Below are 274,981 nucleotides of genomic sequence, written 5' to 3'. Positions count from 1 at the left end.
GGTCAGTGGGTGGGTTTTGCATTTGATATGTTTTAACTGATTTTCTTGCCTTGTTGTTTCAGATGCAGAAGAAGACGGATACAGACGCAGGAAGATGCCACCAGAAGAAGAGGGGGGGGGTCCCAGGGTTAGTGGGTGGGTTATGTATTTGATATGTTCTAACTGTTTTTCTAGCCTTGTTCTTTCAGATGCAGAAGAAGACGGATGAAGACGCAGGACGATGCCACCAGAAGAAGAGGGGGGGGGGTCCAAGGTTTAGTGGGTGGGTTATGTATTTGATATGTTCTAACTGTTTTTCTAGCCTTGTTCTTTCAGATGCAGAAGAAGACGGATGAAGACGCAGGACGATGCCACCAGAAGAAGAGGGAGGGGGGTCCCAGGTTTAGTGGGTGGGTTATGTATTTGATATGTTCTAACTGTTTTTCTTGCCTTGTTGTTTCAGATGCAGAAGAAGACGGATAAAGACGCAGGACGATGACACCAGAAGAAGAGGGGGGGGGGGTTCCAGGGTTAGTGGGTGGGTTATGTATTTGATATGTTCTAACTGTTTTTCTTGCCTTGTTGTTTCAGATGCAGAAAAAGACGGATACAGACGCAGGACGATGCCACCAGAAGAAGAGGGGGGGTCCCAGGGTTAGTGGGTGGGTTATGTATTTGATATGTTCTAACTGTTTTTCTAGCCTTGTTCTTTCAGATGCAGAAGAAGACGGATAAAGACGCAGGACGATGCCACCAGAAGAAGAGAGGGGGTGGGTCCCAGGGTTAGTGGGTGGGTTATGTATTTGATGTGTTCTATCTGTTTTTCTAGACTTGTTTTTAAAGATGCTGAAGACGGATTAAGACGCAGGATGACTATGACGTAAGAAGAAGCGTGATTCTATGCAGTGAAGGTGAGTAAAATCTTCCAAATGCAACTGAACAATTTTTTTATTAGTCACGACAAGTTGCTTGTTTTAGTGTTGAGTGAAGAACCCCATTGTTATAGAGATATTATCAGTTTATAATAATAATGCGTTTAAATTACTTCAAATCACGGTCTGTAACCCATCAAGTAATTTTTCAAGTAGTTTTAAACATCCTCAAAACTAGGGTTCTCGCTTAACGGCCAAGGATTGCGGGTACACACTCCCTTTGGATCCCTCCCATAACACCCTCCCCAAATTTTCTGTACCCTTCTCCACCACAACCCCATCCCCCTCCCCCTCCCCCACCAAAATCAAAATTTTGCTATGGTTCCACTAGATATTGCTAAGGATACTTATAGTTTTTTAGATGTTACTTTGGCCCTAATGGGAGGCTTGGTCAGTGGGTGGGTTTTGCATTTGATATGTTTGAACTAATTTCTTGCCTTGTTGTTTCAGATGCAGAAGAAGGCGGATAAAGACGCAGGACGATGCCACCAGAAGAAGACGGGGGGGGGGGGGGGATCCCAGGGTTAGTGGGTGGGTTATGTATTTGATATGTTCTAACCTTTTTTCTTGCCTTGTTTTTACAGATGCAGAAGAAAACGGATAAAGACGCAGGACGATGCCACCAGAAGAAGACGGGGGGGGGGGGGGTCCCAGGGTTAGTAGGTGGGTTATGTATTTGATATGTTCTAACTGTTTTTCTAGCCTTGTTTTTTCAGATGAAGAAGAAGACGGATAAAGACGCAGGACGATGCCACCAGAAGAAGAGGGGGAGGGGGGTTCCCAGGGTTAGTGGGTGGGTTATGTATTTTATATGTTCTAACTGTTTTTCTTGCCTTGTTTTTTTCAGATGAAGAAGAAGACGGATACAGATGCAGGATGATGCCACCAGAAGAAGACGGGGGGGGGTGGGGTCCCAGGGTTAGTGGGTGGGTTATGTATTTGATATGTTCTAACTGTTTTTCTAGCCTTGTTCTTGTTATGACGGATGAAGACGCAGGACGATGCCACCAGAAGAAGAGGGGGGGTCCAAGGTTTAGTGGGTGGGTTATGTATTTGATATGTTCTAACTGTTTTTCTAGCCTAGCCTTGTTGTTTCAGATGCAGAAGAAGACGGATGAAGAGGCAGGACGATGCCACCAGAAGAAGAGGGAGGGGGTTCCCAGGTTTAGTGGGTGGGTTATGTATTTGATATGTTCTAACTGTTTTTCTTGCCTTGTTGTTTCAGATGCAGAAAAAGACGGATAAAGACGCAGGACGATGACACCAGAAGAAGAGTGGGGGGGGGGGGGGTTCCAGGGTTAGTGGGTGGGTTATGTATTTGATATGTTCTAACTGTTTTTCTTGCCTTGTTGTTTCAGATGCAGAAAAAGACGGATAAAGACGCAGGACGATGCCACCAGAAGAAGAGGGGGGGGGGTCCTAGGATTAGTGGGTGGGTTATGTATTTGATATGTTCTAACTGTTTTTCTAGCCTTGTTTTTTTCAGATGCAGAAGAAGACGGATAAAGACGCAGGACGATGCCACCAGAAGAAGAGAGGGGGTGGGTCCCAGGGTTAGTGGGTGGGTTATGTATTTGATGTGTTCTAACTGTTTTTCTAGACTTGTTTTTAAAGATGCTGAAGACGGATTAAGACGCAGGATGACTATGACGTAAGAAGAAGCGTGATTCTATGCAGTGAAGGTGAGTAAAATCTTCCAAATGCAACTTAACAATTTTTTTATTAGTCACGACAAGTTGCTTGTTTTAGTGTTGAGTGAAGAACCCCATTGTTATAGAGATATGATCAGTTTATAATAATAATGCGTTTAAATTACTTCAAATCACGGTCTGTAACCCATCAAGTAATTTTTCAAGTAGTTTTAAACATCCTCAAAACTAGGGTTCTCGCTTAACGGCCAAGGATTGCGGGTACACACTCCCTTTGGATCCCTCCCATAACACCCTCCCCAAATTTTCTGTACCCTTCTCCACCACAACCCCATCCCCCTCCCCCTCCCCCACCAAAATCAAAATTTTGCTATGGTTCCACTAGATATTGCTAAGGATACTTATAGTTTTTTTAGATGTTACTTTGGTCCTAATGGGAGGCTTGGTCAGTGGGTGGGTTTTGCATTTGATATGTTTTAACTGATTTTCTTGCCTTGTTGTTTCAGATGCAGAAGAAGACGGATAAAGACGCAGGACGATGCCACCAGAAGAAGAGGGGGGGTCCCAGGGTTAGTGGGTGGGTTATGTATTGATATGTTCTAACTGTTTTTCTTGCCTTGTTGTTTCAGATGCAGAAGAAGACGGATAAAGACGCAGGACGATGCCACCAGAAGAAGAGGGGGGGGGGTCCTAGGGTTAGTGGGTGGGTTATGTATTTGATATGTTCTAACTGTTTTTCTTGCCTTGTTGTTTCAGATGCAGAAGAAGACGGATAAAGACGCAGGATGATGCCACCAGAAGAAGAGGGGGGGGTCCCAGGGTTAGTGGGTGGGTTATGTATTTCATATATTCTAACCGTTTTTCTTGCCTTGTTGTTTCAGATGCAGAAGAAGACGGATACAGACGCAGGAAGATGCCACCAGAAGAAGAGGCGGGGGGGGGGAATCCCAGGGTTAGTGGGTGGGTTATGTGTTTGATATGTTCTAACTGTTTTTCTAGCCTTGTTGTTTCAGATGCAGAAGAAGACGGATACAGACGCAGGAAGATGCCACCAGAAGAAGAGGCGGGGGGGGGGTCCCAGGGTTAGTGGGTGGGTTATGTATTTCATATATTCTAACCGTTTTTCTTGCCTTGTTGTTTCAGATGCAGAAGAAGACGGATACAGACGCAGGACGATGCCACCAGAAGAAGACGGGGGGGGTCCCAGGGTTAGTGGGTGGGTTATGTATTTGATATGTTCTAACCGTTTTTCTTGCCTTGTTGTTTCAGATGCAGAAGAAGACGGATACAGACGCAGGAAGATGCCACCAGAAGAAGACGGGGGCGGGGATCCCAGGGTTAGTGGGTGGGTTATGTGTTTGATATGTTCTAACTGTTTTTCTAGCCTTGTTGTTTCAGATGCAGAAGAAGACGGATGAAGACGCAGGACGATGCCACCAGAAGAAGAGGGAGGGAGGTCCCAGGGTTAGTGGGTGGGTTATGTATTTGATATGTTCTAACCGTTTTTCTTGCCTTGTTGTTTCAGATGCAGAAGACGGATAAAGACGCAGGACGATTCCGCCAGAAGAAGACGGGGGGGGGGGGAGGTGGGGGGATCCCAGGGTTAGTGGGTGGGTTATGTATTTCATATGTTCTAACTGTTTTTCTTGCCTTGTTGTTTCAGATGCAGAAGAAGACGGATAAAGACGCAGGACGATGCCACCAGAAGAAGAGGGGGTCCCAGGGTTAGTGGGTGGGTTATGTATTTGATATGTTCTAACCGTTTTTCTTGCCTTGTTGTTTCAGATGCAGAAGAAGACGGATAAAGACGCAGGACGATGCCACCAGAAGAAGACGGGGGGGGGGTCCCAGGGTTAGTGGGTGGGTTATGTATTTGATATGTTCTAACCGTTTTTCTTGCCTTGTTGTTTCAGATGCAGAAGAAGACGGATAAAGACGAAGGACGATGCCACCAGAAGAAGACGGGGGGGGGTCCCAGGGTTAGTGGGTGGGTTATGTATTTCATATGTTCTAACCGTTTTTCTAGCCTTGTTTTTTCAGATGCAGAAGAAGACGGATAAAGACGCAGGACGATGCCACCAGAAGAAGAGGGAGGGAGGTCCCAGGGTTAGTGGGTGGGTTATGTATTTAATATGTTTTAACTGTTTTTCTTGCCTTGTTGTTTCAGATGCAGAAGAAGACGGATACAGACGCAGGACGATGCCACCAGAAGAAGACGAGGGGGGGGGGGTTCCCAGGGTTAGTGGGTGGGTTATGTATTTGATATGTGCTAACTGTTTTTCTAGCCTTGTTGTTTCAGATGCAGAAGAAGACGGATAAAGACGCAGGACGATGCCACCAGAAGAAGAGGGAGGGGGGTCCCAGGGTTAGTGGGTGGGTTATGTATTTGATATGTTCTAACTGTTTTTCTTGCCTTGTTGTTTCAGATGCAGAAGAAGACGGATACAGACGCAGGAAGATGCCACCAGAAGAAGAGGCGGGGGGGGGGCCCAGGGTTAGTGGGTGGGTTATGTATTTGATATGTTCTAACCGTTTTTCTTGCCTTGTTGTTTCAGATGCAGAAGAAGACGGATACAGACGCAGGAAGATGCCACCAGAAGAAGAGGGGGGTCCCAGGGTTAGTGGGTGGGTTATGTATTTGATATGTTCTAACCGTTTTTCTTGCCTTGTTGTTTCAGATGCAGAAGAAGAAGGATAAAGACGCAGGACGATGCCACCAGAAGAAGACGGGGGGGGGGGGTCCCAGGGTTAGTGGGTGGGTTATGTATTTGATATGTTCTAACCGTTTTTCTTGCCTTGTTGTTTCAGATGCAGAAGATGACGGATAAAGACGAAGGACGATGCCACCAGAAAAAGACAGGGGGGGGGTTCCCAGGGTTAGTGGTTGGGTTATGTATTTGATATGTGCTAACTGTTTTTCTAGCCTTGTTGTTTCAGATGCAGAAGAAGACGGATAAAGACGCAGGACGATGCCACCAGAAGAAGAGGCGGGGGGGAGGTCCCAGGGTTAGTGGGTGGGTTATGTATTTGATATGTTCTAACCGTTTTTCTTGCCTTGTTGTTTCAGATGCAGAAGAAGACGGATAAAGACGCAGGACGATTCCACCAGAAGAAGACGGGGGGGGGGGTCCCAGGGTTAGTGGGTGGGTTATTTATTTGATATGTTCTAACTGTTTTTCTTGTTTTGTTGTTTCAGATGCAGAAGAAGACGGATAAAGACGCAGGATGATGCCACCAGAAGAAGAGGGGGGGGGGGTCCCAGGGTTAGTGGGTGGGTTATGTATTTGATATGTTCTAACCGTTTTTCTTGCCTTGTTGTTTCAGATGCAGAAGAAGACGGATAAACACGCAGGACGATGCCACCAGAAGAAGACGGGGGGGGGGGGTCCCAGGGTTAGTGGGTGGGTTATGTATTTGATATGTTCTAACCGTTTTTCTTGCCTTGTTGTTTCAGATGCAGAAGAAGACGGATAAAGACGCAGGACGATGCCACCAGAAGAAGAAGGGGGGGGGGTCCGGGGTTAGTGGGTGGGTTATGTATTTAATATGTTTTAACTGTTTTTCTTGCCTTGTTGTTTCAGATGCAGAAGAAGACGGATACAGACGCAGGACGATGCCACCAGAAGAAGACGAGGGGGGGGGGGGGTTCCCAGGGTTAGTGGGTGGGTTATGTATTTGATATGTGCTAACTGTTTTTCTAGCCTTGTTGTTTCAGATGCAGAAGAAGACGGATAAAGACGCAGGACGATGCCACCAGAAGAAGAGGGAGGGGGGTCCCAGGGTTAGTGGGTGGGTTATGTATTTGATATGTTCTAACCGTTTTTCTTGCCTTGTTGTTTCAGATGCAGAAGAAGACGGATACAGACGCAGGAAGATGCCACCAGAAGAAGAGGCGGGGGGGGGGGCCCAGGGTTAGTGGGTGGGTTATGTATTTGATATATTCTAACTTTTTTTCTTGCCTTGTTGTTTCAGATGCAGAAGAAGACGGATACAGACGCAGGAAGATGCCACCAGAAGAAGAGGCGGGGGGGAGGTCCCAGGGTTAGTGGTTGGGTTATTTATTTGATATGTTCTAACTGTTTTTCTTGCCTTGTTGTTTCAGATGCAGAAGAAGACGGATAAAGACGCAGGATGATGCCACCAGAAGAAGAGGGGGGTCCCAGGGTTAGTGGGTGGGTTATGTATTTGATATGTTCTAACTGTTTTTCTTGCCTTGTTGTTTCAGATGCAGAAGAAGACGGATACAGACGCAGGACGATGCCACCAGAAGAAGACGGGGGGGGGGTCCCAGGGTTAGTGGGTGGGTTATGTGTTTGATATGTTCTAACCGTTTTTCTTGCCTTGTTGTTTCAGATGCAGAAGAAGACGGATACAGACGCAGGACGATGCCACCAGAAGAAGACGGGGGGGGGGGGGGGGAGGTCCCAGGGTTAGTGGGTGGGTTATGTATTTCATATGTTCTAACCGTTTTTCTAGCCTTGTTTTTCAGATGCAGAAGAAGACGGATAAAGACGCAGGACGATGCCACCAGAAGAAGAGGGAGGGATGTCCCAGGGTTAGTGGTTGGGTTATGTATTTAATATGTTCTAACTGTTTTTCTTGCCTTGTTGTTTCAGATGCAGAAGAAGACGGATAAAGACGCAGGACGATGCCACCAGAAGAAGAGGGAGGGGGGTCCCAGGGTTAGTGGGTGGGTTATGTATTTGATATGTTCTAACTGTTTTTCTTGCCTTGTTGTTTCAGATGCAGAAGAAGACGGATAAAGACGCAGGACGATGCCACCAGAAGAAGAGGGAGGGGGGTCCCAGGGTTAGTGGGTGGGTTATGTATTTGATATGTTCTAACTGTTTTTCTTGCCTTGTTGTTTCAGATGCAGAAGAAGACGGATACAGACGCAGGAAGATGCCACCAGAAGAAGAGGCGGGGGGGAGGTCCCAGGGTTAGTGGGTGGGTTATGTATTTGATATGTTCTAACCGTTTTTCTTGCCTTGTTGTTTCAGATGCAGAAGAAGACGGATAAAGACGCAGGATGATTCCACCAGAAGAAGACGGGGGGAGGTGGGGGGTTACAGGGTTAGTGGGTGGGTTATGTATTTGATATGTTCTAACTGCTTTTTTTTTGCCTTGTTGTTTCAGATGCAGAAGAAGACGGATACAGACGCAGGAAGATGCCACCAGAAGACTGGGGGGTCCCAGGGTTAGTGGGTGGGTTATGTATTTGATATGTGCTAACTGTTTTTCTTGCCTTGTTGTTTCAGATGCAGAAGAAGACGGATAAAGACGCAGGACGATGCCACCAGAAGAAGACGGGGGGGGGTCCCAGGGTTAGTGGGTGGGTTATTTATTTGATATGTTCTAACTGTTTTTCTTGCCTTGTTGTTTCAGATGCAGAAGAAGACGGATAAAGACGCAGGACGATGCCACCAGAAGAAGAGGGGGGGGGTCCCAGGGTTAGTGGGTGGGTTATGTATTTGATATGTTCTAACCGTTTTTCTTGCCTTGTTGTTTCAGATGCAGAAGAAGACGGATAAAGACGCAGGACGATGCCACCAGAAGAAGACGGGGGGGGTCCCAGGGTTAGTGGGTGGGTTATGTATTTGATATGTTCTAACCGTTTTTCTTGCCTTGTTGTTTCAGATGCAGAAGAAGACGGATAAAGACGAAGGACGATGCCACCAGAAGAAGACGGGGGGGGGGGTCCCAGGGTTAGTGGGTGGGTTATGTATTTGATATGTTCTAACTGTTTTTCTAGCCTTGTTTTTTCAGATGCAGAAGAAGACGGATAAAGACGCAGGACGATGTGACCAGAAGAAGAGGGAGGGGGGTCCCAGGGTTAGTGGGTGGGTTATGTATTTAATATGTTTTAACTGTTTTTCTTGCCTTGTTGTTTCAGATGCAGAAGAAGACGGATACAGACGCAGGACGATGCCACCAGAAGAAGAGGGAGGGGGGTCCCAGGGTTAGTGGGTGGGTTATGTATTTAATATGTTTTAACTGTTTTTCTTGCCTTGTTGTTTCAGATGCAGAAGAAGACGGATACAGACGCAGGACGATGCCACCAGAAGAAGACGAGGGGGGGGGGGGGGTTCCCAGGGTTAGTGGGTGGGTTATGTATTTGATATGTGCTAACTGTTTTTCTAGCCTTGTTGTTTCAGATGCAGAAGAAGACGGATAAAGACGCAGGACGATGCCACCAGAAGAAGAGGGAGGGGGGTCCCAGGGTTAGTGGGTGGGTTATGTATTTGATATGTTCTAACCGTTTTTCTTGCCTTGTTGTTTCAGATGCAGAAGAAGACGGATACAGACGCAGGAAGATGCCACCAGAAGAAGAGGCGGGGGGGGGGGCCCAGGGTTAGTGGGTGGGTTATGTATTTGATATATTCTAACTTTTTTTCTTGCCTTGTTGTTTCAGATGCAGAAGAAGACGGATACAGACGCAGGAAGATGCCACCAGAAGAAGAGGCGGGGGGGGAGGTCCCAGGGTTAGTGGTTGGGTTATTTATTTGATATGTTCTAACTGTTTTTCTTGCCTTGTTGTTTCAGATGCAGAAGAAGACGGATAAAGACGCAGGATGATGCCACCAGAAGAAGAGGGGGGTCCCAGGGTTAGTGGGTGGGTTATGTATTTGATATGTTCTAACCGTTTTTTCTTGCCTTGTTGTTTCAGATGCAGAAGAAGACGGATAAAGACGCAGGACGATGCCACCAGAAGAAGACGGGGGGGGGGGGTCCCAGGGTTAGTGGGTGGGTTATGTATTTGATATGTTCTAACCGTTTTTCTTGCCTTGTTGTTTCAGATGCAGAAGAAGACGGATAAAGACGAAGGACGATGCCACCAGAAGAAGACGGGGGGGGTCCCAGGGTTAGTGGGTGGGTTATGTATTTCATATGTTCTAACCGTTTTTCTAGCCTTGTTTTTTCAGATGCAGAAGAAGACGGATAAAGACGCAGGACGATGCCACCAGAAGAAGAGGGAGGGAGGTCCCAGGGTTAGTGGGTGGGTTATGTATTTAATATGTTTTAACTGTTTTTCTTGCCTTGTTGTTTCAGATGCAGAAGAAGACGGATACAGACGCAGGACGATGCCACCAGAAGAAGACGAGGGGGGGGGGGGTTCCCAGGGTTAGTGGGTGGGCTATGTATTTGATATGTGCTAACTGTTTTTCTTGCCTTGTTGTTTCAGATGCAGAAGAAGACGGATAAAGACGCAGGACGATGCCACCAGAAGAAGAGGGAGGGGGGTCCCAGGGTTAGTGGGTGGGTTATGTATTTGATATGTTCTAACTGTTTTTCTTGCCTTGTTGTTTCAGATGCAGAAGAAGACGGATAAAGACGCAGGACGATGCCACCAGAAGAAGAGGGAGGGGGGTCCCAGGGTTAGTGGGTGGGTTATGTATTTGATATGTTCTAACTGTTTTTCTTGCCTTGTTGTTTCAGATGCAGAAGAAGACGGATACAGACGCAGGAAGATGCCACCAGAAGAAGAGGCGGGGGGGAGGTCCCAGGGTTAGTGGGTGGGTTATGTATTTGATATGTTCTAACTGTTTTTCTTGCCTTGTTGTTTCAGATGCAGAAGAAGACGGATAAAGACGCAGGATGATTCCACCAGAAGAAGACGGGGGGAGGTTGGGGGTTACAGGGTTAGTGGGTGGGTTATGTATTTGATATGTTCTAACTGTTTTTTTTGCCTTGTTGTTTCAGATGCAGAAGAAGACGGATACAGACGCAGGAAGATGCCACCAGAAGAAGGGGGGGTCCCAGGGTTAGTGGGTGGGTTATGTATTTGATATGTTCTAACTGTTTTTCTTGCCTTGTTGTTTCAGATGCAGAAGAAGACGGATAAAGACGCAGGATGATGCCACCAGAAGAAGAGGGGGGGGAGTCCCAGGGTTAGTGGGTGGGTTATGTATTTGATATGTTCTAACCGTTTTTCTTGCCTTGTTGTTTCAGATGCAGAAGAAGACGGATAAAGACGCAGGACGATGCCACCAGAAGAAGACGGGGGGGGGGTCCCAGGGTTAGTGGGTGGGTTATGTATTTGATATGTTCTAACCGTTTTTCTTGCCTTGTTGTTTCAGATGCAGAAGAAGACGGATAAAGACGCAGGACGATGCCACCAGAAGAAGACGGGGGGGGGGGTTGTCCCAGGGTTAGTGGGTGGGTTATGTATTTCATATGTTCTAACCGTTTTTCTAGCCTTGTTTTTTCAGATGCAGAAGAAGACGGATAATGACGCAGGACGATGCCACCAGAAGAAGAGGGAGGGGGGTCCCAGGGTTAGTGGGTGGGTTATGTATTTAATATGTTTTAACTGTTTTTCTTGCCTTGTTGTTTCAGATGCAGAAGAAGACGGATACAGACGCAGGACGATGCCACCAGAAGAAGACGAGGGGGGGGGGGTTCCCAGGGTTAGTGGATTGGTTATGTATTTGATATACTCTAACTGTTTTTCTTGCCTTGTTGTTTTAGATGCAGAAGAAGACGGATAAAGACGCAGGATGATGCCACCAGAAGAAGAGGGGGGGCCCAGGGTTAGTGGGTGGGTTATGTATTTGATATGTTCTAACCGTTTTTCTTGCCTTGTTGTTTCAGATGCAGAAGAAGACGGATAAAGACGCAGGACGATGCCACCAGAAGAAGACGGGGGGGGGGGGTCCCAGGGTTAGTGGGTGGGTTATGTATTTGATATGTTCTAACCGTTTTTCTTGCCTTGTTGTTTCAGATGCAGAAGAAGACGGATAAAGACGAAGGACGATGCCACCAGAAGAAGAGGGAGGGAGGTCCCAGGGTTAGTGGGTGGGTTATGTATTTAATATGTTTTAACTGTTTTTCTTGCCTTGTTGTTTCAGATGCAGAAGAAGACGGATAAAGACGCAGGATGATGCCACCAGAAGAAGAGGGGGGGGGGGGAGTCCCAGGGTTAGTGGGTGGGTTATGTATTTCATATGTTCTAACCGTTTTTCTAGCCTTGTTTTTTCAGATGCAGAAGAAGACGGATAATGACGCAGGACGATGCCACCAGAAGAAGAGGGAGGGGGGTCCCAGGGTTAGTGGGTGGGTTATGTATTTAATATGTTTTAACTGTTTTTCTTGCCTTGTTGTTTCAGATGCAGAAGAAGACGGATACAGACGCAGGACGATGCCACCAGAAGAAGACGAGGGGGGGGGGGGGGTTCCCAGGGTTAGTGGATGGGTTATGTATTTGATATACTCTAACTGTTTTTCTTGCCTTGTTGTTTTAGATGCAGAAGAAGACGGATAAAGACGCAGGATGATGCCACCAGAAGAAGAGGGGGGGCCCAGGGTTAGTGGGTGGGTTATGTATTTGATATGTTCTAACCGTTTTTCTTGCCTTGTTGTTTCAGATGCAGAAGAAGACGGATAAAGACGCAGGACGATGCCACCAGAAGAAGACGGGGGGGGGGTGGGTCCCAGGGTTAGTGGGTGGGTTATGTATTTGATATGTTCTAACCGTTTTTCTTGCCTTGTTGTTTCAGATGCAGAAGAAGACGGATAAAGACGAAGGACGATGCCACCAGAAGAAGACGGGGAGGGGGGGTCCCAGGGATAGTGGGTGGGTTATGTATTTCATATGTTCTAACCGTTTTTCTAGCCTTGTTTTTTCAGATGCAGAAGAAGACGGATAAAGACGCAGGACGATGCCACCAGAAGAAGACGAGGGGGGGGGGTTCCCAGGGTTAGTGGTTGGGTTATGTATTTGATATGTGCTAACTGTTTTTCTAGCCTTGTTGTTTCAGATGCAGAAGAAGACGGATAAAGACGCAGGACGATGCCACCAGAAGAAGAGGGAAGCGGGTCCCAGGGTTAGTTGGTGGGTTATGTATTTGATATGTTCTAACCGTTTTTCTTGCCTTGTTGTTTCAGATGCAGAAGAAGACGGATAAAGACGCAGGACGATGCCACCAGAAGAAGAGGGAGGGGGGTCCCAGGGTTAGTGGGTGGGTTATGTATTTGATATGTTCTGTTTTTCTTGCCTTGTTGTTTCAGATGCAGAAGAAGACGGATACAGACGCAGGAAGATGCCACCAGAAGAAGAGGCGGGGGGGAGGTCCCAGGGTTAGTCTTTGGGTTATGTATTTGATATGTTCTAACCGTTTTTCTTGCCTTGTTGTTTCAGATGCAGAAGAAGACGGATAAAGACGCAGGATGATTCCACCAGAAGAAGACGGGGGGAGGTGGGGGTTACAGGGTTAGTGGGTGGGTTATGTATTTGATATGTTCTAACTGTTTTTTTTGCCTTGTTGTTTCAGATGCAGAAGAAGACGGATACAGACGCAGGAAGATGCCACCAGAAGAAGTGGGGTCCCAGGGTTAGTGGGTGGGTTATGTATTTGATATGTGCTAACTGTTTTTCTTGCCTTGTTGTTTCAGATGCAGAAGAAGACGGATAAAGACGCAGGACGATGCCACCAGAAGAAGACGGGGGGGGGGGGGGTCCCAGGGTTAGTGGGTGGGTTATGTATTTGATATGTTCTAACTGTTTTTCTTGCCTTGTTGTTTCAGATGCAGAAGAAGACGGATACAGACGCAGGAAGATGCCACCAAAAGAAGAGGGGGGGGGTCCCAGGGTTAGTGGGTGGGTTATGTTTTTGATATGTTCTAACCGTTTTACTTGCCTTGTTGTTTCAGATGCAGAAGAAGACGGATACAGACGCAGGACGATGCCACCAGAAGAAGACGGGGGGGGGGTCCCAGTATTTGATATGTTCTAACCGTTTTTCTTGCCTTGTTGTTTCATATGCAGAAGAAGACGGATAAAGACGCAGGACGATGCCACCAGAAGAAGACGGGGGTGGGTCTCAGGGTTAGTGGGTGGGTTATGTATTTGATATGTTCTAACTGTTTTTCTTGCCTTGTTGTTTCAGATGCAGAAGAAGACGGATAAAGACGCAGGATGATGCCACCAGAAGAAGAGGGGGGGTCCCAGGGTTAGTGGGTGGGTTATGTATTTGATATGTTCTAACCGTTTTTCTTGCCTTGTTGTTTCAGATGCAGAAGAAGACGGATAAAGACGCAGGACGATGCCACCAGAAGAAGACGGGGGGGGGGGTCCCAGGGTTAGTGGGTGGGTTATGTATTTGATATGTTCTAACCGTTTTTCTTGCCTTGTTGTTTCAGATGCAGAAGAAGACGGATAAAGACGCAGGACGATGCCACCAGAAGAAGAGGGAGGGAGGTCCCAGGGTTAGTGGGTGGGTTATGTATTTAATATGTTTTAACTGTTTTTCTTGCCTTGTTGTTTCAGATGCAGAAGAAGACGGATAAAGACGCAGGACGATGCCACCAGAAGAAGACGAGGGGGGGGGGGGGTTCCCAGGGTTAGTGGTTGGGTTATGTATTTGATATGTGCTAACTGTTTTTCTAGCCTTGTTGTTTCAGATGCAGAAGAAGACGGATAAAGACGCAGGACGATGCCACCAGAAGAAGAGGGAGGGGGGTCCCAGGGTTAGTGGGTGGGTTATGTATTTGATATGTTCTAACTGTTTTTCTTGCCTTGTTGTTTCAGATGCAGAAGAAGACGGATACAGACGCAGGACGATGCCACCAGAAGAAGACGGGGCGGGGTTCCCAGGGTTAGTGGGTGGGTTATGTATTTGATATGTTCTAACCGTTTTTCTTGCCTTGTTGTTTCAGATGCAGAAGAAGACGGATAAAGACGCAGGACGATGCCACCAGAAGAAGACGGGGGGGGGGGTCCCAGGGTTAGTGGGTGGGTTATGTATTTGATATGTTCTAACCGTTTTTCTTGCCTTGTTGTTTCAGATGCAGAAGAAGACGGATAAAGACGCAGGACGATGCCACCAGAAGAAGACGGGGGGGGGGTCCCAGGGTTAGTGGGTGGGTTATGTATTTGATATGTTCTAACCGTTTTTCTTGCCTTGTTGTTTCAGATGCAGAAGAAGACGGATAAAGACGCAGGACGATGCCACCAGAAGAAGACGGGGGGGGGGGTCCCAGGGTTAGTGGGTGGGTTATGTATTTGATATGTTCTAACCGTTTTTCTTGCCTTGTTGTTTCAGATGCAGAAGAAGACGGATAAAGACGCAGGACGATGCCACCAGAAGAAGACGGGGGGGGGGGGTCCCAGGGTTAGTGGGTGGGTTATGTATTTCATATGTTCTAACCGTTTTTCTAGCCTTGTTTTTTCAGATGCAGAAGAAGACGGATAAAGACGCAGGACGATGCCACCAGAAGAAGAGGGAGGGAGGTCCCAGGGTTAGTGGGTGGGTTATGTATTTAATATGTTTTAACTGTTTTTCTTCCCTTGTTGTTTCAGATGCAGAAGAAGACGGATAAAGACGCAGGACGATGCCACCAGAAGAAGACGAGGGGGGTGGGGGTTCCCAGGGTTAGTGGTTGGGTTATGTATTTGATATGTGCTAACTGTTTTTCTAGCCTTGTTGTTTCAGATGCAGAAGAAGACGGATAAAGACGCAGGACGATGCCACCAGAAGAAGAGGGAGGGGGGTCCCAGGGTTAGTGGGTGGGTTATGTATTTGATATGTTCTAACTGTTTTTCTTGCCTTGTTGTTTCAGATGCAGAAGAAGACGGATAAAGACGCAGGACGATGCCACCAGAAGAAGAGGGAGGGGGGTCCCAGGGTTAGTGGGTGGGTTATGTATTTGATATGTTCTGTTTTTCTTGCCTTGTTGTTTCAGATGCAGAAGAAGACGGATACAGACGCAGGAAGATGCCACCAGAAGAAGAGGCGGGGGGGAGGTCCCAGGGTTAGTCTTTGGGTTATGTATTTGATATGTTCTAACCGTTTTTCTTGCCTTGTTGTTTCAGATGCAGAAGAAGACGGATAAAGACGCAGGATGATTCCACCAGAAGAAGACGGGGGGAGGTGGGGGGTTACAGGGTTAGTGGGTGGGTTATGTATTTGATATGTTCTAACTGTTTTTTTTGCCTTGTTGTTTCAGATGCAGAAGAAGACGGATACAGACGCAGGAAGATGCCACCAGAAGAAGTGGGGTCCCAGGGTTAGTGGGTGGGTTATGTATTTGATATGTGCTAACTGTTTTTCTTGCCTTGTTGTTTCAGATGCAGAAGAAGACGGATAAAGACGCAGGACGATGCCACCAGAAGAAGACGGGGGGGGGGGTCCCAGGGTTAGTGGGTGGGTTATGTATTTGATATGTTCTAACTGTTTTTCTTGCCTTGTTGTTTCAGATGCAGAAGAAGACGGATACAGACGCAGGAAGATGCCACCAAAAGAAGAGGGGGGGGGGGGTCCCAGGGTTAGTGGGTGGGTTATGTTTTTGATATGTTCTAACCGTTTTACTTGCCTTGTTGTTTCAGATGCAGAAGAAGACGGATACAGACGCAGGATGATGCCACCAGAAGAAGACGGGGGGGGTCCCAGTATTTGATATGTTCTAACCGTTTTTCTTGCCTTGTTGTTTCATATGCAGAAGAAGACGGATAAAGACGCAGGACGATGCCACCAGAAGAAGACGGGGGTGGGTCTCAGGGTTAGTGGGTGGGTTATGTATTTGATATGTTCTAACTGTTTTTCTTGCCTTGTTGTTTCAGATGCAGAAGAAGACGGATAAAGACGCAGGATGATGCCACCAGAAGAAGAGGGGGGGTCCCAGGGTTAGTGGGTGGGTTATGTATTTGATATGTTCTAACCGTTTTTCTTGCCTTGTTGTTTCAGATGCAGAAGAAGACGGATAAAGACGCAGGACGATGCCACCAGAAGAAGACGGGGGGGGGGGTCCCAGGGTTAGTGGGTGGGTTATGTATTTGATATGTTCTAACCGTTTTTCTTGCCTTGTTGTTTCAGATGCAGAAGAAGACGGATAAAGACGCAGGACGATGCCACCAGAAGAAGACGGGGGGGGGGGTCCCAGGGTTAGTGGGTGGGTTATGTATTTGATATGTTCTGTTTTTCTTGCCTTGTTGTTTCAGATGCAGAAGAAGACGGATAAAGACGCAGGACGATGCCACCAAAAGAAGACGGGGGGGGGGGGTCCTAGGGTTAGTGGGTGGGTTATGTATTTGATATGTTCTAACCGTTTTTCTTGCCTTGTTGTTTCAGATGCAGAAGAAGACGGATAAAGACGAAGGACGATGCCACCAGAAGAAGACGGGGGGGGGGGTCCCAGGGTTAGTGGGTGGGTTATGTATTTCATATGTTCTAACCGTTTTTCTAGCCTTGTTTTTTCAGATGCAGAAGAAGACGGATAAAGACGCAGGACGATGCCACCAGAAGAAGAGGGAGGGAGGTCCCAGGGTTAGTGGGTGGGTTATGTATTTAATATGTTTTAACTGTTTTTCTTCCCTTGTTGTTTCAGATGCAGAAGAAGACGGATAAAGACGCAGGACGATGCCACCAGAAGAAGACGAGGGGGGGGGTTCCCAGGGTTAGTGGGTGGGTTATGTATTTGATATGTGCTAACTGTTTTTCTAGCCTTGTTGTTTCAGATGCAGAAGAAGACAGATAAAGACGCAGGACGATGCCACCAGAAGAAGAGGGAGGGGGGTTCCCAGGGTTAGTGGGTGGGTTATGTATTTAATATGTTTTAACTGTTTTTCTTGCCTTGTTATTTCAGATGCAGAAGAAGACGGATACAGACGCAGGACGATGCCACCAGAAGAAGACGAGGGGGGGGGGGGTTCCCAGGGTTAGTGGGTGGTTTATGTATATGATATGTGCTAACTGTTTTTCTTGCCTTGTTGTTTCAGATGCAGAAGAAGACGGATAAAGACGCAGGACGATGCCACCAGAAGAAGAGGGCGGGGGGGTCCCAGGGTTAGTGGGTGGGTTATGTATTTGATATGTTCTTACTGTTTTTCTTGCCTTGTTGTTTCAGATGCAGAAGAAGACGGATAAAGACGCAGGACGATGCCACCAGAAGAAGACGGGGGGGGGGGGGGGGTCCCAGGGTTAGTGGGTGGGTTATGTATTTCATATGTTCTAACCGTTTTTCTAGCCTTGTTTTTTCAGATGCAGAAGAAGACGGATAAAGACGCAGGACGATGCGACCAGAAGAAGAGGGAGGGGGGTCCCAGGGTTAGTGGGTGGGTTATGTATTTAATATGTTTTAACTGTTTTTCTTGCCTTGTTGTTTCAGATGCAGAAGAAGACGGATAAAGACGCAGGACGATGCCACCAGAAGAAGACGAGGGGAGGGGTTTCCCAGGGTTAGTGGGTGGGTTATGTATTTGATATGTGCTAAATGTTTCTCTAGCCTTGTTGTTTCAGATGCAGAAGAAGACGGATAAAGACGCAGGACGATGCCACCAGAAGAAGAGGGAGGGGGGTCCCAGGGTTAGTGGGTGGGTTATGTATTTGATATGTTCTAACTGTTTTTCTTGCCTTGTTGTTTCAGATGCAGAAGAAGACGGATACAGACGCAGGAAGATGCCACCAGAAGAAGAGACGGGGTCCCAGGGTTAGTGGGTGGGTTATGTATTTGATATGTTCTAACCGTTTTTCTTGCCTTGTTGTTTCAGATGCAGAAGAAGACGGATAAAGACGCAGGACGATGCCACCAGAAGAAGACGGGGGGGGGTCCCAGGGTTAGTGGGTGGGTTATGTATTTGATATGTTCTAACCGTTTTTCTTGCCTTGTTGTTTCAGATGCAGAAGAAGACGGATAAAGACGCAGGACGATGCCACCAGAAGAAGACGGGGGGGGGGGTCCCAGGGTTAGTGGGTGGGTTATGTATTTGATATGTTCTAACCGTTTTTCTTGCCTTGTTGTTTCAGATGCAGAAGAAGACGGATAAAGACGCAGGACGATGCCACCAGAAGAAGACGGGGGGGGGGGGTCCCAGGGTTAGTGGGTGGGTTATGTATTTGATATGTTCTAACCGTTTTTCTTGCCTTGTTGTTTCAGATGCAGAAGAAGACGGATAAAGACGCAGGACGATGCCACCAGAAGAAGACGGGGGGGGGGTCCCAGGGTTAGTGGGTGGGTTATGTATTTCATATGTTCTAACCGTTTTTCTAGCCTTGTTTTTTCAGATGCAGAAGAAGACGGATAAAGACGCAGGACGATGCCACCAGAAGAAGACGGAGGGAGGTCCCAGGGTTAGTGGGTGGGTTATGTATTTAATATGTTTTAACTGTTTTTCTTCCCTTGTTGTTTCAGATGCAGAAGAAGACGGATAAAGACGCAGGACGATGCCACCAGAAGAAGACGAGGGGGGTGGGGGTTCCCAGGGTTAGTGGTTGGGTTATGTATTTGATATGTGCTAACTGTTTTTCTAGCCTTGTTGTTTCAGATGCAGAAGAAGACGGATAAAGACGCAGGACGATGCCACCAGAAGAAGAGGGAGGGGGGTCCCAGGGTTAGTGGGTGGGTTATGTATTTGATATGTTCTAACTGTTTTTCTTGCCTTGTTGTTTCAGATGCAGAAGAAGACGGATAAAGACGCAGGACGATGCCACCAGAAGAAGAGGGAGGGGGGTCCCAGGGTTAGTGGGTGGGTTATGTATTTGATATGTTCTGTTTTTCTTGCCTTGTTGTTTCAGATGCAGAAGAAGACGGATACAGACGCAGGAAGATGCCACCAGAAGAAGAGGCGGGGGGGAGGTCCCAGGGTTAGTCGGTGGGTTATGTATTTGATATGTTCTAACCGTTTTTCTTGCCTTGTTGTTTCAGATGCAGAAGAAGACGGATAAAGACGCAGGATGATTCCACCAGAAGAAGACGGGGGGAGGTGGGGGGTTACAGGGTTAGTGGGTGGGTTATGTATTTGATATGTTCTAACTGTTTTTTTTGCCTTGTTGTTTCAGATGCAGAAGAAGACGGATACAGACGCAGGAAGATGCCACCAGAAGAAGTGGGGTCCCAGGGTTAGTGGGTGGGTTATGTATTTGATATGTGCTAACTGTTTTTCTTGCCTTGTTGTTTCAGATGCAGAAGAAGACGGATAAAGACGCAGGACGATGCCACCAGAAGAAGACGGGGGGGGGGGTCCCAGGGTTAGTGGGTGGGTTATGTATTTGATATGTTCTAACTGTTTTTCTTGCCTTGTTGTTTCAGATGCAGAAGAAGACGGATACAGACGCAGGAAGATGCCACCAAAAGAAGAGGGGGGGGTCCCAGGGTTAGTGGGTGGGTTATGTTTTTGATATGTTCTAACCGTTTTACTTGCCTTGTTGTTTCAGATGCAGAAGAAGACGGATACAGACGCAGGATGATGCCACCAGAAGAAGACGGGGGGGGGGGGTCCCAGTATTTGATATGTTCTAACCGTTTTTCTTGCCTTGTTGTTTCATATGCAGAAGAAGACGGATAAAGACGCAGGACGATGCCACCAGAAGAAGACGGGGGTGGGTCTCAGGGTTAGTGGGTGGGTTATGTATTTGATATGTTCTAACTGTTTTTCTTGCCTTGTTGTTTCAGATGCAGAAGAAGACGGATAAAGACGCAGGATGATGCCACCAGAAGAAGAGGGGGGGTCCCAGGGTTAGTGGGTGGGTTATGTATTTGATATGTTCTAACCGTTTTTCTTGCCTTGTTGTTTCAGATGCAGAAGAAGACGGATAAAGACGAAGGACGATGCCACCAGAAGAAGACGGGGGGGGGGGTCCCAGGGTTAGTGGGTGGGTTATGTATTTCATATGTTCTAACCGTTTTTCTAGCCTTGTTTTTTCAGATGCAGAAGAAGACGGATAAAGACGCAGGACGATGCGACCAGAAGAAGAGGGAGGGAGGTCCCAGGGTTAGTGGGTGGGTTATGTATTTAATATGTTTTAACTGTTTTTCTTCCCTTGTTGTTTCAGATGCAGAAGAAGACGGATAAAGACGCAGGACGATGCCACCAGAAGAAGACGAGGGGGGGGGGGGGGTTCCCAGGGTTAGTGGGTGGGTTATGTATTTGATATGTGCTAACTGTTTTTCTAGCCTTGTTGTTTCAGATGCAGAAGAAGACAGATAAAGACGCAGGACGATGCCACCAGAAGAAGAGGGAGGGGGGTTCCAGGGTTAGTGGGTGGGTTATGTATTTAATATGTTTTAACTGTTTTTCTTGCCTTGTTATTTCAGATGCAGAAGAAGACGGATACAGACGCAGGACGATGCCACCAGAAGAAGACGAGGGGGGGGGGTTCCCAGGGTTAGTGGGTGGTTTATGTATTTGATATGTGCTAACTGTTTTTCTTGCCTTGTTGTTTCAGATGCAGAAGAAGACGGATAAAGACGCAGGACGATGCCACCAGAAGAAGAGGGCGGGGGGGTCCCAGGGTTAGTGGGTGGGTTATGTATTTGATATGTTCTTACTGTTTTTCTTGCCTTGTTGTTTCAGATGCAGAAGAAGACGGATAAAGACGCAGGACGATGCCACCAGAAGAAGACGGGGGGGGGTCCCAGGGTTAGTGGGTGGGTTATGTATTTCATATGTTCTAACCGTTTTTCTAGCCTTGTTTTTTCAGATGCAGAAGAAGACGGATAAAGACGCAGGACGATGCGACCAGAAGAAGAGGGAGGGGGGTCCCAGGGTTAGTGGGTGGGTTATGTATTTAATATGTTTTAACTGTTTTTCTTGCCTTGTTGTTTCAGATGCAGAAGAAGACGGATAAAGACGCAGGACGATGCCACCAGAAGAAGACGAGGGGAGGGGTTTCCCAGGGTTAGTGGGTGGGTTATGTATTTGATATGTGCTAAATGTTTCTCTAGCCTTGTTGTTTCAGATGCAGAAGAAGACGGATAAAGACGCAGGACGATGCCACCAGAAGAAGAGGGAGGGGGGTCCCAGGGTTAGTGGGTGGGTTATGTATTTGATATGTTCTAACTGTTTTTCTTGCCTTGTTGTTTCAGATGCAGAAGAAGACGGATACAGACGCAGGAAGATGCCACCAGAAGAAGAGGCGGGGGGGGGCCAGGGTTAGTGGGTGGGTTATGTATTTGATATATTCTAACCGTTTTTCTTGCCTTGTTGTTTCAGATGCAGAAGAAGACGGATACAGACGCAGGAAGATGCCACCAGAAGAAGAGACGGGGTCCCAGGGTTAGTGGGTGGGTTATGTATTTGATATGTTCTAACCGTTTTTCTTGCCTTGTTGTTTCAGATGCAGAAGAAGACGGATAAAGACGCAGGACGATGCCACCAGAAGAAGACGGGGGGGGGGGTCCCAGGGTTAGTGGGTGGGTTATGTATTTGATATGTGCTAACTGTTTTTCTAGCCTTGTTGTTTCAGATGCAGAAGAAGACGGATAAAGACGCAGGACGATGCCACCAGAAGAAGAGGGAGGGGGGTCCCAGGGTTAGTGGGTGGGTTATGTATTTGATATGTTCTAACTGTTTTTCTTGCCTTGTTGTTTCAGATGCAGAAGAAGACGGATACAGACGCAGGAAGATGCCACCAGAAGAAGAGGCGGGGGGGGGGCCCAGGGTTAGTGGGTGGGTTATGTATTTGATATATTCTAACCGTTTTTCTTGCCTTGTTGTTTCAGATGCAGAAGAAGACGGATACAGACGCAGGAAGATGCCACCAGAAGAAGAGGGGGGTCCCAGGGTTAGTGGGTGGGTTATGTATTTGATATGTTCTAACCGTTTTTCTTGCCTTGTTGTTTCAGATGCAGAAGAAGACGGATAAAGACGCAGGAAGATGCCACCAGAAGAAGACGGGGGGGGGGGTCCAGGGTTAGTGGGTGGGTTATGTATTTGATATGTTCTAACTGTTTTTCTTGCCTTGTTGTTTCAGATGCAGAAGAAGACGGATACAGACGCAGGAAGATGCCACCAAAAGAAGAGGGGGGGGGGTCCCAGGGTTAGTGGGTGGGTTATGTTTTTGATATGTTCTAACCGTTTTACTTGCCTTGTTGTTTCAGATGCAGAAGAAGACGGATACAGACGCAGGACGATGCCACCAGAAGAAGACGGGGGGGGGGTCCCAGTATTTGATATGTTCTAACCGTTTTTCTTGCCTTGTTGTTTCATATGCAGAAGAAGACGGATAAAGACGCAGGACGATGCCACCAGAAGAAGACGGGGGTGGGTCTCAGGGTTAGTGGGTGGGTTATGTATTTGATATGTTCTAACTGTTTTTCTTGCCTTGTTGTTTCAGATGCAGAAGAAGACGGATAAAGACGCAGGATGATGCCACCAGAAGAAGAGGGGGGGTCCCAGGGTTAGTGGGTGGGTTATGTATTTGATATGTTCTAACCGTTTTTCTTGCCTTGTTGTTTCAGATGCAGAAGAAGACGGATAAAGACGCAGGACGATGCCACCAGAAGAAGACGGGGGGGGGGTCCCAGGGTTAGTGGGGGGGGGGTCCCAGGGTTAGTGGGTGGGTTATGTATTTGATATGTTCTAACCGTTTTTCTTGCCTTGTTGTTTCAGATGCAGAAGAAGACGGATAAAGACGCAGGACGATGCCACCAGAAGAAGACGGGGGGGGGGGGTCCCAGGGTTAGTGGGTGGGTTATGTATTTGATATGTTCTAACCGTTTTTCTTGCCTTGTTGTTTCAGATGCAGAAGAAGACGGATAAAGACGCAGGACGATGCCACCAGAAGAAGACGGGGGGGGGGTCCCAGGGTTAGTGGGTGGGTTATGTATTTGATATGTTCTAACCGTTTTTCTTGCCTTGTTGTTTCAGATGCAGAAGAAGACGGATAAAGACGCAGGACGATGCCACCAGAAGAAGACGAGGGGGGGGGGGGGTTCCCAGGGTTAGTGGGTGTGTTATGTATTTGATATGTGCTAACTGTTTTTCTAGCCTTGTTGTTTCAGATGCAGAAGAAGACAGATAAAGACGCAGGACGATGCCACCAGAAGAAGACGAGGGGAGGGGTTTCCCAGGGTTAGTGGGTGGGTTATGTATTTGATATGTGCTAACTGTTTCTCTAGCCTTGTTGTTTCAGATGCAGAAGAAGACGGATAAAGACGAAGGACGATGCCACCAGAAGAAGAGGGAGGGGGGTCCCAGGGTTAGTGGGTGGGTTATGTATTTGATATGTTCTAACTGTTTTTCTTGCCTTGTTGTTTCAGATGCAGAAGAAGACGGATACAGACGCAGGAAGATGCCACCAGAAGAAGAGGCGGGGGGGGGGGGGGCCAGGGTTAGTGGGTGGGTTATGTATTTGATATATTCTAACCGTTTTTCTTGCTTTGTTGTTTCAGATGCAGAAGAAGACGGATACAGACGCAGGAAGATGCCACCAGAAGAAGAGGGGGGTCCCAGGGTTAGTGGGTGGGTTATGTATTTGATATGTTCTAACCGTTTTTCTTGCCTTGTTGTTTCAGATGCAGAAGAAGACGGATAAAGACGCAGGACGATGCCACCAGAAGAAGACGGGGGGGGGGTCCCAGGGTTAGTGGGTGGGTTATGTATTTGATATGTGCTAACTGTTTTTCTAGCCTTGTTGTTTCAGATGCAGAAGAAGACGGATAAAGACGCAGGACGATGCCACCAGAAGAAGAGGGAGGGGGGTCCCAGGGTTAGTGGGTGGGTTATGTATTTGATATGTTCTAACTGTTTTTCTTGCCTTGTTGTTTCAGATGCAGAAGAAGACGGATACAGACGCAGGAAGATGCCACCAGAAGAAGAGGCGGGGGGGGGGCCCAGGGTTAGTGGGTGGGTTATGTATTTGATATATTCTAACCGTTTTTCTTGCCTTGTTGTTTCAGATGCAGAAGAAGACGGATACAGACGCAGGAAGATGCCACCAGAAGAAGAGGGGGGTCCCAGGGTTAGTGGGTGGGTTATGTATTTGATATGTTCTAACCGTTTTTCTTGCCTTGTTGTTTCAGATGCAGAAGAAGACGGATAAAGACGCAGGAAGATGCCACCAGAAGAAGAGGCGGGGGGGGGGGCCCAGGGTTAGTGGGTGGGTTATGTATTTAATATGTTTTCACTGTTTTTCTTGCCTTGTTGTTTCAGATGCAGAAGAAGACGGATAAAGACGCAGGACGATGCCACCAGAAGAAGACGAGGGGAGGGGTTTCCCAGGGTTAGTGGGTGGGTTATGTATTTGATATGTGCTAACTGTTTTTCTAGCCTTGTTGTTTCAGATGCAGAAGAAGACGGATAAAGACGCAGGACGATGCCACCAGAAGAAGAGGGAGGGGGGTCCCAGGGTTAGTGGGTGGGTTATGTATTTGATATGTTCTAACTGTTTTTCTTGCCTTGTTGTTTCAGATGCAGAAGCAGACGGATAAAGACGCAGGACGATGCCACCAGAAGAAGAGGGAGGGGGGTCCCAGGGTTAGTGGGTGGGTTATGTATTTGATATGTTCTAACCGTTTTTCTTGCCTTGTTGTTTCAGATGCAGAAGAAGACGTATACAGACGCAGGAAGATGCCACCAGAAGAAGAGGCGGGGGGGAGGTCCCAGGGTTAGTGGGTGGGTTATGTATTTGATATGTTCTAACCGTTTTTCTTGCCTTGTTGTTTCAGATGCAGAAGAAGACGGATAAAGACGCAGGATGATTCCACCAGAAGAAGACGGGGGGGGGGGAGGTGGGGGGTCCCAGGATTAGTGGGTGGGTTATGTATTTGATATGTTCTAACTGTTTTTTTTTTGCCTTGTTGTTTCAGATGCCAAAGAAGACGGATACAGACGCAGGATAATGCCACCAGAAGTAGGGGGGTCCCAGGGTTAGTGGGTGGGTTATGTATTTCATATGTTCTAACCGTTTTTCTAGCCTTGTTTTTTCAGATGCAGAAGAAGACGGATAAAGACGCAGAACGATGCCACCAGAGGAAGAGGGAGGGGGGTCCCAGGGTTAGTGGGTGGGTTATGTATTTAATATGTTTTAACTGTTTTTCTTGCCTTGTTGTTTCAGATGCAGAAGAAGACGGATACAGACGCAGGACGATGCCACCAGAAGAAGACGAGGGGAGGGGTTTCCCAGGGTTAGTGGGTGGGTTATGTATTTGATATGTGCTAACTGTTTTTCTAGCCTTGTTGTTTCAGATGCAGAAGAAGACGGATAAAGACGCAGGACGATGCCACCAGAAGAAGAGGGAGGGGGGTCCCAGGGTTAGTGGGTGGGTTATGTATTTGATATGTTCTAACTGTTTTTCTTGCCTTGTTGTTTCAGATGCAGAAGAAGACGGATACAGACGCAGGAAGATGCCACCAGAAGAAGAGGCGGGGGGGGGGGGCCCAGGGTTAGTGGGTGGGTTATGTATTTGATATATTCTAACCGTTTTTCTTGCCTTGTTGTTTCAGATGCAGAAGAAGACGGATAAAGACGCAGGAAGATGCCACCAGAAGAAGAGGGAGGGGGGTCCCAGGGTTAGTGGGTGGGTTATGTATTTGATATGTTCTAACTGTTTTTCTTGCCTTCTTGTTTCAGATGCAGAAGAAGACGGATACAGACGCAGGAAGATGCCACCAGAAGAAGAGGCGGGGGTGGGTCTCAGGGTTAGTGGGTGGGTTATGTATTTGATATGTACTATCTGTTTTTCTAGCCTTGTTTTTCCAGATGCAGAAGAAGACGGATAAAGACGCAGGAAGATGCCACCAGAAGAAGACGGGGGGGGGGGGGTCCTAGGGTTAGTGGGTGGGTTACGTATTTGATATGTTCTAACTGTTTTTCTAGCCTTGTTGTTTCAGATGCAGAAGAAGGATGATGGGTGTGGAAGGTGGACGCAGACGTAAGGAGTTGGATTAAGATGCTGGACGATGCCACCAGAAGAAAGGGGGGCACAGGGTTAGTGGGTGGGTTATGTATATGATATGTTCTATCTGTTTTTCTAGCCTTGTTTTTCAGATGCAGAAGAAGAATGATGGGTGTGGAAGGTGGACGCAGACGTAAGGAGGTGGATTAAGATGCTGGAAGATGCCACCAGAATAAGAGGGGGGGTCCAGGGTTAGTGGGTGGGTAATGTTTTTGATATGTTCTTACTGTTTTTCTAGCCTTGTTGTTTCAGATGCAGAAGAGGGATGGTGAGAATGGAAGGTGGACGCAGACGTAGGGAGGTGGATAAAGATGCTGGACGATGCCACCAGAAGAAGACGGGGGGGGGGGGGAGTCCCAGGGTTAGTGGGTGGGTTATGTATTTGATATGTTCTAACTGTTTTCTAGCCTTTTTTTTCAGATGCAGAAGACCAATGGTGGGTGTGGAAGGTGGCTGCAGATGGAATGAGTTTGATTAAGATGCTGGACGATGCCACCAGAAGAAGAGGGGGTCCCAGGGTTAGTGGGTGGGTTATGTATTTGATATGTTCTAACTATTCTTGTAGCCTTGTTGTTTCAGATGCAGAAGAAGAAGTATGATGGGTGTGGAATGTGGACGCAGACGGAAGGAGTTGGATTAAGATGCTGGACGATGCCACCAGAAGAAGGAGGGGGGTCCCAGGGTAAGTGGGTGGGTTATGTATTTGATATGTTCTAACTATTCTTGTAACCTTGTTGTTTCAGATGCAGAAGAAGAAGGATGATGGGTGTGTGGAAGGTGGACGCAGATGCAAGGAGTTGGATTAAGATGTTGGACGTTGCCACCAGAAGAAGAGGGGGGGGGGTCCCAGGGTTAGTGGGTGGGTTATGTATTTGATATGTTCTAACTGTTTTTCTAGCATTGTTTTTCAGATGCAGAAGAAGGAGGATGATGGGTGTGGAAGGTGGACGCAGATGGAAGGAGTTGGATTAAGATGCTGGACGTTGCCACCAGAAGAAGGGGAGGGGTCCCAGGGTTAGTGGGTGGGTTATGTATTTGATTTGTTCTAACTGTTTTTCTAGCATTGTTTTTCAGATGCAGAAGGAGGATGTTGGGTGTGGAAGGTGGAAGGCGGACGCAGACGTAAGGAGATGGATTAAGATGCTGGACGATGCCACCATAAGAGGAGGGGGGGGGGGGTCCCAGGGTTAATGGGTGGGTTATGTATTTGATATGTTCTAACTGTTTTTCTAGCCTTGTTTTTCAGATGCAGAAGAATATGGATTAAGACGCATGACTACGACATCTTATGATGATGGATGATGACAGTGGATTGTGGATTATGTGGGTGGAAGATGGATTAAGACACTAGTCGATGCCACCAGAAGAAGAACAAGGGGGGTCCACGAGTGAAGGATGATAGAGTGGGATGAAGATGGATGAGGTTGCAGGGCGACGATGATAAAAGATGGATAAAGACTGAAGAAGAACAAGGGGAGTCCACGAATGAAGGATGATTGAGTCGGATGAAGGTGGATGAGGTTCTAGGACGTTGATGATAAAAGATCATAAGAGGAAGACTGCGCAAGCAAATTCATGGATGTAGACTTGCACGGCGATTAAGTCGGAACGATTAAAGGCGGAAAAAGACAGGATTAGAAGAATGAATACGATGAAGGTGAATGATAACGTAGGACAGCCATGACTGTGATGACGAAAGAAGATGGAGGTAATGCTATATGTATCAGAGGGAAAGGTGGACAATCAACAGACAATAGACCTGCATAAGTGTTGTTGCTACACTATACAAAACAAGCATGCAACGATGCATGCAACGATAGTACTCAAAATTTTGGCAAACTGAATTACCTGTATTTATAAATCTGTTAAAAATATGTATTCCCAAAAAAAATTACGTAAATAGAGTGTGTTCATGTAATTAAAATTACGTAAATTCACGTAAATAAAGTCATGAACCCTTCCATGGTTTTCCCAATCAATAGGAACCAGTTTACCACTTGTCTGGTATATGAACTAACAAAATCCCTAAATTGAGTTGATTGGGTTTTTAGTCCAGGAGGATTTCATGATTTTACCACATCTGTAGAAATTTCAGCAACAGTACGTTGCCATAATGGAGCAATTATTGCATCCATTTTAAATCATTGTAGGCTTAATAGGTTATCAAAATTGATATTCGGTCTTTTTTGCGCTTAATAAATCATTTCTTAAATATATTTATTGATGCATTCATATTTTCAAAGAGATATGTGCATAAGAAATTTGCAAAAAAACTCTGTGCAGTTTAATATATTTTCCTAAACGTATATTACCAATATTATCCAAATATAACTTGTTTTTCGCCGGCATACATTTGTGTTGGTGTGTACATGTGGGTGGATAGTTTTCCATGCAATTGAGTCCTGATTTCATTTAAAACCTAATGTAAAACTATGTGTTTTAGTAGTGTGAAGGAAGCTGGACCGTGACTTTGTTATATTCATTAGACTGCAATAGTGGTGCAATAGTGTTTTAAATTTTTAATAGCTGTCGGGGCATATGCTCTTTTACAGACCATAATCCTTCCTGTCCAGTTGTATGCTACAAGAATTAAAATCTGTTGAAATAGTTATGCCTAGACAAATCATGTGTGTGTAGAAATCATGATCCACGGTTTTCCAGTAGTCAATTAAAAATAGCTTTCTCCAAGCTTGATCAAATGAAATCATTCGTAGAACGTGTGAAACTAACACATGCATGGGTATAGAAAGGGGTTTCTAGTTAAAGTGAAATTGATCATTTTCACCACATGTGTAGTTAATTTAGTCCAACTAAACATTTTTATGTTGGAGAAGTGTATTGTAACCTATCAAATTCGAGCAGGGTTATAGTTTCTCTAAGTATGAATATTTTTTTTTCTTATGCTTAATATTTCATTGCAGCATTTACTTATTTCTTTAATTTCATTCATGCATTCATTTTTACTTATATTGGTTCATATATTTATAGTTCAATTAAATTGTTCTCTTTTGCTGAGCTTCCTGAATGGTTATATAAATGTAATTTGTTTGCATTGGACAATTACAGCTTATTAAACATATTTGGTATGATACCATCAACAATCAAGAAGCAAATACATTCATAATTTACCTAAATATACGTCAGTCTCGGGGAGGTCGGATAAACTCGACTCTACGGCCACATTTCATCATATTATATGAGAGCTCACTGTTCTTGACACTTCACTTACTCCCCCCCCCCCCACCCCAAACTCAGTCGTACTCCTCCCATCTTCCAGCCCAAAGATGTAACCAAAGTAAAGCTCTTGGTCTGTTATTAGGCTAAAATCAGATACATATTTCTTCTATTTCATGTAATCAAGAGACGATCTCAGTGGCATAGAAGATCTGGAACTATATTCACCCAGTTACTCGAAATGATTTGCTATTTTAATGCGTTTACCACATGGGGGGGGGTTACATTATTGTGACTTAGTGTAACACTGAGGCTAGTGCAACCTTAGTGAAATAAACAAGAGCAGGCAGTCAAAAAGTTCCTTCATATTCTACGCCCCCTCCAGCTCTCCTTAAATGATGTCCCGTCTTCAACCAATGCACCAAATTTCCATGAAAAGAGTTACAGAACCTGTCGTGCAATCATGTTTCTCTCTTTCTTGATTCGGGAGGGGGAAGACTTTCAGAATGATGATAATGGTAGGACTATATTTATTCTGTAATGTTCTATTGTAGCCCCCCCCCCCCCTCTCCAACAGGTTGTAACTAGACGAGCAGCTGTTGGTTCTATAGGGCCGCTGTTGGGCAACTACAAGTTAACACAACCTGAACCAATAAAACAAGAACAATTAAATTTTGCACTACCAATAAATTTTATAGAAAACCGCTGCCCTCGTGGGCAGGTGTCTACAAGCCAAGTTATATATTACTTGAGGTCATCGCAGTGACCCCCCCCCCCTCCCCCATAAGAATGTAGCAAGGTAATAATTAATAGCCTACTTCACTAAAAGGCAATAAATCACTAACAAAGTTAATGATAGAAATAAATAAACTGCCAGTGGCGGAGCTAGGGGTATTGGTCAGGAGGGGCGAGAATGGTCTGTAGGGGCGCTTTCAACACTATCTAAGCGGAGCGCCACCACAGGTTGGCGCGTAGCGTACACAAATTTTTTGAGTAAAGATACTCCCTAGATCGCCGGAAATGACCCTTTCCGGGCCTGGCTAATTTGCAGATAAACGAAGAATAAATAGGTGTCATCGCCAAAAAATTGTTACAAATGTCAATAGGTAGACGAGAGCGCAATAAAAAAGTCAATAATCGCGAATAAGTAAAAGTGGTAAAGAGCTGAAAAGGGCGCCAGCAGTCCATTTGAGTCCGTCCCCCCCCCCCTGACTGTATGGACGCTCCGCCACTGTAAACTGCCCAACTTACACCTTAATCTATTCCCTATAGTACCAATATTTAATTTATAACATTGTAAATCCACATAAATCTCAGCTTATAATTTACATAAATAATTATGAGACGTACCTGCGAAGTCCGTGGCCAAACGTATAGTTACGAGTCCACAATCTACACAATACGTAGGCGTTGTCTCGGGGAAAATTCAACCCGGATCGAAGCCACCCCGAGCCACAAATACAAGAATAATCCCGCCGGGTGAAGCGATAATATCGTCCGACGCAAACACCTTGTTCCCAATTTTTTAATGGGTTTAGAGTAATAATTTAAAGGGATTCAGACAAACGGGGAGATATTTAAAGGGAAGCAGACAAACGGGGAAATACGTCCGCAATATTATAAGAAAAAGGACTCGGACTTGCCTAAATTATAAAAGAACAGTTAACTTACTTTTAACGAACTGGTCAACGGACCTCACTGGGCAGCGGCTAACACCCAAAACATAACAACTCTTAGTGTGCTAACTTAATACACATACTGACTCGAATTCTCGGATCTTCGCCTGGCTCGAACATTCCACATAGCTAACCAGACTATTGCCACGAGAGCTGGACAGTTGAAAGGGAGACGGAAAGAAAGGAATAAAATAGCATGTGCAACTACAACAATTCACTATACACATCAAAGAAATTAGATCAAACAGAGACAGGCGCGTAGCCAGGAATTTGCCAAGGGAGGGGCGAAAATGTAGAAAAATTTTCAGAGATGTCTGAGATACGGCATTGCATACTATCTAAGCGTAGCGCCACAATGGTTTGCGCGAAGCGTACAAGAAAATTTTGGCTGAAAATGCCTCCCAGATCGCTGGAAATGGCACTTCCCAGGCCTTGTATTGTTGCATCTTAGCATTTTCTCTTTTGAAGTTACTAGCGATATCATAAAAACATTAAAAAATAGGCTCAAGGGGGGGGGGGGCAGCTGCCTCCTTCGCCCCCACCTTGGCTACGCGCCTGCCCAGAGATAAAACAATACACACAAACAGGAAAACTACTCCAGCAGTGATGCCAGCTATGTACGGATATGGTAGGCCGTACGGGAAATAATTGCTAATATAATGTTCATACGAATTACAATTATTACCGGTATTACTTCTTTTTAATACCGGCATTAATTCTCAGTCAATCACCATGTAGCTGCATATTCCGGTATTAAATAGAATTAATACGGACATTATATATAATTAATACCGGCATTACATAGAATTAATACCGGCATTAAATAGACCAATCACATTAGCGAATTTTGAATCTGTTATCATGCTCTGAGCTAGTGTTAATCCCTCTTGCTGTAGCGTTAAAGCAGCCAGTTATTTCTACTGAAAGGAACAGGGGGTGGGAGCCGGAGGCCTATGGGGACACGTGCCCCCCCCCCCATTTTTCCCATTATATATATATATATATATATATATATATTTATGAATAGCCGACTATATTCTATAGTCATATCTATGAATATGACTAATATCAATATCTGTGGCTTAGAATACTTACGAATAGTTAAACGTACTTATGAATATATGCGGCTTACACCACTTTATATTATGGATTTATCTATGACTATTTTTGGCTTATATTTATCTATGAATATGAATTGCCTGCATAGCAGATCAATCTATTAATATCTGTGGCTTAGAATACTTATAAATAAGTAAACGTACTAATAAATAATGAGATTAATACCCCTTTAAATTATGTATTTATCTTTGACTAGTTTTGGCTTATATTTATCTATGAATATGTATTGCCTACATAGCAGATCAATCTATTAATATTTGTGGATTAGAATACTTACGAATAGTTCAACGTACTTATGAATATGTCGCTTACATTACTTTACATTATGGATTTATCTATGAATGTATGTGGCCTATAATACTTACATGATGGATTTATTTACGAATATCTGTGGCATACATCACTTGCATAATGGATTTATTCATGACTATTTTTAGCTTAGAATACATAATATTTATCTTTGAATATGTATTGCCTCAATAACAGATGAATATATGAATATCTGTGACCTAGAATACTTACATTTTGGATCTACAAATATCTGTTGCATACACTTACTAACGTAATGGATTAATGTCTGACCATTTTTCGCTCAAATTACATAAAATTCATCTAAAAATATGTATGGCCTACATAGCAGACTAGTATATGAATATCTGGCTTAGAATAATTAATTATTTATTTATTTACGAATATCTCTGGCATAGATGACTTACATTATGGATTTATCTATGACTACTTTTGGCTGATATTTATCTATGAATATGTATTGCCTTCATAGCAATATATAATACTTACGAATACGTAAACATACTTACAAATATATGTGATTTACACCACTTAACATTATGGATTTATCTAAGAACATATGTATATTAGAATACATAGGAATCATATTTATCTAAGAATATGTATGTCTGAAATAACATATGAATCTATGAATATCTGTGGCTTAGAACACTAACGAATAGTTAAACGTACTTATGAATACATGTGGCTTACACCACTTTACATTTTGGGTTATCTATGAATGTATGTTAGAATTCATACATCGAATTATATTTATCTATGAATATGTATGTCTGAAATAAAAATTTAATCTATGAATATCTGTGGCCTAGAATACTTACGTTATGGATTTATTTACGAATTACTGTGGTACACATCGCTTACCTAATGGATTTATCTATGACTATTTTGGGCTTAGAGTACATAATATTTATCTATGAATATGTATTGCTTATGAATTTATGTTGCTTACTTTACGTACATATCTATGAATATCGGTAGCTTACAACATCTTCATTTCAGATGTATCTTTGAATATATGTGGCCTACAATACTAACATATAATATATGTATCTATGAATATGTGTGGCCTACACAACTAACGTATTATAGATGTATCTATGAATATATGTGGCCTACGTCACTAAACAAACAGCTGTATTTATGAATATATGTGGCCTACAATACTAACATATAATATAAGTATCTATGAATTTGTGTGGCCTACACAACTAACATATAATAGATGTATCTATGAATCTATGTGGCCTACATCACTAAAAAAACAGCTGTATCTATGAATATATGTGGCCTACAATACTAACATATAATAGATGTATCTATGAATATATATGGCATACAACACTAACATAACAGATATATCTATAAATATATAATGCCTACACAACTTACATAACAGATGTACATATGAATATCTGAGGCCTACAACACTAACATAACAGCTGTATATATATATGTGGCCTACAACACTAACATAATAGATGTATATATGAATATCTGTGGCCTACAACACTAACATAACAGCTGTATCTATGAATAAATGTGACCTGCAACACTAAAATATCGGTTTATCCACGAATATATATGTTGCCTACAACACTTACATAACAGATGTACATATGAATATATGTGGCCTACAACACTAACATAAAAGATGTATATATGAATATATGTGGCCTACAACACTAACATAACAGATGTATATATGAATATATGTGGCCTATAACACTTACATAACAGCTTTATCTATTAGTATATGTGGCCTACTACACCAACGAAACAGAACTATATCTATGAATATATACACTACAACAATTAAACATTTTTTTACATAATTAAAAGCAACTTGTGACAAGAATAAAACACTGTTGTGGTAATTATATAACTTACTGTATACTGATATCACCGCAAAGGGCACATATCAAATTGAGCTTGGCACGGTTTTATTTTCATAATCGGTTGTAGCTGGTGTAACGGGTTCCAGAGTGCGATACCGTCAATACGGCATCGAGAATGGAACCGATATCGGCAGGTATAGTTCGGTATAGTGCGTGTGTACATATATACATACACTGGCTGTGTTATCCCTTTTGTGCTCTTCCGTTAGCAATTATTTTGCATTTTTGATGATCAAGTGCATAAGTTATGTCTAAGCCATACTTTTTCGGGAAGGGAAGTTAAGGTGTGGTGGAATGCCAAGGTAATGTGTGTGGTTGGGAAAGTAAAACCAAACGTGCTGATATCTAGAACATTTCTTTGAGATATTTCCCAGCGAGGCACGGTGTGGATAATTGGGTGAAATCAAAACTATGTACTGTTTCACACAAAACTAGGTCTTTAATGAATTAGATATTTGAAAACAAAATGTATCACTGAACTTTAAAAGCAAGTGTAATGATAAAGTAGCACCTTCAGCCGTAGGCGTAGGAGGCGGGGGGGGGGGGGGAGGGGTGCAGCCCCCAGCAAATATTTTTGTAAATATTTGGGTAATATGCTGATAATTTTTGAGGCACCTCAGTACTAAGGAAACTAAATTGCCATGTGTTTATCAATGGTTAAACTTCTATTATTAATATCATTATTATTGTAATGACTTCCCCAAAAATTATAACCAATTTGGAAGGATAATATCATGGCAAATGATTGTATGTAATTGGCATGCGATATAATAACCGATGCATGCCTATATGATATGCACATTCACATGATTTTTCGGGCAAGTCGTTACAGCCCCCCCCCCCCCCCCCCCCAATTTAATTGGGCTCCTACGCCTTCAGCTACATAATAAGTTCCCCAAAAAAAAGGAATTATTTACAAACGCGCGCTTGTTGTAAAAACAAAATTGGTATACAAAGTGGTGTACAGCAAAATCCTCAATTTGTTCTTTTCGCCATCAGCGATGAAGATACAAGTGAGCTACGAGGCAAAGAAAATAATTGATACTTTCGTGGTCTTCAAATTTGAAGAACGTGGAGAGAACGTAGAGGCATGCGCTAAATATTGTTCTCTCTCGCTGGTTTAAGTTGATCCACTTATCCGCGAGATAAGTTTAATAGAAATGGAATTTAGTAATTAAGCACATTTTGTATCGATTCAATTTGTTTAGTTTCCCATTTGTAATTAGATTCTTTAAAATTGTTTATAAAAAAATCCGAGTTTTAAGCACACTCTTTTTTATCGATAGAATAAATTACTTATCTTGAGTATACGTAGTTAGTTTTGAATTAAAAACATTTACTTATAATTACGTTAGGATTTGTAATTCATTAAGCTTTGTTTCGTATCCGTTGAATAAACTACTTAAATGGGTCTCAAATGGGGTCTCAATGTACGTCAATAAAATTGTTTGAGTGCGACTTTTTCCCGTGTTAGTAAGACGATCCGGAACATTTAGTATAGAAAAAGTGTACTCACGGTTTTTCTTCTTCATCTGTTCCCTTCCTCCCTCGGTCCCCTTACTGTCCCTAGATACTTACCACGGACCAGCAAAGTAAAAGACCAGTCGATCACCACGATTGAAAACTAGAATCCGACACAACTTAGAATGGAAATAAAGATATCACTTGAAGTATCCAAGACAAGAGAATTCAAAATGACGCCGTTTGATTGTTTGTGTTCGGTACGGCACATGGGCAGAGAGCCTCCTTATCCGGGACAGAGGGTTGCCATAACTAAGCAGTCCATTGATCTACGCAAGTTCCTTCATGAATCCAATCACTCCGTGAACGCACACTATATTCTTGTAGTTATTTTCCTTTATGAATCCAATCAGCCTCCGAGAACGCAAGAAAGTCCTATGTTTTGTTCCGAAAATCCTGCAAATACATACAAAAAACATTTATCTGTGAATATCTGTGGCTTATATCCCTTCAATAATAGATGAGTCTATGATTATTTGTGGCTTAAAATACATACAAAACACATTTAACCTAGCTATGAATATCTATGGCTGTGACAACTGACATAGCTAATCTATTTTTGAATATATGTGTGTGTATTACATCACTTACATAATACTTTTACCTATAAATATGTGTGGCTTAGAAAACTTTTAGAGTTAACTTATTATGAATATGTATGGCTTACATCACTTACAAACTATCTTTATCACTGAATATCTGTATACATATACGAAACAGACTAGGCCTAATCTATAACTTGTAAACAAATCTACTTACAAAATAGGCAGAGAGCCTCACTATCTGGAAGGGTTGCCATAAGCAGCTCATTGATCTACGCAGGTTTCGTTATTAATTCAATCACTACGATAACTCAAGAAAATCACGTATTAAGTTCCAAAAATCCTGAATTTAGTTCCGTAAATCCTGAATTTGGTTCCGAAAATTCTGAATTTGGTTCCGAAGATTCTGCATTTGGTTCCGAAATTCCTGAATTTAGTTCCGACACTTTTGAATTTAGTTCCAAAAATGTTGTATTTAGTTCCAAAAACCTGTTTTTAGTTCCAAAAATCATTTTTTAATTCCATTACGAATCCAATTAGCCTCCGAGAACTCAAGAGACTCCTGTGTTTAGTTCCGAATTACGATAATGTGGGTATCGATAATATATAGAGATTCGTTTTTCAGTTCGACACAAATTTTTATGTTGTAATGACAAATTTCACTATGAATATATTTTTGTCAACATATTTGGTCTATATGAAACCATAATATTTTGCCGAAATCTCCGCTATGTCGCATTTTGGGTATAATGCGCTCTATATTACGAGTTGGAATTGTTCGCATTGACTTAAACCAGACTTACTTCTCCAACAGCTTGTTCATGTGGTATAAACGCGATTTTTCCAGTTATATTATCTGTTAATGATAAGAAATATAATATTGTTCTACTGAAAACCGCGATGAGGAACATTTTTCCATAAATATTGTTGCTACTGAGGAGAAGATAATCCATTCCGAAGTGTGCAAATAAAGTTACTATTTAAGAAAGGTCTCCCAAAAAAGAGCCTTTGTAACAACAAAAACTTGTTCCACACTTAACCCATTGAAGGTATAGTGATGAAGTTAAACATCTGCTTATAAAGGCTATATACTGAAAGCCCACGTACAGTGTACACAGACATACCTGTACGTGAAGGTCTATACAGTGCATCGATGTCAGATAAACCAGTCTTTTATCCTTTCCGTATAGGAGTATAGCTGTTAATTTAATTAACAATATAGCAGTTAAATTCCTGCATACTTTGATGAATAGCTGATTCGCACAAGCTAGATACGACATTCGTGAATAACTGAATCAAGGAGGTATGTTACCCTGCCTGATCTTGCCTTGATGCGCTTAATCAGACCATTGAAAAACATTTTTTTTAAAAAGAGAAAAGCGTTTAAAAAATAACAGTTTGGATAAAAGCATGATTTAACAGACTGAACGAATATCCAAGTTTCGCCGCCAAGGAAAAGAGGACAAAAGAAAGCAAAACTATAAACAAGATGATTTAGTTTATATTGGTTATATTGTATTTCCACTAATTAATTGTGAGCAGTGAACAAACTAACATTCCCGTCCGTACAATTCTGATTATCCCGGCACACAATCCTCTTATCAAATTTGCTTTTTTTTTGTCATTCATGCAATGTTTTCCTAGACTGTGTTTACTAGTCTGTACCATAAAATAAATAACATTTCAATTTGATTGTTTCTTGGTCCCAAAGGTTTGTGATTATCCGGCAGTTTTAACTATTTAATGATGATCTCAACAATCCTGATAACTGCCAGGATTCATAATAACATTTGTGCAAATCGTGGTCATTCCTCTGTTTATGTGTGTGTGTCTGCCGTGGAGGTATTTTCAGGCTTATTAGCAGTGCCGGATTTCCCGATAAGAAGATAAGTTGAGGACCAAAGCGACCGGAGTTTCCACGGCCCATTGTCTCAAGGCCAAGAGGGCACCATAGGTCCTTAGGGTTTCTACGTAAATAATACAATACAAGATGTACCAAGCTTCCATTTTGTTTATTGTGCCTGTCAAAAGTGGTGGATAGGGCAAACATAATGTGGTCTGTTGTATAGAGGGATGAAACGTATGTTCTAATTAGGTAACAGCTGTACATTTATTATCATAGAAAAACAAATTTAGCTTGAAATGTACTATTGTTTTGTCATAGAGAGATTACTTCTAACCTCAGTATTGCTATAGAAATCATACATTCAGACCATCTATAGAACCTGTCTGACAAAGACAATAGGAAGCTTTGACCAATTACTGTGAAATAAATCATCGATTCTACCAGGGCTTTTTTCATTTGAAATATAGTGAACCTTTTAGCAAATAGTCAAACGACTTTCTCGCGATATTAACAATGCAGGAATCTAACAAAATAGTGTAGGCTTTATTATTTGCGTGCAGAGAATGTTAAAGTTACAAATGCAGCAATCTTGTTTTTTTAATTATTTTAGTTTTATAACTAATTTAGTGGTTTACAAATTATGCGAAATAAGTGTACGATATTTGAAAAGATAAATTTCATTTCTCTTATTCTTATATGACAATATTGCTGTAATGTCAAGTTCTTACGCAATGAAGGCAACATACTACATCAATGGATTTGCGATAGTGTGGGTGCATATATATATATATATATATATATATATATATATATATATGGAGGCTGAAATATATACTTTTGGGACTCATCAGGCGAAGGTAGATATCGAACCCCGGATCTTCGTGTCACGAACCGAAGTCCGTACCACTCGACCACAGTGATTCTACTGGTGTATTAAAGCGTTTAAATTGGCTTTGAATAACTGTCATTAAGGGCGTATTACGCAGGTGTTATGATTGTACAGACTGCACCCCTGGCGCTTTAAATCTGACAATTTTACACAGAATAACCACTCTTTAGGCAAGCCAAGCCGTAAATAAGAATTGAATGAGTAGCAAGTGGTATGACAGATATATAGTAATTCAATAAAGAATAACACACCAGAAAATTCCACTTCACGACCGGTTTCGTCCTTTTGGGACTCATCAGGCGAAGGTAGGAATCGAATCCCGGATCTTCGTGTCACGAACCGAAGTCCGTACCACTCGACCACAGTGATTCTACTGGTGTATTAAAGCGTATAAATTGGCTTTGAATAACTGTCATTATATATATATATATATATATATATATATATATATATATATATATATATATATATATATACATATATATATATATATATGTATACATATATATATATGTATATATATATATATTTATATATATATATATATATATATATATGTATATACAGGCGCGTATCCAGGATTTTCTAACCCGGGGGGCGCGAATTACTATCTAAGCGGAGCGCCACCATCGGTTGGCGCGGTGCGTACAAGAAAATTTTTGGTTTAGATACCCCCCAGATCACCGGAAATGGCACTTCTCGGGCTTGAAAATGAGCAACCAGATGTACACTTTTGCCTGAGAACCAAGTATTTCCCAAAAGTTTTTTTTCCATCCATAACCTTTTTGAAGATTGTCACCAGTCACACATCATGTTCGACCTGATTGCATGTCCTATGGATCATTGCTTTTGTAGGTGATTCTACGTCACGGCCCACAATATCCGAAAGCCCCACTTTTCAAGGTTTTAAGCCCATTATTTGTTGAGAATTTGAAAATTCAGATTTCTCGTGAATAAAATCACTTGAAAACATACCCATAATGTTGCACAAAATTCAATCTATGGATAACCAATATAGAGAAACCTCCTGCAAGCTCTAACAGACTGGTAAAAATTGCACGAGCAGAGGAAAGTATGATGAATAATGTTGGTGAGGAAATTTTGGAAAATTCAGACAGAGTTAATTTATTGGTGTAGAAATATTGCAACCTCTTATAATGGCTATTGTAAAACTTGGTTGAAGGAACAGAAAAATGGCAGATATTTCCGATATCAGGTATATCGAAACCGAACACTACACACATAGGCGTAGGTCCCGTAGGAGGCGGGGGCTGCAGCCCCCCCTCCCCCCGCAACCAAATTTTTTCGGACACCTACTGAAAGAAAATTAAATAGCAATGAATAGCTTAAAAATGATCTCCGTGGTAATTAAAATAAAGTTGTAAGCTTGGCCGACATTACTACTGTAAAAGAGAGTTTTGACATAAATGGATCTGTATGCTTTTTCTCCATCTACATAAGATATTTCGTTGTTTACATTAGCATTTGGCGGTATACTGTGCAACTTTCACGTACCGTGCGGTACACGATGCCATGCAATATAATGAGCGATGTTTGCTTATATGATATTGGCATCGATATGTTGAACGCGCGAAAAATTTTGGCTTTTTTTTCGGGCAAGTCATTACAGCCCCCAAATCCAATTGGGCTCCTACGCCTTTGACTACACACATAGACAGTTTTTGAGGCTGTTCATCGTGGAAAATGCATTTCAATGCTCACTGATATGATGTTATATCTGCTCTTTGCTTTACAAATTCGAACAGGCGTGTAACGAGTAATTGCCTGTAAGCAAACTATCTAAGCGAAGCGCCACCATGAGTTGGCGCGAAGCGTACAATAAAAATTTTGGCCGAAAATGCCTCCCAGATCGCTGGAAATGACACTTCCCAGGCCTTGTAAGTTGCATCTAAGCATTGTCTATTTTGAAATTACTAGCGATGTCATAAAGAAAATTTGCTCGGGGGGGGGGGGCGGTCGCCCCCTTCCCGAAATGTTCCCCGACGACTCGGTCGAGTTCAAGACCAGCCACAGTTGGTTCCATATAGCACAATTCTACAATTGTTTAAGGCGTCCATACACACACACACGCGTTATGATAGACCATATATAGTATTTATATAGATACATTAGTGAGAGAGGAAAAATGGAAACGTCAAAAATGGAGTTGTCGATGTAAGGGGTAGGGTGAGGCGCACACCCCTTCCGTAATCCTTGATCTGTCACTGGCTACCTGTGTATATAATAGGGATCAGCGCTTTAACTATGACTGTTCCTCTTTCTCTTCCCGAGGTCTTGGCTATCTTCTACTCCCTCCTTTCTCCTTTTTCCCTCTTTTTCCCTCTTTTTCCCTCTTTTTTTCTTTTTCTTTTCCCTTCCTTCCTCTCCTCCTTTTCTTTTTTTCCCCCTCCTTTTCCCTTTTTTCTTCTCTTTTTTTCTCTCCTCTTTTCCTTACCCGGGGGGCGCGCGCCCCCAACGCCCCCCCTGGATACGCACCTGATATATATATATATATATGTATATCCATCCATTCATCGATTTATCAACAGGCCACCTGTCCGACCAGTTCATCCATACATGCATCCATTGATCCAACCATCCATTTGCCGATCCGTATTCGTCGATTCACCCACCCGGTTTTCCATCCAATAATCCATCCATCCATTTATAATCAGTTATCTACTTCTTAGTATCTTATAGTTCAATATGTTAATTACCTTTTCAAGTTTCATTCAACTGGAAGACTGTAACCACATTATTGAATTACAGGCAATGGATCGCCTCATGAAACAGTATAAAGATTCCGACGAAAACATGATCAAGGTGAATACTTTTAAACGTTCCTAAACCTAAGGTTTTTGTCATCACGTCTGACAAATCATTACGAGCAAGTTCTGCTGATAAACTGTACAAGAGGTCAGTGTGTATATTCTTATAATGATATGTTCGTTATTTACTCATATCCACTCAGTTCATACTATACTTTTACTGACAGTATGTCATGTTAAGGACTGTTCATACTAAGGACTGTTCATACTAGTGTCAGTCATGGGCGTCAGCAGGTTTCAGAAAGTGAGGGGGACACTATACTATCTAAGCGGAGCGCCACCATTGGTTGGCGCGTAGCGTACCAGAAAATTTTGGGTACATAAGACCCCCTAGATCGCAGGAGACGGCCTTCCTGAGTCGTTTTTAGTTACATCAGAACCAGATCTGTGAGGAGAAATTTTGTCTCACAAAACTAAATCCCGACAGAAAGTACTGGTAGAAAGATGCCGTTCTGACACCAAGGGAGACGAATTACACAGCGTCCACCTCAAACGAAATATTGAAAAAGTGGCGCCGTCACCTCCGGGATGAGTGGAGTGGTATATATAATACATGCATGTAGGTGCGAGACGTCAGTTGTTATGTGCCCAGGTACTTTAATAATAATAATCAGAAAAAGGCACCCCACGCAGAGCGTGTGTAGCGCCTAGCCGGCACTCAACAATAAAGATCTACCATATCCGGCGAGTACATGTAGCCTTAATTACTTAACCCCTACACCCCTATTCGTCCGTCCAGTCCAAGGGACTGGAGGTAGTGATATGAACATAGTAACTCATCACCATCTACCTGTATGGCTTACCTAATCCCTTGGAACCCATACAAACAACATGTGTGCAAGATTCAATACACTTTCGAATGGTCTCCCCCCCCCCCCCCCCCGAACGAATTAAATGGGCAGATTTAGGATATTGGGAGAATGGGAGATAAATGACGGTGCAAGTGATAGATAGCACTGGCCCAGGGAGTCCAGATTTCTTGACCTTAAATAGAAAATCGCGCATATGCATGTGATTTTTTTTAATAACTACTCTGAAAAGTGGGTGGGACAAATGATATGATATCCCCTCCACTTTTGAAAGTGGGGGGGACATGTCCCCCCGTCCCCCACCTGTTGACGCCCATGGTGTCAGTAATAGTGCTTCGAAGCATAACATGGGAGGACAATGTAGAGTAGTATTCGTATTGGCAAATTGTCCCAATTAAGTGACTAAGCTCGTTATATTTTTTCATTTAAATGTTATCAATTCAAACTTTCAAAAGTTCCTAAACCTAAGTTTTTTGTTATCTCGTCTGACATATTTATGCTTGGACAGGTCATTGCGTGTATGTTCTGCTGATTAACTATACAAGAGCTCAGTGGGTACTTCATGATAATTATATGTTCGTTATTTATTCACATCCACTCCGTTCACCCAGTTGGGACAGGTTTTCTACAATGTAGTTTAATGTCCCGCTTCATACTATACTTGTAATGACAATATGAGCAGTAGTTATACCATGTTTCTCTCATGTTAAGGACTGCTCATACTGTCAATACGAGAACATTGAAGCATAACATGGGGAGGACAAGTAAAGTTAGTAATAGTATTGGTAAAGTGACTGAATTCGTTATATTTTTTTCATTTTAATGTGATCAATTGCAAGCCGTGTACTCCAAATTCCACTGTTATTCGCTAGATATGTATTTTGTACATCTTTGTTTCAGTTATCAGCCTATAGACAAAGAAATAGATTTTATAAACACAAACAACGGATGCGTTCGTCGCATATGCAACGAGGGGGGCTCAGTTTTAGCAACGTTTTAATTTAATGGGACAATTAAATCTCATTCCTGCATTTTTTCAACAGCTTCCGGAGTGTCCGTGGTGCAAAACCCCATAAGGAATAACAAGAGATATCAAAATATAATCAGGGCAATCAAAATTGACGTTGAGAAAGTTAATATTCAAATTAAAGGAGATATCCGAAAAAAATCAGAGGTAAGTTTTCTGATTTGAGTAAAAGAATAGATAAGGCCCGTAATGGATCAGTAACCACCAATCGTGACCAACGACTCGAATTGACCAAATCTACAAAACGGAGAGGACTTCGGCAGGATACTCAATGGCGTATCTTTTTCAACAACTTGAAAGAGAAGTTTGACAAAAGTCGTTACAGGATATCTCTTGAAGACCTCTCCGGTACTAACATTATTTTGGATATGTGCGATACATTTCTGCAGATAAATGACGTTCGAGCCAAAATATTGAAAGGTATGAAACCTAAATTGTTTGCAAACATGAATGAGTTGATGGCTGTAGAGGCGATGGGGTTCCGTAAGGGTCATTAGTTTAAAGGTGGCAATGGACACATTAATGCTTTACCGTAGGTGAATGTGTTGGTGCTTTCCAAATAAGTCAACGACCAGAATGCAAAACGTGTATCGGTGGTTTGAGCCATCGGCTATAGATGCAAGCAATTCCCTGGCGCCAGAGATGGACGGTGCAAGTTTCGCTGCATATTCAGAGGAAGCTCTACCGATGTGCTTAATTTCGAATTGAAAGATAATGATATTTAGGCAATTATAGTTACATTATAAACAAAACGTTAATAAAAATCGATCATTCTGGTAAATATAATTTCTTCGTAAAACAATATTACAAGCACTTTGTGTAGTGTTGGTATTATACATGTTTAAGTAAAAACAAAATCATTTTAGTAGGTCAATATCAAACTAACTGTGGGATAGGGATAGCACGGCTGTTATATTAATTTGTTACGTCATCAAGTAACTTAAGTGCAATTTAAAAAATCTTATTTCATTATTACTAAATCTCTATAAGTTTATGATACTACTTTTTATGAATGTTATATAGGTAAAATGTTATTTGTCTTTTGTTAGAAATTTAACTTTATTGAAAACTGAACACAATTCAAATGTTTATACATTTTAAGTTTCTAACTCAACTTCACAACTCCATGTTGCTGTACAGCTGTAAACTTACATAAAACCGTCATCTTTTATACCGGTTACTCCATCAGATCCCTATTTCTGAGTTTTTGTAGCTACACCTGCACATGCACATTCGCCATTTTGACTCCTATATACGTTCATTTTAATTCAATAAATATATAATATCGGCATCATTAATATTCTTGATTCCATCAGATTCCTATCTATTTCTTAACCTTATACAAGTCACTTAGTCACGTGGGTGAAGGTGGCGTCGTCCTAGGATCAGGTCTACGACTATCAGGACTGTCATTAGTATATAGAATTTGCATAGATATAGAGGGCGGCAGAGAGATGACACAACAAGAGATTGTTGAGATATTGATGTATGTACAGCAGTCACACCGATTAGAAAGACTGATGTAGGTATATTGAAATATATAAACAACGTTAACGAATAAAATGAAGACCATTTAAGACTGAATATTCTTTGTCATGTATCATGACGGATTAGATACATAGGCCTACAGAGAAACCGTACTCTGTTGTTTCAAAGTCCTTAGTTAGGGCATCCTCGAACATGTTGCTTTCTGGAAATTGTCAGTGATTTTATGTTATCTACTTGCATGCATTGAAATTTAGACACTAGATTGTTTTTTTTTCTGTCGGAAGGAATGGTAACTATCATTAGTAAAGCTAGTTTAAATACCAATTTAGGCAGTACTTTGATCTTCATATGTTTTAATCCAAGAACAAAGTGCTAGTAACGTTTGTTTCAGCTTTTCTGGTCAGTTTCAGTATACTCACCTTTCAAGTAAACTAAGACTCTGGAATACTACTTTAGGGCAAAATTGGCTATGACGTCGGTTCCTAGCTGCAAGCCTAAACGTTAGTGTTAATCCATTGTTCATAAATTATTATGTATCAACTAAATTCAATGAACAACAGAGCATGACATTCTACAACAGTTATACTTGACAAATTGTACGTACATTGCATATATATATATATATATATATATATATATATATATATATATATATATATATATATATATATATATATATATCAGTTGTGACGAAAATATCACTTTTTGGCAACTTGGAATTGGTTAAACTGTCGTAATTGTACTTGTTTTTGTGGGGGGGGGGGGGGGGAATTCACACAAACTTGGATGTATACAAACGTAACCACTGTGAAGTGTAATATATTTGCCCATCATTCTTAGAGTACACGTTACCCTCTCCACCCCCCCCCCCCTTCCATGGTTCCATTATCCTCATAACCCAGCATATATTGCTGGGCTTATGTGAGATAATGTGAAGTATATATCGTACTTATTGAAGAATAGTCACCCAAGATAGAGGCTGGGCATGAAAACCAAACGAATTAACTAATCCACTCTCAATCCACAGTTCCCTTACATCGAGACTGTGATCGTGTGACCATGACGATCGTATGTTAAATTGGAGGTGGGGAAGGGTGGGAGAGGGGTGGTCGCGGAATAGATACTACAAATAATCTTATCCAAAAGACCTAGAATTGAAGCATTTATCGTTTACAGTGAGGCATATTATTTTCGTGGTCACGTCTCGTTTCGTCTAGATCCATCATTGTAACGACTCTCTTCAAACCGAGGCGATGGTAAATGGTACTGTTCCATAACATTCCCGATATACATCTTGACATCTTCAACGTACGTAACTAACTGTTTATTGTATGGGTTAAAAGATAAAGCATAACGGGGACGACGAAAGAGACCCTCTGACATCTTTAATGTACATTTCAATCTCTGTTCGTCCACAGAGAGGCCCACAAATTTAATAATTCTTCTGAGTTGCTCCTGTAGGTCATTCTTGAGATCATGATAATAGACCACCAAAAGTCTGCCATCGGGCGCAAAAAGGGTCACAACTTTATCGAGGAGATATTTCATACCGCTTGCTGAATCTTTCACGCATTTTGGCCATGCTTTAATGTAAAAGAAAAAGTGTAATGTTATATTATGTAAGTTAATGTACAAAACATGAAATAGATCGAAATACAAAATATCATTACAGCAAATGCTAAAATACAACATATAATTGTTAGACAAATTTCAGACATGTTTTTTTTTCAGTTTCCCGAATTTACCTCTTGTTTTATAAAGTGATTCTTGAACGACTCTTGTATGTACGTCTTCTGTGTCACTTCCGGTGCGTCGATTGAAGTCGGACAAGATGGCGTCATATGGATCTCGCACCAGAAGAATTGTTCTGTTAATTTTCAATGGTCTTTTGATTTCGTGCATCTTGACTACAATTGTCCTCCCCATATAAGGTCTTAGTTTCTCTCCGACAAATCCTACAATTATAAACATAAATTGTATGATAGATAAAGGACTTCAATAAATTAAAATGAGGTGTGGCCCAGAGCTCTTGTTAAATACCAATTGACCCCCCCCCCCTCCCTCAACCTAACACCACCACCAACAAACACTAAGAAATATTAGTTTCATTGATAACAAAACAAGTAAGATGCTTTAAGTTATTAAGTTACTTACTTTATGGCACATCTCATTAGCATTATTCACAAAGGTCACCTGGCACACAGTTCAGTTTCGTTAATTTATATATGTCTACCACTAGACGTACCCAAAGCCAGACCCTCCTCTTGATTATTTTCCCGTGGCTCTGCGTAGGTCGCCGGCCTTGAAACTTGCAATTAGTGTTAATAAATGATGTATGAGAGGCGAGACGGGTGGGTGGGGTAGGGGAAGGGTGTACAACCGTATATAGCAGTGGTATCATTTGTCCCGGCTGAATGTACAAAATTCCCCTGATTAATACTTACCTCCTTTCATGAGCTCCTTATCGTCATATATACTCCCGGAGTATATTCCTGTCGCCCTCTCGATGAGGTACCGCAACCACGTATTTCCAGAACCTGGTGAACTCGCCAGGGCAATCACGGGTAGACTAAACTTTGGCATCATCTTTATTTCATTGCACATTGATAGCGCCTCTATGTATTTCAAAAAGAAAATGAATCACATCTCTACCGACGAATTTGCAATTGCTGGCATTTGTCACTGATATTATTAAATTAGTAAAAGCCTAGAGGAAGATGTCCCACTTTGTCTGCGTAAGGAATATTCCTTGAAAAGACTTTGTTGGAGTTGAAAGGCATACAAGATATGGCTGGACAGATGAGTATGTAAGAAAGGAACAGTTAGCTGTAGTTTGAAATTGATTTTTTACTGTGAAGAAGCTACATAACATTCACACATAGGTGGATTGCCTGGCGAATAACCGAGAAATATAATGAACATCTGATTATTTAATCCAAGGAGCAGAGCATTTGTGGTCCAGAAATATAATTTAGTGTTTTATTTTGTTTTGTTAACACTGAGAGTTTATGTGTTATTTCATCCTTACTTAATTTTATTGAGTAGCCAAAGCTAAGCGATGTTATATATTTCTTCGGTTTAGGCCTACTTTATCTTCATGAATATTACATGGTCTCACCAAATTGTAGTAAATAAACGAAAAGGGAAGCTTTAAGCGAAACGTAGCGTTTAATTATTTAAGTTCTAAAGGGGACCAACTAACCCAACTATCTTTATAGCTTATGTGAAGAAACAACTTTGTGCAGAACAACTCCCCAAGAACAGCTTAAGCAAATTCTAGCTCTATTTGGGAGATAATCCTAGTTTAAAAGTTGTGTCTGGGAGCTGTGATGTCATAGCCTAGTGCGTGTTGAAATATGCCTTCATTTAGGTCGTGTTAACAGCTTCGATATTTTAGATACAACATTTGCAATATCCATCTCCATTACAAAAAATAAACAGTGTAATTAATGAAAGCAAACATAAGAACTGGAAGCAGACGTGGCTCGAGATGTCATATTTCGACTTGATCAAAATCTTCGAGCCTTTGTCTGTGAAGGAACAGTCAATCCGTGATATCTCCGAAATGGAATAGCCTAAGATTTTTCTTAGTTGCTTGGGGAAGTTGTTAATGAGCAGTTATCTCTGATGTATCATATCAACCGATAACATGATGGTAGAGTCTGTATCTCCTTTAATATGAAAGATTTATAATTCGTACAGTTTAATTCAAAATATGAAATGACATATAAGCTAAATATTAAACATTTTGAAACAACAGCACTTTTTTTGGAGCTCTAAAGAAAACGTGGCGACTCACAATGAAATGAATTAATTGCTACAAGATTCACCACGAGGCTTCGAAACAGATCACTTACCCCTTCCTAGTACGTATACGCCCTCTGTGGTATTCGTATTGTTTCTGACGTCGTTTGTTAACATAGACCAAGACAGATTACTTTCTTTAGCTACTACCGGCATTCCAACGGCACGATTTGGAGTTAACCCGGTTAGACTGTCATTCCCAAATATTGATTTATTAATTGAATTATGATGATATGATTGAACGAAATTTCTTTTGTTATCATCGTGTGAGTATTTCAGGATAAATTTATGATGTACAGATTGATTTTGTATATCAATGTGGTTAGTCTTTGAGTGATTAGTCTCGAACATGTCATAAAAAGTAAAAATGAAAGAAATTACTATGGTAACGAAGAGTAGACGTTTGGTTTTGGTACTTAGAACGTTCATTATTCCTTCTTTTCACGAGAAGACAATGTTTAGTCTTTCAAACTAAATAAGATTACTAATGTCACATGGTTTTCATTGTTTTCGTACAATTTTACAATTGTTTTCTCATGTCATTCTGATAATCTGAATAAGAACATGACTTGTACAGAACCCGAGTTGAGGTTAACTCAACAATTGGCTTTGACTGGTGCTGAATATCAAATTGTCATATCCTATACTGATTGCAATAAACAAAAACCCGATAGCGTCCTACGGTAACAAAATAGACGTCGTTAGTGCATGATTAGGGCAACATGTAAAGGTATAACGTCTTCATGTTAGACAATTGTTAAATATCTAAATCCAAGTCAAATGAAGGGCCATCCACTGCAACGGTTAGTCCTGAAAGGAAATAACAATACAGAAATTAAAGCTTTACCGCATCAAAAATAACATTGATTTTTAGTTTATAGGTTGAATTATTCACCCTTCCACTCCCCACCCGCATATACACACACACTTCTCAACATTACGCACAATATTTACATTCACACACACGCACACAAAGTATAATAACGCTGTTATGTCTGCTGCATTGAAAGACACTATAGGCAAAAACAGCCTACCTTTAGAACCACTGGAAGAACTGTTACATGCGTGACGAAGATAAACAAAGCTTCAATTAGTCAAGTTATACCAGGTTATATGTAAATGTAGACTATATAAATAGCCCTTTCCGCAAGCAACTCCACTGACAAAAGTACACAGCTAAATCAGTAGCGTCGCCAATGGGTATATATATATATATATATATATATATGCTACTCCTTGTCACTTTCGGTGATCATGCACTGAAGAAGAGCTAGTTTTGCTCGAAAGCTCTGCAAAACCCAAACATTGGCTGTTTTACTTCCAATCACTTACCTAATTCAATTATTGTATCTCACTCGAGATCCAGCCTTTCTCTAATTGCAGCATAGTTGTTTAACAGTCTTTCCGTTATTCCTATATATATATATATATATATATATATATATATATATATATATATATATATATATATATTAGATTATAGATAGATTAAGGAATAGATTATGATCAGCAGTTGCAACACTCGATTCGATTTGCCTCATATATAGTAGGTCTAGCCTAGCCATATATGCAACATCAGACTTTGGAGATTAAATTTAGTTTCCTCAAAATGTAACAAATTTAAGTAGTAACAAAATGTAACAAATTTCAACCAAAACATTTTGTTATGCCATTCTTAAGTATATAATAATGTAGGCTTAACGAAACTAAACGAGTAGGCTCTTACCTCATGATAGTATATCGCAAGCCTCGTGTTATTTGCCCCATTACAAAGATAAACAATATACCTTAGCCTACAATACTTCAAATATTATAGCTGCACTCTATTGTGCACTCAGACGCAAAAATCCACTTTGCACTAAAGAGCTTCTGTTCTGTTATAGCATTGTGCAGTATTCGTTGACATAAGTAGGTCTCTTTCGTCGTAACAATATTTACACCGAATCGGTTCTTTTTGTATCGCTTGCTGAATAAAATTCACTATTCACTGTGGACAAGTCAACAAACGCACTCTAAAGAAGTTCACTCATGTGTGAACCCTTTTGTCCAGATGTACACTTGTGCCTGAGAACCAGGAATTTCCCAATAGTTTTTTCCCCATTCATAACCTTTTTAAAGATTGTCACCAGTCACACATCATGTTCGACCTTTTCGCATCTCCTGTGGATCATTACTTTTAGTAGGTGATTCTACTTCGCTGCCCACAATACCCGTAAGCCCCACTTTTCAAGGTTTTAAGCCCATCATTTGTTCAGAATTTGAAAATTCACAATTCTCGTGAATAAATTCACTTCAAAACATTCCCATAATGTTGCACACAATTTCATCTATGGACAACCAATATAGCAAAACCTCCTTCAGCCCCTAACAGACGGGTCAAAATTACACGAGTAGGGGGAAGTATGATGAAAAATGGTGGTCAGGGAATTTTCAAAAATTCAGACACAGTTAAATTATTGGTGTACAAATATTAAAACCTCTTATAACGGCTACCATAAAACTTCGTTGAAGGAAATGAAAAAATATTCCGAAAATGAACACTACACACATGTACAGTTTGGAGGCTGTTCATCCCGGAACGCCATTTTCATGCTCACTGATATGATGTGATATCTGCTGTTTGCTTTAAAAATTCGAATAATTGAAATGAGACTGAAATAAATAACTATGATCTGTTTATTGTGCAATGCTCCACCAGTGGCGTAACTATGAGTCTAGGGGGCTCCTGGTCCAAAAGAGACCACCTGCAGGAGTTCCAAGCAAGGGGGATCGGTAGGACATATAGGTGTAACACACTTGTTGATACTATCTAAGCGGAGCGCCACCACCAGTTGGCGCGGAGCGTACGACGATTTTTTTGCCAAAAAATACTCCTATATCGTCGGAAAAGACACTTCCCATTCAAGTTGCATTTACACATCGGTTATTTTGAGATCTCATGTCTTAGGATTTTGACTTTCAATAATTTCAGTAATGCATTATGGGTCCGTATGCAATGAACATAACTAGAGAACTGTTGGTTGGGGGAAATCATTGAAATGTTAAATGCCTAACTGTTTTTTTAATTTTTGATTTTCCAGGGGGGGTGTAAGTGCCCCTCCCCCTCCCCAGAAAGTTTCTTTTCCTTTCCTAGATTTATCTGTCCAAGAATCGTTCTGGTCAATGACAATACCACGCAAACTAAACCTAAAGACCACGGCACCATTCGGTTTAAACATTAGAAACGATTTGCCGTCCCAGGGGGACCAAAACAATTCCTTTGCAATTACGATGGAATCGGATTAAAATAATCCGACGCGGATTAAAATAATCCGAATTTCTAAAATTTCTGCTCAATTCAATATATATAAATATATATATATATATATATATATATATATATATATATATATATATATATATATATATATATATTAATATATATATATATATATATTAAAAAAATTGAAAACACCACAGACTTTAACTTATACATCTATTTACCAAAATTAATGCAAAAAGAACGACATGTTTCGAAAGTAGCAAACAATAGCAAACAAATGTACACTAGCAGTAACACACACGGACAAGTAGATTAACTCAACAAAGATAACATTGGACAGTCAAGCTGTTTGTTGAGATTAGGTTTATCCCAATTGATATGTAGGCTTTCTTTGATCCTAAGCTGGAGTTTAGTGGGAGCTGAGTCGATAATTTTGAATGAGTTGTTGTCACATAGCCGCTTACAGTTGGGAAATTTAGCTAAGTGTTTGTAAATATATATATATATATATATATATATATATATATATATATATATATATAAATGAAAATCGTAATGAGTTGGAAAATCAAGAACAGTGAAAAAACTTTCAGCCTCCACCGGGATTCGAACCACGGGCCTTCCGCTCTGTACGCGGACACCCTAACCACTAGGCTATGGACTCTGATTGTATGTCCAGAGGTTCGAAACCGGTAAGGATTTCCGTAATTCCACTGTAGGCGTTTGTCACCTGTATCGAACAATATATATATATATATATATATATATATATATATATATATATATATATATATATATATATATATATATATATATATATATATATATATATATATATATATATATATATATATATCATGTAAATAATAGTAGTAGCGAGAAAACTTATCTTAGTTTTAAACCAATAGAGTTTTCATAAAGAAATGCATAACCGTACTTTGTTTAAATCATGTCTGTCTTGCAGAGAACTCAAAATGTTGGTTGACTCGCTCTGAATATGACTTTAGTTCGTGTCAAGGAAAGTCGTTTGCAATACTCCTGTGCAAACTGTACATGCAAACTGTACAGAGTCCGTTTCAGGCTACCACGAAGGTGCTTGCCCACTGTATTTTACATGCCCGAGGATCTGTCCGATACAAACCTATAGTTTCCATCGAAAGCGTTGCAGTTGCCTCGGGCGTTCTCTTGGCAGTATATCAAATAGATACGGGGAGATAGCTTTGTGAAAGAGAAAGGTACACTAGGCTGTACATTCTAGGGTCTTAACAAAATTGAGTCAAGGGTACTCCGAGTCCGAGACAATGCTGAAGTGCAATTAAGTCCAAATACAAATCCCACCCCACTGACACGAGCACTATTCGTCGTGTGAGTGTTTGTGTGTGTGTGTTTACAAAATCATTTCTAACGATAATCCAGTAGCAATTTTGTTCAATAGATTGATTTAATAGTTTATATAGGGGCCTCATTGAAGGCAGGCTATATATATAGCACTATATACAGTTCATAAAGTTACGGATCTTAAATCTTAATTCATTCGAAATAGTGGTAAATTATGTTGCTTAAATTTGATCTGGGTCTCTTTCATCGCGTTCTCTACCACAACTCTCAAAGGTTTTTGGAAAGGATCGAATGATAGAGCGTGCTTTGGCCGATGGAAGTTCCCCTCTGTTCTCTGTATTGTGCAATTTAATCTCTTTTCATCTAACGGAAGTCCAAGAAATTCAACGATTCTTCTAAGTTGGTTTGGAAGATCAGTCTTCAAATCTTGGTAACGAACTACTAAAAGATTTTCATTGGTGAATTTATCTGTAATCTGTTTGACGAGGGATTTCCAACGGCGTGACAAACCTTTCACGGTGTTTGGCCAAGCTGTGAAGCGGAAAGTATATACAGAATCATGAGTTTTATAAACTATTTCATGTACGTATATATATCACACGAATGAAGTTACATTTCACTTTGCGAAGGCTTATTTAAATTGCAAAATAAGCAAAATACTGTGTGAAGTGTAAAATAAAAAACTAAAAGCTACATAATGTGATATCATTTGAGTCCTTTTTTTTGTACGCAATGCGGCTACTACTATTTTTAGTGCATATTAACATCTTACTTGAGATAACAAAAGACCTAACATTGTGGTTACTGATTCTTTGCGGGGCCAGACTGAGTTTCTGAAAAATTAAACTTGTCTTCCAGCCACTTTGATAGATCAACAATTTTGGGTGTTAATTATGCGTCTACACTTATTCTGGTTTTCAAGAAATCCCCGTTCGAAATATATTAAATCTCACTGGAATGCTCCTTTAAGGCTAAATTGATGATGACGTCAAGTCCTCAGTATAAGCCTATAAGCTTTACGTTTTTCTCTCCACCTCTCTCTCTCTCTCTTTGTTTTAATAATTCTAATAACTCAACCTGTACACTCTTTCTTTGTGTTAATTTCACGTTAACAACCTTCAACCCCAGTTGCCCTTGAAACTGCTTACAAGCCACACTGTGAACGTGTTAAACTAGCTAGAGTCTCCCCCCCCCCCCCCCCACCAATTGGGCTTTGTGTCGCATTCTGAGTACTAGGCCTAATGGAGTTGTTGCAGACGCGGCTAAAAACAATTTTATGAATTCGGATGAAGTTGGGCATGAAAGAGGTCAGAAACTTAGAAATAGAAATAAATAAATATCACAACAATGTTTTTAAGACTTCACATGATATTGAGTATAGGAAGCAGCTTAGTATATACATTTGTGTGAATAAAGAGACCTTCTCTCCAATTAAAAGTGTGCTTAGGGTCTACCAATAGTACTTTGTTAGTTCGAAATAAAGGGCTTGGGGTTTGGGTGGGGTGGGGGATTGGCTGCTGTATATAATTTTAAATACCCCAAGCTAAATTATTCGGGAGTAGGTTTATATATATATAGTCAGTATGACCCCCTCCCATCGAAACGGGAATTCAAAGACGACAATATTCCTTCAAAGTTAAGTTGAGTAACCTTTTGTATGGTAAACAGATTCGTTGACAACTTTGGTGTGTCCTTTTCCTTTACTTCGATTGAAGTCCGCCATGATAGCTCCGTAAAGATCTCTCGCAAGAAATATCACCTTCTCAATATTCCACGGCTGCCGAATTCCATGCATTTTTACAACGACAGTTTCACCTGTATAAGGAGCCTTCATTTCCCCTTTGAAGCCTTCGTAAATATTGAGAAGTAAATGGGAAATATAGTAGAGATTGTTACGCCAGAGGGGGTCACAACACAAAGATAAAACAAGCTTGCGGTAATCGTTATAAAACAATTTAAACTAATGATTATGAACCTCAAAGACGTTTTAATTCTTCAAGTAATCCTTCCTTCAGTTACTGAGCTATAATTGCTAACAACCAACTAAAGGTTCTTGGTATATAACCCCTAAACAGGGGCGCCAATCATTGGGGACAGGTGGACACGTCCCACCACTTTTTGAAGGGTGGGCAGGGAAACAATATCAAATGCCCTCCCCCCCCCCTCCCTCCCCTCAAGGTTTCGTGACTGACTCGTGTAGGTGCTAGCCTTATATATAGGCTCATAATGACTCGTGTCATCTCATAAAAGGAACTCACACAATATGCTATGAAATGAGTAGTAATTAATGTTTTATTTTCATCTGCTCATCTCCCCAAATAACAAAATAGAACTTTTAAGGGGAGAGGTGTCCCCTCCCCCATTTGAGAAAGTTTGGTAAAATGAAGGATGCCTATAGATGCCACTGCAGGAGATGGTGCTACAGATTGCAATTTTTGAAACGATGTTGCAGAAAGCCAACTGATAAGGCTGTACCACATAATCATGTTACATTATATGTACTGTACAGTAGGATTTCTTTGAAATATTCTGTCTGCTATAGAGTCCCCTCAAGCTCCCGTCCACCCACCCTCCCCCAGAAGCTGATTTCAACTTACCTCCAAGATATAGACTTCTGTCATTATAAATACTTCCGGTGTATATCCCTGTTACTCGTTCAATTAGATACCTCAACCACGTGTTTCCAGAGCCTGGAATACTAGCCAAAGCTACCACTGGCAGTCCACCTTCCGGCATAAACCTCATTTTATCGCACAAAGAAGACATTTCTGTTTAAAAAAAAAGTCATCAACGAGTCAAATTTGTACAATCACAAAATTTTGACAGCCAAATCACCGGTTACCAGTTTTATCCTCTTTCTCTATCCTTTGTAAATCATGAATGAGCAAAGACAATTATTTTTCCCCATTTTTTCCCCGGTCTCCCTAATCGAGCCCGTCCCGGGCTGCAGCGCCTAACCCCCCCCCCCCCCCGAATTATCCCAGCCACCAGTCTTTCAAGATAAGTCCTCGGTATACGAAACCAAACAACTTGATGAACTCCAATCTCAGTCCCCTCAAATCGACTGAGACTGTAACCACTTAGTGATCATGGTTGTGAATTGTAGTTGGAAAGGGGGACTGAGGGCTAGCTCAGTAAACTGGCTGGCAAAATGAAGTGGAAAAAAAATCCCACGAAACATTTTAATCAATTTTAACCCCAAAATTTGCTCTATGTTGGCAATCAAAACGTGAAAAAAAAAGTTTTGTAGTTTGATGAATTGTTTTTCATTGATGTATCAACAACATAGGATTATATTGACATATTTGGTTACAGTTATGCAAAATGACAGGACAGTCACTAAATTTCGAATGTTAAATGACTCAAACATGAAATTGACTTGTTGTTTTTCATATGGGGATAATATAATACCTCAGTTCGAGATTGTTAAACTTTAATGATCTCAAAGGAGGTTTTCGCGTTTGGTTTAAGGCGGTGCAATCGGGGAGCCCATGCAGTTCTGTGAAAACTATGAAAAGCGTCCCTATTGAATACATTTTTAGAATTTCCCAGTTTTGGCAATAAGAGCTACCCAACTTTTAAATTTTTGTGGTTATAAAGTACCCATATATTATTACAAAGTCTCCCTTGGTTGGAAAATTAAATTAAAATATTCCATATTAATGGTTGTTGAACATTCAAATACTCAGACAAGATATATTGTTGCGGTAAGTTTTGACGGTTTTAGTTATTTATAACTTTTAGTTTTCTCCTTCAAATTCAAAGTCACATCTTCCACTACCCCTAACCCCCCCCCCCCCACGCTCGCTCGCTCGCAAGTTTACTAACCCTGTTCAACACTACTCAATATCATTAAGATTGCAATTGTCCTATAACAACAACATTATCATATCAATTTTCATACCAAACGAATAATTAAGGTATCCATTCTTTTCTATATAATTGTGGTCCGGACGCTTTTTCATATTAATTTTAATTGATTTAATCATATATATATATATATATATATATATATATATATATATATATATATATAGGTATATATATATACATATATATGTATATGTATATATATATATATATATAAATATATATATATATATTTATATATATATATATATATATATATATATATATATATATATATATATATATATATATATATATATATATATATATATATATATTGAAAAGGATGACTGTATCGGTACATATAGGTACATATAATCCTTGATATGTTGCAAAGTGTTACAAAACACCACTGTCAGTCTATGTTGTACTTTTATGCCACCTTTAAGGTCCATCCAAATAAAGTGACTGAACTATATATACAGCCTAATTCACAGACCATGATACCAGTTCCTTGTATGCAACAAATAACTCAGGGGAAAATATAAGAGTTGTATGCCTTATTGCATGCTTACATACTTATGCTTACATGCTTACATGCTTACATGTTGTATGCTTATATTGCATAACAAATTTGTGGATGACAAAAAGTGTTATCTATCCCAGGTTGCTCTGTTGTTAATATGAAGTTAAAAGAACTTGCTTCGAGTGAGTTATAAGATTTAATTCAAAATATAAATTGACATTATAACCGTTACACGTGCACTGAGCAGCCGACGTCATCGTCAATTAACCATTCAAGGAACATCCAAGGGATTTAGCATATTTCAAAATGTAATTGATTAGACACTGTATAGAATAGCTATATAGAAATAGTCCTAACATTCAAATTCCTCTTCTTTTTCACTTAGAGTGATGACATCAGGACTGAAACAAATCTATCCAAAATAGTCCTTTACGAAAGGCAATTAGACATAAAAATGCACAGAGTAAAATAATTCACATGTAAAGCTCGACAGGGAAAATATTCAAACCCATGTGCTACTTTTCAAAAGCCTGGTTAGACCTTCGGGTTCGGGTGATGACTTTTAATTTGCTCTTCTAACACTTTAAACTTCCTCGACTTACCAGTATCATTAAGAGACTCTCTGGTAGGTTGTGCAACTATCTCAGTTTCGTCCGGGGTTTTGATTTTGATGTTTCCCGTTCTCTTTGCTGCGGCGGTACCAGTGTATTGCCTTATTGCTGAAGTTAGCAGCGAAGATGCAGAGGTCGCGTTTATTGGAAGAAGAGATTGATTCTTTGTTTCGGCGAGCCTTTGCCCGTGATCTAAAGAATCACGCATTGGCCGTGGTTGCAAGTTGGCAAAGTTTGGAGGTCTGATGACAGGTGTAGATGGCTGAAATTGCAATGAGACATAAACCACCGCAATGGCGGCATATACCAGCAAGGCATATGCGGATTTACAACCAGCTACTGATTGGTTATCCTTAACCATTGTATTGTGGTATCGTTTAACAACTTGATCAAAGTGAAGACTATCATAAATCCTTTCGAACGCTCAATTAATTTCGTCGTCAATTCTACCAGTTAAAACATTAATCCTGCGTCACTCAGTTCATATTCGTCTCAGCATTACACGTCCTTGGTGATCGTTGGTGTTGATTGTTAATCCAGCCTGTAAAAGGAAAGGGGAAACAAAAGGTGATATCATTCTTCATTTCCCTGTGAGGCTTCGATAAAGTTTTCTTTCAATTTTCTTTATATTCATTTTCTGTACAAGTTTGAAAAGTGTATGAAATAACAATAGGAAAGATAAGCGCAACTGGCCCAAAACAGGAAATGACGTGCCTAAGAATACTACCACACGGATGCCTTCATTAAGGCAATCATTATGAATAATTATTTCATTAATGATTATTCATAATCCTGCAGTTGCTGGTATATGGTTGAGACTGGATAGATGCTCAGACAAAGAATTAAGCTCCGTGACAAACATTGTAACCGGTATCATGGAGGATATTGTTCGAGCTCAGGGACCAACATACCCAAGAAATCGTTGAAATTATCAGTTGCGACACACAACTTGCTACAACCAGTCCATGCACAATGTGTGAAAATAGAAAAAGTAAGATGGTTTCCGTTGATCCTGAAGAATGTATTAATAGTATTCGAAATACTCCTCGGATCCTCCTTCTTTTCAATAAATTGATGCTAACAATGAATTCTCTTTTTTTAGTTAACTTCTAATAATGTTAAGTTTGTCGCTGAAGTTATTGATTTACAGACGACCATATGCATTAGCCGAGTACAGATTACGTAACCTATGAACTCTGGTCCAGAGTATATATGCGTGAATGCGATCGAGTGACTTGAAGTGTTTGTCTACTGTTTGTCTACTGTTTGTCTACTGTACACTTGTTCTGAGATGTTCTCAAGTCGCTTTATCCTTCTGCATGAAACTCGGTGTCTGCAGAGCGTTCAGATATATATACTGGCAATTGCAAAAAGAGGTTTTCGAACGTCAGTTTGTTTATTCATTTGTATTATCACGACAATAAAATAAGCAATAAAAAAAATTACAATGTGAAAGGAAGTCTTCTATAAAGCCTGAATTGGCTTTACAGAGTAGAAGACTCCCTGGTAAAAGAAGAAAAAATATAATACAAGTTGAATGAGCAGAATGATACAGATACTTTAAGAAGTAATAACTAGACAGGATGAAATTGTCCTAGTTCATAAAGAATTTAGCTACACATGTAATTACTTCATATATATAAATATAGCAGAATAGCAGAATATAGCAGAAATATAGCAGAATATAGCAGAAATATAGTATTAGTATGTTGTGATGATGTCTTTTCTTAAATACTTCTTAAATAAACTCAACGACTTTTGGTCTTTTTATTATCTGAAAGGGAATTCCATGTTTTAATTATACGGTTACGAAAGCTATTGGTTCCTATAGTGGTGCGGTAAAAACTACGACGTGCATGCATTATAAGTATGTCTCATTTAATAGTGATAAAAAGTGTTGTTACTATTAATAAAACTGTGAAATTTTCCGGCAGTAACCCATTCCATGATTTGTAAGCAAAAGCCGCAAGGTTCATTTGCATGATATCATCGAGTTTAAGCAAGTTTAGTTTCTTGAATAGCAGACCAGTGTGTTCCCGTGGTGCAGAATGGGAAATGTAACGAATAGCTCCTTTTTGGAGTTTACAAAGGTGATTACGATTCATGTCCCAGACCAAATAATGGTATAATATGTAAAGTGTAGTAAGATCGGAGTTTGATAAAGCGTTTCAAGTATATTATGTGGGTAGAAATGCTTCAATTTAGAGAGTATTCCAATGTTTCTTGCGACTTTGTTACAGAACAATGATATGTGGTTGCGCCATGATAAATTACAGTCAATATCAACACCTAAAAACTTAGTAGTTACATGATCAATGATTTAACCGTTCATTATTATGTCTCTATCCCAATGAAATTTCAGTGTTGAAAGCAATATAATTAGTTTTCTCAAAGTTAATAGATAGTTTATTAGCAGTGAACCAATCATAGAATTTACTTAATTCATTAGAAACAGTACTTTGTAATGTGTCTAAAATTATCAGAATGGAAAAAAATATGAGTACCGTCAGCAAATAATGTAATGTTTGCAATTTTAGAGACTTGGCAAATGTCATTGACATATATAATGAATAATAAGGGGCCAAAAATATATCCTTGTGGTACCCTACAAGTGATTTTAGCAAGTTCAGATTCAAGTTCTTAGATGAGGTATATCGATATCTATTAGAAAGATAGCTGTTTAACCAGTTAAGCGTGGTTCCTCTGATACCATAGAAGGATAATTTGTTCAATGAAATGCTGTGGTCCATATAGTGTCAAAAGCTTTTGAAAGATCAAGGAAGACGCCAATACATGTTTTATTACAGTCAATTTCAGTATACCATTTGTCAATAGCATCTGACAAAGCAAGTTCGTCAGGGCAAAAACCATACTGTTCTTTACACAAACTATTGTATCTGCTAAGAAAGCTATAAATACGATTAAACATAAGGAGTTCAATAATTTTAGAAAAACATGATAGCAGAGATATAGGGCGGTAATCATCATAGCCACCAGTGTCTCCATTCTTAAATATTGGTACAACTTTGGCAATCTTTAGTTTTTTCTGAAAATATGCCAGTATTGAAGGAAATATTACAGGTTCAATAATAAAAGGTATAACTTGCCTAACAATATCAGGTTTAAAGTTATCATATATCCTGCTGCTTTTTTTTTGGGGGGGGGGGGTAGACTTGAATTGACTATTTTTTAGATTTATTCTTCAGTTACTGGATAAATAAATATAGAGTGACTGTTCGAATTATTACAATGGATAAAATGTTCTGCCTTGCATTTGTTTTTTTAATTTTCTGGCAAGTGAAGGACCTACAAATTACAAAGTAATTTTTAAAAATAGGAAGTGAAGCAATGGAGAACATTAAATATAAAGGTAGGCTGGTCATTTTGATTTCGTAACAGGAGTGGCATTTTTGGGATACGTATTTCTTAAATCGTAATTCTTTTTTTCTTATTCCTGACAGTTTTAAATTGTTCCTCAGCGTTAGAGATATGTCTCTTCATTGTTGATTTTTGTACCTTTAGCTGCATGGCTGCTGTGTTTTTCACTAGTAGTAGGTATGTTTGAACTTTCTCCGGCTGTAGCAGGGGTCCTGAGGTGTGTTTTGCTTGGTCCTTTGTTGATTTTCTCTGCTTGTGGTGGTTTTGTAACAGGGGTCTCTGTTGTTTGGTCTGTTGATTCTTCGGTTGTTTGGTCTGTTCATTCTTCGGTGTTTGTTTCCATGTCGTTTGTTTCTTCGTCATCGTTGACTTCATTGTTATATAGGCTACTTTATATAACTCTCTGAAGAAACTCGATGCTGTAAAATAGGGTTTTCAAGTTGGCCATATGTATTGATGGCAGATGTTTGATAAATAAGAAATGCTGACTTGACTTGCCTATAAAAAGTGGTAACTCTTTGTGAATTAAAATATATATATATATATATATATATATATATATATATATATATATATATATATATATATAATATATATATATATATATATATATATATATATATATATATATATATATATATATATATATATATATATATATATATATATATATATATATATATATATATATATATATATATATATATATATATATATTGAAGCAATCCGACACACACCAACGCGAATCAGGAGCATGCAATCTATGCATGGAAGAGAAGCTGGCCAATCGAAGGACAGATGTATCAACAAAAGAACATAGCTGTTATCACCATGTTTTTTCATGAAGTCACGAAGTGATGGGGACACATTGAATATGGCTTGAAAAACTGTTTCATCATTTCTCAACGGCTTTGAAACAAGATGAGTAATATGATCTCCAAGAGTATTGATTTCAAAATATTCTGCCAACCAACGATTTTGTTGAAGTAGAACAGGCAAAAGGTCATCAGCAAAGGAACCAGAAAACCCGACAACTGTCGCCGTAAATTGGGCGAGAATAATGTCAAATTAATTCAAAGAGTACTCACAAGTGGCGTATGAATATAATTATGTCCAACATCATTGAAATATAAATTCCAATACGTAATTTAAATGAAATAACACAACCGTTTCGGAGTAAAAGAACATAACGATGTTCACCATCTGAATATATATATATATGTATATATATATATATATATATATATATTTATATTATATTAATAAAAATCAACACATCAGAAAAGTTCCACTTCACGGCCGGTTTCGTCCTTAGGTGTCTTGTTGTAGCAAACAACTAAATGGAACCACCTGATATGAGGTGAATTGCCGTTCAGTAATTAAAATTAATTAATTAATTAACCTTTTTAGCAATGTGCATGATTGTACTTAGCTGTAGCCCGTCACAACAGATATATGCACCAAAGATTACTGGTACAGCTTAAAGAACCGACAGTGGTTAAAAGCAGACTTGTACAATATTGTGTGTTCGCACTTGTGCCCAGCGACGTAGCCAGGAATTTGAAAGGGGGGGAGCACTTTTTGCGATTGATATGGATTTTCAAAGTTGTAGGCACGACTATCTGAACGGAGCGCCACCATCAGTTGGCGCGGAGCGTACAAGAAAATTTTTGGTTTTACAAACCCCCCCCCAGATGGCCGGAAACGGCCCTTCCCGAATGTTCATTCTGGTTCCCTGGCCTCTTGCTAACTTGAGACACCTCATTCAATATCACTTTTAAACCCAAAAAACAAACGAGTTAAAATAGTACGTAATTCAATAATACATAATGTATTAAAATTAGCAAGGTACACAAGGGCGGCGGAAGCACTTTTAACCTGGGGGGGGGGGGGCACCGACGTCAAAGGGCACTTTGCAGAAATTCGATTAGACTGATATTTAGTACCCTTTATAAATCTTATTGTATTATCTTATTTGCGTATACACATCACTCCATCAACGACCCCCCCCCCCCCCCTCTTAGTAGTCTTACTTTTCAACTTCTGATACTTGTAGATACAAAGATAGGCCAGAAATGTCTTTGATACAACTGTATAGCTAGTAAATGTTTAAGTTAGCCTAATAAGAGAAGGCGAGAGCTATCCGACGATTGCCATCTGATGCAAATTTCTCAAGTGTTTTCTCAACTGAAATACTATCTGCGTAAACGGGTTCTTAACTACATGTTAAAAAACTGACAAGATCGGATCCTATAGTCTTTTTCGGCGGGTATAGTGTTGAATGAAACTACCGTGCTACATACTGGCTACGCCCTGATCATATGATATCAGTATCAGCAGATTTTGTTTCCTGTTTAAATTCTTTTACATGTTCTTTTACATAATATATCAGAAAGACAAACATAGTGCTCTTTTACAAGTTTTCCAGTAGGATGATTCTTGTTTATTGTCCAATGTCTGGACTTTAATACATTTGACGAACTTAACTGATGGACAATATAAACTTTCATATTTTGTAATACAGCCAGATATGCAGTGGCCTAAAAACAAATATCGTTATCGCAGTGTATCAGCAGTGTAATAATTATTTATAGGAAGTGCGTATCACGTACGATTGCTAGCTTAGCTTCATAACATGCTGTTCGTGCAACAACTTAGGACGACTCATTGAACGAACGTTGTCGACGTTGTTGTGCATACAGTTCGTGACATTCCATAGAGTGCGGTTAGGTAGGCAATATGTATTTTATTACGCAGTGGCCAACTGTAGGCTTGTAATTGGCTATAAGCTAAATTTAGCTAATTGCATCTGCCAAACTAAGTAAGTAGTTGAATCAGTAGGCGTGGATGTTACTACGATTACAATCGAGTTAACGGAGCTGACGAGTATTCAAGATCAAAAGAGCACTGACAAAATACCATGCTAAAAAAACGACAGTTTAAAAAAAAAAAAATCGACACTGAAAGGGGGGGGGGTAGCGGTCGCTCCCCTGCTCCCCCCTGGCTACGTCCCTGCTTGTTCCTGTATTCTAACATAGTAACCTGTTCTCGTCCTCAGGGTTTTGGCCTCGTATTTGGGTACTCTGGAAAGTTTGGAATCTAGTATAACAATTAGTGTAAAATGTAGTATTCTTACTCGTACTCACGGTTATGAGCCTTGTACTAGTATTCATGCTAATGTAGCCTACTCGTATTATAAGTCTGATGACAAGGCAACACGCTTTCTTTCACTGTTTGATATGACTATATACTGACCTTTTTCACAGATACGCCTTTATGCTACCAAAGTAATAGAGAAGTTTGTTCCGTTTCAATAAAGACACAAACACACATATTTCGACTCAGGCGGTGACTGGTATATATCTCTACACATACTCCTTCTGTACGGTAGTGAACTTAAAACCTTGTAAGTTTAAGAAAGCTTTCAGTTATGAACACTTGCCATACCAGGGAGCTTGTTAGGACATGGTATAGAGTAGCAGCTCCATGGTCAAACCAAGAAGCACCGATGCGTATAGTTTCACACCATTTGAAACGAGTCGCGTTACTTTTGTTACCACACCCACCTTTCCTAATAATGGGAGATAATTATATAGGTCTATCGTTATATACTTTCAAATATTTGATATGACAATGTGTTTATCAAGCTGACAAGACCGATAAGAGTGTTACTAATTTGCAGGCCCTGCGCGATGACTTAAGGAAGAATTTGAGTGCTAGTCATGTTTCTACAGCTATTTTTGTTTTCAGGATATTCACATTTGAAACATGTGGAATGCTCCTTAAGAATAAATTGATAATTCCGTCGGCTCCTCAGTGCAGGACTTACTGGTAATCCACTGTTTTATAACTTCTAATATATTCTATATAACACGACACGCCCCCACTCCCACGCCCTCCAATTTCTGCAGTGTGGAGACACAATATCATATGCCCCCCCCCCCCCATCCCAAGGTTTAGTGACTGACTCGTGTAGGCGCTGGCCTATCAGGCTCATACGGAGCTAACCCATTATGCTATGAGATGAGTAGTTATAAATTCCCCCCCACTCCCACGCCCCCCCCCCAATTTCTGCAGTGTGAAGACACAATATCATATGCCCCCACCCCCAAGGTATAGTGACTGACTCGTGTAGGCGCTAGGCATATCAGGCTCATACGGAGCTCACCCATTATGCTATGAGATGAGTAGTTATAAATGTTTTATTCTCATCTGCTCAACCCCCCCCCCCCCTCCGATGAAAAAATAGAACTTTTCAACTAGGTTGAAATGATAGTTACAGATTTTTTTATGACGTCAATCAAATGAGGAACCGCGCCCACATAACGCTGAAGCTATATGCTAAGCCAACAGACAATGGAAGCCAGCAGCATTCGCTAATCCCTATTCCAGTATATTGTTTTTCATATTTTAAGGTATGATGTATCACGGACAAGCAATATACCACTACATATATATTATATTTTGGATTCAGTTTTGTTAGCAATGCCACTCATGATAGTTTTGAGTGATTTTGAGATAATTATATATTTCATAGTTTTGAGACAGATAAATGCATGGTGCTAAGCCTGGGTGCTAAGCTGCTAGTCATGTTGTTAATACCATGTTTCTCATTATACCTCCAGTCCTTGTTTAGTCGTTATGTACATATGTTGACAAAACAGTTTATTTGTGAGTACGCTGACTGATGCCAAGTACAGGGCCGTAGCCTGTCGGGGTGGGGCGGGGGGCAGGGAGCAGCTGTCCCTATGAGAGTTCCACTACCTAGATGAAAGCAAGTCTAAGATAAAGTGAACGCCTAGACAGTTGTCGCTATTTCACTTAGTTTTAGCGAAATGATCATATCATTTCTTCTGATTTCATAAGTCATTATAGTGTGCACAACCTCAAGATTCTAAGCTCGCACCGAAGGAATGGCGTTCAAAAAGAACACAAGGTTTTATTTTTGTGTCATATTTGTAATGTCTTATACTCTCCTTACACATGTTAAAGTGTCTGAGTCGGGAGGTAACACTACAGTAGCTTGGGTTAGTTTTAAAATTATTAAAACAAAGAACGGTACTAGGGAATATTAAAAACTTCAATATTCTAGATTCAGGATTTAAAAAAAAAATCTCTCTCAGTCTAGGAAAAAATATATCTATAATAAAGACAACCATTCAAAATTTAAGGATATGAGACACACTAATGACATTTTAAAGACTTGATCGAGTTCTATGTTGTGTAGCTATGTGTTATATACTTCGGTGTTAGGTAAGGGCATGTATATAGAATGAAGAAAGAGGCTGAGAGCAAACAAGAGACGTGTGTTATAATGCTCTACGTACTATATTCTACTCTTCAAATATGTCCGTGATCGTCCAATACGGTATATAAAGTTAATTACAGGGAGGTGGCGGTATACTACTTCATCTTTACTACATAACACTATATGTAGCTGGGAAAACTCCTTAATAGAATTAAATTATTAGATTTGAGCTGTTTTGTAAAATTTATTTTTCATGTCACACCTTAACATGACGTCGTAAAATAATAAGGAAACATTAAAAAAAAATGACACCAAAAATAAAAGCAGAAATAAGTTGCTTCCGTCCGCTTTCCCCATTTTTTTAATTGGTCTTACATTTGTGATTTATACCGTCTCGAAAGGCCTATAACTCGATTCAGAGAAAACGTTAGAACATCTTATACCATATGTACAATGTACACTATACCATTCAGGAGGGCAATTGAAATCAACCACCAAATGTATAAATAGAACACCTGACTATCTTGAGGAGTGCGATCTTAAGCACACACCTATAGAGCACCACTCAATTTCTTGAGAAGTTGATTTAAAGGGTGTGAAGACTCGCGCACTAAGAAACGTCTAATGCCGGTAATGTGACCTAGTTTCGAATGAGGTGTAACAGAAGTGTTAGACACCACCATCGATCCCAGAAAATACACACGCAGCTTGCTACCGTCGGTAATTAGACACTAGTGTACAGTCAATACACACAGCTACGGTCAATACCCACAACACAGTGTACATAGCAGCGTGGACATCTCAGGTCTAGATAAAAGATAACAGGGTATCACGTGTTATTACTAACTGCATTTTGTAGCGACAAGAAGAAAACCGTCATTTGCAAGCAACGGAAAGTTAACTTTTTCAGAGCGCGGCACACGGTTTGGGGCGAGTCTTCAATGCCTTTAACCGAAGCATAAGAATTCATAACAATACGTATTGTAAAATAATATGCGTACTCATTATATCTATTGGTACTTTATGTTGGCCTATACGATTTCCCATGAATAAGTACATATGTGTGCAAATATTTGTTAAAGCAAATGATGTTAAACAAACACGAAACGAAACCGGAAAGTCAAATGACGTTTAGTGATTCCTTGCCAATATGAGAAGAAACTTTAGATACAAGATACACGATCTGAATTGCTGAGCAGAGATGGCAAGTCTTGCAGAATTTATTAATTCATACCTATGCAAAGAGGATTGACGGTCAAACAAACTTCACCTCTGCAGAATCAGACTTATTCTGACCTTAACCTGTCATTGACCTTTGACCTCTAGGGAAACTGTAGACATGTATTTAGCAAGGGATATGTATATACCAAGTGTGAAGTTCAAGCACCTTCTGAAGTTATCGCATTTGCAAATTTCTCAGACTTTGTTATCTGTTGACCTCAAACGACCTTTGACCTCCATGAACAACAATAGAGATCATCTGCTTACCAAGGGCTACCGACATATTAAGTTTAATGTTCAAGCAACTTCTTGAGATATCGTGTTTACAAGGATTTTAGCCTTGACCTCTATTGACCTCAAATGACCATTGACCTCCATGAAAAACAATAGGGATCATCTACTTACCAAGTACCAGCTGCATACTAAAGTTTCAAGTTCAAGCAACTTTGGGTTCGTCAGATATTGTGTTTTACAAGCCAAGGCTTCACATACACACAAACACACGCACACGCCATCACCATCGCATAGATTCCTTCGGCAAGGAATCAAAAACTAAGACCCATGGTCACATGATCTTCATTGACAACTGTGCATATCAATAAACTATGAGATGAAGATATGTCATTTGAGTCGTAACACAAAGCAATCGAGTACAATAATACTACTTAACCAATCGGCAAAATTTTAACATGGTTGTAAATGTTAAAAAGTATGTAATCGACAACCGTTTGCTCCAAATCAATCGCATTTGTTTTGCCCAATTGAGTAACAATGTTGCGAGTAAGAGGACTACATGAAAATTTTGTGAGGTTTAGGATATTCTCCATTGACAAATGACAATAATTTGATGTACTTTCAAAACCATAGTCCGACAACAAAACTTAATGAAAGTTTATGTATTTAGCGTTGCTGGATATATAACTGTTTCATTTTTTACAGAAACTGGGCACCTCGAAGTAGAGCAATCGCTATAACTGCAGGAGAGAGTCGATTACCACAGAAATCACACATTGAACCCTGTACACAACGGGCCGCCGGATAATACGGAAAGGTAAATTGGCTACATTTTCATATCTTGCGAACACAGCCATTTGCTCCTACCATTGTGTTAGAATTGATACCAATACGAATCAGAAAGTAATACTTACTTCGTCCACGGGTAAGTACTAGCAATGATGAAAATGTGAAAAGTAGAGTTGAAAAGGCCATGTTGAAAATAAACGTCTCAAAAACATTTATTATTACGAAAGAAGTGACAGTAAGGCGCTATTAGTAATACCATCGATGGCATACGAATCATCGTTTGAAAACTTGAATGACATTCATCATTTATGTTAATGTTAATTATTAATATGTTGATAAGAATGGTCCAAAGTCTAAAATTCAGTCAGATTTAATGTAGCATACAATTGAAACATCAACCAACGCTATAAGCTTAACCGTTGGCCCCGCGTTGGGTTTGTAGTTCAAACTGTGATGGCATAGAATCGGCCACGTCAACATGTTTACTTAAACATCATTCAATAGGCCTATTAAGTAATCAGCCAACAGTAGCATATTTGTTTGTCTGTCATCGTCTCTGCTAAATAAGTTATAACGTCATGGTTCATGGTTGGACATGCTTGGGCGATGTGTGAGAATCACTTAGGATCCGAGATATACAAAACTTTAAAGATATGCCAGTATAATTTTTACTTCATGCCATGGACTGATTGGCATGCGGGTGTGACAGTGTAAAGTCTCCAGGGGCGTAGCGAGCGGGGGGGGGGGGTGTGGGGGGTGTCACACACCCCCAATAATTTGGTCGCTGTCGGCAAATTTTGGGTCTGTCGGCAAAAGGAGAAAAGGTGAAGAGAGCGGAAGGGGAAGAAAGAAGGAAAGCTGAATAGAAAAAGGAGAACGGGAGCTTCTTCCGTGCCAAATTTGACTTAAAATATGCACCAGATTGCATCTAAGGACGTTCAAACTAATTTTTCCAAAGGGGAGGGGTAGACCCCCTACCCTTAGACCCATCCCCCATTTCAGTCACCACTTCCAGATCCGTCGGCAAATCAAATTTGACTTAAAATATGCACCAGATTGCATCTAAGGACGTTTCAAACTAAAAAATTTCCAAAGGGGAGGGGGACACCCCTCCCCTTAGACCCCTCCCCCATTTCAGTCACCACTTCCAGATCCGTCGGCAAATCAAATTTGAATAAAATATACATCAGATTGCATCTAAGGACGTTTCAAAACTAAAAATTAGACCCCTCCCCCATTTCAGTCACCACTTCCAGATCCGTCGGCAAATCAAATTTGACTTAAAATATACACCAGATTGCATCTAAGGACGTTTCAAAACTAAAAATTTTCCAAAGGGGAGGGGGACACCCCCTCCCCTTAGACCCCTCCCCCATTTCAGTCACCACTTCCAGATCCGTCGGCAAATCAAATTTGACTTAAAATATGCACCAGATTGCATCTAAGGACGTTTCAAAACTAAAAAATTGCCAAAGGGGAGGGGGACACCCCCTCCCCTTAGACCCCTCCCCCATTTCAGTCACCACTTCCAGATCCGTCGGCAAATCAAATTTGACTTAAAATATGCACCAGATTGCATCTAAGGACGTTTCAAAACTAAAACTTTTCCAAAGGGGAGGGGGATTTTCGTTGAGAGTTAAATTTGTGACTGATTCAACTAAGGAACAATGTATTGAGCGTGCCGTTTCTCTGCAGCTCTTCCCTATTGTTTCAGTACGTTAGGAAAAGAAGAACATTTTTGGTGGCTAGGGGAGAGGGGTGGGGGGGTCTGCAGTGTCACATTGCGTCTCGGAAGCCATTACTCGCAGATCCGGTTCCTCACGCTCAGATATAAAGAAAAAGTTAGGTTAATTTTTTCCTGTAACCTACATTTGGTCATAAATGTTGTAAAAAAAAAATGATTTTTGAGGTGCTGGTACGTGTTCCATTTAGATCATCACTCATGTAAGGCGAAGATTATAGTTTGGATTTTTTTTTCTTGCCTTCACATTTTGATTGGCAGTTGGACGGTTATATGCAACTATAATAGTGTTTTAATAGTTTGCAACCAATCAACAGTTCTTATACAATTTCCCATGATAGTATTCTCCCCTTGGCTGTTTACGGCAAGTTACAAGTAACCAGTGCATGGAGACTTTGCTCATATCTACATTATTCGAATTCGGATAGGAAGTGTCTCATCCTATAATTAAAGTTTGAACGGGCGTAAAAGTGAAGTGAATTTGTGATTTTACCATTTTGATTCAATGATTAATTGAAACGCTTTCATAAGTTGATGCGAAGATCATGCGTTTCCTTCATATTCTGTACGCAAAATGTAACCCCTTGTGACGTCATGAGTCCAAAACTATGATCAACATTCACGCAATCGCTGATTCATAAATACATACGATCCGAAACATCATTTAGATGGAAAATATGCGTAGCGTAACGCTGTTATACTTAGCCTCCTATCTGTTCTATTTCTGCAGGCATTTTTAGGCCTAACGTGTTTGTTTTGAGCATTTGCTCAATTCTTTATGCGTTCCGAAAGCGCAACCTTATTTTTTTTTAATTTGAACTTTCACTGATTCGCAATATTTAGGCATAATTATGTATGTGTTCTTGCTCTATTTGTTGAAATTTGACTTCGGGTCACGGAAAAGCCCGGATGACTTCGTGACCGACAGAATAAGTTTTTGAATGTTCGAGTCCTGGCCATGTCATAACGTATGTCCTTACGCAGTACAAAATTCAGCAGTGCCTCTTTCTCGTCACACATGTGAATAAAAGCGGATGTAACTTGTAAATATAGTTTGCGTGTGCTGTAGGATATATAACCTATGAGAAGTCTCCAGGGGAAGTGTATCGTGCCACGGGAGCGACTGTTTGAATTATACACATGCATTTGGGTATGCGCAGTACGTGTACCGGTGCAGTCACCAATGAGCAGACTGAGGTTAACTGTGGTGTACCGCGTGTGAGAAGGCCTTGCCTTCGGTTGATACAAAATTGTAAACCTTAATTTGTTAACTTTGCATGAAACTGTTACGTTGCAAGAATTAAGTTACCTAGTACCATACCTTCCATCCCCCCCCCCCTTTCCATTCAACAGCCACACAATCATTCGAAACTATTTGCAACCCTTTGTTTATAGCAGTGGTGATGTCATTAAGATTTTTTAAATGCATCAGAATGTACCATTTGACATCTAAGTTTGAATTCGTCTGTCGGAGGACTCCCCCCCCCCCCACCCCTTCTTCTCGCTCCCCTACCCTGTATGTTTGTCAATTGGTTCCACGATCCCACGGCAACACTCATGATTCGATCCTGCATCCAGCTCTGGCCATAAATGATGTTGAAACCCTGCTATGTAAATCAGTATTTGCATGGATACTAAACAGAAAATCCCATGCCACACCATTGTAACCCTACACACGTCAATCGCCCAACCCCCCCCCCCCCGGTGTCCGTTGGGCGAGGTCGTCAATAACGTAATTTCATTCATTCTGTCTTTCATTCCATTCTGTTTTGCTTCTTCTTCAAGTTACCATATCATATTAAAATGATAATTTAGATACACGGTGATCTGGATATCCAGCATTCCACGTTTCTTCAATTTATTGACCATGTTCCATTCCCTGTAACTTTATTGCTTCTCTCTTGTTATTACAAATGCCGATCAATGTATTATGAGCAAGTATTGAACAGGGTAAGACATTCAAAACAGGAATGTCTTGAAACGGCTACATGAATGAAAGAATTTGACTAAAATGTTTTCGTCCACTTAATCAGTCGTGTATTTAGTTATGTGATACAACAATGGCCCATAAATTCGCAAAACACCTACCAATAAAGAATGTTGCGCGCGATATCAAACAATTAGTGTCTGGCTCCGCTCTGGTGTTTGGCCTGATTAATATTAATAATCCACCTAGGCTAGGCAAAAATGACCGACAGCCAAGGCCGTGCTTTGATCTTTTGTGGCACCTGTACCCATGAGGAAAAGGATGTAAGCAATGATTTTTCCGCGGAATGCATTCATCTAGTTAGAACTTGTTATAGAAGTTAGGAAGACGTGTTACCGATTGATCAGGCTAGGCCTATCAAGTAACATAACGTTGGCCTATGAAACAAGGCTAAGCACTATGCTCAGCATATCGGTATTCGTTAGGTTATTAATACTTAATAATAGGCTATTGAACCAACGATATGCCGAAATGAAGCTATCAGGCTACGGTTACTGTTCCATATCCACAGAGTTTACGGTTTCATTGAAGTATTGATGGGTTTTCTGAACAAAAAATCTGAGCTTTGGGAATAATAATAGTATAGGCCAGGCCTACAGTACACATGCTTTTGCTTTTTTTTCCATTGGATTTTAGTAAGCTTATGAATGAATTGAAGGTTATGTTCCTCAGGACTGGAGACGTGCTTATATAACCCCACTTTTCAAGAAGGGTGATAAGTCTAAGCCCTGTTATTACATGCCTGTAAGTCTCACTGGTGTTGTTTGTAAGGTCATGGAGTATTGTTAAAAAGTCTATGGTCAGTCACTTCAGTATTCAGTCTTTGATCAGAGAGTCTCAACATGGCTTTTGTCCAAAAAGGTCTTGTTTCACAAATATTCTTGAGTTTATGGAAGATGTAACAAGCTCACAAAATAAGCAGAAGTCTGTAGATGTTTTTTTCCTGGATTTCCAGAAATGCCTTTGAAAAAGTTCCCCACCAGCATCTTTTACTTACATAGGCTGAAGAGATCGGTGTCAATGAGAATTTACTGTCTTGGAGCGAAAATTGGCTCGGTAGTACAAAACAGGGTGGTAATCAAAGGCTGTGCTTCTTCTTGGCTGGACCTTACTAGTGGGGTCAGCATTGTTACGAACGTAGGATTCTGTGTCGGGGATGCAATGTTTTCGTCAGGGACACAAAGTGTTCCAACTGCTTGCGTCCAGCAGATGCAAACTTTTCTTTTTTGAGAAACCAAACCCCAAGTACACACTCACAATGAGGTAAATGGAAAACTTAACAAAACACATTTTGAATGAATATCTTTCATTTTTTCTTTTAAAAAAACCACAACTTGTTCTGAAAAGAGCCAAAATTTCTTCCAATCCTACAGATCATTGAATTTGTTTGAAAATAAATATATCATAACAATCAACCGCAAGGTACAGGGTCAACAACACCCCATTACGGAAATTTTCATGCTGAAATAGACAATGATGCTTTTCCAAAATTCCCGTGATTTGATTGGCTAATAGTCCCTATCCATTGTCTGGAAACATTCTTTTATCTGTAGTGCTCAATGAACACGAATTGGGTTTTTAACAACAATTACTTGCAACATTACTTTCCCGTGTAGATATAGTGAAGTTTGCGGTATAGGCTATCATATGTGTACACTCAAATATCATAACTTTAGGCCTTGTTGTCACATACAACAATTACTCCAGGTACAAAGATGCACTTGAATTGTTTCTGAGACTATCATGTAATATTTGAATCTGTGTGGAAGTTAGCAAAAGAGATGCACACTGTAGGTATAGGGATTTTTGAAGATGGTTGTTGGAATTGCTGCAAGGTCAAATTTATGGAGCTACTACAGAGTTGGCGAGTAGGGAAATACAAGGGCGGATGAAAGGGGGGTGGGGCTGGGAGTAAAAATTGGTTGAAAGGGCAGGGTGTGCGTAAATAGGGGCGGGCAGGATCGTGTATGGTTTTGACAATTTATCCTTCACTGACTTTTTCATGTTTGCTAATAGTACAGAAGATGTATCAGAGGTCATTGTCTTAAACTCCAGAAGTTACAAAGTAGGATTAATATTCAGTATAACTTTTCTCTAATAGGGTTGTGAATGAGTGGAACGGTTTGCCTGAGAAAGTTGTACTTGCAAGTAGTGTGAATGGGTTTAAGAATGCTTTTAAGGGTGTCTTACACTACCTTGGAAAAATTGTTGTTTAACTTTTCCCTAAGAGAAAAATCTAAATCTAAGTATTCTTGTGACAAATATTGACAGTTCTAAGGAACAATTTCAGTATGCTTTAACATTATATTAACATGTTTAACTGGTGACCTTATGGCAGTTTACATTAGGCCTAACTCTTCAGATGTGATATTTGTGACAAAACAAATAGATATGGTGCTGCTAGTAGTTCCTGTAACTTAATACAAAATCCAACAAGAGGAAAACAAACAGCTCATTGACACTTATTCTAGAGAGGCCCTAGAATAAAAGAGTACAATTGTGGATTACCATAGTACACACTGTACAAATAGCTAATGGTTATAACGATTTCAATTTCAAATTTAATTCACATACGTTCGTAAAAACAAATGCTACATTACAGTAGGAAGGTTAACATATGAAGGACACTAGAAAAAACAGCAAGGCTGTTATCTCAGCTAGTGACCAAGACAGCAACAACACCAGCCAAACATTCACATGATCTTTCTTTCATAAATGAATAAGGAGAGAAGTGGAAGATTTGTGACCAGAATAACTGAAGAACTTGAATTACACTGTCCAATTTGGGTAGTTATGGGTCACTGCAAACTCAAATGAAACTTAACCACAATAATACACTGTATAGTTTTTAAAGACCTACCCTCTTGCCATTGAAAGACACAATTCTAACTAGGATATCCAGTATTAGATATGACAGCATTGCTTGCTTCCAGCACATGCCATGCTTATATTAATATTTGGGTAATTTATTGCAATAGAAACTTGTAAAAGGAAAAACTTTTGAATTTGTATCTTTCAAACATATTGTATTAATCCCAAAGCAACCATTTGTGATCTATCCTACTGTACAAGACATCATTTCTTTTGTATATTATTAACTATTGGCAGGATGTCAAGCTCGACCTCATCCAGTTTCCTGCACTGGTAGACGTCAGTGAGCTTAGAGTGGTTCCGAGGAGTATGCGGGCCCACAAAGACTTGAAGGAGGACATGTATTATGGGTGAGTACATATTATACATCCCTTGATTGCTTTCCTTCATTCTGACCAGTACTAAGTGTACAATAGTTTGTTATGTACAGTAGTTTAATCTCTCTATTTTGTCATTTGTACTAGACTGGTGAATCTAATAAAGAATCAAACTACTTAACACAACAAAGCTTTTTGTCAACAGTTGCAAAATTCTATGTGGTTCCTTACAGGGTATCAAGCCGTTCACATTGTTTGTTAAGTTAAGGTGACCGTATTGTTTTTTTTTCAGGAATTCTGGGGACCCGATATTGATGTTGACCCCTAAGTTGACATCTGGCTTTTTATCTATACTATACTTGTTGAGGGACAGGGTGGGATGTTAAAGATGGGTACAATGTTTTGTTTCTGGGCCTTTTTGCAAATTTGGGAATGATTAGCGACAGTACATGAGATTCGGGACAATTTCGGGGATGCTGTTTATCCGGGGACAGTCCATGTCCTCAGAAATCAGAGCCATATGGTCACTGTATGTTAATTTGCATTTGGTTGGTTGATATGCTAGTGTAAAAGATACATATGCGACCTTACAATATAAACATACTGTAAAAATTGTATGTATTATAGTAAGCAAGCTGGGTATGATGAGTCTATGGGTATGAGTACCCTGTGTTGTATATATAAACATTTACCACTGATTTTGTACTTAAAGTAACCCTAACCTACAATCATGTTCACTGTGAAAAACTACTCAAGTTTACTTATTTTGCAAATAAAGAGTTCATGTTTCTACATACAAGCCTAAGTTAATATAGCCTTGAAGCCTATGTACCAACTGTGATGCTTTGCCAATTTGAATAATCCCTGTAGATTTATTTTAGTACTGTATTTTGTGACATTTACCCATATATCCTTTCTCTTTCTCTCACAGACAAACAAGTCCATCCAACTTTAAAGTAGAATTCTTCTGTAAAAACTCAAAGAATGCATCAGTAGCAATTTATCAGAAAATTGGCAATCTGGACTTTTCAGAAAAGGGACATATCCAGCTCATTCCTAAAACAAAGGTATAACAATATATACTTTAATTGGAAGTGGTTACATCATATATGCTATTTTTTAATCATCCATGACTCATGAAGAGAACACCAAACCCACCTCACACCCCTCCCCCTTGACCTTCCACACCCCCAAAATGGGAAATAATATCAAATTATTGACAGAACAGGAAATTTCCTACATCTCAAAGTGAGATATATTTGAAAGTGCACTAAGTAGACCTGTTTTGTGTTCAAACAAAAAACAAAATTTTATGAAAGTTTATGATACCCTAGCAAAGTTGAATCTCCCTTTCCAATAATTTATGTTTCTTTCACAGATTACCACAGAACACTTGGTTGTTCGAGGACGTTACCACAAGTTAACTCTCTGTGTCTATGGCTCGATTGCCTCCCAAAGGGAGTCCTCGGAGTCCCCGCCGCCTCCTCCCCCACCCCCTCCTCCACCATCTCATCCTGTTAAGGAGAATCCAACAGATGTCAAACAAGGTCTGTACTAATCAAGAATTAAATTCAAAACAGTATATTCATATAGTAGTTCTTCTGAGTAGAGTTGTAGATTCAATAAAGTAAAATGCAGTCATTTTGATGAACATAGAATTTGGTTTAAGGCAAATCTAACTCTGATCTTTGACATACAAATGCTGGTACCTAGCTATGATCATCCTGGTAAGTCTCACGGCACTGTTAGGTTATTCTTACCCTTAAAGGAATAGCTCTGAGCCTAGTTAATAACCCCCCCCCCCAGTTATTAAGAGATTGAAAGAGCGTACTATCATTCTGAGCAATCCTGATTAGGTGCTCAGTTTAAAAGGAAGCATTCGGAGCTACTGTATGTGACTTGTGTTTAATCTGGTGTCCTATGGCCTGATGAGTAGTGATTCATCTGCCATACATGATTGAAAACCACCATTGGCTGTAATGTGTAACATTTGATCGCCTTACCCTTTCTTTCGGTAACCTTTAAATTTAAAGCTAAATTTCATTTCTGCTATGTGAAAAAAGCTTGGAAGTATTTTTTATTAAGTTCAAAAAGATGTTATCCATGTCAAAAACAGCTGATGAAATTTATGTGTGTGTCATGAAGTAATTGTGCACAATCAAAGTTTACATTGAAGCTGTTTATATGAATTGAAGGCCAAAGAGGTAAGTTTGAAATTATTCAGGACCGTTTAACAAATTCAGAGATATTCCCAGGACAGTACAATAAATTTGAGGGATATTTCTGCGGACTGTTTTAATCCGGGGGATGTATGCCAAAACCTTCTGGCCACCTAGTGCAGATGTAGCTTTACTAACTATGTTTACTGTGATTGTACCTCTTTGCTTTCCTCTCAGGTGTTGAAGATATCTCTCCAATCGAGACAATCAAGTCCACATCTCGACCATCAAACTGGGATTGGGAGGTTGCAAAAGAGAGTCACCCAGAAAATTCACACTTTTCAGACTTTCCTAGTCAGAACACAGAAACTCTAGAGCAAAAACCACCAGATCCCACGACACCGCATCCTCCGGTGAGAAGGGGACCAAGGACCCCATCTCCACCACCTCCTCCTTCGACCGAACAATGGGAAAACCCGGAACAGGGAGACCACTGGAGTGAAGAGGAACCGGTTTCCCCTGAGGAATGGCAAACACAGGACTTGTGGGTAGAAGGCCAGCCGACAGAACCCCCTCCTCTTCCTCCTCCGGAGGAACCAGCAGGGAACTGGGAGGAGAACGACGGAGCGTGGGAAACCACAGATTCTTGGGAGCCGCAAGACGCTGCTGAATGGGACGAATCGGAACGAGGGGAGGACTGGAAGAGGGACCAGGGTGATAGACGAAGGAAGGGTAAGGGTCCCAGGACTCCACCGGGCGAACCGAGAAGCCCTAGAAGCTATGAGAGCAAGAGGAAGAGAAGACATCCCAGAGAACCAGAGGAAGAGAACGTTGATGACAGGAAGAGAAGACGAAGGAAGCCGGAGGTGCTCTTTGAACCCCTCAGTCCAGACAGATTTCCAGCGGGTGAGTAACATTGAAGAGTCTAATGTAAATGCAGACGAGGGCCTACATACTTGACAAACTTGGAAAACTAAATTCACTCTGTTTATTAATATAAAAAAATGCAACAATTATTTTATTGATTTTATTGTAGCAAATTTTAAAATGCATTGTCAATGCTTTCATTAAATGTGATGGAAATAAAAGCCTGTCATCTGATATTTTTAGATGTTGGAAGCCATGAGGATGCTGATGATGAGGAAGGTATGGGGGAAGCCTATGAAGAAATCAGCGATGAGGAAGTTCTGGAAGATGAAAGCTTCTTGGTAAATTCATCCTTTTATGTCTTAAGTCATTGCACAATTCCTCCTTTGATAATTGTTAGGTTCTTGCCAATTGCTGTTGTTGTTTCTGTGTTGTTTCTATGTTGGTAAGCAGAGTAGAGATATTAAAGCTTGAAGACTATGTGTGTACTGTACTGTGCCCCAATTTGACTTTCCCTGAGAATCAAACATTGAGTGTTTCATTACACCGCATTTAAACTTTACATTCAATTCCATGTTAAAATTTAATTTTGTGTTTCTGTGTTGGCATGACTACAATACAAAGTTTATTTACATAAGAGTCACAGCTGATGTTTACATTCCATTGAAAAAAAGGGTATTTAAGTATCTAGTGAAAGTAGGCATTTTCATTAAGTCATTCAAGGAGACTACTGTCATGAACAAGTTTTTTTCAAACAGCTAAGAAAATTTGTTGGGGGAAAATATCACAGATTTTAATGTTTTACTTCACACATAAGGTTGAAGACTTTATCAAGTCTTAATTAAATTGTCTTTTTCTGTTTGCAGGAAAACATGGATATTGACAACTTAGTCACAGGAGGAGACGTATCACAGTTCGACCCCTTCCAATTTGAACCAGAACCTTTTAAGGTACTGTGCAACTGTTACCCCCCACCCCCCCCCCCCCCAAAAAAAAAGGATAAAATCATTGCAGAAAAAGTTGGTGAATCAGCAGTAGTACTTTCTCTTCAGTACTCTCTCTTTAATATCAATTGATGTAAAAGAACCCAATAAGCTGGAATATGTGAACTGATACTTTACTGAAACGGAAATGGATGTTCTGTTTTATTGGTGTCGCAGAGTAACGTTGGTTGCAGTACCTCAAAAATGGGTTACTTTTCAAAATACATGCAAAACTTATAACATAACCTTGATCACATATCAGTCTTAGTATAGTTCATTAAACCTAGCCAAAATCTAAGTATAGAATGGGGCTCTCCCAACCATGTTAGAATATCAACAGAGGGCCCTGTCATGTCCGTCCTATCTGGTTCTGTAAAACATAAGAAGCTGCAGTCTCTAGGGATATCATAACGGTACTAAGAGCCAATCACTGCTAATGTATACAGGTTTGTTTTTCGTAATTATTGAAAGAAGAGATCTTTTGAAACATAACTTTCTAACATTCAGGTTTGACCCTTCCCAAGGCTCTTTTTTTTAGTTTGGCCAAATGACACAAGTGAAACCTTGAACTAGTGAATCACCCAGCACGTCTGTATGCCAGTTCATCGGTCATATGCGAGTGCTCTCGTGCGATTGTGTTCCTCTGATAGGGAGATCTGTAAACAGTACAGGTTATGAACATTAGGACAGATATGATAGCACCCTCTGTAGAGACACTAGAGAGCCACCTTGATTGGATTAATCTGGTTCTGATCGCATTTGCTGGACAAGAAGGTGGGGAGTGCCTGCGCTATAGCAATTTTTGGTTTCGTTCTGCATGATGCACTGGTTCTGGTTGTAAAAAATGGTTGGATCTGGTTAGAAGTGGATATAAGTTGGATCATGTTAGTAGTAGTGATAAAATGTAACAAACATTTTGTAAGATACCGCTCCGTCTAAAAGTTCTAACCGACCCCCCCCTCCTCCCATTCTCCCCTTTACCCCTCAAATAAAACAGACGTTGCTGGCTGCTCGTTGGTAGTTCGACATCCTACATTGACTGACAACTGTTTTTTTTTTTTATGCTCTCAAAGTTGTTTGATATAACATGCTAACAATTTCATGTTGCTCTTCAATGTAGATTTTAACTTCGTTGGAAAGCCTAGACCAAAGGACTGTTGAGACTCCGACTGCCGATGACGATAGGACGTATTTACAGGATTTGCTATCCAAAGAGGATGACAGAGGACCTAAGTAAGTTTAAAAATCATAACTTTATTGTAATTGTAAATCTTATCTAGTGTCCATGGGCCACTGGTTGAAGGACTCCAGGTCTAAAACTGAGTAGAATCTGCTCTTCTTTCTGCTTTTAGGAAGCACTCTGACATGAAGCTTATCATAGACTTTATTGGGGTTTTTTCTGGGCAGTAGAGCCCTGGTTTAAGGCTTAGGGAACCCAATCTTCACCATCTTCATCATCTTGGCTACCCTCTAGTGGCTGATGTTGTTGCCTGGTAAGGAGTCTATTACCCCCCCTCCCCTTCTCCCCCTTTGAGAAAGTTTTGTATGATTCGGGATACTAAGCTGCAAACTGGCATTATATTTACAACTTTTGAAATAATTTATATTCAAGATATTTCCTTTTTTTTTTAAAACAAATATCAGAAGTTATTTTCTTCACCCAAAGTTTTTGAGATATTCTCCAATATTTTTTTGTTGGCCGGCCCACTAGAGAATCTGCATGATTTTGGCATTCTTAAAAACTTAATAAAACAGTCATACATCATTATTGCATAATTCATTTTTTTACCAAGTGTAGAGCTTACCTCAACCTCAATGTTTCTTTATTTCTAACACCAAAAAACAATGCATGGACTATGTCAAGTATCTTAAGATAAACCAGTTTGATCATGTTCACCCAGTTGGGAGAATTTTCTAAATATTAAACTGTCATGTCAAGTTTTTCAAAACACTTTTACTGACATGAGCAGTACGAATATCCAGTTTCTATCAGATAAAAGTTAGGAACTGTTAAAACTGTCAGTACGAATGCTTTGAATCACAATATGAGAAGACAGTGTAGAGTGGTATTACCATTGGCAAATTGTCCCAACTGGCTGACATGTATACATTTGCATAAAATTATGCAAATTATTGGAATGAGATCTAGAGGTTCTGAATGGTTCTATAAATTTCCTATCCAGGTGGGTCGCAGCTTTAGAGGAAATAACAAACTTGTTGTTATGCAGTCAGCTAGTGACAGAGGAGGAAGACACTAACAAGATCTGTGATTGGACAATTGATGCTCTTGACTACAGTTTAGCTCAAAAACAACCATTGGCGGTGAACATAAGACAATTAAAAGCAGGAATGAAGCTGGTATCTTGTCTTTGTAATCTGAAAGAAGACTTTGCAAGACAGCTGGTGGTGAGATATTATCAATGCTACTCTGTGCTAGTTATGTGTAATGGTGACAACGTTTGTGACTCCTTGAGGATTGCGTTATATGCACACCATGGTTAAGTGAGATGCCAGTTTTTGTTAAACAGCCAATTTTTTATGGAAACTGATGGATGGATCTCATATGAGTTCTAGTGTATAGCATTGAGTTTTACAGTATGACTCCTAATGGGTACATGGTTAGGTAATGCTTAGGTAGGATCATTGGTAAGTCCACACTCAATCCATTAATGCTTGTGGTAAGTCCACACTCAATCCATTAATGCGTGTGGTAAGTCCACACCCAATCCGTTCATGCCTATGGTAAGTCCACACTCAATCCATTAATGAGTGTGGTAAGTCCACACTCAATCCATTAATGCGTGTGGTAAGTCCACACCCAATCCGTTCATGCCTATGGTAAGTCCACACTCAATCCATTAATGAGTGTGGTAAGTCCACACCCAATCCGTTCATGCCTATGGTAAGTCCACACTTAATCCATTAATGCGTGTGGTAAGTCCACACTCAATGAAATTAATGCATGTGGTAAGTCCACCCTCAATCCATTAATGCGTGTGGTAAGTCCACACTCAATCCATTAATGCGTGTGGTAAGTCCACACTCAATTCATTATTGCGTGTGGTAAGTCCACACTCAATCCATTAATGCATGTGGTAAGTCCACACTCAATCCATTAATGCATGTGGTAAGTCCACACTCAATCCATTAATGCGTGTGGTAAGTCCACACTCAATCCATTAATGCATGTGGTAAGTCCACACTCAATCCATTAATGCGTGTGGTAAGTCCACACTCAATCCATTAATGCGTGTGGTAAGTCCACACTCAATCCATTAATGCGTGTGGTAAGTCCACACTCAATCCATTATTGCATGTGGTAAGTCCACACTCAATCCATTAATGCATGTGGTAAGTCCACACTCAATCCATTATTGCGTGTGGTAAGTCCACACCAAATCCATTAAGCATTTGGTAAGTCCACACTCAATCCATTAATGCGTGTGGTAAGTCCACACTCAATCCATTAATGCGTGTGGTAAGTCCACACCCAATCCGTTCATGCCTATGGGAAGTCCACACTCAATCCATTAATGCGTGTGGTAAGTCCACACAAATCCATTAATGCATTTGGTAAGTCCACACTCAATCCATTAATGCTTGTGGTAAGTCCACACTCAATCCATTAATGCGTGTGGCAAGTCCACACTCAATCCATTAATGCATGTGGTAAGTCCACACTCAATCCATTAATGCTTGTGGTAAGTCCACACTCAATCCATTAATGCTTGTGGTAAGTCCACAATCGATCCATTCTCAAACATGATGGATAAGTCTGCAATCAGTTCACGATCAGTCCATACATGCCTACAATCAATTTATGTTCAGATATAAAATGTGCATAATCATTTGACCTTCAGGAATTAACAGTGTACAGTATGTAATGTCGAAACACCTCCTTCTTTCATGATCATGACATGGTTTATTCATGCTTTGGTACGTTAAGGTGCATGATCAGTTCATGGTCGGGTAGTGTCATGCATGTGATCTCTGCATGATCTTATTTGGCAGCCTATACATTAGAAATCTCTATATATGCAGTATTCATCATGCCAGGATTCTATCTGAGGGGACCCAATAAAGGAAGGAATAAATATAGTGTTTGCAATTTGCATAGCAGTTTTGTAATTTTTGAGATTTGGTTTTCAAGATACGTTCAAACTATTAATATCATTTCTTGGAAAAAAAAAACTGCAGTATGACTTGTAGTTTTTTTGCTATAGCTATGACACATTCAACCATTTTTTGCAATAGTACATGATTAATCATGATTTTGATGAGTAACTACCAATTACTTCCACACTTGTTTCATGTTTGTTCATTTTTCAGGAGAGAGATGTTCTTAACAAGCTATTAGCTTTGTTATTTGAGGACTTCATGGCATCTTCACTGAAACTGTTGATCTTTAAAGGTAAAGCACTATTTGTATCGTTGGTTTATATCTTTTCTCCATTTTCTTTTCTTCTTTTTGTAACTTTTCTTAATTTTTTTTTCTTTTCATCAGTTTTTAGTCCCTTTATTGCCCAGACAGATTTTCATAGTTTCTAAACTGGCAAGCTATCCATGATTTGTCCACATTACGACGGTAGAGTTCAGTCGAGTCATATTTCAGTCGGGGCAACGCTGGGAGTTTTTGACGGACATTCAAAGTGATAACCTAAGTTTGGCTGTATTCTGGGACTAGCATATTTAAAAAGGAAGATTATCTTTTCATGTGATGTAGTACTGATTTGAGATTAATTTTTCTATCGCAGCTTTGGATAGCGTTTCAAACTGGCAGGTTGGCCTAGATAAGTTCCTGGACCAGGATAACTGTGGATATAAGAAGCTGCTCAAATTCCTGATGATGGAACAAACCGTTCGTGTCGTCCAAGCTGGCTCTGCCCTCCTCCAGAAAATCCACTTCTACGAAAATCTCGGAACACTTAAGGAAACCGTAGAGAGGTAAGAATGATGTTGAGTTGAATTTTATAATCTTGTAGCAACCTTGTAGAAGATTTCCATTCGTACACCAGGCTGAAGAGACTCCTTATACGGGGCCTAAACCAGTGACACATCCATGGGACAGCTGGTCCATGAACAAAACAAAACACAAACCTGTGCACATATGTTTGTATTACATTCAGACCGAGGATCCCATTGTATTTTCCATTGTTCAAATCCACGTACCCTAACCTTAACAATACCTCATACAATAGAATTCGAGTGGTGATTCTTTAGAAATCACAACCGAGGACCTGAAATTCTTTTGTTCAAGTCCTCGGTCAGATAGAAAAACAAACGCACTTGAGCCAGTAGTGCAGCCTTCATATTGCCTGCACCTGCTGAGGTAAGCTGATTAGAAAGGTACAGGATAGGTTGGAAGAATCATTTCAGACTTTGCAAGAATCTGATGGGAAAAATGTGGAGGGATTTGTGGACTTGAAACGCTGAAAAAGATGCCACCATGTTGCATAATATAAGCCCTCTCAAAAGATAGTTTAATAGGGGCAACTCCATTTCCTTTGACCCCACTCCAAGCCCACGGATTGATAATTGACTCCATACTAATTCTGGCTGAAGGCCCGGTGCTGAGGGTAATAAAATACCCAGTATGTTAGGGATTGGCAGATCAAGCTGTTGGCCTTCCAGAATGGATCGTAGAGGAAATCTGTTATTATGAGTCTCACCACAGGAAGTTTGTAGAACATTGTGATGATATATGCATTTGATCTGACATGTTAAAGGTATTATAAGGAAGAATTGTCCCAAAGCATTGTTGAGTATTCACATGGTGAAATTTAATCACATAGCCAAACCATGTTGGCGTCTAAAATTTTCCCCACCTTTGATGACAAATGAAGGAATGAACAGATTTATGCTGATTAACGATAGAAAATGACACTTTTTAAAAAAAACTTTTCATCCATAGATCATAGCTCACTTTAGCAAGCTTGGTTCTGCCTTCAGGTTTCATGGTATACTTGTCTTACATCGGACATTGTCTATTTGTTTTGTGAATTTTTTGTTATTTTATTCATTTCACGTTTTCAGTGGAACATGATATTTTATTTTTCCACAGCATCGTTGAAGCAACTCCGGTGAAACAGTTGAAGGAGATGGACCAAGCCGAAGGGTCAAGACCCCCAAGCAGCCTAGAAGAAACCTTTCCAGATTTACCAGAGTCAAAGGGACAACCCTTTGAGGCCGAATTTCCAAACATAGATGAATCTGTGATCAAGAAATTGCAAGAATGTTTAGACGAAGTCCAGAGCATCTTTAAGAAAGGTGTCTTTCATCTGGTTAGTATGATCTCATGCATATTCATGCTCCATCCAGGATTTCTTTCTGAACTTCCATGGACATAATAGTTATCCTTTGTTGATTTTTGTGAAGTTTGTTTTTCACAGGTTTTTATCTCTGATGGTAGATTTTTGTAACAGATGGACCATATTTAGTTACTGGGCATGACAAGGAGATTGTTGCCACAGTGTCAATCATTGTTGAAAATGCTATCATTGTGCTGAGACAGTGAATGTGTAGAGTGGCTTTTAATTATCAGATATTTACATGTTAGAAGGAATTTAATGGCATTAGCAACAGCTTAACAAATAACAAATTGTGGAAAACAACAAATCTTATGCAAAACTTCAATCTGAGTTTTAATATGAGATAATTTCAGTATTGCATATATATATATATATATATATATATAATTGAAATCGTAGTGAGTTGAAAAATCCAGAACAGTGAAAAAACTTCCATCCTCCACCGGGATTTGAACCAGGGCCTCCCACTTTATATGCGGACACCCTAACCACTATATATATATGTATATATCATTGTTTTCATGTAAATATAGTAAGTTGTCCATTTTGGTGATGAAAGATGCTTTAGTTTGATCAGGATACTTTAGTTTGATCAATTTTAAAGTATGCTCTGATTACTACTGGGTTGGGTTTGGTATGCTTACATACATATTGACGATCAAACACCAGCAACTGTGGATGACTCCTCTTCTTTCCTTAGATGCAGCCCTCCATCAAAGCATTCCCGACAACGGCAGCAGCTTCAGTGGATCCAGACGGTACTGTCTGGTTGTCGGTGCATCGCATGTTTGCTAACAGGTATGGAACTTGGGAATACATTACAAAGTGAACAAGTAAAGGACAAATATAACATTTTGTAGAATTCCATCTACCGAAATGAGTATAAAAAAATTTTTTTAAATATTAATTCTGAAATGTTATTATTTAAGAAAAAGTGGGCTACCACAGGGTATGACTAATATGAAAAGCATATTTTCTAATTAACATTACGTGGCAAGGTATACTACAGTGGTAACAATGGGTTGTTGTGTTATATTTTTTCGTCAAGGTGTAATGTACTGTGAATTTCTTGTTCCATATAATGTAATTTGTGTCGAGGAGTGGTGAAGTGACAATTCCTTGTTTCACATGGTTTGTGTTAAAATGTGTTGAAGTGGGTTTCTTAACTCATATAATTTGTGTAAAGGTGTGGTGAAGTGGGGTTCTTAACCCATATAATTTGTGTTAAGGTGTGGAGAAGTGGGTTTCTTATCCCATGTAATTTATGTTAAGGTGTGGTGAAGTGGGTTTCTTCACCCATATAAATTGTGTTAAGGTGTGGTGAAGTGGGTATCTTATCCCATGTAATTTATGTTAAGGTGTGGTGAAGTGGGTTTCTTCACCCATATAATTTGTGTTAAGGTGTGGTGAAATGGGGTTTCTTAACCCATATAATTTGTGTTAAGGTGTGGTGAAGTGGGTTTGTTATCACATATAATTTGTGTTACGGCTTCTGTTAAGGTGTGGTTCACTCTTTATTATAGCAATGCCATTTCTTTGGATTGACTTGGGTGGGGATAAAAAAAAACAAATTTGACCCTCTGTACAACTACATTTTGCATATTTATTTGATAGTGATCTTTCGTTGAAACCTTTGTTCCATGTTTTTACATCTGTAGGGACTTCCTGGCCAGCTTGACTCTACTTCTCTGCTGTCCCAGCACTGCTTGTAACCTCTCTGTGGTCACAACGGTAAAGGAGCTACTCTCAGCTCTGATTGCCTCACTTCCAGGTTTGTTCAATTTATCCAGTACATACTCATAATCATAATAGATGCGTACCATTCAGTAATACCACCTCCTCCCCCTCCCCCCCCCTCCTTAACTCTGAAACAACCACAACAGCACATGCTTGAAGTTTTTGGCTAAGTTTTATGTAAGCAATGCATTGTTTCATTGGCATGCTGCAATTGTTCTTTTTTATTTGTATCCAAAAGAGTAATTTGATGGTAAGATATCCTAATTAAGTGATAAAAGTCATATTTTCTTCCCAGATTATTAACAACTTACATGTAAACTTGTTCTAGTCCTTAAGTGTCTTTTGATCTTTCGATAGTTTAATAAGTTCTTTCCGAGGTGTACAAAATTTATTCTGATACAAGTGTTAGAAAATAAAGGTTTATCGCATGTTCTCGGTATTGTTGCAAACAGAACTGCTCGGTACATTGGTATGATCTCACAGGCCAGACTCAAATAGCAAATTTTCAAATCTTCCCTCCAATTCTCTGGTAATTGAAATGCAAAGGAACTAGGCAAGACTAACTACAATGATACTGGATCTTAAGTATTGCAAGGCGATGAAACAACAGTTCAGTCAATGCTAAGGACCTGTGTCAAGCTCATTTTTTATTCCTATTTAAATATAAACATTTTTAATTGAATTATTTCCTCTCTCCCAGGAGTGGTTTTATTGGCATCTCAACCAGAGGTTGTAAAGGTTCTCTTCCAAACTCTGACCAGTTCTGACGAGGATGAACCGGACGAGTTCTCCTTGCAACAGATCGCCATGGAGATGATGCACAAAATAGCTGCACTTCAGGTGCTGGATTCTTTGATGCATAAACTCACTACTGAAAGAATCTCAGAACAAAGAGCAAATGTGGTAGAATGCTTGGAGCAAGCATTCTCACTGACCTTTAACCCTGTTGGGAGGGAAGCCTTAGCAGATATATTTTCAAAAGAGGATTATTTGAAGTACTTACTGATGCTGTTGAGACCAAAAGGTGAGTCATAGTTTGGTAATGCAGAATATGTCATGGTGTCTGGGTCATGACCTTCATGTATATGTAAAAGAGAAGACTTGGACAAGTCTTAAAGTACCTTATAGCACAGCTAATGCCTGATTGTTGAATAACTGTTTGTTTGTTCTTCAATTAGGCAGATATGGTCATTACGTTACAAAACAGATGCCAAAGTCAAAAGTCTAATGTCTAATGTCATATATAATAACGATAAATGTCTAATTAAGCCCGTGCATATTTCATGAGCTCATGTCCCACTTCCCAAGCTTTTTCCTTGGCGACCCATATTGCGATTTACCCAGGTTAGTCACAACCCATAACTTTTGAGGACCTAAAAATCACCCAATTCCCCCCCCCCACCCCCCGGTGATTCACGATTGCAATTAATTGCTCATGGAAATGAAAGTATGTAAAAAATAACAACGCCCTCATATTTATCAAAACATTGCATGACTGGGAGGGAAGAGAACTGTTTGATTCAATCGGAAACATTCACCGATCAAAGTTTTCCTCGGTTTTCCGCCACGCTTCTCGCATCCCACTTTGAAAACTATGTGACCTATTTTGGGGTTGTGTGGGAAGCCTGATACTAATTGCACAAAGACTAATTCACAAAGATTTATAAAGGAGTTGCCAAACCAGTAAGGAATTCACCAGTTTTGCTCCCATTTTGACGTTAGAACCAGAGGGAGAAGCCGGGGATCCACAGCCCAAGAAGAATGCCGTCGATGGTTATCTTCGTCACCTTCTGTGGACCATTTTACAGTACAGCGAGGACATGAACCTCCTGAAGAAGCACACTGATGCTCTGAGAGACCAGGTTTATGATAAAGGTAATTTATTTCATGTTTACTCGGATATAACTGAAGCAAAAGTAGTGAGTTACGCGACAGATACTTCCACTCTAGATGTGTCTCTATTATACTGCTCCGTGTGGTGCCGAAATGTGTTTGATTTTATCTTTAATTGGTGTCTGACGAGAACCAATGATGCCTTAGTAAATGTGCATCATCGATGTTGAGTTTTACGGGTGTCGTTTATGGGAAGCACTGTTATCAAACATTTGATGGTTTTGATTTTTGAGGAATAGTGTGATCTGTCAACGTGTTGTTTTTATTCAGAACAGGAATCAGTGATGTTGATTTAGAGTAAAATTAGATCTGTACCTGTGTTGAACATTGTTCAGTTCGGGAATAGTTGTTATTAAGGAATTGGGGATCTTGATTCGGGGATGTTGATTCGGGGATGTTGATTAGATCTGTACCTGTGTTGAACATTGATCAGTTTGGGAATAAATGTTATTAAGGAATTGGGGATGTTGATTTAGAGTAAAATTAGATCTGTACCTGTGTTGAATATTGTTCAGTTCGGGAATAGTTGTTATTAAGGAATTGGGGATGTTGATTCGGGGATGTTGATTAGATCTGTACCTGTGTTGAACATTGATCAGTTTGGGAATAAATGTTATTAAGGAATTGGGGATGTTAATTTAGAGTAAAATTAGATCTGTACCTGTGTTGAACATTGTTCAGTTCGGGAATAGTTGTTATTAAGGAATTGGGGATGTTGATTCGGGGATGTTGATTAGATCTGTACCTGTGTTGAATATTGATCAGTTTGGGAATAAATGTTATTAAGGAATCGGGGATGTTAATTTAGAGTAAAACTAGACCTGTACCTGTGTTGAACATTGATCAGTTCAGGAATAATTGTTATTAAGGAATCACTGATGTTAATTTAGAGTAAACTTAGATCTGTGTCTGTGTTGAGTCTCCATCAGTTCAGGAATAAATGTTATTAAGGAATTGGGGATGTTGATTAGATCTGTACCTGTATTGAACATTGATCAGTTTGGAAATTAATGTTATTAAGGAATCAGGGATGTTAATTTAGAGTAAAACTATATCTGTACCTGTGTTGAACATTGATCAGTTCAGGAATAATTGTTATTAAGGAATCACTGATGTTAATTTAGAGTAAAACTAGATCTGTACCTGTGTTGAACATTGATCAATTCAGGAATAATTGTTATTAAGGAATCACTGATGTTAATTTAGAGTAAAACTAGATCTGTACCTGTGTTGAACATTGATCAGTTCAGGAATAATTGTTATTAAGGAATCACTGATGTTAATTTAGAGTAAAACTTAGATCTGTACCTGTGTTGAACATTGTCAGTTCAGGAATAATTGTTATTAAGGAATCACTGATGTTAATTTAGAGTAAAACTAGATCTGTACCTGTGTTGAACATTGATCAGTTCAGGAATAATTGTTATTATGGAATCACTGATGTTAATTTAGAGTAAACTTAGATCTGTGTCTGTGTTGAGTCTCCATCAGTTCAGGACTAAATGTTATTAAGGAATTGGGGATGTTGATTTAGAGTAAAATTAGATCTGTACCTGTATTGAGAAGTAATTCAGGAATCAGTCAGTTTAATCTAATTTGCTGTTTCTATGGAGGAGCAATCACTAACCCGTCATTGGTAACACCCTCGACGTGCTCTCTTTCAGATCTACAGAAGTGGTTGAGTCCTTTGAAGACGGGATCATTCGATTCTTCTATGGCCGGACCTCTCGTAGAATATATTCACAGTTGTTGTGATGACCTAGCCACTGACTTTACCAATATTGCACCTGGCATCCTCACCTGTCTCAGGGTCTTGAGGTACCTCACCTGTACCCCAGCTACCTCCATTGGAGGTACGTATGTCGTCTTTTGTATTTTGGAGATGTAACCACAACAATTTCATTTATAGAATGTTTTGACAATTTACTTGACTGTTGGTAATTTATTGTATACATATTAATTAATTAATTTATTTATTTATTTATTTATTTATTTATTTATTTATTTATTTATTTATTTATTTATTTATTTATTTATTTATTTATTTATTTATTTATTTATTTATTTATTTATTTATTTATTTATTTATATATATATTTTATTTATTTATTTATTTGTTTATTTAATACAAAGTTAACAGCTAAATTTTACATTCAGTCCAACATTTTGGATATGCATACCCATAATGAAGAAACCATTCTAAAAAGTGAATTGCCATATATATTGAATTATGCACTGAGATGTTATATCAAGAAGAAACTTTAAACAAAATTCAAAGAACTGTTGAATTTCTCTTCTCCATATTTATTATATCAGTCATAAACAATCGTTCAGTAACCTTTCTCTCATGTTTCTATCTTGCTTTTCACATATTGATAAATAGAACTTCTGTCTGTTATTTTAAAAATGACGAATCAACTACACATTACAGTCTTATGAAATGTTTTGTGCTACACATGTCAGTTAGAATTTACCATCACTGTTTTATATCTCTTCAACATTTTCTTTCAAAAGAAACACAATCCACCAAATATATTACTCTCTTTTTCCCTCTAGCTCAACAGAAAAACCTTAGCTACCAGCTCGCTATTATGGAAACATTTAGTAGCGGTGGTGTACCAGCTCTTAGTACTTGTATTAAGGTAAAGTTATTGTATTAAACCACGATACAGTATATATCCAACCCCTCGTTCCAAATGATGAATACTGACCAGCAGTGAAATAACTATGCTCCTGCTCTTATTGTCTCAAGCTTAATAATAATGTCATTTTTCTTCAGTGTTATGAAATAAGAAGGCACTAACAGAACTCTCACGGATATGTGTTATGAAATATGAAGTACACAATTGTGAAAAACTAAGAAGCTATATAATAATTATAATAATAATAATTTCATATTATTATATAGCGCCTTTCCCAAAGGCTCGAAGCGCTTTACAATATTACCCCGGTCAACGATATCCTGTCAAACATAGAGACAATACCTCCGCATAGCAATACCTCCACCCAGCTGACAATTTTATCTCACTTGTCCCCATTTACACACCTGGGTGAAGAGTGGTAATGGAGATAAAGTGCCTTGCCCAAGGACACAACGCAATGATCTGGCCAGGACTCGAACCTGCAATCCTTAGATCACAAGTCCACTGCCTTAACCACTTGACCAAAACGCCCCATATATCTAGTGTCTATTGGTTGCTAAGGAAAGCCTATCAAAGCTTCTTATCAGTTCCAGATAAAATTGTGCAAGTTTTGTGCAAATTCTATAGGGAAAGTACTCTTGACTTTTGACCCTTCTGACGGGACAAGTTTTCAAAGTGCATGTGGGACAACTCTCTCATATTTTGCATGGCAATTTTATATCATCAATTTATATCAACAAGCTATATCTCGGAGTTACTCTATAAAGGATTTCTGAAAATCTAATAATTCAGATTGATCAACCCAAACTAAGAGACAAAAGGTACCTTTGTGATCATAATAAAAAAAATGTGTTTAAAATTGATGCAATTTACAGCTTCATATTCTTAAACCCACAAACAAACAAAGATTTGTGAATATTTTTACAGAAAATATCTGACTTTTTGCTGAGACCGTGGCAGATGGGACATTGCCTGACCTCAAAGCAACAACACCTGGCAGACACTATCGCTCTATCTGCTTTGAAAGTATTGAAAGCAATCTTGACTGAAATATTCAGCACCGGGGAAGTCCAGGTAAGATTTCCTCCTCGTAAAAAAGTTGTGATCATCATCAATATGATCAGACTGGTTGCCAGCCGTTTGCTCTATCTTTTGAGCAAGAGAAAATATGTCATGAAATGTGGAATTTTTGGCGCGATGCTCTATGTGGGCGACACAACCCCAGGGTACTGGGGGATGGGTCACAGAGGGTAAATGCCTCCACCTATGAGAAGAAGATAAACCGCTAGCGCCCCACTTCATCAGTAAGAATCACCCCTTTGTGTTTATGGCAAGTACCCATGTACAGTTTTATATATAATTAAAACTGCTCTTTCTCTATTATAAATTAAACTATAAGTGTACTTTTGTAAGGGACAATTTATGAGACAGAATACAGAGATTTTATCTTCTTTCATATTAAAAAACCTTGGGACTGCAGAGTGACAATATTCTCCATTTTCTTTTTCATTTTTTTCTTCTTTCTTTCATTTCACAGTATAAGGATGATCGTCCAGTTAGCAGTTTGGTTTCTCTTCATACAGTCATGTGCTGTGCTCCACCTGGAGGAACCTTAGGCCGAAAATCTCAGGAGATACATCAAGATATTATTCACATCCTGCTGACCTACACAACAGCACCTTCTGTAGCACCACAGTCTACGCAAGGTATGTAGGCTCCTGTCACAAAGGATTGCATATAACTTTATACAGCTCCCCGTACAAACCACAGTCTACTCAAGGTATGTAGGCTCCTGTCACAAAGGATTGCATATAACTTTATACAGCTCCCTGTACAAACCAATGTCTATGCAAGGTATGTAGGCGCAGGTCATAAACAATTGCATAACTTTATACAGCTCCCCATTCAAACCACAGTCTACGCAAGGTATGTAGGCTCCTGTCATAAACAATTACATAACTTTCTACAGCTCCCTGTTCAAACCACAGTCTAGGCAAGGTATGTAGGCCACTGTCATAAACGGATGCATAACTAATACAGCTCCCCGTTCAAACCGCAGTCTATGCAAGGTATAAAGGCTCCTGTACAAACGATTGCATAACATTATACAGCCCCCCCCCTTTCTAACCACATTATTTATTTCGTGTATTTGTTTTCTCCCTTAGCCCTGTCTCAGAGTTGTTGGAATATCATGCTTAAGGTCATTTTGGGGTACATTCCATCCAGTCTTTTCACATATCTTGGAGGGCTTAGTCTGCTGTCAGACCTACTCCCGCTTCCCTTACCGCTGCAGACTCAGGAGGTGAGTATCACTGCCATCTATTTTACTACTTCTGAATTTGTTTTGGACTATATGCGTTTAAGCCTGTTTTTTAATTATCGTTTAGTACGGGTGTTTTTTTATACTGTTGCTTTAGGCTTTTACATTTTATGCCTTATTGGTTCTATATATTAAATATTTCAGTTTTTAATACTATTTTTGTGTGTGTAGGTTTAACATTTTTACATTTGAGCAGCTTTGTTGATTATGCGCTATGTAAATATTGCTTATTATTATGATGGTATCGACGCGGTTTCTATGGTTTTTAATAAAGAATCCTGTTCTGGTAACAAATTTCTGTGCTTTATTTCAAAATTCACTACAACAGTTTTTAATAATATCTGATGCCTTGTTACTCTTAGTGCAGCTCTTTGAAAAGGCATTGTATGAATTATTCTATCCCAATCAGTAATAATTAAGTCCCATATTAATCAGTATGTAGCTAAATTTCTGTAATAATGTAGTTTTCATTTCAATGCAAATAATGGTTTGGGAAGTCTGCCCTTAGACTTACATTCACTGCTCTGTAAACTTAAAAAAAAAAGTGTACTTCAATTCTTTGAGATGTGAATTCTCTGAAATAAGTAGCATGCAGTCTACTCTGATTGTCCATGATATTATGATATAAGTCGGCATTCAGACCTACTCTGTATAAACTATTACTGACAGCAGATGTGGTCTCCCTATTCCAGTTGTTAACAGTTCTACTTTAATGATAATTTCATTATAGTAAGTCTGTTCTAAGAAAGTCCTGCTGTATACTATACGGCATTCAGTTCTATTTTATCAGAAAGTTTCTACCTTTTACAAAATCCTTCACCATCTTATATGATTAAGACTTGCTCAGCTTTAGTGTAGTTTACCACTGATATAGTTATGTATCATGTAAATTCTATATTACAAAAGAAATATGCTGAAATATGTAATTCCTATTTTTATTTTTATTTTCAAATCGGATCAAAATTTATGAAATTGTAGTAGCTGCAAGGCTTTCAGAACAGTAAGAATATTCCCAGTAAATGAAATCATTTAAAGATAGTATCGATGTTCCAAACAACCAGTAATTTATTAAATGTTTCTTATTTCAATTATCATATTTCTTTTTTAACTATCATATTTTCTTCTCTCTTCAACAGACTCTTTCACAGCACGACATCACTCAAATTCTCCAGTTAAGGAAGCTTTGGAGTGTCCACATCTTGTGTCAGAGTACTGCCTTAAAAGACATCATTACAGGAATTGCATGTAAGAAAATCCATCAATCAATCAATAAAAAAATTTATATTTTTAGCCCTGAATATGCAAATATTCAGCAATATTCTGTCACGCAATATTCTGTGGCGCTTAGAGTCAAGAAAATACTCTTGAGAAAACAGATAAGTCTTGAAGTTTACAAGAAGAAACAACAACTCATTATTAAGTTAATATTTAGAGGCAATTATAAAGAGTGTATGGGTAAGCTTGATATGGAGTGTGTGCTCTCGCACTCTCGCTCATTTTCTAAAAATTTCCTAAGGTATTGAAAGTGAATTGAATTGATGACAATATTTGTTTGGTATTTCTAGTAATTTATATGTTCCAATTTTGGTGTAGCAGTTTTAAAGTCTCGCTGTTTTGGCTCTTTTATATTATCATGATAATACTGTGTACAATAACTACTGTACATAATTGCACTTGTATAGCAAGTCGCCTAATTTGCATAGTATTTTGCGATTCGACACCAGAAAAATTAGTTCCTGCTAGTACGTGCAAAAAGTAAAACTGGTTTTGTGCACTAAACTGCTAAACATTTCTGCACTTGTATAGCATTTAACCCCTTAACGGTACTAAATCGGATGAAATTATTCCTTGATTTTCTCTTACACATGTTCCTTGTTGTTATCATACTATGTGTTATACTTGTTACGACAATATTGTAGTCAATTCGTAACCCCATCTTATACTTGATATTGCTAGATACCAGCTCATCAGTTTTGCAGCACATGCTTCGACGTGTTCTCTGCCAGCTAGCCGATCTTTCTGCCCCGACTGCTCTGTCAGTCTTGAGGTTCGTAGAAATTTGAGAAGAATAATTAAGAGCGGAAGTCAACCCAATCATCGTTATTTACATATTTGGTAGGGCAATTGTAACGAACAAGCCCTCCCCCCTTGCTCCTCCCCCCACCCCCCTTGCTTCTTCCCCTGCTGCCTCAAACAGCTAAAGAAACAATGATGCTAGTGGGGCGGGTGGGGGGCATACCATGTATTAAAATTTACCTTCCTAAACCAATGAAGACTCTAGCAAGTCTAATAGTGACATCACAGCGCTAATAGTAGAGGGATTTGTTAATGTTTTTCTCTATTCATGATGACATTATTTTCCATATTTATTTTCATAGATAAGATATTTGGAATTTTGGCGCTAAAATGACAAAGGGTTTTACCGTAACCTAATTATGGCATTAATAGCAGTACCAATTCTGCGTTAATATTTTTTGCTGGGAAGAAAGGTAAAGACAAACCGCATGAAGTTTACAGAGTTGGGCTCCTTGTCGGCACATCTTTAGATTTCTTTATTCCTGTTACTCCTAATGTTTAGTTGTTTACGAATAATTGACTATGCGATTTCTCATTCGTAGGTTTGTCCTGGAAGCTATAACCTCTACGCTTATCACCAATGACAGCGGTAACCTGGAACCCAGCTCCATAGAAGTAGCTCAGGTTCTATCTCTGTTTGTCTACTTGGTTTCACAGCCATCCATCAAAGCAGCTTTTCTAGATCTCATCAATTCCAGGTAATTGAATTTCAGTTTTGTTTACATTAACATCATTAGATTTTCAATGATGTAGTCAACCCAAAAATTTGTAAAAGAGTGTTTATAATAAAAAACAAGTGCTTTTGTGTATTCCACGTGGAAATGGGATGCTAACTAAAGAAAATACCCCATAGCAACAGCAATGAAAAACTGACAATTGAGTCTTTACCCATATTTCAGTCGCTTAACCTGAAGTATAGAACGAATGTTCCAAGTTGCATACCATACACAAAAACATCTGTGAGATGTAATGTGCAACAACATGTGGTAGGCTGTCTTATCTGAATTACTAGGCTCTGCCATGCTGAGTTTTGTGTAACTGTCAGTTTTATATAATATGCGCAAGACTATATTGCGTATAACTGTCTGTTTCATGTAATGTTTGTTATGGTATGTTATGTTGTGTTATATGTAGCTCTGTTTCATGAAAAGATTTAGTGCAACACTATGTTACATGTAACTCTCTGTCCCATGTAATACATGTTATGTTACATTATGTAATGTTATGCTACATGATGTAATGTTATGTTGTGTTATATGTAGCTCTGTTTCATGAAAAGATTTAGTGCAACACTATGTTACATGTAACTCTCTGTCCCATGTAATACATGTTATGTTACATTATGTAATGTTATGCTACATGATGTAATGTTATGTTGTGTTATATGTAGCTCTGTTTCATGAAAAGATTTAGTGCAACACTATGTTACATGTAACTCTCTGTCCCATGTAATACATGTTATGTTACATTATGTAATGTTATATTGTGTTATTTGTAGCACTGTTTCATGTAAAGATTTAGTGCAACACTATGTTATATGTAACTCTCTGTCCCATGTAATACATGTTACGTCATATGTAACTCTCCATTAAGCGTAACACTATGCAACACTATCTTATATGTAACTTTTTGCTCCACGTAGTCTGTGTAACATCATTCCATTTCTTGACAGTCTTGGCAATGACGATCCTTTGTATGATATTCTCAAGAAGCTGCTGACCCTCATGAATATTCCGTTTGAATCGCCAGCTCACCTTCAAGCTCAGGAGTGTGTTGTGGTAAGAATAATACTGTTATGCTACCCAAGCAGCCCGGAGTACAGTCCCAAAAAGATCCAACTAACTTTGTGTGTGAATTACGACAAACCATATTAAATAAAAAATACTAAAAAATTCAGAAGACGAAATTTAAATTATGATCGACAAATTTAAACACCAATTAGCAGGCATTTTTTACTTAAGTCTAGTAGGGCCTCTTCCTTTGGTCAGTTGCACCTCATTGAGACTAATACTCTGAAGTTACTGATAAAATATTCTCAAAATTGTCATGGCAGAATTCTAAGCCGACTACTTTAAATCTCAAACTTACATTTGTAATGTGCAGTGTTCTAGTACAACTAATAAACAAAACATGCAGGAAAATACTCAATCATCCATGTTAGCAATCAGAAGTTTTGTAGAGAATAGAGACAAAACCTCTGAGAGGTCAGCTTTGACATCTTCGGACGACATCGTTTTGCTATTATTACAGGCGTGTCTGCAGTCGGTGTGTTCGCCGGACATCACTCTGCTCTCGGACGAAGGTCTCTCGACTCCTGACCTGTTGGCCAACAGTCTGCCGGGTAAAGAACACATGGAACTCATCTCCACCTCCCTCTTGGATCATGTGACCAGTCCTAGCCATTCATACGCTAGTATTCTCCCAGCGCTGAGGATGATCGCCACCTTGCTGGATCACGACTACGGATTCAACAACGTCAAAGGGTGAGTCATCGCTGGTATCGTCTCCTCTTAATTCCGTTACTATGCATTTTGCCTTGAAACAGCTTGTTGACTTGGTCAGGATTTTACAGACCTGATGAAGTATACCTACCATTTAGAGTTTCCATACATGTCTAAGCAAATGTGGACATACTTATGTAGTATTCACCAGACAGAAGCCTTTTAGAATTATGCAGTATTTGGCTCAGATCAGTTGCAAGTATGATGATTTTTGCCAAGAAAAAGAATATAAGTTATTTTGACTAGAGTCATGGTAAAGCTATGCAGGTACACACAGAATATATTTATCAATGTTTGTCTTAATTCTTGAAATGGGAAGCACTTCATCTGCCTAGAATGGTTAATGTCTACGGATTCAACCCGAATATTCTACAGTCATTAGTTATTCACTATCAGGGTACTTGAAACTACATCATGCTTAACCTTATTATCACTCCACATTATTGGATGACATGAAAGTAGTGCCTTGAGTGTTAGTGGAAATTCTGTTCATGAGATGCTTGCTTTGTCTTTAATTTTTCTTCCTTTTCTGCCCCCCCCCAATTTATCTTTGGTCACAGCGATAGAGACCAAGAAAGAATATCATAGAGTGAATTTTGGTCTATCAAACAGACATTTCTGTGCCATTCCGTCACTGTCTTTTTGTCATTTTCTGACGACAAAGTATGAATAATTTACTCTCTGCAGTGCTCTTTTGAAACAACAAGGCATACTGTCTGAGTTTTACAAGCGTCTAACCGGTGCCTTCACGAGGGACAGCTCGGATTATTTGTCAACCCTGTCCACGGCAGTGGACCTTCTCCACTTCCTGGTCAGCGTCGAGAGTTACAACGACGATGAACAACCAGACGCAATAAGATACCGGACGCAGGCGCTGACAGCCGGGGAACTGAGGGCGTTAATCAAATGGGAGAGTGATGACCAGCCATTGAAACAGCTGGAAAAGATTTTAGTGGTGAGACACGAAAATATGACGAAAGTAGTATGTTGCTTTTCGTTAAACATGTTTCTCTTCACCACATTTTCACGACACTAGTTTACTATGATAAGCAATCTTCTGTATAGGGTCGGTGTAGCTTGTTTCTCCTTGTATTTCATTGTGAAAAGGATACAGTTATAGTAGGTAGTTAGCCCTAGCAGGTAGAGCAGTCATAACATTAGCCCAGATTCTAATATGCAAAGTGGGCTAGGTTAGGCTAGATACCTCTGCTATGAAAGTGTAGTGAGAGACAGATTTTTCTCAAGATTTTAAACATCCATTGTGTCATTGATACAAATGCTTGATAATATACTCTCTCATGATAAGACTGCGACGGGTATGTCTGAGAAGGTTCTCCATTGATTGGTCTAAAGTGTACAAGGGGGTGTGTAGAATATAGGCAGTAAGAATTAGAACAGCTGACATCTGCATGATTCTGTGAAAATCTTACAAATAACCTATTAACTTCAGTGCTGGTGAAAAAAGTCAACCTACCCATTCGTTTGTCCGATGAATACCGTTAGAAAAATATTTTAAAAGCAAAATTTATACATCTATTGTGGCACAAATACAACTTAATTATTATTAATCATCTTTCCATTGTTTTTGTAGGAATGTTGCAAAGAAGATGAGAAATTGGAGACTTTGTTAGACTCCCTGAGCAGCCTCTTGCAGCTCTTGGACAGTGCCGACCTGGCTGAAAAGACATCAGAGCCACAGGAACAGAATCTACCTCCTCCGGCCAGAAAACTGACCGACCAGTTCTCAAATCGATTGGTCTTCTTCCTCAGCGAGGAAGAGGATGACCGTTTCGTACCCGGTATCTGGATTGGTCTGCCTCCGATGGACGAGATGGATACAGACCCAGAGATGGTGCGTGAACGATGAATCTATTTTTTTTCCCGCCCTTCTAGTGACTTGATGATACCATTTCCCTACATATATAGTTGGACATGTGACTAAACTGGTGACTTTTTTCTGATGTTTGTGCTAGCATTTCCAATTGAGAAAAAACACAGAATGACTTTGAAGACTGTTGCACAGAATGCATTGTAACATAAAGTGACTTTTTTTTACAACATTTTAAGTCTTTTGTTTTCTTTCTTTCTTTCTTTTCTGTCATGCTCGTCTTCGAATGACAACTTGTCCTGTGGAACCGAAGTATTAAACAATCTTTGTTGTTAACATTTTTACATATAGTAGATGTTTACATTTTCCCTTCTTTTTTTGCATTTTCTGTATCCTTCAGGTGAAATGCGACCTTGAAGAAATGAGAAGCACTATCATCCCTGATTTTAATCTGAAAGAAGAGCTTGAGAAAGGCTTATTGACTGAAGACAGGTCACCAGACAAACCCAAACATAGGTAAGGGATTTCAAAACACATCAATTCAATGCCATATGGCTGGTGACAGGTCATTAGACAAACCCAAACATAGGTAAGGGATTTCAAAACACATAAATTCAATGCTATGACTAAAAGGCAGGTATAGTAAGGAATGTCCCAAAGACATACAATGAACCTTTTGAAGACAGGTCAACAGATCAACTCAAACATTAATACCAATGACAAACCACATAATTCAATGCTCATTGACTGAAGATTGGTCACCAGACAATCCCAAATATAGGTAAAGGATTTCAAAACACATCAATTCAATGCTATGAATAAAGGCAGGTAAACATAGTAAGGAATGTCCCAAAGACATGTAATGAAACTTTTGAAGACAGGTCAACAGATCAACTCAAACATTACCAATGACAAAACACATAAATCAATGCTCATTGACTGAAGATTGGTCACCAGACAATCCCAAATATAGGTAAAGGATTTCAAAACACATCAATTCAATGCTATGAATAAAAGGCAGGTAAACATAGTAAGGAATGTCCCAAAGACATGCAATGAACCTTTTGAAGACAGGTCAACAGATAAACTCAAACATTACCACCGACAAAACACATAAATCAATGAAATACCCGAAGAGACGTTACCAAAGACGTTACCAACTTCAAAATGCATATCAATCACTTAACGTGAAAATATCACATGTATACAAACATTGAAAAGGACTTATGGTGTCAAGATACATGTAACATCCATTAAAAACTTGTACATGTGTTGATTTTGAAGTGTTGCATCATCATAGATATATGATTACCTTTTTTTGCTGTGCTCATTACATTATTTGAATCGTTTGGCTTATGAAATTAGACCATTGCCCAATCAGTCATTTCAATGTATTTTGTTGTTTTCTTTGCTCCAATTTGTTTTTTGTTTTTTTTGCATTAACTTTCATTTTTTTGCTTTGCTTTAAAAAAAATTTCTTTCATTTTCAGGAGAACTGGATCCTATACGGCTCTCACATCGAAAGGAACAGGACAGTTTTCGAACACCATAAGGAGAGCACACAGTGAGTGTTCATTGGAATGACTAGAGCATGTATTACATTATGTTAAAATTTTCATCTATTGATACAAACCAGTATTTCAATATTGGGAACTGCCGTATTGTCTTATTTAAGTTTACAAAATTTAATCAGGCAAAATATTTTTTTTGTCAAATGCAACCGCAGTGTTAGTGACATTGTTTTGGCCCAAGTCCCCCCAAAAATATAAAGGAATGGAAATTTTACAGAACATTTGACATAACCTGTAAAACACAAGTGGCTACTCAAAAAGATACACTGCCATGTCCTGGAGTGGTAAAGTATTCACATTCTAAAATTAATTTTACTGTAGTGAGGCAAAAACATATTGATTTATCAACATTCTTGCCTCAATGTACATTTCACATTGTCTGCTAGAAACCACACCAATCATTGTGATAATTTCTGATAAGATGAGGTGAGGCTGGGGGTGGGGGGCCACTCTCCACTCTCTGGGGCCTGGTGTCAATTTAAGGGATGCAGGTAATATGGGCTAAAGAATAATGTCCATTTTACATGTACATTTACCACATTTTACTTGTTCCCTTGAAGATTCTGGTTTCAGAGGAGGTAAGAGAAATTATGACATCTTCCGCCAGAGAGCTCAGAATACGAGTCGCCCTCCATCCATGCACGTCGATGACTTTATGAATATTGAAAACACTCCAGGCAGTGGAGAAAATCAGTACAACAGGGTAAAGTAATACATCACTTCCTCTGATTGGTTGTTTGCATTTCAAATACATGGAAGCGGCCAATCAGAATGTTGAATAATTCCATGTGTATAAATCTAAGGTATTTAGGCTAATAACTGATCACAATGCTGGTTTTTTTCAAAATTGCAGTTTTACCAGATAATTTCCCCAATAGAGATAAATGCTAAATGTTTTTTGCAACAGGAAAGTGGCAAAGGATGTACTCGAATGGTGACGGTGTGTTCCAAAGTAAATTGATTCACTAGTTAAGCGCTACGGTGTGCTCTACGTCTCAACTTTTTCCATTTTATTACAACACGAAAATTTTATTTCAAAAAGAAGGATAAAAAATGAAAAATACAGACTTACATGTATGGAGCATTCATAACACACAGAAAACATTATAAGAGCAAATTCAAGCCATGTTTTTTGTTTAAAGTACCTTGAAGTTTTATCTTGAATTCACAGAATCAGCCTCAGAGGAGAGGAATGGGTGTGCCACGTGGATCCAGGGGTTCAAGAGGAGGGTTTAGACAGTGGTCAGGACCTTCCTTTAGGAGAGACGGTAAGTGAAATTCAATTTACCTTTCAAGTCATCTTCGTGTAAAGTTAGGATCGGCCAATCTTCCTTGCTACATAGGGCATACGTAGGGCATACATAGGGCATATCAAAGTGTTTGCTGTACAATATTATCAGCAGTGTCCAAAAGTGTGCACTTGATTTGATTAGTAAGCACCTGGCAACTATCTGTACTGACAAATTCATGGTACCATCCCCTTTCTAATTTTACTTTTTGCAGGGGGAGGAGGGGGTGGGGTTGGGTAAACCAAATATCACACTTTTTTGTAACTATCAATATTTTTAAACAAGATGACTCCATTGCAAATGTGCAAACACATAGTGGCTGGATTTCATTGAAGATTCACTCTTGTTTGATGTAATTTGGTTGGCTATGTAATACAAATATTAATCAAATTTTTCTGTGGAAATAGGAAACTTGACAAGTGCTGGTACATTTCTTTGAAAGCTAGAATGCACCATGAACTTGAACAACACATAAACACACGGACAAAGGTTCATTGTTGTTTGAATAAACATATATGAAGCAAAATGTGGTGTAATTATACATTGAAGAAATTGAAAATAAAATAAAAAAGAGCATTTTTTTGTCTTCATGGAATTCAAGGCCCTCCAAGGGGGATGCCAAGAGGGAGAGGACAGTGGGGTCCAGGTCGGAAACCAATGAGATCAAACTATCACCAAGGACCAGCCGACAGAAGTTACATGCAGAGAAGGTAAACATTTTTATGAAACCATAAATTGTAACAAAACCTGTATAGGATTTTTATTCAGAGTCAACTGTGTATATATATAAACTATTGCAGCAATAACTTGGGTAGGTATGCATAATGTCAGCTTTCCCACCATATAGATACATGTTTTCAAAAAAGGCATTCTTAAGTTTGTTACATTAGTGTCGAAACATGCAGATGTTTAATGATTCCAGAAAGTCTGCTAATCTCAAAGTTTATCGACTGTTAACCCAAAGCACATATTATTTCTCATAGTGAAGGTACCTAGCTTAATTTGCATATCAAATTCTGGTCTGGTGTTGTTGATGCTATCAGAAAGTTATCCACCAGTTTGCGCTAGATGAGTTTACTTGACATTATTGACTAGTGGGTGGAAAGTGATTTGAAACTGATAAAAGGTATATTAAAGGAATAATATTCAGATAATGTGGCACTTATATTCTTAAAGCTGAATGTGGTTGTCTTGAATGCAAATTATTTTTAACAAATAAAACTGTTCCTTATTCCAGGAAGCAAATCACAGTGAGTGTTCTGTGATGTCACACAGTAGACATTCCTCAAAAGCTTTACTTTCCTATAATAATATTGTTGTTGATTTATCCTTGAAATGTGATATGTTTGGAATGTTTGCTTTTAGTCCTCGATATTCTCTTCACGTTAGAAATATCATGAATGTGTAACCTGTTTGTGAGAACATTAATTCCCTCAGTGGGTATTAAATGATTTTTACGTTATAAAAAAAAAAAGACAATATTCATCTCAATTGCCATGATAACATTGTCACTTACCCAGCAGATTTGAAAGATTCATATCTTTGCCATAAAGATTGCTATAAAGAGTGGATTTTGTCTAAAATTCTACAGAAGCTTTCGAGCAAATTTGTCACGTAATCTACTTTATCCTCCGAAACATTCCCTTAATGTTATACAAGTTTATTACAGAAAAGCAACCAGCTGCTGTAAATAAATGACACTAGTTCTGCCTGTTTACGATCTGATCAGGTGGAGCTCAAATATGTATCCATCTTTTGTTTAGTTTATTTATTAATTTTATATCTATATTTTGTAAAATCAAACTTAACATATTTTTGTGCAGAAAAAAATTGAAAGTACTGTGTGGAAAACTATGTTTTTATTATAAATACTCAGATTCTCTTCTTCATTTATTTTATTTCTGTTTTAAGTTTTACCAAGAATATTTAATATTAATGGTAACCACCAGGTTTTTGATGTTAGAGGTTAATAGCTATGTAGTAAAACGATTGAATGTCTGTAGAATCAAACTGCAAATGAGATGTGTTACGTTTTATTCCATCCACAGACCAGACCCACGATCCGAGGGCCGACCACCACCGCGTAGCCCTGTTGGTCCTCAGACATATAATAATAGACCTGGCTCTGCTGACAGAATCAGAGGTCCTTACAGAGGAATGCATACAATGGGCCCCAGAGGCTCGCCTAGCCCTAGGAGAGGTGGTCGGGGCTACAGGGGTGGACATTGGACTGGGGACCCTCACATGAGGTATGAACATGTTTCTTAATGTTTCTCTCAGTGCAGCTCTGTGTAATCAGCGTTCTAGTTGGTGCTATGTAGGAATGTTGTTGAAAAGATAAAAAAAAGTAGAAAAGAACGAGATGAAGTGTCAAAAGGTTTTTTCTCTGAATCTGTAAGGTTACTACTGCTATAATACAATTACAATGCAGTTTGTAAGTCTAGGTGTTTCATTTCAATGGTGCGTATATGCATATACTTATATATATATGCGTTTGTGTATTTGTATTTAATTGTGTATGTATGCATATCTGTATATTTATGTATTGTGGGTGGTGGGGTGGGTGGGTTATACGTGTTGGGTTGGTGTGTGAGTGGATATAGGTGTTACTGTCTTCTTGTATTTTTCTCTCTATTTACTTATGGGAGCGCTCAACTAGACAAGCCCTCTGGGTTTTTTGGAGTGCCTCCTTTCACAATTTTCCCTGTTGATATGTTTTGTCACTTAGTTAACGTTTTATATTGTGAAGAAACAAATAAATGAATTGTTCAAGTGTCATTTTAAAATGACCATGAACATTTGTTGGTACTTTATAGTACACAAAGTTTTGAACAACATATCAAAGTTGAATGATTTGTGTACAGATTCATTTACAAGGAAATTTTGTTTGATGTTTCGCATTGTAGCATCATATTGATAAGTTAAAGCAGTGTTGTGTAGTCTTTATTCTTCAGTATAGTCATGATAGTGGGTTCAATGTAATTGCAGCTGAGAGATTCATTGATAGATTTGATTGTTTGATCAATCTTTTGGCCGACTGTTTGGTTGAATATTTCTCTACAACTGTGAATAATCTTTTAACTAAAGTGTTTAATCATTTCACTGATGAAATAACAGATCATTAGACTGATTGGTTTACGAATCATTTTCCTGATTGATTGATTGATTAGTTGTTTGATTGAATAGATCAATATTGATTGACTATTTCTTTTCAATGGTGCGTAATATTTTTACTGAATGACTTTTGTTTGACTAATGGATCGATCGATTACTTAGCTGATACTTCGACCTATTCAATGGTATTATGACTGGCTAATTGTTGAAATATTTGTCTAATTGATTAGTTAATTAATTATGCGATGGGCAAATTCACTGATTGGTCGATGCTCTTGTTTCTTTCATCTACAGACCACAAGGAAAGGGAATGAGAGGCAGGCCACCACCTCCAGGAAGACATTCTCGATCCTTTACAAGATAAATTGAGATGAATCAGTGTCAGCCTCCTGAAACAGACATATTACAGATCTGAGGCAGAACTTTTTATGTCTGGGATGGACTTATAAAGCACATATTTCCTCCTTGTGTACATCTTTCATCACATGTGTCATCTGCTGAGTCGAGGTCGATCCTCATCAGTAGAAGTGATAAGTGTTCGTGTGGATTTTTGTTTACATTACAAGCTAAATGACCACTGACTATGGGCAACTGTCATAAGTTAAAATAATAACTTCCTAATTGTGATAATAAGTGGGGTCTGGGCATACAAATTTGTATGTGGAATTGATTTTTAATTAGTCTTTTATTAGGAATCTTAGAGTGACAAGAGACAGAAGAAGATTTAAGTTTGATGAGTCATTTCTTTGAACAATGTTTATTCACATTACTGCAGACAGCTTGTGCAAAGCACACTGCTGCCAGCCAGTTGGGACAATTTTCCTAATTGCTAATACCTCTCTAAGCTGTCCTCCCATATCATGCTTCAAATCACTCATATTGACAGTATGAACAGTTCCTCACCTCTATCTGATAGAAACATGATATTTATACTGCTCGTACTGACAATATGAGTGCTCTGGAAGCGGGACATTACAATAAAGTATAGAGAGAATTGTCCCAACTGGGTGCTGCTGCCTGTTTTACCAGTGAATGTTGAAGTATGAGCATATTTATAAGTGTAATCCATTAGTATCAGTTAACTGTATCAGGGGTAGAGTGTTCCCTAGCTTAATGGCTAGAGTTTGAGTTAAACTCACAACATATAATAACAGAATAGTTCTATATTATGTTACACTTCAAGATGACTGCTTTAGGAGACGAGAGAGAAAGGTGGATTGAAGTTAGTACTGTAACGCTGATAACTAAATAAAACGTGACATACTTGTAAATTTAAGACAGAATTAGTACTACATAGCCTGATAACTAGCATCACTCTGTTAATGCAATTCATACTGGAATTTTGAATTTTTGATAACTAAATTCAAGTGTGACATCTTAGAAGTTTAAAAGAGAGATGATACTGTAAAGCATCTTGTGTGAATGCAATCAATGCTGTAGTCAAAAACACTGTGAGTTAGGTTGATACGTTTAAAGCTATAATGCAATTACTGTAGAGGAGTGGTGTCTTCTATGAGTATGGTTGTTACTGTTCTTCATATGAATGCCTGTAAGGGTGGTGGGGGGGGGGGTATATACTATTGTAAACTTGAATACATATTAATATTGTATTTCAGATAAAAGCTAGTAAGAATGATATATCTCGTTAATATGAAAACTGTCTTTACTTCAAACAACCATTAACTAATGACTCGTTTTAACCTTCATTCAAAATAAAGAAGGATTTTCGCCTGGAAGTGTCATTGACAGCCATTTTGTTATTATAATCATGTAAATATACCAGCTGGTATTGGTTTTTCCAAACCCTGAAACCTAAGATTCTGTTAATTAGGTTTGTCTGTTTGTAGTCATTGTGTGAATCAATAACATTGATGTTGTTTTGAAATATCAAATGAAAAATGTGTCTCAATTTCGTTTCCTGTTCTTTTGTGTTTGTTAACATTGATTTTATGTAGAAACAGGACATAAAGGTTTCAGGTGTAGTTTTACAGCAGCAAAAAATGTTAAGGTTCTTATTATTGAGTCTACCTCACACAAAATAATGTGTATACACCAAAACATGTCTCATAGGTTTAGAAAAATAGTCTGCTGATATCAGCTTAATATCAAGAAAGTTCTCAAAGGGGAGACGACCAGGCTCTGAAATAGGGACCCCCTTGCCCTAGCCTGGCTGATATTGCCTCCACCCCCGACCCCCGTCCCCCACACATCCATACATCCTTGAAATGTACATCACTGATTTAGGTATAGTGTTATGCATTTTGTTGACAGGTTAAGAATTTCTTCATTTGAACAAAAAAGGGAGTAAACATGCTTAACGGCTATCAAATAACAAAAAGAAAATGTTTAAACTCAATTAAAAAATCTGCTTTAATCCCCCAAAGTATTTAATAGCCAATAATTTAATATTTGCATTACAACTGTTTCTCTGCTCAGTAAAACTTTTATCATGGATATTTAAAGGAAGGAGAATGTGGCAAAAATTGCACCCTCATTGCCCGTATTTCATAATTCCCCCCCCCCCCCCACCCTCTCCACAATTTTAGGTTATTAGTTTGCAATAATAAAGACAATCACTGACTACTCTGTTTGAAGGTATATATACACTTTGTTTACCTAACACCCACCTCACCTGCCCCCTCATCATCAAGCCCACTACAATTTCGGTAAAAGTAATATGATTCCAAAAGTTGAGTTTCCCTTCTCTCCTATCTGTCACCCAAAAAATATATTGAAAAAAATTCTGTTAAAAAAAAATTGTTTCATTGAAGACAATAATCCCTAGTTTCTTGTCCTGTTTATTTGTTTGCTCTGGTTTTCGGCAGACAAGAAATAAAAGTTGCCATTATGTATATCTACAGCCTTTTATTTAAATTTGTTTCATTCTCTGGATAAGTTGTCTCAAATACAGGTTAGAAAATACCGCACTGGCTGGTGGAGATACTTGTGAAACGACGGTGTACTCGAAGTTTTCCCATACGGTCGGTGGTAAGTATTCAACTAATAATGTTCCTCCTGATCTACATTTCGGCGAACTTCAGTCAAGAAGGGAAATCAATAGTCTCAATGAGTAAGTTAGCCCCAGTAATCCTCATTTAATATCAGTTTCGGAAGAGAATTAGACCGCTGTACCTTAATTACTAATATTAACACTTATGGCATATACAGGATACCGTAGAAAATACTCCTCGTGTGTGTGGATGAAAAACGTCTTTACGGGGAACAGTATTCCAATATTTGGACCTAATGTTATAAATTACTGTATAGCTTCAACGGAGGGGCCTAACGTGAAAACGTACGGGAAATTAGAACTTCGATATCTTCTTAATATCACGTTCACTGCGACTGATAGTTAGTTCAGTAGTGATTACATCTTTAGTCTATTCCATTCTACATGGAATTTGTAGGCAGAAATCATAAAAGAGACTTGTCATAAAAGCAAATACAAGCCAAAAAACGATGTATGTACGGATGCCTAATATGTCCATACTGTTACTTGTGTAATTCTATACTCCGTTACATAGATAATGGTAATGTAAAGAGGAATGTTATTGAATCCATTCAAGAAGCCAACATAATATTTTGGTGCATAGAAAAAGTAAAAGGAACATCCTGATTACAGACAATTGGACACTTATAGCAAATCTAAAATATTTCACTATGCATGGCTTTCTGCAGAGTAACCACAAATTAACTTCTTGCTGTGTGGTTCCAAATAAATAGCGTATTAATGTTATATGTTTTATATTATTTCTAGTTTACAAGCGCAATCCGCATTCCTGATTTGTAACGAATCGCTTCATTTTAAGGTCGAGTTGAAGCAACCGTTTCACAATGGTACAAAATCTACGTCGATGTCGCAAAGCGTGTCATTTTTACTTCTTTTCATTTCCTAGTCCTGTATTGATTTCGACTCTAGTGAATAGATTACGATATCTTGATCCCAAATGAGTTTTACGAAAAGCACGCGGCCCACTGACATTATCATCTAAAAATACGTCCAACAATCTGTCGTATTTTTCCATATACCACCGACGTTGATAGAGTCTAGGAGGATAAATACCATTTGCTTGCAAAGCTGACGTTTCGATGTTATTACCGAACACGCTTTGAAAGAATTGGTGAATGTCGCCCTCACTTCCGGCGCCAGAGCTTGCCGACAAAAATACAGTGCAAGTGACTTGCGTTAGTAACAGAAAACACCACCAATACATTATAAGTGGAATTTGGGCTTCAGTATATAGTGCAAGAAAAGTGTAGCCTAGGATTTGTGTTAATCAGTGTACATGTAACACATAGTGCATAGGCTATAGCTGGATGATGCGAAGCTAACGACAGAAAATAATATAACCTTTATCCCTATTCTTCGATACCAGCCCAACATGGTGAGATATTTGTTTTTTAACTAGCTTAAGTTAAATACGCGAGTGGGAATTTAATGTGTTTAATATTAACCGTGAAACTTCGCTTAGACAAACTTAGCGTTAATGCCTGATTTTTCTGCTAGCTTAGCCAAACTTAAACTGTTAATATATGTTAGTGTTACTGTTAGTGAAAGTCGACGATTAGGCTAGTTAAGGTGATAAATGTATACCGGTATAGAGTTGCTAGCCACAGTCTAGTAATACCTCGCAAAAGCCTAGGCCTGTGGTGCAGATATGTTTCAAAACTGCCAAAAGTACTTTACCACATTTCCGTACTTACTGTAGCTTCGTTCTTTGTAGACCTGTCCATAACTCACAGCACTTAGGCCTAGGCCCACTGACTAAACGTAACGTCATAGTTAGGACTAAGTTAGTATAGGCCTACTACTAGTATTAGTACTACTAGTCATAAGGTTGGGCTAAGTGGAATTTAAGACCTAACATAAGTTGTAGGTCTTGCAGACCAACAAATATACTTTAAACTACATGCCACTTAGCGAGCTTGACTGAAATCTACTTTCCAAATACAAAATTCTTACACCACTATTAATAATTATGATTAAGGCTATGTTTAAAGGCATTGAAGACTCGCGCACAAAGAAACGTCTCATGCTGGTAATCTGACCTTGTTTCGAATGAGGTGTAACAGAAGTGTTAGACATAACCATTGATCCCAGAAAATACACACACAGCTTGCTACCGTCGGTAATTAGACACTAGTGCACAGTCAATACATGCAGATACGGTCAATAGCCACAACACAGTGTATAAAGCAGCGATGGACATCTCAGATCTAGATGAAAGATAACAAGGTACCACGTTTCATTACTGTCTGCATTTTTTAGCGACACAAAAAACTTCACTTGCAAGCAACGGAAAGTTAACTTTTTCAGATCGCGGCACACGGTTTGGGGCGAGTCTTCAATGCCTTTAAGCCTCGAGGCTGGAGCCATAGGCCTACAGATATAAGTAGTAGTATGGTACCTAACTAAGTTATAACATCAATACTTTCTAAGGTTAGATACATGTTTAATGTGCATTGGAGTTTTTTTCTGTGCAATATAAAGTTGAAATTTCTTTCACCTAAAAAAAAAGCATGAACAACATAAAATATGTTACTAAGCATCTAGGCCTATTTTGTTTCGAACAATTCCAAAGAACTTTGGCAAGAATGGTGTTTACTTGCTACATAGGTAGCTTGGCATCTGTAAACATAAGGGCTCCCGAAGTGCTTACTAAGCTCTTAGACCTACAGTATATTACTGTACCTAGGTGTGGGCAAGTATGCCAATACAGTATCACACCTCTACCAACTTTGAACTGCTACTCGAGTACATAGCAAGTTTCTTTTATTTACCAATTGTGTATTCTTGCAGTTTTAACTGCAAAATGGTATACCAAAAATGTCTTTGTTACCCTACTACACTGCCAAACGCAAGGTTATCATTTGTATCTGAATATATCTAAGGTTAACAAAGAATAGATCTGTCTTCCACTTGTAACATGTGTTGAGTGAGAATCTGAATAATCTTTACAAAAAATTCAGTAAACTTGTCTCAAAACTCACAGATTTTAGAATTTAGTGAAGTATTACCAACATTGGGCATGTAGAAAATGCCTCAAGAAATCATCCATTAGGTGTTTGTCCAACCTCTTTTTGTGTTGGAAATTCTGGCAGTACTTGAAACATTTTTTCTACACTTTTTGGTGTTAATGAAGCTAATACTATCCTACCTACCTTCTGAACCAACTGATTTGTCGGCAAAATGGTTTCACTTAAATGACAAACAATAATGACAAACTTGAATTGTGGAATTCATTTTTGGCATATCAGCTCTAAAAGGTTCTTGAATCATAAGCTCATAGAATTTAATAGTGCAAAACCTTACTTGTCATGGATACAGCTTGCTAAAAGTTTTTGTAGATCCTTTAGTTATTAAATGCACTTTTTATATTTCAAGTTTAGAGGGGGATTTCCATTGTTTTATTGTAACTACTACTTGGGCTGCTAGTAATATACTAGACTGTTTAGGGGTTGCCTGACCATTTAACCAAACTATCATGATGTTGATATTCAAGAAACTTTTTAATTGGTTTAATAAAATTGAATAAATGAACACAACACTTTATGAATACTTGTGAAACATATTACGCACTTCGTAAGCGCAACCTTTACTTGGATAAAGATGTTAACATGCGATTTTAAATGATGTTTTCGCTGTATATTCACAAAGGGAGAGAAAGCTCTGTGAAGTTTGTGAACAAACTATTGCACATGATAAATTCTCGTCTATATAGTGCCATACAGAAAGCTAACCGTTTTCACGGTTAATTCCCATTGAGATTGGCCATTGACAAAAATCAGTTTACAACTTTAACTTACTTCAAGTTTGCCAAGGTACTGCTTTTATGATACTGTGATGTGTTTGTAACGAGAGTCTTGCTATTGTTGGGGTTTGACTAGCCCACGAGTCACTCGCCAAAATGTCTAGCGTGGTGCATTCTCTATCAGCCAGAGTAATAATTCTACTCGCCAGTGGCAAGTTGACGAGCGTGCTCGTCAAGGCAGGAGGGACGGATATTTTATGCCACAGTTAGTTTCTGCCATTGCTTTCTGCTATAATCCCCATGCATTTCCTATATGGCAAAAGCACGTACACAATTTCTGTGGGGACAAATCACTTTTTGTTGTCTGCTTTTTATGGTAAGTTTTTGTCAAAACTGTAAAGTTGTGTATCAAAATCGTTCATTGTGTTAATTATTATTATGAAGTTTAGATTAATAAAATGTTTAATTTATGTTTAATGTAAAAAAAAAGGGGAATGTACAAAAAATGTTTAATTAATGTGTAATTGAAATAAAATGTTAGATTAAAAAATGTTAGATTAATAAATTTATTAATCAAATTATTAATAAAACCTTTCCTTTCTTTCTTTCTCTTCTTCTCTTCCTTACCGTAGTGATTATCATTTCTCATCTACAATGCAGATCCATTGAGGCAACTCAAATGGTTTTCTGTAGGACCAACGGGTGGAGCTGGCCTCCTCATCCCCTGCAGTTTGTCGCTCTCGGTTTCCTGCTGTATTTCAGTGTCTTCTATTTTGGAGTAGCAAACCTTGTCCTCCCATCCAAGTGGCAACTAGCAGGCTATGCTGTATCCTTTTAATTTTGTCTTTTTAAGGTTATTTCTGCCCAAGATAAGGGAAATAATTTAGGGTTCACATTTGGTGTAGTCAGTTTTTTTTTTTTTGCAGAAAATACTGAAAATACTAGGCTATATAGTTCTGTTCTGTTTAATTTATTTTTTACTGATCTACTGTACATATTTGTGTAACAATAAACCCAGTTTATGAAAGATTTTGCTATGAGATACATCTGATAAATGCTGTCATTGCTGTGCTTGACTCTAAAACTGTATACATAATTAAATTTGTTAATTAAACATCACCAAACAAAGAAATGGTGGGGCATAAATTAGCTGCTCCTTAGAAACATTGGCCGTACTTGTTACATGTTAGAAATAATTCCTAATTGTGTTTATATACTATATCTCCGAGTTGTATCTCTGGTATTATTACATTAACCAATTTTCACTTTTCAAAATAAAATAAAACTAGAGAGCCTGTGTAAGAGAATGTGAAAATTAAAGTAAGTTGGCCTGACGTTTCGATCCTAGCAGGATCTTCTTCAAAGGCTAAGCCTTCAAAGGCTTTTAGCCTTTAAAGAAGATCCTGCTAGGATCGAAACGTCAGGCCAACTTACTTTTACACAATTTTCACTTTTATAAAACAATTCTGACCATTCTTCTACTCACATATTTAAGGAAAATAAAGAGAGTCTTTTCGTGCATTGTAATCGACTGAACATTTCTACAAAAAATATTGGGTAATATCTGTGAGTGAATGATATTGCAAGCAAAGTGGAAGTGGAGTTGGACGCAATAGGTAAAAAAGCAAATTATTATCATGAAGGCTAATTGCAATTTTATTCCCTTTTAATAATATAATTTCATATTAAAGTCACTTAATTATCCACCAGGTAAGATTAACAATCATCAGCCCTGTCCATGTCGATCACATGAAAATCATGGATAAATTACTAATTAAGACAAATTAATATTTAACTGACTGTGTCCTTAACATTACCCTCAGGTCATTGGTACTTCCTTTGTTGTTCAGGCATTGTCATATTTACTGAGTATGACAATAAATCCTGTTGATCCATACTCTGGAAGGAAAGGAAAAGAAAAGACTGGAAAATTTGACAGAGCCCAGCACTCTCATGTCATAGAAAACCGTTATTGCTACATCTGCGAGACACAAGTGTAAGCATCAGCCCTCGTAGACTCGAGAAAAGGCTAAATTTGTGTTGTAAATTGCGTAAAAATTTGCCAAAAAAAATTGGCAGTAATAATAAGGAGCAATTTTCATGTAGGCATTATGTGAAAGTAACTTTCCTTCTGCATAATTGGTATCAGCGAATGTCAATTTTCTTTCGTCTTCACATTAATATTTGTCATTTACCAGTTTTATTCATTTTTTTATATATTTTTTTCCCCCCACCCTCAGCTTACCAAAGTCGAAACACTGTGGTACTTGCAATAAGTGCGTGTCCGATTTTGATCATCACTGTAAATGGCTGAATAACTGTGTCGGTGGCAAAAATTACAAGTAAGCGTCTTTAATAAATCTTCTTTTAGCAATAAATCTTCTTTTAGACAGGATACATGAAGAGTATGTCCAAACACTGCATGAGTTGCCTGTCTGATAACAGAAGAATGACTATGAAGGCTTAGGGCAATTTTACCTTAGAAAAGGCTGCAGGTTGGAACATTGATTTCAGCGGGTTATAAACACAAGACTGACCATAATTTAAACATCAGTAAAATATTGAAGAGATGAAAGAAGACACTGAAAAAGAATGGTAAGCAGATTGTGTGACGAATATTCATAACCTAAAATGGACTATAGAATATAAGGAGACCTACAGTTAACAATTGAGGCAAAATTAAATTTTTGTTATGTTCTAATGAATTTCTAAATTATATATTTTTTATGAAACACCAGATTCAAGTGTGGCAAAACGAGAATCTAAAGAACCATTGGAATCGCTCACGACCATTACAAGGTCTTTATAAATGCTACAATGCAATGTCAACAAAACAATGGTGAAAGAAAACAAATTGATATAGTTGCAAAATTAAAATACCATTTTGTCATCCAGGCATCCTCAATTATAGAAACATGGACCACTCACCTAGGACTATGCTCAATTATACAAGTTCCACAGCTGAAGACACCACCCTATAGAAAAATCATGCCTGCCGGCCTGCCTCATACATCTTTAAGTTTAATTAATTGGTAAGGAATGAAGATAGAGTTACATCTACTATAAATACGAAAGTAAAGACTTGTACCAACCGTGTATTTCAGAGATGCTTCTGTTTCTCTTTTCGGCAGATTTTTCCTTCTCCTTCTGGTAACCGGTTTGACTAGTGCAATATTGGTGTTAATCGTGTTACTCTATATATGTGTAGTGTATTGGGTTCATCCACAGCTACTTCATCCATACTACAGTAAGTTGGAACTATTTTTTATTTATTTATTTTTTCTGGCACAGATCACCTGTAAGGAGATCGTTATCATGAAAGTGAAAAAGAACCAATTACCTAGAATCCACAAGAAATTTATTGGGAATAGAAAAGGGTGGACTAACTATTTAAAAACTTTACAAATTGCCACTGTTGTCTTTGAAAATGCTCTGCATGATAAAATGAAAAAGGTGGTATGGGGCACTCCGTCTGCTTATACACCTCCTTCATTTCATCAGATGAAGGTTATGTTATAATTATGTCCTGATTACATCTCATTTTTTAATTCTTATAGGTTCACAGCCCAACATTTTTTTTTCCATATGATTTGCCCAAAATTGTTCAATAAAAAGTTCATGCAACTTTTATTATGTTATCATTTATCATTTAGCCTCTGAAGAAGATCCTGCTAGGATCGAAACGTCAGGCCAACTTATTTCTACACATTCTCTTACACAGGCTCTCTAGTGAATAACCAGTTTGCTAACAGTTTTATTTTATTTTAACTTTTAATATTGTCATGGAAAAGTTCAATGAAATTTTAGTTTCACCAAAGTGTAGGAACCCATCCCCATGCGTATCAATGGGCTTGTCCAGTTATATTTGAATTTTTTCAACACACTGAGACTTGTTTTTCTTTCTGTATTTCTTCCTTTTCTACTTTCGTTCTTTCTTGAAAGCCACTGAACATTCTTTTAAGTGAGATATTTTGTTCATCCTGTCTTTCCAGATGCTGATAGTACTGTTATGAAATAGTAATACCATCTCTTTGATGTTACCGAAACACTCCATCGAGACACCTTATGGGCCTCTTATGTATTTATCTAGGTCATGGATTCAGTTTTCCCACGAGAAGTTTTTAACTATCTTATTGAATCTTGGTACAGGGCCTTTTCCCAAAATAGATTCCATTATGTCTGTGGAACATTCGAGAAGGTTTTCTCACGTGGTATGGAAGTTTCCATAGAAAGGGGATGGACTTCCAAACTCCCAACCAATCAGGGCAGATCAGTGCCAGCACAATTATTTTTATATCGTTAAGTTAATACTGGATGGTCAGGTTATTGGCTGCCTCCTGATTGTGCGCAGAGGGATTTTGTAGAAGTATGGTATATAAGAAAAAGGAGGCCGAAAGTTTATCACTTGATCAGCAAATTTATCACTCCGTCAGCGCTCCGTGATCAGTTCGTTGCTTCGTCACCATTTCATCACTCTTTCTAATTGTTTAATTGACGGAGTCAAGTCAAGTCAAATCATTGTAATTTAGTTTTATTTGTAAAGAGAATCGACAGAGAAGAAATTATACCGAATCATCAAATCAAATCCTATCTCGTCAAATTGTTTTTTTGTGTGAAGTCATTGTTTTCTTCCGTTCGAGACATCTCCTGAAGAAGCGTAAATACGGCATCAAGACATCCCAGTACCTTTCTATCGCGAGTCCCGATATAGTTTTACTATCGGAGGAGCCGGGCTCGACACAATATTACATGGTGGAGATCGGTTGCTTTCTTCAGGAACAAAACGGTAACGGAACTTTTCACAACTTTCGTTCGTTACGTTCAATAACGAACAGGTGATTTTTTTTTTGGCCCGAAGACCTAACGAGGAACACAGCGCATGTTCACGACCTAGCCTAACGGAAACACTCTGCGATGGAAGTCAGCCTATACTAGCCTAAGTCTGTACACCGGAACCACTGATCTGTACACTAACGTTAATCAACCCAGCATGCAGTTCGCGTTTGAACATTCGCGCAACTAGTACGTAGAATACTACAGCTCTAAACATCAGAACTGAACATTTTTCGCGATCTAAGCCAAGACTCTACCCGATGTTAACGGCGAACGAATCTGCAGTATACGAGATGTAGGCCTACCTGCTACCACCTACCTGCTACTACCTGCTACTACCTACCTGCTACTACCTGCTGCTACTACTATACTACTACTAGCCGAGGGTCTTCAATCATCGTTTGCAGTTCCAGTACCAGTTCATAGTTAAACTTAAGGGTGAGTGAAATCATGCCAATTTGTATCCCAACCCCTATTTGAGATCAGAGTGTAACGATAAGTTGTTTTAAATCGTGTCCATCATGTATTGCATATTTGTTATTTGTATTTAATTATGGTCGATAGTGTGTTCAATTTAGTAAAGGCTCATGTTGTATACTCGTAACTAGCCTAATTGTATGCGGCATAATGTCCGTCAGTGAACAGGAAACTTCGACCTCTGTTAATGTTATGCAGAAACATAGGCCCACTGATTTTTTGCCATCACGATTTCAGGGCGATGTAGTTGATGCAGATTTAGCCGAAGCTCATTATTTGGGATTTGAAGATTATTTAGAGTTGCATAAATTGCCGCCCCAAACCCCCCCTGTAGAGGCAGAATTTAATGAAATATGTCGCATATTTAAGCGAACACTAAAAGGCCAAGCCAGACTCTGGATTGAAAACAAAAATTTTTCAACTATTGCTGATCTGCGCAAGCAATTCCTTGCTCGTTTCAGTCCAGGCACTTCTTCCTACGCTAAATCACAGGCATTTCATGCATTAACCTATACGCCAGGTGATACAGCTCAAGCACATTTGGCCAAAATTTCAAAAGCTGCAGCACAATTAAGTTATGGCGAGGACCAAATTAGAGATAAATTCATCTCGACCCTGCCTTTGCAATGCCGCTCAGCAGTGTTAATGTCTGCATCACCAAAAGCAACAATTGCAGATTTGGTCATGAAAGTCCAATGTTATTTTGACTTACAAATCCAAAGTCAACCCACAGCTTCTTCCGAACTATTTATGGCAATGCACGACAAAGCGTCTTCTGTTCAGACTCCATCTATTTCTGCATCTTCTGAGATACACGAGTTGTGTACCAAAATTCAGGAATTAGAGACCAAGTTTGATCAGTCACGTAGGTCAGAATCGCAAGACAATCCTAAAGATATGAGGCAAAGATATAGTTCTCGTGATTCTCGTGGTCCTAGGACAGGTCGGAATGATAACAGGAGAAGGTTACCATATTTTAATCCTTCAATCACATGTCATTACTGTCATAATCGAGGTCATTTTGCAAAATATTGCCAAATTCGCCTTAGCCATGAAATAGAGGCTAATGTAAACAAAGTACCAACACAGAATTTTCAGTAGGGAGCACTTATGATTGCACTCATCATACAGTGACTCCAGACAAAGTACCAAGTAAAGGAAGATCGAAACGTAAAGCAAATAATATTTGGAAGAATAGTAATATTCCTAGTTCTAAATATACAGGGAACGACCGTAATGTGGATATTCAACTGGACACACGTAATTTTGTAAGAGGTACTTTACATGATGGTAAAGGAATTTCACTGTTGTTTGATAGTGGAGCGACACGCTCTATCATTTCTTCTTCTACAGTGCAAAATTCAAAGTATTTATCCTCTATACAACCAGTCTCAGTTGATGTAGTAAACCTAAAGTTGGGTAATGGTCAGTTTATTCATGCGTATAGCACGATAACATTTCAGGTCAAAATTCAAGGTCATGAATTTCAGCTTTCTGCTTTAATTGCTGCAAACCTGACAGGTATTGACTTAATATTAGGTAGTCAAACTCTGAAGGAATTGAATGGATCTTTGGACTTTACCACAAACTGTTTTAGAATTAAACAAGCCAAAGTTTTCCTTAGGCCTGTGCAGAGATTTGTTATTTACCCAGGTCAGCAAAGATACATTACTGTACAGGGACGTCTTCCACTTTATGCACGAAATGCAGATGTGGTTATTAAACCGTTTCCTCTAATATCTCGTATGTGTCCTTCACGAATGTTAGTGAAAATGCATAAAGGTAGAACAAAGATTCTACTAAGGAACATGGGTAACCAGAAATTTTGTCTGAATCCTTCTCGCACAGTGGCTCATTTAGATTTAGCAGATATCATTACGGTCACAGAAGACATACCTACTGATTCTCTAGATTTTCTCAATGTCATGAGAGACATCGAAAAACCGTCTCTTTTTCGAACCAATTCAGACTCCAAAGAGAATCGTGACGCAATTACACGATATAATTTACATCGTTATCCACATTTAACAGCCGATGATCCCCTGGTTTCCAAATCCGAACAGGAGATCATGAGAGAAAACATTAATTTGGAACAAAGTATTCTAGATGCTTCAGAAACAGAAAGCATTTATGAATTTCTAGACTCACATAGAGATGCATTTTCTCTTTATGGTGAATTATCTCACTGTCCAAATTATGAGGCTGATATTACTCTTACTAATGATGAGCCATTTTACATACGTCCCTATAGACTTTCAGATGAGGACAAAGTCATTGTCGCCAGTGAGCTTGACAAATTAGTGCGATTAGGAATCTTAGCAGTAGGACATCAGTCTTATACCTCACCGGTTTTCCTCATTCCAAAGAAGGGAACAAAAGACAAAAGGGTTGTCACAGATTTTCGCTACTTGAACAGTAGAATAAAACGTCTCAATCACCCATTTCCATTACTGAATGAGACTATCCGTACCATAGGGTACTCTGGAGCCAAAATTTTGGGTGTTCTCGATTTAAAGTCTGCATTCTTCTGTCTGCCACTTAGTGTTCATGCACAACAATATACAGGTATTGCTTCATTTCATGGAGGAAAGCATTATTATTATAAACGCTTACCACAGGGATTGAATTTATCTCCAGCAATCTTTCAGTCGAAAATTAATGATATTTTGGCAACGATCCCAAATTCAAATAAGTTCTGTATTGCTCATCATGACGATATTATTGTGTACAGTGCAGACAAACGATCGCACAAACAACACCTACAGGCAATTTTTAAGGTTTTAATGGACAACGGATTGAAAATCTCTCCGAAAAAGTGTAGCATTTTCCAAAATTCAGTCCGATATATGGGACATTTGCTCTCAATAACCCCAGAAGGTGAGGCTTGTATCCAACCTTTACATGACAGATGTGCAGCAATCAGGAACACACCGAAACCACACAATGTTAAGTCAGTAAGACGATTTGTAGGTGCAGTTAATTATGTGGCTTCATTTTTCCCAAATGTTCAAGCACTATTGAGACCATTACATCATTTGAGTCGTAAGAAAAAGGTATTTAAATGGACAGAGGAACATCAGTGTGCATTTCAAAGTATTAAAGAGTTGTTGTGTAATCCACCTATATTGCATATGCCACAGAAATATGGTCGTTTTGTATTATATAGCGACACATCACGAGTAGCAACAGGATCATACTTGACCCAAAGAGTTAATGGCAAAGAGAATATTATTGCATATTACTCTAAGATATTACCACCAGCATGTCAGAGGTATAGTGTAACTGAATTAGAAATGATGGGTCTATTTATTAATGTGACAGCATTCAAACATTTATTGCAAAATGTAGAATTTGAGGCATATGTTGATCACTCTGCCATTGTTGAATTGTTTAAGTCGAAGCAAGAACCAGCAACTTCACGCTTACGTAAACTTCTGTTCAAATTGTCAGAATATACATTTCAGGTTGGTTACAAAAAGGGTTCAGAATTGGTTTTGGCAGATTATTTGTCTAGAGCACCACAGGAATTTCACTCTGAAATAGATCAGGTTGCTCAAGAGGTCAATGCTTATGAGGATTTTTCAACTCTACCTAAGGAGACATTTAATCCAATCATGACAAGGTCAATGGCAAGGTCAATGGGAGTCAAAGTTCCAGATTTATTTCCGAATAAAGTCACTAAGGAGTCTAAGCAGGATTCCCCAGCCAAAGAATCAACAAATAGAGTTGAAAGGACATCCGTTCCTAAGGCAACACATTCTAATGAGCATGTTACACAGAGACCACAATCTGAGTCACAAAAGAGGACTACACCAGTTGTTTTTAATGATAAGAGAGAAACATATATTCAAAGGCCTACTATTTCTATGCCGAGTGAAAATAGACATACATATAGTCCTGACATTTTAGTTGTGCCAAATTTTACAAGTGTTTCTCAACCTTCAGAGCCAAGATTAGTGGATCAGAGTAGACATAGGGTGCAAGAGGTAGTCAGAGAACCACCACCAGAATTATTTGTTCAGCCGAAGCCAGTCATAACAAACATTGATCATTTGGTTACAGGGCACATTCCAAAACAAAAGGAATTGAATAAGGTCATGAAGGCAATTCAAGGAAAGCTGATCAAAAACTATGATCTGCCATTTGATGTAAAGGAGTTGCAAATTCAACAACAAACTTGTCCTTACTACAAACCAATTTATGATTTTCTTGCACACGACATTATTCCAAGTAATGTTAAGCATGCTAGAACTGTTCGTTCTCAAGCAGAGGATTATTTGTTATGTAATAGTTTGTTATTCAGGATATTTTTGCATGAGACTAATGATGCTAAGATGACTCTTCAGTTAGTCGTACCTGAGACTATGGTAGAACAAATAATATCTCGATATCATGATGACTTGTTAAGTAATCATCAGGGTGTAATGCGTACATATTTGACCATTAGACAACATTTCTATCTGCGCAATATGTTTCAACGCATCAGTAATTATATTCAGGCATGTCTCCGTTGTCAAGAATTCCGTAAGAAACCGGACAAATTGAGACAATATCATGCTCGCATTCCTGATTCTTATCGTCCTTTTGACAGACTTAGTCTGGATTTCAAGACTATGCCCACAACGGCTACAGGATTTAAACATTTGATGGTTGTTTGTGATGAGATCACTAGATTTGTTGTATGTGTTTCTCTTAAGACTCTTGATGCTGAAACGATATGTGAAGCATTATTGCAGAGGGTAGTCACAACTTTTGGCCCACCGTCTTGTATCATAAGTGATGCGGCAGCTTCTCTTACAGGAAAATTAGTGGAGCTCTTAAGTAAGGCTTTAGGCATTGAACAAAAGTTCATCAGTGTAAGCAATCATGGAAGCTTACAGGTTGAAAGACACATTCAGACTCTTTCAAATTTCCTCAAAGTGAACTTAAATCAGTTTGGTACGGATTGGGTACGATTTGTCCCAACATCAGCCTATGCATATAACACATTTTCCTCTCCTCAGTTAGGTAGCTATAGCCCATTTGAACTTGCATTTGGACGTAAGCCGCCAAATCTTACAAATTTATCATTCAATCCCATGGCAGGATTATCACAATCTCATGGAGAATATGCTGCATTGTTAAAGAAACGATTTGATCATTTGTCAAGGGTAATGTTGGTCTTACAAAAGAAGCAACAAGATGCTCAAAATGTTAAGATAAGTGCAAAACTGGACAAGGGTGCAATTTATTCAACGGGTCAATTAGTGTATCTGTATAAGCCAACGTCTTCCTCCTTGACTGCGAACTCTCGCAAAATTGCTGCAGAATGGTGTGGACCACTAGTGATCCATCAAGTTTTGGATAGGACTCATTATTTGTTGGCCACTCTCAAAGGAGAAATTCTTAGTGATGTATTCAATTATAACAGGCTTAAACCATGTTTTGTAAGAGCATCTTTTGAGACTAAGAATATCACCAACATTCAGAAATTGCGAAAGGTCTTGAAAACAAAGGGTTCATCAAGTGAAAAGGTTGCTCGAATGAGAAATGTTTTGAGTAGTAACACTTCGAATGCAGAAAATGTTAATGTCATGCAAGATGCACATATTGAGTTTCATGATGAGTTTGGTAACATTTTGCCAGGGGTAACTTCAGATCATGTCATGTGTCTTATGAGCACTAAGCCAATGAATGTTGCATCCTTTTTAGAGAATAGAGCACATAATGAAGGATTAGCAATTCCATATCCTTCCATGAAAGATAGCATATTAAGGCAAAAGAAAGTTTTTGCAAATGCTCCACAAGGAGACATGAAAGTCCAACGTGCTCGATACAAATTGGGTGAATTACAGGTTCTGGTCACCTATCAGACACCATGTTTTCCAACAGGCTTTAAGAGTCATGATTTTTGGTGGAATGTAGGAAAATATTCCAACACAGGGGAAATAATGAATTTTCTCCATGAAAAGGGATTGAACATTACAGGCAATCCAGGCAGGATGTTGCAAACATTATATGGTTAATGTGTATAACTGCATTTTGCTTTAAGTTCAGATGAACAGGTGTTTTACCCACAATTGTATGAATGGAATGCGTCATTGCATTTACCTGCATACCTATTAAGTGGAAGTCATTGTACTGTATGGTGTAACAATATAAGCTTTATTGTTAAAACCACCACCAAGTGACCTAGTTTCATCTTTTATAACAAATGTGTAATGAGTATACCTTTTTTCTCCTTATGAATTCGTTCAAACGTTTACCCGGCAATTAGAACATATCCGGAATATTAGCAACATGGGTTTTCATATATTGAGAAATATTTTAGGGATATTTACATTGCATCATTTATGTTATATATTGAAGGCTATTTAGAGACAGCATTGGTGATTTGCAACTTTTGCTTACAGCAACAGTTATCGAAGCAAATGAGAGTATAGATCTTTTGAGGAAGTTATGTATATATTTTCTTTTCCTCAAATATTCATGAAAAAGTAAATTTCATCATGAAGTTTAAAAGACAAGATGTTAAGTATTATGTTAATTTGAAGAAAGATTTGTTGATGTCATAGTCTATGGGGTCTCTTTTATGGTATCGAATATCTAGTACTTTGGTACTTTACTAGAATTATTTCGGAGTGCATACCTAGGGTCACTATGCTATCGAGTCACATTTTGTTGATATTCTTGAAGTGAATGTATATGATTCACAAGGTTTCAAAGCAGTTTTGAAACTATGCCTTCATTAAAGAGGAGGTTTTTTTAAGTGAGTTTGTAATATTTTAAGGTTCTTTTTCTAATGTACGAATTTTTCATGGAACGCCAAGCTGTTCTGTTCAGTTAAAAGATAACTAAGTCAAGTTTTCTCTGATCTCTCCCCAATTCACGGCATGATTTCACTTTTGATATAAATGTATTATTGATGTATGAAATGTGCATAAATGTATTTTGTTAGAGATACTGCATATTTTGCTGTGTCATGTAACTTTAAGATATCTTAATGATATTTTTTTTTGGATTACATCATATGATGTCATCAATGTTGAAGAGGTACACTTCAATTTCATGGAGATAGGGTCAATGTATATACCATATGATCATTTTTAATAATTCGTAACCTAGATGTTAACCTTTGAGATATATGAAGACCATTTATTGAAGTCAATGAATATTAATGAATGTGCTCGCACTACCTTCTTGAGATAATGATAAGTTAAAGCAGTATGATGTTAAAATTTTGGAGTATCCAAAAATTTTAAAAGATTGAGGGGGATGTTATGAAATAGTAATACCATCTCTTTGATGTTACCGAAACACTCCATCGAGACACCTTATGGGCCTCTTATGTATTTATCTAGGTCATGGATTCAGTTTTCCCACGAGAAGTTTTTAACTATCTTATTGAATCTTGGTACAGGGCCTTTTCCCAAAATAGATTCCATTATGTCTGTGGAACATTCGAGAAGGTTTTCTCACGTGGTATGGAAGTTTCCATAGAAAGGGGATGGACTTCCAAACTCCCAACCAATCAGGGCAGATCAGTGCCAGCACAATTATTTTTATATCGTTAAGTTAATACTGGATGGTCAGGTTATTGGCTGCCTCCTGATTGTGCGCAGAGGGATTTTGTAGAAGTATGGTATATAAGAAAAAGGAGGCCGAAAGTTTATCACTTGATCAGCAAATTTATCACTCCGTCAGCGCTCCGTGATCAGTTCGTTGCTTCGTCACCATTTCATCACTCTTTCTAATTGTTTAATTGACGGAGTCAAGTCAAGTCAAATCATTGTAATTTAGTTTTATTTGTAAAGAGAATCGACAGAGAAGAAATTATACCGAATCATCAAATCAAATCCTATCTCGTCAAATTGTTTTTTTGTGTGAAGTCATTGTTTTCTTCCGTTCGAGACATCTCCTGAAGAAGCGTAAATACGGCATCAAGACATCCCAGTACCTTTCTATCGCGAGTCCCGATATAGTTTTACTATCGGAGGAGCCGGGCTCGACACAATATTACAGTACAGAGAGTATTTTTGCTGCGACTACTGCCGAGCCAGAGCAAATGAATTTTCGAGATGGACTGAGGTTGTTTGTAGAAGTCCCTGGCATAGTCTTCTTCTTAGCTGTATTAATTACATTTATTCTTTTATCGATAGCATTAGCTCTGATGATACACCTTTACGGCTTCCATATTTATCTATGTAAGTACAAACTACATATGTGGTAAATCATTCCAATATCAACAACTAACTGTACTGCCTTTGTAAAATATGCATCAATTTCTCTAAAAGACTCTAGACATAATATGTAATTACTCCAGTCATATTTATCTACGTAAGTTCAAACTACATATGTGGTAAATCATTCCAATATCAACAACTTCCTCTACTGCCTTTGTAAAATACGCATCAATTTCTCTAAGACTCTAGACATTATATGTAATAACTCCAGTCATAGTTTATCTATGTAAGTGCAAACTACATATGTGTAAAATCATTCCAATATCAACAACTTACTGTACTGCCTTTGTAAAATACACATCAATTTGTCTAAAGTAGACATAATATGTAATTACTCCTGTCATATGTATCTATGTAAGTAAAAACCACATATGTGTAAAATCATTCCAATATCAAAAAATAACTGTACTGCCTTTGTAAAATATGCATCAATTTCGCAGACTGACTCTAGACATAAATTTTTAATTACTCTCCTAAGATTTCCAGTCATATTATAGACGGTTTCGGTATCGATAACCGTGTCACCATGAACAGTAGTACTGTCTCCAGATGTAACAATACTGGCAGCATCATGTTGACATATTCTTGAGAGGAAACATATAACATAGCTTGAAATCTTCCACTCCCAATAACATGTCTTTTCTTCCCGCTTCTCTACAGTGTGCAATGGTATGGGCACGTATGACTACATTGTTAAAAGACGAGAGGAGGAAACTCGATTAGAATTAGAAGAGGTTGAAAATAATAGGGAAGTGAAGAACAAAAGTGGTTGCTGTCAGGTAAATACTACTGATCTGGAAAGTTTGATTGACCAGATATTAACCAGAGACGAGTTGGTTAAGGTGCGAAGGTTATGAGCTCCTGAAATCACCAGGGAGGATTGGTTTTAGCACAGGTCTATGCACCGTACTGATTACGTTACATATTTTAGGACCAAGAAAGAAAGGAGAGTGACTTAATCGACCTTCTAGAACTGTAGTTGTAGAAGATGACAAGCTGTATAGGTTACCGCTTTTTAGCGATCACCCCTATGGTGACCTTTGATACGGTCACCATAGTAGCGTGTCTTTGTCTGGTGAAAGGTTGTAGGTTTTAAGACTTTGAGGTTGGTTATCTGTTCATTACATTGGGTATTTGGGTTGTTCTTGTTGTTTACCTGTGTTTGTATGTGTTGGAAGGTTCTGGACAAGATAAGGCACATTAAACAAGTTATTCATATTTCATTTTGTTTTATGTTATGTTTTCAGCTTGTCCATTCTCTTGCAACGTAGGTTTCTCACAAACTTTTTCTACGGTCAAACAAATTTCGAAAATAATATCCGAATAATCCAGGGGATAATAATTAGTGTTCGCACTTTGTGCATCAGTTGAGGCGGGTCTGAGTTTTGTCTCCTTTAAAGACACTGAGAGTTCACTAATGTCTCCACACCGTTATCTATGGCAATGTGACCATTGTGCATTGCATTTGGCTAGATCCAATACCAGATTTAATTATTACCCGTACATCCATGGTTTATTGTACTTAATATGCCGATTGTTCCTTTTTCTGTCTAATTTTTGTACTTCATCTGTTTGGTTTTGCTCTGGATTGGCTTTCTTACTTCAGGAGGAGGGTGCAGTGTGGGGGTGGTGATGAGAAAAAACAATTGACTTGCAATATCCTGGGAAGGTTGTTGTTAGAATAAGGGAAATGTCTTCAAAATACACAATTAAAAGGCTTCGTAGGGCCAGCAGAATAAGGTATATTGGTAAGACAATCATGTATTGGTAAGACAATCTATGTCCTGGGAAGGTTGTTGTCAGAATAAGGGACATGTCTTCAAATTACACAATTAAAAGGCTTCGTAGGGCCAGCAGAATAAGGTCTATTGGTAAGACAATCATGTATTGGTAAGACAATCAATGTCCTGGGAAGGTTGTTGTCAGAATAAGGGACATGTCTTCAAATTACACAATTGAAAGGCTTTGTAAGGCCAGCAGGGAAGGTATATTGGTAAGACAATCAAGAGAATAAAGAAAAGTCATAACTTGGACATCTCTGTTTATGAAATAAACAATTTAAATATAATAGTATTAACAATCTTGTCAACTTTTGTTCCCCTTTTCTTTTGCAGAGTAATAAGGTAGCTCCAACTAATGAAAGCATGGAATCTCTGGACAATGATAATGACATCAGCCAAAAGTAGGTTGACAGTTTATTTGTGGAGATAATTGTGTCTGAAAGTCAATCTCTCTCTCTCCCCCTCTCTGCAATAATTTTTACCTTTAATGATGCATTATATGAATCAACAGACATCCAACGAGATACTGTATTTCTATGGTGGCTGAAGTTTATTTGCTTAACATGATTGCTGGAAAAAAAAATTCTGCATCTTTGTGTGAAAATGGGATCCTCATAGCATTTTGTGTTACAAAGATATGACAGTTTTCAAAGTTGATGATATTTTTTGTGAATGCATCGAGCAGATTGTGCTTGTATGATATATATCATCCCTGGCAATCGATTTGAAAATAACATTTGCGTTTCTTTACAATATTTGTAACATTTATGCATAGAGGACAATGATGTTTCTCAACAAGTTGCATTTTGGTGAAATTCTAAAGTACATTGATCTGCCAAGCAAACAATTTAAATGTGTTACATTTCAGTGATAAATCACCAAGAACAGTGCAATAGGAAAGTAAAAGCTATTGAAAAACATTTGTCATAATGAAATAACAAATCCAATATGTGATCAACTTTCCTGGAGTAAGGCAGGGCTTAGCCAGTCAAAGATAGATTTAAGACATTCAGTCAATTAAATCTTGAGTGAGGAACCAGATATTGAGATGGCGTTTCCGACTAGCACTGTGGAATATTTTCCTCTCTTTAGATAAGTGTTACCATTGCCACCCAACATCTATAGAGTGTTGTCATAACATATTTGAACAAAAATTATATGCAAATTGCAGCTTCAAGGAGCATCTTGAATTGATTTTAGATCTGTGCAATTGAAAGGAAAGGGAAAGGTTTAAATTGATTAAAGTCTAACGTTTCCATAAATAATCATCATGTTTGTTGAATCATGAGGCTTCTGTAATTATGACTTGGCTATAGCAATTTGAGGTTAATCTCTGCAATTGTCTACAGGAGCCATATCAAATAACTTGACAATTTTTTAAAGTTTTGAATCTATTTAATTTTTTACAAATTTGTTTCAGAGAGGTGTCATCAAGCCTGGTTCCGATCAAGGACGACGCTAGCTATAACAATCAAACTTTCTCGAGATACGAAATGGAAGAAACCAACCTGAAAACAGAGAGTGCACCAACCCCACCACAGCAACCACCATCTCCAACAATTGAAACAGAAAAAAAGATGTCACCGACATCGAAAAGGGAATACAGTTGTCAGGACGATGAAACTCCTAGAAAGAAACCCAAACGGAAAAAGCGCAAGAGGCGACAGGACCGCCATTTACCTCCGATCCGCACGGTGCCGCCATTGTTCACCGCCGAAGATATGGTGTCCTTGGACCGTTCGTTCAACAGCACCACGGGTAAATCCATCGATTTGGGGCACGGCCAGCCTGAGACATTTCTAGAGCAGCATATCGTGCGACGGTACAGTCTAACCAACAGCAATCTCCCCGCACTAAATGTTGAACCTTACCACATTACAGGTAAATAACATTTAATGATCCCTTGATCTGTAGAGTTTTATATCAAGATTAATTATACATTGTTGATGCACACCTACTTTAATACTTAACTGGGTGTCAGCCTCATTATTAACCCTCCCCCCCACCCCTTCATCCCTACCCCTCTCTCCATCAATCGTCTATAGTTTCCTGCTCAATTGATTGAATACGGTTGGTCGATATTTTGCTCTATGGCCCATAGAGCACCAAGAAGCACCAAGAAGCACCATAGAAGCACCAAGAGTCTTAACGTTGATTTTTTCTCTTTAACAACAGGGACTTTAATTCAAAGTAGCCAGCCTGCTGCGAGATTGTCGAGCATCCCAGTGATAGACGAATCACCACCGAACGACGCAGCCGCCGTATATCACTCCTCCTCTGCCGAGTCCCTTCAAGAAATGCAAATCTTCACCGGTGATCACAGATAAGGAGGGGCCAAAAATTGTTTGACCAGCAACAGCATCGCAGCTTGAGTAAAGAAGGCCATCCGTCCAGTGACTGACCAAGCAGAAGATTTTATTGAGCGGCATAAGATATCAGTTGTTAACGATTTATCAAATGTGAGTCATTTAAAAACAAAGTCAAACATAATAAAAATCAAGTATTTCATACAGGAGTATTCAAGTGGTTCTTTCACCCTATGATGCTTGAGCAGGGGTAAATCCAGCTGGGGTGGGGGTGAGGGCTCAGCCACCCTTCTGGCAGACAGAATATTACCAGCAAACCTTGTATAGAACCCTGCCATGGATGACATATCATCTTAGCCTTACCCTCCCCCCCACCCCCCTCCAAATGGTTGAGTGTTAGGGGAATTCCTCTGGAATAGTGAGAGTGTGTTTTATCTTCCATTTATGTCTTTTTTATTCAGTATATATATATCTTTATGTAAAATCTTATCAGTGCAATGTTCCTTTCCTTTAGGATATTTAGATGCAATAGTCGTTTAGTTGATCAAAGGCTTTTAAAGAACAAAATAACTCTATAATAATGAAAACACACCAAACAATCTGTGTGTTGTCACAGAATTGTAAGTGAACTTAATCTATTACTTTACTTATATCGTTTGTTTGTTGCATCGATATCGTAACTGATAACCAATCTGCACATCCAGTTATTTATGACAAGATTGAATGCTGCCAACTAGGCTATATACTGAGTTAGAATAATGACTAATTTGAAAAATTTGAATTAAGAGCCATAGTTAGGAAAATCAACCCATCAAGTACGGCGAAGGATAGACTGTAAGAGCTGCACGGAACCATCCGCAGACTGGTGTAGCTAGACAGGACGTTATGCACACTATTAGACAACACAGAGCCTTCTGCAGACTGTATGCAGACTATCCAAAGATACACAGGACTTTGTGCAGACTAATTGATGTACACAGAACCTTATGCAGACTGTTAGAGCTACACAGAGCCATATACAGACTGTGAGAGCTACATGAACTTTATGCAGACTATCACAGATACACAGGACTTTGTGCAGACAAATAGTTGTCAACAGAACCTTATGCAGACTGCTAGAGCTACCTGGAACCTTATGCACACTGTCAGAGCCATATTAACCTTATGCAGACTGCTAGAGCTACATGGAACCTTATGCAGACTTAGCTACATGTACCGTATGCAGACTATTATAGCTAAACCGTACCGTATGCAGACTATGAGAGCTACATGAACCTTATGCAGACTGTCAGAGCCATATTAACCTTATGCAGACTATTCGAGCTACATGAACCTTATGCAGACTGTCAGAGCCGTATTAACCTTATGCAGACTGCTAGAGCTACATGGAACCTTATGCAGACTGAGCTACATGTACCGTATGCAGACTATTAAAGCTACACATATACAGAGTCATATAGACACATATACAGAGTCATATACAGAGTCATATGTGGAGTGTTAGCTCAGTGGTTAACGCCGGTGCCTTCCAATCATAAGGTCCCCGGTTCAAGTCACTCCCAAGATTAATAATCATGGACGTTAAATATGAATGTAAGAGACTGACTTCGGTCAACTTGCGGCTTTGATAAGCCAATGAGGCTTCTTAGCAAGTTCCTGCTTGCAGGAGGATCAAAAATACATATACAGAGTCATATACAGACTATGAGAGCTACATGGAACCTTATGCAGACTGTGAGAACTACATGAACAGAAGCTCCACTGTGATTTTACCCTGATCGTTTTCAGTTACTTGTGACTCAATGAAAACGAGATTGGAATCTTGGTAGTTTAAGGTTATAATAAGAATATGGAAATTTCTTTTCATATATCGTGTAGCAGTAACATTTCCTACTATGCACATATTTAAGCATGTTACAAACTCCTTCTGTTTCATATCTTTATCTTAACTGATGTTGTTTTTGCAATTCAGTAAATCATGGCATTGTTCTCTGCCGAACTGTGTAAGTTTATTGTTTCAAGACAGGTTGGTTGAAAGAGGGGTTGGAGGATAGCATGTAGCTACTCTCTTCTGAAGCAGCCAGTGGATTAGACAGTTCTGCAGCAACTTTTCTAAGGTCTTTAGTTTGTCAACATCAGTTTGTGCTTGTGTTTGATATTTAAAAACATAAAGTTAACATTTGATCTTATGTAACTTCACAACCTTCAAATAAACAATGACCAAATTTCCTTGTTTTTATGGAATATATTTTTGACTGTCCATTGTTTACATACATTATTGAATGACTTTTAAGATATGAAATATCAGAGACATGAACTTGTATCCATTAGATGCACTAATGATTTTACCCATTATTTCACAAATGGTTTACCAAACAATTGCACAAATATATATACATATCCATCAATATATATATATATGTATATATAAAACTTAATCAAACTTATTCATTCTAATTAAAAAAAGTAATCCCCCTTCCCCTCTCTGTTTAATCTCAAAGATTGATAGGAGCTTTCATAGAATAACAGATTGAAGCTGTGAATGTTAAACTGCAAGAAATATGAAGCTTCATTTTGTGTTGAACTATCTAATTTGCTGTTTCCATGGATACCATTTACCAGCTCTGTGGCAATATCATGCACAGAAGTTGATAGAAAGACAAGCTACCTGTAAACAACCTGTTATTATACTTAAAGTAAGTCAGATGCCAATGAATAAAAAATTCTGCATTTGATTGAATGGTCGAGAAAAAGGCAACCGAAAAATTTTGAGCACATAGATTTATTACTTGAATTGAAGGGTATCCAAAATGTCTGAATATGTGTGAGGTACAGAGGTAACTGAAAAAATAAAGTCAATACTTTATCAAAAGGGAATAATTAAGCTGGTTTCCTCTTGCATCTGCTCAGTACCTCCATTACCTTCAAAGATGGCAAAATTTAATCTGTAGAAAGAATCTCCAAATTCATACTTTCCTCTGTACCATGTGAAATTAAATGCTGAATAGAATACATTATCATTCTGAACTTTTATATACAAATGGTCAACACAAAAGTTTTGAAAAATACCATGTCATCTCCATCTGCACCATATTCTAAAGTACCTAATCATGTGTGTAAAATAAATGTTGTTTGGTATTAGATTCTAGTGAGAAAAGAAAGAGCTATTGTCTCTACATCACAGTTAGTGTATGCAATATCTACTACTACCAGACTACATCTACCAGTTTATGTCGAATATATTACATTTATCTTTCACACCATGTTAATGTCCCACTACTGAAGCTGATACCATTCCTCCCTTATGCTAACCCCCCTCCCCAACCCCCCCCCTTTCCTCATACCTTGTCACTGTTCAAATAGATGAAAGATGGAGTGGTTGTTAACCAAACCACAAAGTGAACCTTCACAAGCAAGTCAAATACCAGTACTGATAGTTTTCATGTAAGGTAAATAACACCTTGTAATTTTGCAGCACCTAACCACTATAAGATATATCAGAGGTACAAATATAGAGAGCCAAATAACATAGTCTAATTGTCGTGACCTCATTTGAAATATACGACCCTTTGGGTAATAACCAGAAATAATTCTTGGTCAAAGCCTCGGGTCTACTCAAGACAGTTGTACTACTAACTTGTCAGTTATACTGGCACTAAATCATAAGGAATTCTGCTAGCCTACAGACTTGACAAAGAAAAGGAGAGCACGCTTTTACTTTGCTATTATATGCAGAGGTTTCTTTACATAATATCGATTCAAATTCGTAGGAAGAATGGAAGAATTTTCCAAACCTGAGAGGTAAATTCTCACGGTTGCAGAACAGGAATAGAAGGCTTTTATGCACTGTATGCCTTAATCATGGTTTTTACTACCATGGGACCTAAAAGGTTCTTTGATAATAATACCTTGTTGTATTCAAGATCCATTTTCTCCAAGTACCACAATAAACCAGCACACCAGTCATTTTAAGTGCATAGATAGCTTTAATTTTCCAGTCTCCCTAGTAACAACTACGATATGCAGGCATGGCAGTTTTTGAACAACCTAACAATCTGAATAGGTAGCTATTTGACGAAAGACTGACATCGATTTAAATGTTGAGGCCAGCGGCAAGCTTTGACTTTAATTCTTTGCTTATTTGTGCTTTGTAGTAAGGGCAGAACTGCAGATATTTTCAAAAAGAAAAGTCTGGATCATTCAATTTTAAGATGTTGCCCCATATTGTATGACCTCCTATTTGCATAGGCCATTCCTTGCCTAGAATCATCATAGTAACTAGCCTATTACAAAACTGCCTTCTAATAGAGCTCTGTCATGGCTCAGTCAACTGTTTGCACCACTTTGGTAGTATCACTATCGGAGGCCTTGCCCTGCTGCTGTGCGAATGTCTTGCCCAATTTTATTCGACGTCTCACTTTCTCAACCCCAAAATTCTAAGGCATTATTAAGCACTGTAAGTGCCGCCGCACAAATCCCCATGGAGATAGCCCAAACAGCTACCTTAACTACCCTATTGCTGTCTTGCGGACGGCCGGCAGCGCTTGCTTGACCTCTCCTTGTCAGACGTCTCAAAACTGAGTCGGGTCGTTGTATTCGGGATGACTCCTCAAGGCTTTGGTAAGTTGTGAGGCTAGTACTGAATAAGGAACAAGAGGACATACTTTAACAGGATTATCATGCCTAAAAAAAAAAGTCAAAATTTGAGTTAATATGTTGAACTGGAAGCCAAGTTGTAATTCATAGGCACTTGCAGGTTTCTCCATAAAAATTATTATCATTATTATTATTATTAGCTACATTGTAGCCTCTTCCATCACATGAAATTATTATATCAAAACATATATACCCATTACAGTCAGAAAACAGTGTTCATTATCTTGACACAGTAGTAAAATATTATATCTACCAAACAGATATGTCTACACCTACGACCAAGTCTGATGAGTGGAGGTGGGTGGGGGGGGGGGGATATTGAGGGTATGTTTATATAATGTGCACCAAATTCTTTATTTGAGTAAAAGTTAATGGTTCTTGTGGGAAGGGACTAGGGTTGTACATCAGCTCCAGCAGTACATGAATTCCAAAGCAGAATGCATTATCCCATTTAGATACCCTATGAACAATGGTCTTCAAATTCATGCACAGATGCACTCCAGACTGGGGTTACTAAATTTAAGTTGAAGAGAGAGGGACAAGTTGTTATAGCAACCTATGGCAAAATAATTCCTTTGAGTGGTTCCCTCTACTATTTGTGGGAGTGATTACCAAATCCAAGTCAAGGAAATTGCAATATGCCTGTAAGATCAGGAAGTAAGAAGGTCTATTGCCTTTCTTTGCTCACATTCCACCCAAATGTTCATGAAAGATATAAAGATGAAAGAGGACATGGCCGGGGAAATCCAGAAGTAAGGTAATCCTTCTACAGACGGTATAGATTTGATGTACTATTAGTTGGAGAGATGTGATTTGGAATCAAGCATTTTCTAGTCCCCTCCCAGCCCCCACCCCTAACCTCCTTTCTGCTATCTATATAGCCACCATCCTGCAGAAAGTGTGCTCCAATAATAATAATAACTAGACTTATATAGCGCACACTCCAACAAAAGTTGTTCAACGTGCTTTACGGGTGCTGAATGTGCAAAAACTAATAGAGAAGAGAGATAAGAAAAGTTTAAAGACAGCCCTTGAATTGAATAATAGAATCTAATTTCAACCGGAAAGGAGTTCCATGAACGTGGTGCAGCACTCTGAAAGCTACGGTCACCGAAAGATCTTGTACGTGACATTAGAACATGATGTTGAAATTGATAATGCGAACGTATTGGTCGACAGTTAGCTTGCTGATGTAAGAGAACATTAAGGTGGGTAAGGGTACCAGTTTTAATGGTACAATAAACTAGAATGAGTATTTTATAGTCAATACAGAGCCTTATTGGTAACCAGTGTAGTTGTTCCAGTATAGGAGTGATGGGGGTAAACCTGTTCGCCCTATAGACGATTCGAGCAGCCGTGTTTTAGATTCTTTGCAATCTCGATAGTTGGGATGGAGCTACACCAAATAGAAGAGAATTGCCATAATCAAGCCTACGCGAGATTACAGCATGAATTAATTTCTCAGTCGCAGGCATATCAAGATATTTCCTAAGTTGCCCCACAATTAGGCTTGTCCCCCCTCCCTCCCTCCCCCACTCTGTCACTCCTAGAATCAATCAGTGGCAGAACTCTCCACAAAGCCTGAAGGTCAACTGTGAAGCAGCCAAGGCTTTCTATATGTCCCTCCACCCGACCCAACATATTGGCTGGTTTTATACCTCTCCTTGTAGTAAAGTCTCGCCTCTTTGGCTAATTGACTCGGCTGATATTGCACAAAGAGATCGCCCGCGTCCACGATCAGTTTTTCTAACGGCAAATTCTGGGGTATCTTTGAAAGTAAGCTGTGGACGAACGGCATGTCACATTCACATTGCATGATGTCCTCCTCCCTGTACAAAACAATCTGAGAAGCAGAAGAAAAGGGATTCACATAAATTTATGAATAAAACATATCCATACTCACATCTCTACTGGAGGTTGAATCACACAATCATTCAATATTAAACTGATAGGATAATAATGGGCAATCGTTGTTTGTGAAATAATACACTCAAAAGCTTGGATCTCTTGCATTGGGAACAGAAAAACGGATGACTTTTTCTTGCCACTTTCGGGGTTGATTCAAATAAAACTGGGGTTTTGTCCCTGACTACCAACTTATGCAAGATACAGTATTGTGGCTTTTGATTGGTACTTGACAGAAAACCCCCAAAATGTTTTAATACTAATAGCGGTATAGCTCTATTGATAGAACACAGAAATTATAACCATGAGGTCTTTGCACTGTTCAGGCTCCATTGTAGCTTCTAGTTTTATTCAGTCTCTGCTCTTTTCAAAGTTTTCAAGAGGGAAATGTACACACATCTTTCATCTTACAAATAATCAGGCCAGGACTAGGAATATCGCCTGCAAGAGTACTGCAGGTCTAATGTTAGGCAATTCTAAACATTAAAGTTAAAAGGGTTGAAGATATTAAAACTCACTGCGGCAGCCAAGTACACAGGCATCAGCGGATGGCACGCCAGGAAGAAATCGTAGAGTCTGACGATGCTGCGGAAACTGTTGAGCACATGCCCGTACCAGGTGATGAGCCATGCCAGTGCAAAGACAGTGCCGACCTCTGACCTGTGTTAAAACAAGAATAGCACCTTTATATTAAACAATAAAATGCAAAGAGGATTGGCTGAGTACTTTATCTTTCATCTTCCAATTTGAAAAAAAGATGAATTCTTGTTTAGAACTAGTTTCCATCTATCTGATGGTAAAAGGATAGGTTTGTATTGAATCCTTACACTAGTCCTTGAATATCTGTACTCATGTTCTTATAGCTATGAGTACATGATCCTGTTCTCGCACTGGTACTTTAACCTGGGGAATTCTGTTTGTACTCATAACCATGCTATTATACTCTTAAAGGGTGTGAAGACTCGCGCACAAAGAAACGACTCATGCCGGTAATCTGATCTAGTTTCGAATGAGGTGTAACAGAAGTGTTAGACACCACCATCTATCCCAGAAAATACACACAGAGCATGCTACCGTCGGTAATTAGACACTAGTGTACAGTCAATACATGCAGCTACAGTCAATACCCATAACACAGTGTACATAGCAGCGATGGACATCTCAGGTCTAGATAAAGATAACAAGGTATCACGTTTCATTACTGTCTGCATTTTGTAGCGACAAGAAAAAAACTTCACTTGCGGGCAACGAAAAGTTAACTTTTTCACAGGGCGTCACGCAGTTTGGAGCGAGTCTTCAATGCCTTTAAGTACAAATCTGCAATGTGATGTATATACAAAGTTGAAAGGTTTGTTTACGTTGGGCAGAAGCATGTGGGGTTCTTGCATTTACCTAACAGCCGTAGAAGGATGTGATTGACTTCTGCCCGACGTAGAAACCACTTAATAAAAACTATTTCTTACCTTTGTAGGAAGTCATGTAGAGCAGGTTTTGACTTGTTGATAATAGGTAACAGGTAGTTAAGCATGTGTTTGGTTCTGTCCATTGTGGAATCCATGAAGTCTCTAGAATGTACAAGAAAACATCAGATTTTAATCATTTCCTCTACTCAGTTTATCGTTGCTAGGGCAACTTGTAATACACCCTTGTTTACTGTGTCGTTGAGAAGACAAGGCTATCGTTAGGAATAAACGTTGATCGTACATTTGATACCTTTTCAAACGACTTATAAAAATGACTATACTGCAGGTACTGTACATGATTTCTGTCATTTCTTGATAAAAATTATAATAACCAGTTTATAAGTTGTCTGTAGAATGTATAAAAACAATACTTTTTTACAGCATTACTATCTTGGTAATCATCAGATAGAAACATTTTATAAACAACCATTCATAAGTCATAGATGATAGCTAATTCATTACAAAAACAGTACTTATATAAATTATATGCATATATATGCCAAAATTTGAGATTCACTTTAATCACGTTTTGAATGACCTTCACAAAGCATTTTACAAACATTGTTACTCCCACAATCTCTTTTTCATGCGCATAAAACAACAGTGACACCGCAAATCAATGGAGGGCACCTTTCATATCGGTCCGATCTAGTTCTGCAAAAACTTGACAAGCTGGCCTGCTCTGACTGCAGATCATAATGGTACAGTAACATGAGTATACATCTCTACATGTGTATACAGTTTCCTTTGTAAATACTGATGAACAGATCTTCTGAATGATATTTTCAAAGTTTCAAGTCAAGCTAACTGTGTTTTTGTGTTTCTTGTCTGGAGAAGTGGAACATGTGAACTAGCCAATCACCAGTGCCTCTGTTTGCGAGATTATCCGTTCTCATGCTCCTGTGCGCTTTCACACGATCATGTGACTTTTGATTCAGAGATCTGTCAACGGTGCAGATTATGCGCATGACAGGTATCCAGTGTCCTCTTCAGAAATGCTGGAGAGCTCACACAATTCACAATTCAGTAATTTAGCTATCATATAACTTGTAGCCAGGTATCAATTGGAATCATTACATCTTTACATATAAATACTGTATACCTAAGATGATGTGTTGATAGTTTGTTGACTAAGCTGACTGTTGCTTCTTTACCAACCACCAGCTGGAAAGTGACGCAGATGTCATGGTAACCCTAGCATGTAAAAAAAAATAAGGAACAAAATTGTTAGACCAGAAGAAGATTGACAACAAATTTTCATATGTAAAAACTAAATATTTTAATTCTGACAAATGTGAGCAAAAATGGGATATATGGGTGACAATATCTTGGAAAATAAGGCAGCCTGGAGAAAGTATTAAAAAATGCTTAAATTTAAGCACACTCTTTAAACATTTCCCAGGCTTCCTTATTTGCATTACATGCACAAGTAAAACAACAGATGAGGGTTTATTGGCAAGATGAGCAACATTTATGGATAACATGATCATGGACAAATGAAACAGAAAAGTGGAAATGTTTGGATTGATTGACAGGAAGATGTGAAGGAAGAGTAAAAAAATATAACTGATGATAAAAACGACAAAACACTTTGTTTATATACATACAACATAAACTAATTCTACCTAGATCCAAAAATGTTATTACTGTTGCAGTTTAGTCAAACGCTTTTTCTTTCCTAAAGTAGTGCAATAGTATCAGTGTTTTAAGTCACGATTCGAGCCACTAAAATATCAAGTCAAGTGACTCAAAGATTGTTTGGAAGTTTTTCACCATATATATAATACAGTGACTCAATGACTCAACCCAAGTCGGAAAAGTAACCAGCAAATGAATTTTTAACTCCACTGTAAAATTCGAGTGACTCGTTATTGAATTGAGCAGTGCCCTCCATTGGCTTCTTGTCTATATACCAAGTGCCTGGCAGTAAAATCCAAACTGATGGTTTTCAGAGAGAACAAGTCATTACTTTGTATATGTTTACCGACCTGATAGTAATGTAGCTGGTTGTTCTCACAGAGCACCCTCACTATAACCTCCACCAGCTGGTCTTGTAGGACCTCTCGTTCATCATCTTTCATACCTGCAGGAAGATCAAATTGGTGTTAATACCCGTTTTCCCATCCTAAAATTCTCCTCCTTTCGTAGCATTTTGGCTTTTTTTAAAGTAAATTTAGGTTTTAGATATCTAAATTCCAAGACAACTATCAGAAGAATGCCATTAAAAATTTACAATTCTACTCATTCCGTGCACCCAGTTGGGACAAGTTTTTCTATACTGTAGTGCCATGTCCCGCTTTCGGAGCACTCGCATTGTCAGTGCGAGCAGTATGAATATCAGAAGAATGCCATTAAAAATTTACAATTCTACTCATTCCGTGCACCCAGTTGGGACAAGTTTTTCTATACTGTAGTGCCATGTCCCGCTTTCGGAGCACTCGCATTGTCAGTGCGAGCAGTATGAATATCATGTTTCTATCAGATCAAGGGTAGAACTGTTTGTACTGTCAATACCAGTGCTTCAAAGCATGATATTGGTGTACAGTTTAAAGAGGTACTGTATAAACATTATGAAATTGTCCCAACTGGCTGCTCTGTGTCATATTGCATTGAATATTCATGGAGATAGTGATGCAATGCATAAATCAAAGTGCAGTGAGTAAAATCATGTGTAACCTTCTTCCAAATTGTTCCCAATCTGCTTGCTGTTCATGATTCACCCTCTTAAGTCTTTTTTGTAGGTTAGGTAATTTACATGGCAGGGTATAATGGACAAGCCATATGGAACCCATCCACACATATGCAACTACTACTGAAAAACTGTATTGAAACTGTTCGCATTTCACGGTTGTGGAGATATTGCCATGTAAAGAAAGTGTTGGCCAAAATGGTCCCAAAAATGTTGGGCCCACAAATTCAGGACCAAAGAATGTGTCCCAAAATGCATTTGAGGTGGAAATAAAATTTGGGCCCACCAGCCCAAACTGGCCTCGGAATTTTTGGGGGCCCAAATGGTCACAGAACAATTCGGCCTACATGTACCAGCTATTCAGCAACAACTGTATACCAAGTTTGGTTACAATCTGGCTTAAGGTTGCAGAGTTACTGCAATGTAAAGATTTTTACGTTTGACCCCATAACTTCATTAGGTCCATCCATGTCAAAAACAACAGGGCATACCTCTCACTGTAATACATCTACATAGCAGTATGACAAATATCCATCACAACGTTGTTGACTCATCGACGACCAAACAAGTGTCACGGACACACACACACGCATTCGCCAACCTGACTGCATAGATTCCTTTGCTTCCAGCAAGGAATCAAAAAAGGCTTGATGTGGCTATATATATTACAATAAAATGCAAAATATCAAAGGATAGTCAACAGACAAAGAAAAAATAGGGAACACTTACCAGGGGGGAATCTTTTGAGTGATCTGTTCACATCAAGAACAACCTGGTCATAGTCCCTGTGTTCTTTGATGTTAGCATCTGACATAAAATTGGAAAAAACTCTTCCATCTGAATCAAGCAATAGTATTTCTTGGTAAGGGGGGGGGGGGGATGTGAGGGGGAGTCGGTGGTTCTTTAGATTATAAATCTTGTCTTTATAACTTTGTGTGTTTGTTGGGGCAAAATCATAGTTAGATAGAAGATCTGTGCAAATACTCATCATAAAAGTATGAAAGCAAAAGGGTCTTGTGGGCATGGAATATCTTCTTGCTCAAGCAACTTGAGTCAATTTATTATGAATGATTTGTTAAGAAAATGTACTGTACGTGTTCTACACAAAGTACTGTAAATGAAGGACAAACAAATCACCCAGTTGGGACAATTTTTTTCTATATTGTACTGTCATGTCACACTTCAGAGCACTGGTATTGTCAGTACGAGCAGTATGAATATCATGATTCTATCAGATCAAGGTTAGGAACTGTTTGTACTGTCAATACCAGTGCTTTTTTGAGAGCATGATATTGGAGTACAGTTTAGAGAGGTAATAGCATTAGGAAATTGTCCCAACTGGCTGAACAACCAGCTCTGCTTTTAACATACAACGCTCAGTTTCCTTCAGAGACATATATATATATTAAGATGACAGCTCATGCATAGGGGACAGCTTTTGGTACAATTTGAGTCCTCTCAATAGTGATAAAGTTAACACACAAATGAAAACAAGGTTTTACGAGAATACTTACCTTTGGCTATCGATTCAAAAGGGTTAACATTTAACAATTTTGGCCAAGCTTTCCTTCTGATTTCATCTGTCAGTAAGCCACCTTTACTTATAGCATATTTTCTGAGCGATGCAACATCCACAGGATCAGCTTGAAGAGCTTTATGTATGGCTACCAGCTTGGCTCTTTTGTGTAATTCAAATCCTAAAGAGAGTAACATACAGAGAAAAAAAAAGGGAAAAACAGTTGTGTCTGTTACACAGTTTTATTTACAGCTCCATGAATGGACAGTGTTATCATGGAATATACATATTCCAGGGATGTTGCTGGGGTCTTGCGATCATTTATTCCAGCTAGAATCATAATTTTCCAACTGGGTAGATTCGTAGGATATGACTGACTGACAGAAATCTTGTTTACTTTATTAGTACAGGTGGCTTATACTGTAGGTTACATTATAGTTATACCTTTACTTGCAAAATGAACAATGTAAACACATACAAAATCACATTGAAATTCCAATTTCGAAATTTTCAGCAGCATAACATGAGTGAGTTGTCAGTTCTTTGTACCTGAAACATGGCCGGGTACTTAGTAATATGCTAAGGTGCTAAATGGAATGCCAATTGGCCGTTTTTAGACAAGTTTAAAGTCACAGTTAGTTTGTAGTATATTTTCAACTTTATTATGGGTTGTACATGGAGCAAGATTTCGGTTGACTATAAGTTAAAATTTGTCAATCTTGTAATAATATAAGCCTTAACTTTGAAATATTAGAAATGGCCTAATATTATTGAGTCAGAAATCATAATTATCCTGTCAAGAGTGCGATCTGCTAAATTATTTTAAGAGATGTTGCATAAATAAACTTTCCAACTGTCATCTTTTGACCTCTGATTTTCCAACTATTGAAGATTCAAACCAATTATTGGGGGGGGATTGAGACATCCCACACCCCCTTCCCTATAGCTACATATCCTGTATGTGTCAGATTGAATTAAATAACAAATATTGAGCAATATTTCTGGGAAGTTGCACCAAATGTCAATTAACATACTTTTGATATGGACTTCCTTGTTTAATTATCGAAAAGTATCAATATTGTCTAAACTGGTTATTTCATAAGTACTGTATTTGGTGAAATGCATGCTATTAGGGAGTGAGAATCTACCTACATCACTAGCAACAGCAGAAATAAACCAACAACTTTGTAGGGTCCTAGCTTGTTTATCCTATCTTAGGCTAGTCTATTATACTTGCTGGCATATATTAGACTATTCTGGTCACTGTTAGTGCTAATCCACTGAGGATAGCCATCTATGGCATTGTTGGTATTCTATCTATTGTTTACACTGTAAGTTGAGTTATGTTTGGAAGCTTTTATGGCCAGGTCAATTGGAGAGTACCCAGGTGCACATACACTGGTATGATCCCATGTTATACAGGTGTAGATGTTTGTGAGAGGTGGAATGACCTAGTGGGAGTGGTTAGTGGTCTTCCACCTACCAATAGGATTGTGTTATACTAGGGTGTTGGTATATGTTAGTGTTAATTTGTTATGTATGTTGGAGATGATGTTACAAGAGAATAATATAGAGCAGAGCTCCTCCAGCCTCCAAGCTGTCAACTTGTCTTGTGTCATTCTTTGTTGGTTGCATATGTTTTAGTTTGTTCTGTTACTGCTCGGTCACTACAACTTGATGAAGTGCAGAGAATTACACAAAGTCTACTCTTATACTCTACCACTTGGTAAATATTCCAAAAGATTTCTGGAGTGTTGACTAGAATGACACTTGAATGACCGTCAATATCGTTGAGCAAATATAATACTTTTTTACCATGGTTGGTCAATACCAACCAAGAACTTCATGTTTTATATGGTTGGTACGAACATAATTAGGCCTAACATTGATTAAAGAAATGGATTCTTACCGGAGGCATTATTGCGGTGAAAACCAGGTGGCTGGTCTTTATCTTCTTCATGGAAATTATGGGCCTTGTTGTTGGTACTCATTCATCAACTGTCTTATTCCACTGACTCAAAATGAAAGACACCTCTACCTAAGAAATACAAACACTATGTTTTCATTATGCTACATTTGCATGTAAGGGTGTGGGTAATTCAAACTTATTTTCTAAGGCTAACAGCAATCATACTTACAGTAGGCCTCGTCTAAGTTATGTTTTAGGCCACAATTAGTATTGCTTGTTTCCATGTTGTTGATTCATCGACGATTACTTGATTTATTCCAGCAGTACTGTACTGAACTAACTGCAATGTTATATACCACCAGGATCAACCTCTGGCTTCCCGAAAATACAATCAACTACTGTACGCTGTAACTTACATAGGCTATTAAAATTCCTACACTATTCAGTATTCTATTGGTATTCGTGCAACTGCTACTAATGATCGAGATATACGTTTTAGAATATTATGTTTCCTACTGCGTGTTAAAAATGTGATAACTTTAAGTTACTTCCTCACAATAATTAATGGATTATTTCTTGGTGTAACAAATATCTAGTTCATTCTTTATCCATTGGCTGATGCACGAGATTCGTCATTCTTGTCCTGACAACATATGCTATCTAACTTGTCTCGCTCATGCTCCAGGGTTCAAAGCTTCGTGTTGTCTACATGTTCATATCATATAGATCCAACAACCTACTGTTACATGTTGCATACAGGCAGTATCTCCTGTTTTATACGGAAGCTTAAAAGTGCCATCAAGATAAGAAAACTTTGCCCCAATAAGTCAACATTTTTCAGTAAATTGTTTAGATAACAAGATAATATCTTAACAAAAATCAGAAATATGTTGAATCGCTCAGTTGCTTTAACTGAGCAATTGAACAATTTTCTGCAAAGTGTTCAATTGTGCACTTCATTCCAACTGAGCAATTGAACAATTTTCTGCTAAATGTTTAATTGACAACTTATCATATGTCGTCAATTCAACAATTTTCTGCAAAATGTAAAATTGTTCACCTCATTCCAGCTGAGTAAGTGAAACATTTCTGCAAAATGTTGCTCAGTTGGTGTACATGTTTATCGGTCAATTACTTTGATTTTACTTTAAGAAATCCAGGTTTATCCAGAATGTCCGTATTTAATTAATTATCGGCGATAAAAGTTTAATTTGATTTGAAACGTCTCATTTCTTTTTTACATAAAAATGTGGAAATTTAGAGCCTGACCAGACGTAAAACGTTCTAGATTCTACTACAATCAAAATGTCAAAATGTTAAAATAAAAACATCACACTTTCAGATCAATTGTAGAAATCAGAGGCGTATCCAGGATTTTCTAACCCGGGGGGCGCGAATTACTATGTAAGAGGAGCGCCACCATCGGTTGGCGCGCAGCGTACAAGAAAATTTCGGGTTTTGATACCCCAGATCACCGGAAATGGCACTTCTCGGGCTTGAAATGACCAACCAGATGTACACTTTGCCTGAGAACCAAGAATTTCCCAATAGTTTTTTTCCCTATCCATAACCGTTTTGAAGAGTCACCAGTCACACACCAGTCACACACCAGTCACACACCAGTCACACATCATGTTCGACCTCATCGCATCTCCTGTGGATCATTGCTTTTTGTAGGTGAGTCTACGTCGCGGCCCACAATACCCCCGTAAGCACCATTTGTCAAGGTTTAAAGCCCATTCGTTGTTCAGAATTTGAAAATTCACAATTCTCGTGAATAAATTCACTTCAAAAAATACCCATAATGTTGCACAAAATTTCATCTATGGACAACCAATATAGAAAAACCTCCTTCAACCCCTAACAGACCGGACAAAATTGCAAGAGTAGAGGGAAGTATGATGAAGAATGGTGGTCAGGGAATTTTCGAAAATTCAGACACAGTTAATTTATTGGTGTACAAATATTAAACCTCTTATAACGGCTACTATAAAACTTCGTTGAAGGAATGAAACTATACCAGATATTTCCGAAACCGAACACTACGCACATCTACAGTTTGGAGGCTGTTCATCCCGGAACGCCATTTTCATGCTCACTGATATGATGTGCATGATATCTGCAGCTTGCTTTAAAATTTGGAATAATTGAAATTAGAGTGGAAAAAAACTATTATCTGTTAACTGTGTAATGCTCACCAGTGGCGTAACGATGAGCCGGGGGGGGGGGGCTCCTGGTCCAAAGGGGCCCCCTATCAGGAGGCCGTGCAAGGGCGTCCGCAGAAATGTTTACAAGGGGGATCAGTAGGTCACTTAGGTGTAACACATTACTTGATAATATCTAAGCGGAGCGCCACCATCGGTTGGCGCGGAGCGTACGACGATTTTTTTTTGCCAAAAAAATACTCCAAGATCGTCGGAAAAGACACTTCCCGTTCAAGTTGCATTTACACATCGGTGATTTTGAGATCTCATGTCTTAGGAATTTGACTTTCAATAATTTCAGTAATGCATTATGGGTCTGTATATGCAATGAACATGACTAGAGAACTGTTGGTTGGGGGAAATCATTGAAATGTCAAATGCTTAAGTTTTGTTTTTAATTTTCCAGGGATGGGGTTGGGCAAGTGCCCCTACTGTATGAAGTATAATGGAGACTACTGTACAAATACAGTAATCAAACCTAAGATAGGCTCACTACAACATTGGCTGGAATTCCGGTTTTAAATTACTTTGTTTTCATTATAATAATAAATAACACAACTAGCTCGACATAGACATTAATACCCAATGAGCCCATGATCATGATGTCCGTATTCCGTATCACGTGAAAAATATGTATATTGTCTTGTTCAGTCTTGCATGAGTTTTTCTTTCCCAGTAAAACGGGTCCTCCCTATTCAAAGAGGTACCCTTTTTCTGTGCATCAGTATAGCGGGGCCCCTTTTGGCCGGGGCCACCGGCTCAACGCGGTCCGAGCCCATAGGAGTTACGCCCAACATTCTTTTCATTTCGAAAGACGCACAATTTCAAGTTCATTACACTCTGAAGGCTTCGATTCTCTATCTGCCTTCAGTTTAGGGAAGATCTTGGGATTTTCATCCCTAGATATTGCTAGATATCCATACAGTACAGTGCCCTTGGGATTTCTTGGAGATTTCGGGGCCTGATCTTGGGAAATTGCAAAGTCGGGAGTGGTCACACTCCATGTAGTTCAGTGCACGACCTCTAGACGTCACTAATACACAACCCGATCACTTGTTATCGGAGAAGTGGTGTGTTACCGGATTTTGTCAAGAGGTCTTGGTACTACGGGCGAAGGTCATTAATTAAGTTTCGTAACTCATCGGGAAGCGATTAGAGGGGTGGGTCGTATGGTTGCGGGCGCGCGTTTTCATGCAGATGGGAACAATCTCAAAAAGTGGTGGGTGCGTCCTTTTCTCCTTTTGCTCTCTTTCTTCTTTTTCTTTTCCCTTCCTTCCTCTTTTTTCCCCCTCTTTTTTCTTCTCTTTTTTTTTCTCTCCTCTTTTTCTTACCCGAATTTTGAAATAAAACGCTGCAATTTGGGAAAAGTCGTCACAATTACCCAAGAAAATGTCCGGACCCGCTACCAACACCCCCCCCCCCCTCTCGACAACCGTCACTCTAGCCCGCCCCTTCTCATCTCCCACATAGTTACGTCCCTGCACGCTTTTATGTTTCGAAACAAGTTCGGTTACCAAATCTTTATTTTGAATAGCTTGTATTTCTAATCAAACTCGATCTTGTCGCCACCATGTTATCATTCATTGTAGGAGACTGGAATAAGTGTTGGTTTTGTGATCTTGACAAATAACATTGATAAGACGGTATATACCGGTACCTTTATATGAACCTTGAACCTTACTATCTCTATAGGTAATTAGGCCTACCAAAAGTTGAAGCGGTTTTAATTTTATTAGTGGTAACAGTCCATTGTTGCTCAGTCGTATAGTAGGCCTATAGGCATTAGCAACGGACTTTTCTGGCTTTATAAGTTTACGTCGAATTAGTTTGATATATCATGAAAGTCTGTATAAATTTATTTATACGGCACAGAAGAAACTAGTTCAAACAGGTGACTCAGATTGAGAATTGCACAACTACTTAGGAGCAAATGACTATATAGAAAGTTTGATGAGATTTTTCTTACCGTAAATTATTCATCTCGACCTGTTCTTGTCACAATTTTGTTTTGGTTTTTATTTAATTAATCAATATTTCAACATGTCACTTGTTAACATGCTAGCATTTATAATTGGACTGCCGTTCGTTTTAATCAAACTAGCTCTGTACATATTATTCGGGATAATCAGAAGTTTTGTGCCAATGTCCATCTGGAGGAAGAAGTCCGTTGAAGGCGATATTTGTCTCATCACTGGGGCAGGCAGCGGCATCGGTAGGCAGATTGCGATCAATTTCGCTGAGCAAGGGGCTGACTTAGTTCTCTGGGACGTTGACAGCGCTGGAAATAAGGAAACTGCGCAACTGGTTCGCAAATTCGGTGTCAATGTGTGGACGTATACATGCGATGTATCAAACCGCCAAAAAGTGTACACCCTTGCACAACGGGTTAAGGATGAAGCCGGCACGGTGACCATTTTAGTCAATAATGCTGGAATTGTCTCCGGTAGCTATTTCCTGGATCTGTCCGATGAAAAAATTATGAAAACTATGGGCGTGAATACCATGGCTCATTTTTGGGTGAGAAAAATTATTATTTTCGTCATGAAAATCATATAGTAGGCTATTTAAAGACTTTGTTTAAAAATCTGAAATTGAAAGGGTTGTTGACGTATATTTCTTAAAATATCAATACTATAAGATTCATGCAATTGTCAACATTTGGAAGAATCATTAATAATTAGAGAAGAGGATATCAATGGAACTAGTTGTAAATGGAAATTTTTAAATATCCTTTATTTAAATCAAATTAAAATTTTGTGAAATATCTTTTCAATCGGGAGCCTAGACTAAGTTATACGTTACAAAATGAACAATGCTTAATATTATTTTAAAATAGTAGATGATTTAGCAAATGAGAAAAAAAAGGAGGTCACTATACCGAAGTTTTGGTCGATTTCTGTTGCCGGAAAGAAGTAAGACAACGTTTACTTCTCCAGTCACTGTTGTACATGAATTTCAATCTTCCGATGTAATCATGAAAGTAATTCAAGACATTTTGGTAATTTGGATAATACTAATACTGAATATCGTTTACATATTGTAAAAGTATATATCCTTAGTCACCTATACGTCACACCCTATGAGTATATATTTTTTATATCATGGTTAGGTGATGTTTATTCCATTCCATTCCGTTTCTTTACCTTCCTTCCGTCCTTTTTTTTTTCGTCATTTATGACATGACTTTTGTCTTACGATGTTTGTTTGTTTGTTTGTTCTTTATGTTTTCCCTCTGAATTATTTTTGTACAGACGCTAAGAGCTTTCCTTCCGGACATGATTAAAAATAACCAAGGTCACGTGGTTACCGTATCCAGCCTGGTAGGTGAGGGCGGTATTGGCGGTATGTCAGACTACTCCGCCAGCAAATGCGCCGTCAAAGGATTACACGAGTCAATCTTGAGAGAACTACACATGTACAAAAGTAATGTCAAGTGTACCGTGGTTTGCCCTTACACCGTTAATACCGGGATGTTTAATGGTATCAGTGTAAAGTAAGTAAAAATGAGCAAAAACCGTTGGAATTTCATCCATGTGATCGGATAACACTTCAATTCTGTCAGTTGCAAAAATAAATAGATTGAAAAATATCAGTAAAATATAAACAACGGAAAATTGATGGGAAATTATAAACGCTTTATTATGTATGAACAAGGTAACCGTCTTTAAGCTGACTAGAACGGGACTCGAAAGTCTCGAAGTAGAGACATCATGCTATGTAAGGTGGTGTGTCATCTGAGAGGCACCCCACTCCTACCCACTCCTACTCGCGAAGGCTTTTACCTGTTGCTTTTACCCCTCACTCCTACCCCATCCCTGAGCAAAGGAGTGGTAATATAAAAATCCCCACTAAGAGCTGAGTTGATCAGTGAGTATACCATAGGCCGTATGGAAAGCCGTTTTAACATTTAATAAGGAATTTCAGATATCTCGAAATTATTTCAGATATCTCAAATTAAATTACAGATATCTCCAATTTATTTAAGATATCTACAAATAATTGCAGATATCTTAAAATCAATTTCAGATATCTCGAAATACCAGAGAAATTCATAGGCCTATATCTGAAATTGAATTCGAGATATCTGAAATTGAATTCGAGATATCTGCAAGTCTATTTCAGATATCTGAAATAGAATTGCAGATATCTCGAATTCAATTGCAGATATCTCGAATTCAATGTTAGATATCTGAAATAGAATTTCAGATATCTCGAATTCAATTACAGATATCTCGAATTCAATTTCAGATATCTGAAATTTCCCGATTAAATGTTAAAATGGCTTTCCATACGTACGCCATTTAACATTTAATCGGGAAGTTCTGCATACGCATTTCAGATATCTTGAATTCAATTTCAGATATCTCGAATTCAATTTCAGATATCTGAAATAGAATTTCAGATATCTCGAATTCAATTTCGGATATCTCGAATTCAATTTCAGATATCTCGAATTTAATTTCAGATATCTGAATTAGAATTTCAGATATCTCGAATTAAATTTAAGATATCTCGAATTTAATTTTAGATATCTGAAATAGAATTTTAGATATCTAAAATAAGAAACAATTTAAGATATCTCAAATTCCCGATCAAATGTTAAAATGGCTTTCCATAAGGCCGAGGTCACTGCAGGCTAGAACAACGTTCTAATAACAGCACCGGATACATGATATAATTTATACAGGGGGGGGGGGTGGTAGTGTGGTCGTTGAAGCAGGCTCCCCATTTCTAGCCCAGAATATAAAAAAAAGGTGATTTATTAAACGTCGAATTCATTCTTTCTCATGTTTTGGATACAAATGACCCTAAGTTTGCAGAGTGAGAAACTTTATCGGTCTTTTATAATTGCAAACAAGGGAATCTGATCAGGCATTTTTTTTTTGAGAATGAAGACTGGTGGTGAATCTAAATATCAACTTTAAGTGAAGGATATCGAAGTTTTCCCTTTTGTTTCATTCAGATACCAGTTCCTTTTGCCGTTCATTACACCAGAATACGTCGGCGAGAAAGTCGTACAGGCAGTGCTAACGGATACGGACACTTTGTATCTTCCTCCTTATATTTTCATCGCAGTGTTTCTAATGCAGTAAGTTCACATAATTTGTTAAGGTAATGGCAATCATAAATATTGACCTAGAAAGTATATTTTGTACAGGTTCGTCCCTGATTGAATCTCCCAACCCATAGTTAAACATATCGCCACTCTCTCTGCCCCTCCCCATGCATCCCCTCATCCTCGCCTATACCCCTTCACCCCATCCACCCTCAAATAAATACGCATGGGAAGGTCATATGATATACAACAATGTCGAAACAAATAGTCAGCAATGGTCAATTCAATCATGGGTGTACACGTGATCAATGCTGACCAAGACATCTGGTACTGCTTCTCAGTCCCAAACTGTTGTCTCATGTTCGGAAAGTGCAAATAATCCATGTACTATCTCATCCAAGCAAGAGATAAAAAAACAAGAAAAGAAATACAACAATTAAAGAGAGATTAAAATTACCGTCTTCTTTATAGGAAATTAGTTGCCTTCATGTTTATAATGTGTTTTTTTTCTTTCTTTCTATACAGTTCCTTGCCCACAAACGTCCAACTAGCAATTGAAAATTTACTGAACGCAAATGAAGCCATGAAATCTTTTGTTGGAAAAAGATAGCCAACTTACCATCTGAAATATATATATATATATATATATATATATATATATATATATATATATATATATATATATTTACGCATTCTAAAGAGCTGAAGTCTCTTTGTCTCTTTTATAGTCATTATTTCCTGTTGTCAAGGGTAATAAATGTGATATTTTAATATATTTCACCAAGATCTAAAGACAGAAACTTCAAGTTTATTAGCTAAAACTTCAGACTTGCAAACAAGAATATATAGATCAGTTTTCCTATGTTCATAATTCAACATTATAGAAGAAGGTAATAAATAGTTTGTATTCTGTGTAAATCGTTGTTACTTTCGCACATATAGTTTTAGCTTAGCTAGTATCACATCACCTGCACTCCCAGTCTTATGAAGAATCTCAAAAATGCCCCCTTTTTTACAAGTACCTCTGTTTGATAGCAAAGAGTATCGTACGTATCCCATTTTGTTAATTTGGGGTATATAGATGTGCCCTATTGTTATATAAAAACAGTACTTATGTTGAGAAATTACAAATTATCATTGACAAAAAGTAATGATGTTGTTAAAATATTGAGGGGGAAATGTCATTAAAACGGCTCTAATGTTGAAATATAATTCACATACGTAAAGTTTTGGTACGAAATGCACAGAGGACACGTTTTGCTGGAAGGTTATAGATAACTTTGTGCATGGTTTTCCCCCCTCAAATCAAAGTCACACGTCCCACCTCCCCTCGATGTTCCACCAATTTTCAAGATTAAACCCTTTCCACCGCCCCTGGTAAGATTTGGTTCCTCTTCCTATAGTGGCGTGACCGCTTTGTATTATTCGTTTTTTTCGTCTCGTTTTTGTCTCAGAACAAATATTTATTGCGATATCAAGAACAAACTACTTTACATATCATAAGTCCGTCATCACATAAGTTCCGTATCGACGTTTTTCAACACGTCGTGGGAATTTTCCGAAATGCAAATGGTATATAAAACTCTCTTATATACCATCACCACAACATTACCAAGTCGTTTGTAAAATGATTTGTATCAAGATAATCATGATCCAAGTTTCGTCAGCCAATCCAAGGTCTGAATACTACAGGGTGTTTATGAATATGCAAAGACATATCACAATTAAATACATTAGCGACGTAACATATGGTGTTTGACTGCCCTCATCTTCTATAATCCCGTGATTTACTAAAAGTGTGGATGGTTGCAGGGGCTACGGTTGGAACTCCTTTCATCAACTGTTTGATCTAGCACAATAAATTTTTATGGTGTAATGCATTTATGAATGCCGAGTCTCGCAGTACTGCAGCAGGGTAAGGACTATAACTTCCATGTATTATATGTAGACGACATGGGCGGCGATCCTGGGGGGAAGGGGGGATATATCCCCCATGAAAATGGGTGGAGGGGATGTAATGCACCATATCCCCCCCCCCCCACCAAATGCCAGGGATAAGAATATTTTCACGCCTACATTTATGCATCATCGTGAATGTACAGCTCTTTTTTAGCTTCATTTCTCGCCTACCATAAACGCAGTGCGATCTTTTCAAATAAACCGTCTTTATAAAGCAAGAATAGTTGACTGTAGGCTTCATTGGCACTATAACAACAAAATGTATTATTGCGCCCACGGTATTGATATAGTACATATATGCACCCTAATAGTATTCATATAGGCCTTATAGTAGGCCTACACACGTACATGTTCCCTCGAATAGCTGAGAATCTCATGTTACCGGGGTAATGCTTAATACACGTTTCACCTGGATGCCCTAGCAATCGGTACCTAGGAATGTAACTATGTGTAATTGTGTATTGCATGTGTATAGGCCTATAATAGCCTGAATGAGGCCATTTTCTTCATCGAATAATATAAAAGAGCTCTCAAACATTCTCACTTAGCGCCTGAAACAAGATTGACAGGGGCAATTTTCCCAAAATAACACCCGAAATTAAAAAAAAAAAGTATTTTGGATCCTGATTATGAGATATTTCGGACATGATATCCATATTTTAAAGTTGGGTATATGCCTCTTGGAAACCTCGGGAAGTGCCGTTTCCGGCCATCTAGAGGGTTTGTAAATCCCAAAATTTTCTTGTGCGCTTCCCGCCAACTCATGGTGGCGCTACGCTTAGATAGTCAACAAGGTCATATCCCCCCCCCCCCCCACTCGAAAATACGGATCGCCGCCCATGGTAGACGATATGAACTAGACTAGAGGATTCTACAAAGGGTATATCAAAGGGGTATTATATGGGTATTAAAGCCCCAAAAGAAAAACAACAGTGTCAATGTCCAGTGTACAATTTTCTATCTCTCAAAACAAAGCGATGATTTTATTAAATCTAAAAGGCCGTGACGGGAAAGCGCAACCGTAACGAATCTCCATCTTTAAAAAATTTCGAAAAAAAAGTGTGGAAAGCAAAGCGATTTCAGATGAAGATACCAGGTTGCACACTCGTCAGCAAGGGCGGCGGAACCGGGGGGCACAGGGGGCACGTGCCCCCCCCACTTTTCCTCAGGGTTAAAAATGTGCCCTTTTTCTACATAAAAATTGAGTTGTCTCAAGTTAGCAAGAGGCCAGGGAACCAGAATGAACACTCGGGAAGGGCCGTTTCCGGCCATCTGAGGGGTTTGTAAAACCAAAATTTTTCTTGTGCGCTCCGCGCCAACTGATGGTGGCGCTCCGCTCAGATAGTCGTGCATACAACTTTGCAAATCCTGGCTACGCCCTGACTTTTAATGAATTTATGTGGGTCAAACAAGAAATAAACTCTAATTCGGAAGATTCCTACATTAGCAACTAGCATGATTTCGCCTCATTTGTCTCAATAGAAAACTTGTTCCTTGTTTCCCAATTTGCACATTGGATATTGCAGTGCTAGTATGCATATTTTCCTTGAGGGGGGGGGGGCGTTGATGGAGTGATGTGTATACGCAAATAAGATAATACAGTAAGAGTTATAAAGGGTACTAAATATCAGGCTACATCAGTCCAATCGAATTTCTGCAAAGTGCCCTTTGATGTCGGTGCCCCCCCAGATTAAAAGTGCTTCCGCCGCCCTTGCTCGTCAGCTTCCATCAGCTCTTTTCATTCTTAATGCGTGTCGATGATTTTATAACTATATGGTAATTATATTTATGGACCCATGCAGGACAATGCAATTTGCACTGGTATACCCTGGGGATACATGTACTTTGAACTGTGTAATATCACAAATTCACTATCATTATGATAAGCAATGCAAATAAGTTATAACGATCCGGAACGCTCACGTTAAGATATGAATTGATATCGTTTGCAATTTACAAAGGCATTTCTAGTATCAAGGTAGAGGGTTTCGCCGGAGAACATGTTTCTATAGTTCTGTTATCCGCTTGTAGATTATCTCTTGTGAGGACATAAATAAATGTGGCTGCATGGATAAGGTCTCAGAAAGATAATGTTTCAATACGTTTTTGGCATTCCGTTTACTTTGTTAAAGTTTCTGTTGCTTTGGTTTTGGGGTACTTTGAAAAGGTTGATTCCGTATGCTCTGAGATGGAAGAAATCTATCGCTAATGAAATTGTCTTAATTACCGGTGGCGGAAGCGGTATTGGGAGGCAAACTGCGCTTTATTTCGCTCGTGCCGGTGCTACGCTTGTCCTTTGGGATGTCAATCCCGATGGAAACGCAGAAACAGCGAGATTGGTGCGTGACTGCGGTATGAAAGCTTACACATACACGTGTGACGTCACCAAACGAGAGGAAGTCTATCGAGTCGCTCAGAGGGTGAAAGAGGAGGTTGGAACTGTCTTCATCTTAGTTAACAATGCTGGTATTGTCTCGGGAAAACAATTTCTGCATCTCACAGATGAAGAAATAATTAAGACAATGGATGTTAACACAATGGCTCATTTTTGGGTAAGTATATGGGCCAAGCTGCATCCTTACTTTAGTACTAATTAAGTGAATATATATATAGGCCGACTGATGACCTTAGTATAACATATGATTTAACATAATCAGTATAACATGACCCATAGTTTTAGCATACAAAACTCTGATAAAAGTTAACATCGCTACAAGTCTGACCATAACATTTTCACACGGACTTTCAAGAGATTGTTACACCAGACACTTATATCATACATCAGTGATGGAAACACTGCATTATCAAGATTGTGAATATGATTTATCCAAGCTAAAGTTGAAACATGTTTTTTTTTTCACAAATAAATCCCATAATTTGACAAGAGGTAGCTTTATGGTCCATTGGCACAGCAAAATTAAATGCTACTACGAGTCTTGTGTATCATAACGGTAAATATGAAATATTACCGGAACGACTGTGTAACTAACCGATGAAGCTGTTAATTAGGGTATTTGTAACATTTTAACAATGCTAGTATATATACTCCATTATTATCTTGATAGACTCTGAGAGCATTTCTACCAGACATGGTCCGTAGCAACCAAGGTCACGTGGTTACAATTTCCAGTCTTCTGGGAGAAAGTGCAGTAGGTGGTCTATCAGATTACTGTACCAGTAAGTTTGCAGTCAGGGGACTCCACGACGCCATCTTGAGAGAAATGTCCGTATTGGACAGTCAAGTGAAGTGTACAGTTGTATGTCCTTTCGGTGTATCTACAGGCATGTTTGACGGGGTCAAGTTAAGGTATACCTTCCAATTCAACGACATCATTAACATAGTTCAAAGTTCACTGCAGGTGTTCTTCATTAGCGTATGGGTGTTCGACCCTCCGGGTTCAACTAACCCTAAGGGGGGGGGGGGGGTCACGGACAGCAATATACCAAAGCCCATCCCTTTCGTAGACACAATATAACACCAAGTCTATACGGATTGTACATATACGTGTCAGACCTATAAAGGCTTCACTTGCATTGGACATGTGCATGGTTCGGTACGGAGATATATATATCATCTATATAACTGTGTGCAAAATTGCATAGTTAATTATTATAATTATTGTCATGTACATGCATAGACTCAGTCCATACCTTTGCCTTTAAATACAGATCTTTGCTATACGTTTCCATTTTTAAAGGTATTTTGAAAATTTGTTCAAGTAAGCTGATTAAGACGTCACTAATCTTCATTTGTTTTGTCCCTTTTCCAGGCATGAATTCTTGTTGCCTTTCATGGCCCCGGAGTATGTTGGTCGAAAGATTGTCCAGGCCGTTCTCACAGATACTGAAGTTCTGTACCTTCCGCCGTATGTGCAGCTTCTAGTTATTGCAAAGACGTAAGTATAACCTGAAAAACTGAAGGTATAGGCAAAGTACCACAACCAGAGTCATCGTCATCGTCATCGTCATCGTCGTCGTCGTCGTCATCGACGTCGTCGTCGTCGTCATGATCATGATCATGATCATGATGATCATGATCATGATCATGATCATAATCATCATCGTCATCGTCATCATCGTCGTCATCGTCGTCGTCGTCGTCGTCGTCGTCATCATCATCATCATCATCATCACCATCATCAGTGCTGTTGATTCTTGTCCATAACCTCGACTCGAGTCAGACTCGAGTTACATATGTTGGACTTTCCATAGACTTGGCAAGAAATGACCATTATGGCAAAAACACTGATTTTCATCCAGTCCAAACTGAGTTCATCATGTTCGGAATTTACTTAAAATAACTAACGAACCTTCTATGTTTTGCAGTTACTATGATCATTTTTATGCTCGGATGTTAGAGAGTATTTGTTAAACAGCTGATAGAGCAAACACCAGGACCAAGTGATGTAAGGCATTTCAGAAACTTCGCTGGCGCAATGAGGAGATTCCGCGATGGGAATAGACATATGGCTTAAAAATATTGGAAGGACATGATTGTGGCGTTGTAACGATTTGCAGGGAACATGTAACCAATATGGAAGGGCGTACTGATGAGACCCCCTTCACCTTTGAAATTCGGATTCGATATAAGGATTGCCAACAGTGATATATATCAAAATCGACTGGACAGAGAAGGAATGCATGGAGTGCAAACTGTGTCCGAAATGTCGCGGAAATATCTTGTAGGGGTTGCAGCCCCCCCCCCCCCCCGCGCCTCATACTCCTATGATGATAGTCAAAACCATCAGGTATAATGTAGTGGGTTGGACATGCAAGTTGAAAACTCTATTTACGCACCAGGTGACATCAGAATGTGACAAAGTTATTACGAATGCCTATAAAAAAAGGTTATTATGGTAAGTATTAAACATACAGTCAACGACCACAGTTTAGAGCCAAGACCGTAGGCCCTTACCCACAAGCAGTTAAAATACTCCAAGACACATCGGACGAAATGCAGAAAGTGGTTAACTTAAATTTAGATCTCTTGTATTCACAAAGTTTGAGGATTTCATGAAATCAATTTTCCTCTTATTTTTTTCTAGTTATCCTAATTTCTACGTATTTATCTATTGAAGGATTTTGCCAACCTCTGCTCAACTGGTTTTGGAGGACATCATCAAACTAAACGAAGCTACAAAAACATTCACAGGAAGAAGGCAAGACACACCGAAGAAAGAAAACTGATGGCAAAACCAAGCGTTAGATGGGTTTCCATGGGAACGTCGACAGTTTCTTCATCATCAAAATATTCTCCACCAATTAAGGAAAATATCGGTTACTGTATCCACACTATTAGAGTAACGCCAGCTTTCGCATTGGCATCATCGGGATTATGATAAAAAACAAAACAATTTAGCAGTCGTCAATATGAAGCTCAATACGTTCTACTTTTATAGAACCGGAACTGCACTCCACTTCAGAACATAATGGTGATGGACCTATCAATTCGTGCTTTCCAAACATTTTTATACGTCTTCAGTATTGTCCCAACGCAGACTTGAGAGTCAAATAATGGTCAGACATTTTCTAACTAATTCAACGAACAATTTACATGGCACTTTTGCCAGCTTACAACATTTCCCTTTTGTTTGTTTTTATTTCTTTTATTGTCTGAGAGCCGTACCATAGTTTGGATGTTCATAAAATATGGGAAAGTGTTTTTGAAAATTTTGAGTTATTACTTCTGCATGTTAACAGAACACTGATATGACCAAGGTACTAATTAGTTTGGTACTTGGAGCAGCATGTACTACATGTACGTATAATTGGTCCTTATAAATTATTAGTAAGTATGACAACAGTACTTGTACGTTTGCAACTTCAGTCAACTCATACTTATACCTTGCTTTTCTAGTTCATTTCAGTGTCTGTTTTACCTTTATGTTAAAGTCGCTTTGCGAACTGCAAAATTAAAGGCCCAGATCCCCCTCCCCTCCGCAACCACATACCCATCCAACACATATCCCTCGATATATCACCGTAGTGTTAACAAACATGTCCTTCACTTTCAGTCTAAATACAACCCCTTTTTTAGAAATACTTATAGCTTCTCACCTAATACCAACAGAATAACACCCTCCCTTTGTCCGTCCACCACTTTCGGTTTTGCCAGCTTCCCCCCCCCCCCTTCCTTCACCTCCATCATGGAAGTATTAAGCTGCATGGTAATACTTCCAAAAGACAATGAATTGAAGAAAAACAGGTAAGGAAAGTCCGGAAACTGTACAATGACATCGTTCACGTGTTGAGGATTCCGGTTCAATATCTACACAGGTCTGTGTACTGTCCATAAGTATGACTATACATTATTGCATGGTAGCTATTCGTCAGCACGTAGTTTGGCGGGCAAACAGATTTGTCATCTGCTGTTTGATTATAGCTAAAAGTCTACCTATATCTAATCAGTACATGTGAACTTTGATCAACAGATTATCTTGTAACAAATGAACTAAACCTTTACTTGGGTTTAATTACATTTGTAACGGTCGTTATAGTCTAAGAGGACAGTGCATGGAATATATAGTATTACTTAAGGTATAGGCCTGACGTGTTATAGGCCTGACGTGTTTTCACATTTACACCGTATGAGACTTCAGTCAAAATGTTGGAACCACTCATCGAGATACCGTTAGTTCTCTTCAAATCATTTTTCTACCTGTTTCATGGTATCATTAAGAGGATCGTTCCAATCTCTTATTGGCCCAAGAAATGTATCCGAGGAGAAATCGTCTTAATTACCGGTGCCGGTAGCGGTATTGGGAGGCAAACCGCGATTTATTTTGCTCGTGCAGGTGCTACGCTTGTCCTTTGGGATGTCAATACCGCTGGAAACGCAGAAACAGCGAGACTCGTCCGTGACTGTGGTATGAAAGCTTACACATACACGTGTGACGTCACTAAGCGAGAGGAGGTCTATAGAGTCGCTCAGAGGGTGAAAGAGGAGGTTGGAAATGTCTTCATCTTAGTTAACAATGCTGGCATTGTCACGGGAAAACAATTTCTCCATCTAAAAGATGAAGAAATAATTAAGACAATGGAAGTTAACACAATGGCTCACTTTTGGGTAAGTATCAATGAACAAAACGGTATATAATACGCGTATATAAATAAATATAATAGTAGTAGCATCCACACAGGTTCCTGCTGAAATAATACACTCTAAAAACTGAAGTGCTAATTTAGTAGCTCCAACACGGTGCTAGTCATCAATTAGCACTTTAAGAGCTAGTATCTCAACCTTCAAGTGTTAAATAACTTGCACCATACCAAAGTGCTATCGCCGCAGTTGTGACGCACTGCACTTGTTAAGTGCTGAAAGTTTCGTATTAACTTTTGATTGGCTGAAGGCGGTGACGTCAGTAACATGCAACAACGCTATTGGTTATAACCAAATAGTTGCATATCGCATCGCTAGACGTGACAAGTGACGAACGTTCCACCGGCAGACGTAAGTTTCTGAATTGAAATCTGTGAATATTCTCCAGAGTAAGGAATATTTGAAAGCTGATATGGCGACCTTTCATGAAATTTGAGTGATCATTCATGTTTTCAATAACCTAGCTTTGCTGATGACGTCGGGAATTTCCTTGAAATAATACCTCTGTCGACGTCTTAGTGATGGTAGCCTACCACTTATTTCATAGGTCTATTCACGTATGTAAATGCCAAATGCGCTCTGATATAACATTAGGCTATGCCAAGTTTATGATTGGGCGTATATAGGCCTAGCCGACCTCCTTATTGTAACATTTATAAGGCCTAACTTTATGGCCGCAAATGGCGATTCGATTGAGGTGTACTACTGGTACTACAGTCTACTGCGATTGCACAAGTGGCCATCACAGAGTCTTAACGTATAAGAGAGGCAGGCCCAATGCAATAAGTATTGGTATTGGTTTATATGCCAATGCCTAAAGAATATGAGCCGATGGCCGCTAGACGACCACAAGAGAACGTTTTGGACGGCCTGTCACTCCATATTACGCTTTGAATTTGTGGTAGCCTAGCCTAGGTCTAACATTATTGTGGTAACAGGGCTAACGTTGTGTTTTTAATGTTACTTTGCAGTGTAAGGTCTGTGTGTGATTGCCGACTACAAAATGAAGTAGCCTACAAAGTACAAGTACAAACCATACTTCACAGTCATACATTATTCAGGTTTAAAGAAAAATTAAAGTAAATGTAAAAATAAAATAATGATCAGAGTAATTGTATACATCCTATTCTTATTTGACCTTCATAGTGTTTCCCATATTTCATGCATCGCTTAATGTTGTGTACCCAAATGTTTGCCTTGTTTGCACCTATCAAGGAAGGCCTACTATAAGTATCTTTTCTTTTGAAATGATGACTCCCAATGTAAATATGCTTCACTTAAGATGTTCTGTCATGGAAAGTGAAAGACTATAGGTAGGCTTAATTTTCCAATTAATTTGAAACAAATTTAGGTGAAAATTTAAACATGCTTTTCTTTATACTGTTTATAGGCTCAAGCTTTTGCAGAAAAATGAAAGAAACCTGACATGTTTTGGGATTCATTGCATGTTTTCTTGTTCTATTCTTTTACTTGTAGATTTTGCAAGACTTTGAGCAGATGTATGGAGATCAGGTCGCCAATAACTTTTTGATGAAATGGGAGGGTACATTCCCGCTTCATTTGGAAGTACATAGCATGTACTCACCAACTCAACTCTGCGGGACCTTCAGTTTGAATTTGAAGAAACAGAAAAGTCTGAGGGTATGTTTCAAAAAAGTGCTAACATTTTGTAGTCATGTGACTCTCATTGTGCAAGTTCAGTCAAGTTTTCTGTAGTGAATATTTGGTATGTTAGCTCTTTAAAAGACTGCTATAGGTGAAATCATGTACAGAAAAGTGGCAATGCTGTTAACAGTTTGTCTGGTACCCAACTTTCTTTAAACATACATGGAAGAAATGAATGAAAGTGATTAAACTAAAACTGAATTACATTCCAATCTAGATTTTGAAGAAGACTTAAGTTCTGACACCATAGAAGCTGGTGGGAGCTTATGTGATTGGTGGGCATCTACCTGTCTGACGATAGTTCATTAAGTGGTATTATCTCCTGCAGTCTTATGTGAATTTTCAAGTACTGGAGCTAACTTGGCTAAACTGATCCATGGGAGGGGACCCATCACGAATGTATCCAAAAATTGAGGTCAAAGATCATTTAAATGTCAATTCAGGCTGCAGCGTGTGAATCAAAAATATCCAGATCATTATCAGATTGCTCGCAAATTGTTGAAATCAGTGGATTAAAACTTGTATCCAGATTTCAGATCAAAGGTTATAACTATTGGGTCTAAATTTGTAGCCAGTTCTTAGGCCCATTCACTAAAATTGATTAAGCTGGCAATCCTGTTCACTTTTGCTTTAATTCCAGCTGTGGAGTAAGGGTAAACTGAAGGAAATTTGTTTCTTGAGCCACGTACTGTTAAAGCGCTGTGGGTGGAGGGGTGTGTTATTATTCTAGAATCATTCTAGAACCAATGTTGTAAGTCTGGTGGTGTAGGGTTGTACCTGTATAGCCACTTGCTTGGTTCATTCATTGATACGAGTTACTGTACCACTTGATGCCTTAGTTTCCTCCATCCAACAGTGTATTCAATAAGCAAAAGTATTAATTTCCTGGCCTAACCAATTTCAATTATAGAAGAATCCCAGAAATCCTTCAGTCTTCCACCATATTTATTTTAGTGACTTTGAAAAGACCTATAACTGTGAAATTGACATAGGCCTATGTAATTGGGTTCAGTGGACATAAAAGTATATCAGAATGTTTTTTTTTTTTGGCATGCAGTGCCTATGTGTAATTTGTTTATTGCAATTTCTAGAGCAAGTAGTAGGAACAAACAATTACTAACTGACACGTCACACTATTTTGTTGACATATACATCTGTTTTGTTGAGATATGTAATCTGTTTTTATGTTTTTCATTATTAAGAAACTTTTCATTTTCTTCTTTAGAACATGCATCCAGGTACGGTCTCTTTGCATCGGTTCACCTATTGCCGTCTTTCAACACAAGGAAAAGTAGAAAATGCAGTCGAGATGACAATGTCCGTTACTTCATCGCCTGGCAACCAGTAAGTTGTTTTGTGTGTTGAGTGGGAAAGATCTGCCAAAATTCATGCAGAGTGATCAATCTTTAACCATTTGAGCCTAGGGGATATTGGTATTGACATTCTGTCCTCTAGGCCTCAGCCCCTTGGCTCAATCTGTGCTGGGCGGTCCAGGTAGGTGCTCTTATTAAATGTGTCTTTCCTTCAGGAGATAAGAGTCAACCACATAAAACTATCTGATCCAGATGTGGGTTAATGTAGACTATTCTGTACCTGAGCCAGATAATCCTGTATTATATATCAAGTTATATTTGCATATTTTTGTAGCTGGTTAGTTATTAATATGGATTTTATATTTGGTTAAAATATGGCACAAGCCAGGCAGCAGTTCAGGCAAGATACATAATAGTACGGTTAGTGATGCAAGCAGGATGTGAAGTAATTGTCAGCTGGACTAGTTGAAGTTTTCAGAGGTTACTAGAGAAATCGGCACTATTTTGGAAATTAATGCATGAATTAATTTCCTTTCTTCTTAGATCGGAACAAATGTGGAAGAATATGCAAAGAAAAGCCAACTCAGCAGAAAACAGCCACACCTCTTGGCCATTGGAAGCAATGTGACTGACTTGCAGCAGTTTTTTGTAGTTCTGGATGGAGTTGCCCTACCTGTTTCCAGGCAAGCATGTGGAATTGTAGCAGCTACAGATATTCTAATGAAAGTTCATTATGTTTTTATTGTAGCATATGCGGTGCAGCTCACAGATTTCTACACCTTTATCCAAACTGTGGTGTATGGCATACCTCCATCAGGTCAAAAGATAAGTAATCGTGTTAAGGAGATAAGGATTGCTTTGCCAAAATGTGGAGTAGAGACTGTTCACAGTTTAGTTTAAAAGCATAAAGGAAAGTTTTTTGCAAGCATGTCTGAAAATTTATTCGTTTTAATTACAAGCATTAATCTCTTTCATGATTTCTCATAACGTTTCTGAAGTAAGTTGCAATGGCCATTTTGTAGTAGAAAAACATGCCGTATGTTTTATCTTTGGGATCAGTGTTTCAATTCTTGTAATCCTTTAGAGCTTAGTATGTAGCTATTATATAAAGTGTAGTTGGATTTTTGACATTAACAGAATTATAAGGCCTACAACACAGGGTAAACAAATACAAAACTGACCACTACACAACTTAGACCCACATATATCTCTAAAATCATCTCCAGATGAACCTGGTTGTGATGGATAAATCAAGTTTTGACCAGTTATTCAGGTTGTACAGTTGATAATTTAAGTTGCTTATAAACATGGGAGGGATACTGCTTGCACCAGATCTCAGCCACAGCCACTCCAATGAATTACTCATTAATAATTAATGACTCACAATATGTCAGGCACTTGCTCGCCCTTGGGAGCGTAGGTTTATCTAACTTAGTCTTGATTGGGTGTTGTCACTGTTACTTTTATCTTGTTTTAAAACATTCATTCAGACTGTTAAAGGATATTCAGTGTTTCAGTTTATTTTTGACCCATTTGGGGATCAAGTTGGTGTTATTTTCATTTGACTTCATGAAAAGAGTGGAGTGAATAGGTTTGAAGATGTTCAAAATATGAGACCATGGAAACTCAACCTCATTGGGTGGTAAAAAATGGTTTGTTTATTTATTTAATTTTTGTCCAATCTGAGATCTTCTTCAGTTGGAATCTGGATTTTACTGGATTTTAGGGGTGCATAGTCCCATCTACTGTCAATATCACTAAGTACTAATACAGTAAATTAATATCATGTTTTAACTTAGTAACATCCATGGCTAAATGTAAACATAAAGTTAGGCTAGAACATGCATGGATATACTCTAGCACTTCTGGTCAACAGCCTTAAATTTTTAAAGTAAACAAAGGGCTTAGCTGACATACTTAAGCTAATCTGTCTAATCACTATATGGTTTAAGTCTAACTCATGATTTTTTATTTCTCAAGTACAGGAAGCAATAAAAGAAAGAAAGAAAAGAAATGTGTTCCCTTTTATTTCAGTCAGGTGATGCTGTGTTTTGACCTACCCTTTACATTCCATATTTTGCAAGTGATACAGATTCTGAGTCTACAGTTAGTGGTGCTCTGTACACCCTAATACTGACCTAAGGACTTGCACTTACAGGTGCCTACTTTGCTCTTTCCAGTGCTGGTGGTAGCACTTAAAGTGCGGGACTGTTGCAGCACTTTTCAGGTGCTGGTATAGTTAGCACCATTGAGAGTGTTATTTATAGCACTTAGGGTGCTGTCCCTCTCAGGGCTCTTGGAAAGTGCTGTAAAATAGCACTCTATGTGCTGTTTTCAGCACTTTGGTTTTTAGAGTGTACATATCTTGTGTAATATAATACATAATAACTGCTGACAGGATGCACAACGTTTCCGAAATTACCAGCATAGGTGACCACTTGGGATGTGGGGGGGGGGGTGTTGCTTGCATGAAAATAATGGCATATGACCAGATAGCATTAAAATTGTCATATATATACCTTCTCGTATAGACCATGAAAGCCTTCCTTCCTGACATGGTACGAGATAACCACGGTCACATAGTAACCATCTCTAGTGTTGTTGGAGACGGAGGCGTTGGAGGTATATCGGACTACTGCACCAGTAAATGTGCCGTGAAGGGGCTTCATGACTCCATCTTGAGAGAGATGCACGTACTGAAGAGCAAAGTCAAATGTACGGTGATCTGTCCGTACGGTATTTCAACAGGAATGTTTGCTGGAGTCAAAACAAGGTAAACAAAAGTGAGAGGGACAGGAATTGGGGTGATGTGAATCATGATAAGAAATATTGCATCGCATAATATGAGCTTTAAACTTTGATACATTCTCAAAAGAGGAAATTTAATTTTTATGGAGCAGAAATAATGCAGTGACATTCATGTACCGATGATTTATTCAGCCGGTACCAAAACGATATAACAACAGCTATCCTAAGTTCATAACCTTCCACAGTATGTGTATACCAATATGTCTTGCTTACTTTGAATATATTTTTGACGTAACCAATGGGCGACACGCGGGGAAGGCAGATACCCGTGATTCAACATCGACTCTTTCCCACCCCTTTCCCATCCTTTCCACTCCCACCATCGTCGTACTTATTGATACTGCGGTATTCATGTCATATATTTCAAGATGTGTTGTTTTTTTCATCCTTTACAGATTTGATTTTCTGACTCCTTTCATGACTCCCGAGTTTGCCGGGGAAAAGATTGTTCAAGCTGTCCTTAGTGATCGAGATATCTTGTATATACCTCAAGAGTGGCAACTTCTTGTCTTCCTTAAACAGTAAGTTATGATATCCACACCACAGCTGTTATGTACACACTGACCACACACCCCTGTCCACAACCACACTACAAATGAAAGCCACATTTACAGCACAATATAAAATCAATCGCAAATCTGAATAACTTTGAAGAGTGAACGGATTTATATCTGGACATATATGCGTCATTCAGCTTACTCGTTACATACACCCCCTCTAAATTGTATTATTTGAATTCTGATGAAATTCACACCAAAAAGATCATGAACTAACAAAGTTAAATTTTTCTTGTCGCCGATGTACGTTCCTTCCATCACTACTCAATGGTCTTCTTATATTGTTTACCCTGCAGTGTATTACCAACCAAAGCACAACTTGCACTGGAAGATTTTATAAAAGCTAACGAGGCCATGAACTCCTTCCAAGGTAGGAAGCAAGACTGATCATGAGCAGCGACATTTCACAGTCTATGAGCTTGTCAAGCGCTACGTATCTTCTTGGAGTAGTGAGCGTCTTTATCATCGTAAATGAAGGCATGAAGGGGACATTATCCTACACTTCCATAGACGATTTCTTGATTCACGCGGTTTCAATAAGAACAGTCTAGTCAATGAAGATGCATGGAAATTATGAGATATGGGGCAATATGCAATTTTATTTTAACTACAATGAGCTTCGTACGACTGAATTCTCCGATTACTAATCATGGGCGTAGCTAAATGATGATGTTGTGTGTGCGTGGTGGGGGAGGGGGGGGGGAGTCTCTGAATTACAACTGAAGAGGAGTTCAGGAGACGGATGCTTTTTCCTCTCTTCTCATTTTTTATAGCTAAAATTTACAAAAATAATGGAAAGGTGATATCAACTGACTTCCCGTAGTGTAATGCTGTGTATATCAACGTTATAATTTTTTTTATTTTTTGGGCGAATATTAAACTAAAAACGAATTACAGATCATTATATAAATGCATATCACAATATTTATATTGGATTAAACTATAATAAACATTGTTATATTTTCCCGCTCTTGGTGAAAGACAATCAACATAGTTTTTTCTCGCAAAATCATAGTTGTTAGAAGAAGGAAAAATTAAATCATTTTTTTTTAATGGCACTTATGTACCAGTCTACTTTATATTTTCTGAACACCTGGAAGCATATTCTGGTAACTTTATTTGGCTTTGGTGCATGTCTTCTTATTGGAATTGCTGCCGTAACCATATGAATGTATAGGAGTGTTTCCGATTAAAAACTTTTTATTACGTGAGACCAATCACTATTCTCTATCTAACATAAATTTGAATATTGAAAGCCGAATAGGACAAACTGAAATCCAAACGAATATACTAAATTAAACTTTGGCAAGGTTGATAAACCTACGTTTCTTCAAGTAAGACAATCAAAAACGGATAGAATAGTTAAAAGTAGGAATTTTAACAACATTTTGCTAATCACAGTATCAAATAAAATTTGATTCACAGAACGTGAAATGTTTACTTCCTTACATAGTCACAAGTTAACTGAATTTACAAATGCTGCAGTTTCTGGCCACGATTGTGGTGGTGGGGTGATGAGACCCCCACACCCTTGCCACGACCCTTGTCATAATCCTATGTAACTTTTCTCTAACGGCTGGATATAATCCCGCAGAGAAGTATGCAGACAATATGTCTTATATGTCATATGCTGTTGTTGAAATAAATTGTAGAAAATTATCATTTTTTTATTTATTATTTATTATCAATTTTTATTGAACAGTCAATTCCCCCCCCCCCCCCCCGCCTGAGTATATTCATATCAGAATTCCGTTTGCAGAAGTTGATCGGTTTAATTATTTACGCATTTTGAGCACGTTAGGTTAAAACCAAAAATTCCGGAAGTTTTGTGCTGCGACGATAATGATCACTTTCCGTAGCGTTTCCCCAGTTCAACCATTATCTGAAAACATTTACAGTTTGCATATTCAACGAGCCAGAGTCAGTTAGGTTGCTTAAAAACTTTACACCATGCTTTAGTTCCACACAGTGGCGTGCACACTGCAGGATTTCAAAGGTGGTGGCTAAATTCCAAATTTCTCCCGACTGATTAAGGTAGGAGCCTGAACTTTAGTGATAGCGCCCGAGGTGAATGAAGAATATTATAAAGGGTGGGACTGCACTGATGAGATTGAGGACTAACCCTATCAACGGGGAGGCTGCTAGTCCTCCCCAGAAAAGATTAGATTAAGTTAGGTCTATATAAGTGGATCAAAACGCAAGTTCCCCAACTGATGAATGTAGATGGCTCTTCTTTTGTGGAATGGGCCAGAGGCTAATGAAGGATTTCAAAAAGGAGCGGAGGACCGTAATGGGGTCGTTGAAGTCGAATCATATGTATTTGTCTGGGAGGCCACCCCCCCCCCCACACACACACACAAAAAAAAACCTTCAACGTCAAATGGTAGGTTCTGAGGAATATTTAGGTTATAATTTAGGTCTAAATTCTTTAAACGCAATAAATAATAATAAACCCTACAATTTCCCGACTGATTAAATTTAGAGACCTGAACCTTATGAAAGGTGCCGCCCTGGGGTCACTGAAGCCGTCTCCAATGTAGGGGGGTTTGGGCTCCTCCCTAAAAAAAAAAGTAGAAGACAAATGGTACTTTCTGTGGCACTGGCATATTTATGACAATGACAATGAAACTGTTTATTTCCAACACAAAAGATAAGTACATTTTCAACAAGAGTTCAATACATATAATCAAATAATCATGGTATTAAATATAATTCAATGAAAACTACCAAAGATCTAATGTGTGGAAAAGGAGAAAAACTGAAGTGCAATACTTATGAATCGTTTCCTCCAAATATGTGTTGAAAAGTATAGACAAAAGAATTAGTCAAGACAAGTTAACATACATAAAGTTACAAAAATAACAGAAAATCGAAGCAAAAAAAGAAAAGTTTGAGAGAAAAAAAGAAAAGAAAGAAAGAGAAGATTGGGCATTTATACATATTTAGACTTTAAATCAGGATATATAAGTAGCCTACCTCATCGTTTTTCCCCACCCCCTTCCCCCTTGCGCACGCCACTGATTCCATTACTTTTGACGAAAAACCTTGATCATGTTTATATAGAGACTGTATTTTCGGAAGGTTTAGAGTTTTTCATACACACTGTAGAAATGTCATGCACCCTCTTCCGACGGCGCCATGGAATCATCATCAGACAATATAAAGCCAAATAACAATTCCGGCGAGGGAAAATTGATTTGGTTCGAGTTTTTGTTGGACAATAACCTTCTCAAAAACCACTTGGCCGTAGAAAATCAAGGTAAGAAGTAGTTTCTTGCGCTAATTTACTCGTCAAATTCTGCATTGCCAGGCATACAGATAATAGTACTGACGTTGGGATAGGCCTAGTTCTGCGATGTTAGGGGGTATCGTTAGCAGTCGCTAATCAATGGCATTCAGGCTGTGGCTATAAGAGTGTATGATTTTTTGTAACCTTTTTACTTTCTATGCTATTTGGGGGAAATTTGCTCCCGCAGACTACTTGCATACCTACCTATTGTTTGCTTACAATCTCATAAATAAACTGTAGGCCTACAGTATACTTAAGTATAAGGCTATACTCATTAGGCTATAGTGTAAATCTGCAGTTCCAGGAGTATGAAATGAAAGGACTATGAAAAATATGAAAACAATAATATTTCAAGCCACTGTACAGTAATCACAGCGTTCACTGCTAGAACTGCTTATAAGAAAATTTGATAGGATTTAGCTGGATAGACATGTGGCTACTATTCCCAACACCTTGGTTATTTTACTAAAGGCAAGATAAATGTCTGAGGTGAAAATTGTATTGCCAAGTTGCTAGTGAACCTCAGAAATATCTTGGAATGGCAAAGAGATGTAGTCATTCTTTTTGTGATGTTTCATTTTAGTGACTCTTTTATTTGGAGTTGTTTATGTTTGATTAAGGAAATTAAGGTTGCCAATTTGTAGGCTAACTACTGTACTGTATGTCCTCTGTAAACACTTTTAATGACAATAGCTAGAAATTTGATTTTTAATTTATTTTCTACTAATGTATTTGCTGAAGTGCAGTAACTTCTTCACTGTGTGACAACTATTTTGCACTGCAAGTTACCACTTGTATTCAAAACAGTGATTTCATGCATTTTAAGTATGCGTGTTACTGTGTTTGCTACTTCAGACAGAGTGTGATTTTAACAAAGATGAATTAGGCTGAATGCTAAATTATTTTAGTATTTATATATCATAGTCATTCCAAAGATACCTTGACTGTAAGCCATTCTTGATTATATTAATTGTTGTGCATGCCCCTTTACAGCGCAATGAATAAGATGAAGTCAGCTCTTGAGTAGTTGTAAAGTTCCTTTTTGTGTGTGTGTGAAAATGAAATGTAATAGTGGTTGTTACATCTGAGGAATAGGCTTGTTTCAGAAATGAGAACAGTAGTCCACTTTCATTAACAGACTTGTGGTTAGTAAGTTGGAAGTTTTCTCTAGAAGAATTGGATAACAACTACTTTGCAACCACAACCAAACTGCCAACTGACAGTCTATATTCATTGGAAGTGAACTTTCCATCAGGATCAGTACAAAACCAGTTGGAACTATGTTTTTACCATGTACATCAATGTAATGATTATGACATAAAGTTCTATACATTTCTATACATCTGTCCTCACATTTAGACCCATCTGCCTTGGTACTGTTGGAACAGTTTGTTGACCAAGCAATCAGGTCTCTTGGAACAGAAGAAACTCCGGAGCAAAAATGGAAGACATTATCGTTAAATTTGATGGCTCTTAAAGTTGCAGCTTATCTGACATGGGACCTGACAACCTTCAAGCAAAAGTAAGTGATCATATTACAGATAGACTATCTGAAATTGTTATGACTTGCGTCACTATATTTTGATAAGTACACGTGCACAGTACTGTATGTTATTTTTTAAAGCTAATTTATAGTCAGTAAATACGTCTCTGAATAGCCTCTAAACCGCTCTACGATAAAACATATGAAAGGGTGATCACAGGAACTCTCCTTTCAACTTCTGGTTGTCAGAAAGCAGAGTGACAGATTTTCTTCCAGAAAATATGTATGTTCTATGGAAATTCTTCCCAGATAACACATTTAGGAAATAGAGAAAAGGCATGCTTCCCTCATAATTCTCTGATTGGGACTCAAATGAGTAAGTCCTCACAGCATTGATGTTCATTTTATATTGCCAGGTACTCATTAATCCAATCAACCATATACCATATATTCAAACAGTAGATGTTACAAAGTGATGAGAATGTACCCATCATTATCATTTTACTTGTCTCTGAATGACTTTGGTGACATCATTCATTTCATATTAAACACTACAGATACAGTATATCTATGAGTCAATTGACATTTCTTTAAAGAGCAGTTTTAGACTTACCATTCTACAGAACTGTTTTTCTAAAATCTCCCCACTGTGAGTACATATCCAGTAAAGAAGGCTTCCATGTTAAATCCCATTGCAGCTGTCGGCAATCTCTAGCAGTTTCCAGAGCTGTACATAAGGATATGTTTTTGTCTTGTACCAAGTATACACTAATTTGCATATGCATATTACATATATACATTACTTCTTTTGTTCATCAGCCTCCCCTTGTACATGGTGCATAAAGTACTGAAGGACTTTGTGGAGCATGTATCACCTTTAAACTTTAGCATCCAATCAGTGAGCAGTACCATCTGTGGCTTGCCTGATCCAATCCTGTTTGCTTTGACCACCTACAACAGGTGGTGAGTTTATGCTAAATATATTCATCTTGAAATGGAATTTAATTCTGTGGCAGCGATGGAACACATAACAGGAAAATTGATTCATACCAAACATTTAAAAACAAATGTTAATATTCTATAATGTCACAACTTTTGGATGGAAGGTACTTAATTATTTCAATATTAACCTCTTGCAATGATAATCATTAGAAGGAAGCATCACAACAGGTGGTCTGTGATGTCATCTTTCATGACAGAAGTTCTTCAAAATACTTATTTCGTGTATCTGTAAAATGAGACTTCAGTACATTTCTTTTCCATTCTGCCATTGCATGCATACATATCGTTTAGAGCTTCATGATCAGGCAAATATTTCATAAAATAATAATTAATTACCTCTCTCTGTGAATTATGAATGATTTTTTCCAGGATGAAGACTTTTTTCCAGCTCAGTTATCATGATAAAGATAACTGTATTCTGCTATTGCTGCCCCCCCCCCCAAAAAAAAAATGCTATCAGGCTCCCACTTTCCTCTTAGTGGTATAGAAATTCACTACAGTTAAAAACAATTTTCAATCCACTTCTACCATTGGAACAATTTCTGAAACATTTGCTTTTCATCTAAAGGCTTCCTGTGAAGTGAGACTGTTCAGGTTTTATCAAGCACTCTGTCACAACAGTTTTCATTTACATTTCATAACTGTTTCATTCCAAATCCCACTTCTTTCTCCCCTTCTCCCATATCTTTGCTTCAAGTTTTAATCCATTTGTATAAAAGGTTTTCTGTTTTTGTCTTGACAAATGGCATAATAAAAATTGAAAGAAAGCTTTACCAAGATGCAGAATAATAGAAATTTATGTTCTTATTTGATCAGTCACAGATTAATTTAATCAAATGTCTTCAGTGAAGACAGTCTAATTTTATATTAAAAAACAATGAGGAAAAAATTAGGAAGTTTGACTCTATTTTTGTAATTATATGATTATCTCAATTTACTTGATTGTTCATGACAACATATATTGACGTGCCAAGATTTCTTCTTTTTTTATTTCATATATTTTTTATCCTTGTCTGTTTTTCTTCAATTCTATAACATTTTTTTGTGTGACTAGGAGCATAGAAACATACATTGAGAGTGCTTTACCGACCAAGCAGCCCAAGCATCCTGTCCAACAATTACCGGGGTAAGGATTTCATACTTAACTCAACACTCAACAGCACAAAGATACAACCAAATTGTTTCAAAGCAAGAAATATTTGCTGACAGATTTCTTTGTATAACTATAAAGAAAAGAAAATATCTATCAACAGTTGTCAATTTTCCAAAGTGTAACAATTAATATTGCATCATCTGAAGCAAATAACATTTCACAAACCAGAAACATTCTGTAAATTTCACCCAAAGATGACTCCAGTCATCACCTGAAAATTAGCACAAAGTTTTACCATGTTAAAACCCCAAGTGAGCTTTTGGACCAGTGCTTTTTATCAAAGTCATATGTATAATTTAAATAAGACTTTTGGATTAACTCATTAATATTTTCCTTTTTTTATTTTATAGGAGCACTTTTAATGTTGCTGGCGTGAATGAAATGGTGTTGAAAACAGTAAGTAAATGGATTTATCTGTGAGAAAATTTATCTACAGTTTTGGAGCTTGCCAAAGTAGATCAATTTAGTTGTATTTTAACATCAAATCTGTAGTCCAAGCAAGTTTTCATGCATTCTGAAGGATCAAGGTCTGGTGGGTCATGACCCACTTCTTATAGAAGGTCCTGGGTCATGGACCTACATGTTTGCAAAAAGTTTGCAGAGATCTGGGGGGTCGTGAGTCCGTCTTCATGGAAGATCCTGGGTCATAGACCTAAGCATTTGCAGACATAACAATTGTTTGCAGAGATCTGGTGGGTCGTGAATCCGTCTTTATGGAAGCTCCTGGGTCATGAACCTAGATGTTTGCAGACATAAAGAAGTTTGCAGAGATCTGGTGGTTCGTACTTGAGTCGGTCCTCATGGAAGATCCTGGGACTTGGACCTAGCCGTTTACAGACATGAATATTTTGCAGAGGTCTGGTGGGTCGTGAGTCTGTCTTCATTGAAGATCCTGGTTTGCAGACTGTTGTTATAGAAGGCTTTGCTTATTTTTTTTACTCGTTTGATGTTTTAATTTTCTCAACAGGTTCAGAGGTACAGCACGTTGAAAGAATGCGTCAGTTTCCTGGAATTCGTCTTAAACCTAGACCGAGATATCTTCATCCCAGATTTTGACTATTTCCCTGATGGTCCAGCCTTCGATGAGCAAAAGATGACCGGTGTCTTAACCGCCAAACTCAAGAAGTCGGAACTTCTCTGTATGGTCTGCTTCGATCTTGGACTGTTCTATTTCCACGAAAAGAAACATCAGAAGGCGGGAGAGATGTTTCAGAAATCCCACGCTTTACTGATAGAGGTAATTTTATATACTAAAGCAAACAAATAATACTAATGCAATTGTTCATTGCTACATATTATCTCTTACGTTTCGAGTCTCTCAGATGTTTGGTTGGGCAACCTTCTTCACTTGAAGTCAGTATATTGCCCAAAGTTTGCAAACTTTTAACCAGAGTTACACCTTTTGTTGAGACAAAATACAAATTTGATTTATGTTTTGTAAAAGATGGACGTGTATAGTTGATGGAAAAAGAAACCAAAGTTCTTTTTTATCTTCATCTCTTTGAAAGGTAAACGGCTCCACGTATTGTCAAAACCTTGACAGAGAGGCCTTGCAAGGATATCTGAAATCATGCAGCTGTCTCTCCCCGGATGGAGCTCCCCCCTCATCGGATACACTTGCATCAAGACTAGTGAAACACCAGAAAATGAACTATCAGGTAAAAACCTTTGTTCAATGCCTGCTTCTGATTGAAGGTAAATATCAGTTCTGAAAGAGTTTAAAGGAATACAAAAGTCTGAAATATGCATCATCATGGTGCCTTTTGGAGTGCATTGTTCCTTTTCCAGTAATATCAAAGGCACATGGATGAGTATAGAATAAAGTTGCCTAGGATATTTTGAGACCACACCAAATATTGTGTTTCTATTGATGTTTTCATTTTTGTTGTCCAGTTCTCTGTTTTTGGAGGGTTTTTTCATTCAGGCTCTACTCATCTAGTTCTTTGAGTGATAGGCATTTCTATTGGAATCTGATTGTTTGCCCATTTTAGGAACTTTATGATACTAAACTTATTGTGATCGTTGAGAACATGGTCATAGCGGGTTTTATTGTTTCTGTGGAGTACCACCCCAATTTATTACCAACCAGGCCAAGCAAAATAAAAATAGCTTGGTGTGTTAAACACATGACTTGCATCCCTTAGGTGAAGTTGGTTTGAATTCCTTCCTAGTCAAAAGTTCATTTCTCATCCAAAATAAGAGAAATTAATACTGACAATAATAATAAAAAAATTTGCTAACAAGTTGAACTTGGTAATTTGCTAAGCTGTTCCATCTCTGTAGATTTTGACAAGGCAAAGATATTATTGGCTGAACAGTATTCAAACCAGGGACTACATAAATGTACTGTATTCATTTAAAAATCAGGTATAAAGTTTTTGAATTGTGTCATAGTTTTATACCTTAAACATGTCATCTATTGTTTCCTCAGGGAGTAATTGACGTGCTCATGGAGGACAATATCAAAAGAGAGATCCCATTCCAGCAAAGAGAATTCCTTCTCCAAGAGGCCTCCTCATCCGGACTCCTGAATCCAATAGAGTTGCTGCAGATTTGTCTCTGCAATGCCCTGAGGCAGGTTTCAGATAACCAACCTGTTAGTTTGTCAGTGTGGAACTGTTTACAGAGTATCCCTGTTAAGCACTATGAGGGATCAGGAAATGTAAGTAAAATATCTAGAGTATAGTTGATAAATACTGGAATCAGATTTCTCTCTGCAATGCTCCTGATGCAAATTAGAGGAAACGTACCTGTTAGTTTGTGAGTGTGGAATGTTTTTCAGAGAGTCCCTATAAGTCACGTTTCTTCAATCCATAAATGGTATGATAAGTTAATGCAAAAGTCTATAGTTGCAAAATATTATGAAGTTAAATGCTCTTTGCTTCTTCTTTTTCTTTTTTCTTCATTTTTCTTGTACCCCCTCCATCTCCACCTTGTCCCCCCCCCCCAATCACTCCTCTATTCATAGCTCTCTTCCAACCTTGTTTCCTCCACACCTTTCTGTCCTAGTCCTTTTCCAGTTTATTCCTTATCCCCTTCCCTTAATCCTCTCTTTGTCCCTCCACTGTTTATATCCTACCTCTCCTCTGTTGGTTTCTGTCTTTCTTCTCTCCATCCCTTGTCTACTAATCTCCTTACATCTGTCTCTTTGTGTTCACAATGCTCATTAACCTGTCTGTATTCTGTGCGTGTTTTTGTCCCTTCTGTTACTGTTACTTGTCATTTAGCCGCTGAAGAAGATCCTGCTAAGATCGAAACGTCAGGCCAACTTACTTTTATACATTCTCTATTCTTTGTAAGGGATTGTGCTTTTAATATAAAGAAGCATTTAAAAGACTGGAAAGAATTGAAATAATTTGAATCTCTTAGTATCAACTAAGCAACAAGTCTCTTATGGGAGGCATTAAAGCCTCAGTTCATCTGTGTCCTTGACAGGTTTTTCTTTATCTATGATTTCCCAAGTCAATCAAACTTTCTCAAAGTATATACAACGTACACTATACAACTGATTCCTTGGCCGCTGTAAGCTGGTTTGCTTATTATTTTAGAAAAAAAAATCAGATGTGAAGGATGTGTCACACAAACTGTACGAGATTTTTATCCAAATAGTGTTAGAAATAATACAACTTTTTTTTATCTGGCATGCTTTGATTCTGTCTGTCCTGTTGATAATCATTTTGTTGTGTTTTTTTTTGTACCACAACCTGGCAAGAACAACGACGGGACCCACTTAAAGGTTTTTGATACACTGTATTGTTGAGATCAAACAGAACCACAAATTTACACGTTTCTGTTCATATTTTCCTTTGATTGACAGTTTCTTCAAAAACTAGTATTCCAGCTGCCTGTGAGTGACAAGCCTAAAATCTCCTCATTTCTATGGTAAGTCTAGATTCTGTTTTCCCTTCCTCCGGAGAAAAATGTAAATGTTGGTCATAAAGAGGCCTTCTACATCTCCCTTTGGCTAGGAATCAAAGTAATGGATTACAATTGATCAAACTATCTGAAATCAGCTTTTGATATATCATCACTCATACCCTATTCAATATTTAATAGTATTGATAACATGTGGAAATAAGAATGGCGATGTTACAGTACTTTTCACCTGTTTCGTTATCATTCAAGATGATACTTGACTATTTGTGCTAATGGTTAATTGTAATGAGATGTTAGTGTTCAAAAGTTGACCACAATTCATTCAAAGTTCTGCCTTAAATACCATGATGCTTTATTTTTGGATCTCTACATCTGAGCTTGCCTCATATTGACACCAAATGTTACCATGGCAACCAAATTAACTATTAGATACTATACGCCTTATTAAGGTAGTTTTGAGAAGATGCTTTCTTCCCAGTTTTACTAACAGCCTAGGTGTGTTCGATTATTTTCCTATTATTCTATCATTTTATCTTTTCAGGAGTTTAAAAGCAGACAGGAATTATCGGCAGATGATTACTCCCCCTGTTTTGAAATTCCTGCTGCAGAAAGATGCAGATTCTTCGACCCTCTCGGAGGACATGGACGACAGCCTACCATTGATACAGCACCAACCTGCTACAGTGGGCAGTCATGGTGAGTGGAATCCATACAATATACAGAAACACAACCTAGAATGAAAGGTTCATATATATTGGTAACAAATTTTGTTGAGGACATAATTATGGAGCAGTTTGATCCTTGTTTGCTCCATTTAAATTGTTTTAAATTAGTATGTGTAAAAGTAAGTTGGCCTGACGTTTCGATCCTAGCAGGATCTTCTTCAGAGGCTAAATGACAAGTAACAGTAACAGAAGAGACAAAAACACGCACAGAATACAGACAGGTTAATGAGCACGGTGAACACAATGAGATAGATGAAAGGGGATTATAAGTAGACAAGGGATCGAGAGAAGAAAGCAACAGGGGAAGAGGAGAGGTAGGAGATAAACAGTGGCGGGACAAAGAGAGGATTAAGGAACAGGAAGGTAAATTAGCACAGAGAGTTGTTAGAAGAGGTATTACACTGTCATTAACCTGTACAAAGTGAACTACATAAAACGTCCATAATCTGGAATGCCTCCGTCTTCTCTGTCCATGGCAAAATTGTCTTATAACTTTGGTCGAAAGTTTTGTGAGAAAATGTCGAACTATGCATTGTATCACCAATGAATAACACAAATATTTGGCTTATTGCTCTTCACTACATCACATCACTACATCATTATGTTTCCATGGTGAGCTCTACCTTTGAAACATTTGCCTATAGAACCAGATTTACTAAACCCATCATTGTGTTTACAAATTCAGACTACTTGCAAACCAGCAGGGGCAGGTTTGTTTAAGGAATTAACTTTGCATCAAAGTTTATCGTACAATGGATTACTATTGACAAATTCATCTTTTACTGAGCCTACAGAGGACCCAACAGCATTGCTTCATTTACAATAATGGTATTTGTCTATCGTCTCATTAATTTTAACGACATATACCTTGATCATCGTAATTTATGTAAATGTTATAACCTGCACTCAAATTTGCCTTAGTTTGTTGGAGCATTTCCTGCTAATACAGATGTTGTGTGTGAAGTCTTGTTATTTTTTTTATATTTTTTTTTAGACAACGTTGGAGTCTATCTTGGTCAGCTGACACTTGGTCTCATCTTATCACATGACCCTGCGGAACTGGATGATCTTTTGACAAGATTACACAAAGTCACTCCATCCGGTAGATACGCTAGTGCTTATAGCAAGGTAGGAATATAATGATCAAACATATGATAAAGTGTGTTAACAATCATCAGTCTAAGAATCTGCATGATTTCCAAAAGTGGCACATTCCCTGTATCACTATTCAATTATCAGCAAATATTATCATGCTGATCCCATAGACCTGTACAGTATCTCATGTGTGCTGTTACTCAGGAAAGTAGTGGTGAGATATTGAATTTCTTCAATGTATTTTTGCACAAGTGGGGTTAAATTGTGAAATACTAGATCTACATTTAATATATTTTCCTTTGTGTGACAGTGGCACATTGACAAAAGATTCGGAGTGATTGGCGTACCTAACATAAGCCCTGTGTTAATGCTTATTATCAGCAAATATTATAATATGCTACTCCCATAGACCTGTACAGTATCTTATGTGTGCTGTCACTCAGGAAAATAGTGGTGAGAACTTGACTTCGGCCAATTGTTTTCTTTAAGCACTTTTCTTTCTTTTTTGGACAAGCGGATTAAATTGATAAAATGTAGATCTACATTGAATATATTTTCCTGTTTGTGACAGTGGCACATCGACAAAAGTTATGCTTTCATCATCGATGGATTGGGAAACAAGAAACGCCAGGACATGATCACCTTACTCTTAGTCAAAGCACAGCACTGTCTGGAGCTCAAGGTAAAATATTGACGACTTTATTTGAGTGAATTTTAAATCTATCGGTACGAAAGAGACAACTGATATTTAAATCCACCTACACTACCAGTGTGTGTTGGAGTACTCCAAAAGTACTTGGTAGTCCAGTAGTAATCAAGTCCTCTTGTGCAGGTACTAGTTTCTCTCCTACGATGAAAAATACTCCAGTGCTAAAGCACTTATACTCGTCATTCAGGACTCGCTGCTTGGAACCTTAAAAAGTAGTACTCGGATGTTGGTGCTGGGTTGATAGGAACCTCATAGTACTCAGAAGTACTCGATACTTCGATGAAATTACTTGAATTCAACACTGCTGACAATATGTGTAGCCGTTTGTTCTGGTTGATCCTCCTTGTTCTGTTAAGAACAGAATGAAAGAAACAAAGAAACTTATCATTCTGATTATAATCCTAAATTTTGTATCACAAAGCGTTTTTCTCGATATGACAAAAAAAAAGATGTTATCTTAAAACTGTAACATTAAACCACGGCAACACTAACACTAAATGTTTTTGTTTCTCCAGTTTGTTTTATTTAATACTAATAAGGGAATATAATTTTGTCTTGTGTAGAGACTAGCTTACTTGACACTAATCACAGCAGGTATAATATCAAATTCAATTTTGTGCTTCTTTTCTTCATTTTCGATTCAAAATAATAAGGCGAGTTTGAAATCTTAATAGGTTTAATGAAATGTTTTAATTTCTGCTATATGCATGCTGTTGGCCGTGCAACAGTTTGACAAAAAGTGGGGTAGCAGTCTCCGCAGCAACACTCATATTCTCTGGGTACTGTTGACAAGAATTTAAGGGTCTCTGCTTAGACATTCTTCTCAATACTTGACATTTTGCCAAGTGGATACTGTTGGAGATTGATAATCTTGTGGAAAAAAGTGTTAAAGTTTAAAATTAAAAATACTCTTTGATAACTATTTTCTTGGGGTCCACTGTCCACTCTCACCTGTGCAAAACAGTTCCTGCAAACAGCTCACAACCCCAGAGGAAGGAGCGTGCATCATAAAAACTGGTACGCTCTCTTTATAAGCCTAAACTATTTTCTACTCTGTTCTCAGAATTTTACATCTGCAAAGCGGTTACTGCAGGCAGCTCATAACCTTATGAAGGAGTGTTCGAGTAAGTTACAGAGAGCGCTGGTGAATGAGATGCTCTACGTCGATCTACTCCACGCACAGGATTCTGGGTACAAGTACCTGGGCGGAAAAATGGAGGAGACCGTCAAGAGAATCCAGGCCTGCTCTGCCTGTGTTCAAAATGGTAAAAATCAAATATTTTACTGATATTACAATGTTTAATATAATATATGTTGTATAATAACACGGAAACACTACAGTAGTAACAGCATCTAGTCTTGAAGTTAACTGCTACCTATAAACGTGTCTTTAGAGCAGGATCTTGCAATTTGTTTTCCAAACTTCCCCAAACCATCCAAGTGTAATACTCAAAATATAACCGTATTAGGACAAACTATTAAGACAGTCTCCATGATGTTTCCATCAAATGAAGGTATTCAGGAGTAAAGACTCATCCTCTTCAACTGGTTAAAAAAACTTGTTGACTGCTATTGACACAAACAACAGCAAAAAGATATATATAAATATATCTATATCTCTATATATATATAAGAGAAATGAATTTGATGCTTTATGAGGTATTATTTAAGCAACTGGTGGTGTTATAAAATCTATTTTCTTCTCACCAAACATACCCTAACAAGCAATATTGTTAAGTATAGGCCTCTCTAAAGAATTTGTTCAGATCCACAGGAAGTTTCTGGAGATTTGTTTGAGAAAAAAATTCTAGCAAGGCATTCTTTGTCTAAAACCTGTCAGTTTCTCTGGCTTTGTATATGATATGAGTCTTCTCGTAAAGAAAGATATATTTAAAAATTCAATAAATAGAAAAAATACATTAAAAAGTTATCACATGCCCCCGAATTTTTTAACATTACGAACATGGTTGTCATGTCTACCATTAATATGAAAAATCTCTGGATTGTTTATTCACTTAAACCGAAGAATAAAAACTTGCATTGGAAGAATCCCAGGTCAGGACTGAAATTCGGTTGGTAAGATCGATCGTAAAACTACTGTTACAGTCTTGTTACTTCTACTCTCTTTTTAAAGATCGTGAGATACGTCCAAGAGAAGCCATCTTAAGACTTTGTTCTCTTTACATCATGAATATGCAACAGTGGCAGTTACTAAGGACAATGGGTGACCATGATCCTATTTTCAAAGTAAGCGTAGATTTAAATTCAAATCATTTTGAATTTTTTTTCCTGTTAATAAAACCTTACAAGTTGAAGAATTGTTGAGACAAATGTAATTTATGACATTCTTTCTGATTGCCGAAATGTCTTAGTCCTGGTCACCCTCTTTTTGTTTGTAATTTTAAGCGATGTTATTCATTAGATTGAATCAAAGTCTGACTTATGACCCTTGCAGTCACAGTAGCTTAAAGTCCAACGGCAGTTCTTTTTCGGACTAAATATGATCTCTTGCAGTCGTTACTTTAAGTTAACACAGCTTTATTATTTACAACTGTATGAATTTTAGTCCCATCATACATTTAAACCTGGATTATCTGGACAAATCAAGACCTGAGACAATCTGTATACTAAAGGGAAAAAAGTCAGTTGCTAATAAATGTTTTGTGTTGTGGTAATTTTATAGTGAACTGTAAATGATAAAGAATTAAAAAAATCATTGAAGATACCATAAAGTGCATCAACATGTTCTTCGTCTGTGTGCTCGCAATATTTTGTGATGCGAAAATGAAAATTAGTGAAGACAAAAAACTTTGCCACGTGCACGACAAATACTATAAATAGGATATGGTCGATTATGGAATCAAGAACCAATTCGGGATCTGGAAAGTAGAGATCCACATAATCTGTTTTCATTGTGTACATTGTGTACATTGTGTACTGATATTACCTTTATATGTTAAGATCCAGATTACCAAAATTCAACTATGCTTTGACTTTCCCTAACAAGCAATCGCTTTGCTCTGCTTTGTGATAAACACAATACCTTAAAGGCATTGAAGACTCGCCCCAAACCGTGTGCCGCGCTCTGAAAAAGTTAACTTTCCGTGGCTTGCAAGAAACGTTTTGTTCGTGTCGCTTCAAAATGCAGACAGTAATGAAACGTGATACCATGTTATCTTTTATCTAGACCTGAGATGTCCATCGCTGCTATGTACACTGTGTTGTGGGTATTGATCGTAGCTGTATGTATTGACTGAACACTAGTGTCTAATTACTGGCGATAGCAAGTTGTGTGTGTATTTTCTGGGGTCGATGGTGGTGTCTAACACTTCTGTTACACCTCATTCGAAACTAGGTCGGATTACCGTCATGAGATGTTTCTTTGTGCGCGAGTCTTCACACCCTTTAAAGAATTAACTAGCATTGCTGTTATAGTGGCGTTTTTTTTTCCCCCTCAAATTAATAAAATTCTTATATGCAAATGAAATGAAATGAGGTGGAAACATAAAAAGCTATCAGTTCTAACTTATTTTATCTTATTTCAGTTACCATTTCGTATGTTTTTTATGTTATTTGACAATGAAACAGATCTGCAGTTCACTTGTTGAAGTTGTTCAGAATTTACCAAACGTAGCACACTGCAGACAAGGGGCGTCAGAACTGTGGGATCACTTAACGAAGATATTAAGCTTTTCAAACACGACAAAGAGAGACTTCTTAGGTGTTCCAGTCAAGCGAAACACTCACAATGAAGTGTCTTCTGTAAAACGGTACGTAAAATACTCTCTCTTTTCTTGGGGCGTTGAGGGGGATAAAATAACGGTAGGTTCCCATCTGAATTATAAAAAGATAAAATTCTTTATCGAAGTGAGACAATTTTAATTTTGTGTTCCAGTCGAATTGAGGCCATCATACTATAAAGAAATATTTTTTTCAAACCCTGTCACGTCAAAGTATCAATGCAGAATATATTTATTCAGTACCTGTGTCTTGGATGTTTCAGGCACAAGGAAACACTATCAGTGAAATGTCTACTATGATGCAATAATGTGAAATTTTTGATGAACAAGAAGGATATTTAAAAGGATGTCCATGTTTACTAAATTTAGTATCTTTTACTGAGTAATAAGGTACCAAAAAAATAAAATGGGAAAAAGATGCAACAGCAGTGATATCCAGTCATACACTGGTATTCACATGTCAGATGGAGGGCTATAAAGCTGAGCGTTGCTTATTACTGATTTAGTTCAACTTGGAAGTTCTCAATGAATTTTAAGAAAGACAAATTTTCAAGAGTCAAGAAGATCAGAGAGTAATATTAAGTTCAATTATCATTTGATAACTTGATAAATAGCAAAATAATTTTTTTTAATCCACTGAGAATTCCTGTGGTTAAGAGGTCCTATAACTCCAGTTCTTGATGACATTGACAACTTATAATGAAAGTGCTCTCAGTTAGTCAGTTTTATATACAAAATGTGCAGTGATTTGAGAGCCTGTTGGTTATTTAACACTTATCTGTTGCAAATGGTTTGACAAAGTGTAATGATTAATCATCCTGTTAAAATGTGAAAGGCTGCTATCTACTAAGTATACCTACACTGTGTACATAGTACCAATATCAAGTACCTGTATCAAGTATAAACACCAAAGCTTTTTTAGTTGTCATTGTCAGAAAGCTGTGTGTTAAATACTGTTCTGTGGTCAGTTTTACTCAATTGTTAACAATTTATCCACAGAGATTTACAGTATTTTGAACCCTGATATTGTATTTGTTTTTTTCAAGAGTTTTTAAGTTGTACCTTTGGCTGTGGGTTGCATACATCAGACTTTTGAAGCAGTAATAACCAGCTTTCAAGAATAATGATAAATGGTATTAACAAATTATGACAGTATCACAGACAATATGCAATGTGGTTCTTTTTATGCCAGTTACAGAAATTTTATAAAATACGGGAAAATTTTTAGAAGTACAGTCAAGATATTTTCATAATGTTACTAATCTGTTAATTTAAAGGACAGGGCTGCAAATTTTAAGGAAAGACAAATTTATTTTGTAAGCTTAGTTTGACCAACGAAGTTTCTCGACTAGAACAAGAATCAACCACCCTTAATGACCTAAAACAAAGTGTGATTTTGATTGATATGCAATGTGGCAGACGTTTTTCGTTATCAATGAGCAAAATTCTGATCAAAACATTAAAATTTCAAAAATGTTATCTAGTTTCTAAAAATAATGCGATCAACCTCATAAATTCCGAAACTCTAAATTATTCCATGTGCAAGGGTAGGGTTAATAGGTTAGTATAATTATCAGAGTTTATAAGGGGTAATATTTTGAGCATACCCAGGAAAGGAATTGTTCTAATATTAATACAGGACCATTTCAATTACAACCAGAGTTTGTATCATGTGGCAAAAACCACAAGATTTATACTTCCTAAAACTTGATTGCTTCAAAAATTTCTGTCTTCTTCCACGACCTCAGTTTTTTTTCTTTGCCTTCTTTTCTTCTTCAGGATGGAAGTACTTAATTTCATCCTCCAACTTAAGAGTAGGATCGTACTTTCAATCCTTCTATCCTGTTTGACCAGATTCCATAATATTGTCAAGGAAGATCCAGCCAACTGCCTCTCCTTGGAACATACCGGCATTTGGCCGAGACTTGTGTCAAGGTAAAACAAGCATATGATCGTCAAATAGATTAGGATTAACTTATTTTGGATTGGTCTGTTTTTATTTCTTGATTAGAGGTTCTTTATTCATCAGACGACACAATATAATACAATTGGCCAGCACTTGTAGTATTTGGTTGTAACTGTTGTGTCTAACTATAAAAAGATGTCATGTTGAAGTTAAAATCAGTTGGCCAACTCAGATTATCAAGTTATGAAATATTTATAATATTTATATCAAGTTTTCTTTATTTTTGCTTTGAAGGAGCTAGGTTTCCCCTTAACCATGATCATGCTTGTAATATTCATTTGATATTTTATGAAATACTGTCATTTCTGTCAGTCGTGCCCTTATTTATTTATTTATTTATTTTTTCGGTCATTTTTTTTATTTCAGCACCCAGGATCTATCTGCATCAACCATTTCCTCAGTTCTCTCCAAAACGTTGAATCATTCCTTACAAGTCCATCCCGACCAGACATTCTGGTTAAAGACAAAAGCAGATATGGAACTATGTGAGTCTTTGCCGTATCATCTCTTCTGCTGATGTTCATTAGTTTAATATTATTTTCATCTTATTTATTGAGTCATTTAAGTAAAAAACAAGCTGTCTGATTTATGAGGCTGTAGCTTTGTTCATTCAAAAACAAACTCTGTATTCATTCGGGTGTAGAGCAACATTTTTAAATTAATTTTTATTGAAATAATAATAAAAAATAATAAAATAGTACTTATATAGTGCGTTCATCAGCAATGCTGCTCGAAGTGCTTTACAGGAATTGAAACAATTTATATACAGGAAACATTTAAAATACAGGAAACATTCAAAAGCAAGTAGTAGAAAAATATAGCCTAAAAGGTATACACCATAAAACCTATAATAGGATAGAAAAGTACATTAAAGCTATGGTGATACAAAAATACTGTACAGTTCAAACATCAAAGGCAATTCTAAATCAATATGTTTTCAGCGATGTTTTAAAACTAATGACCACCAAAATAATGACTTTTCTTTCAATATTTTTAAATGCAGCTAACAGCCAACCAGTGGCAGCTCTTCGTTACTACCTCCTGTCGATAGCAGCTTCGACGCGGTACTTCCAGAGGCCGGTAACCAAGGAGACAGTAAGCGCAGAAATCCTGTTGAAGATGATCAAATGCTGCTCGGCTCTGAAGTGCTTCACTCAAGTCGCGGTCCTCTGCCAGTTTCTGGAGTCCGTTGACCATTCAACCGCTTTCAAAGCTCTTCAGGAAAAGATGTGGTTGGTCTTCATTTTGGTTTTACATTGTATTTCTCTTCTTTTGTTTGTCATGAAGTCCTTGACTCTGGACTTGATATACCAGGGATGTGCCCAGGATTTCCTGAGTGCCGGGTATACTGATTGCAGTCCTGGGGGAGGGGTCTAAGGGTTAGGAGTGTCCCCCTACCCTTTGAGAAATATTTTGATTTTTGAAGGTGCTCAGATGCCAAATGTTGGCACTTGTGTAGCTTTTTAAGCACATACACAAGTACTAGTTTTGCTAACAATTTACATTTTAAATTTTGTTTTCAATTTATGTTGAATATTCACGATTCACGTTTTTTAAGACAGTGCTGGGCGGTAATTTTTAGTGCTTTCATATTCTACGTTTCATTTTCCAGCTATGATGGCGGTGACGCTCTCTACCAGTTTTTCTGGGACCTCACGATCTTGGAGTATCTTGTCTGTATCCTTTGAAAAATTTGAAATTTGGTCTATAATGGGTCAAATCAAATTTGATTGATGACAGATCAAAATTATTATACATTAAGGTAGTTTCCAGTGGTAGACAATGTAACGCTTAAAATTAGAGAGCAAAATGAAAATAAAATAAAACTGTTAGCAAACTGCTTATGCACTAGAGAGCCTGTGTAGGAGAATGTGTAAAAGTAAGTTGGCCTGACGTTTCGATCCAAGCAGGATCTTCTTCAAAGGCTAAAAAAAAAAAAAAAAAAAAAAAAAAAAAAATTAGAAAATTAGAGAAAAAAAATATTCCACAAATTCAGTTCAAAGCCCAACCTCTAAAATCCTGTGATCTATTAACCATGACATACCCTTTGATTGAATGTAACCAAAGTTGATTGGCTGAACTTTCCTTTTTTCTAGGAAGTGGGTCACAGTGGGTGGTCTGTGAAGGCATCATGGTATAGAGATGTATTTCAGAAACTTCACTATGAAAACAAGCACTATAAATTCTTAACCTGTCTGTATTCTGTGCGTGTTTTTGTCCCTTCTGTTACTGTTACTTGTCATTTAGCCTTTGAAGAAGATCCTGCTAGGATCAAAACGTCAGGCCAACTTACTTTTACACATTCTCCTACACAGGCTCTTTAGTGGATAAGCAGTTTGCTAACAGTTTTATTTTATTTTGACTATAAATTCTTGGCAGATTAACTCATAGATCTGAAATATTTTCTGCTATTCAAAGCTAACGTGGAAACCAGTGAAGCCCACTCGATTATTTCGTTTATAAAGCTTTTAATGCTACATATCTGTACATAAATTCATATTGAGCCTCACCTAGATTGCAACGTTCATTGCAAGTCGTCAGGTCTATAGATCCATTTAATATTTTCCTGAATTCAGTTCCTTTTGTCAGATATGCACAACAAACGGAATGAAGAAGAAAAGAAACAAGTTGCCGTGAGTTCTAAAAGAGATTTTGGGGAATGTTGTTTTTCAGATAGATATCAAAATGGAAGATGAATTGAAACTGAAAGTTGGATTTTATTCTAACAGCGTGAATAGTATCACACTTTAAGAAAATCAAAAGAATGGGCGTGGGGAGAAAGTGAAGAAGGAAAGGTTAATTTTTAGCTGTCTGTTCAAGCAAACACTCCAGGAGGGAGAACAAAAGTTGATATCTATTTTTGGTTCCATGCTGGAAGCAAAGGAATGTATGCAGTCAGGTTGGCATGGGTGTGTGTGCATCTGTGACTCTTGCTTGGGTACGCGATAACTCAACAACGGCGTAATGGATATTTGTAATTTGCCAAAGTAGTTAAGAAGTTTAACCCCTGATCGACCTCTCGAGAGGTCCTGGGGGGATAAAAGATTTGTTATCAAAGAAAAGACAAAGTTTTTTTTTAATTATTTTTTTATTATTTTATTTTTTTTATATATTTTTTTTAAATATATATTTGTCATACTTGTGCAGATGTATTATAGTGAGAAGGTGGAGCTGACCTTATGAATATTAATGAGGTTATTGGGTCAATCATAAAAATCTTTACATTGCGATAACTCCGCAACCTGAAGTCGGATTGTAGCCAAGCTTGGTACACAGTTGTTGGTTAATAGCTGGTACATGTAGGAGTAATTTTTTTGGGACCATCAGGGCCCAAAAAAATTCCAGGCCCATTTTTGTGCTGTGTGGGCTAAAATTTTATTTCCTCTTCAAATGCATGTTGGGACACGTTCTTTATGATATTGGGCTCTTGCTGATTTAGATGTTTGAATAAGAATACAATTCTGACAATTTAAATCTTGCAATGCTAATATAATAATAGTAACTTTTTATGTCGAGTTCCTACTCCAGCGTTGACAGTCAAAGGTTTATATTTGGGGAGGAATTTATTTATCCTTGAAATTTTTCAAGTATTGGATAAATTAGGACCTCTCTTTTCATGACATATACTGAAAGAAAATGCTTTATATTTAGCTATTCAGTCCCTGCCGCAATCATTCTATGCATTTTAGTAATCATACACTGTTCATTGCAGGCTAAAACCTTGTTACAACTTTTTCAACCCAAAAAATTCCAAGGTTAGCGGGACTTGAAAAAAAGAAACAAAAAATCCTCATTTGAAGCAATATTTTCACTGACCTTCTTGATATTCTACCAGCCCTCCACCTTATCTTACTCTCAACAATCATAAATAATTCCTGTGAGATAAGAACTCTCTGCCAAAAATATTTCCCATAGTTGTTTTTTTAATGGAAGCTTTTATGATTCATAAACAATCAGAAGATTTTATTGCATGAAGAGATGAACATGTCATTGTCGAAGAGCCTTTATAATTTATCATTGTTTGCAAAAAGTCTCTCTCACTAAGTTCCCTGAGTTATGCCTCCACTGCTACTACTGTGTGCTATTGTTTACCTGCTGCATGTTGCTAGAACAAACAAATACTGCCCTTTGAACCCTGAACAGTTAAAATCAGATTTCATATTTGCTTGTTTCTTAGGCGTCAGTTCAAATCGAGAAATGAAGGTGTTTTGCATGGTTAAATTTATGTGTTGAATTTACTACAATGTTTTGCATTCCATACTGCAAAGACCAGACATCTTCAACATGTTATCTGTTACTCTAGTATAGCAAAACTTTTTGTAGGAACAAGTGACGTATGCAAAAAGGTTTGAAAATTAAAGAAAGAAATAACATCAGTTGAGAGATGCAATTTAAAAAAAAAAAAATATTTAACTGGGTGTATAGTGACTCACTAATAATAACATCTCAGATTGAGGGATGTTCAATTATGTTTGAACATCAACTAGGTTGGTCAAAGTGACACCAAAGTAACTCTAAGTTAATGAGAATTAACATTAATATTAAGGCCTGCAATGAGCAGCCAATGGCATCGTCTCTGATGCCTTAAAGGAACATTCCAGAGTTTCAGCATATCACAAAAGTCTTGTCAACTTCAATAGCTATGGAAACGGTGCTAACCTTCTTTTTTTCTCTTGGACTAAAACTTATCAAGACTAAAATTCTGCCAAAGTCAGCCTTTTTATGTCAATTAAAATACATATCAGATTCAAAAGTTTGTTTTACTGTGTGTAAAACAACCTCTAAGTTTTTAATATCTGGTTTTCAGAGCTTCTCTGCCCTATAGAATGGATCCATGGATCGATCATTCAAATTTTTTTCTCTCTCTTCCTCCTCTTCAGTTGAGAGCCTTAAATCATCCAGAGTTGAATAGCTGTAACCCATCTCAGATACTCCAGGCAGCTGCACAGAGGAGAAAGTCCAAGTTCCTCTTGGCTCTTGCTAGACAGTACCTCTGAAGGACGATTTTATGGAGGATGAAGCCCTGAAACGGGTGATTTCGAGAGAATTAGCTGTAATACCTGGCTTGGTGCATAGAATGTACTTTGCTATAGTAATCATTGGTGGTCGGATGTACCATGAAAGAAAGAACTTCACAGAGAGCTGGATGATGTATGTTGACAGACAAGCTGGTGATCTATAGGATGTCCGGTTAAAATCCGCGGTCGATGTGGGATGTCCAACAAGTCCAATGCTTGTCATGTAATCAGGGATAGCCAATGATCTATTCTGATCAGTGGCGTAGCTAAAGGTTTTGGCACCCGGGTGCAGGAGATTAAAAAAAAATTGCCCCGCCCCCTCCACTACTGAAAGAAAAAATAAGTTGCGAAAATTTGTGGTTATATTTTTCGGGCAAGTCGTTACAGCGCCACCCCCCCTAAATCAAATTGTTCTCCTAAGCCTATGATATTTCCACCTTTCAAAATATACTGCCTTGGAACTGTATACTGAAATTTCCGTGACATGTAGACATTACAGAATACGGAACAGAATAAAAAAATTAAAAAAAACAGTCGAAATGGACTGAAAAGAAATCACGATCTATAAATTTGCTAATAAAAACAACTACATTCAGTTCAGATTCTTATTAGTAACTGGAAAATATTCATGCCTGACGACATACATCAATTTCGTCATGTTTTTCTAAAAAGTGCTTATTTCTTTTTACTCTCATTCTCATTCTCCCATTTCCACCCCCTCTAAACCCGGTGCCCGTGGCACCTGCCCTCCCTTGACCCCCCCCCCCCCTAGCTATGCCACTGATTCTGATGCCTTTTAAATTGACAATGATGTTGTCTTGTGTCATAGGCTGTGATGTCACTCAAGTCTATAAACTGTTTTGACAGTCCATCTAGATGTCTGTCTTATAAACTCATTTGCCCAGCAAGCTGTTTGACAATCTTGACTTTCTGCTGCTATCTGACAAACCTTACTCACCTGATGTCAACATAAAGGTCAGCTTTGATGCCCGCAAACTCTCATGTGTCATCAGTTATATCCATCAAACTTTTATGTCACACGGATTATCTATCGAGAGTTTCTCGTCATCAGAGATGATCCATACTGATTTCATCAGCAGTGACGATTTTCAACACGTAAACAATTGACCTAAATTAAAGTGGCATTTGATCTTGGCAAAGTCGACCTTGTCATCCCTGGTTGAAAGCATAAACCTTGGTTGCAAGTTTGGTGGTTTGTTATGAAAGTACTTGGCAACAATACTAAACGTGAATGCATAGCAGTCTAACTGAACATTAATGTTATCCAAAGAGTAAAATGATATTCTTGCTAGGTGGGGGGGGGGGGGGAGGTTCATATACATTTATTTGCAGTATATACTGCTATCCAGTTACATTGTCTATCATAATGATGAATATTGTTGAATTTGTATTAGATGCAAGAAAAATTACACTTATTAAAACATATCGCATATTTTCCCTTTGTCAAAACTGGTCATAGCTACCGCAGTTTTCCCACTGAAAACTGCGGTTCCAAATTGTCGTACCGGACCAATCGTTCATTGCTCGGTTTTGCGCTCAGTTATAGTCTTGGTCAAGTCGTTTGTAATACTCTTTTTCTCGCATGCAAACTGTACATGCCTCAGAGTCCGTTTCTGCCTACCACGAACAGTGGCGTCACCAGACTTTTCAGTCTGGGGGGGCACAGGGGGGGCACCAGCATTTGATGGGGGGCACTTAGGTGGATATGGATCAATGTCCTGGGGAGGGGTCTAAGGGGAGGGGGTGCCCCTCCAGGCGCGGCGGAACGGGAAAATTATTGGGGGGGGCTAATGTGTAGAGACTATCTAAGCGGAGAAAATTTTGGGTTTTTCAAATCCCCAGATGGCCGGAAACGGCACTTCCCGAGTGTTTTATGCTGCGAATACCTAGCCCTAAAATATGGGTCTCAAGCCTGCAATTTATCAGATTGCACGTAAAAGTCTGTAAAAACATTGTAATTTGTATATTCGATGGTGTTTTAAGAGAGTAGCTATTACTCGTAGTGTACTCGCAAAGACGTTTTTGAGTGTAGTAAGGGACCCCCCGGTTCCGCCGCCACTGCCCCCCCCCCCTTGGAAAATTTTCGCATAAGGAGGATGGGCTAGATGCAAAATGCTGCCACATTTGATGCTAAATTCGATCTGAAGATATCTCCAGAAATTGCTATTTTTGAGGTAATGATTTTAACAAGGCGCAGAATTTTGCATAGGATATGAACCACATGCTGTCGATATTATGCCTAACCCTATCAATAGAACCTACATTTGTTGAATTAATGTGTGCAATGACCCCGACTCCTTTCTTGTCCTTCTCGTTTTCGCCCATTATCTATTAAGATGTAACAGGTTCCAGCATCGTTATTGGCTCCTAACCTGTCAACCTCAGACCAAGGCAACATATTGCAGTACCCTCCATTCTCACAGTCATGTAGCTCGCGAAGCGGACTTGTATATCCGCTGGTATGGCGTGAGCCTGCACTGACACATTCAATGTAAATATCGACACCTGTTGTGATGGCGCGGGTTACGACTTCGATACCCGACGTTCAAGGATAAACTTGTTCGTTTTTTCGCAGCTCATTTGAAGAAAATACGAATTACTGTGCTTCCTTGTCCTTATGAAAAACCAACTCAGATGATGTGAGTTGAATATAACAAAATATATATATATATTTTTTTACCAACCCAAATCTCAGATGGGGGGGGGGGCACTCGGGGGGCACTAGGTTTTCCAGGGGGCACGTGCCCCCCCCCCCCCTTGGCGACGCCACTGACCACGAATGTGCTTGCCCGCTGTATTTTAAATATTTTTTATGCCCGAGGATCTGTCCGATACATAACTAGTATCAATCGAAAACTTTGCCGCGGGCGTTCTCTGGGCAGTCCAGCAAAAAGATACGGGAAAATAACTTTGTGACAAAGAAAGGTACACTAGGCTAGCTCAGTTGCAGCAGCAGACTAATGCTGCAACGATCCTGTTACATAACAACACTCGATTTTATCAAACAAGCACGAAGTGGAGAGACCAATCACAAAAATGTAATATCAATCCTCTGTTAACAGAATATTCATTGCAAGTTTTTTTTTCTTTCTTTTCATTGTTTTTTGTACATTTCCTTTATTCTTTGATTCATTTGTCAATATTAAATGTAAAAATAAGGTAATATGAACAATATGTATGCGTGTTTCTTTGTGTTTCTTTTTTGACTATAAACACTTTGTTAACAGGTAACCATTTTATTGCGAATGTAGCCTATACTGAGTTATGAATGCATCATGCATAGAGCTGAGGCACGTAATGTGCACAGTACACGCACCTATATCCTCACTCCTGACATCAAAACTCTTAGTAGGCTACAGTTCGTAACAGCTGGAGCGGTACGGTGAGTGGAGATTTTGGTAGATCATAAACATTTTGAGAGAGCCCCTTAAAAATCAGGCGCGTATCCAGGGGGGCGTTGGGGGCGCGCGCCCCCGGGTAAGAAAAAGAGGAGAGAAAAAAAAGAGAAGAAAAAGGAAAAAAGAGAGGAAAAAACGAGGAGGAGGAGAGAAAGGAAGGGAAAAGATAAAAGGAGGGAGTTAAAGTAAAACGCCAAGACACCAGGAAGAGAAAGAGGAACAGTGACATCATTACAGCGCTGATCCCTATTATATACACAGGTTAGCCAGTGACGGATCAATGATTTCGTAAGGGGCGTGTGACTCACCCTACCCCTGTATACATCGACAACTCCATTGTTGGACGTTTCCATTTTCCTCTCTCACTCATGATCTATATATATACTATATATGGTCTATCATAACGTGTGTGTGTGTATATACGGCTTAAACAATTGTAGAATTATGCTATATGAAACCCAACTGTGGCTGGGCTCATAGGCGTACGGGACCATTTCAGTTTGGGGGGCAGAACTTTTTGTGCCCGAAAGTTCCCGTGACACTATCTAAGCGGAGCGCCACCATCGGTTGGCGCGTAGCGTACAAGAAAATTTTTGGGCACACAATGCCTCTCAGATTGCCGGAAACGGCACTTCTGAGGCCTTGCAAGTTGCATCTAAACATTCAGTATTTTATAAATCTCACGTTTTAGAAATTTACACTTCCCCAAAAATTTGGTAAATTAGAAGAAGAAAAAATGGTAACATCACTTTGGAGGGGAAAATGGGACAGCATATTTTTTAAGCTCCTATTTAGTTACCTAATTTATTATTTTATCACAGTATCCAGCTACCTCCAGAAAAAACATACATTGTTCAACGACACGTAGGTGGGATAATGTCGCTGTGTCGGGTGACACTGCAATTTGTCTCACAAAAAAAGTTTAGAATATAACAAAGAATATGACAAACCTGTACTTCTACGCTTGTAGGCACTCCCCCCCCCCCCACCATCCATGAAAAAGAAAATATACACTCATGTTGGGGATGTCCAGGTCAAGGGCGGCGGAAGCACTTTTAATCTGTGGGGGGGGGGCACCGACATCAAAGGGCACTTTGCAGAAATTCGATTGGACTGATGCAGCCTTACATTTAGTACCCTTTATAACTCTTATTGTATTATCTTATTTGTGTAATACACATCACTTCATCAACCCCCCCCCCCCCCAAAAGGAAAATATGCATACTAACACTGCAATATCCAATGCGCAAATTGGGAAACAAGGAACAAGTTTTCTTTTGAGACAGAATGTGGTGAAATCATGTTAGTTGCTAATGTATAGAATCTTCCGAATTAGAGTTTTTTCTTCTTAATATCTTCACAATTTTTTCCATTCGAAATAGCTTTGAGTTTGACCCACAGAAATTCATTAAAAGTCACGAGCTTAGCCAGGATTTGCAAAGTTGTATGCACGACTATCTGAGCGGAGCGCCACCATCAGTTGGCGCGGAGCGTACTAGAAAATTTTTGGTTTTACAAACCCCTCAGATGGCCGGAAACGGCCCTTCCCGAGTGTTCATTCTGGTTCCCTGGCCGCTTGCTAACTTGAGGCACCTCAATTTTTATGTAGAAAAAAAAACACATTTTTAACCTGAGGAAAAGTGGGGGGGCATGTGCCCCCTGTGCCCCCCCCGGTTCCGCCGCCCTTGGTCCAGATATACAATTGACTAGTTAGAAACAAAATTGATCGTGCAAAAAGCGTGGTAGCCCAGATGAACTGCGCTTTGGTATTACACCGAAATATTCGGGCATCATGATGCTAAATAAAGAAAATCATGGAATTGTCGGGCAAAAATTTGAAAAAGATTCGGGCAAGCTACTGCATATTTATATATATATATATTTCCAGAGGACAAGAAATTCGGGCAAAAGTCCTGAAAAATTCGGGCAGCCTAAGAGGAGAAAAAACAGAAATATATTTTTTTTCTCCTCTTAGGCTGCCCGAATTTTTCAGGACTTTTGCCCGAATTTCTTGTCCTCTGGAAAATTCAACGAAGTTTTATAATAGCCTTTATAAGAGGTTTTAATATTTGTACACCAATAAATTAACTGTCTGAATTTTTGAAAATTTCTGACCAACATTCTGCGAAAATTTCTGACCAACTGCCTTCTACTCGTGCAATTTTGACCGGTCTGTTCGGGTTGAAGGAAGGTTTTCTATAGTGTACAACATTTTCGGTATGTTTTGAAGTGAGTTTATTCACGAGAAATGTGAATTTTCAAATTCTGAACAAATAATGGGCTTAAAACCTTGAAAAGTGGGGCTGACGGGTATTGTGGGCCGCGACGTAGAATCACCTACAAAAGCAATGACCCACAGGAGATGCGATGAAGTTGAACATGATGTGTGACGGGTTGACAATCTTCAAAAAGGTTATGGATGGAAAAAAACTATTAGGAAATACTTGGTTCTCAGGCAAAAAGTGTACATCTGGTTGGTCATTTCAAGCCCGAGAAGTGCCGTTTCCGGTGATCTGGGTGGTATCAAAACAAGAGGTTTTCTTGTACGCTGCGCGCCAACCGATGGTGGCGCTCCGCTTAGATAGTAATTCGCGCCCCCGGGTTAGAAAATCCTGGATACGCCCCTGGTTAACATTAACTTTAAGGATAATGTAGAAGAATACCATAATGCGTCGAACCCAGTCCAAGGAGTGGAGTGCTTGACCAATTAAATTGACCACTACATCATCACTTCTTAAATTAATGTCCATCTCGTATGTTATGTATTGTACGTTTAGTGTCAACCGGTATCATTTCAAATTGCACTTTGGACCCTCAAGGAAATGAAAAAAATATAACTCGTTTTAAGTTCATTCCAATTAATGGCCGCATGTCTGCATATGGCCAAATTCTGTAGGAATGTTTTTACAATTTTAGAAAGTTACCTCTAAATGACTTCCGAATTCATTGATATGTCACACTTAACTTGCTCAAATCACTTACGAAATTTTAGCCTAATCAAAGGGGAAATTTGCAATGTTGCAGTTATTTGAACACAATTGCATAAAGCGACAGCATCTTTCCTGGGCTGTAGCAACACTGTAGCAGGCATGTAGCAGGCACTGTCATAAAAGCTCAACTGAAGCGTACAGCCGGGCAAACAATCAAATTAATAAACCATCCCCTAGGCCTGGCACATGCAATAACGTCCAAGTATTGAACAATATCACTTAGGCTCTCGTTTTGATAAATCTGCTGGATAATGATTGTGCATTAGTCATTTGTATTGGTCAAATACTCTTTGGACCGTGTAAGACTGACTATGGGACTCTTCAATTATGTCCTTAGAATTCATATGACCTATTGGTTGGGTGGTCCGAGGCGTGCTGGTTTTAATTATGGCCTTACGGGGTTTTTTTTTTTGTTAGGTCCCGTTACATTCATTTATGAAGTGATGATTTAGTGGTCAGTTTAATTGGTTAAGCACTCTTTGGACCGGGCAAGACGCATTATGGTACCCTTCTACAGTGTCTTTAGAATTCATATGACCCATTGGTTGGGTGGTCCAAGGCGTGCTGCTGGTCTTGACTGGGGCCTAAAGATTTTTGCAGGTCCATTTACATTCATTAACGAATTGATAATTTAGTGGTCAGTTTAATTGGTCAAGCACTCTTTGGATCGGGCAAGACGCATTATGGTACCCTTCTACAATGGCCTTGGACTTCCTATGACCCATTGGTTAGGTGGTCCAAGGCGTGCTGGTCTTGACTGGGGCCTAAATATTTTTGCAGGTCCATCTACATTCATTAACGAAGTGATGATTTAGTGGTCAGTTTAATTGGTCAAGCACTCTTTGGACCGGGCAAGACGCATGATGGTACCCTTCTTTGTCATTAGAGTTCATATGACCCATTTGTTAGGTGGTCTAATGCGTGCTGCATGGATAAGGGCCCAAAGCTTTTTCGTGGTCCCGTTACACTCATTAGAGAAGTAATGGTTTAGTGGTCATTTAAATTGGTCAAGCACTCTTTGGACCGGGCATGACGCATTATGGTACCCTTCTACAATGTCTTTAGAGTTCCTATGACCCATTGGTTGGGTGGTCCAAGGCGTGCTGGTTTTGATTAGGGCCCAAATGTTTTTATTTCAGTTCCCGTTACATTCATTTAAAAAATTGTAAATTTAGTGGTCATTTTAATTGGCCAAGCACTCTTTGGACCGGGCAAGACGCATTATAGTATCCTTCTACAATGTGTTAAGAATTCATATGACCCATTGGTTAGGTGGTCCAATGCGTGCTAGTCTTGATTAGGGCCTAAAGTGATTTTTTTTCAGGTCCCGGTACATTAATTTAAGAACTGATGAAGTAGTGGTCATTTTAGTTGGTCAAGAACTATTTGGACCGGGCAAGATGCATTATAGTACCCTTCTACATAGTCATTAGAGTTCATATGACCCATAGATAAACCTCTTTCCACGACCAAATGTTGAACATCATGTAAGAAAGCTTTTGTCTTGCCAGAGGTGTTACGTCGATACCATTGTCGAATACGTAACTGAATAGGTAGCAGTTATTCATTCGCGAATATCGAACGAGGAACGGGGAATAAGTATCTAACTTCACACCGGTCAAAGTTTAAGTTAAGGAGCGCGAATCATGATCTGTATATAAAGCTCACGAAAAGTTGCACGAGCAGTTCGCTTCCTGGCAGCCGTTGGCTAACAATTCATACGTAATTGTAATTTGTAGCCTATTCTGTACGGGTAGTAAGTGCCACAGAATTTGAATGGCGAAGGTTGTTCATTCATTAGTTTTGTGGAGCAAGTTCGTACTTCACATTGTTTGAGCCAGCGAGCGTGAGAAATTAGGCTAGCCAATCATATAATAGTATCGCTTAGGCCTAACGATAGGCTAGCTCACGTAGGCACTGGCGTCTATAGTAAGTTGGAATGCTAACCAGGCCTAGGCCTTATATGATATTCACTAGACAATTTACGTTAGTAAAGTAAGTCACTTTATATCTTCCGACAAAATACTAGACCTAGCTGGTTGAGCCTCCTTACTTTCTGGTTAAGGCTAGTACAGTTAGGGTAGGCCTAACTTAATTAATTGGCCGTGGCTTTTCTTACTACTAGTCGTAACAATAATTTATAAACTATTCTTACAACATCGGCGAATTCAAGCGCAGTAAAGTAAATAAAGCAACTGCGCATGTAGTAGGGGTAACCCTCAACCTCACCCTAAACACTAGCCCTAATCTTAACCCTAACCGGAAATTATTGTTACTCCTAGTCGTAAAAATAGTACTCCTAGTCGTAAAAATAGCCACGTTAAAGCAACTGGGCATGCGTATTTACAAATTATTCTTACGACTAGTCGTAAGAATAGCCACTTTGTAATTAATTGTCTTTAAATTCCTACCAGAGTAGCCTACCATAGCCTAGGCTATGCCATCTAGCACTTAACAGTAACACATTCTCAAGAAACTAACTCGCAACCGGACAAATTAGCTTAGGATGAAAGCTCTCTCTCATTGCTTTTGTTTTTCCATCATGACAGGCCTGCTCCTGTTAGATATTAAATTATTTTTATAGGGTTAAAAACGTTTTTCAGGGGAGGAAAGAAAGACGGCTTGGCTGTGGAAAGAATTCATTTAGGTAGTGAAGCAACTGTACGTAGTAAATGTATCTTGTGATTTAAGAGAGTTTGGTGAAAGAAAGGAACATACTTCAAAGAGACACTTGTAGTAATTGAAGAAACTGGTAAATGGAAAGCAACAATTTTAGGGGAGGAACCAAGGAAGGCATAAACCTATACTATAGGCTAAGCCGCTAAAGTTTCTATGTTATTTCATTCCCACAATGAATGGCATACAACCCATAACCACTATGGATTCCACGCATGTTAATTACCCCATGTTCGCATACAAACAAACGGGCCTATTCACAAACACTTTTCATCTTTCAATCACTGAACAGTTACACAAGTACAGTAAGGTACCTGGTCACATTTTCTATTTTCCTTCATACTATCACAACTTTCTTTAGCTTACTCTACAAAGAAAATATGCTGTCAGAGCCTACAGAACAACAAGTCTCCTCCAATAAAAATAGTATGTTAGTTTCCTTAACCATGTTATTTTTCACCCTTAACGTTACCTTTTGTAATGTTATTGAATATGCATTCATATGTATGTGTGCAAACGATGCACTACATTGTATAATCTGCACCTGTATGTTAATGAGCTGTGTATTTGCATTGGTATATAAGTTAAAGCATGCCGTCTGCTCGTCCTTGTTCACCCTGTCTCTCCATCTGTCAACAAGTAACCTCGGACATGTCGTCCTATGTCTGTCCTGTACAGCATGATGTAACGCAATAAATTATAACATGTTATTTGTTAATACTCTATGTCGACTGTGTTCTACTTGATTGCTTAAAGAACTCATATACCTAAACAAGGAAACATGACACCTTTCTCCCTTAAATCTTTCCCTACAGTTATTCCACTTACAACATTGATTCTTTCCACATAGTCTAACCAATATGCCTCCCATGAAAAACCTTAGGTAACTCCACTGAAAATGTTAATTTCCCATGAAAACCTACTTGACTCCCCTATGATGAAGGGAAAGTAAGTTACTCAACTTTTTAGTGGGAGGGAAATAATGTTGTTAAGGGAGGGAACAAATGGCCCCAGGCTAGGCCTACCACCAAATGAAAATGGGAAAACCTAAGCTAGCATACCAAAGCGGAGGCTAGATAGAGATCAGGACGAACTCGAACTAGCTTATCCTAGGCTTGTTATACAAGCAACGGTACTTTGTAAAATGAAATTCTCAAGCAATTAGACCTAGCTCTGTGGTTTAATTGATGTTGGTGATGGTTCAGTATGGAGAAAACTCTCCATGCAAACATGTTACCTAGCGTAGACAACTAAATTGATATACATGTATTAATTTGATCAACTAGCATAATTTTCACCTGAAGCTAGGCTTAACAGTATTGGTCCAACTCTCGGCATATCTTTATCAGATCATAGACTTCTTTTGATGCCTAAGGCATGATTTTATAGTCGGCAGAACTGTTTCACTGAAACTTTGATTATTATTAAACCGAATTCAAACTTTGCTAAGTCAACCTCTCATTGTTGAGTAATTGTCTTTAATTTGGTTTTTAATTCGAAAACATTGATTAAGTTGTGAGGAACACAGCTCATGGTAAACACATATTAAGAGTATTGAGAGATAAGTACAATATATAGTATATCTGTCCTTGTTGATATAGAATATTATTACGCAGGTGCTAGAAGTCATGGAAGCACATGAGGGTTTACCATGAATATACCAATATGTTGTTGGTACTTGTGTAAGGCCGAAAAGCCAGTTTTCATCTTTGCTAAGTGTACATGTTGTAGCTTAAGTGTCGGTCCTTATTTCACTTGTCAAGTTTCTATTGTTTCAAGAATGATGTTTATTTCAGAAATTTTTCAATTTCCAGTTCTTCATGAATGTGCTTGCTAAGTTTGTTTAAAATAGTACATGCTCTCAAAAATTGTTTGGCTGATGAAATGTTCTCAAAATTGTGTTCAATTCATTCCTTACTATTGGCTTGACCGTTATAGTGAACAATGTACATCAAAGGAAATTTTGGCATTTTGTGAAGTACTCCATATGTAGGTTTGATAGCAATGTCTAGTAAGGTTCATTAATAAGTCATATATTGCAAGAATTAAAAATAAACAGGCACTTAGTAACAAAAAGAGGTACAGTTTATTCATGTTTGTAAACATTCATCGGAAAGGTATCTGCATACGCAAACTGGAAGATGATCTTATGTAAAACTACTATAAAAAAAAAAACTACTAAAATTTATTTCACACCATAGGTATATATATACATAATTACATATTGCTTTTATATTTGTCTTTGCAGCATTGCATTGGCCACACTGATTCACAAGAAGACTCCATGAACTGACTAACATCCTGCTGGAGGTCTGAGACATGGAAGATTCTGTAATGCTTCCGTTTGGGTATGCAATTTACTATAGTAACACAGAAATATTTAAGCTCTGGTATTTGTTTCGTTTATTTCTGCCGTTAAACCACAATGATGTACATTTGTTTATACATAGTTATATCAATGAGGCAGCAGTCAGGGTTGTTTAGGTAGTCAGGGGGAGGGAGGAAGGGGAGGAAGGGAGGGAGTGGATAAAAATGAGTCTAGTTGCAATGTCTACAGTATCTGCTTTCCAATATATGAAATCTTCTTATCTTTTACAGTACCGTCTCAGGTGAAAGAAGAAGATGAAGAAAATGTCAGGAAAATTGTGAGTCATGGATGTCTGTAATCAAGCTGGATCAGGTTTAGAACAAGTGGTTGAAAGATCATAAACTCCACCAAAAATGAGAAGATCCTTCAAGCATGTCCTCTACAGAGAGATCTGGAAGTGTTATCTCGAGGTGATTTAACAGAAATTGGAGAAAAAGTAAGATTCAAGGGAAACATCAGTGTGAGCCAGTATCATGAACATCAGTCTTGTCCTCTCAACAGTTGATTGTTGTCAAGATCAGTGCTAAATGTAGGAGACGCGGTGCCTTAGCCTGTTGGAAGCAGTTGGTATTTGGTGTTGTCTGTTTTTGTGCTTAAGTATGAGACACGGTGCCTTAGCCTGTTGGAACCAGTCGGTATTTGGTGTGGTCTGTTTCGTGATAAATTAAAGAGACATTGTGCCTTAGTTTGGTGGAATGAGTAGCTAATTAGTGTGGTCTGTTTGTGCTTAATTGAAGAGGAGTGCTGTGATAATTTGTTGGTAATTAGTGTGGTGTGTTTATATTAAATTTATAAGTTTTGCCTTAGTTTATTGATATGAGTTGCTAACTAGTGTGGTCTGTTTTGTGCTAAATTAATGAAACCCGGTGCCTTAGTCATTTTGTAGTTAGTAATTTGGTTATCTTAAATTGATGATTGTTGCCTTAGTTTGTTGGAAAGAGTTGCCAATTAGTGTGGTCTGGGTTGTGGTAAATTAAAAAGGCAGTTGATTGTTGTCAAGATCAGAAAACTCAAAGATGAGCTGATTTGATGGAAAAACACCAGCTAAGCTGGAAAGCTGCAATATACAGTCAAGGTTAGTCATAAGAAGGAAAGGTTCCTAAAAATGTAATATATATTTACTTATGTTTCCACCAGTAAAGTTTCAATCACAGCCTAAACTTTGTTGGAATTAGTTGCTTATTAGTGTTTAATGTTTTGTGCTAAATGTACAAGACTTAATTTGAAGAAAATTGGCTAATTTCTTTTGCATTCCTCTCCTTTTATTAGGGATCTGAGGATTATGTTGGTCAACAGTTAGCTTTTTGACATAGCGCCACCCCATCATACAGTACCCGCCATTTACAAAACGTACGCGTCCTTGGATACCAACACAACGCTACGGAGTACACTTTCGATTCATAGTGTGTCTCTTCAAAAGGAGTTCCTATTCTTTCCGACTGCCGTCTTAGGCTGGAGACTAATTCTTTCTGGTAAGCGAAGTCTATGATTAATTTCATTGTATAGAAGCCATTTAAAACCCGTAGGGAGGGGCTGTTTTGCCAGTATGACAACCCCTTACCCACCTATAACCGCCCCCCTAGTCGAAAACCTAAACCTCTCTGATTTTGGCATAGACATTAATGACTGGATCCCTGTACAAAAATAGCAGAAAAAGACAAAGTCCAAACTCTGTTGAAATAAACCCATCTCCTAACTCCAAACCAACCACCAAAAAGTCCTATCAAGCAATAACTGTATCAGGAATCTTACCAGAACTATCAAAAAACCCAATAACACTTGCTAAACTAATCAATGAAGAAAAACCAAATGCCATGATCTCAAATATAAACCGTCTTCATAGTAACAACATCCTAATCACCCCCATGACCCAAAATCTGCAAATATCCTCCTGAAACCATGGACTAAACTAGGCAACCCCAAACCAAGAATCCCCTGAAAAGTAAGACAAAGAAACTTCTCCATAGTACCCTGTGGCATAAACCCTGAAATTCAAATCAAAGATATTGAACAAGAACTCAAAGACCAAGAATACACCCCAATACAACTTAAAGACTCATTAGTCATGCCACAAACAATCCAACTTGGAAAGTAAAAATAACGTTTGAAGAGCAAGAACTCAACAATCCCTAATCAAACAAGGTTTCTACTTAGGATACTATAAACACAAAACAGAAGAATACCACGAACCCCCCCAAATCACTCAATGTTTCAAATGTCAACTTTTTGGACACACCCACCATACTTGCAAAAATCAAACCAGATGTCTCAGATATGGCGAAAATTACAGAGTTGAAGACTGTCCCGAACCAAAAGAAAACACAAAATGTGCCAATTGCTCAGGGACTCATGTCGCCCTTTACAAAGGATGCCCAAAATTTAAAGAAGCTAAAACTGAAGCTAATAACAAACAACAAGAACAAAGAACCTACGCGAATGTAACCAAATCTACCCCTAAAAATTGAAATAAGAAATAAAATCGCCACTGAAGAAAAACTTAATATCGCAACCTTTGTAATTGAATTAGTACAATACACCTTCCAAAAAGCCGACAGTAATATTTAATCCGGCGACCTTGCCAGTTACGCCACCGTGTTAGCACTAAAACACCTAAACTTAAATATCCCAGAAACTGTTATTATGGAACATCTCCACCAACCTTCAATATTAAGCCCTCCTCAATCACCTACATGACAAGCACACTCCCTCCTTTGGTCAAGTTCCTCCACCTAAACATCAACAGTTTCCTTCCAAAATTAAGCCTCCTACTTAGTATATTCACCAACCACTCCCCGGATATCATTTCATTAAACGAAACTAAACTAAATACAAATTCCCACCTTAGCATCCCTGGTTACCAACTTTCAGACACGATATCTCTCGGTCTATGGGAGGAGTACTTATTGCTGAAAAAAACAACCTCAAAGCCACCCTCCTCCCAAACCCAACCTAAACAAACAATTGAAATTGTACTGGAAAGAGACAATAAACCTCTCCACATTATTGGCTTTTATGGTCCCCAAATGAGCCCATATCCACAATAAAAAAAAGTTCTAATAAATATACAATACTACTAGGAGATCTAAATGCCCACCACATCATTTTTGGTAGCACCAAAATATCTGAAAATGGCATATCCCTCTTAGAAATATGTGATAAACACAACTTAACAATAATTAACCAAAATACCCAAACTAGGATAAACCCAATAAACAATAATACTGAACTACTTGACTACGCCATAACCTCAAACCACCTGCAACTAAAACTCATTCTATTCAAATCCTAGAAGATGACCTAATCAGTGACCATTTTCCACTCCTTTTTGAGCTAGACATAAACCTCAGTCGCATCCAAAATAACGAACTAACGTATAATTACAATAAAACAGACTAGACATCATTTAAAAAGGAACTCGTAACAAACAACACTATCCCCAATTACCACAACAACAAGCTAAATTACATTGGCATATATAGTGACAGCATTGCCCAACATATCTTCAATACCTTCAAAAACACTGCCCCTTAAAAACAAAACAGAAACTGAAAACTAAATAGGAATATTCTTACACTAATTAACTCAGACATCGCCTACAAAGAACCTATATGATCCCCCCCAAAAAAACCCAAAACACTTTTGGAAAAAATTTAAAAAATATCATAAACCCATAACAACCCCAAACACAGGTAATACAGACCAATGCCTTAGAGATAAAGTAGGTAACCTGATCACAAAACTTAAGACCAAATAAAGCTTATTGAGTCGTACTTGAAAACTATATTCAATATCTTAGATGGCCGTCCATACGATAACAGATTCCAACACGAAAAAGACCGTACAATTATCTGTAATGCAACCAGCTTTATCCTTGACTTCTAAGGATGTCTCAACAAAAACATCCCTCTACTCAAAGAAATAGATATAAACAATTGGTATAGTGCCACTAAGTATGCAAAAATGCCTCCTCCCCTGGTCATGACAACATAAATGACCTAATGCTAAAAGATTCCCCTCCGTCGGCCTCCGATATTCATTAATTCTCATATTTTCCCATTATTAAACGAACTCCTTATTTTCAAACCCTGTGGAAATCCGCCAAAATGATTTTAATACCGAAACTAAGTAAAGACACACCAAAATTCAAAACTATCGACCAATTAGTCGCCTGCCAGCCTTATAGGTAAGATTTTCGAAAGAATTATAGAAAGCTGCACCAGAACCCACCTAGAGCAAAATAATCACTTTGCCCGTATCAATCAGGCTAATTCCGTGCACACAAATCTACAATAAACCAAATTTTCCACCTTTCCGAAGAAATTCGCATCGGCTTCATAAAAAAACATGATACCACTGCCCTCTTCCTTGATGCCGAAAAGGCGTTCGACAAAACTTGGCACAACGGCATAAGATTTTAACTACTTATCTTTAATCTCCCCTCCAATAACACCAGACTTCTTTCCTCTTTCCTTAGTGAGTGCAATGCAAAAATATGCTACAAAAACCAACAATCAAAACCTATTCCACTTCGTGCAGGTACTCCACAGGGCACTGTTCTCAGCCCCCTCCCCTACACCCTATTTGTTAATGATTTGAACATCCCCCCTATCTAAATGCAACTATAGTCAGTACACTGACGACATAGCCATTTGGAGCACCAGTAAAAATATCTATATGACGGAACTAAATATTAAAAAAGCAATTACACATCTCGAAAATTGGTGCTCGATGTGGAGAACAAAAATGAATCCCTCAAAATCTAACTTAGCCAATTTCTCCATAATAAACTCAAAATACCAACACCATATTTCCAAAATTAATCTTTCAACACCTCAATCACTGCTACTGCAACCTTCCTCGGTACCACTTTCGATAGCAAATTATCGTTTAATCTACATTGTAACAGAACTGCAGGACGCTGCTGGTCCCAACTTAAATCCATTCAAATCCTCTCACACAAATATAACTTCCCTCCAAAAACCATTATCCAAATCTATAGTAAAACCGATTCTCAGTTACGGGAGCATCTCCCTGCTTACCATCTCTAATCCCAATAAACAAATTTTAAACAGAATCCACACCACAGCTTATCGACTCGCACTCAATATCCCTACCTATATTGCTACTTTGTACGTTCTCCGTGCAGGAAACACAAAATCTACTTTCACCCGACTTGAAGAATTCAACACCAAGTTATACAAAAACAACCTCGAGAATGACCCTTTGATTGAAGACCTCCCCCTGAAATACAAAGTCGCAACAACTCACTACTCAAAAACCAAACCCTTTCTGTATTCACAATTGTTACTACTTTAAGTCTCATTCCATTAAAAAAATCCTTTCCTAAATGGGTGTAGGCCCCGACTTCAAGTATACTATATACAGAACAAAACAAAGAACTCCAACAATGACCGATTGATTAAAACATAAAGTAGCAACCACTCCCTTACCAAACAATAGAAACCATAACCACTCCCTACCCAAACAATAGAAACCACTCCGTCTCCACAATCCTCAGTACTTTTCCTCTCCTTCAAAAATCCCTCCCTAATTGGCTCTTCGACTCCGACCTCGGGTATGATTATGGCTATCCTGTCCAATGTAGATATATAAGACTTCATATACCAGCAATTCCCTGACTGAACAGACAACTTTTCCAAGAAAAAAAAAATGTCTATTCTATAAAAACAAATTTATTATCCCCCGTAGAACCTCTCGCCCGGTCGACCAGGGGTTAAACTCCTTTTGATTCGATATCGACAACAACTAAAACAAAAATTTTACTCGAATTATAAAAAAAAGGTAACTGGTTAATTTATTTCATTTCATTTATTTATTTTTGTTCTATCTTAACATAAGTATGACATATGACATAGAAGGAGATAAGAAACAAAACTTGTGAAAGGAAGTGTACTAAAAAACCCTTTAGGGCTTGTCGGGTAGTGACAATCTCTAAAAAACTGAATGTGGAAGACATCATGATTAGATTTCATTTAATCGATAGGTGGAGGTAGAGGAATTGGACACTCTTGCGCAAGATATCAACAGCTTGAAGTACCCTGCTCAGGTGGCCTCCATTCTAGGTATGTACTTATAATAATATAATAATAATAATAATAATCAATTTACTGTGTGTTTGGAAATAAACTTTTTGCTGCTTTGGATGAGGATTATGGATTCTTGTTTTTCAAAAGGCAAAATGCCAGATGGACTATATATGAAAGGATGAATACCAAAATATTAAGAAAAGAAATAGGGTTGGGGGAGGGGGAATCCGGCAGAGACCATCATGCTACTACCCTGTTAATTTTGTGTAGGACCCTGGTTAGTATAAAAGGAAAAAATCCCTTTAGTACCCTTGAGTTTCTGAAAGGTTTCTTCTTTGGGATAACGGTGGAGAGACATATCGATGTTCTCTTTTGGGTCTGATCGTCAGGAAAATGCAGATTAAACTGCAGAGTCCAGTTTGAACCTGGGAATTGAACCCTGCTACTGGAACAAATGTTTTCCATCAGAGCATAGACAATGATTCAGAGAAATATGGCATTTATATTAACAATCTGTTGTTTTCTTTCCCAAATTTTTCTCTTTGGTTAAACAATGAGTGAAAAGATTCATTCAGTTGGAAGCAGCACCGCCCTTTTTCACCCCTTTTTTTGGGGGGGGGGGGGGTTGGAGAGACCTATTAGCCCTTAGGGTCTGAAAATATTACAATAGGATTATTGTAGTGGACAGGACAGACAACAGTTATTTTTGCTCGTAGCTGAATGTATGATGTCCAGGGATCACAAGGAAGTATCAAAAGCCCGATCAAAAATGCTGTTTTTTTTGTACTATTGAAATTTGTCAGAATAAAGAAATTGAAAGCCAAAACAAAAAGAGTTTATCTGGCCTTGTAGACTGCGATTGAACCAGTCTCTGTCTTCTCCAAATAAAAGAAAGTGGGTATCCATTTCTGTTTGTGACAGCAACAACAAAAATGACTGCAAATTATCAAGTTTTTGTAAACTTTCTCTATTCAGGGATTCAAATCTCAAATTCCACTCCAATATACCCCCCTACTTATGAACTGTCAGGTAGCTCAAGCTGACAAACTTACGACAAAGATGAGAATAGGCCTTATGTGGTTCCTAATTGAATGACATTTCTCACAATTAATTGAATTGACTTCCCCCACCCTCCGACTACTCTCACCCATAGAAAATACCCTCCACCCAAGAATACTTTAAAAAAAAGGCTTACCAAGAACCTCTTTGCGTTAATTTTCAGATTCCAATGAACCTTCCATCAGCAAAGGAATGGAGCAACTCGGTCTGAAGGACAATCAACCGCTGGTGGACTTAAAGTTGTCACCGTGCAAACCGCTCTTCTTTGACAGTGCTGAACCATATAGAGTTTCCCTCCTTGGACGAGAAACTGAAACAGAATAAATCGGCCGCGCAGGGGGGTTTGTGTGGGTTCCTGCATGGATGGTGGAGTGGGGGTGAAAAGTAACTCTAGATTTGCTAAGATGTCGGAAAAAGGATCGAAAGATAGCGTCTCTCTGGGATCAAGTGGGATCCCTAGTGGGAATGTCAGCAGGCGAATAGGAGTGATATCTTTTACCAACCATGTTATTTTCTTTTTTTACTCTCTTCTTTGGTCTTCGTTGTTACAGTATGTATGTGTTGGCATTATACAGTTACATGATTATATCTGCATGTATTGCATGTCATGGTTCCGGGTATATTCAGGTGAGGCACCCACAGATTGATATATTATATCACATTTCATAAACATCCATCATAAGACCACAGGAATGACACATGTCAGGTCAAATGGGTTAGTCCAGGTTATTTGGAACTTCAAATTGGTGTAACTCCTTCACCCTTAATCTGCGTCCGTGAGGTCTTTTGTATACATAAGCCGGTAGTATTTGGGAGGGCTCTCACTCTTCTCCTGCATGTGCTGTGATCATCTTTTATTTAAGTTTTATTTGATTTGATTTGTTTTTTTTAGTAGAGAAAACTACACCTTGTTGCAATGCAAACACAAAGATGGGGGGATGCCAAAAAGAATAACAATCACTTTTTTAACATGGCTTGGCAAAAAAAATTGAAGAATATTCAAAATGGGAATTGGAATTCTTTATACTTTGGATTTGGTGTTTGTGTGTTAATCTCGTTTAGAGAAAAAGAAGAAAAAAACAGTATCTTTATTTGATGGGGCTTTAAAGTTTTAAAAATGGGTTTCGGTTGATGATTTCTTGGTCTACAAACATTGTGGTGCTTACCGACTGACACTTTATGGGATGTTAAGGTGACTGAATTTGATATTGGCAGGAGTTATGGATGGTAGTTGGAAGGACCAGGGTTGGGGGGGGGGGGTGAGGCGAAGGATCGAGAAGGAGAAATGAAAGTGAAGAGGGAGTATCTTTGAATTGAATTTTCAGTTTGCAGTAGCACAGGTTTACTGATAAGGCTTTATTTAAAGAAACTTTCAATAATGAACTCTTCGTGTATATAATTTGGGGTGTGGTAGTCGGAACGGGGGGGGGGGGGGGGGTTGATTGAGACGGCAATGAACGGGAGCAACCTTTCCTCATTTATGTTGTTTGTGCTATGGTAGTATCGTTTCCTTTTTCAAACTGGAGGGCAAAAATGTAAAAGTTAAAAGTTATCTAAAACTAATTCAAAATCAGATTTAGTTAATTAATGAAAGTTAAAGAAAATGATATTGATGGTAGCAGGGCTGCCATGGTATTATTGTAAACTGAATCATCAATCAGCCATGGAAGGCCACCTCCTTTTTATTGGGAACTTATTGTCAAGCAAACCTATGGATTCAAGCCCTGTCTGGCTAAGATGGGGTTATTATTTTTATCTAGGAGAAATCCCTTCTTTTTCCCCTCGATGTGAAAATGGTCTTCCAAATGTTTGAAAAAACAAAATGTCCAAAAAGAATGTACCGGTGTGAATTGGATAGCCACCTGGTGTGAAGTAAATTGCCATAGGGCATATCCCATATGTACATGTGACTGCTTAGCATCATTAAATACTGCCCTCCAGGCTGATATTATAAATAATAGAAACATTATAGAAACTGTCTGTTGTCACCCAACCATCTCAATAGTAGATGCAGGTATCACTAAGAATTTTTATGAAAGATGTATTGCATGTTTTGATTAGTATTTGATAAGGGATAACCTGTTACTGGACAGGTAGTTGAAGGGTATTAACTGTGGTGGGAGGGATGAAGAAACATCCTGTCCATGAACTGATTTGTCATTAAAAAAAAAAAGAAGTTATTTCCAAGCATCACTCTCTTTTTTTTCTTCCTTTTACTGGAGTATTGTAAAAGGAAAAGCAGAGGTTGAGTTTGAGCCAGGGACCTTGAGATGCAAAAGCAAAAGTTTTTACCACTAGACCATTAGGTGGGCCTCTGGTATTAAAAGCTTTACAAATATTTAAAGATCCTGCTGTTTGGACTTAGTCGTTTTTGTAAAAGATTTTCTCCACTACTCCTTCACCCCCCGAATAGCTAGTCAGGGGGGAGGGGTGGCGGCGAACTCCATTTGTCCGCGCGTGAACCTTGTCAGGGGGAGGGGTGGTGGCGAACTCCACTTGTCCGCGCCTTTACCCTGTCTCCCCTTCGGCACTCACCTTATCCACCTGTCAGGAGGAGGGGGACCGCCCGCCTTCGGGATTCACCTTATCCACCTGTCAGGAGGAGGGGGACCGCCCGCCTTCGGGATTCACCTTATCCACCTGTCAGGAGGAGGGGGACCGCCCGCCTTCGGGATTCACCTTATCCACCTGTCAGGAGGAGGGGGACCGCCCGCCTTCGGGATTCACCTTATCCACCTGTCAGGAGGAGGGGGACCGCCCGCCTTCGGGATTCACCTTATCCACCTGTCAGGAGGAGGGGGACCGCCCGCCTTCGGGATTCACCTTATCCACCTGTCAGGAGGAGGGGGACCGCCCGCCTTCGGGATTCACCTTATCCACCTGTCAGGAGGAGGGGGACCGCCCGCCTTCGGGATTCACCTTATCCACCTGTCAGGAGGAGGGGGACCGCCCGCCTTCGGGATTCACCTTATCCACTTGTCAGAACTCCTTTTGCGAATACTCACCTGGGACTTGAACCGATGCAATCCAAACCAATCGCTTACTGAACGATGGAACTACCAATTGCACCATTTCGGTTCCCTCTGGAAAAACTTTGTTTCTTATATTTATACTTCCACTCCCTCCAGAGAGTAGAAAAGTAAAAGGCTCTGCCTGGACATGAACAGCAGACATTGAGCTTGTCTGGGAATCGAACCGGAGACTTGGAGTTTGTCTGTCTCTCTCCAGTCCAGAGCACTACCAACTGCGCCACTAGAACTGTTGAGAATTAATGCTCGTTTCTAATATTTAAACTTCAAAGTCCAGAATGGAATCAGTAAAGGAGCAAAAATATATAATGCTCTGTCTGAGGTTCGAACCGGAGACATGGAGTTTGTCTGTCTCTCCAGTCCAGAGCACTACCAACTGCGCCACTAGAACTGTTGAGAATTAATGCTCGTTTCTAATATTTAAACTTCAAAGTCCAGAAAGGAATCAGTAAAAGAGCAAAAAAATCACAATGCTCTGACTGGGGATCGAACCGGAGACATAGAGTTGTCTGTCTCTCTCCAGTCCAGAGCACTACCAACTGCGCTACTAGAACTGTTGAGAATTAATGCTCGTTTCTAATATTTAAACTTCAAAGTCCAGAATGGAATCAGTAAAAGAGCAAAAATATTAAATGCTCTGTCTGGGGTTCGAACCGGAGACATAGAGTTTGTCTGTCTCTCCAGTCCAGAGCACTACCAACTGCGCCACTAGAACTGTTGAGAATTATGCTCGTTTCTAATATTTAAACTTCAAAGTCCAGAATGGAAGAAGAAAAAGAACAGAAAATCAAAATGCTCTGTCTGGGGATCGAACCGGAGACATGGAGTTTGTCTGTGTCTCTCCAGTCCAGAGCACTACCAACCGCGCCACTAGAACTGTTGAGAATTAGTGGTCGTTTCTAATATTTAAACTTCAAAGTTCAGAATGGAAGAAGAAAAAGAACAGAAAATCAAAATGCTCTGTCTGGGGATCGAACCGGAGACATGGAGTTTGTCTGTGTCTCTCCAGTCCAGAGCACTACCAACCGCGCCACTAGAACTGTTGAGAATTAGTGGTCGTTTCTAATATTTAATCTTCACAACATTAGGAGGCAAATAAATAGAAAATCAAATGCATCCTCTGGTGTTTGAACTCAAGACAAGGAGTATATGTCTCATTTTTTCAGTTTATTGACAATTTCTTTGTACAAAACAATAATAAATATGCAAAATTATACAACATGACAACTGCGCCACAGTAACTGTTAATTGAGAAATGATAGGCTTTTCTTATATTTTAACTGCAAAATGAGGAAAAGAAATACCAAATCAATACATCCTCTGGGAGTTGAATTCTAGACAGAGAGTTTGTCTTACTTTCTAAGTACATAGCACTAACCACTGTAACTGTTTAGAAATAATTATTAGTTATTTGATTTGATTTATTATTTTTTTTTTTCACGTGCAAATATACAATGTGAAAGGAAGTCTTCTACAAAGCATACAATAGCTTAACAATGTAAAAGACTTTGGTCAGAAAAGCATTATTTGGACAATTGCTTCCCATCTGGCAAAAACATATCCCTAACAAACAGTAAACCAGCGTCGTAAAAGCTTTTTGTCATAAACAATGGTATTATCAATTCTAATAAAAATTATTGGGGATTTGCTCACCCAAGTCTTCCGGAAGTTTTTTTTCAAAGGTAGCTAAGTTTACTCAAAACCATACAAATTTGTCCAATGAAGGTATTTTTAAATACAGGAAATATCCTGGTCATGAAAATTAGTTGAAAAGCAACTCTTCACCGGACGGCGACAGAGAGGAATGAAAAAAAAAAGAGCTTCCAATACCCCGTGTTGGCATTATTACAATAACGCTTGACTCAAGAGGTTTGGAGAGCACCAACAAAGCTGTGAACATATATTATTTTTAACCCCCCCCCCCCCTTTTTAATGGGGTTTAACATAGTAAGTCTCCTTACTTTATCAGTTTTCCCGTTCGAAATAAATAAAAACTAGTACTTTGGATCTTATCGATAAAATCTTTTGGAGGGCTAGGCAGATTCCTTGGGGACCACGTATCTCCCGAACGGAAGCAGATATGGACCTGGGAGTTGCAAATTTGGGCTCCTGAGCATCGGTTAACCCCTCTTACGTCATTTGGGCGAAATCGATTTTGGATCGATTTTTTTGTCAGTTTTGGCAAAAACTGCAAATCAGGTTTTTGCCCCCCACGTCCCCACACAACACCCAATTCCAAAATAAACTTCAGATTCGTAATCAGCGTGTCGCGAACTACCAGAAAAGATACACATTTATTGCTTTTGCGACAAAAAGTTTTTTCACCTCAAAGAAAAGTAAGACCGAACAACTTTTACGACGAACAAAGGTTATCAAACCTTTTGTTGTCCCTAAAGGTTTTTCGGTTTTCTATTGTTCCTCCGCTGAAGTTGCAAACTGAGCAAAATAAGTGTCATAAGAGGGTGCTCGACGCATCTTGCCAGTGATACGTGATTTCAAAGCAGTCAAATCAAATCTTTGTTTGTCATCTTGAGTTTTATCTTGACATTTATGAATAAATGGGTCAGTTTTGGCAAAAACTGCAAATTTATCCTCTACCATGGCCCAGACAACCTCAAGGGCCCATGGCCCAAGTGATTTATTCATGTGCAAAGACACAAGGATAATTCCTGTAGTTGCATTGGACCCTTTATACATTGGATAAACCAAAAAATACCATCGACGACTTTTATCTGTACCGGGCCCCACACAACAGCCATAAAGGGCCCATGGCCCACACATGATTTGATTATGTTAAAAAAAGCAGGATAACTCTTTTAGAGGTGTTGGCTCTATTGGACATTGCGGTATTAAAAAATACCAACGAATTCATTTTTTAACTGTAACGGGCCCATGTAGCAACCTCAAAGGCCCAGTTGCCCACACAGTAATTAATCATGTGAAAATAGACAAAGGGCCTAAAAATTGCACTAAGGCATCAACGTGATCCCTTTGGCTTGAATATTTTATTTCCTTCTCTCAACATGCTGACACAAGTTTTGGACATTCTCATATAAATCTCGACATATTGATACAGTTTTGGGCATTAACGAAACGTTGGCGCGCGCCGATGTTCCAAAATTATAGCACGACGTCAATATTGTATCTAGCAAGCAATGTTGACATGACCAATGTAGTAATGGCATGCTGTTACAAGTTTTCGACATGCTGATGTTGAATTTGACATGTTGATAGACGCTATGACATATTGTATTTTGTTTCGACATGTTCATGGAATTTTAACATATTGATATCGAATTGGACATATATATATTAACTTTGACACTTCACTTTCTTTTTCGACATTTATGGAACGTTTGGCTCTCCGTAGTTTTCCACTTTCTTTTCTATGTTGACAGAGATCTGATAAATGGAAGAGACTTAACATAAAAATTGTTCAATTTACTTAACAAACTATTCCAATATTCTTCATCAAACAGTATCCTTATTACTGCCATCTCATGTGAATCACTTAAATATACAACAAATATACAACATGATAACCCTAAGATTGCTAATTGTAAGGCTTGGACCTGATCGTAACACCCATGAGGATGATTTTTCATGAGGGAATACATGTTAGTGTGTCCTTTCTTTAACTAGAAACCTTTAGAGGATACAGCTTCTTCGAGAAAAAGTTCTTTCTGAACAAGTGGACACTTTATCTCCAACAGTCCAAAGCACTCCTCCATTGATGGATCATATACACTTTGCCATCTGGTGGATTTTGTGCCACTGTTTTTAGGAGCTTTGCCAAACCATTCCGACAAAGTTTGGCCGTTGACACTGGACACACTTCCGATGGATTTAGAATAGTTGAAATCGTGATGTAACCAACAAATGCAACAAGAATCATGACCCTTACAACAGTGGCACTCTGCTGACGCCATGTTGTTGCCATACACGGCACTTGGTTTGTTTACGTTGTATACCCACTAGAGGTCACGTGACGCCAGTCGCCGATTGTGTCTATTATTTGTAGAGTGCAGTAAACTGGCATCAAATGTCAATTGAGGATAATATAAACGGTGATACACCTTCAGGGCAACTGTCACGCAAGGATCAGTCGGGTCGTGTTGACAGCTTTGGACTAGCTATATGGAGTAAAAGGATTTGTCTCACTATATTGTTGTAATTGTTTGTTGTGGATACTCTCTGTTGCTTGGTTGAACGGTTTGTTGAATATTTTGCTTTTGTTTGCGTTCACTCTACTGCTTGTTTTTTTTTCAATTTTAATGGTCAACCTTGCTTAAAATATAATTATTTGAAGTTTCACACCTGCTGTCAAGACGACCACAGTCTCCCAAAGATATTTTATTTCATTTTCAGCAGCACAAATATAGTTAATACTGTCTGACATTCACGGCGTGACTTTCATGGTGACATTCATAGCGTATACAAACAGTACTGTCAGTAGAAGTAAAAAATTGTGTATCTTCCTAACTTAAGGAGTTTTCTTGGACATAGTCAATTTCATTGGGAGTATAGGGCACCGAACATTGGGGATCCACCCCCCCCCCCCACTATGAGTTGATTAAAGGCATTGAAGACTCGCCCAAAACCGCGTGCCGCGCTCTGAAAAAGTTAACTTTCCGTTGCTTGCAAGTGAAGTTTTCTGCTTGTCGCTACAAAATGCAGACAGTAATAAAAAGGTGATACCTTGTTATCTTTAGCTGGACCTGAGATGTCCATCGCTGTATCGTGTGTACACTGTGCTGTGGGTATTGACCGTAGCTGTATGTACTGACTGTACACTAGTGTCTAATTACCGAAGGTAGCAGCTGTGTGCGTATTTTCTGGGATCGATGGTGGTGTCTAACACTTCTGTTACACCTCATTCGAAACTAGGTCAGTTTACCGGCATTAGACGTTTCTATTTGCGCAAGTGTTCACACCCTTTAAATAAAACCGACTACATCTCTTGTAGTAGACACGTTCCTTTTGTTGTTTACAATCCATATGACTCTGGTTGTTGTTCACTGCAACGATTCAACCTCATCCGATTCGGTCCATTTTGCATGCATCCAGATTTTTGATAAATAACTGGCACAAATCCAGGGTAGGATAAACAGGGACAATTGATAAGCGAGGTCACCCTGCTAATAAACTTGTCCCCTATGGCAACAATTTCCGAGTTACAAACGTGCTAACTATGTTAGGGAATATCGAGCTTTGGAATACCCTAAAGCTCTCAGCGTGAATATTATTTTTTTTTTTAGCGAATTACTTCAAAATTGAAATTTTCAATATGATCTATAATATCATCTCATATGAAAATCCGTCCTTTTGTAAGACTGACGTTCATTTTTTGCCACTGACCACTTCTGCACCTTTCAAAGTTATTAGTCTGGAACATTAGCATGTGTGTAACGTAATCAATTCACCAAGCCTAGCAGAGGAAACAAGCTTGGAAATGTTACTTTCTCAGCTCAAATTTTCAGCTATCTACCATGACAGCAAATTAAAATACCCGAGGTATGTCAGTGGTAGTAAAGGGTGCATTTTCAAATGTTTATCCAACCCCCAAAAATATGATATTTTAATCAATTAAGTTTCAGAGGCACGGGATGAAACGCCTTGCTATATTGCCAAGGTAAAAATTTAAAAGGTTCAGTTCGTTGCCGACAGGACAACACGAAACTTGAGGTTAACATGGCGGGTCATTGCAATAACCATATTCCATAACGGGATAAGTATCGCCCTGAATTATACGGAAGCTTAAGAAAGATGGAACATGGAAACATGGAAAGACAATAAGGAGCGTTAGCTCAGTGGTTAACGCCTGTGCCTTTCAATCATAAGGTCTCGAGTTTGAGTCACTCCACGATTAATGTATGTCGTCCAGTTACAGAGTTGTTGACAATTCATAATCATGGATGTTAAATATGAATCTAAGAAACTGACCTCGGTCAGCTTGCGGCTTTGATAAGCCAATGATGGTTTCTTCGCGAGTTCCTGCTTGCAGGAGGATCTAATCACATACATCTACAGTATACACATGTACAAGATATACTCGATAGCATTAGGTGTTTAAATAGGCTAATAACCTTATGCAACTATCAACATGTAAGGACCCTTTCCATTGGTCCGATAAATACAATTAATTAAAAGAATAAGAATATATATTTATAAGAATATAATAGGAATGCGCAGCTTGAATATGTCAAGTTTCGTACGTTGGTGTGCTAATGTTTCTCATTTTTATCACTTGTTAGTAAAAGCTATGTGTACGGGTCTGTGATTGTACCACACTCCACCCCTCCACCCCTCCCGGGTCTCCCCTCCCTCCCACCCTCACTCAAATGATACTTAAACTTTATACGCAGCTGTTATTTGATTACATCATACATGTAGATACCTGGTTACCTTTCAAACCAAGCAAAACGTACACTTCAAGACAAAAATATTCGAACAATTCCACAGCCTGTTGATGTGCTATGGGGCCTAGCATAAGTAATAGATATACAAATGAATTTATTAATACTATGAAGAGATAAGTTAAGGGTTATGTAATAAGCTGTATGTACATCATTATAAAGTGCGAGATGAAATACTGGTTTATAGTACACAAATATAAATATATAACATTAATTGAATAGAAACAATGGTTTGGGCTTGGGTGTATATATACATATATATATATTCTTAGTGGAACTGACGACATGTTAAAGAACGGGCTCAATTGGATATCTAGTTGACTAAATAAGCAATGGGCCCTTCAGAGTACATGATGCCAGTTTGTTTGACTGGATGTATATTTAGTCACAGTAGTAGGGCCGCTTCAATGGTCGTAGGCCGATGGGCGGCTTCACCAGATGTGTTCTTGACACTGGGCCCTTCCCTGGGTCCCGGGAGGCCGCACTGGCCTAGTTACGCCGTTGATATAAACTTCTGAACACAGGCCTGACGACATGGAGAGGTATAAAGGTGCTACATCAACCCCCCCCCCCTACCCCCGATAAAAACCATGACAAGACCATACAACTGAAACTTATTAATTTCATTACATCAATATACCACAGATATTTCATACATTGTTCGTATGGAGTACTGGACTAGTGAAACAGTGAATACATCAAACTCATGCTTCAGACAGACGTCGAGAACCACTCGGCGGGCCTCGAGGACAATTATGTGAAAGAACCCTCCATATTTTCTCGGCTACCTGATGCCACCCCCTTCCACGGGATGGGGGCGGGTTGTTGTAGCACCTGTATACCTCTCCCATTTCGTCAGGCCTGTGTTCAGAAGTCCAGCGCCTTTCTCATATCAAATTTGTAATATCACAAGACACTTGATCTTTACATGGATCTTCGTAGTAAGGTACCAGGGCGGTGGTGAAAGTGAGCACAACGAACATAACACATGCACCGATTAAGGAACCAACTTGTGTTATCACACCGAACCAAATTAAAAGGCTCCTGTTGTCTGGCTCCCGTCTCAGGATCCAACCGATATTAGCATGGACGTAGGCGAAACAGCCGCTAGACACCACCCAGGCACATACCTGTAAATACACCCGAGAAGAAAAATCACCCACTCGTATAATGTTGGAGTTTGCGTTGGTGTGTACTTTGTCTCCCTGACAACGGCGGCATCATGGGGAAGGGATCTGGTTAGGGTTGGGGGGGGGGGGTAATTATGATGCAGAACATAGGCTAGCTGGGAACTTTATAGGAAACAGTGGGCAAACTCATGTGCCTAGTTTGTTCCATTGATGATTAAATATATGTATTTGGTCAAAGTTTATTTTAAATTTACGCGGTCATTTCAGCTAATTGGTGATGCAACCACATTAATTTATATAGGCCTACTTAACTGTTTTTCTAACTTTGCCTTTTTTTTACTGATGAAATTAGGTTCCCCTCATTTGTGAACCTGTGGATGATGATTGAATTTATCATACCTTATCATCAAAAACTTACATTCCTTCTTAAAAATATGTTATGTTTTTTTTATTTCCTTATATAAAAAGGATCACTTCGATATCAAATATATCAGTCAAAGCCACATGTTGTTGTAGACTGCGAACGTTATGTTACCTATAAACAATGGTAATGTGATCAACCTTGTATAATATTGTCATGGTATCTCATGGGAACATATGGCAGTACGACATGTGCACATGCCCCTTTCTTCAACCTTACACACAAACATACACCCACGCATGCACACAAATAAAAGTAATTAATGCCACAACCAGCGTGTAGACCTATTAAACAGACCTAATGTATAGTCTAACTATGACTCGTCATGCAACATCTCACGTCTAAAATTGTAATATGTTCTGGCCACCGTGTCTCAGCTTGGCCACAAGTCTGTACCCCCTCCCACTCCCCCAGCCCTCCCTCTCCCACTCCCCCACCCCTAGCTCTACAACAGTACACTAAATAAACAAGTAATTGACAGTATAAATAATATTTTAAGTGTTCAATTCAGAAAAAAAAACATTCAATAAGAACGTCGCAATAGCAAGCTCGTTACTGCACTGCGTACTCCACCAACACACCAATCAGTTTATGTGTACTTAATTAGTCCAAACAAATCAACAGAGGCAAAACATTAGAGGTATACGCTACTGGCGATTAAATTGACTTACGATTAACCCTCTCCCGGTGACTGTTTGTTGCATCGGTGGAGATGGGCTCATAAACGCTGTGAGCATACAGTAACTACCGACAGAAATACCGACCAAAGCAACACCGCCGACAAATAGCAATTTGTTCATCGGTTTAACCAACACAAAGAATGCCGCAAGAGGTTTGCTAACACAGGCTAGAGTTGCCGCAACAAGGTAGGTCTTCAGACCGTATCCTCCGGCTGAGAAACTTTGCACTGAAGGTAAAACTGAGTTAGAGAGAGCATTGACAATACCAAGTATTGTAAAAACAGAGAGATAGAATCTGATCGGTTTTTTGGGAACCGGCGTACCGATATTTGATTTGGTTTGTTTAATATCGCCATCTGCCACCATCTCATATTGATAACTATCGTTTGCTTTGCCTTGATTGGTCGAGTCAGTGACCTGTTGTTCTCGACGAGATAAAGGCAAGATGTTCAAAAGCAGGAAAGATGTAAAACAGGCTGCGGCCATGGCAAATAAAAATGTGAAATATATACCCGGACCAAATCTGGGAGCTTTCTGTCTGGAAACCCATGAATAGCATCTAATCTCGTGGGTGTCATTTTCGTAGATAAAGGTTTGATTGGCAATACATTCTGTGTTGCTGGCTACTCCTTGGACCAACGCGAATATGCTCGGGGTTAGCGCACTGAACCCTTCCCCGATGAAATACCACGTAACGTAAACACTCTTAAAGCGGGACATGAACGGCGTGAACGCAACCGACGAAGTACAGTCTACGATTGATAATACAAATGCACATATCAATAAAGCTGTGCTATGCGTTTTACCAGTTAGTTTCCAAACAGAATATTCATCCCACAAAAATATCAACAGAAAAGTTACCACCGCTCCCAAGGCAGTGATGATATAATTGGTCTGTAATTCAAGATGGAATTGAGAAGGCGTTAGGTAGTTGATAATAGTGAATAGGAGAGGTCCAACGTTAGCCAACTGAATGATCAATACAAGCCATGTAGCGATGTTGAAACCTTCCGGGATTCCAAGCGATACCAGTACTGGTAATTCCACCCATAATCCGTTTAGAGCTATCCAGGAGCCTTGTCCAAACATGATTATTAAGACAATGATCAATGTGTTCCCACTCTCTGGAAGATGAGATCCATTTTTACTATTTCCTTGATCCATCTTTACAGATATATTTTTTATGTTTTAGCTATTAAAAGATCTACAATTATATAAGTCGCGTAATACGTACACCGCAGTGCCTTATAGCCTACGAAGACAATGAACAAACATCGCATTGGACGATTGACAAAAGCGTCTACGCTATGAGCTGTGTAAACACCCATTGCCAATAACCGCGAACGCAATGGTATTTTTTTCGAAGTCAAAACGGAGTTGTATAATGCCAATGTTCATGACCTTTCATGCAGGGTGCCCGCTTGGGTAGCAATCGTTTACTCGTTATATAGCCAAGGTTGAACTTATGGTCTATATTTATATACTTATATAATGTTATATAAAGTTATATATATATATATATATATATATATATATATATATATATATATATATATATATATATATATATATATACAGTGGCGGATCCAGGATTTCGCCGAAGGGGGGGGGGCCCAGATTGGAAATGCCTAATCGTCGTCCTGGGGGAGGGGTCTAAGGGGAGTGGGGGCCCCCCTCCCCTTTTGAAAATTTCACAAAATATGGAGGTCCTCGGTGCAATCTGGTGCTACTTTTCGTGAAAGTTTGGAGTAAAATTTATTTCCAATAAATCATGTATTCATGGTTTGCCGGGCATATATTTGCAATTTCGAGCAATGAGCTGGGATTTACGTCTTTGGGGAGTAGGTGGTGATGCAAACTACTTTTACCAGGCTACTCCAGGCCATTTCATCTTGGATGCCCCCTTCCAGAATTACACGCACAGTGGCGTAGCTAGGATTTTTTGAGTGGGGGGGGGGCATGAGGGCTGTTCTTTCTTGTGGGGGGGCCGGAGGTTACTATATAAGCGGAGGGCCACCTTGGTTGGCGCGGAGCGTACAGAGAAAATTTGAGATTTCAGCACCCCCCAGATCGCAGGAGATTGCACCTGTGAGGCAAAATAGCAACCAAAAAGATGTGCAACTTTGGTGACAGAAATGCAAAAAAAGTTTTTTCTCTTTCATGCTGACTGGCCTTGCCAACTCAGCCAGACTTTTAACTTGAGGGAAGTTGGCATCATTTGTCGTTTCAAGCTGTCAAGGCCTTTCTCCCAACTCAAACCCCTGTGGGCTACCTGTAGGTTTGCAGGATATGCCCACATGTGGACTTAAATAGCATTAGAGGAAGGGGATGGAAGACTAACACGCATCGATGTTTCGGTAATGGTCCACATTGGTGGCTCGGTGCTAATTAGGCCATTTATTGGGTTTCTTGAGGCAGCTGTCATCAGAATCTGGGTTTTTGTGCCAATAGATGACCGATAACATGTATTGGTATGTAAATTTCTTCTTCATATATCTAGCAACACTCTAAAAACAAATGAGTGGATTTCATTCCATTGGAGTGATCACTCGGCGCACTTCAAATTAAGAGTGAAATTTAACTCTATTGGAGTTAACCCTCACTCCTAATATGAGTGAATATAACTCTATTAGGAGTTAAGATTTACTCCAATGGAGTGGAAATTCACTCTTATACCGGAATGTGCTCAGTGATCACTCCCATGGAGTGAAATTCACCTATGTTTTTATCAGTACAGTACAGTGCATATCATCATAGACGTACGTACGTACGTACTACGTACGTTCGTATATCAGACGCACTCGATACCCACGATACGATACGGTCCTGGAGAAACTATTTCCACTCATCATTTTTTAAGGCGATACAGTAGTGAGTATTGAACAGGCACAGCCGCAGTTTGCAGGAATTTCGGAATTCCCAATATTTTATATCTCTACCAGTAGTGTTTCGACAGTTTCGTGGGCATAAAAAAGTTGTTTTGTGGAATATTCAATGATATATCAGGGGCGCATGCATTATTTGTGACAGGGGGGGGGGGGTCTGACTGATCCAGCCGCGCCTGAACGTAAGACTATCTAAGCGGAGCGCCATCATCGGTTGGCGCGGAGCGTACAAGAAAATTTTTGGCTTTACAAACCCCCCAGATGGCCGGAAACGGCACTTCCCGAGTATTCTAAGCAGCATGTACCTAGCCTGAAAATATGGATCTCATGTCTGCAATTTCTCAATTGATGAGAAAAAACAATCTATGAAATATGGTATTACATATCAGATGAGTTGAGATGATACAAAAATCATAACGCCTTTAGCCCCCAATCCCCTCCCGTTCCGTCACCACCGTTTGATGCAGGGCCGGATCCAAGATTCTGGAAGGGTGAGGGGTTTGCTCATGAAAAATTCGTTAGCGCATCCTAGCAGCCTACCGCTCTGTTACCTCACCGCCGAAAAAAATTCGAACACCACCTCAATTTTGAAACTTTTCGGTCTGAAAATTGAGATCGTTAGGCATTTTTGGCACGTGTAGCACGCGTGCACACTATAGTTCATTTGACGGAAAAGACACACCTAGATGACTTGTGAGGATAACCGCTTTTCTGACGTCCTACATGTTTAAAATTGGCGTTTAATTTAATTATTTTTTCTCTCTCTTTTTTTCTCTCTCTTTTTTTCTCTCTCTTTTTTTTCTCTCTTTTTTTTTGGCCAAGAGCAGGGGGGTCCGGACCCCCTGGACCCCCCCCCGCTGGATCCGCGCCTGCATATATTCATTTGACTCGAGGCAATATATGAAAACCTGATACCTCGGCTCAGTACAAACGGAGCCAATCTTTTGATAGATTGTTGCGCTAGGTGGGAGCACTGAACATATTTTCAGCAGATATCGATATCGCGCAGCACAACACGGTTCGTGGTATATGGTCGCAATCGTCGCATCGACCATTGCCATGCCATGCTGTGTGACCATTCTCATGATTACTACAGATGTTGTATTTTCTTATTCTGCCAGATGCAGACGAGATAATTGTGTAACTCTATTTCCCAAATTATTGAACAAAAAATATAAGTGAATCGCACTTATTTTTATTTTTTAATTTGTTTACAACCTTTTTTTTACCCCATTCCCAGTGGGGGGCCAGTGGGGGGGCCAGCCTATTTCATGGGGGGCCTCGGCCCCCTAGGCCCCCCCGTAGCTACGCCACTGATCACGCATGGGGCCCTTTCCCTCGAACGCGGTAAAAAAAAAAATCAGGATTTTCAAAAAGGGGGGCCCGGGCCCCCCGGGCCCCCCTGGATCCGCCCCTGATATATATATATATATATATATTATATATATGTATATATGTATTTGTATATGTACACATATATAGATAGAGAGTGTGCTTAGTCAACATTACTAAGCAGGGGCGTCAAAGCCGGTACGGCAGGTCCGGCGACCAATATTCACGGCGCCAAAAAAAGAGAGTAGGAATAAGAAAAAAAATGGCAAAAAATAAAGAACCAAAATGAATCTGGGAGATATATTTTTCAGTAATTTTCAATAATGATGAAGGCAAGTAGGCTAAATGTGACTACTCTGGCATGGCAGGGGTCTTGTTTTCAAGCTCGGGAAGTGCCATTTCCTGCAATCTGGGAGGCATTTTTCACTCTTGAAATTTTCTCCAGTACGCTGCGCGCCAACCATGGTGGCGCGTAGCGTAGTATGACCTACCAAACGTCCCCCAGATAATTATGATAGATGGCCACACTCTGATCTGCCGTACCAATCCAAAATAGCTTCCGACGCCCCTGCTAAGTTCTATATCTCTATGTTCAAGTTCTTGGTCTCTTCCTGTACAACAATTAAATGTACCTTTAAGAGCACTTCGATAACGAGAACCAAAAATGTTGTAAATTACTGGATTAATACCAAATTTTAGCAATGAAGGGAAACCTATTAGAAATAAGTAAACGTTCCAATATAAACCATCGCGTTTTGCTATGACGGCGAGGAAGATAGCGATATCCCGAAATAGCACTAACAATATGAACATAGCAGAATTTACCAATACCATTATGGTTAGATTCCGCCGATGTTCATGATCTCTTTTCCCGATATTATCACAGTCACTAATGTTCTTATTCTCTTTAAATACGTTAATGATGTTAGTGTAGAGTATGACAACAATTAATAAGATAATTAAATCTTAGAAGATGAAAATATAACTTGATGCAGGTATACTTCGGATATTTTCTCCAAGTCAACTACCCTTTTGAAGTAATGATATAAAGAAAAGTAGGAAAACAACATAAAGAATAACAAAAGCAACAGTAATTACAATCGCAGTCAAACAATATGGCCGCTTTAGATGAGTAACTGCATGGACCTATGTGTTCCAACGGTTTTCAAATAGCCTTATAACGTTCCTACGCAATCAATATATTAAGACATAAACTTATAAGTTGCAAAGAACTCCGAAATAGTGACAGCACTACAGCAGACAGTGCAGGAGGACAGTGCAGACAGTGCAGCAGACAGTGCAGGACAGTGCAGGAGGTAAAATTGATCACCATGTGTCAGGATTAAAATGAGTTGTTTAATCGAAAATACGAGAATGAGAAATGATGTTAACATACCAACAACTGACAACGCTACTAAGTAAATGCAGATGGTAGATTCTCGTTACATTGGATGTCTCTTAAAGCAGCATTTTGCGTCCTTTTCTATGATTTTTCTCAACCTCACTGATTCCACTTTGCCATAACGACATACATAACTAGCTAATTTATTTATATTTTACTTCAAATGGTGGCATAAAAGTCGAAAAATTTGCAACTTTCAACTTTGTTGTTCTCCAAGATATTTTCCGTTGGGAACCCAATAAACCTCGCCCATAATATGAATATTTAAACACTACGAACGTCATTAACAGATACGTAATATAACACCACGCTTGATTTGTGTACAGTCTATATGGCAGTTGTACCAGGGAGTTGCATAACAACTCCCTGGTACAACCAACGCGAAGTCTTGAATCTATTTTTAGCAACGGCTCATAACTAAACCTGCATCTCTGATTGGTTGAATTCAAACTAGTGGGTTTGGCGGAATTGTATGCGATTAATTTTAACTGTGAAATTTGTCGAGGACACTCTTCTCATTTATCGACATAAATCGTTAATTACTCGCTAATTAACGCTCTTGGCAGGGTGAAACTTGGATGGTATCTTAGATAGCTGTTTTATGATTGATACATGTAAAAAAATCGATGCACATGTTAAAAAAGTGGAAAAAAGCGACCCAACGCAAAATGCTGCTTTAACTGTAATAAAAAACAATACATTTATTGTTATTGCAAAAAGACTTAAAAATTTATAAAATAACGCATGGCCATATAGTTAAGGTAAACTGCTCAACAACATAATCCCTCCACCAACCATCTGAACTATACCAAAAACCTGTCTCTGTTATACTCATAATGGTATGTTGGGTCGTTACGGCGATCGTAAAAGGACTCATAGTCAGATAGGTTTACTGTATCTAAAGGATATATCAGATATGATGATGTGTTCGAAGAAATGTTTAAGTACCCATTTCAGTTAATGTTCTAGTCAGTTCTTCCAGTTTTTATTATAACAGGTATCCAGGATTTTCTAACCCCGGGTGGCGCGAATTACTATCTAAGCGGAGCGCCACCATCGGTTGGCGTGCAGCGTATAAGTAATTTTGTTTTGTTTTGATACCCCCTCAGATCACCGGAACTGGCACTTCTCGGGCTTGAAAATGACCAACCAGATGTACACTTTTGCCTGAGAACCAAATATTTCCCAATAGTTTTTTTTTTCCATCCATAACCTTTTTGAAGATTGTCACCAGTCACACATCATGTTCGACCTCATCGCATCTCCAGTGGATTATTATTTTTGTAGGTGATTCTACGTCGCGGCCCACAATACCCGTCAGCCCCACTTTTCAAGGTTTAAAACCCATTATTTGTTCAGAATTTGAAAATTCACATTTCTCGTGAATAAATTCACTTCAAAACATACCCATAATGTTGCACACAATTTCATCTATGGACAACCAATACAGAAAAACCTCCTTCAACCCCTAAGAGACCGGTCAAAATTTCACGAGTAGAGGGAAGTATGATGAAAAATGTTGGTCAGGGAATTTTCGAAACTTCAGACACAGTTAGTTTATTGGTGTACAAATATTAAAACCTCTTATAACGGCTACTATAAAACTATAAAATACCAGATATTTCCGAAACCGAACGCTACACACATAGACAGTTTGGAGGCTGTTCATCCTGGAACGCCATTTTCATGCTCACTCATATGATGTGATATCTGCTGTTTGCTTTACAAATTGGTCATTGAAATAAGACTGAAATAAATAACTTTTATCTGTTTATTGCGCAATGCCCCACATTCTTTTAATTTCGAAAGACGCACAGTTTCAAGTTCATTACACACTGAAGGCTTAGGATTTTCATCCCTAGATACCGCTAGATATTGCTAGATATCCAAACAGTACATTGTCCTTGGGATTTCTTGGGATCTTTCGGGGCCTGATCTTGTGAAATTGCAAAATCGGGAGTGGTCACACTCCATGTAGGTGTAACCCGATCACTTGTTATCGATGAAAAAAAAGTGGTGTGTTGCCGGATTTTGTCAAGGTCTTGGTACTACGGGCGAATGTCATTAATTAAGTGTCATAACTCATTTTTGCATTCTGGTTTGAATTTTTTGTAGCCTGGGGAGGGGGGTATGGCAAATACATGAGTGTGTTACACTCTATTACACGAACCTACCATATAATTCCACACTCATTTTGTATCCATCAGTAACTGTAAATCCTTTAACATTGACAATAAACAAAACAATACAACAACAAACGGACAGAGTTCTCTATTTATTCGAACTTTTCTCCGACACCAATCGACATGGAAATGAAAGATTTTCCTTTTCACAATTAATTCTGACAAACCATTGACCCTTTTTTTTTTTCAACAATAAGACTTAACCGACTAATTTTGATAGAGTATTTCTAGGGCAAAGCAAATGAGGATGGTATGACATGACTAGCAATGTGAAACAACTTTCAGTTTTATTGAAGGAATTGGTGATGGGGAAGAAGGAACTGTGTAAGGTGGACAACATGGAAAGGGAAAGTTTCATTTCAGTCCAAAGACATTATAATAATTTGCTATCAGGTGAGTGGTATAGATTCTGTTTGTTTTATTTCATTTTAACAAAAGGACAGTCAGCTAACCTCTGTCATCAATATGCACGATGGATTAATCCAAACTTGCTCTGACCGAAGGTTTGAAAATAGCTTGCATTATATCAGAAACTTGAAGCAGTAATGGACATCTATTGCACATAGATCAAAATATAGCGGCATTATAGGTGAAATAAGGTACAATCAATCTTAAACCTTTCGTGACCTGTTTTTCATATTAACCATTATTTCCTCACCCATTCCCCCCCCCCCCCCATTGCCCTAATCCAACCTGTAACATTCATCATCTCATCAAAATCTTTCAATAACTACTGGTAAGTCACATTTGAAATTTGGGTGATTCCTTTCTGAATACAATAAAGTGCCAATTCTTTCCATGGTATACACCTGCTTTTAGCAACCTCCATTGAATGCAAATCAGCATTGAATGCAATCAGGCCATAAAAGGTGCTCATGGGATGACAGGGGCATCCACTTTCTGTGTACAATCAACACATGTTATTTATGATAGCGAATTAAGAAGGAAAAAAAAAGGAATAAGGAAATATATCATACAATAAAAAAATAGCCTCATAGTGACACAATTTTCTTATCATCAATATTAGCCATTTCATGGTCAGTACTGCCCATGAGGAATTCCCAGGTTAAAGGTCATATGAACAAACAAGTACACGATGTATATGTATGTGTGTGTTTGCATATATATGTGTATCTGAATGTATGAGTGCGCGCGTGCATTTATGCGCATATGTAGGTTTGGGCGTATGTGTATGCATATCCACAAATTTGTATGTCATGCTATTTTCCACTCGGTGCAAAGTGCTCCTGGAAGTTTTTAAATACCCAATTCCAATTCCAAAAGGGGATGAAACATGAGCAGCCACTGGAGAAAACTCACGGGTTGCCAGTTCTAATGGATATTATGGCAGAAAATGCTATCTCATAACATTTCTCATAGTCTGTGGATGAAAATGACTTTACTGAATGCCACTTGTTGTACTGAAAAAACTGTAAGTCTTGGTGTATCAATCACTCCTTGGCTGACCACCTGGGAGTTTCTATTCCTGCCTTTGGAATCATGACATGGCTTGTATTCCTGTCAATTCTTGGAAATAGGTTTTTCATTTGCTGTTATGATACGACTGGTATACACCGTTAGTTACGATCGTGCTGGTGCAAAATGGACACATTCTCAAATTATATTGCTTTGTTAGACCCTGGTGTCGAGAACGAATTGAAAAGTTGCAAACTGTCACTTTGAAAGTTTTCGTGAAATCTTTATACCTTGCTAGAAACTTTCCAGGTTTCATAAAAAAAAAAATGTCTTGTGAGATTTTTTTCTTTCATAAATGATTAAGGTGTAGTGTACACTCCTAGACCAGTGGTGTCTGTAGTCAGAAGACAATAGAATATATGAGATGGAATGGTGTGCTTGTATTTTTCTTGGCATATCTATATCCTCTCATTTTTAGAATTACCCCTCCTCCAGTTTTCCTTAATTAAAGGGGGGCTACAGAGTAAAGCAAAAAGAAACCTTGTTGGACCATATACAAGAAATCCAAGGAAGATCACTTTGCTATCATGGCTTACCACATCATATATGTTTTTTTTTTATTACAAAGGTTGTTGCAACATTATGAATACCATAAACAGACACTCAAAAAGCTTGCTTAAAACTTCTTATAACGTCTGGTTTGAAGGTATTGAAACTTTGTGGCCATTTTTGCATACCTAGCAGTTGCTACTCAACTCTAATAGTCCCCTAACAAACTGACTACAAGAATGAGTAAAGAGTAAAAACAGTCAAACATAGTACTTTGCTTAAAACCAGAATTGTCACAAATCATTGCCTACCACATCTGTATATGTGATCTTATTTGCTAAATGAAACAAATAGTAAGATTTTTAATTACTATACACTGAAAGAAAAGGATGCATGGCTGTTAATTACAACAACAACAAAAATTTTGAAAAATAAAGTTTCCCTTCCATTGTCTGACTATCCTTAAACCTAATTTGGGAGTTGCTGTGCCAAATACTATTCTGATTCCATCCTTCTGATCAAAAAAACAAAAAGCTCCATTCATAATTTGATAAAATTCTTTGAATATCATCGTTCAAATATGATCTGCTCTGCTCTGTCGGACATTGTTCGTCCTCCTTGCTTGCTTCCATGACACTATTACAAACAAAAAAAGTTACCAGTGTAAAAATATAAACTAATATGAAATTCTAAACATTCTAAAAACACAAAAAATTAAATCAATCTGAAATCAAGTTTGGATGATTCAAGCACCCTCTGTTATGAGCATATGAAAATATGAACTTAATTATTGTCTAAATGTGGGTAGCGAACATTTAAGTTAGAAATAAAAAATATACCAACAGATTAATATGAAAAACTGAGCTCGTAAAACAAATACGGCATTACTAAAATTAGCAATAAATTGATGAACTGATGCAGATATGTTATGAACATGTGGTAAGGTAAGGTACAGAAATAGGTTTTGATGGCCTGTATGTAAACCCTAACATGTAATGATTTACAGAAAGTAAACATTTTTCTTAAGAATAGAGACGTAAGCGAATCTATGGCAAAGAAAGTGATACATCCTTTCAGTAGCAAACACTGCATGTAGATAACATATATAGCTAACAACAGACTGGAGCAGTACATGACCAACCATGCAGGACAATGGTGTTCGTTAACATCCCGGCACGGATGCAAACGTCCATTAAAGGGTGTGAAGACTCGCGCAAAAAGAAACGTCTAATGCCGGTAATTTGACCTAGTTTCGAAGTGAGGTGTAACAGAAGTTTTAAACACCACCATCGATCCCAGAAAATACACACACAGCTTACTACTGTCGGTAATTAGACACTAGTGTACAGTCAGTACATACAGCTGCGGTCAATACCCACAGCACAGTATAAAAACGATACAACGATGGACATCTCAAGTCCAGCTAAAGATAACAATTAAGTTATCACGTTTCATTACTGTCTGCATTTTGTAGCGACACGAACAAAACGTCACTTGCAAGCAACAGAAAGTTAACTTTTTCAGATGGCCCCACAAGGTTTGAGGCGAGTCTTCAATGCCTTTAATGCTGTGTTTCCTTGCATCTCTCAGTGAACTGAGACAAATATTACGCATACAGTCGGGGGTTTTAATTTTGAAAAGTCGTTCCTTTGACAGGAGGTGAATCAACAATGGGGTCCAAAAGCAAAATCTACCGATACATTACGTAACTTTACAGGTAAGAAACACCGTCGTTTAGGTTATAGTGCATGTCAGTACTGATCAGGGTTTGGCAATCATCGGTATATTCACATTCAGACAAACATCAAAAATATATATATATATCGCAAAGAGCATAGTACATTCTGAAGGGGGGGGGGGGAAGGGGGGAGAAGAAAAAGAAAAAGAAAAAGTAAAAAAAAATATGGAGCTTTCTGACTTAAGAAAAAACGCCTCATCGTTTCTAGATACAGTGCATAGATATAACAACAAGCAGATCGTAAAAATGTACCCAACATGTGGTGGAAGAGAAGAATGGGTGACATCGATTCCTCGTCAAAAAGAAACTATACAAATAAAAAGCCAACTTAACTGTTCTGAACTCCTACCCCAACCCCTCCCTCACCATTCCCCCTCCCCGCCCCCACCTTCAAAACACTCTTAATCATGTTCATTTTCCTTGCAATGCTTACAAATTAAGTGTCCTTTGAAAGACTCCCATCTCTCCAAATCTTAGTACTTTGTAACAGGCTACCCGTGAGCAAGACGTACCCAAGTTTCTAAGTTACACTCTCGGCATCCTGGTACTGTACTTCCAACTGCCCCTGTTGCACTTCATACTACTAATGACGCACCAATTTCAAACATTTTCATCAGCTTTCAAACTACGGGACACGTTCCATTTGCCCGACCAGAACTGGCTTCATTGCACGACCTGAAATTTTGAGCATGGAGCTCGTTTTGATGTCAAATTCCGGATGACAGTAAGAGATGTAACTTGACATGCCTGTAAGGCATAGCTAAAACGACTTGACCATTGATGTGCCGTATACAGTGTGACTCAGTACGTTAAACGATACAGAGTAATGATAATAACAACAGTGTTTGTTTACTCATATGACACCAAGAAGAAACCAAAACAACAAGGCAATATCAGATCAAAGTTTTAGCTGACAAAGACTTTTGAAGATCAATGACTCCACAGAGAAATTCATCACACAATTTGTGTGTTTCTGGCTTTTTAAGTTTGACAACCAAAATCAAAACTGCATGTTAGAATGACTGAATATTCCATCCATCCATTGAATGACAAAATTTATCAAGACAATTTAAATCATATTCAAATGAGATTTAAGTGTGTGAGTGTTTTTCTTACATTCTTTCTTTTTGTCAAATTCATTTTCAAACCTCCAAGACAAATTTTAAGTTGAGGTCAAATACTTAAAAATACAAAAATTCTGTTTGTTCCAAAATTAAAAACAAATTTCGGATCTCTTCTGGGGTTTGACCAACTTTCTGATACGACTGAGGATTTCAATCTTTCACCAATGACTAAAAAATTCGTAAAATGTACATATTTTTACAAATCCTTCAAGTTGAGCAGTAAAGTAAACATAGCAAAGTATTGAGTGTCCCATCTATATATTGCTTTTTTTTTTTTCCTTTTCTTTTTTTTTTTAGCCACCAGGTTAGGTCCTACCACAAGAGGAGACAAAAACAGCAGCACATGGAATTGACGAAGAAGACAAACAAAATTTCACATATTTCATTACATATTTCTAGAAAGACAGTTTTTGTTTCTGATGCTTTATCAAATATTCAAAGCATCCACTCGAAAAGGGGGGGAAAAATGAAAGAAAATGCATCCAAAGAGAGAATGGACTATATGAACAGGGAAGAGGGAGAAAAAAAAAACTTACAAAAGTAAAAACCAAATTGTACTTAACTGACTATCTAGAAACAAACACACCTTTGAGTAAACAAGGGTTATTGAGTAAACAAAATCATCACCAGGTATCCAAACCAACAAAAATTCCTCAAATCCAACAAAAATCCTCAAATCCAAAAAACTAATGTAAAATGAGAGGTGGAGAGAGAGAGATTGGTGGAGAGAGAGAAAGAGAGAAATATGACAGAGAATAATGAACTCATTATCAAACTTAGGCTGTGAACCTTCACCATGTACAATAATCACTTCTTAATTATTTAAGTATTATATTTACAAGAATTAGAATATCAATGCTTTTAATGAATTATACATCGAACATAGAAGAAAAAAAAATTATAAAAAAAAAAGAGAGAGAGAGAAAGAAAGAAAAAATATTACAAAAATATATCGACCACTTTTCACTTCATTAGACCTATCCATTGGTGCTCTTGATAAGAAAAAATGGGATTAAGCTCACTGATACAAGTGGAAAAAAAAAGAAGAGAAAAGAGAACTGAAAGTCATGAAATTTGAGCAAACTGAAATAATTACATGAATATTATCGACTGTAAATACACACCCCATTTTGCAAGCATTGGAACCCATGATCAACCCATGTAATAAATGATCAAGTTGATCTTTAGCTGCTATGCTTTGCCCAGAGTTAGATGACGCAGAACTGGTAGTCGAGTATTAGATAATTCTTGGACATTATTGTCCGGGGTACCTTCTCTACAGAAGAAAACCACAAAATTACAGCTGTGGAAATGAATATTCATATTTCCAGATAAATCATCAGTATTCCCAACGACTCTCCTCCCTAATTCACTACTTTAATAAGTCAGAAATTGTATTTGCTCATGTTAACATTAGCTGTATACCAGAACAAGGCTGCCTCTTGAGGGACCCCCCCCCCTCCCCCTCCAACAAAAAACCTTACCATGACAACCATTATGCAAAAGAGGCATATTTTAGTACAAAAGCAACAGCCATTGATAAATCCTTTTTTACCTCTTTTCTTTCTTTCTCAATTGATATTCTAAGCTCAATTTGTGTCTTATTTGTCCTAAACCATTCCTGATGATTTTTTTGATTTATCTGATTATCTATCAATGCTATTCACCACCTATCTACCACATGTACCCCACACTACTGTAAGAAAATTTGTAGGTGACAAATAAAACCCATTTAGTGAACCAACTCTCCCAGTTAAAACAGACAAAGCAACAAAAAAAAAAAAAAAAATTCATTTCCTAAAGACATTTTTATCTGATGAAATTATGCAAAACTATCTAACATCCACCGAGCACTGCTTCCATTGGCCCCTACAGTGGTATTAAGGGAAGCCCAAAAAATACTTCCACACTGAGTCATCTATTCAATGATGAGACCAGTGTCGGCTGTTGTATGAAAATTCAACTGCCCAATATTTCCTGAAAGACGACAGCACATAAGAAATTTGCTGCCGAAGAGGACCCTGTCCACCTACCCAGTTCTCTTAATGCTTTCATATCACACTAAGGAAATCAAATCTACAACAACGGGTGACACTCAAGCAGACTAAAAGCATCATCAACAGTTTTACAATATTTCAAAGCGACACATGTCTATTATCACATGTCTTAATCTTCAGAGGAACATAGTCTCCATGTTTCTTCTAGATAGCTTCTGATAGCTTTAGAAAAAAAGAAAGAAAAAAAAACGCTTCAAGAAGATGAAATCTTGTCATTCTCAAACATCGACAGGCAAGGCATTTCTCTACATTCTCTTCCATTTTGTTGACAAATTTGTTTATAGACATATTAGACCTTTTTGCTGGTTTCCCTGAACATATGTTGATAAGCACAGCAGCCTCCAAGAACACTATCATCCAGTAACAGTCTGCATTTGAAGAATCTGCAGAGTGACTGGACATTTAATACATATCGATAAACATAGGTAAAACAGGAAAACACTCCCACTTAATTACCTACCCTACCCCCTCTATCCGTCTTACTTCTAAAACTTCCCAACATTCTTACATCTCTCTTTTAGTACAACATTAAGTGGGGGTACAGTAGAAAACTATGATAACAATAGTAAAATAAACACCCATCACAGCATTTCGAAAAAGTCTCCACCACTCCCCAAAAGATGCACCCCTTCACTCTTTCTTGGATTTTTTCAGAAGACACAGTTTGTCATACCAAATGCACACAAAAAAGAAAAGAAAAGGGAGATGATATTCCCTAAATTCCGAGGACAAGATTATTTATTTTTCACTCCTGCCGAAACTCGCTTCGTTGCTCTGCCGCAGCAAACGCCAAAGAACAGAACACCCGCAATGAAAGACAAGAAAATCATGAAGAAATGGTTGCGGGACGATGAATGGGAAATCTGCAGGTAGAGCTCATTGAGGGTCTCTGGAGGGGCAACCTGATGGAGAAGGAAAAAAAAAAATTAAATGAAAAATAACTGTTAAACACATAATATTTCTAGAAATTGACTAATTACTTACCTAAAACTAAGTAACGGTAACCTGAGGACAGAAATATGATGATGACAGAAACATGGCTACCTGTCAATGTGAGGACAGAAACATGGCGACCTATCTATATGAGGACAGATACATGGCTACCTGTCTATGTGAGGACAGAAACATGGCTACCTGTCTATGTGAGGGCAGAAAAATGGCTACCTGTCTATGTCAGGCAGAAACATGGCTACCTGTCTATGTGAGGACAGAAACATGGCTACCTGTCTATGTGAGGACAGAAACATGGTTATTTGTCAACCTCTCACAGACAGAAACAAGGTTACCGACCCCTGTCAGACAGAAACAAGGTTACCCACTCCTCTTGGAAAGAAACATTGTATCCAACCTCTCACAGACAGAAACAAGGTTACCGACCTCTGTCAGACAGAATCAAGGTTACCCACACCTCTGGGACAGAAACATTGTATCCAACCTCTCACAGACAGAAACAAGATTAACGAACTCTGTCAGACAGAAACATGGTTACCTACCTCTGCAGCAAACTCCCACAGCTCCTTCCTTTTTTCCAGCATATTCTTACATTCTTTCTTCAGACGGACAGACTTATCCTCCAAAGCTTCTAATAAACAGGCCATTTCTATGAAAGCAAAGAGAATGGATTTCCAACTAGATCTTCATCCTTGCTTATATCTCTTCAAATCTTTTATTCTTTTTTTCCATAACATTATGAGAACTTTCACTGAGTGTTCATTACATTTGGGAAAAAAGTTGGTGACACTCATCTGAGATAATCACAATATTACCTACTGGTGACTGATCTGTCAATGTGAAAATTATCAGACGGAAACAAAGCGGTCAAATATAACCAATTTTACAATTTTGAAGAGAACTTACGTTGGCCCTGTCCTCTCATGATTCCGTGACAGTAATGCTTCAGATCAAGACTGCAGGCCTCTGCGAGCTGCGGGTCTACCTGAATATCAGTCAGGCCTTCATTGGTCAACTTTATAATTTGCTATCGGAAGAAAGACAAATATCTCAAATCTTGGAAATGGGCGCATCGAAAGATTACAATGTGCAAATAAGGGCGGTTCCATGAATTAAGAATAGGGCACAAAATGTTTGAAACTTGGCAAATCTCTCTGTGGATTCTACAATTACAAATAATGTACACGTCTGTCTTTTAACTCATTACTCATGCATTTGAAGGTGTCATCATACAATGTTTAGATGATGTTAAACCTGTTGACGCATCAGACACACACAGTTAATTTGGTCAATTTAACTCTGCATGTTTAAATGATTTTAGAAGTATTAAAAAAAAATAACACTATTTATAAATCGATGAACTAGTTTTGAGATACATATTGATCTAAAGGTGACCAGAGTTCCCCGATGTCCAGAGACGGTCCTATATGTCCTTCACCAACGGGAGAAATTTGATGACTCACAGATAAAGGCATCCTAGATCAACAATTTCATGGCCTGTACTTTGTATGGAAATGATTTTGGAATTGGATTTGTATCTTGGCAAACATACTCCTTTCTGGATGAGGCATTCTAAACTTAGCTTCTTGACAATCAACCTTGAAATATGGAAGCACCAAATCAGTGAGCCTCCACCTGCATCCCTGTAAATGTACAGTGTAGGTAACTAACCCTTGATGTCAACATTGAGGTGGCAACAGCAATATCATGTCCCCCGATTTTGTTGAAAAGACAAATATGGTCAGCTTAATATACAAGGCTGCCACATTGTGATCTGCAATGACTTATGAGAGAATTTTGTACTCGAGACTAAAGAGAGAGTGGATAGGGGGCATGCGTTAGGGTGTGGGTTAGGGCATGAGCTGGGGTGGGGTTAGGGTGTGGGTTGGAGCATGGGTTAGGGTGTGGGTTAAGGGTGTAGTTTAGGGCATGAGTTGGAGGCAAGTTGGGGCATGAGTCAGGGAGTGGAGAGGAAGCTGGGATGCACCAACTACTACATATGTACCAGCTGGCTATCTTGAGATGTTGTTATTCATATAAAGTCTAAACAGTTTGACTAGCCTCGATTAATTCCACCAATCATGAAAGCTCTTCTTGCAGCTCTTCTGTACATATACTTCCGCCTCTACATTTAACTATAAAGCATACTTACGCCTCTACATTTAACTATAAAGCATACTTACGCCTCTACATTTAACTATAAAGCATACTTACACCTCTACATTTAACTAATAAAGCATACTTACGCCTCTACATTTAACTATCAAGCATACTTACGCCTCTACATTGAACTATAAAGCATACTTACGCCTCTACATTTATCTATAAAGGATACTTACGCCTCTACATTTAACTATAAAGCATACTTACGCCTCTACATTTATCTATAAAGCATACTTACACCTCTACATATAACTATAAAGCATGCTTACGCACCTTCATTTAACTATAAAGCATACTTACGCCTCTACATTTATCTATAAAGCATACTTCCGCCTCTACATTTAACAATAAAGCATACTTCCGCCTCTACATTTATCTATAAAGCATACTTACGCCTCTACATTTAACTATAAAGCATACTTACGCCTCTACATTTAACTATAAAGCATACTTACGCCTCTACATATAACTATAAATGCATGCTTACGCACCTACATTTAACTATAAAGCATACTTACGCCTCTACATTGTGGGTCGCTTTCCAACCTGCCATCTTGAAGTAAACCTTTCAGGCACTCTATGACCAATCCCTCACCGGTCTGAGTGATCTGTTGGGCACACATGGACTTTGCTACTGTAGAGCACGCCTTCTTGACTTTTGGATCGAGTTCGTAATTCAGAGCTGTTTCAACCGTGAACTGGAAAGAAAGTCAAGCGACAAAGGTTGACACAGCGAGTCGATTCTCACTTTGTAATGACAACGACTCCAGAGCCTTTCTAACTGCAACAGCTTTCTGTTGGTTTTTAAACAAGTCTCGGGGGCAACCTTGTCTGTTTCGAGATGAATTCTGTCAATGTTCTGAACTGGTGCGTAAAAACCACACCTTGATAACATGCTCAACTGTGAAGATTTGATTTAAAGCTACAGTGAAGTATGTTTTATGAATGCATCTGGTAAAAATATACCGAGTGAAATCATCGTACCAAATATGTATGAAATGTCTCTTTTTTTGCTTTTCTCTTTTTATAAGACAAAAAAATCACTTTATCCTCAGTACCAAAGGTGATTAATACAACTAAAAAGGCGATTGACGGTGGCCATTGACTTCAGAGTATATTGCGTGCTGAGCAAAAATTCCAATCAATGTCAAATATTTTCAAGGACAAATAAACAAGTTTTTAAAATGGAAAGGAGTTTAGCCAATGGAAAACATGTGTCAGGGTAGCATTACAGACCACCCAAGCAAGTACTGTAAAATCAGGGTCTACTTTGGCAAAAACAAATGTCTAGACTTGGAGACAAGTTCTTGAGAGATGGGGGAGGGGGGTGGTGTCTCCCTTGTCTAAGTATCCACCGTTTTGAGTACAAGAACTCTTCACTTTATCTGTGAAGGTCAAAGGTCATGCAAGGTCCGCAAAATCAACCAAAACAACTTCTTTAAGACCCAGGTCAGACCCGGTAGTAAATATGTCATTGAGCCCCATTCTTGAAATCTTTTTTCCTCAAGGATATTATGAGGGGAAGAAATTTGATTTATCCCATATTTTTTTTCTGGGATCCCTACTAATTGACCCTAGGTCCAAGAGCTGTATCACCCTGTCCCAACCCCCCCCCCCATCACACACGCACTCTTGTCCGACCTGACGATGGTGACAACCGACTAATTTAGTATATTCCAATAATCATCTGTTGGGTAGCTATGTTACTTACGTGTCGAATATACTTCTCACATAGAGGTGTCAATTTCTGAAAGAGTGCAAAAAAAAAAGAGCACTTAGAACACCAATTACTAAAGTTATATCAACTTTACACTGACATCTAACAAATGAAAGACTCTAAATAAGTGAAAAGGCAACTCCCTCCCTCCCTCCCTGACCCCCTTCCCCCCCCTCGACCCAACACAGCTTTCTACCTTTGGGTTGCCAACAACTTTTACCAAACCAATAAAGTATCACTCTAAATGAGAGAAGAAATGGCAACTCTCTCCCTGACCCCAACCCCCCCCCACCCCCTTAACACAGCTTTCAGCCTTTGGGTTGGCAAAAATTTTGACAAACCAGATATAACCAGAAGAGAGTTGTAAGTGATCAAACTAAGATCCCAAAATGTGGTGTCTGCCTTTGGTCTCCCACAATTTTCCTCTTTCTTCAAGGTAAGTTTGACATTGTCTGCCACAGGAATTAACCCCTCTATTCCCCCCCCCCCCTATTCAACAGTTGCTGGATTTCAGCTTCAAACGGTCTCTATCAGAACTATCAACAATAACAAACAACAAACTGCTATAAATCATTTGTCTATGTCATGATGACATCACAGACCATGTATGTATGCTGTGATGCAATCCCTGGAAGAATCGATGGACTAGCCAGTCAAAATTGGTCACAATCAACCGAATAAATATTTTCGGGTTTAGGAACAGGTTATTAAGAGGGGGGAGGGGGGTTGGGTGGAGTTGGGTGAGTTTCAACTAGCAATCTGGTATATTTCTTAAAGATAAGTATTAAATTGTCTGCCAGTAGAATAAACCTTTTAAATCAACAGTTTCTGGATTTCAGCATTGAGTAGTCTCTCTATGAATAACAACAGCTGCTAATCATAAGCTACATTTACTCCTTTTTTTTGAACGGTGAAATTGTGGGGAAGGGAATAAACTAACGCTCCATCGAGTCGAATAGATACTACCTCCAAGTTACCTCTGTAATGCAGGCTAATTCCATTGCTCCCCCACACGCTTCCCCTCACCCCACACCCCCTCCCTCCCATCACTATTAAATACCTCCCCTCACTCCACACCCCCTCCCTCCCATCACTATTAAATACATCCCCTCACCCCACACCCCCTCCCTCCCATCACTATTAAATACTTCCCCTCACTCCACACCCCCTCCCTCACATCACTATTAAATACATCCACTCAACCCCAACCCCCTCCCTCCCATCACTATTAAATACTTCCCCTTAACCCCCCCCTCCCATCACTATTAAATACTTACTTTCTCAGTTTCAAACAAGTATTTTTGTAGACATGTCATCATGCCGCCCTGTAAGTCTAGATTCCGATCCTCTCGGCCCTGATTTCTGACGTCTTGGCAGTATTTTCCCATATCTATTGTGCAGATTCTCCTCATTGTGGGGTTAAGGCGGTAGTCTTTAGCTTCCTCTCCCATTCTCTGTAACACAGCTTCTTTACAGCTAATCAAGGTCAAAGATGATAAAAAAAGAACAGGTTCAAAGATCTTGAAACCCAATGTGAAGAAACTAGAAAGGGAGACAATTTATCGTAACTTCATCATCAACCATGAGACTAGGAGCAGCAGGTTTACTTAAAGTATAACGCTGTCTATGATTAAACAAACATATATAAAAAAGTACAGAAAAAAGAAACACAATAAAAACAACAACATTAAAAATTAAATACATTTTATCCAACTCTTTAAACATCTTCACAGCTTGTTTATTCCATTTGCTGTAATTAATTATCTCAAAATATTTCCTTCTTATTTGATCATTTTTTACATTAAGCAAACTAATCAATTACAAAATCAAACAGCTTAAATTTCAGGACGTACTTTTCCCCCATCAGTTCATCATGGACGTGGTTCTGTAGGCAATCCATCAGTGTTTCGGGGGAAGATTTACAAGTTGTCTGCAAACAATTTTTTAGAGAGAAACAAGGTTTAAAAAAGAAAACTGCAAGTAATTCGACACAGAGTAAAAGATATCTGAAATTTTAGTATCTTAATGTTATTCAACTAATATAATAAAGTGGCCGCTTTTGTTTTGCCTTTTTTCTAAATAATAAACAATAATCAATAAAAAATAGCTGATATTTCACAAATTTCTGTTAAGTACTAAGAATTTGAGTTGCATGACAACATACCGAGGAGGACAATACAATGGAAGCCTCACAAATCTAACCGCCGGTTCTGGACCGGTGGATTTTTCCGCAGCTATAATGAGCACAGCCACAAGCGGACAATGAGTCACACTCTAGTGCACCCTCTCTCCAAAATACCCTCCACGCTAAACAGTTACATTCACAGCTGCAGTCAAGTTTTTACTAAGTCGATTTGAACACAATAGTGAGTTATCTTAAAGTCAAAAGGTATTCAAACGTTCCACAAAGATAGTGTGTTTAGATGCCGTATTTTATCCTACTGCATAGGCAAAACTTCTTCGAATTTTTTCTGGCACAAGTTTTAGTGGACTATATCAATGTTAAGTACCTTACCACTTCAAAGCTGTCTTATTTGACACAACGTGAATTACTTCTGAAGATTCTGAAAATACCGCTGTAAAACTTACAGCTAAAAAAACAGTGATGAAGGATTATGATATCATCTTCTTTCATCAATCTTGCTCAAGGGTTCTTTCATAATAAATATAAAGCTATCTATCCATATTTGCCATTAAGACATGAAGAAGTGAGATTTTTTGCTTCCTACCTTGATAAAGCTTTGACAGACTTTCATGAGAAAGTAATCCCACTCTGGTTTGTCTTCAAGTTCTCTTGTTTTATTAAAGAGTGCCTTGTAACACTTCGGCGATAGTTGATCACTGTATTTACGGAGACACTCCAGAGAGGCGCCGTCGTCTTTGGTCCGAAGGGCACAGAACTTGTCTAGGTCAGCCTTGCAGTAGTCGCCCAGGACTGGATCAAGTTTGATGCTCTCAGACTGGTCAGGAAGAAATGAGAAAGTTGGCAACACCAAAAAAACAACAAAGAAAGGGCAAATAAAACAAAATTCTGGTTGCTTCTCTGTCAAGGAACACATTCAAATAAAATAAAACTTTTAGCAAACTGCTTATCCACTAGAAAGCCTGTGTAAGAGAATGTGTAAATGTAAGTTGGCCTGATGTTTCGATCCTAGCAGGATCTTCTGCAAGGATCCTGCTAGGATCGAAACGTCAGGCCAGCTTACTTTTACACAAGAAACACAATCGATTTAGGCAACAAGCCCAAAAGGGAAGCTGAAGCAGCTGCAAAATCCAGCCTGCAGCAAGGCTGAATCCATGTCAACTAATAGAGATTATCTCACAAGAACAGCAGTGCCTATTTTGTGTGAAACTGCTCATCTCAAAAGATTTGTATTCTACACAGCCTGGCTACAGGAAGCTGCAGCCCCTCAGCATCCCACATTAGACATAGTGCCTTATTGCACACTGGCATAGTTTCACCTATAGTTTTCCTTTTTAAAGTGTACATCTAATTGTCTTCTTCAAAACTGCGATGCACCAACAAAATGAAATACACCACAGCCATTTTTTGAGGGTTCGAAATTACCAACTTCACCTATTTTAAGCAACATTGGAACCCTGTTAAACGCAAGGTTCAAAACTATAAATATGACAGACGTTTAGCTAAGAAACCGAACATTTCCCTCGGCTCAGAGTGCGATCAGGACTTCACACAGCTCAGTTTTTCAGGGTACAAACTCTGACCGTAAACTATCTTGATAAACTGCAGATGAAGGAACTGCATGGTAAGTTTCATCACTAGAATGCTAAGTTCTTCTTTTGTTACTGAAAAATAAACTTTCCTCGGGACTATCATTTAAAACACTTTCACGACAATTGCTTTGTACTTTTGACAAGATTGGGGAGACATGTTTTCTTTCTCTGTGAGTTAAAAAATAGATATAGGGGTAGAGGAGGAGAAGTATGAGGACAGGTAGGAGGAGAGGGGGTGGAGGGGGGGGAAAGAGAAGGAGAAGGGAGATCATTTAAGTGAAGCTTGATCATGCAAATTGACAAATCCTAAGAAATTTATTTCTGAAAAGCTTTAAAATAACCTCTATCTTGCAAGAAGAAAAAATTTTGCCACGGTTGACCCTGTATAAAAATATTTCCTGGTTCCTAATAAATGCAAGCACTTTGTAAAAGGTAATAACAAGTATGGTCAATTCATAAGGCTGGCAATCATCGTAAGTTTCACGATTCCATAAATTAAAATCAATTTCACCAAATTTAATCAATAGGGGGCATTCTTACCTCTTGAAGCATTTCAAATTTGACCTGGGCCCTGCAGCTCTCTGAAACATTTTGTCTGTATCCTAACAATGTATCTGTTCTGATGAATTTGCTGAGGCAGGTCAAAATGGTGTCCCTGAATAATGAGAGATGGGTACATAGGTCAGGTAAATAAGTAAGAAAATAAGGTCGCTCACACACAAATTAATAGTCTAGTCAACAAAGCAATATGAAAACCCACACTCAATAGCCAACCACCTAGCTAGCTAAAAAAATATCAGTTCATCGCGTGATCATTTTCGCACACCCGTGTATGTGTATTTTATTTCTCCCAGCTAGGTGTTGTGTATCACGGTACTGTGGAAAGACTCAGCTAATATTGACAGCTTCTGCGATGTTTTTCCTAATGTAAAAGGCAGAAGGGAAAAGTTTTGCGTTGTAGTAACAACCATGCAGTATGTCTTGTTACAAAATGGCGGGAAATTTCCGACTCCTTTTTAATAGGAAAATCAGAACCGCAGCTGACTTACGTCGTAGGACATAGTGCCGTGCGGGTGAACAGCTAACAGACTTAACAAATGACTAACATGATAAAAAGATATAGGCCTATGAACCAATGGGGGGGGGAGGGGTATATTAATGTGATATTGCGGATTTCCGTGATTTCTTTTCTACCTCCGAAATTTACACCTCTCAATTTCAGTGAATTTCTAACAACAGCGTTACTGTATCATTTGATCTGTCATTCCCATGTTTTTCATTACCGATGCATATCCAACCTGCAGGGGGCAAAAATATTATCCTAACACACTGTATCATACGCAAACTGGAGCCTATACCGCAAATTTTTCTCTGGATTTTCATAACGTTCCCAACATTATTGCAACGATATTTTCATAAGTTTCCCATGATTTTCAATATTTTAGTATCATTAGAGTAGGGACAATTGAGGAGAAGTGTAGTGCTGTAGCTGCTGAATATTATTCCAGATTTAAACTGACCATTGTGTACATTTTATGAACAGTGACTTTTTAATTATGGGTTGCCATGATTGAAAGAATCATGGAGGGTGAAAACAACAGGCTAGGCATGTGGCTTCAGTGTGCGCATTTTGAGTGTGAAACTTTGCTTTGAGAGTTCTAATAAACTTAAAATTCTTTATAAAACAGGCACCAAACCGTTGTCTTTAAACCTCAAATTTCTGGGGGCTTTGACCCCCATTCCCCAACCGGGGTGTTGCCCATGGACCCTACCACGGTCCATATGGCAGGCCCATGGACCCCACCTATAACTGTGTTGCACTGCGTGCTGACTGACGCCCTCGGCGTTAGTATAGTATCACCCACAAAGTTCAGTGATTTTTTTTTACCCCAGGCTTATCCCTGTATATGGATTTTACTGATAAAATGTAAAAATTAATCAATTTTGTAGCTACAATTTATACAGGAAAAACAGCCCTCCCAACACCAAAAAGAGCCCCCGTCATCAGTAAAACAGCCCTCGTAAAAAATCTGCTTGTGCTGAAAAGAGCCCTCGTCACCCAAAAATTATTTTGAGCCCTGCAGTGGAAGGAATTAATTAATAAAAGCAATACAAAGAGCAAGAGAAAATTTCCTGTCTATTTTTTAATGTTATTTCTTGGCCTCGAGAACAATCTGCTTTTGTTTCAAATTTGCCTTTGAAGAAGACACGATCAGGATAAAAAAGTCTGGCCCTCTAAGTTATTAAACATATAGCTATTAAGTGTAAAGCTTGAAGTAGAGAGTGGATCTTACAAACCTGAAACTGAGTAAAGAGCTATCAATGTAATGAATTCAATAATCCTCTACAACTAACATGTTCAATATTTTGGATTAAAGTCAAAATATGTTTTCAGACAAGTTTTCTATTCCCTCAAACTTCAAAATTTCTTTGAACATCACATGACATCCACATGTGAAGGATGTGAATGAACCACCACTTTACATTTTGAGCTTTTCAAAGAGAGAGAGAGAGAGTTTACTAGCCAAGGCACACACTCACAACACAAAGATTCCTTTTTGCGGTTAGCAAAAAGGAATCAGAAACTAAAGTTAAGTTTAGATTGAGCCGTTATGGAAAAAAAAAAATTGCAGGGCTATAGCCTTCTTACTTCTTGGTATCTTTCTTTGAACAGAGTTTCTGCACATCTTCTTTACAGGCTTTTTTAAACTTGTATGAAAGGGTGTAATCTTTCAGTTGGATCTGCAAAAGAAAAAAAAAAATAATAGATTGAAACTGGTAACCAGAAGTAAGCTTTGTGGTTCCTTGCGTACAGAATGCTCTAAATTTAAAATAAATAATAGCTGACTAATGTAGAGCAATGGAGTTAAACTTGTCCAAGAATTAGGTGAGAACCAGAAAAGATTTGTAGAAATCCATTGTGGGCATCAACCGTATCATTCACTCATAAGACGTTTTCAGTATAGAATTTTAAACCAAAATATTTCAATATCCAGAAAGAACAGTCTTACTGTGTGAAATATAAACACATTTTAGCACTTTGAGCTACATAGTAATCCCTTTAATAATTGTTGAGACTTTCAAAACATTGTTAAATACATTGTCAAATAGTTTTGAGAAAACCCAGCCAATTTTCCCAACATTTGAGATAACCCTTTGACCCCCTCCCCCCCCCCCCCTTGATCCAGTTTGGGCCCATTTGAGATAACTAGTTGACCCCTTGAAGCTCCAAGGAAGAAACCCATAGGAAGTTTAGCTGCACGTTTAAAGGAAGAGTAAGAAATCTGAAGCAGATTTCATTACCTAAATGCCAGGTATGTTTCCTTGAAGACCTATAAAGCTCCTTCACAGAACTAAACTTAACTGAATTTGACCAAAATATGTTCACCAAAAGAAAATCATAGCAGTGGAGAATTCACAGATTAACTGTAGCTGTAATTTTGGAGTTATCATGTTTAAAGGGTTTCAGACTTTTATGCCTATTGACCTGATATGACCTTTGACCTCTACCAATTTCGATAGGATTCTTGCACTCACCAAGCTGGATCTACACAACAAGTATGAAGGTCAAGAAAGATGTACTTCTTGTGTTATCGTGTTTACAAGATTTTCAGACTTTCACTTAAAATGTTGCATGAAAAATGACCTCCCCTAAACTCAAAAGGGTTCTTGTACTCAACAAGCTGAACCTGCATACCATGTATGAAGTTCACCAAAGATGAACATTTTGAGATACATTGTTACTTAGCATACCCTAGGCCTAGCTTCAGTGTGCTTGTTTATTGTAGCCTAGAAAAATGTTAAGAAAAGAGAACTCTTGATTCTCTTCGTAACTATGACCTTCGGTTACCTCATTGATATTTTAAACTGCGTTGGGCTTACAGGAAATTGCAAGGACTTCTTAAATTCTAGCCCTAGCAACGACAGCTGAATATTTTCCATGAGGAGGCTAGCTACCACACAGAGAATGACTTTGTTATGGGAATAATATACATTGTCTTTGATCCCAGCCTTCCTTTATTCCTTTAACAACCATAATCACAAGGGAACTATTTTAACATCACAACCATATTTTACTTTATTCTGTTTCTTTTTTTCCCTTCCTTTCAAAACAAAAACAGGCACAAAACTACACAGCTTGCTGTCAAATGATATGATCAAATAGATGTATGATATATAAATAGTAGAAAGTCAGATCAGTGTCAAATCTCCAAAGCAAGTCAGATACAGGAAGGTCGGTTGAGTGTGTAAGAAATGACTGACAAGTTACACAATGTTTCATAGGGATAAGCTGTTCACATGTAAATTATATGGAATGAAAATAGGGTACAGTAAAAAGAAAAATTAAAAATAAATGAAGGGCCAGGTTTTTTCTTTAATACAAAGGCTACATCTTTCACACTGATACCTACTGTAGCAAGGCCAGGGGTATATAAGCTGTACATCTGTTTCAATTTCGGTTTCTTCCCACCTTTTTCACGCCATTATGGTAAACATCTTCAAAATTTCTATGAGCTCGAAACAGTTGTACGTATCTTGGAAGGCCTCCCTATAGGCCTAAGCCAGACTCACTAGAAGATTTGATGGCAGGAGTGGTCTTAACCAACCCAGGAAGATTATGAAGTTAGACTTACAATCTGAAAGTGTTCGATCCCAGCGGCACACTTGGGGTCCATGTCAGCATCGTTCTTGCGTCTGATGAGGCAATCTAAAGCATCTCCTTCGTCTACTTTCTTCTTAAGGGAATCCTTTTCCAGATTAAAAAAAAAACAGAAAACAATTAGAAAACAATCATGTTCAATAGTCAAATTGCCAGAAATGAAGTTGACATTTCCATACTTGATGTTTCTACCCCTGGAGATTCATACTATAGTCCCATGTAAACTACTTAATCGTCCTTGTTGTCATTATTATTATTATTATTACTATTATTATTATCAATTACCTGACAGTATCTTTTGAGCATTGGTGAGCATGCTTTCATAAGCACTTTATTCATCCTGACATCTTCAGACTCCTCTCGGGTGAAATTCTTGATAGCCATCCGACACTCACTTTCCAGACTAGTGTAATGATCCTGGAGACAGCTAAATTCCTGCGAACAAAACAAAGACTCATCTTCAAGCAACCAACATTAGGCGATTTTCTGAACAAGTGGTAAAACCAGCAGTTTAAAATCAAGTTGAATTTCTGGGGTTGCAAGTACGAATGATCAAAGAAATATGTTGTTTTGAATTCACTATTCACTTTCAAATTTAACCCATCCTCCCCCCCCCCCTCCCCACTCCAGAATTATGCTAGCAAACTATTGTCATAACTGTGCACAGATATGAATGAAGGGACTTTTGGGAAGGTCAGGAAAGTATCAATACGTTCAATGGTATACAGGCCACCATCGTTTCCGTCTCACCAACATTTGTATTCTGAATGAATACCATCTTTAAGTCTGCCAATATCAACAACGCACTGTGACCAGATCAACAGGAGTAACTCTATCTGTTTGATCACTGTAAAGACTGACACGTTCAGCCAGAGCAGGTACAATCAGTCCAGGTTCTAAATGTCCAGGTACAATATAGGAAGTCACAGAGGGTCCTCACAAGTTTGTTTGCGGAAATCTTAGTCGTAGCTACAATCCAAAATGTTTGTTCACATGTATTCCGTGCATTGCCACCGTATATTTCATACACGGTATCACAACACGGGAATGTTTGCTGATGTGCGTTCGGAATGTTGGAACCGGCCTTGTACGAGTTGTTGAGCTATACTGGGAATGGCAAATTTTGGTCGCATCATTTTAAAACATATAAACAGGGAGGGGGGGGGTTGATTTCCTGGTGGGTGATATGAGCCACTCTGTGTTTCTTGAAAAATATAATACTTTAGGGCTGAAAGATATTCATTTGATGAAGGAGAAGCTAAGAAGTCATATTATTTGTTGATGGAGGCGGCGGAACTTAAGAACAGTTCCGATGTGATTACCTATCGGTACCGAGGAAATGGTTTAACACTGATGGCCATCAGTGAGTTCCTTTGGTTGAAATTCGAGATTAACATGTGTTATAATGCTGTGAAAATATAACTGGAGACCCCTTTCAATCATTTTGTTGTTTCTAATTAGTTTTACTCCAATGTGGAATATTCTATGTACCACAATTTGAATGCATTGACTTGTGTCACTGACAAACATTTCATGTCTGTTACTATCAAGAGTCATCGTTCCTGGCGCCATTGTGGTCAACTACATGAACAGATGGTTTTCAGGCGACATATCCTTCCTATAAAAAGTTGAGTATGGTATAACAAGGTTTAGGCAAATTGAATACTTAAAGTGCAGCTGTACTGAAACAACAAAGGTGTGTTTCACTCATCACTCATATCAACTTGTGCACAATGAGGCAATTGCTTTTTATTAAAATGACTTTCCAAATCATATCTTTCCCACACTGATAACAGGGATGTGCCCACGCTGGGCGGCCCCGCCCAGCACTAAAAATTACCGCCAAGCACTGTCTTAAAAATCATGAATCCCGCCCAGCACTATTTTCATCTAAAATCCCAACATTCCTAACAATATATTCAACATAAATTGGGCCTAGCCTATGCCAAAATCATACAGACTAATAATGCAACAGTTACGCCCCAGTTACGAGAAACATTACTTACGGCTCTCAATCGGTCCCTTGTAAAATCTCTTTGAAACAAACTAATAACTTGTAACCAGGTAAGTAATATATACTTCACTAAAAAAAAAAAAAAAAATGTAAAATGTCAGCAAAACTAGTACTTGAGTATGTGCTTAAAAAGCTACACAAGTGCCAGCATTTGGCATCTGAGCACCTTCAAAAATCGAAAAAATTTCTCAAAGGGGAGGGGAACAACCCCTCCCCCTAAGACCGCTCCCCCAGGACGGCAATCAGTATACCAGGCACTCATGAAATCCTGGGTATATCTCTGTGATAAGTTTTATGGCATCCTTTTTAAACGTTGCCATCCTACAAAGAGCTCAGAAAATGTGCTCTCATTGGATCTTCTTACCTTTACACTGGACGGGCAGTATCTTCCCAGGTCTGTGCGACATTTCTTTTCGATGGAGGGATTCAAAGACACCGAAGATGCTCGCTGGCGCAGAGCTCGATGGACCTGAGATGCGCAGTCGATCGATAAAGGCTAAAAATGCAGCAAAATAAAATGGGTGTCATCTTCTTTGGCTCAGGTAAGAAACATTCCTAACATCTTTGTGTTTTGTTCTTACAAGAGATTACATTTCATTTTAGCCTACTGTATGATCATGTGACCCTCACCAACATTTCGACAATGTCTTTTGTCTTAGCGCCATAAGCACTTCAAGCGAGAAGGAAGGATGCCTGGAGTCCCCATCTGGAGTCAGAAATGGATCCGTTATCCCAAGAAAGGGGCAAGATTTTGAGAAGGGGTTTTCAACCAGCAGTGTGGAATATTTTTCTTCAATAACAGTTTTTCACTGATGGTCACTAGGAAATCCTTTCAACTCTTTTTCTCACACAGGTTGCAGATCTGAATCTAGTTACAGTACTACAGTTTCTTACTTGCTTTTGTTTTGATTTTTTCATTTATTTATATTTAGCTTCCAAAGTTCATTTTGCATTCTTTTTTTTTGGTGTAAACAACTGTTAACATTCTACCTTGGAAATATGAAAAACGACGAAACAAAGAGAAATTAAGACCGTTTCGGATCCCTATGGCACTATGACATCATAGATTTAAAAACATAACAGGAATTCAGATACAAATTTGAAAACTAGGATATCTACAAAATGGAGCAGGACTTTCTCTGATCATCACAAATATTTCTGTCTCTAAATTGTAACTTGTGATACCTTTCATCAAGTTTTGCTTGGGGGGGGGGGGGGGGGAGGTACTGTTATTGGAGTCACAGGCAAAAAGAGCTCATTTTGCAGTTCAAAAAAATTCAAAATGTAGATTCTGGTGTGTCAACAGTGTACTTACTTGTTTCTTGTTATGTAAATGGAGATTGAGACAAGCGAAGGTTTCACCGTCCATCTTTCCTTCCTGAAAACTGCAGTACTGGTTGGCATCCTGTTTGCAGCTACGATGTAAGTTGATGTCCAATCTAAGAGTAGAGGCATAGAGTTACGTGATCTGAGGATTACCTACTGGAAGGGGTCACTATGCTTTGAAGACTTTAATCAGAGGTACCCGCAGGATTCCCACAAGTCAAGTATTTGTATTTTAAATATCTGTTTTGCTTTAGGAACAGGTTGTTGTTATTACCTGTATACTTGGATTTGACTAGAATAAACATGATCAAAACTGAAAAAATGATATTATTAAATACTTGATGCTGTTTATATTTTAGTTTTGATTATGCACGGAAAAAAATAAGTCTTACTAAAGTATTAGGGTATCTCTATTAATCCACAAACAGTAAGAGCAGAAATGGTTAGTCACAAAATAACATACATATATATATATATACATATATGTATGTGTCTATATATATGTGTGAGTATGTGTTTGTGTATATGTGTATACATACGTCTATATATTAATATATATATATATATATGTCTATGCAGGGATGTGCTCAGAAATATTTGAGTGCTGGGCAGATTTTTGTGGTAGTCTGATCCACACAACGGGGAAGGGGTCAAATGGGTGGGGGGGGTCCACGGCCTCTTTGGAAAATATTTGCTTAGCTGGCAAATGGTGCTATCTTTATCATATTCTGGAGCTGATTTAATCGGACCAAATACTCACCCATATTTTGGTAATATTAAAATTTGTTAAATTAATCATCAAAATAGTGCCGGGCGGCAATGTTTAAAATACTCTTTGTGCCGTGAAGGACTCAGAACTGGCTGGCAGCTGTGTGAACACATCTCTGCTCTATATATAAATATATATATTATTGAGTTGGCTAGCATCATGATTGATCTCTAGAGTGAGGCAAAATGTGTCACTAAAAACAGAACCAACATTGTTCGATACAGGTGGCAAAAGCCTACAGTGGAATAACGACCTTCCTTACTGCTTTGAACATACAATCAGCGTCCATGGCCTAGTTTGTTAGGATATCCACATATATAGCAGGAGGCTCAGGTTCGAATGCCAGTGGAGGCTGGAAGTTTTTTCACTATTCTGGATTTTCCAACTCATTGCCTTTTCAAATACATATATATATATATATGCCGACAAAAGGAGGGTACACCGATAAATCCCAACGATAATTCTTGATGAGTCTACTTGTTTGGGATATATATTCCAGGAGTACAACATAGAGCTACCAGTTGTCTGATGATCGCTCAATGCATAAAGCTCTGAGTAACAACTACTAGTGATCCACTGGTCTCAACTAATTCTCACCGATACTTGGCTCTGTCCACCGGACATAGAGCACTCTGCGCCAAGATAGACGCCAACCAACCAAATGTATATATACATTTTTAACAAACTGTAAATTTTCAAATATAATTTGACAGTTACTGAAGAAGACCTCAGGTGTGGTAGAAATATTTAATACAATTTTTGTAAAACTTTGCACTTTGATCGTCTATTCCTATTTCTGACAATTAACATTTCATAAAAAAATTTACATAACAGAGTGCACATGGATTCTCCTCACTTCAAATTTAATATATATGTCTGTCAGTGTGCGTGTGTATATGTGTATGTAAGTATGTATGTACATTTTGAATAGTTATACACAGTACTTCATACTCACTTAAAATCTCGAGAAATAAAGTACTGAAGCTCGTAGAGCCTGGAGGAACATTTTTCTTCCATTAGTTCAGATTCAATGTTGTCCATGAGGCAAGACAACACCCTTAAAAGAAGAAAATAAAAAAACCAAGAATGACTTTAAGAGTTTGTAATTATTTAGAGATGATCCGTTAAACTTTAATACAAGAAGGGGACAAATTCAATAGTAGTAGTAACAACCTAGTCCAAAATACAACCAACAGTACCGAACGGCCAGTGAGCAAGAAGTAAAGATGAAAGATCAATAGCTTAAAAGTGTTTGAAACTACCTAGTTACAACAATGAATAATGGAAACACAAACCTATATGCAATAACACAGAACTACAACCAAGGGTTGAAATAAGGATTTGTGGACCAGGAGCCACTTTCTAAAAAAGTGGCTCCTGGTTCGCGGCAATTTCAGTAGGACCAGGAGCTATTTTCTCACTACCAGGAGCTAAAAAGGAGAAACAAATTTCAAGAACGGCATGTAATTACGTATCAGTACAGGTGTTGTGCGATATATAAACCATGTGCACCAGTGCTATTGTGCATGCACTCGATCGATCAGTGATTTATCAAATCGCTAGCAGTTACTATATAACACTAGCATGCAATGTAGTTTCAGGCTTCTGTGCAGCGCATGATAAGGCTGATATTTACAGGAGTATGCGGGCGCTTATTTGCCGACAAAGTAGCGCCCGTGCGTATTGTATTTTCATGTCCTGGGGTGTTATTTTAGTGCTTGCGGGCGCGAATAGCGCCTGGGCGCCCGCTTATTTCAACCCTTGACTACAACAAGCAATGAATGGGAGTGAAGGGCTGAAGAGCTAGTGACCTAGAACATACAATTTTGAAACGGGGCAGGAACCACTCCCCAAAGCAGTCTCAAAAACCCTTCCCTAGACAAAAAAAAAAAGGACTCATAAGGCTGTACACGAAGAGTAATAGTATTCCTACTTCCAGCAAATAACAGTCAAAGATCCTAGGAAACTGTTCCGATCGAATTAAGCAGACAATGAATCCACACAAAAGACGACCGATGTTGTAACTTTGGGTGGTAGAATGAGAAGGAAGGGCATTGACTGGAGAGGTCTGTCATACAGGGCCCACAGTGTTTGAAAGGTTACCAGTTCATTCTAGACACGGTAGAACGAGAGTGCTAAGGTTGTGGAAAGACAGGTGAGAGAAGAGCCAAGTCAACTCAGCAATTACTCACTTCGAGTCTCCAGATTTTACTTTGCTGCAGAGGATGGCTCTCGATTTTTCACAACTGCTCGCCAAAATTGGATCGAGTCGATAATCGCTACCGGCCTTCACTTCCTCCAGCAAGTCCAGTACCTGAGGAATTTCAAGTATGATATGTGATGAGATTTATTGACAGACTTTGAGTTTAAAATGATGATACAAAATCCTAAGTGGTGAAGAGTATGAAGCAAGATAAGAGCTATGAATAACATATGTTAATTATCGATGATGAACTTGAATGAGGCTCTCCACCAATGCCAAAAAATTAACAAAGGGCGCTTTCATGCCAGTCCTATCTAATTCTGCAAAACTTGGCAATCCTCACGGTGAGATGATCACTAGTGGTATGCACAATTTTGTCCGTAATTATTAACGAAGAGATCTTTGGAAACATAATCTTCAAAGATTCAATTCAAACTAAATTGTTTAAAGCACCTTAAAACTTGCGCTTTTCTTTTCACTCGGGCAAACTGCACAGTTAGAAAGCTGAAAGTAGACAATCACTCAGTGCATATGTATACAGGCATGACTGGCGTGTTTGACAGTTTGCGAGCATCTTCCCGCGATCGTGTTACTTTCATGCAGAGAGGTGCAAACAGCACAGATCGCTATAGTGTGTGGACCGATATGACCGATGTGGTGTCTATATATAAAATGATGGAGAAGACCATTTAAACTTAACACCCTCTACATTACCCTCATCTGATATCATCCTCATTAGGATAAGGATTAGGATTAAGGGAAGAGGTAGAGAAGTCACTGCTGCATTTTATGTCAAATTTGGTGCAAACTGGTGCTGCCCAGTATGACAATTTAAGGAAATACCTGGTGTCTGAAGACATGATCTTGGGCTAGATACGAGGATACATAAACCTCCATTGCCTGGCTGCAGCAAGCTTTTGCAGCAGCTGCATCCCTGTTTTTGTTCTTCTTTGTTTGTGACATGTTGGCTAAAACAAAAACTGCACTTACGGCCTTGCTGCATTCTAGTTGCGAAAGCTTTCTCTTCATGGCCATCTCCATTAAACAATGGAGAGTCTTCCCTTCTTTTCGCAATCCTTTACAGAACGATTCGATGTCGCCTGCACAAGAAGTCACAATCTCCGGATTGAGCTTATAATCCTCCATCAGGCTCTTACGGATGTCAAATAACTCGGCCACACATTCCCCTGAGAGAGGAGCATCTGCCAAAGGATGGTGCCAAAAAAAAAAAACAGACATAGCCTTCAGTCATATATCAATAGATCCACCTATCATCAATAAGTATTCTATGTGTCAGAGATACTACCTCTCAATCAGAAATGCTGCAGCAGCTGCAAGATCCGCTGCAGCAAGGCTGAAATCGATATAAAGCAACAGAGATTTGCTATGCAGACCGGTGGATGCAGATTGTGTGAACGTCCAGTACCAACTGGGCCAAGCTGCACAGCACAAAAGATAGCAGCCTATACAGCCTTTTGACACTGCACCTTCAAATAGAAGCAGGATGTACCATTCAAATTCAAACTTGCAGACTTGAGTCAGTTTTAGGTGGCATCAAATGAAAAGCTACTAGTGCTTGCATTGTGTGATTTTTTTAGGAATTTCACTGTAAATCTATCTTGTTTTTAAAAATTTTCCTTAGTATAGATATATATATATTTTTTTATGAACATTCAAGCTGCATCCATTTTATTTATCGTATTCAAATTTTAAGGGGTTTTGTCACTTTGTTACTTAAATTTACTTAAAACTCACTTCTTTTTTTTTTGGAAATTCATTGTAAATCTATATTATTTTTAAAATTATTCCTTCGTATATATATATATTTTTTAATATTAATACTTAAGCTGCGTCAATTTTATTCTTCATATTCATATTTTAAGGGTTTTGTCATATTGTTGTCATTGTAAAGTGCTCTTGAACATGCTTAAGCATGAAAAGAGCGCTATATAAATTTGGTACATAATAATAATAATAATAATTTCCACTATTCACCACCGCTGAGTAAAACTTATCAGAAGGGAGAAATGCAGGTTTATTTTTTAGTCACACAGTATTTGAAAATTTAATCTGCGTTCAATTGAACTTGGTATGACTATCATGAAATACTAAATGTTTGGACTTTCTCTTCCACAAAGCATACAGTGCAAATTACTCTTTTAAAGTGATGCAGTGGTAATACTTAATTACACACAAGGTATATATTTTTTCAAAAGCTCTCTATTCTTTCACGTTATCTTGTGTATTCCTTCGAATAACCGTTCTTGTTTACAAGCATGCGTTAAACCATCTTTTCATCATACCTAGGTCAGACTGGGTCAGAGCAGTCTACATGTTCAGCCGTTCTATCTGGAAGATATTTTCATTCCAATATCAAACATAACTTTGCACAAGGATCACATTCAGAATTGGTTTCAAGTTCCCAATTCCGCCCTTGCTTGCTATCTATCAACAGTATATTTTTGGTATAAATCTCCATCCTGAATGTTGGTATTCAGTATGCTGCAGTATACTTACAACCGTCGTCCTGATCGGAGTCACTCTCTAGGCAGAGCAGAAGCGAAGACAAGGTCTGTTCAATGCTTCCTGCTATGGGATGACAATTCCTCTCAAAGATGGCATTTCGACAATTTTTGATCAATTGCTTGTCTACTTTGACGTCCGATGAGATCAACCTCTGACGAGTTGACAGTGCGTCAAAACACTGCGGGGAAAAAAAAATGATCACGTGTGATCATTCATTGATTTGTACATTAACCAACAGAAATGCTTGTTGGAAAGTAAAACTTGCTGCAATCTTCCTTCTTTGGCATTTCTGCTCGAGTACTTGCATGAGCATCAGGATCACATTCTCGGGTACCCACTATTTTGTGAATGACTTTAGTAGGAAATGTGTTTTTCTCTTTTTCAAAAGACAGACAACTCCTGTAATCTTAAATGACAGGTGAGTCCTGGTGGTACAAGACAATGTGAAAGCACAGAGAATGATGACAAAACCAAAAAAAAAGTATCAACATAGATTGAAAGAATTTTCCCAACAAAATTTCCTTCCTTGTTCCTTGACCTTTCCCCCATCTACACCTTCTACTACTCCTTCTTCTCCCCTTCCCAATTTAGTCTTTGCTGATACATTAAGTTTAAAAGTATTTTCTCTGAAACATTCCTCTAGGATATCAGTTTCATTAACATTTTACCTCGGTACTCATCATTTTCTCTTTCTTGTGCTTCTCCAGGCACTTGTAAATTCTGCCGTCGCCGGCCAACTCCTTCTCGCAGAATCGTTCCCTGTCGTCACGGCAGGCGAAGTACAGCGCCCTGTCCTTGTGGTAGTCATCGGCTGAGAGTTCTGCCACTCTCAGCAAAGTACTCCTACAGTCACCATTAACCTCCTTTAACTTGGACTCCAGGCACTGGATTGTGAAACCTTGCATGTGGCTTGCAGGCTGCCAACCCCGAAAAAAAAAAAAAAAAAACAGTTACAAAAATAATTAAAATAAGAAACTTACAGGAGGAAAGGATGACAGAAAATAGAGTACAGACTATTTGTTGGGAAGTCACTGTGTGCCACCTGAGGTGTGGACCTTTCAATAATTTATACATCATGCTATAGATGCAATACACGTGTATGTATTGGTGGGTGGGGTTAGGGTGGGGTGGGGTGAGGTGGAGCGGTGAAGAGAATGATAAGTTTTTGTAATTTACAATAGGTAGATGAAAACGTGAGAATGTGGGATGAAACTGACTGGCCTCATTCTGAGAGCAAGGGGTATTATACATAAATAACAGGAGCGGAAAAAAAATACCGATATGTCACGGCACTAAAATTATGCTAGTACAGTTGGTTAATACCTTGTCATCATCCTGGACCTCTTGGTGAACACTGCCACATTGGAGCTTTCTCACAGCATCTGAACATGACTCATAGAACCCCTTTATGAGCCGATAATCACTGAATGTTATCACCTCCATGCGGTTTACAAACTGTCGGCAGTGGGTGTCCTCTATTTTATCCGAGTTCTCTATCAAGCATGATAACAGTTCTGCCCCGGCATTCTTTTGCACTTCGCAAATTTTCTGCCAGGGAGAAGTGAAATGTTAGAAATGTGAAAAGCCTATTTTAAAGTGTCTTAGACTGTATTTTCATTTTTTAAACGAGAAATTTTCAGTACCAGAGCACTTGACCGTTGCCCTTTATACAGGTAAACGTACAAACTCACAAGGCTCTACCGGCTGGAGCGAGTATGTAATATTGTAATATCTATGGAAAAAGTCCAACAAGAATTTCCAAAGGTATAAATTTGAGTAATTCCAGCACTTCTGACACTTTGGATGGTAGAATGAGAAAGTGGGGGGGGGGGAGGTTGGTAGACCAGGATGGGCCGGACACCGGAAGAGGGCAGGGCTTAAAGGTTACCAGATGCTTTAGAAACGGTTGAGCGAGAATGCATTTGTTGTGGGGGAGCCCCATAAGTGAGTAGTGAAGTAAACTTATGATTGAGAAAACACAATCACTGAGGAGTGGTAGGAGTTAACACAGTTTTGCTAGAATAACAACAGGTACACACTACAAGTCTGACATGTTCTATTGCAAACCCTGCGGGTTATTGGCTCCAATGCAGTGGGAATACTACAGTACAGCAAGTACAGTGTAGCATAGGCTTACTGCACTAAACTGTGTTAGGACCAATGTGCTACACAATATGCAAAGACATCATAAACCACAGGTCCAACTTGTGACAATTTCACTGTGAAAATCACACTGTGAAAAATTACATTTCATTAACAAGACAACGGGACAATTTCATTTTTAGCACAATGGATACTGTACTTCATTACAGAATGGGTTAAATTTTTCCACGTATTGAACTACTGTACTGCAAAAATATGCTGTACATATAAAGAAGGACACGCAACACTTTTGCAAAGTTTGGCTTTGATAGTACTGTAACCTACTGTACTGTATAGAATGACCGACATTTACTACAGGCCTAATTAATTCACACAGGGCATGATATTTTAATCAACATTTCATAAACCTTGAAATCGTTTGGCAAAGTTTATGTGCACACAAATACAGTGCTCCCTGAAGTAGGATCCCCACACACAGGGCATTTACTATGACGAATATATTAACAGCAGCTCGAGATCACGCAGGACAGGTTTTTGATATCTCCCTCTTTGCCTGCATTTTAAATCTGTAGCTACAGTTAAAACAGGAACTATTACTATACCCACCACTTTCGAGCAAACGCTGGTTGCAGCAGACAAGAAACGTGGCTCTTCCGTCAGGTTCTTCTTGTAATCCCACAAATGCTTTTAAGAGAAAAGGGGTGAAAAATCAAATTATATAAATTAGTAAAAGATTGACCTAAAAATAATAAATTGGCTATGATGTAAAAGGATTGCTTTCAACTCTACTATACAAGTACTGTATCATGGTACTATGAAGTATTGTGTATAGTAGACAAAAGCAGAGATATAAGTTATGACTCATAATTGACAAATAAGGAGTACATACTGTCAATTTTGGTCCCCCTGTGACTACCGGGACCTTTTTTAATGTATCTATATATTTATATATGTATTTATATATATGTATACTGGAACTTGTTTCATTACTATTATTAGGCGACTTCACATCTTGCACAAGCACTTGACTGCCATCCTGGAAGTTAATTTGTCTACACTGTACAGTACAAAATTACTTTTTGTCCATATGAAAATTTCATTAATTTCTGGAATTCAAACTCTTTTATATTCTGAAGAAACTCCAGGAAACGTTACAATACTTTGACCAACATTCAGCATGTGCACTAATGTGTAATACTGTGTAATACTGATGATGACCATTCAAAGGAAATAAACCAAGTTGTGCAGTACATGCTCTGTGATGGCAGCATCTTAAAATGACATTTAAAGGGGGTCCTTTAACTTTGTTGACATATTGATCAATGTCTCTTTGAATTGTAAGTCTTTCAAAGAGCTTGAGCTGTAAGAGACTTCATTATGTACTTCTACTGTACACTGTAATGGTGGCTTCATTAGGTTGCATATTTTGGTTACCATGGACACAGTACAGTATATGAGTTTTTTAGCAATAATTTACTGTCTGTAAACAACGATGACAACATCTATACCCTGATGATGTCATCCCTCCACCCGCTGCTTCTTGACATATCAGATACAAAAAGTACCTCAATCATTACATGCATACTTGGACAGTATGGAGATGTATCTTCCAGCTAGTACTAAGTAGTGATTCAGAGAATTTCCATCAACTTTTAAACCCAATTGACACAAAACTATTGACAACAACAAACTGAAGAATCCTTTCTGGTAGTAGTACAGTACTATACACATGACATGTAGTATACTGCTGCTGTGGTTCACATCTTAGAACCCTGTAAGTTCACAAATATACGTATGCTAAACAAGGTAAATACCTATACAGATATACTACAGGATACAATAAATCAAAACTTATTACAGTACATGCTTTACCTATATAGGTCACATATCTATATAATAACATCATCATTCAGGGATTTGGGGGATTTGTTTTCTGGTTGGCTCTCGGACCACTAGTACTTAATTCTTGGTGGTCCGAACAGCAAATTTGGTTGTCAGAAGAAATGTAGCAAATCAGCAAAGTGTGACTAATACATAAACTGTGGGAGAGATGTGTAGATGTTTGAACATAACAAAAGCTTTGGGCCAGTAAAACTACCTTTTGGGTGGATCATAGGCCTACCACTAATTTTGTTCGTTTTGATCTGAAGTGATGGAGGGTGATACCAGTTTTATCATTTGGGGGGTGGGGGTGGGGAGGGGATTTTTAGTTACAATGCCGAATGCACTCTGAATTTGATGTGCAGTTATTCATAAGCCGGACAACCCCCAAAGCTAATTTTGGTGAATCCGAAAAGAAATTTTGTGGTCTCGGACAACCCTGCAATCAGTATCGACTTCACTGCTATGTACTACAGAAGATGTCACTTTACTGTAAGATACTGTACTGTATATAGAGAGAATAGCTTTCTAAACTGAAGTACAGTAGAAATATTCAGGGCCTGAATTTCACAATTTTTAGCCAATTGCTACAAAATCCAAGTGTTTAAAATATCTGCCTACTAAAAACAAGTTCTCAGTTCCACTTCCTGAATCAAAACCAAGAAGTCATTCTATTGCTGTCCAGGCATATAAGAGCAACATTATAATATTGCTAACAATATTAGGAAATAATATGGAACTTAAATGTTACACCTGAAATCATGCTCTTATCATGTGTTTACAGTATGTTCCTAATGTCTACTGGCTGAGAAAATGTAACGGCTTGTTTTTCCTCCTTTTTTCTTTCTGTTGGCAAATTGCAATAACAACCTAAATTTTGAAGCCTGATAATATTCCCCCTGTTGACTGTACTTTTAGCCTACGTGTTAGCTTACAGTCACTATAGTACTGTACATGTGGCAAGGACACGCAGACTTGCACAACAATGCATCTAGACTGAACAACAGTACCATTCACTGTACTTTACTTATCTAGATACATTACAGTATATCTGTTAAAGTAGTTCTACTGAAAATGCACAATGATGGTGGTAAAATAGAATACGCCTGTCTATATTGAAGAGATGTCAATAGATAAACACACACTGCATTCAGTATGCAGTACATGTTGTGGACTATGGTTTATAATATTTAATGAATTTACATACTGTATACTTTGTATAGTATCATTCACAATGCAGTATACAGTACATATTGTGGACTATGGTTTAGAACAGTGCATTGAGAAACATGTGTGTGTAAATACGTTAATATTTCCTTCACATTCTCCCAGCTCACTGTATGTACATACAGTAGCACTGTATACTACTTGAATGGATACAAAGCCTACTTGTGTATGCATTGAAGTGTATGAATGAACTCTACAGTTAACACGTGGTGGAACTTATGACGCAGTAGCAATTACTATACAAGTGCAGTATTGTATTCATGACACATTTTTTGAAAATTTCACAAGTTTACCATAGCACCAGATAGTAAGCCTTCTTGACATATGGCAGCAAATCTCTCAACAGTTTTTTTTTCTTCTTTTTCTCACCGATAACAAGTGAAGTCAAACAATGACACAATTTGCAAAGTAAGGTCAAATTCTCCCTACTGTATCCAGCTTTGATATAACTGTGTACATAACCCTCAGACTTTTTGCTTTGTGCCCAATATACTGTAAAGAATTTAGAAACAAACACATTCCCCTCCCCTGCCCCCCCCCCTCCCTTCACCCTCCTGAGGTACATATCAAACAAAGGAAATCACTATGTCACTACAGACTTACTTTAAAGGTCTTTTATAAGTGACACAAAAAAAACATACAGTACAATGGCCAAAAAGGTTTAGAAGTTTAATACAATTTACCTTTTTTGGGGGGGAGGGGGTGGGAGGGGGTGTTCTTTGTCTTATCTTTTTCAATTTTTTGGAATATTCATTTGAATTGCAATTTCATGATGTTGTAACTACAGTATCTTGATGTTCACAAAGATTACAGTGTGATGTAACCTGAACAAGGTACAGTACATCATTATTCTTAACTGGAACTCTAGTACAGTTCCATGAAGCTACAGTATCATTTGGCTTCACCTTTTTATACAAGATCCCTTTCTACTGTACATTAACCATTTTTCCCCCTTGACATATTGTAATGCATACTGTACAGTGTACAGCACTATATATGAAAAATATTTTATTTAAATATAATAGTACTTAATTAAAGAAAAGAGCTCATTGAACAATTTCAGTAACTCAACAAGCTGTGATTGAGTTGTACAATATTTTAATGCAAACTTACAGGGTACAGTGCAGTATATCAAGGTAAATCAAGCACTGTGTGCTCAGCACAAAATGACTAATGCTGTCTACTACAGTATAATATAGTACAGTATGTGACAAGGAAGCTTTTAACTAAACAGCTTTCAATTAACAGTCTACAGGTAGTGTTTCTCATGGCCATCCTACTCATCAACTTGTGAGAGCTGTGTGCAAACTTGACTTAGAGAAGGAAAAAGAAAAGGAGTTTAAAACAAACAAAAAATAAATGAAAAGTTAAAATCAATGCAATGATCAGTGCTATTGACTATTTTCTTATATTTTTCAATATTTTTTTTTTTTCAAACAAAAGAAGAAACGATCAACATGGACAAAGGACTGTGATAAAGCAACTGCCGCTAGGCTGTGTGAAGTACTGTACATTGTAAATTAACAAACTGTACCACAGTACTTGACTACCACTGCAAACAGTTTTTGCAATCATGGTAGAAGTATACAGTTGTATGACATAGTACACTAGGCCCTGTACAATAGAGTACATACATGCATATAAGCATGGTAATCATCTGATCAAGGGATATTTCTGAGTAAAAATGGGTGCTAAGGATTTTTCTCTTGTCTGTGTTCATTTTGTAGTCAGGAGCAGAATGTATCAACTCCAAGTTCCAAGTTTATATTCCTACATTCCTTTCCACCCCCCCCCCCCCTCCACCACCACCACCCTCATATACTCAAAGTACACATTAGAAAAGAGTAAGAAATGAGAAACTACAAGAGCATTTCATGTAGAGAACAAAGTACCTTCTTGGATGAAAAACATACTTTAGCCTATATTTATTACACCATCAGATTTGGAAAGCTTCCTACTGACCACAGAGATGAGCTGTTTCCAATGTATACTTTAGCCCACTTGGTTAAGAAATAAAAAAAAAAAATTCCAGTACATACAAAATTTACAGGCTAAAATCAACATCCCACTTGCATTTTTTTTTTCCATTTTTTCTTTTTACTGGCAAATGATGTGATCCACTGGCATTAAGGCAGTAAATAGCCAGAATTTGTTAGGCCTGTTAGGGAACAATATTTTTACCTACTTACTGTTCCTACATTTCTGACTAGGAGATTGCGAGTTTCATCTGAAATATTATTGAAGCATGGAATGTACAGTATATATTGTACTTAAATCTTTCTATTGCAATTTTGGCAACAAATGTGAAAATCCAATGATTGTGAATTTGTGATCAAGGAAAGAATTTTGTCATGAAAGAATAAAAAATTATACTGTTGATGCCATTACTACAACTTACTGTGCTGTTCTTCACATTTTAAGGTAAAAACAAAAAATCAACAATCAACAACCTACACTGCAATTGTAAGCTTTCACTGATTAATGACTTTAGGCACAAATGTATTGTTGATATGTTCGACTTATTTTGGACTGTTAAGACACACTGCTATTGGTCCAGGTTGTATTTCAACGACACCTTTACAGTACGTAGTTCTTGAGATATGATCTTTAAATGACTAAGGAGCACCAATGAAAGTGACTGGTCTATTTAGTCTAAAACAGAGACCATTAGGTGATTTCATGAGACTCAACATATTGTACAACTCAGAAACAAAGAAAACTAAAGTTAAATGAAACAATATTGAGATTTTATATTGACCTCAAATAACATTTTTTTTAACATGGTCTGTATTAAGCTTATTACAAATGTGTCGAGAACAAATGGTCTTGATTTCCATCCAAGGGTGGTCTGTTGTTAATAAATGAAGTTTAGAGAATATCTTTTGGTTGATGTATTAGACCAATAGATTAACAGTTAACAATTAAGGCCAGCACTGAGAAGCTGATGTCATCATCAAGTTAGCCTTAAAGGAGTAATCCAGGGATTTAACATTTTACAAGCAGAATATCTTGAAAACCGGAATAGCTACAGAAACATGTACAGTACGTACTAGCACTCATTGAAATTTTCTTTTCCTTTGAATATGACATTTCAAGACTAATTTCTGCCTAAAGTTGTCCTATCATATCAGCTAACTAACCTAGCCAACTGTAGTCTACTTTGCTTATAGTCCTGAGCAAAAATCTCATTGTGATGTTCTCAGCATTACACAAGTATAAACTGTAACTTGTGTGAATGTTGGCAGGAAGTCAGACATGGCTATGATTATACAACAAGGCTACCAGTATCTTTTAAAAATCCTTTTTTTTGGGGGGGGGAGGGGGGGGGAGGGATTGAAGCTGTAATTTGGTTTTAAGACTGAAACATCATGCAATATAATGGCATGTTCAGTACTAGTTACTGAAGGTAAGATGGGATTCACTGATAACATTTTCATCGTGCATGTTAGCCCAACAAACTGTACCAGGATGAATGTACAGTATGATTCAGAGCATGAAGAACAACATCTAGCAAGTACAGTACAGTACACTTTGTGGGATGCAAACTTCCCCATTTGGGAGAACGCTTTAACGACTAAGTAATCGAATAATCGTGTTCCCAAAAGAAAACATCATACTTTCTTCCTGCTTCATATCACACTACAGGCAAGCAAAGTGGTACTGTATACACTTGGCAATGTCATTTAAACTACACACTACACAGTCGATGCATTGTACTGTACAGCACTGTAGTTTTAATGACGGGAATGATGGCCCCTTTTGCATCTAAGGTCTCCTTAACCTAAAAAAAAAAATTTGGGGACGGACATCAACTTTTGTGCCTCCACCAGTCCCTCCACCTTGTTGAACTCAAATTTAAACAAGAGCGACCAACAGCATGACTTTCTAATTTATAGTTAGTATACAGTATTTTGGGGAATTCTGACTCTCAGCATGTTAACAACAATGAGTAACACTGTACTGATGGTTTTCCGTATTCTTTTCATAGTTTGTCTCTTTTCAGCACATAAGCGAACGATTATGATGCTGTATTTTAAAACAGTTCCCCTCACTTATCTAGGCATTTTGTGAGCATTCGAGGAGTTGCATACTGTACTTAATAATAATGTATGGTAATGTATGGTACTGTATGCTACTGTACTTCTTGTAATTAAAATAAAAAAGAAAGGAATATAAATACAACTTTAGAAACACAGACTCACCTGGTTGCATTCTGCGGATAGTTTGACACCTGTGTCCTGCAAAGAGATAAAGACATATATATGTTACAGCAGTTAAAAATTACTGTAAAACCACAGTTGCTTAAAAATGCAATTGAGATTTCTGTGATGTAAAATACGTAGCTGCATCTTTTATTGAGATGAATTGGTTACACCTGGTTTCCACAGATTATTATCTGTTTACTTGACAATTGACATGGAACCTTTGAAAACAATTAGGTACTCATTCAGAATAACTTCCCTTCTAGAGAAATATGTTTTGTTAAATTGTAAAGAACATGCTGCCCTTTGACCTTTTATGACCTTCACCTGTAATTTAAACAAATAAAGTTCTCCTGTATCGGGCACGTTTACTAGATCTACAGCATAGTATATGATGTCATCAAAGTTTCTCAAGGACTTTGACCTCACATGACCTTTACAGGGATACTACTGAATCCTGATTGCTGAAATTGATTGCTTAATTAATAAGCTGGTAATTTTCTATAGAGACTCTAAGTCCAACAAACTACAACCTTGTAGCATTTTGGTTGGCGACGATATGAAGATTTGTTGGTATTTTGTGACTTGCTACATCTGGCAAAAGCAGAGTGAATGATGTGGTCACAGCAATTCACTGAAAATTGTTTTTTTTCTTCTTTACAATATTTAACTCACTCATTCAAGTGCTGAGGAAAACAACAAGAAAGCTCCATACCGATGAACTTATAAATACAGAGAGCGTTGACAGCTAAAGGAACATTCCAAATGTATAAGTTTGCAAGGATAAACTAACATGAAGATGATAAAAGGATATTCAAGATCTTGATGAACATTTGCCATGATTACATTATAGAACACACAACTGTGATCAACTCCAGGAAAGCATGGATGGTTTAGCCAGTCAAAGTAAGTTACATTCTATATCAACTATATCTTGAGTTAGGAACAAGATACTGAGAAGGGGATTCAACTAAAATTGTGTCCATATTATTTTCCTCCAGACCACATGTGTTACATCATCTTCCACTGGAATATTTCTTTAATACGATCCAATAAAAGTAATATTTGGTTTCATCTACTCGATGTAAACCCCCCCACTCCCCCTCTCCATCATCTACTCAAAATGGGATATCTGCATATTTCTTCTAATCATGAGATTAATGATTCCAAGTTCTCTTTTGTTATAATACTGCACAATCTTCATCTTGTTAGCTAGCAAGGCATCACACATACATATATAAAAATATCCATACACACATACATACTGTACATACACACACACAAAAGTTATTGCATACAGTGGTTTACAAGTTTTGGATCTGATTGTATTTTCAGTACAATACAGGATAGTTCAAAGTTTGCAAATTGTGGTTTCACAATTTGTTCCTTATCAATTCAGAAATTACTGCATGGTTTTTAATGTACAAACACTGCAAAATCTCTTCTCAACTGCATATCAATGTGGCCGTGATTGCATATTTGTAATTTGAATGATTTTCCAAAATTTATGCTTGATCATACCGTAACTTTTGACATATATGTTACCAAGTTAACATTTTTTTTCCTTGGCCAGCGGTTGATCCAAGACTGCAATAACTCCAGCCAAATTGTTCACTGTGAAGGCCCTACAGTAAAACTTATGTCATCGGAATGTATTTGTTCGACTGCTTTACAGCCAGCACATGAAGATAGGACCAGAATGACTTTATCATGATCTGTGATTATATGACAGGGCAGTACATTACCAAAGTTAGGGGGGGGGGTGGAGGGATCTATTGTTGGTATTTTAATACAATGGAGTATGTATGAGCCTATAATTATGGCTTGGTTACATTGCATTTGAAGAATATTTGTTATGACAGTATGACAGTTAAGATGTTGGCTAGACTGGATTTCACACATGAGCATACAGTACAGCTACTAGCTGTAAATCAGCATTGTTCTGAACGCAGTCCGATTCTGCGTTGGGAACGCAGTGTTTGAGCCAGGGATGTAAAATCTTTAAACTGCTTGCGCCCGACGGATGCAACCTAAAATTCTTGAGATACAAACCCCAAGTACACACACTCATAAGGCCAAAAGATGCCAAACGTAACAAAACCCATTATTAACAAACATATTTCTTTCTTTTAAAAACCAAAAACTTCTTCTCAAAACATGCCAATTTCAAACAATCCTACAGATGACTGTTTGAAAACAAATAATATCATAACAATCAACCACAAGTTGCTTCGGTACAGAGCTAACAACATTTCTATTACAGAGATTTTCATGCTAAGGATTGCCAATGAAGTTTTTTTCAAATTTCCTGTGATTTGATTATACTTAGGTTAAATAAGGATGATGATTTTACCTATCTACCTGATGGTTGTAGACTGATCTCGCAAATAGATAAAAGCACTGTGCTTATTGACCTGAGGATAAGATATATAGCCTTATACATTTTGTAGACTACACTCTACTCGACTAGCCTTGCATAGAGGCTGCCCTTTAAGTCTGCAAATGCAGGTCACAGGTCGACAACTATATGTATTTACATTTATCTAGGCTTATCGTTAGACTCGTTCAGTATTAACCGGTACAATTATAGAATAAAGGGCCATTCATTAACACTTCCTAGCATCCGGATGCGCGGTGTGTCTGTATAGATGTCCATACACGTATGACGCCCTCTAAAATTCCAACCATCACGTAGTTTATTTTGACTCTGGATCCGCGCATCCGCGCATCCACCACGGAAGTACTAGGAAAGGACTTAAGAAAATTTTCGAAAAGTCTCCCCCACGTATTTAATTTTGACTCCGCATCCACGCATCCACCCGGGAGTACTAGGAATGGACTTAACAAATTTTCGAAAAGTTTCCACATATACCATCACGTATTTCAAATACTGAAAGTCCCGCATGTACATCAATAGTGTGTCGTTCTTAAAAGACATCCGTACATGTGCGACGCCCTCTAAAATTCCACCTCAGAAGTATTAGGAAAGGACTTAGGAAATTTTTGACCCCGCATCCAAGCATCAGCACAAAAAGAAAGAACTTAGACTGAGCATCCGCACATCCAAATGCTCAGATAGTATCATCGAGTGGCCCTGTATTCTATAATTACTCCCATGTTAAATACAGTATCAGGCTGCCAGGAAAATAGCATGCAACATTCCCTTATTAACAGGCAAGATGAAAAGTGAGGTCACTACACCATGTTCATATGGCTGCTATGTAAATAATAGTGTGTTTCTTTTATTCCGCCAGTTGAAATGCTCACCTATTTGTAATTTTCACCACATAGGCTTACTAGTGGTTCTTGTCTTATAAAGCTATACAGGGACTAGAAGTAGAAATAGCCTTCTCTTTAGACTTTCCTACCTTGTTTGTATTTTGCAAGCACTCCAGAACTGCAAAGTTGTTCATCTTTGAGGTCTTAGGGCATAGTTTTTCATACTCTCCTCTGCACTCTGGGCTGCTTGAAATGCGATCAGAAATAAAGGTTTTCTTCTTAGGCTGAACTTGCAACAGGTTGTCCTTGTACCCCTGTTCCCTTTGCTGCAATCGTGGATCAACGTTGGGCCTTAAGTTAGACCTACCTGGGCCTAAGTTGTTAAACACCGGTATATTATTTGCGTTAGGGGCATTGTCAAACCTTAGGCCTAAATTCGGATCGTTGGGATCTTGGGGTTTGATATTGTTGTTTTGGACTAATCCAATATCTTTGCTTTCTGTTATCTTCGCACCACCAAGACAAATTAAAGCAATGGAAAGGCTCGTTAAGCTGAAGACTTTCGCTAAAAGTTTCGACACGTCACCCATGGTGCTCGCCATGTTGTCGTCAAGCAGGGGTAGTCTTTACTAGTACGTATATCGTGGTTGAAATAAGCCTAATATGAAAAGAAACGCACTGTGTAAACGAAAGCTTAGGCTATTTCTCTGTGTACGCAAATACAATCTGCTTGCCAGTGTTCAGGTAGCTAAATAAGAACTATAATTGATAGTCTGTACGCAAGTACAGAACTAACACGTTGCTCAGTTGAGTATGTTGCCAGTGTGCGTCATTCAAGAAAACAAGTACTAGCCGCGCAGACAGACAGTCTTGTTATAGAAATGTTAGTTATGTCGATTATTGATAGTTTTACCACAGATAATTCACCTCCGAGTGGAATATCTCAGGTATTACTGACTGTTTTGCCCGAAGATTTTTGTTCCTACCCCCACCTCCCCCTCGATTTAACCCTCTTTCATCACCTGTGGCAGTAGGATGAACAGCCATACAACCGTCTACTTTCTGTTTTCTTTTAGTTTCGTACGTTTCAGTCAATTTGAAGTCAAAAGAACACCTATACTAAGTTGTAGCATCGAAACATCAGACTCAGGGGTGCAGTTGACGGGCTTCTAAAATTTGTTGATATGCTACAATGATATAGTTTGAACTGAAATAAAAAAAACATAGTTGGCCTATAGTGTTACGAAAAACCATATTAGCCCATGTTAAAGGGTGCGAAGACTCGTGCAAAAAGAAACGTCTAATGCCGGTAATCTGACCTAGTTTCGAATGAGGTGTAACAGAAGTGTAAGACACCACCATCGATCCCAGAAAATACACACACAGCATGCTACCTTCGGTAATTAGACACTAGTGTACATTCGGTACATACAGCTGCGGTCATTACCCACACCACAGCAGCGACGTAGCCAGGAATTTGAAAGGGGGGTGCACTTTTTGCGATTGATATGGATTTTCAAAGTTGTAGGTACGACCATCTGAGCAGAGCGCCACCATCGGTTGGCGCGGAGCGTACAAGAAAATTTTTGGTTTTACAAACCCCCCCAGATGGCTGGAAACGGCCCTTCCCGAGTGTTCATTCTGGTTCCCTGGCCTCTTGCTAACTTGAGACACCTCATTCAATATCACTTTTAAACCCCAAAAACAAATGAGTTAAAATAGTACGTAATTCAATACTACATAATGTATTTAAAATTAGCAAGGTACATGTACAGAGTAGTCTTACGTTTCAACTTCTGATACTTATAGATACAAAGATAGGCCTGAAATGTCTTTGATATAACTATAGCCAGTAATTGTCTTTGATACAACTGTAGCTATTAAATGTTTAAGTTAGCCTAATAAGAGAAGGCGAGAGGTATCCGACGATTGCAATCTGATGCAAATTTCTCAACTGTTTTCTCAACTGAAATATTATCTGCGTAAACGGGTTCTTAACTACATGTTAAAAAACTGACAAGATCGGATCCTAGTCTTTTTCGGCGGGTAGAGTGTTGAATGAAACGGCACGCGATAGAAATGGCAACCTAGATGACAGAAGAATAGGTCACCTAATTTAGCCATATTCTTGCTACGTTCATTTCAATAGTTTTTCCTGTCTATAGACTCTTAAACTCGTCCAGCAAGCTTATCGATTTGAATTATGGGTGTTTTTAAAAAAAAATGATAACTTGGCCAAAACAAATGTAGGCCCGGGCCTACAGTGCTACATACTGGCTACGCCCCTGATCATATGATATCATAATCAGTAGATTTTGTTTCCTGTTTGAATTCTTTTACATGTTCTTTTACATAATATATCAGAAAGACATGCAAAC

General features: G+C 38.5%; 14 protein-coding genes across 25 annotated transcripts; 9 read left to right on the top strand and 5 right to left on the bottom strand.

Moving 5' to 3' along the window:
- Positions 1 to 45,069: 45,069 nt before the first annotated feature.
- Positions 45,070 to 53,386, bottom strand: LOC139965243 (WSCD family member GA21586-like). 2 transcript variants are annotated; one of them, XM_071967417.1, is made up of 5 exons: positions 53,300 to 53,386; positions 49,154 to 49,910; positions 47,741 to 47,911; positions 47,042 to 47,251; positions 45,070 to 46,879 (listed from the first exon to the last, which is right to left on the bottom strand). In XM_071967417.1, exons 2-5 carry the CDS (start codon positions 49,527 to 49,529, stop codon positions 46,494 to 46,496), a joined length of 1,143 nt encoding a protein of 380 aa, XP_071823518.1. In that variant the 5' UTR covers positions 49,530 to 49,910; positions 53,300 to 53,386; the 3' UTR covers positions 45,070 to 46,493. The 2 variants fall into 2 exon arrangements, with proteins under 2 accessions (XP_071823518.1, XP_071823517.1); XM_071967416.1 differs by lacking the exon at positions 53,300 to 53,386 and adding an exon at positions 50,827 to 52,409.
- LOC139965244 (sialate:O-sulfotransferase 2-like) lies at positions 52,873 to 69,848 on the bottom strand. The gene is made up of 5 exons (XM_071967418.1): positions 69,682 to 69,848; positions 58,678 to 59,227; positions 56,298 to 56,468; positions 55,351 to 55,548; positions 52,873 to 54,231 (listed from the first exon to the last, which is right to left on the bottom strand). Exons 2-5 carry the CDS (start codon positions 59,045 to 59,047, stop codon positions 53,888 to 53,890), a joined length of 1,083 nt encoding a protein of 360 aa, XP_071823519.1. The 5' UTR covers positions 59,048 to 59,227; positions 69,682 to 69,848; the 3' UTR covers positions 52,873 to 53,887.
- A 3,540-nt stretch (positions 69,849 to 73,388) lies between these two features.
- On the top strand, positions 73,389 to 109,663 carry LOC139965241 (protein virilizer homolog). The gene is made up of 35 exons (XM_071967414.1): positions 73,389 to 73,547; positions 76,393 to 76,505; positions 77,404 to 77,539; positions 77,851 to 78,019; positions 78,869 to 79,537; positions 79,742 to 79,839; positions 80,365 to 80,448; positions 81,602 to 81,714; positions 82,665 to 82,887; positions 84,811 to 84,892; positions 85,236 to 85,425; positions 86,543 to 86,762; positions 87,490 to 87,587; positions 88,448 to 88,560; positions 89,227 to 89,550; positions 90,249 to 90,401; positions 92,084 to 92,272; positions 92,976 to 93,061; positions 93,989 to 94,135; positions 94,599 to 94,767; positions 95,227 to 95,363; positions 96,518 to 96,626; positions 97,338 to 97,428; positions 98,000 to 98,155; positions 99,130 to 99,235; positions 99,708 to 99,940; positions 100,646 to 100,913; positions 101,550 to 101,810; positions 102,187 to 102,302; positions 103,277 to 103,350; positions 103,918 to 104,060; positions 104,529 to 104,625; positions 105,248 to 105,356; positions 106,695 to 106,895; positions 108,055 to 109,663. Exons 1-35 carry the CDS (start codon positions 73,485 to 73,487, stop codon positions 108,122 to 108,124), a joined length of 5,610 nt encoding a protein of 1,869 aa, XP_071823515.1. The 5' UTR covers positions 73,389 to 73,484; the 3' UTR covers positions 108,125 to 109,663.
- Positions 109,664 to 111,944: 2,281 nt separating this feature from the next.
- On the top strand, positions 111,945 to 118,257 carry LOC139965239 (palmitoyltransferase ZDHHC1-like). 2 transcript variants are annotated; one of them, XM_071967412.1, is made up of 6 exons: positions 111,945 to 112,145; positions 115,142 to 115,338; positions 116,336 to 116,508; positions 116,753 to 116,854; positions 117,644 to 117,759; positions 118,166 to 118,257. In XM_071967412.1, exons 2-6 carry the CDS (start codon positions 115,192 to 115,194, stop codon positions 118,240 to 118,242), a joined length of 615 nt encoding a protein of 204 aa, XP_071823513.1. In that variant the 5' UTR covers positions 111,945 to 112,145; positions 115,142 to 115,191; the 3' UTR covers positions 118,243 to 118,257. The 2 variants fall into 2 exon arrangements, with proteins under 2 accessions (XP_071823513.1, XP_071823511.1); XM_071967410.1 differs by having other exon boundaries at positions 111,947 to 112,145; positions 115,145 to 115,338.
- Positions 118,258 to 127,618: 9,361 nt separating this feature from the next.
- Positions 127,619 to 132,335, top strand: LOC139965240 (uncharacterized). Its single transcript, XM_071967413.1, has 5 exons — positions 127,619 to 128,005; positions 128,705 to 128,823; positions 130,159 to 130,226; positions 131,246 to 131,706; positions 132,001 to 132,335. Exons 1-5 carry the CDS (start codon positions 127,867 to 127,869, stop codon positions 132,150 to 132,152), a joined length of 939 nt encoding a protein of 312 aa, XP_071823514.1. The 5' UTR covers positions 127,619 to 127,866; the 3' UTR covers positions 132,153 to 132,335.
- A 2,021-nt stretch (positions 132,336 to 134,356) lies between these two features.
- Positions 134,357 to 147,001, bottom strand: LOC139965237 (TBC1 domain family member 20-like). Of its 2 annotated transcripts, none has more exons than XM_071967406.1 (10): positions 146,826 to 147,001; positions 146,270 to 146,398; positions 144,359 to 144,541; positions 143,574 to 143,651; positions 142,144 to 142,238; positions 141,258 to 141,349; positions 140,156 to 140,257; positions 139,211 to 139,352; positions 138,446 to 138,630; positions 134,357 to 136,770 (listed from the first exon to the last, which is right to left on the bottom strand). In XM_071967406.1, the coding sequence occupies exons 2-10, from the start codon at positions 146,349 to 146,351 to the stop codon at positions 136,554 to 136,556; spliced, it is 1,176 nt and encodes a 391-aa protein (XP_071823507.1). In that variant the 5' UTR covers positions 146,352 to 146,398; positions 146,826 to 147,001; the 3' UTR covers positions 134,357 to 136,553. The 2 variants fall into 2 exon arrangements, with proteins under 2 accessions (XP_071823507.1, XP_071823508.1); XM_071967407.1 differs by lacking the exon at positions 146,826 to 147,001 and adding an exon at positions 146,499 to 146,812 and having other exon boundaries at positions 146,270 to 146,414.
- Positions 145,313 to 154,157, top strand: LOC139965238 (short-chain dehydrogenase/reductase family 16C member 6-like). 2 transcript variants are annotated; one of them, XM_071967409.1, is made up of 5 exons: positions 145,313 to 146,086; positions 150,575 to 150,990; positions 151,725 to 151,966; positions 153,437 to 153,562; positions 154,055 to 154,157. In XM_071967409.1, the coding sequence occupies exons 1-5, from the start codon at positions 146,038 to 146,040 to the stop codon at positions 154,137 to 154,139; spliced, it is 918 nt and encodes a 305-aa protein (XP_071823510.1). In that variant the 5' UTR covers positions 145,313 to 146,037; the 3' UTR covers positions 154,140 to 154,157. The 2 variants fall into 2 exon arrangements, with proteins under 2 accessions (XP_071823510.1, XP_071823509.1); XM_071967408.1 differs by lacking the exon at positions 145,313 to 146,086 and having other exon boundaries at positions 150,196 to 150,990.
- Positions 154,158 to 156,666: 2,509 nt separating this feature from the next.
- On the top strand, positions 156,667 to 161,237 carry LOC139965236 (epidermal retinol dehydrogenase 2-like). Its single transcript, XM_071967405.1, has 4 exons — positions 156,667 to 158,040; positions 158,554 to 158,795; positions 159,259 to 159,384; positions 160,567 to 161,237. Exons 1-4 carry the CDS (start codon positions 157,579 to 157,581, stop codon positions 160,673 to 160,675), a joined length of 939 nt encoding a protein of 312 aa, XP_071823506.1. The 5' UTR covers positions 156,667 to 157,578; the 3' UTR covers positions 160,676 to 161,237.
- A 455-nt stretch (positions 161,238 to 161,692) lies between these two features.
- Positions 161,693 to 170,589, top strand: LOC139965234 (short-chain dehydrogenase/reductase family 16C member 6-like). Its single transcript, XM_071967399.1, has 4 exons — positions 161,693 to 162,554; positions 168,097 to 168,338; positions 168,769 to 168,894; positions 169,227 to 170,589. Exons 1-4 carry the CDS (start codon positions 162,093 to 162,095, stop codon positions 169,315 to 169,317), a joined length of 921 nt encoding a protein of 306 aa, XP_071823500.1. The 5' UTR covers positions 161,693 to 162,092; the 3' UTR covers positions 169,318 to 170,589.
- On the top strand, positions 162,642 to 167,393 carry LOC139965235 (uncharacterized). Of its 4 annotated transcripts, none has more exons than XM_071967404.1 (4): positions 162,642 to 162,938; positions 164,064 to 164,228; positions 165,478 to 165,596; positions 166,109 to 167,393. In XM_071967404.1, the coding sequence occupies exons 2-4, from the start codon at positions 164,085 to 164,087 to the stop codon at positions 166,191 to 166,193; spliced, it is 348 nt and encodes a 115-aa protein (XP_071823505.1). In that variant the 5' UTR covers positions 162,642 to 162,938; positions 164,064 to 164,084; the 3' UTR covers positions 166,194 to 167,393. The 4 variants fall into 4 exon arrangements, with proteins under 4 accessions (XP_071823505.1, XP_071823504.1, XP_071823502.1 ...); XM_071967403.1 differs by having other exon boundaries at positions 162,642 to 162,976; XM_071967401.1 differs by having other exon boundaries at positions 162,642 to 163,111.
- Positions 170,590 to 172,025: 1,436 nt separating the features above from the next.
- On the top strand, positions 172,026 to 193,477 carry LOC139965233 (integrator complex subunit 8-like). The gene is made up of 21 exons (XM_071967398.1): positions 172,026 to 172,189; positions 173,579 to 173,741; positions 174,522 to 174,665; positions 175,759 to 175,830; positions 176,208 to 176,253; positions 176,825 to 177,094; positions 177,366 to 177,515; positions 178,289 to 178,519; positions 179,675 to 179,739; positions 180,275 to 180,429; positions 181,453 to 181,586; positions 182,125 to 182,235; positions 183,326 to 183,527; positions 184,397 to 184,509; positions 185,851 to 186,032; positions 187,782 to 187,937; positions 188,335 to 188,453; positions 188,972 to 189,200; positions 189,581 to 189,645; positions 190,558 to 190,601; positions 192,849 to 193,477. Exons 1-21 carry the CDS (start codon positions 172,069 to 172,071, stop codon positions 192,963 to 192,965), a joined length of 2,889 nt encoding a protein of 962 aa, XP_071823499.1. The 5' UTR covers positions 172,026 to 172,068; the 3' UTR covers positions 192,966 to 193,477.
- Positions 193,478 to 200,307: 6,830 nt separating this feature from the next.
- Positions 200,308 to 212,956, top strand: LOC139965231 (uncharacterized). 5 transcript variants are annotated; one of them, XM_071967397.1, is made up of 7 exons: positions 200,308 to 201,117; positions 202,433 to 202,497; positions 204,320 to 204,419; positions 204,670 to 204,849; positions 210,444 to 210,522; positions 211,709 to 211,858; positions 212,598 to 212,956. In XM_071967397.1, exons 4-7 carry the CDS (start codon positions 204,793 to 204,795, stop codon positions 212,639 to 212,641), a joined length of 330 nt encoding a protein of 109 aa, XP_071823498.1. In that variant the 5' UTR covers positions 200,308 to 201,117; positions 202,433 to 202,497; positions 204,320 to 204,419; positions 204,670 to 204,792; the 3' UTR covers positions 212,642 to 212,956. The 5 variants fall into 5 exon arrangements, 1 of the variants encoding a protein (XP_071823498.1); XR_011792186.1 differs by lacking the exons at positions 202,433 to 202,497; positions 212,598 to 212,956 and adding an exon at positions 205,709 to 205,911 and having other exon boundaries at positions 200,318 to 201,209; positions 204,670 to 204,716; positions 211,709 to 211,847; XR_011792184.1 differs by lacking the exons at positions 202,433 to 202,497; positions 212,598 to 212,956 and adding an exon at positions 205,709 to 205,911 and having other exon boundaries at positions 200,891 to 201,209; positions 211,709 to 211,847.
- Positions 212,957 to 220,916: 7,960 nt separating this feature from the next.
- LOC139958523 (riboflavin transporter 2-like) lies at positions 220,917 to 224,555 on the bottom strand. The gene is made up of 2 exons (XM_071955643.1): positions 223,213 to 224,555; positions 220,917 to 222,120 (listed from the first exon to the last, which is right to left on the bottom strand). Exons 1-2 carry the CDS (start codon positions 224,383 to 224,385, stop codon positions 221,878 to 221,880), a joined length of 1,416 nt encoding a protein of 471 aa, XP_071811744.1. The 5' UTR covers positions 224,386 to 224,555; the 3' UTR covers positions 220,917 to 221,877.
- A 6,547-nt stretch (positions 224,556 to 231,102) lies between these two features.
- LOC139965230 (Golgi apparatus protein 1-like) lies at positions 231,103 to 273,365 on the bottom strand. The gene is made up of 23 exons (XM_071967396.1): positions 272,753 to 273,365; positions 269,385 to 269,420; positions 262,681 to 262,758; positions 261,295 to 261,519; positions 260,640 to 260,888; positions 259,963 to 260,149; positions 258,436 to 258,647; positions 257,435 to 257,556; positions 256,198 to 256,299; positions 254,463 to 254,586; positions 253,512 to 253,643; positions 251,419 to 251,568; positions 251,108 to 251,221; positions 249,124 to 249,215; positions 247,014 to 247,128; positions 245,468 to 245,698; positions 244,592 to 244,668; positions 244,016 to 244,214; positions 242,733 to 242,768; positions 241,540 to 241,719; positions 239,765 to 239,885; positions 239,401 to 239,507; positions 231,103 to 238,809 (listed from the first exon to the last, which is right to left on the bottom strand). The coding sequence occupies exons 1-23, from the start codon at positions 273,203 to 273,205 to the stop codon at positions 238,642 to 238,644; spliced, it is 3,510 nt and encodes a 1,169-aa protein (XP_071823497.1). The 5' UTR covers positions 273,206 to 273,365; the 3' UTR covers positions 231,103 to 238,641.
- Positions 273,366 to 274,981: the final 1,616 nt, after the last annotated feature.

Source organism: Apostichopus japonicus, chromosome 3 (assembly GCF_037975245.1).
Source record: "Apostichopus japonicus isolate 1M-3 chromosome 3, ASM3797524v1, whole genome shotgun sequence".
In the NCBI taxonomy this organism is placed as follows: Eukaryota; Metazoa; Echinodermata; class Holothuroidea; order Aspidochirotida; family Stichopodidae; genus Apostichopus; species Apostichopus japonicus.
Note: the sequence above shows the minus strand (reverse complement) of the source record. Positions and strands in the feature narration are given on the sequence as shown.

Coding starts and splice junctions, on each gene's coding strand:
- LOC139965243 (XM_071967417.1), bottom strand. CDS start 49,529: ATGAACGTTCTAAGTACCAAAACCAAACGTCTACTCTTCGTTACCATA. Junction 47,912..49,153: donor CGTATACGTACTAGGAAGGG/GTAAGTGATCTG, acceptor TGAAATACATAG/AGGCGCTATCAATGTGCAAT. Junction 46,880..47,041: donor ATCACTTTATAAAACAAGAG/GTAAATTCGGGA, acceptor TTTACATTAAAG/CATGGCCAAAATGCGTGAAA.
- LOC139965244 (XM_071967418.1), bottom strand. CDS start 59,047: ATGGTTAAGGATAACCAATCAGTAGCTGGTTGTAAATCCGCATATGCC. Junction 55,549..56,297: donor CAGAAGTCTATATCTTGGAG/GTAAGTTGAAAT, acceptor ATATTTACGAAG/GCTTCAAAGGGGAAATGAAG. Junction 54,232..55,350: donor ATCTGTTTACCATACAAAAG/GTTACTCAACTT, acceptor TCCGCTTCACAG/CTTGGCCAAACACCGTGAAA.
- LOC139965241 (XM_071967414.1), top strand. CDS start 73,485: ATGACCGACAGCCAAGGCCGTGCTTTGATCTTTTGTGGCACCTGTACC. Junction 94,768..95,226: donor AGCACCACAGTCTACGCAAG/GTATGTAGGCTC, acceptor TTTCTCCCTTAG/CCCTGTCTCAGAGTTGTTGG. Junction 102,303..103,276: donor CCAGACAAACCCAAACATAG/GTAAGGGATTTC, acceptor TTTCATTTTCAG/GAGAACTGGATCCTATACGG.
- LOC139965239 (XM_071967412.1), top strand. CDS start 115,192: ATGGTTTTCTGTAGGACCAACGGGTGGAGCTGGCCTCCTCATCCCCTG. Junction 116,509..116,752: donor TACATCTGCGAGACACAAGT/GTAAGCATCAGC, acceptor CCCCACCCTCAG/CTTACCAAAGTCGAAACACT. Junction 116,855..117,643: donor GTCGGTGGCAAAAATTACAA/GTAAGCGTCTTT, acceptor TCTTTTCGGCAG/ATTTTTCCTTCTCCTTCTGG.
- LOC139965240 (XM_071967413.1), top strand. CDS start 127,867: ATGAATTTTCGAGATGGACTGAGGTTGTTTGTAGAAGTCCCTGGCATA. Junction 128,006..128,704: donor CGGCTTCCATATTTATCTAT/GTAAGTACAAAC, acceptor GCTTCTCTACAG/TGTGCAATGGTATGGGCACG. Junction 128,824..130,158: donor ACAAAAGTGGTTGCTGTCAG/GTAAATACTACT, acceptor TTTCTTTTGCAG/AGTAATAAGGTAGCTCCAAC.
- LOC139965237 (XM_071967406.1), bottom strand. CDS start 146,351: ATGAGTACCAACAACAAGGCCCATAATTTCCATGAAGAAGATAAAGAC. Junction 141,350..142,143: donor ACCAGCTACATTACTATCAG/GTCGGTAAACAT, acceptor TTTACATGCTAG/GGTTACCATGACATCTGCGT. Junction 136,771..138,445: donor AGACTTTACTACAAGGAGAG/GTATAAAACCAG, acceptor TTCCTTATTCAG/TACTAGCCTCACAACTTACC.
- LOC139965238 (XM_071967408.1), top strand. CDS start 150,514: ATGTCACTTGTTAACATGCTAGCATTTATAATTGGACTGCCGTTCGTT. Junction 150,991..151,724: donor ATACCATGGCTCATTTTTGG/GTGAGAAAAATT, acceptor ATTTTTGTACAG/ACGCTAAGAGCTTTCCTTCC. Junction 151,967..153,436: donor TTTAATGGTATCAGTGTAAA/GTAAGTAAAAAT, acceptor TGTTTCATTCAG/ATACCAGTTCCTTTTGCCGT.
- LOC139965236 (XM_071967405.1), top strand. CDS start 157,579: ATGTTTCAATACGTTTTTGGCATTCCGTTTACTTTGTTAAAGTTTCTG. Junction 158,041..158,553: donor ACACAATGGCTCATTTTTGG/GTAAGTATATGG, acceptor TTATCTTGATAG/ACTCTGAGAGCATTTCTACC. Junction 158,796..159,258: donor TTTGACGGGGTCAAGTTAAG/GTATACCTTCCA, acceptor TCCCTTTTCCAG/GCATGAATTCTTGTTGCCTT.
- LOC139965234 (XM_071967399.1), top strand. CDS start 162,093: ATGTTGGAACCACTCATCGAGATACCGTTAGTTCTCTTCAAATCATTT. Junction 168,339..168,768: donor TTTGCTGGAGTCAAAACAAG/GTAAACAAAAGT, acceptor CATCCTTTACAG/ATTTGATTTTCTGACTCCTT. Junction 168,895..169,226: donor CTTCTTGTCTTCCTTAAACA/GTAAGTTATGAT, acceptor TTTACCCTGCAG/TGTATTACCAACCAAAGCAC.
- LOC139965235 (XM_071967400.1), top strand. CDS start 163,109: ATGGTAGCCTACCACTTATTTCATAGGTCTATTCAC. Junction 164,229..165,477: donor AGAAACAGAAAAGTCTGAGG/GTATGTTTCAAA, acceptor TTTCTTCTTTAG/AACATGCATCCAGGTACGGT. Junction 165,597..166,108: donor ACTTCATCGCCTGGCAACCA/GTAAGTTGTTTT, acceptor CTTTCTTCTTAG/ATCGGAACAAATGTGGAAGA.
- LOC139965233 (XM_071967398.1), top strand. CDS start 172,069: ATGGAATCATCATCAGACAATATAAAGCCAAATAACAATTCCGGCGAG. Junction 173,742..174,521: donor CTGACAACCTTCAAGCAAAA/GTAAGTGATCAT, acceptor TTTGTTCATCAG/CCTCCCCTTGTACATGGTGC. Junction 183,528..184,396: donor CTCTGCCTGTGTTCAAAATG/GTAAAAATCAAA, acceptor CTCTTTTTAAAG/ATCGTGAGATACGTCCAAGA.
- LOC139965231 (XM_071967397.1), top strand. CDS start 204,793: ATGAGAAGATCCTTCAAGCATGTCCTCTACAGAGAGATCTGGAAGTGT. Junction 204,850..210,443: donor TCTGGAAGTGTTATCTCGAG/GTGATTTAACAG, acceptor TTTAATCGATAG/GTGGAGGTAGAGGAATTGGA. Junction 211,859..212,597: donor CCTCCTTGGACGAGAAACTG/AAACAGAATAAA, acceptor TTTGTGTGTTAA/TCTCGTTTAGAGAAAAAGAA.
- LOC139958523 (XM_071955643.1), bottom strand. CDS start 224,385: ATGGATCAAGGAAATAGTAAAAATGGATCTCATCTTCCAGAGAGTGGG. Junction 222,121..223,212: donor TCACCGGGAGAGGGTTAATC/GTAAGTCAATTT, acceptor GTGTATTTACAG/GTATGTGCCTGGGTGGTGTC.
- LOC139965230 (XM_071967396.1), bottom strand. CDS start 273,205: ATGGCGAGCACCATGGGTGACGTGTCGAAACTTTTAGCGAAAGTCTTC. Junction 269,421..272,752: donor GCTTGCAAAATACAAACAAG/GTAGGAAAGTCT, acceptor ATCTCTTTGCAG/GACACAGGTGTCAAACTATC. Junction 260,150..260,639: donor AGAAAATGATGAGTACCGAG/GTAAAATGTTAA, acceptor TTTTCCCCGCAG/TGTTTTGACGCACTGTCAAC.